The 288,358-nt window shown below is 42.2% G+C and overlaps 1 protein-coding gene across 7 annotated transcripts; it reads right to left on the bottom strand.

The window, feature by feature from the left end:
- Positions 1-52,274: 52,274 nt before the first annotated feature.
- STOX2 (storkhead box 2) lies at positions 52,275-223,788 on the bottom strand. Of its 7 annotated transcripts, none has more exons than XM_063664324.1 (6): positions 87,860-88,153; positions 87,198-87,514; positions 86,972-87,091; positions 74,128-74,280; positions 64,416-66,681; positions 52,275-58,757 (listed from the first exon to the last, which is right to left on the bottom strand). In XM_063664324.1, exons 3-6 carry the CDS (start codon positions 86,994-86,996, stop codon positions 58,562-58,564), a joined length of 2,640 nt encoding a protein of 879 aa, XP_063520394.1. In that variant the 5' UTR covers positions 86,997-87,091; positions 87,198-87,514; positions 87,860-88,153; the 3' UTR covers positions 52,275-58,561. The 7 variants fall into 7 exon arrangements, with proteins under 7 accessions (XP_063520394.1, XP_054341259.1, XP_063520393.1 ...); XM_054485284.2 differs by having other exon boundaries at positions 87,801-87,874; XM_054485286.2 differs by lacking the exons at positions 86,972-87,091; positions 87,198-87,514; positions 87,860-88,153 and adding exons at positions 64,204-64,252; positions 168,678-170,307 and having other exon boundaries at positions 58,625-58,757.
- Between the last annotated feature and the right edge of the window lie 64,570 nt (positions 223,789-288,358).

Here is a 288,358-nt window from a genome sequence, read left to right as displayed (position 1 = left end):
TCTCTGAATCACTTCTAGAGGTTCTGGAGCTCATTCACATAGGCATGCCCATGATGGTGGACAGAAGTGTTGTCTATTTTCTCCCCTGCAAATACAGAATGTCCTTATCCCAGCAAAAAGCAGCTATCCAAGTCAAGTGTGGTAATAAAATGTTATTCATCAAAACTTTGGATGCTGGTATGGGTGGTGGGAGAGAGAAGATGAACTTTTAAATCTTGAGAAAAAATGACAGCAACCACAAAAAGAAGTATAAAAATTCTGAAGTTCTGTGTGTCAAAAATTAAGCAAATTTAAGTTGAATTGATTCTTAAACAAGAAAAGAACAAAGTGGAAAAAATTATAGTAAATATAATAAATGATCAGTTTCCTTAATCTTTTCTTTTCTTTCTTCCTTTTTTTTTTTTTTTTTTTGAGACAGGGTCTTGCTCTGTCATTCAGGCTGGAGTGCAGTGGTGCAATCACAGCTCATTAGAGCTTCAAGCTCCTGGGTAGCTGGGACTACAGACTCACAACACCATACCCAGCTAATTTTTGTATTTTTTGTAGAGACAGGGTTTTGCCACACTGCCCAGGCTGGTCTCCAGCTCCTGGGCTTGAGCAATCTGCCTGCCTCAACCTCCCAAAGTGCTGGGACTACAGGCATGAGTCACCATGCTCAACCTCCTTAATCTTTAAAAAACTCACATGAATCAAAAAGAAAATGATTAATATCTCAGTAAATAAATGAGTAAAGAACATAGATTACTATATACAAATAGTTTATATACATTTTTAAAATCACATAACTTCAAGTGTAATCAAAATTGTAAATAAATAAGATGCTAATTTTGTCCATGAAACTGGCAAAGGTTCTTTTCAAATTGTAGCAGGGAGCTGTCAGGCCTGTTGCCCTGATGGAATTCCATCCACATGGAATGACACATCACAGGTGATACATGATCTCAACAATGTTACATTAATGTATCCTTTCTGAGAACAATTTGGCACTTAATATAAGAACCTTGAAAAGTACATAACCTTGTATTCAGCATGGTTTTTAAAATGTTTTTTTCCCAAATTATTAACAAGGAAATAGTGCATGTACATATTTTAGAAATCAGGCCAGGTGCAGAGGCTCATGCCTGTAATCCCAGCACTTTGGGAGGCTGAGGCACGTGGATAATTTGAGGTCAGGAGTTTGAAACCAGCCTGACCAACATGGTAAAACTCTGTCTCTACTAAAAATACACACAAAAAACCTAGCTGGGCATGGTGGAATCTCAGTTACTCGGGAGGCTGAGGCAGGAGAATCATTTGAACCTGAGAGGCAGAGGTTGCAGTGAGCCAAGATCTCACCACTGCACTCCAGCCTGGGAGGCTGAGGCAGGAGAATCATTTGAACCTGAGAGGCAGAGACTGCAGTGAGCCAAGATCTCACCACTGCACTCCAGCCTGGGTGACAGAGGAAGACCTCGTCTCAAAAAACAAAACAAAACAAAACAAAACAAAACAAAAAAAACAGTAATTCCCTGTTCCATTCCTTTAAGTCCTCTGGGTTTGACCTTTTAGCAGTTTTTGTTTTTCTTCTGGTATATATCTCCATGTTTTGTCTGTAATCAATATGTTTATGACATTATTTCTTACATTTTTAGACAGCATCTATTGACTCCTAGTGCCCACTGCACTCATCTTTTCCTCTCACTGTGATTATTTCACAAGTTGTACTTAGAGTGATAATCAGTGTTTCAAATATTATGATTATGTCAACACTGTTCACTTTGCAGTGATTATTTTTCTTAATACCATGTGTTTTTTCCTGGGTTAGCAACTGTTCTGTTTTATTCACTCATGTAGTTTTCTATACATTTATCTTTAATGATTTATCTTTAATGCTCTTTCATATGTGTCATACATGAATACATGCAGCTGTTTCCGTAATAACATGAGATATGTTTTACTGAAAATTTTCACCTTCTGTAAAGCTGTGTTACTAAATGTCATAGAGTTTATGGAAAAAATGAGGTTAAAATAGGTGTCTCAAAACCTGTGCAATTTTATGATCAAAGCATTGACAAAAATAACAATTGGCACCTTTAGAGATCCCCTGGAGAATGTGTGTGGGTAGCTCATTATGGCTGTGATCTGCTTCAAGGATATGGAAAAGAAATGGTGGCTTATGGGTGTGCACTGAGATAGTATCTGTGGAAATGGAGCTCTGAGCACCAGAGGAAGAGCAACATGCTATCAACCCCTGTACAAGGCTGGGGATGTGCCTGGTGGAGAGGGAGCCCCAGGCTCATTACGCTCATTTTTAATAAAAAAAAAATAAAGTTGAAAGAGATTCTGGGAAGGTAATAATGGCAGCAGAGACTGTTTTTTTTTAATCTCCCTGAATCCCCACATTAAAAATATTGAACAACAAAATCAACCAGACAGACATTTATAACAAAACTGAGTGACAAAGTATCCCCAAGAACCCCAAGATACAAGTAGATGGGGTCAAGCTACCAATAGCTCTAAGGCCTGCATCATGTCAGTGTCTGTGAGGAAGGAAGGAGTTGAAAGCATTCATGAGGATTGCAACCCCATGACCCAAACACCTCCCACTAGGCCCCACCTCCCAACACCGCTACACTGGGGACCAAATTTTAACATGAGTTTTGATGGGGACAAACTCATACCACAGCAAGGGTCAAATACACAAGCTTTATCCACAACAGAGATATCTTGAGGTTTCTCCAGGCTGGAGGAAGAAACGGCCTCATCTTCTGGCTTTGTTACCCTTCCAAAGTAGGGAATTATTGATGTGGACCTCAAAAGTCGAGGCTGGTCTTAGAAGTCAAGCTGAGTCATCATCTGTGCTTATCACCGGTATTACTGGGCATGTGCATCCACCAGAAGCACCATGTCTACCCATGTCCATTAACAGGTCCTCTTCCGTGTTCTTCAAGTACACAGGATTGTCAAAGATCACACCTTTCATGTTCTTGTGTTGCCAGTTCTGCAACTCAAGTATCCACCTACTGCTGCCATTGCTTAGAGCAAAAGGGGAAGGATGACCCAGACAGAAGTCCTTTTTGGAGGAACACTGACTTTTGATACCAGAGTGGTCACAGTGATCTTTTGACACTCTCCGCCATTTTCCTTTAGATTGTACCCATTGGGACAGGAACAGGTATATTTGGGAAAGCAATCATTAATCTGTGGTGCTGGAAGGTGTGGGTATTCAAATCCTCTATTCTTTATGTCTTCTTCATGCACATCTTTATCTGATGGCTTCACATCAATTTTTACAAGTTCATGAAAGACAATACAGTCTTGGGCATCAGTAAGGTTGTTAACTAGAGTGGACAGCCCCAATCCAGTGAATTTACTGGCACCATAGGCTTCTTTATTTTCTCCATCTATCCAGATGACCCTCAAATATTGTCAGTACAAGAAAATGAGCTGGGAACCCAACAAAGCAAGAAAACTTTCCTGAAATTAAAAAGAAAAAACCTGAGACTACACACTAAAAGAACACACCACATACCTGTGAATATCAATCAGAACCACAAATACCAAAACCAAACTAGACTGGAATTTAAGACAAGAAAAAATCTTTTTGGGCATCTAAGCAAAAACAGGAAGCAATTTATAATGAAAAGTCTTTTCAAACACAATGCTTTATGGCAGAAGAAAATGGACTAACATGTTTGAGATACTAATGGAAAGAAAATGTGAGCCAAGAATTTTATGACCAGCAAAATGGATTTTCTCAAGAATAAAAGGTACATACTGTTATCAACATGAAAGAATTTAGAAAATATTGTCCTCATGGATCCTTTCTGAAGAATCTACTAGAGAACAAGATTCAGACAATAAAAATGACCAGAGAAACATTGATGTGAGTTCCGGTAATGAACAGTAAACGTAGAGTCCGTACAGAACAGAGGTGAGCATACATCATGCAGTGGTTGTGTCTTGACAGTGTAGAAATAGTACAATCGTTTTAAAACAGGGGGAGGATATATAGAGAAAATATATGTAGTAAAAACACTGTTTTCAGTAATCACATTGGTGGTGGGAGTATTTGTACTGTTATTCTGAGATGATTGTATAAGTAATATAGAATAAAGCATATGAATTAATATGGAATATTCTAATTATATTAATATGGTTTGGTTGTGTCCTCACCCATTTCATCTTGAATTGTAGCTCCCATAATTCCATGTGTTGTGGGAGGGACCCAGTGGGAGATAATTGAATGAGGGGGCAGTTTTCCCCATTCTGCTCTCATGTTCATGAGATCTGATGGTTTTATAAGGGGAAACCCCTTTCACTTGGGTCTCAATTCTCTCTTGTCTGCTACCATGTAGGACATGCCTTTTGCCTTCTGCCATGATTGTGAGGCCTCCCCAGCCACATGGAACTGCGAGTCCATTAAAGTTCTTCTGCTTTATAAATTACCCAGTCTCAGGTATGTCTTTATCAGCAGCGTGAGAATGGACTAATACATATATCATTCCTGTGTCATTGAGAACCAGGCTTCTCAGTGTGAAAGAAGGGAGATGCAGATATAAAATAGATGAGGTTAAGTAAAAAAGTAAAAGAATAAGAGTAAAAACTCATGGAGATTTTTTTGAAGTAGGAATACCAGTAAAAACTCATGGAGATTTTATATTTAAATATCTATTTTCTAGCTGTCTTCACCAAAAAGACCTAGAAACAATTACATATCCATTGACATTCTCAAACCCCAGGTCTGTGAATAAACATCACTGTCCAAGAAATGAACCAAGGCTTCTACAAGAAAAAGCTGGTTTTTCTTCATATTGGTCATGTCAAATATGTTTTTTAAAAAGCAAGGAAAAAACTAAAGAAAACACACCAAAATAGTAGTGGTTATCTCTGGGGCTGGTAAGAGTGTAGGTAATTTTAATTTTCACCTTTAAACCTTCTGTATTTTACAAATTTCTATAATGAACTTATGATCAAAATGAACCTACAATTGAAAAAGAAGAGCTTTAAAACAAAAAGACAGAGAAGGAAATTATATTATGAAAACACACATATAAAATACCTGCATTAAAGTATATGTTTTGAAAAAGGATCATCAAGCAGCCAAACAAAACACGGCAATTCAAACATTGTTGAAAGGAATCCTTCTCTGGGGTCGCTCTGCACACACTCCTCTCTCTTGACAGAAAGATTCCTCAAGTCTACAGGCAGAAATGGCTTTGGACTACATTAAGAAACGACAGCCCAGCATCCCTGGGCATCGAGTCCTCCCTGTGGCTGCCACGGCCCTGAATGAGAAATGCTCTGTCAGCCCCACTGGGAAGCAGAGGTAGAGAGAAAGGGCAAGACCTCCACGCTTTCATTTCAAATGCTCATCACTGGGCTGCAGGGACTTGGGAGCTATAGATAACTTCTTTCCAGAAGACACGGTATCCCAAAGGAGTATCCTCTTAGCTTATTCTCACCTTGCTATAAAGAAGTACCTGAGATTGTGTAATTTATAAAGAAAAGAGGTTGAATTGGCCCATGGTTCTGCAGGGTGTACGGGAAGCATGATGCTGGCATCTGCTTGACCTCAGAGGAGGCCTCAGGAAACCTTCAATCATGGCAGGAGGTGAAGGGAGAGCATACACATTACACAGCCAGAGCAGGAGCAAGAGAGTGAGTGAGGAGGGTGCCATACACTTTTCAACAACCAGATCTCACAAGAACTCACTCACTGTCCTGAGGACAGTGCTAAGGGGGATGGTGCTAAACCATTCATGAGACACTCATCCCCATGACCCAGTTGCCTCCTACCAGGCCCCACCTCCAACACTGGGGATTACAATTCAACATGAGATTCGGGCAGGGACCCAGATCCAAACCACAGCAAGTATGAAATGGAACAGCACACCTCCTGCCTCAAGTCTTCCAGCACAGCCCGGAAACAACCATCTTGTCACCTGAGGCAGGATGCTGACACACGCAGCATCTTCAGAAAAATGCTTTTATCAGAAGTTCTTCCCCGTGGGTTTCAGTGACCACAAGAGTTTAGTGGTCAGGGAAGGGGAAGACACGGGCATGGCTGCCAAAAAGAAAAGTGATTTAATCACTTATTTTGCCCCCAAAGTGTCTTCACAAGTCAACTATCTGATGCCTCAATTTCCCTCCTGCAAAATGAAGGCAATCTCACTTGTTATTTATTTTACAGGAGTGCAATGAAGATTAACGAGAAGATGTTTATAAATATCCTAAAAGCCCCTGAGAGAAAAGTGACTTAAGTTTCAGGTGCTGCACCATACAGAGCTATCTTGGCACACACAAAAATAGAGGGAAGAAGCTCAAAAGGAGAGTTCCAGTCTTAAAAATACACTGCAGAGCGGCTTCTCAGTTGCTGGGTGTTATATAGGTCTCTGCATGCCGCTGACTGTGAGCGAGGTGACTATAAAATATGGGACAGCGACTGAGTAGCAGTCTTGCCAAGGGGAGAACGGGGGCTGTCTGTCGCTGGAAGCTGAACAAAGACTGAGTGAGAAAGAACCTGAAGTTCCTAGATAAACCATCCTCAGTGGAGAGTCTATGTTAGTGTTCTCAAACTCTGATGTGTATTAGATCATCTCGTGATGTTGATAGAAGGCATATTTCCAGACCTCATCTCCAGAAATTATCATCAGTGCATCTGGAGTTGTGCCCAGGAATCTGCATTTTAATCAGTGAATTCTTACTCCTACCACACTTTGGGAATCAGTAGTCTAAACTTTCCAGTCTGAAGGTTTGTGGTGAACTAATGGTCACCTCATTCTCTGAAGGCAGAGAAGAGCTGGGACTACCAGAATTCTAACTTTAGCTCTAAATTTTGGTCCAGAATGAGATAATGGAGAGAAAATAACAGAGCGCAGGGAATGCACAATTTTGTGGGGCAAAGTGTCCACCATGACTAAGTACAGTCACTCACATACCCATGGCAACAAAAGGCAACCAACTGAGGCTATGGAGTTAGTTGGAATAAATAAACATTCTAGATCCATGCTGTCTCACACAGTAGCCACTAGCCATATGTGGCTATCAAGCATTTAAAACGTGGCTAGTCAAAATTGAGATTTAATGTGTGTATAAAATACACATCAGATTTCAAGGACTTCATACCATATACATATACACATATACGTGTGTGTGTGTGTATATATATATGCCTCAAATATTTCATGTCTTATTTCATTCATGTTGAAACAATAATGTTTTGGACATATTGTGTTAAATAAAATATACTTAAATTAATTTCACTTGTTTCCTGATCCTTTTCTAAATGTCACTATTTTCGGAAAACCGAAAATTACTTATGTGACTCTCATTATATTTCTATTAGACAGCACTGTTCCAGATCAGGACACTGTCTGGGTCTTAACTGATAGAACGCCTTGATCTTGGAGCGTGCTCCTTCTGGAGGATATTGGTGTGCCGAGAGCCCCTTCTACACTGCTGTCATAGCAGGTGACTTAATGGTAATGGCCCCTCAAGAAAGACGAAGAGCAGACAGCCCTGGCCCAGCTCATTCACTAGTCCAGGAAGCCTGCCAAATATAAACACTCCTGCAATATAGAGAAGGAGTCAAAGGACATGCATTGATTAATAACTGAAAAGATAACAAAAGCCCAGCAGTGCCCAAAGCTTGTGGCCACTGCGTGCTGTATAGTAGCCTCTAGCTCCCGGCGTCTTGCTCCTACCCGTGTCCCGTGGGGAAGGGCAGGATGGGGATGGACGCAGAGACAGAGTGAAGGAATTCATGCTCCTTGCTCTAGAGGGGGCCAGAGCAAATTTGGGCCATTTCATTTTCTCCTGGAGTAGAACTTGCTCCTGGTACAAACCTACCCAGTGTTACCTGCGGTGACTTGAGAAATATTTTTGGGAAGTATTTCTTTAATTTAAAATAAGTCATTACATTATTATTCAGGTTTTTTTTTCATCACTGGCCCCCAAATGCCAATAAAGACACAATTAAAGTATGAGCAAAGTTCTTTCAATGACAGAACAAGCAGAGATAAATTTGTAGGTTATTTCAGAGCACGACAAATTTTACACCTAGAGAAAAGTGTAAGAAAAAAGGATTCTCACCTTGTTAACTAAACTAGAACAGAAGATTCAGACGTGTTCTGACTTCCTGGCTGCTGTGGGTGCTGCAGTACCCTGCAATTCTACAAAGACTCTCAACTCCCACAGCCTCCATCTCTCTGGTGTGCTCATTTGAGCTCCCCTCTTGTACCTTCTGTTCTAGAGGTCCCAGAGACCGGTGCCATGGCATCGACAAGCTCTCCACCTGAATCTCAGGATGCCGGGACATCCACACCCCTAAGTCTGGAGTCAGTGCCCACAGTAGCTTTCCTCAGTGACCCAAATTGTAGCATCGTCACTCATAAGGCAAGAGCTGCAATCTGTGTTGAAAAACCCAACTTTCCAAGACACAAAGTTCATGGCCTCTTGTCAGACCCTTGTGTCAGGTATGACCTCATTCACCCAACAGAAGGAACTGGATGAGACTAGAAATTATATTAAATTATGAAGAGGGAAGTTGTACTTTCTCTTGCCCAAATGCTACCTCATGGGACAGTGTCCGGGACGCTTCATGGTGTTTGAGTCTACGTGTACTGAGTTATACTAAATTGAATGTGGCAATTTAGTTTAAGCAAAACTGTACAAGAGAAGTCACAGACATGCTTGCTAGTCACATGCTCTGTGTGGCAGTGAGTTACTCCTCAGCCATACAGGTCAGAGGCCAAACAGTCTCCAGATTCCACCATTTTTGTTCTGCTTATTGTGGATTTTCTGGCAGGAAATGGAAATTTGGTTGATAATTACCAGGCGTACAGATAAGGTTTCCTCATTAAAGTCTCATAAAACCGCGAAAATAAATCACTGCAAGTGAAGAGGGAAAGACAATCTTCTGTTTAGACTTTTCTGTGACCGTTTAGGCCAATTATTTTTTCTCTGCCAGCCCAGTGACTTTATTTTCAGCTAGTGTGCAGGCTGATCATCAGAGGAAAGAATTTAGCGACCTCACAGAACTTTTCTGATTTTGAGTTAATGGTTTGGTATGTCAAGGACATGCTGAGCCTGGCAGAATAAATTATGAAACTGCAGCTGAGGAAACACAGCAGAAGAAACCTGCGTAATACATGTCTGCAGATATGATATAGACATAAATAAATACTACAATTCTGAGAAAATCGGAGGGGTCCATTTGGTCTGTCCTGGAGGTCAAAGCTGTTCAGAAGTCACAGAAATGGTGACTAAAAACTAAAAACTGGAACATACTACCTTTCCCACTCCCCATCTGGTGGAGTTTCTTCCTTTTCTGAACATCAATTCCAGCATGGGGGACCCTTACACAATTCGGTTTCTCCCAGGAATTCCTCTCCAAGCATTTCCCAACTCAGCTACGAGCTCAGGAGCTTTCCAGTTTTTCTACCATAATTTCTCTGGTCCCAAGTCTTAGCTTTTCTGCATTCTGGAAAAAGGTGTTACTGCATCGATACATGTTAGCAATAGCCTTCAAGGTTTCATCTAGGGTCCCTGAAAAGTATGTCACCCTTGGTATGTTACAACTTTTCCCAGGGGAGCTGATGCCTAGAGCTCACATCCTCATTAGACTGCCCTTGCAAGAGCAGGGAAATAAACACACTCTTGAGTAATTTAATACTTTCAGACTACAAGGAATCCAGATTACTAACGAGCCAAGTTGTTAAAATGAAGATTCTTAGAGCAGATTACTGGCAGGCAAGGTGACCAACTGCCAGGGTTTCCTGGGACTGAGGTTCCCAAGAGGTGAGATTTTTAGTGCTAAAGCCAGGCAAACTTGGACAAATTGATCACTGGTGGACCAGAGACGTTCGCAGAAACTCAAGACAATGTTCATTTCACACTTTCCTAAGAGACTGAACTCTGTTGTAAGCAGTGACCACAAAGTACCCAAACATAAGGAGGTTGTGATTTGGCCATCGTTTCCTTGCCTTCAGTGGCAAGTAGAAAACTAGGCATGGAGGCCGAGATGCAAGGCTTCGTATGCTCCAAATGTCTCTGTGACTATAGGTTTTGTCACTCCACCAAAAGGAATCGGCCAGTTTTAAACCCTTATTCTTAAGATGGTTGAGGCCGGGCACAGTGGCTCACACCTGTAATCCCAGCACTTTGGGAGGCCAAGGCGGGCAGATCACCTGAGGTCAGGAGTTTGAGACCAGCCTGGCCAACATGGTGAAAGCCTGTCTCTACTAAAAATACAAAAATTAGCCGGGCATGGTGGCAGGCACCTGTAATCCCAGCTACTCAGGAGGCTGAGGCAGGGAGAATCTCTTGAACCCGGGAGGCGGAGGTTGCAGTGAGCTGAGATTGCACCATTGCACTCCAGCATGGGCAACAGAGAAGACCCTGTCTCAAAAAAAGGAAGAAAAAAAAAGGTGGCTGAGAAAATGGCTCTGACAGCTCTCGGCAGACCAGATGCCCTGTACAAGGTGCTCATACCGTGGTGATCCATGAGGATGACCAGCCACTAGGACGTTGTTTTGTCTTCTACTGAAAATACCCATTTCCTCTTTTCCACCTTTCTAAGTGTGTGGACTAGTCAATGGCTTTTGTATGCTGCTTGTCATCTGTTACCTGTGCTTTCAAAGGAAAAGGAGCCCTAGAACAGCCTCCCCTAGACCCAAACTGCCCGGCCCAGTGGACAGACACAGCCCTTCCCCCCTGCTCTGCCCCATCCTTTCTTTCTATCCTCATGCTCAGGTGCTGTAACAGGCAGGGTGGGCGTGGCTGGAGAAAGGAAAGGCGGCACTCTGGGGTCCAAAGTCCGGTGCATGCTTCCCTCTTGCAGCCTGGCACCTCTTCCAGTGCTGTGTCCTGAGCTTTTGAAGCTTGCAGCCCAGAAAGTTATTTTCCATATAATCGTGTGCAGTTCCTTACTACTCAGCTAACTGTGTTCACTTTCTTCTCCATCTTATTTGCTAAGGCTGTGTGCCTATTTTCCTCTCTTTTCAGAAATTCCATTAATGGCACAGTGCCGGCTTCAAGGAGTTTCTGCTGAAGAGCTCTGAAAGTGACTAATGCACTGAAGGGACCACGGGCATTGTCTCACCCCCATCTGAATATGTGTCTTGGTCCCCTTCATCTCTAATTGAAAACATCCAGGCAAAAGTTTATGCCTAAATCCAAGTGTCAAGAACCCAGAGTTAGTACCTGGTTCATTTGAACCTTCATGGAAGCAACAATTTTGGAGCTGCACCTTCGGGGCTCCCATCGTCTGCCATGTATGAAATAGATTTGTTAAGGGTTGTGAGTGACACCGCAGAGGGGCAATCCATGCTCGTCATTGTCCAGATGACTTGTCCTTGCGGAATGTCAGGAGTGTTGTCGGCAATGTTTGTTGACTGAACACGGGAAAATGTGATTCGCCTACCTCCTCCTGCATTCATGCTCTTGTTCCTATTAGCTGTGATTTCATGACTGATAGAACTTGGAGGAGTGCAGCCAGGTGCAGTGGCTCACACCTGTAATCTATCCCTTCTGGAGGCCAAGGTGGGGGATTGCTTGGGCCCAGGAGATGGAGGCCAGTTTGTGCAATGGACTGTGGGTCTACGGAGACCTTGTCACTACAAAAAAAATTGAAAAGACTTTTTAAATGAAAAAATTTTTTAAAAAACTGGGAAGACTGTTAAGTAAGAATTTAAGCAGAAAGAAACTATTGGCTATGTGTTTGACATCCCATTGGAAATTCTGATTTCCTGTCAGTTGTGGGCCAGACCCTGTACATGACACTGCAGCTGTGGAAGACTCTGAGCACATGCAGCACAGCCTCTGGATGCTCCTGCACTGCTAAGCAGACAACAAGGCCATCCAAACCTTGGAGGCTGCTGTATCCACACAAAGCATCCACCCGGTTATATTACAGAAGCATAATCATGGGAACAAGGCTTTTTGAAAACAAGAAAAGGCAGGAACGGGGAAAAGAGAAACTTTACAGTGGAGGAACCTGACAAACACTACCAAGCCAGTGATCAAGGTTAATATCAACAGTCATAGGTTATGTTGCTATGTGCCCCTCATGGGGTCTGATGAAAATACGACTTTACTTCTGTGACTTTTCTTTCAAAGACCCATAACCCCTGTTTAATCATAAGAAATGCATCACAGTCCAGTCATGGAGCATGCTACAATACACCTGAGCAGCGCTCCTTAAAACTGTCAAGGTACCATCAAAAACAAGGAATGTCGGAGAAACTGTCACAGGTGGAGGAGTCTTGACAGACGTGACAACTCAGTGGAATCCCGTGTCCTGGATGAGATTCTAGGATCGCAAAAGGACATTAGGAAAAAACTCAGGAAATGTGAATAAACTAGAGACTTTGGTTAGTAATAATGTATCAGCACTGGTTCCTTAATTATGACAAATGTACCACTCAAATGTAATGTTAATAAAAAGGGAAATTGTGAAGACCATGGGGACTATATAGGAACTCTGTGTACTATCTGCTTAATTTTCCTAAATCTCTGCTAAAAATAAAGTCCATTAATAATAATAATAGTAATAATAATAAAGCACATACCAAGCACTGGTACTATTTTGCCAAGGTGAAGGGAGATGCCAAGAATAAATAAGATCCCTCCATACCATGCACACAGGGCTAAGGAGGGAATGGTTAATAATCTTATTAGGTTTACTGGTTTTCACTTCATCTACTTACTAATGTACCAAAAAGTACATGAAGATAATTACCAGAGAAGCCAGACACGAAGGTCACACGCTGTATGATTCCAGTCTTATGAAGTATCCGAAATAGGGGAATCCAAAGGACACAAAACGCAGCGGCCGTGGTGAGGGGAATGAAGAGAGACTGCTTCATGGTTAGTGGGTCTCCTTTTGGGGAATGAAAATGTTTTCAAACTAGAGAGAGGTAATGGTTGCACAACATTGTGAATTGCTAAATGCCACTGAATGGTCTACTTTAAGATAGTTAATTTTATGCTATGTGAGTTCTACCTCTGCAAAACATAATTAATGACAATAAAATAATTTAGTAACAAACATAAAATAATTTCGAAGTCACTGAATAATGATATAAAATGAAAATGTGATGCTTTTTGTCTATCTGCTATTTTTCCTCTGTCAGGATTCTGGATGTCAACTGGGCAGTACTGTAAAACTGTTAATGAACAAATAAAATCATAGTCATTTTCATTTGAAAAAAAAAAAGAGTCAGGACACGGTTATTAGTCAAAAAAGGGATCTGGCTCCAGGACAACATATTTGGAACCAGACATCTGTCGGTGATGAGAGAGGGCCAGGGCTCCTTAATTTCCCAGACCTGAGTCCTTCAGAGGTGTGGGGCCTTCAGCCAGCGACTTGAATTTCATGGTTGTTACCGTCTTTGTCTATAAACTGTGGAGAGGGGCAGGGTGAGCATTAAAAGACCCTGCCAGGGAGAAAATCCAAGGGTTCTCAAGCAAGACTTTCGGTGGACAGTTGCGTGAGTGAGTGTGAGCAGGAAGAGAGGAGAGAATGGGCCAGGTCTTGGATACAAATTTTATCTCCTGGACTAAACTGACCAGGTGTTCTGGTTTCATGTAAACCCAGCAGGGAAGACAGGCAATGCAATGCGTAAGGTTTTAAGTGCAACACGGAGCTGTTTCATGGATTTCCTGACACACTTAGGCCATGATAACAGGGCCCTGGGATACGGCAGTTTTCAGAAGGATGTGCTGGGAGCAAATTTAATCTTGTGCCTGGTTTTGGAGGCTCTTCTTTCCTTTCCAACTGTCTCTCCAGAAGTGCTCTCTCCCAGCCCAGCCTTCCCTGCCTCTCACCAGGGCTCAGGAAGTCCTCTGCTATGGAGAGGGCTTAGGCAGAGGCCTTGGGTGCTCTGCAGATGGCAGATGGTTGTTCCTCCCTCTCTGCTCTGCAATGCCCTTTTCTGGACAGGTGATGCTGAGTGGTGATGCGTTAACTGCCCCTGGGCAGGGAACTAATGCCTGAAAGATCTCACTAGAATGCGGGAGGAGGGAGCTTTGAGGCAAGGCTGTGAGGTCTTTTTCCCCGTGCCCCACACAGCTGGTCACCTCCTCCACACACGGGGCCAGCCCAGGGTGAGGTGCTAATCCCGAGACTTGCCCCTTCTCAGATTTCTTTCCACTCAGAGGAGCAAGTAGACCATCCATCATGAAGCCTATGCAAGTCAAAGCTTCCCAGCAAGGGCCCCGATGGCCTAACTCAGAGCTCCCGCTTCTGTCCCTCCTTCCAAGTCCCAGCCTTGGAACATGCAATGGGGAAGAGAAAGTCATGATTCCCATGTTCAGGGCAAGAAGAGGAAATCAAAAATCTTTTGCTCTTTCAACAATGCTGAAAGGCAACAGAAGCCAAATCACGGCAGAACCTGAGTCTGCCACTTACGTACAAAACTCGCTAGAGGAGCAGTTCACCCTCCATATCTGTGGGTTTCCCATGCATGGATTCAACCAATGGCAGATTGAAAATATTTGAAAAGAAAATTGCATCTGAACACGTCCAGACTTTTTTCCCCTTGTCATTAGTCCCTAAACAATACACGATAACAACTCTTTACATAGCATTTGCATTGTATTGAGTATTATAAGTAATCTAGAGATGACGTAAAGTGTGTGTGTATAGAAGGATGTGAATAGGTACAAGTACTGCACCTTTTCATATCAGGGACTTGAGCATCCTCAGATTTTGGTACCCATGGGAGTCCTGGAACTAATCCCCCTTGGATACCGAGGGACAATTGTATTTATAATTCACCTTCTGAATTGTAAATATATTTTCTCATTCTTGGGATTTTCTTTCTCTTTGTCTATTTTTTAAAAATAGAGACAGAGTCTTGCTCTGCCACTCAGGCTGGAGTGCAGAGGTGCAGTCACAGCTCACTGCAGCCTTGACCTCCAGGGCTCTGGTGATCCTCCCACCTCAGCTTTCCAAGTAGCTAGGGCTACAGGTGCCTGCCACCATGCCTGACTAATTGCTTATTTGTATTTTTTGTAGAGGTGAGGTCTTGCTATGTTGCCCAGGCTGGTCTTAAACTCCTGGGCTCAAGTGATCTGCCCACCTTGGCCTCCCAAACTGCTGGGATTACAGGTGTGAGCCACCACAACCAGACTTTCTTGTAATTTTGTTAAAAACATTTTTTTCTCCAGCTTTCTTTCTTGTAAGAATAGAGAATGTAATAAATATAACATAAAGTATGTGTTAATCAACTGTTTATGTTATTGGTAAGACTTCCTGTCAACAGTAGGCTATTAGTAGTTAAGGTTTTGTGGAGTCAAAAGTTATACATGGATTTTCGACCGCACAAGGGGTTGGGACCCCTACCCCTGTCTTGTTGAAGGGTCAACTGTATATTCAGGCTGCTGTGAGAGCATGAGGGCAAAGAATTGAGCCTTCGCCTGGGGGTTAGGGGACATTCCCAGGAGAAGAGACCCCCCAGGGCTGAGCCTGGAAGGACCTAAGCAGGTTGAGGCAGCATCCAGGCCCTGGGGAGAGCAACACAGTCACCAAATGAGGACCCTGGCAGAATCCATTCCAGGAACCTTGGGTAGCTCTGTTTGGTTGCCCTGCAGCTCTGAGTCTTCAATCTCTCAAGAGTAGAATGGCACCAAGATGGTGGAGTGAGGCCGAGGTTCAATCCAATCCTGCCCCTGACACCTATTAGCTATGTGTAAACCCCCGTGAGCCCGCATGCCCCCGCCCCCTACACATTTTGATGTAAGTGCTCAAGAGTTTTCCTACCCCTTACCTAAGAATCAAGAGGTCTCAGCGGTACACAAAGATCTGAAAGGCCTGCGGTCAACAAGGCAGCACCCCGGGGCCCCCAGGAGCTGGTTCACATCTCAGTGGAAAACCTGACTCAGGTCTTTCTAGGTCTTCAAGCTTCACTTGGGGAACAGAGTCTTCTGCACTTTGCGAACGCTGGTCCCCACCGCAGCACTTCCGTCACTGAGTGTTTACTGGGAAATACTGAAGTGAGAAAGTTAGAACAATATTGTCAAGAGTTTCATTTTTTATGATGCAAAATTTATTCAATGACAGAATTCACCCTTAATTTTGACAGTGTATGTTCTCCCTTCTCGGAGGAGGTATGTGACATTATACGTCCTTTTTAACGAAATGGTTGTAACAGTAGATGACAGGATTTTTTCAAATGCCTTTTCTTGGCAAAATTATCATTTGGTAACTCCTGTCAAACTCTTAGTTTTTATTTTGACTGTTCCCAGTTGATGAGATCTCAAAATCTGGGGATCACTGAATTGGTCATTCTAGAACTGAAGTTCTGGGACTAGGTCTCAACTCTTTCTTCTTGGTCAGAAGTAATAGATTAGGCCTCTGGCTCAATTCCAAGGTACTTCAGATGCATTCCTGTGGGGTCTGCCAGGATAGCACAGACTATGCTATAGTAACAAATTAAGCATAAAATCTCAAAGGCTTCATACAAAAACAAAATTATTTCTTACTCATCACACATCCACCATGGGTCAACAGGGGTTTGTATATTCCACATGGCCATTCAGGGACCCAGGCTGATGGAGCCTTCACTATTTATAGCTGCACTTTCTGAATGTGCTTAGAAAGTGCACGTGACCTCTGAGGACACCAAGAAATGTGAAGAGAAGACTGGAAAGCCACATAGGAGATTTTATGTCCAGGCCTAGAAGTGACAAACTTTACTTCTACCCAAATCCATTTAGTCAGAACTCAATCATCACGGCCCAGTCTGCCAGTAAGGGAGGCCAGGAAACGCAGGGGAGCACGTGGATATTCAGTAAATACTAAATGCTTCTGCCATATCAGAAAAATAATGGGAAAGAGAAACTGAACAGGTAAATAAAGGCAAGACTGCAAAGCATTTTTATTTCCAGGTTAAAGTGTTAGCACACTACCCTGTAGGCATCAGAGAACATGAGGGGATTTAAAATAATTAAACTAGTCCCAGTACGAAGGACGGATTAGAAGGAGAGGCACTAGAGTCAGGGAGACGAATTAAGAGATGTTCTAACAGTGTTGGCATTTGGTAACAAGATCTGCATTAGTGTAATCTAAAGGGGAGTGAAAAGAAGGGATGAGCATGAAATTTTCAGCAGAAGATTAATTACATGGAAGGTCAGGATTGAAAATCCAGATTTTGGAGTCAAGAGGCGATACTTGAAACCACGAGACCCTGCCAAGGGAGAGAGGAGGGGGCTCCACGCAAGCTCTGCTGCCCCTTGGCAAGGCAATGTGTGGGGGTGCGGATGGAGACCGAGACTTCAGCTTCCTCGAGGGAGGTGAGTGTTGAGAGGGCAAGATTTAGACTCGAGCATTCTGTCTTTCTGAAAATGACTTATGTAACCTTCAGATAAAGGGACCAAGAATAAAATCAAGATTTGTATTTCTGTATAAGTTTGGGGCTTTCTATATTTTTTCAACTTATCTAAATTGAAGACATATTACCCTTGTAATAAGATTATAATGTTTTTAGTTTAAAAAAGAAGAGAAGTAAGATGTCAAATGAAAAGCAAATTTCCTTCTCCATCTACTGTAAAACTAATGATTTTCCCCTGAAAGTCATGTGCATTCTAGTCCCGTGTCTCCCATCCTCACAAGCATTTCCTGAGAACACAACACCCCATGGGAACTGGATGTGAGGGCTCCTATGAATGAATACATCACAGCATACACACAGAAACACACACCACATTGTCACGGGCGACTCAGTGACTCGCTGTCCATCTTTATCAAACCATTCTCTGACCCATAAATTGATGAATTAATTACACTTACTGTTTGGAATAGAAAATATATGCACTGGATGCATGAGAAATTTTCATTTTCTCTTCTTCTTCTTCTTTTTTTTTTTTTTTTTTTTTTGAGACAGAGTTTTGTTCTTATTGCCCAGGCTGGAGTGCAGTGGTATGTTCTCGGCTCACTGCAACCTCTGCCTCCTGGGTTCAAGCAATTCTCGTGCCTCAGCCTCCCAAGTAACTGGGACTACAGGCGCCCGCCACCACGTCCAGCTAAATTTTTTGTATTTTTAGTAGAGACAGGGTTTCACCATGTTGGCCAGGCTGGTCTTGAACTCCTGACCTCAGGTGATCCGCCCACCTCAGCCTCCCAAAGTGCTGGGATTACAGGCGTGAGCCACCGTGCCCAGCCTTATTTTCCTTTTCTACTCTTCCTAAACCCCTTAGGCCATGCACTTCACATTTTTATTTAATGAAGCTACTCTTTAAATACCAGGCATTGCAAAATATGAGCTGTTGGGTGTAAGACAAGGGTGACCCATTCAGAACATAGAGGAATAAGCAGAATTATCCCACTGCTGTTTTTTGTTGTTGCTGTTGTTGTTGTTTTTTAAAAAAGCTGACAGTGTGCTGCACTGGCAGAATTAAGAGTCTGTTGTCTTTGTGTATAAAGAATGACACCCTATTGAAAACACATGTGTTCTGGGTTCATGTTTGACAGCCTCAATCCATGGATCACTTTAGGAGTCTCCTGTATCAATACTCATGATAAACAAAGTGATAAAAGACCCCAGAGCAGCAGAGCAGCGTGCTTAAAAAATGTGGGCTCTGGATTTAACCAGATTAGCATGCAGAATCTGCCTCAGCCACTCACTCACGAGTGACCCTGGGCAAGTCACGGAGCTCTTGCCTCAGTTTCCTCACCTGCAAAATGCCAATAATGCCTCCCACCCCCGGGGCTGCTGCAACTATTGAAATTCACAACTATTGAAATTCACAACTATCGAAATTCACAAGCACGTCAAGTGCTTAAGCCGCTGCCTCACACAAGATGAGTTGTCCCCAGATGGAGAGCCTTTTTAAAAAACGGCCTCATCGGCAAGAAACGGACCCTCTAATGTCTCAGTGACAGGCACGGGGCTCAGCACAGGCAGAGCCATCCTCATACAGCCCTGGTTCCTCGAAGCTTCTGACACTTGGTGGGAGATAAGCTTTTTCACACTGACGGGAGCACAGCAAGCTCAGCTTAGCTCAGTGTTGGAAGTTTCGGGTGGGAATGTATAGGGGACCTGCACAGACCAGGGCACAGTAGGTAGCAGCTTGGCCAGTCTTGGCCCTAGCAGAGAGGTCAGAGAGCAATGCAGTTCTAGAGATGCCACCATGGGTCCCTGGTTGGGATTTCCCATGGCCTCCTATGCGAGGGATCTGCCATATGGGGACGCTGTCATTCCAGGGCTGTGGCTGAATCACCAACTCTGCCTCATGCCTCTGCTTAGCCAAGGATGGCCTACAGGCTCTGCCTTTCCTCCACCCCATGGAACTCCCAAGAAAGACCTGCAGCTGTGGCAGGCACCAAAGGCAGCTTGCATGTGACTAAAGCAAACTGGTTATCTGAGAATTGAAATACGTGCCTTTTTTTTTTTTTTTTTTTTTGGTGATGGTTGGGGGAGGTGTCTAAGATGCTTCTGAGGCTGTTGGCCCCTAGTGCAAGTTTGAAACATTCAGGCGCCGTGTATTACTCTATTTGAGAACGTTGATTTGGGATATTTCAAAGTTGACCATTGATTTCTCTTAGCACATAGTAAACAACTCTAAATGTCATTGATCAGAAAACTAACAACTAGTTATTTCAAATTCTGTCAAAGTGCACCATTCAATGATGTTTTTCTACAGTATGAAATGTGATAGACTAGAAACTTTTCTATAACATAAAATGATAATAATTATACAATTCCATGAAAAGAGAAAGGGGCAGTACCAGTTAAGGATTTTGGAAACTGTTTTCTGTTCTACCAGTGTTCATTGGGCTTTGTCTTCCTTTGCAAATCTCCAAAAGAGAAATGTGATTTTTTTTTCAGTTTCAAGGGTATGTACATGCCATGTAAGCTGTCTCTCAACAAACTAAGATGACTTTGAAAATGTCTGTAATCCAATTAAAATCAATATGGGGCAATCTCAGGAATACAGGGACTTGGATGTGATTTAACAAAGGAACAGGTATCACTTGTACAATGCCTTGACTGGAGAAAGACTGTTGACCAAGGCCTGTGGCAAGCAGGTGCTCAGTAAATATTTTTATGTGTATCACTTGCTCAATGAGTCCAGAACTCAGAAAAGAGATAAGGCCAAATAATCAGGGATTGGCAAGATTGATGGGGCACAACCCATGCAGAGAGACAAGGGATTGACAGACACAAATCCAGCCAGGAGAGGCTCACAGGCCACTGTCAGCAGGGAGTCACTTCTTGTGCTGAAATCTTTGCTCACCAAGCAATCTACTGATCGTGCATTTAAATTCTCAGGTGAAATTCTAACTGGAAAATGGGATGGGATATGAGCATTTTGATCCCCTGGAAAGGGCTAAATATTTGGGAAGCAGTGAAAAATGTTAACTGTGAAATATCTTCAGAATCAGTATCCAGAAATCTCCCATTTTTCCCCATTCTTGTTTCTTTTCATACCCCATTCAGAACTCCTGTTGACTTTAAACCAACTCAGAGCCTTAGGAAGCAATTTGTCGGAAGATGAAAATCAACAACAAAATAGGACTTTAGGTCCAAACAATTCTCCTTTAAACACTTTGTGCATGTGATTATCTGATTTACCTCCCCCCAACATAATCTTTCTTAATTAAATTTAAAATCATGGTTTCTGTTCACTTTTCAAAAATTGTGTAAAATAAACAATGCAGCAGACATGGCTGTATATTAGCTTTAGCTGCCCTGCTACTTGTGAGAATTGGCCCGTTATCTTCCATGGTATAGCTTTCCATCTATAGTATTCTTTCAGGCATTACAATAGAAATTGCAAGCAGAATGTGCATCACCGTCCATATAGGTGAAGTGTAACATTTAGAAACTTACTACTCTGTCTCTGCAGTGAGAGAGCAATGTTAATTACCTTGCTCCTGGCATGGAAAATGATGAAAATGACCTGCACAATGAGGATGTCAAACTGTCGTTTTTAATCTGACACCTGGACTGGAAATGCAGGAATCTATGACACTTACAATTAAATACCTAAGATTATCAAACACAAGTTCAGACAAGGCTAATTTAGAAATTATTATCAAGACTCACTGAGGAACATTCATAATTTGGGAGAAAATAAAACATTAAAATGGCAAAGAGCCCCACAGAGGGACCAAGTACATGGTTTCCCCTTTTAGAAACTGAACTGAAAGTCAACGACATTTGCTTTCTTTAGAATAAAATCACGTTAATTAAAAGATGTGTGTGATTAAGAAGAATCTTTGGTATTGAGGTGTTTCCAGAGAAGAGCTGCTGTTCCAATGGAGGAAAAGGGGAAAATTTTAAATTCTGGATCTCTCTTCTCCTCTTATGTTTTGATAAAGAACAAGGAGGTTACCTCTAACATTTTGTGTTAAACTCAGCCCATTGCTTGACGCCATGTTGGCATTTATTCCCACGTAGAATAACATTAAGACAGGAAGTAGTGAAAGATACAAGTACAGACTATGGGAAAACCAGGATCTATCTTAAGATATTCTCAAACTCTCAAGAAGCTTCAAGTACATCCCAAGTCATCCTTCTTTAAATTAAAAAAGAGGAAAGAAAAATCCAGAAAAGTACTTTTTATATCAAGTTATTTTCTCCTCAATATCTTAACTGGCTAAGAGAAAATTCCCAACTTATTTCAAATGAATTGTCCATGTCTATTTGAAATATTAGAATCCAAAATATGCATAACTAAGGTATTTTTGAACACGGTATTTTGAACCAAAGTTATGCGAGTGAGAAGCAATATTAACAGAACAGGCGGGGCACAGTGGCTCACGCCTGTAATCCCAGCACTTTGGGAGGCCGAGGCGGGTGGATCACGAGGTCAGGAGATCGAGACCACGGTGAAACCCTGTCTCTACTAAAAAAATACAAAAAATTAGCCAGGCAAAGTGGCAGATGCCTGTAGTCCCAGCTACTCAGGAGGCTGAGGAAGGAGAATGGCGTGAACCCGGGAGGTAGAGCTTGCAGTGAGCTGAGATCGCGCCACTGCACTCCAGCCTGGGTGACAGAGTGAGACTGTCACAAAAAAAGAAAAGAAAAGAAAAAAAAGCAACAGAAGAACATTACACGCAGGTATAATGACAAACTAAAACCCGATCAAAATCTGATACATTACCTTAAAAAAAAAGAAACCACTCTGTGTGTTAAATCAGAAAGTTGAGTTTTCAGTTCAGTCACTCATGTTTGGGCAATGGCAAGTTCAGGCCCATTAGGAAGGAGTACGTGGTGCTGAAGGGAAGGTTGGCGGAGGGAGGATTAACCATGTAACTGCTTGGCATCTGTGAACCAATGACAGCTCCATAAAGGCCTGGGAAAACAGACAACAGACTAAGGGAGGGACATGTGAAGAGCCAGCCTTGGTTTTGAGAGCGTTACATGCAAAAAACAAAGGAACTGCTCCATAGAGAGGGCTCCTCCCTTCCTAGGAGGGGAACCCTGACTTGGGATATGGGACTCACAGAGCTTGGAGTGCTGGCAGGCAGGCTACTGCCCCACGGTAACTCAATTAAAATGGATTTGCTTCTTGTTTTTGAGATTCTTGTGACCCCTTTAAAGGCAGAGCCTCTCAATGATACCTCAGATTACCAGCACCAACACAATACGTGCAGAGGATGCCTCAGGCAGAGCGGCAAAGCAGGCAACCTTTACTTTCTTGGGTGGCCCCAGCTTTCTCTCCCTAAGATTTTTCATGATGTTTCTTTCCTCTCTACTTTTGAATGTGCTGGGCTCTGCGTGTGACACCAGGAATTGTGATGGATAGCCCTCCTGTGGCTGTATGTGATATGCACCTGTCGTCATATAGTACTACTCTGGTGCTGTGGTATAGGCGTGTTCATCTTGTGCTGGCCTCGAGGCCCTTCACCAAATAGCAAGGCAGACAGCTCAACTGGAGGAAGTGATTTGGTGGAGGTCAGCCATCAAGGGAAGCTCATCTCTCAAATTTAAAGCTGGAATTTGGAAAGAGAGCCTCAGAGAGAAAGAGAGTCTCTAGGCCTTGACCTTAGTGGATGAGTATCCATCCATCTAAGGACAAGCCAACAACTGGGACTTGGGAACTCAGAAACTCAGACAGGGTGACTTCATTTATGGCAGGCCTTTGCAGCTGGAAGGTAATTAGCTCAGCCTTTGAAAGCAGGGCTGTTTGAATGCTCATATATGCTATGTTTTATTTTCCATCTGGTCCACCTGTTAGAGCAGTGTTGAGAGCCTTGGTCCATCCAAGCTAGATTAAAGGGAATGTGACAGCAATGGCATCCAGGCTTGAGCAAGAACCTTCAAGTGTGTGCAGCACATCTCTGGGGCCGGGAACAGCAGCAGAGCTAAATGAAGTAAAAGAATCCCAGAAGAAGTCGAAACCCTTGTGAACAGAGCTCAGCTCTTCCTCTTGGCAAAAAGGTTCCCTTTCAGCTTCTAAACTTTGATTCTGGATTTGGGATTCTGATTCTTGGTTCTTGATTTTGTTTTATTAGGAAAGTGGTGACTCTTACACTCCAGGCTCTTTCCCTTTACCTCCTTACAAAACTAGCTCCTGAGGGGGAAACCTCATATCTATTTAATCAGCAAACACGTATTAAACACTTTCTGGGTATCAGGCTGCAGGTGATGCTCTGGAGGCTGCACTGTGCCCCACTCCTGCCCTCAGGGAGCTGACAGCCTACTGGTCAGTGCTCATCCCCCAGCTATTTTCATTCTAAGATTGTGAATGAAAACGTTTTAGTCTACATCAAAGGAATAGCTGATGTCACCAGCAGTTGGGGGCCAGTTTTCTGGGCCCTCAGATTTGTGCAAGGCCCATTTGGGGCATGGATGCCAGCTGACCATATTCTCTCTCATTGCTCTACAGAACTGATGGCACTATGGTACCTAGCACACTACCAGCTGGCTCCGTCGGTTTACCCATCTGTCTCCCTGCCCCACCTGTCAGACCCATGACTGTACCAAGTTAAATCTCCTGGCAGTAGCTTTAACAATATCTTGCCCTCTAACAAATTTAAATACACACGGGATACACAACAGATTCAGGGTAATAGGCTATATTAAGTTACAATGGCTTTCCTAGCCTTCGGTGAGAGGACTGTGCCAGTAAATCTTGATTCTAAAAGAAGAGTTTAAAAGTCAGCATCTCCCAGCACTCCTTCTGAAAGGCAACACTCAGACCAGAAGAAAGAGAAAAGGCAGAACATAAAAATAAAGAAAACACAAAGGTATCGCCACAGACACACACTGAAAAACAGGATATGTCATCCTCAAATGAGGAGAATCTAAACCTCCGAGCCTGCTGTGGGCACCTTCACCACCTTTGTCCTACAGTCAGTGCCCAAGATAAGATAAAAATTTCAGTGCTTAGTCACAATAGCAAAGACATGGAATCAACCTAAATGCCCATCAATGATAGACTGGATAAAGAAAATGTGGTAGATATACACGATGGAATACTATGCAGCCATGAAAAAGAATGAGATCATGTCCTTATGCAGGGACATGGATGAAGTCAGATCATGTCAAACCCTGTGATGTTTTTCTATGTCACTCAGGATAAAAGCCAAGGCCCCAGACAGCCTACAAGGCCGGCCTCCTTTGGGTCCTGAAGGGTCTCAGGCTCCCTTACCCCTCTCTTGTGCCAGCCGTGTGGGCCTCCCTGCTGTTTTCCCACAAGCTAGGCATGCTCCTGCCTTAGTGATTCCCTCTGCTGGGAACCCCCTTCCCCTAGACAGAGTGGGTCCACATCTAGTCTTCTCCACAAGGCTGACACCGACCACCCCACTGCACGCTGTGACCTTCCCTCCCCCTTCTCTGGGATTCCACATCTGCCGAACTCTGGTCTGCTTTCCTTCTTGAGCAGCCCACGCTGCCGTCCAGCCTGTGTCCACTTCTTGGGCTCACTGCTCCAGGCTGGCTCCCTGAGCAGGGAAGTTCTCCTCACCAACTCCTCCCTTTCACCAGACCGTGTCCTCCACACAGTGCTCAATAAACACCTGCCGAATGGGGAGTACAGGAGTGAATGGAAGTATAAAATTCTTTTCAAATGGCAGGTGGATCACTTGAGCCCAGGAGTTCAAGACCAGCCTGGCCAACATGGTGAAACCCCGTCTCTACTAAAAATATAAAAATTAGCTGGGTGTGGTGATTCACACCAGTAGTCGCAGCTACTTGGGAGGCTGAGGCAGGAGAATTGCTTGAGCCTGGGAGGTGGAGGCTGCAGTGAGCCAAGATCACACCACTGCACTCCAGCCTGGATGACAGAGTGAGACCCTGTTTAAAAAAAAAAAAAAAAAGTTGTATATCTAAAGGTGCTATTTAATATAGGACATAGAGGAATGTGGACACGTTTGTGCCACAGTGGTGCTTCTAACAGTAAGAAGGCCCCGTCTCCTCAGATATCCGTTCTCATGGTTTCCTCTAGCTGGTTCTTCCTACAACACTCTTACAAATCCCAATGAACTGCTTCATCTTCTCATCTCTAGATGACCTATTCATCTTCTTCCTGTTTCCCCACCCTAGTAACTCCAAGGTTTATCTCTCTTCCTAGGACTAGGTATTTTCTGGACCATTTCCAAAAGAAAAAGTTTCCACAAAAAATTCCTTCTGGAGTCAGACAATCTGGGTTTGTACGCTGGTTCCACTTGCCTTATCTTTACAATGGAGATTATAATAGTAACTATCCCACGTGGCTGTGTGAGGATGAAAGGAATAAATTAATGCAAATTCCCTAGAACAGCGCCTGGCATATACAGAAAGAACTTTCTGTGTTGGCTATTTTTATTCTCAGTATTACTGAATCATGAAGAAAATCGTCCGATGTAGACATACACTGTGCTACTTTAACTTGGTTTTAAATGGTATCGATCAACATAACTGAAAGTAAAGCAAAACAAAAATAAAAATTCTATCTGCATCACGCAAAATATCTGGACAGGTCTTCACCAAATTTGGAGTTATCTGACTTTCATATGGAATTAGTGGCATGGTCAAAACTCACTTTGGAAAAGTGCCAAAGGAAATTTCAACAGGATGGGTAGTCATTGTCCAGAACAGCCCAAACTCGAGTATATAAGACTCATAGAACGAAAAATGGAGAGAGGTGTTCTGCAAATACTGACATGCGATGGATGGAGAAAACGTGAGTCATTTTGAACATGAGCCTTAAACTGCAAGTCGCAAGGGCAAACACTCCTACCTGCCCATGCTGAGTTGCTTTCAAGCGATGTGCTGCATGAGCAACTACATGCAGGCTGGCCCAGGTGAGAGACAGAGGGTAGTTTATTTAATAATTGTTCATGCTGGCTGGGCACAGTGGCTCATGCCTGTAATCCCAGCACTTTGGGAGGCCGAGGCGGGTGGATCAGCTGAGGTCAGGGGTTCGAGATCAGCCTGGCCAACATGGTGAAACCCCGTCTCTACTAAAAATACAAAAATTAGCCAGGCGTGGTGGCGGGCGTTTGCAGTCCCAGCTACTCGAGAGGCTGAGGCAGGAGAATCGCTTGAACCTGGGAGGTGGAGGTTGCAGTGAGCTGAGATCATGCCACTGCACTCCAGCTGGGCAACAGAGTGAGACTCCATCTCAAAATAATAATAATAATAATAATAATAATAATAATATGTGTTAATGCTTTTCCAAAGCAACTCTAAGGAGATCATTTATCAGGTTAAAACAAATCAGCCCCTTTAGAGAAAAAAAGTTAAATTTTCACTAAGATCAAGTCTCAGGAAACATGCTGAAAACTCATGAAAGTCATGAGTTTTGGGATTTAAGGTCAACCCACAAGTAGGGGAGAGATGTATAACAGGATTTAAAAATGATAAGTGACCTTAGAAACGATCATTTTGCAGTTGAGAAAAATTAATAAATTGAAAGGTTAAGTCCATAGCAAAAAGAGAAAATCTTCTCCCTCTTGAGACACCATCAAAATGTAAGGATAATGAAAGATTAAAAAATGTATTAATCTACAATGTCAAAAAGACTAGAGAGTAGCTATCTGCCAATGAGTGATTTCAACAAAACTTTCAACAATAAGGCAGAAAGCCAGTGGAGAAGTGAGGAATGACAGACATAAGGTGGAGGAGGAGGCAGCATAGTGCTCACTGGGGGTATCTGGATCACAGGGAGTGGCAGCTGGTCCTTCAGGACTCCTCAGAGCCCTAGGAACTGGATACTTTGGTGTGGCAAAAGTGCAAGTGAAATTTAAGGCTGAAAACAAATGGATTTTTTAAAGATAATAAATTAAGGAATCAATGTCCCTGGCCTATTACACAGAATGCTCTTACCTAAGCATTTGTGCTTTTGAAGCTAACAAATAAAAGGTTTCACTTTTGGAAATTAAATATCCGCCCACTACCCCCTGCCCCTCAAGAGACCTTCACATTCTGGGTTTCAATGAATTCCCAGCATAACAACTGCTTCCTGCCTGATCATCCTAAAACATAACCCTACCCAAACATACAAAAACATACAAAGCTTCTGATCTAATTTTAGAATCTTCTTCTTTTTTTTTAATAGATGGGTCTCTCCATGTCACCCAGGCTGGTCTCAAACTCCTGGGCTCAAGCGATCCACCCACATCAGCCTCCCAAAGTGCTGGGATTGCAGGTGTGAACCACCATGCCTGGCTGAACCTTACTCTTAAATATGAATGAGCAACCTAGGATCAATAAAAAATATAAAAAAGAGAATTCGTGATAAGCATACAGGAAACATGATCTCAAAAGGAAGGGTTAATATAGGAAGCAGGAAAGAATTAAAACACAAAAACTAGATATTCTCAAAGAAATTAAAGAAGATATTGCATGTATAAAATGGAATCAGGATGTTTTGACAAAGGAATGGGTAGGAAACAAAATAAAAGTCCTCATAAAAATACGAGGGCCAAGATGAAAAAAAATTCAATAGGGTAATTGGAAACAGTCAAGGAAACCTAAAAAATAAAACTGAATAACAAAGAGATGGTATGACAGAGACAAAAAGAAACCCACAGAAATATTACCCAAGGCAGCATATACGATACCTGAGGCAGATGGTGGATACGAAGAAGAAGGATTCTAGTTCTTTGTAGATTTTTTTTAACTGAAACAATCAATTATCAAAGGATAAATAAAAATTTCTGGAGCAAAAAAAAATCTAGGCATAAAAATTTTAAAAGCTCACCATATTTCATGCATAATTAATAAAAAGATACCTACACCTATGGAGAGTTCTAAGTTTTGAGGAAAATGGCAGCCAATTCCACATCTCCTCCCACACCCTCCCAGAAAAACACAACGCAACAAAACCAAAACATAAAATTAACAAAGAAAGCGAATACACCACTAGTACTCATGCTTTCAGTATTATAAAGAGGCAGACAATCCCACGACCTTCAAATTACTTGTAAAGAGATTTTTAAAAACTCCAACAAAGCCCTGACTACCCACCTGCCACTGAAAGGCTGTGGGTATGGCAAACAGGAGAGAAGAGGCTTAAAAGTCTGTGAAAAACAGTAGGTGGTAGTGAAGAATTTAGACGAAGTACAGGTAAGATCACTCCCAGAGAGAGAAAGTGAAATGATACATGTCAACATACTAAACCCAGATCACAATTGGCTAGTTCTCAGCTCTTGCTACAGAGAATTGGCCTGAAAAGAGCAGAATTAGAGCAGAATCAGAGCAGGACAGCTTCCAGGGTATAATCAAATACATGAGGAAGTGAAAGAAATAAATAATAAGATACCATGCAGTAATGAAACATAAGAAATATCAACACTTCTCCCTAGCCTGACCTACCACCACCAACTTCATCTCTAAAAGAAACTACACGGCAGAGATGAGAACTCACAGGAGAGAGTGATGGTAAACTACAATCTCTGCCCATGAAATGAACAGGAATAGGAAAAGGCAGCCACGTTCGTATAAAAGTATTACATAAGACAGAACAAGTTCACTAAGGCTCTTCTGTTTATAAAAAATATCCTCCAAAAATCTAAATATGAAGCTAAAGAAAATTATAACATAACACTCCAAACAGAACTAAATATCCTCAAACAAGCATCTGAGATATTAAAATCAACCCAATTAAGAAATATAAAAGCTAAAAAGAGAAATAGCCAAAACAAACCAACAAAAAACCCAGAAGAAATAATAAGGATTTATCCCAGGAAAAAATAGCAAGATAGTATTACATCAGAACTGAAAACTGAATTTCAATGTGTCAAGGTGAGAATATATTCAAAGGAAAAAAAAGAATATATTCAAAGGAAAACCAAATAAAAAACACCAAAGAAGAGCAAGAAAAAGCCAAGAGAATGAAAGCAAGATAAAGAAAAAAACAAAACAAAAAAAAAGTTTAAGAAAAATTGATTGAAATGGAAGACAGGCAAAGCAGGTATAACATACATATAATTGGTATCAATGCAAAAGAAAATCAAAACAATGAAACAGAACTAATATTTAAAATGATAATCCAAGAAAAATGTCCAGAAATAAAAGAAGAATTGAATCTACACATTTAAAAAGTCCACCTGGTACTAGGAAAAATTGAAACAGAATGATCCACTCTAAAATATATCCTAGTAAAATGACCATATCTGATTTTAAAGATAAGGAAAATATTCTTGGGGCCTCTAAGCAAAAAGATAAAGTAACTGAAAATGCAAGAGAACTAGACTGGCATCAGACTTCCACAACACAAGACAAGGCAACTATGGTGCAGGATTTTCAAGAAATGTAAAGAAAGTTTAAAAAAAAGGACATTATATCTAGACAAGTTATCTTTCAGGTAAAAGGCAAGAGAAAAAATTTTAAAAGTGCCAGGGGTCAGGGAATGCTATATACACGTGCCCTTTCTGATGAATCTATTAGAAGATGAACTTCGTCCAACCAAAAACTGATGGGGATTTCAATAAATGGCTTAAGTCACCTATTATAAGAAAAATATTTTTAAATTGACTTATAAAGAAAATCCAACACTCCAATGTATAAAAGAGATATACCTGAACACAGTGACTTAAAAGGCTAAAAATAAAGAGATCCATTCCTCACATGCTACATAAGAATAAAATCCAAATAGATCAGAGATCCAAAGGTAAAAATATATATATAAAATTCTAGAAGTACCTTAGGAAAATATGAGTAAATTTGTCCATAACCTGGTTTTTGGGAGAAATTCTCTAACTAAACATGAAATGAGAAAAGGATTGATAAATTTGACTACATAAAAAGAAAATACATTTAAATGACAAAAAAGCAAAGATAAATGACAATCTAGGAAAGAATATTTGCAATATTTATCGCAGTTAAAGAGTCAATATTTTAAAGAAACAAGGAACTTTTTTAAATTGAGGGAGAAAGACCAAAATCATATAGAAAATGGGCAAAAGACATGAATAGGCAATTCATAAAATGATTAAACATGACTCAAACATATGATAAGATGTACTCTGTTGGCAAATCTATGAAGAAACAGGCACTTTTCACACATCGCTGTTGGGAATGCAAAATGGTACAATTCCTATGAAGGGAATTGCGAAAGCTGGAAATATCTAACTAAACTACATATTCATTTACCCTTCAACTCAGAGAATTTACCCTGAAAATATACCTCCAACAATATGAAAATATGTATGCACAAAGTTATTCATTGTGATAGTATTTGTGATTGGAAACACTGGGAACTACCTAAGTGTCTAAATACAGGAGATCAGCTGGATGAACCATGAGGGGCAGATGGATATCATATGCCTCTAAAGGAGATGCCCTAAGGAGGGTACATCACCTATGTAGCATTCCAGCCAAGAATGTGTCATGAATCTAACCATGAGGAAGCATCAGATAAAGCCAAAATGAGGAATGTTCCACTAAAAAAAGGAGGAGGGGGCTGCATTCTTCAGAATATGTAGATGTGATTAAAAACACAAACACACACACACACATACACACACACAAGGCTGTGGAAACAGTCTGGATTGTAGGAGGCTAAAGACACACAGCAAATACACAGACTATGTGACTCTAGACTAGACACTACGCTAAGGGAGAAAACATGCTATAAAGAGCATTATTGGATCAACTGACACAATTGGAAAATGTTAAATTTACTAAAATTGAAAATATACTCTCCTTTGTCTTAGAAAATACACACCAAAGTATTCAGGGACAAAGGGTCATTATGTATCTAACTTACCTTCAAATGGTTCAGAAAAAGTTGGGTGTGTCTGTGAATGGAAAGACAGGGAGACAGAGGGAGACAGGCAGAGAGAGACAAACAGAGAGGGAGAGAGAGAGAGAGAAACTAAGACAAGCGAGGCCAAGTGTTAGCCACAGGTGAATCTGGGCAAAGTGCACATGGGTGTTCTTTGTGCTCATCTTATTCTTACAGCTTTTTTGTAAGTTTGAAATTATTTTTTAAAAAGATTAAAATGTTTGTAAAAGTCTTCCAACAAACAACAAAAAAATTCTAAACACGCGTAGTACAAAAAAGAAGTGCCCTCATGAAAGTTTCCTTAAAAGTGAACAAAAATCAACCTGGACTAGTAAAGTGGACTTAGACTTTTTTTTCTGCCATACTACAAACCAGAAGAAATAAAATAATAATTATAGAAGTTGGAGTTATATACTTATAACATAATTTTTATCCTCAGTTATTTTTCTTTTGTGAAGGCATCCGAAAAATGGTCTGGTACATACAAAGGCTTAGAAAATATCTTCCATGTCTCTTTCTTAAAAAATTATTTGAAGAAGCATTCCAATAGACTTGAAAGAGAATTGTAATTCCGGTTCTAGTATCAATGAATGATGCATACAAGAACTGACCATTGTCGTTATAACCAATTAAGATAGCGTTAAATCTCAAAAAATCATTCCACATAAGTAGACACAAATGAAATTTAGATTTCTCAGAGATAGAGAAGATACATGATGTAAAAAATGTAAAAAACAACAAACTGGATTTTAATTAACAAAGTCTGGACAACTGGTATAGGAAGAAATGTTGTAATAGATGGGGAAATATAAATGAGTTAAATTATTCATTTCCTATTTTGGGGAAATCAGAAGATAATGCATAATCTTGACCTTGATGATTTGTGAAAAATACAGAGAAACCTAAAGAGTAATAAAACGACAAAATTTCTGTGCTGTGAACAGCTTCTGGCTTTAAGTGAGAATTGAGCCAGAAGTTTGACCTCCAAGCCCAAATTTCCTCTTCTTGAAAATGGGAGGATGCCAACCATCTTATGTTGTCCTTATAATGTGACCAAAATGATGAAAAGTGGTGAGATGTGGAAGGTATCTCTCTGCCAGTACTGAGCTCACGGTGGGGACTCCATGTTCATTCCATGTGTAGGAAGGGAGAGTAGATGATGGGAACGGAACAAATGGAGTCAGCAATGCTCTTTATAGCATGTTTTTCTCCCGCAGCATAGTTCTTATGCTGCTCAGAGCTGCAGACCAGTAGATGTTGTTGCTAGAACCTCATGACTCTAGAGTCAGTGCTATGAACAAGCAGTGCTCGAAGGACCTAGAGCACATCAGGAGACTGTCTGGAACCTACTGTAAGCTTCCACAGGAGCATCAAAGGTGAAAGACCTTCAACAACAAAGGAAAACCTGATTCAAAGATGGGCAAAGGACTTGAATAGATGTTTCTTCTAAGAAGATATACAAATGGCCAATAAGCACAGTAAAAGACACTCCAAATCACTCATCATTAGGGAAATGCAAATCAACCATGAGATACCACCTCACACTCACTGGTATGGTTACCACCAAAACAACAACAACAACAACAAAAAACAAAAAACAAAAAAACAAAAAAGTACAAGTTTGGCCAAGGATGTGGGGAAATTGGAATCCTTGTTTACTGGTGGTGGCAATGTAAAATGGTACAGTCACTGTGGAAACAGTATGATATCCCCTCAAAAAATTAAAAATATAACTACCATATGATCTGGCAATTCCACTTCTGGATATATGCTCGAAAGAACTGAAAGCAGGGTCTTGAAGAGAGATTTGCACACCCGTGTTCATAGCAGCATTATTCGCAATAGCTAAAATGGGGAAGCAACATAAGTGTCCATTGATAGACGAATGGGTAAACATAATGTAGTATATACATACAAAACAATATTATTCAGACTTCAAAAGGAAGGACATTCTTACACATGCTACAACATGGGTGAACTGTGAAGACATTATGCTAAGTGAAATACACCAGTTGCAAAAGGAAAATACTAAACTGTATGATTCCATTCATATGAAGTATTTGCAGTAGTTAAATTCATAGACACAGAAAGTAGCATGCTGGTCTACTTTGCCAGGAGCTGGAAGGAGTGGAGAAGGGCGAGTTATTTTTTAATAAGTATAGTTTTGCTAGATGAAAAGAGCGCTGGAAATGGATGGCAGTGATAGTTGCACAATATTATAAATGTCCTTAATACCACTGAACGGCACACTTAAAAATGGTTAGGATAGTAAATTTTATGTTATGTGTACCTTACCACACACACACACAAATTATTTAAAGAAAGTGAAAGTCCTTAAAATTTATGAGTAAAACTATGCCTCCAACAAATACCTCTTCTCCTTCTAAGAGCAACAGTTCCTGGCTTGCCACCAGATCCTGGTGGAGATGACTGACCAGGTGACACCAGGTGACCAGACACCCAATACTCATCATTCATGAACTGAGTGTTATAAGATCTACTTGGTCATAAAGTTGGAAATTCCAAGAAGTGCTCCACCATTAGGGACAGATGATATCTACAGCTCACAAAGGCATCAATAAGTCATATGTGCTCAGGAGCCCAGGATACTGCCCTGGCCACACTGACAACATGCTCTCCACCTCTACCCATGGCCTCATGGTAAATTCCTGATGACCTACTGACAAAAGAGGAAAACAACTGAAGCCAAATGTACTGATGGCTCTGTACCATATGCTAGAACCAGCCCCAAGCGGAGTATTGAAGTCATTATAGCCCCGCTTCATGGTAACCCTGAACATGGGGGAGGAAAATCCTCCCAGGGGGCAATACTTTGCCTACAGAACAGATGGTCTGGACTAAGGTCCTGCTTTGATTCATGGAGTAGCTAATGGTTGGCCATACGGTCAGGGACAATGTTATAGTTTTTAAAAAGGCCATATATAATTACTCTGATTTATTAAAATGTATATATGTACAATTGAAACTACATACAGCTTAACGTTAACACTATGGGTGGTTTTAAATTTTTTCCGTTATATTTTCCTAGTTTTTTTTCCTGATGGTTGTGCATTATTCTTATAAACAGGAAAAGAGTTAACTTTGTTTTAAAAAGAAAATTCCTTATGGCTGCACATCATAGGAACCCATTCAGCATGCTTTGTGGAGTTTATTTTGCTCTGAAGCCTGTCTTCTGTAAGTAACACTGTGGTCAGTCTGTGGACACATTCCATTAAGGCTCCGTATGAGCTTGGTTTGGCATGCTACATGCCAAAGACAGTAGAATCCTAATGTTTATAACTGATACAGTCATATAAATAGGATACAAAACGAGGGGCTTTCTGTTGATGTGAAAGTACACAAGGCAGTGTGGTGTCTCCAGCCATTCAGGTTGTGGCATGAGCCTGGCTAGTGTGTAATTCCTAACTCTGCTGTTCACCAACCATATGACTTTTGACAACACAACCGACCTCCAAGCCCAGATTTCCTCTTCTTGAAAAGGGAAGGATGCTAACCATCTTATGTTGTTCTTATAAAGTGGCCAAAATGATTAAAAGCGGTGAGATATGGAAGGCATCTCTCTACCAGTACTGAGCTCACGCGGGGACTCAATGTCGATGGCACGCATGGCACGGGAGAGTGAATGATGGGAATGGAACAAGGAGATGGCGCAGTTCTTTCCCAGCTCTGAAAGGCTGCTTAGAAAAGGACTCAAAAGTCTCAGTTTACATTCTGCCCCAGTAGACCAGGACTAAACAGGTTACGAGCAAAAGGTGGCTGGTTGGAAGAGAGGGCTATCAGTGCTTTGCAAGACTGAAGTGGGAAGATCACTTGGGGCCAGGTGTTCAAGACCAGCCTGGGCAACATAGGGAGACTCTATCTCTACAAAATTAAAAAAGAAAGAAAAAAAGAGAAGGATATGAGGAGTCTTTGTAAATTCCTCCCTTCTCCCTCAGAGTCCCGATCCTTCAGTGGGATTACACCCAATATGGGTGGGAGCGACTCCCCAGGTGCGTCTAACACCCCCACCGGCAGAGGAGAAGTTACGGAAGAGGAGGGCAGCGTTTACAGTTTTGAGGAGCCAAGCCCACCGCAGCAAAGCCACACAGGAGGAGCCCTTGCTGTTCTCTCTGTTCTCGCCTTTTACTTGGGAAATAATTTGAGAAAGATCAGCTCCAGCATGTCCCAGGTGGACCGCGGCTGGAGAGCAAGGAGACAGCATTGCAGTTACAAAAAAGCATTTTCTACACTCCATCGCTGCAGGAAGCGCACAGCTTCTCGGTCCCTCCCGCCCAGGTTCTTAGTCTTGTGGAATCCGATGCTACAAGGGCACAGCCAGCTCCCAGGGCTCCCAAGAGCGGATTGCGCGCGGCTCCTCCCAGCCCCGCGGGGTTTGGTGAGGTCTGCGGACAGCCTGAAAGCGCAGTGGAGGGAGAGCTTACCACCCACACGCCGCTGCACACACGCTTCCGTTCGATTCGCCTCTGCAGCCTGGGCTGCCCTCATTGGCTTCCTACCACGAGCAGGGACCATGTGCTCTCATGAATCTGAGGCCCCTCATCTTCTGCGAAAGCACTAACCCTAATCTATGAAACGTACCTAGCACAGTACTGGAGAAAAAAGGGAGGGTCATTTAGCGTTAAGGTCACTTTGCCTTAGGCAGTTAGAAAGTTTCTGGAGTTTTCTAGGGTGCTCTGTTAGCTTTCCCTATGATTTTCAGTCAAGGAGGAAGAAACCGCAGAGGAAGCTCTTGTCTCCAGAACAGAACTGCAGGAGGCTCATCCAAGGGGAAGGCCAGAGGCGGCCAAGGGGACACTGCTGAGGTGCCCTCATGCCACTATCCCCTCCACGTTCCCACGTGCTGTCCAAGCTTGTGACATCTGAAATATTTATAACCAACCAAAGTCTTTTAACACCAGCTGTAGTTACTGAAATGTGGGCAGGTTTTTTCATAAAGGGAGGTTCTGAGTCAACCTTCAACTCCCCTGGATCCTTTAGAAAAGAAAGAAAAGGTGGGGTGGGCTTGGGGGATGAGAGAGACAGAGGGAGAAAGCGAAGAGGAGGGAGGGAGGAAAGAAAGAGAGAGAAAGGCAGTGCTCCCTTCCTTCCTGCTAGCTTCCCTGATGTAATCTATTATGTCTGGGAATGACAGGCTTGAAGAAACATCTGGGACCCACCATGTGCCTTCTGCTATGCCAGAGAAGAGATGATTTCTGGATATTCATCTAACATGAGAGCACTCTCTAAGCCTACCAAGGGAAGCAAGCAGGCTTTTCTCATTTATTGTGCCAGATGAGAGAATTCAGAGATTCGAGAGAAAGTTTTCATTGCAATGTCAAGGTGGGAGTCCTCAGGACATCCCCCACCCTGAGAAACGCAAGCCCCATCTGCTCTGGGAAGATTCGGGCTGTGGAAAAGAAGCTCATTTTTTTTTTGTTTTGTGCATACACTGGAATGAATAGAACATTTCAAGGACTTTTGAGACATCAGTCAGCTAGGGCAAGAACAAAGTTTCATTTGCTAGACTCAGTCAAGCCACTTACAACTGAGATTCTCCTCTGTAGATATTGATGATTGCTAATAGTTGGAAGAGTTACCTACAGGAAAGACTGGCAGTCAGTTAACCTCTGGTGGAAACCAGTGGCTTCAAGTAGAAAAATCACAGCTTTGGCCGGGCGTGGTGGCTCACGACTGTAATCTCAGCACTTTGGGAAGCCGTGGCGGGCAGATCACGAGGTCAGGAGATCAAGACCATTCTGGCCAACATGGTGAAACCCCATCTCTACTAAAAATTAAAAAAAAATTAGCTAGGCTTGGTGGCGTGTGCCTGTAGTCCCAGCTACTCGGGAGGCTGAGGCAGGAGAATCGCTCGAACCAGGGAGTTGGAGGTTGCAGTGAGCCAAGATCGCACCACTGCACTCCAGCCTGGCAACAGAGCGAGACTCCATCTCAAAAAAAAAAAAATTGAAACAAAAATAAGAAAAATCACAGCCTCGACCTGACAATGAATTTACTATCATGGTTCAATCATTTAGAATTTAGTCTCAACAGTCTTGAGAAAATTCTGCAATTATTTCTGTGACTCTCCTCCATTTCCTTTCATAAGGAAGGGAAGCTGCAAGCTCAGAGTGCCTCAAGGGAATGGTCAATATCATGTATAAACAGATGATTAATAGCCAGAAAAGGCATCAGCATAAAGATCAAGAACAATATTTTTTCCATGTGTATACAGGAAAGATGGTTTTGTGTCAAAAGACAGCTGAAAGAAGTGATTTGTTTTCTTTTTGATGACTTAAAAAATGAAATATTTATAGGATTTTTAAAAGCAATAATTTGCTTATTGCCAAGAAATTCACTTGGCTGTTATGTTAAATTAAGAAAAAAAGGTCTCCAACTTTTATGTGTTAAAAACTGTAACTGTTTATTGGGAGCAGAAGACTAAAAACTCTCATTTTATTGCAGTCTATGACATATACTCAGCAATTAACCTTTAACAGTGAAACCAGAACATTCCTTCGAAGTTCTAGAATTCAGTGAGAATCTAAACATTTTCTCCCAATATTCTTTTATTACAGACAATTTCTGGTTCAGTAAAAGTGCACTGCATTATAAGACAGCATTCAAAACACTGGGGAGAAATATGTTTTAAACTATTTATCATCCTATGGGGTTTTCATTTTCTGCTGACTGTTACAACCAGAGAATTGAGCGTCTTCTCAAGGGGGGAAAGCTATTTATGGATAGTTTGTGATTAGGAGCAGCTGCTCTTCACCATATATTACCTTTTTGTGATAACCACATTTTCACACAAAGCTACCACTAATAAGCTGGTGCACACTAAACAAACTGCAGCAGAACTGTTACCTTGAAAGGAAGATGTCAAATGAAAAGCTCTTCTAGGTTTTCATATCCTTGAGTTTCTTCATTGTAGGAGAATAATAAATCTGAAAGCCTGTTGCATCTTGGGAATCTAATGTTACTAACAGAAGAATACAGTCAAGTAGTTTCTGTGCAGCTTTCACTCTGGGTTAAAATGAAAAACATCTTATACAAGAGGTTGAATCTTCATGGGAATTAGAGATGCTTTTTATTCAACCCATACAACCAGGATGAAAATATATGGGTTGTGTTGTAAATGTTTCTCTACCAAGCTGGAGACCAAATCATACTTGCATTGTGCTTGCATACTTGAGAGCAAGAGGGCAGAAAGAATTTTGAATTTGAATATGTTGTTCCCTGACATCCAGGTGAAAAAGTTTTACTGTGAAACAGTTACTTTCTCTCAAAATATTTCTGATTAGCAATGACTAATTCGGCTTCCCCTGGTGGACTTTCAGAGATGCAAAAGCCAAGAAATCCCCTCTCATTTCATTAAAACTTAATTAGGAGATATGATACTTTACCTGGTAAAGACTCAACCACGCAGAATAATTTTGCAGGAGAATTATACATCAGTACGTAATCCTGACATGCAAATCCTACAGGAATGGATGCAGTTGTAAAAGTTCCAAAATAAAAGTGACCATTACATGTGTTGGAAAATAGTTTTAGAATAACTGCTGACCAGGATGTAACTGGACACAATAAACAATGAAGGGTCGTCTTTTCAAAAGCCTTAAACATGGGGAGAGCTACAGACTTAGCAATTCTAATTCCAGGACATGTTCAGGTTTCTTCAGGGATGTTTGTGACGGCCTGAACATTCACATCAGAAAAAATGTTTTTGAAAATATCCAACAATGAGAAACAGAAGGAAAATGATTTAAGGAAGGCATCACTATGCAGCCATTTGGAGCAATGTGGATGAATATTTAAAGCCATGAAAAATGTTAAGGATAACTATGGGAAAAAGGCAGGTTACAAAACAGTTTGGACTGTATGGTCCCAATTTTGTTTTAAAATATATATTTTAAACAAAATTGGGACCATACAGTCTAATATATCTATATATATATTCCTTTGTTCAAAGGAATACATATATTCAAAGGAATATATATATATTCCTAATATATATATATATATTCCTTCGTTCAAAGGAAACACAGTATATTGAAAATGATCATCTTTGATTGATATAATGATGGTTAATTCTCGTTTGCTTATTTTCTACTTTCTTGTAATTCTCAGTTTTCCTATAATAAACATAGTTTTTAATAAAAATAATAATAAGGCCAGGTGCAGTGGCTCATGCTTATAATCCCAGCACTTTGGGAGGCTGAGGCAGGCGGATCACCTGAGGTCAGGATTTCGAGACCAGCCTGACCAACATGGATAAACCCAGTCTCTACTAAAAATACAAAATTAGCCGGGTGTGGTGGCTTATGCCTGTAATCCCAGCTACTTGGGAGGCTGAGAATCACTTGAACCTGGAAGGTGGAGGTTGTGGTGAGCCGAGATTATGCCATTGCACCCCAGGCTGGGCAACAAGAGCGAAACTCTGTCTCAAAAAAAAAATAAATAATAATAATAATAAATGTTAATATCAGTGAGGCTTTATAAGACCAGACGTTCCAAATATTTATCTGTTCTCCACCTATGAATACCTCCCCAGTTCTTCACCCCATTTGTCTAACACTGCCCCTGTATTGTTGGCGTGTGTGAATATATATACGTGCTTTGGAATCTTTCAGGCCACGCAGAATTCAGTGATAAGGTGGCACAAGGGGTCTGCAGTTCAAAGTGAACACTAGAGACATTTCAGGATAAGTTTGTACAGCTGCCCCTCAGCATCTTATGGGGAATGGTTCCAGGACTCCCTGAAAATACCAAAATCCAATGGTCAAGTCCCTGATATAAAATGGCACAGTACTTGCATATAACCTACACACATGCCCTTGTCTACTTTGAATCACCTCTATTAAACAGTTTACTCATAATACATAACACAATGTAAATACTATGGAAAGAGTTGTTATACTGGATTGGATTTTTATTTGTATTATTTTTTATTGTTGCATTGTTATTTGTTATTAATATTGATATTGGTATTGCTATGGGTATTGATATTCCCAATTATTTTCAATCCCCAGATGGTTGAATCCACAAATGTGGAAGCTGCAGATACAGAGGGCCAATTGTATTATAATTCTAATATTATAATATAATTCTATATTATAAAATTTTAATTTCACTCGTTATTTTTCAAATATGCAAATATGTTCTATCACATATTTGTATATTTGTATATTTTTCAAATATTAATTACTTTGTTTAAAAATTGCTGATAACAATGCCTCCCCAGGAATACTGATAAGAATGCCTCCCTAATAATATACCGGTACCATATAGGTGACTATATGGATGTGTGTGACTTTGCTGAAGGTCACCCTACCCCAAATGCCTATAATTCCTTCTGCTGCTCTCATGCATACGTGAATGCATGAGTTCATTCATTCATTCAGTTATTCAACAAACACCTGTGTCTGTGCCAGCACAGAAGATACAAAGATGACGAAGGCACAGCCTCTCTGCTCAAAAAGCCCCACACTAACAGGGCAGAAAGACACACAAACAGACTACTGTGAAACTATGTGGAAGGCCGAGTTCACCAGCATCCTCCTACCAAAGGTTCTTTTATAAGACATATACCTTTAGAGAAGAGAACTTTTGGAGACAGTTACTGGTTTTTCTCCTGTACAGAAGACAGAACTGATGGACAGAGAATAGAAAAGTGGCTCCAGATAAATTCACCTGCTTCCCATGTTTGCGAAGGGGGTACCCTTGGCTATGGTGTTCTCTCCCTAGAGAAGGTACATTTCAAAGGGTGAATGTGACACTGAAGCCAGAAGCAGCCGTTCCTGGGATCTGTGCTGGTAGAGGGGAGTGCCGGGGCCAGCACATTATTCACATGTAGTACAAACCTGAACACCTCCAGATGGTCACTACAGTTACCTAAGGATGAAGTTGTCGGTTTAAATAGGTGACTTGAAATTGTAGAAAAAAATTTTTTTGTTAAGATTTCAGCTCCTTGGAGAATGTTAGTGGCTGTAGAGACTGTCTCTACAGAATCGTCTTCAATCTGAGACCTCCTAGCCTGGCTGTGACACAACTTCCTGTCTCGCTTTTTAGGATTACGTCTGAGAAGGCAGAAAAAAAGTGAAAAGTGTGCCCTGATTCCTGAAGACCAATTTCAGAAATCACCACCAAGCTTTAAGCTTCTTCTTTTCTCGGAAAGGGTCAGGGAAGAGAAAACAGACTCAATCTTGGGGAACTTTGTTAAAATATGCACGCCTGGGCCCCACTGTGGACTTCCCGAATCAGAATCTTGAGAGGATGAGGGTCTCCTTGGAGGCCAACCATGCATACTTTGGAAACATTTCTCTAGTGAGTGATTCACGCCCCCACACCATGCACTGATGAGAACTATTGCTCTGGACACGCCCCTGCACACATCTTCACCTAAAAGTCTCACCCCAAAGACCCAGGCATGACAGGAAATCCCCAGCTCTGAGCTGTAGGGGCCAAGGGACCCATACAAGAGCCTATTCTCCAGGGTCTTCAAGCTCAGACAAATATCTTGCAGCCCAGGTCCATGAAACCTAAAGATTGAGTAATGAACAGACGCCATGATGGGGCCAGTGGAGGCAGGAAAGGCTGTTCCAGTTCTGCTGAGGGTCTTTGAGGTGATGGAGGCAGCGAAGAGCCTGAGCAGAGGCCTGGCTGGAGCACGGGGATGCCAGCCTTGGGGGATAGGGTGGAGCCAGCAAGGCGGGACTTGGGGCAGGGGGATTTTACAAGCCTTAGTAAAGACTTGGATCTAATTGAACTAACTTTGGCCACCAAAAGGATCCAAGCCGAGGAGTAACACGGTTAGACTTGTATGTTAGAAAGATGCTTCCAGTGACAATGTGGTAAAAATGAGGCAGGAAATCAAGGAAGAGGCCACTGAAATAATTAGGCGAGACGCAAGGGTAAGCTGAACTAGCATGCTGGTAGTGGTGCAGCTGGAGATAAGTGGCTGACTCAGGAGACTCTTAGGAGATAAACGAACACCACCTGGTGATGGATTCCAAGTGGGATGCGAGGGAGCGACGAAGGGGCCAAGGAGCACTCCTGAGTTTGTGGCTTTAGCAAGTGGGTAGCCAATGAGATCTTTGGCGAGATTGCGGACACAGAAAGGAAGACCAAGTTCTGATGGGAAAGATGCAAGTTTGGCTGGAAATACTGGCTGTGAAGAAATAGAGATGTCCAATCTGGAACTCAGGGAGGAAGTGTGGGCTGGAGATGAAGATACTGAATTCTTTTACATGAAAATTCAAGTGCCAGGTGCGGTGGCTTACGCCTGTAATCTCAGCTCTTAGGGAGGCTGAGGCAGGAGGATAGCTTGAGCCCAGGAGTTTGAGACCTGCCTGGGGAATATAGCAAGACCCCCTTCCTCACAGAAAGGAAAAAAAAAAAAGACAGAAAGAAAATTCAAGTAGAGGCCCAGGAACAAGAAGAAAAGGGGCCCAAAAATCCTTAAGGGACATTGATCATTCAAGGGGTGGGCACAGGGCCTTGGAAGGGAGAGCCAAAAAAGTAGGAGAAAAATCAGAAAGGTGTGATTTTGAGGTTCATGTTCTAATGCTGCTATTTAATCATGCCAAAACACACATAAAACATAGTAAGATCATGACATCTTCACACTCATGACTGTGGTAGGGTGGCTGGGCCCAAAACTACAGGTATTTCAGAAACCTTCAAATACATTTGGCTTTTTCTCTACCCAAGTGCAGGCACATTACTTTGTGAAGGGTACTTTGAAACTCACCAATAGAACTGCAAGTGGGTGGCTGTCAGGGTTAGGGCCAAGTAAACATAAGAGGGAAAGCCAGCTTGTCAGCATCAGACCAGCGATACCCACCAGAGCCAGCCACTGCAGGCTCTGTGAGATCATAGGACTGAGAGGCATTCCTGACTTCGGGGACTCTGAAATCCAGCTGGGGACACACAACATGTCCATGGGGGAAAGCAAAGAACACAAGAGTGCTAAAATGACTGAAGGGGCCAGAAGGCTGAGGCAGGAGGATGGCCGCAGCCCAGGAGTTTGAGGCTGCAGTGAGCTGTGATCATGCCAGTGCATTCCTGCCTGGGCGACAGAGTGAGACTCTACCCCTATAAAAAGAAAGAAAGAAAAAAGAATGAAGAAGGAAAGAAGGAAGGAAAGAAGGGAGGGAGGGAGGGGAAAGAGAGAAGGAGAGAGAGAGAGAAAGAGAGAGAGAAAGGCAGGCAGGCAGGCAGGAAGGAAGGAAGGAAGGAAGGAAGGGAAGAGAGAGAGAAAGAAAGAGAGAGAGAGAGAAAAGACTGGAGGGGAATGAGCCAAGACAGAGGGCTCCTATTGAAGTAGGGATTAGTCATTGAAAGCTGGGGGTGGGGGTAGTGGCTCCATTTGCAGACAAGGCATGAAACAATAACATGTGACAAACTTCTACCATGTCACATTCCAGTGCTCACCTTTCATGTTCTATAGCAAAATTGTGTTGGAAAAATTATATTTGTGATGTTAACCCGTTTCCCCCTCGTATACACATAGAGTATTTATGACGCTAAGCATTACTTTGAGAAGAAGATCCACTATATGTACTCTGTCTTGCAACTGTTATCTTTGTTGCTCCTGAGTTTAAGCCCTTGTTATCCATGCCCGGAACACTCTCCAAACCCCTTTGTCCTTACCAATATCCCACCCTACTTTAAAGTTCCAGTTTAAACTCCAGTAATAAAATATTGTAAAGTGAGCTCTGTCTCCCTCGAACCTGCACAACAGCACAATTGTGGTTTTGCACCTTACCTGACATGCATGGTTTTCATGGCTCTCGTTTAACCCTCACAGAAGTCACTGTGAGGCAGGGAAGGCGGGATCCATCCCTATTAGGGTTAGTCAATAACGCCGAGCCTTGGAGGTCAGAGGAGGGTGTTGGCTGCCAAATCCTAGAGCTGGTGAGTAGGTGGAATGGTTCTGGAACCCTTTCCCACAGTATCCCGAGCACGTTGCAGTATGGGCGCATCACTGCTCTTCCATGTGCGGGGGTGATCTTCCCTTCTGAATCCCCTAGAAGGCAATGATCATGTCTTTTACTCTGTGTCCCTAGAACTTCAGGGATGCTCAGAAGCAAGGAGGAAAGCTCTGAATATTTGCTGGGTAAACTATCCACTACATCAACATTCATATCCAAACAACATCAGAATACATGCAGGTGCACTTGTATGTCCTCTTTCTATTGATCTATTGAGGTTCCTTCCTCAAACAGTGCATTATTAATTTTTCAATCTGGAAAAGCAGTATTCAAGGCACTATCAAATTTAAACCTCACTTATTCATATCCCTTTGCAAAAACCTAGTTTATAACAAGAAGACCCCACATTTTAAAAAAAGCATTCCCCAAAATGAACTACCTTTTGGGGGTGACATTTTTTAAGTCTGTGATTTAGATACATTTTTTTTTTACAAATTATGATAAAGATTAATTAAGTACAACATTAATTGACAAGCCCTAGATATCTGGGCCTATAGGAAGTGTCTGAAGATTCTCACTTGGATTTTGAGGGGAAATAGTTAGTTGTGACAAAGCATTTGGGAAGAATGTCTAAATACTCAAGTAAGGATTAAGGAGAATAAGCCAGGCACAGTGGCACATGCCTGTAGTCTCAGCTACTTGGCAAGTCAAGTCAGGATTGCTTGAGCCCAGGAGTTCGAGCCCAGCCCGGGCAACAGAGCAAGACCTTATCTCTATTAAAAAAAAAAAAAAAAATCAAGCACCAGCTTACACCAGCTACAAATAATTCATTTGTCTTTGCTACATGATGCCTTTTACTCTGTGCTCCAAGGAAGAAATGACACTTAATCTTTACTCCTGAGAGTTTTCCCCTCTTAATCCTACTTCATAGTATGAAATTCTGGGCTGGGTGCAGTGGTTCACACCTGTAATCCCAGCACTTTGGGAGGCTGAGGCAGGCGGATCACTTGAGGTGGGGAGTTTGAGAACAGCCTGACCAACATCTCTATTAAAAATACAAAATTAGCCGGGCATGGTGGTGCATGCCTGTAATCCCAGCTACTCGGGAGCCTGAGGCAGGAGAATCACTTGAACTCAGGAGGTGGAGGTTGCAGTGAGCTGAGATTGCACCACTGCACTCCAGCCTGGGCGACAGAGTGAGACTCCATCTCAAAAAAAAAAAAAAAATTAAAAAAAATTAAAAAATAAATAAAAAAGAAATTCTGGATTGCACTTTATTGAGACCAGAACAATATTTTTGCTCTGGCTAGCAGGAGGCACATTGATTTACAGCTCGGAAAAATTAATAAGGCTTTTTATACTCACGAGAAATCTGTAAGCTTCAAAATTCAGCCTCAGTCAGAGTGAAGTGGCCAGAAGACGGTGCGGAGAAAGGAAGCACTTGCCAACCAGAAGACAGCTGAGCTCAAGAGTATCGAAAGAGGGGAGACATGGGAGTCACAACTTGTGACCTTCTGTTTATTGTCTTTTTTTTTTTTTTTTTTTTTTTTAAGACAGATTCTCGCTCTGTTGCCCAGACTGGAGTGCAGTGGCGCCATCTTGGTTCACTGCAGCCTCCGTCTCCCAGGTTAAAGTGATTCTCCTGCCTCAGCCTCCCAAGTAGCTGTGATTACAGGCATGTGCCACCACGCCTGGCTAATTTTTGCATTTTTAGTGGAGACAGGGTTTTACCATGTTGGACAGGTTGGTCTCAAACTCCTGACTTCAAGTGATCCGCCCACCTCAGCCTCCCATTAAAAATACTGAGATTACAGGCGCGAGCCACCACACCCCAGCCCCTTCTGTTTATTGTATTCTTAAACATTTTAGTTGTCCATACACAGTTTTCTGAGTTTAGAATAATATGTGCTTACTGTAGAAGAACTGGGACATACAGATAACTCAAATTAAGATGAGTATTTTCATAGAGGCAAGGCTTTTCAGAAGTATGGATTTGGAAGCCCCTGTTCAATTTACCTGTAAGGTTACATCTCCCAGTGGGAGCTTGACTTCGTAGTCATTCAGTTCACCCTGGGCTGCAACCCAACCCAAGTTGTCTGAACCTTGGTGCCACAAGAAACAACTTCATTTTAGCAATTCCCCTCAAATACACCAACTCCAAACACCTCAGGTAAACCAGAGGCTTGGGAGATTTCTGGTATTACATCAGACAACCAGAACAAGACAAGCAGAGATTCTGGCTTTTTTTTTTTTTTTTTAAACTAGCTTGAATATTTGGAAGTAAGACCAAGTAGTGTGTTAATATTATATTACAGTAGACCTCCCTAGTGAGGCTTTACAAATAGCCACATTATGACTACAAAATGAATTAGTAACAGTTGGGGAAACTGCTCTAGGAAGATATGAAAAAGTTATCAAGAAATCAAATTCATAGACTTGTTCTCAAAGTGTGTGGGACAGGGGGAGAGAAATGAGAACATTAAAATGAAAAATTAGCTGCAAGCAAAATCCACAGATGCAAAGAGAAGGAGCAGGAGGTGGGGGAAAAAATGACAAGCAGCCCAAGGAAACCATGTGGCTGAGATAGGGGATGCGGTGGGGAGAAAACTGAAATCAGGACAGAGAAAATAAATTTTTTGTTACACTTTTATGGAAAGTTTGCATAAACGATAGTCAGCTGCCTTCAGATTTAAGATACGGTTAAAAGGAAACACATTGTGACTGTGGCCATACATACTCCAACCACTTTGGGGAAGACCCTCCCCCTTGTCTGCCGCCCCACAGAGCACTGGACCTCCGTCTCGTATTTTCCCCACAAATGGACTGCCCGTTCCGTTCCACTGTGCAAGGTTTGGCTTCTCCTGAGCTGCCTGCTCGGTGGCTTTTCCCACCTCTTTTAACTTCCCCCCCACTTGGTGCCACACACACAGATTAAGGGGTGTCATGGAGAAACACAGCGGCTCCATCACAACCCAAGAGCAAAGGGCCAGGCTTCTGCAGCACAGGTGCTTGCAATAGGAAGGGCTGGAAGCTTCCTGCTCAGCTTCTCATCTTATAACAACTTCTTGACATTTCAAAAGGCAAAGCTCAGTTCCTGTTCCTGGTGTTCTTTGGTTTGGGTTTGCGTTGAGGTTTTTTGGTGATAAGATAGATGCATGGAAGCAAAAAGGATGCAGTAGCTGGGAGCACATTCCCAAGAGGTTTCTTAGTGAGAAGCAGCCCTGACCACAGCACGCAGCATTTTTGAAATCCTGCTTGAAGCCACCACACCCAGCCCATTTCTTGCTGAAGATTTCAAAGCTCATAAGGGCCACCTAGAAACAACGACAAGCAGAGGTTCCCCCGGCCAGGAAATCAAGGGAATAATATTAAAGTGGTATAAACTGTTTAGCTGAGGGCATGGTCTTGGGCAGAGTCTGTCTTTAAGGCAAAACATGAGAACACAGGATTGGAAATGACGAATGCTGTACTATAAGAGAGGAAAAGAAGCCATCTTCTCAAGACATGGAAGTGGAGAAGGGCACTCAGAGAAGGCCTTGTGAAAGAGACAGCATTTGATCTGGACCTTGAAATATGGTAAAAATTTAGATATTCAGAGATTAGAAGTGGGGAGAAGGAAGTAGCAGTTCACCAGACATTTAGTCTGTACTACAAAGTCAACATCGCTTCTTTCCAAGTTCTAACAGTGCAGCATAAGGAAGTACACATCTTAAATAAAATTAATAGTGCCCTTCTTCCCTCTGAACCTTACATTCTTTAGAACAATCCTACTAGGACCAAATAAGCTCACTAACAAGTTTATAATCTTCACTGCACTGTCACATGAAGTAAGCCACATACTAGAATAAGTTGAGAAACACTTTCATTTGTTTCCCTATTTCCATATTTATCAAATCAGTTTTAGAAAATGCAATGGATGACCCACTCTACGTGTGTACTGCAATTGAGCAGTCCAGTAAAGGGATGGCAGGTGATGAGAGCCAGGTTTCTCACTGTGGGAGTGGGAAGTTACAGATGAGCAAGAAAAGAGGCTAGAATGATCCATGTCATAATGCATTAGAGTTGGAGACATCAGCACGACACTTAGCTTAATAGAAGTACAAGTGGTTACATGTAGCAATATCTATTGATATGTGTATGTGGACAGGTTAGCATACACACATATACCTCCTTGCTCTGCCAGCTGAGAAGACCTAGAAGTAATGTCTCCCCAGTAGTAATGCACAAAGCCAGCACCCAGATGGTGGTTTCTAATACCATTCTCCAATAAAAGACACCAGCGTTCTTTAGAGACGACTCATTCCAAGACTGGGACAGGAAATACACAAAATGAGCCTACAGCTTCTTATAGTGCCAGAGAGTTAAGAAGGTGCTCAAAAACATGTGAACAAACCACAATGATGGGGGTACATCAAAGAGGTACAAGAGCCAACTTAAAGAGCTCTCAATGCAAAAGCTGGAAAAGTTTGAGCAATAAAATAAAGTGGTAATAGACTCTCACCCAAAGTATAACATAAATATCCAAATCTATACTGCTAAGAATGATTGAATAAATAAATAAGTGGCACAGAAGAGACAAATCTTCTGTACAGAAGAATTACAACTTATTTATTTAGATACTCTGCCCTTAAGGAAGTAGAGCTTAAGTCTCCACTCCTTAAGCTGCATGTGGTGACTTTCTTCCAAAGGGAACAGTACGGAAAGAGAGGAAAAAAGAGTAACTTCACAGTGAAGAAACCTGACAACCACTACCTCCAGCCAGATGATCAAGGTTAACATCAATAGTGGTAACAGGTCATAATGAATAGGATGGACTCTTGATATGATATGCTGAGAATGGAACTTTATCTATGTGGTCCTCCTCCCCAAAACACATAACTCTGGCCTACTCATGACAAAAGTATAAGTCATACTCAAACTGGGGACACTGTACAAAATACCAAACACATACTCCTCAAAACTGTCAAGGACAACAAATATAAACAGAGTTTAAGAAATTGTCACAGACCAAGGAAGACCAACTTCCTTGGACAACTGATTGTAGTATGGTATCCTGGTTGGGCTGCTGGGACAAGAACAACAAAAAATGACAGTGGGGACGAACAGAAAATTTGAATAAAAGGTGAACTTTACTTAACAATAATGTAATAATATTGGTTCATTAATTGTGACTAAGGAACTGTATTAATGTGAAATGATAGTAACAGGGGAAATTGGATATAGGGTATCCAAGAACTCTCTGTACTATCTTTGTAATAATTCCAGAAATCTAAAAATGTTATAAAAGGTTTATTTTTAAAATGCAATGGAAGTGCTTTACTCTCAAAAACTCACTACAAAAATCCTAACTGCTGAAATCCCAAGACAAGTCTTTCCAAAGTGCTGGCCCTTCCACCAGCTGGCTAGAGCAAAAGTCAATTTAAAAGATACCTTCTATTATGCTCATTTGTCTGACTTCTTAGGGGCCATATGGAGCTCCAATCCACCTAATTAAGTCCCCTTCAAATTAAGAGACGAGACATGGAAGGGAGAGAAATGTAGAAATGACCATTTCTGTTTCCAAGCTCACTGCTCTATTCCAGACAATCTTAACACTTTCCCAGACTGAGTATTGATCCTTTGACATTCAACACAGATGTCCTCTCATGAACCGCCTTCAGATAACACATGAAGGAAAAAAGAGGGGCAAAAGCTGTCTTCTCCAATCCACTTAAGCTTTGTTAGTTATCTGTCTCACTTGTTTTATCAACAGTGACAAAAAATGTGAAGCTGCACTGTGTCGATGGGCGTGCTGATCACTAAACCACTGAGCTGTTACTAACTTTAAAGGAGGTGTTTGGCCGGGTGCGGTGGCTCACGTCTGTAATCCCAGCACTTTGGAGGCTAAGGCAGGTGGATCACCTGAGGTCAGGAGTTTGAGACCAGCCTGGCCAACATGGTGAAACCCCGGCCCTACTAAAAATAATTAGCTGGGTGTGGTGGCAGGTGCCTCTAATCCCAGCTCTCAATGAAAGCTTTTGAACCTGGAAGGCAGAGGTTGCAGTGAGCCAAGACTGTGCCATTGCACTCCAGCCTGGGCAACAGAACGACACTCTGTCTCAAAAGAAAAAAAAAAGGAGGTGTCTTTTCAGGGGAAAAAAACTTTTCCCACAATAAATCATATATTGTATAGTAAAGAATGGCAGGCAATGGCTTGAAGCATAGATAGAAGAAGGTTACAAAATAATTTCCCAAGATAAGTTCTTAAAAGGGAGTCACATGGACATCAAAAAATATCCTTTTGCATGATATCTCCTTTTGTTTCATTGTCATTTTCAGACGATAAGAATACAGGCACCTTTGGTCTAATGCAATATCCATCTAGCCATCCATCCATCCATCCATCCATCCACCCATCCATCCATCCATGCATATCTTCAAGTTACCATTTATCAGGCCTCTGATGACTCAGCTGGTGGCAGATATCTACAGAAGTGTCAGAGAACCAAAGGCTCTTAGTGCAAAGGTGAGAGTGGAAATGAGATTGAGGGATGACAGTGGTCTGTGGACACAAGGAGAGAAAGACAATATAAATGTAAAATTTAAAATACTAGTAATCAATTGTGGTTATCAATAATGGAGAGCAAGAATGAGTCCAAATATTAATAGCATAACAACAAACAACTGAAAATCATTGCTATTATGCAAAGTGAAGAGTAGTAAAGTAAAATAAACCCAAGGTAACAGAAAATAAAAATAATGCATGCAACTTTACAATAAACGATGAGGAACAAGGGAAACACAAAGGAAAGTGACCTGGGAGGAATTTATTTGATGGAATTTGGGAGCTGCAGTTAAGCAACCTATTCGGCCTCTCTTGAGCACAGATGCCTCGGCTTTTCTTGAAATTCCTGTATGGAGCAATGTACTGTGCAAATATATTCATCACACACATGATTAACCATTTGCTTGACAGGAAAGGTCTGGAGCCACTGAGCGTGAAGACAGGCAGGGGTGTGCCTAAATCCAAGAACTCCCATAGTAGGGATAAGATTTTATGGCTAAATGAATTATTAAGGTCAGGTGAATAACTTCTTTTGCTTACTCAGTGGTTCTTGATTTCACGGCCACCACCAGGGAAGGTGGCAAGTATCGAGTACCCTGCTTGAATTTTCTCTAAGGAAGGGGAGAAAACCTGCCACTCTAAATGCTAAAATAAGTTAAAACCATACCGTTTCCTTTAGAAAGACAACGTGTTTATGAACTGTGACCATTCTCTCCAAGGAATCAGAATCCTGCCTTCCCCCTTCTCCTTAAGTCCCCACGTTTCCTCGGTTCACTAGATCGTTCTGAAAGGAACACACAATTACCTTTCCTTGACCACAGCTGCTTTTGGTCCTAGAGTAAAACTCAGAATATACTCCCAGTATTCCTGCTCTTCCTAACTTCATGCCTGAAAAAGGAAACATCTGTATTGAGACAGTTTAAAATATATAGACAAACTTATGCAACAAAATACAACTTGTTCTTCAAAGCAGTCACCTTGGGGTCTCCAGACACTTATCTGTAGACACTGTCATTGTTCACAACAATTTTGGGAAGTCTACTTTGGATATTGCCTTCATAAGAAAATCAGGCTCAACTTTATGGCTCATTGTTTTTGACTGAGAATAATATTTCCTAGCTTCATCATTAATGGGGCAGCAAATCCCTTTGGTTTGAAAAAGCCCATTCTCTACGGGCAAAGATTTGCCACAGTGAGAGACTCAGAAGAATGAATGACAGCTGAAGGCAAATAAACATGGAGGATTCCGAACCTGTGCAAATGACTCACTGGAACCTGTGAGCAGCCTCCTCATGTTTACTGGGGATAGGATCCCATCCACTTGGGAACAAATGCTGAGACATGAGTGCTAATGAAAAAGAAACCCCAGACCTAATCACATCACTTTATAATTTCATATAGAAAATGTAGTTATAGGCATCTCTCTCACTCTGTTTTAAATTCAGTTACCTAAAAATGTGATTTTTTTCCCCCCAGCTTTCATGGAAAAAGAATTTTGATCAGAAATTTTCATTTTTAGTTGTTTTAACTCAGAAGCTCTAATAATATTGTGTAATCACAATGTTATAAAATCCTATTAATTGAAGAGAGAAATCAATTAACCTCACCTAAAATAGTTTCTCTCAAGTGCCAAAAAAAATCCACTTAAGACATATAACCAAATGTTATTTAATATCTTAAAAAGTAACACAATCCAAAATGGATATTTCACACAACACTACATAAACAACATGAACACAGTATCACCATAGGGAGGGACTTTCAAATATAGACTTACAAAAATCCCTGTCCTTTTTTTTCTTTTAAGTTATTATACTAAGCATGACAAGTAATCATCATTTACAGTATGGTACACTGACACGATAAAAACCATGTTACAAATGTGCTGTTATAAATCAGTAACATTAGGGAAGACATTTCATGAACTGTAATTATTTCATATGAAATACTATACAATATAAACAGAACATCCATCTTGGATGACCTTTACAGCAACCAGAGACCAAGTAATTTAAAATTTTTTTTTCAGTGCAAACACATTTTATTCAAGGCAGTCTTGGCTGCAAAACTCCTTTCTAACATACAGTAAATCCCACTTGCACGTCTTAATTCATTTACCCTAATGCAATAGTCACATTCAGTCACTCAGAGAAAGATACCTGCAGAATTATGATCCCTTTAAACTTGACGTTTAAATTTCGTTCTCTTCTAGAACGTAGTATCTGTGTCAACTGCTCTAAGGACTTTAATTCGTAGCTGTCAATACTTGCATGAAGGTGACCCTAGGGCAGCTCTATTCCTAACCCAGCAAGTGTGCACGATACTGCACAATGTTCTGCCCTTCCAATGTGGAAACCGTGGCGGTGTGTCAGTATCTAGGTGGGAGAACGGAAAGGAGGACCTCGGAGGAAAGGAAGTGGAGGAGCTGCTGTGTGTGTACTTCATGATTAGTTTCCCGGAACTGCGGAGGACAGATATTGGAGGAGATCTCAGGTCTCACATTTCGTACCTCTTCTTGGTGGGAGCAAGGGAACAGGTTTACTAAGATCAGCCTTGGGACAGGGAGGCAGACAACTGTACATGGACCAGCCAAGCTTCTAACTGTACATTTCCAACCTTCCAGAATCATTGCTGCCTGACTTGAAACACCCCATTCCCTCCTTGGCATGGTGTGTTTGTGTGTGTGTGTGTGTGTGTGTGTGTGTCCACATTTGAAGCCAACAATTAATGATTACAGCCCTATAACTGATTATGTACAATCATAAAAACGTTTAGTTCCCCCTTGAGTCTTGTAGAATCCTGAATCTTGTGAATCATCAACTGTAAGTCATAGAACTGTAAAATCACAGGATTGTGTGTTAGGGGAGCCATCTCTGGGAATCTCCTTGTGGGGTGCTGCTGCAAAAGATGCAGAGTATTAACTCAATAGGAAGGTGCCAATGTCTGTTTGAAACACACAAGGAAATGTAATAATGAATGTTTTCATATATGTAATTTATGAAACATCTCCTGAATAAAAATCTGTGGGAAAATATTGGATGTACCCTTAATACCATAAGACCTTCTGGGAGAGGAATGGGGTGACAGCTGATTCTATCTCACTTGGCAAAGCTCAGACCGATAGTAATCTTTTTCCTGCCCACATTTTACTAACCCAAAGCAAAACAGTGTTTTCCATGCCTTTTGCATTCATGTTTCCTGTGTTCTAGCTCCTCCAAGCCCTAAACATGTGCAGAAAAGTCACTCACTACCAAAAGAGCCCTGGATGACATTGACAATGGGCAGGATGGTCCTGGGGGAGATGAGGGATAGAAGAGATTGCTCCTGCTTGGGCCCACTGAGGTCTGGCAGCACGTGGCTAGTTGGTTCTGTGACTGGCCTGTGGTGACGGAGGAGCTCCCCGTCAAAGATCATCTATCTCCTAATTCGAGAAAACACTTAGAACTGGATCAGCTCCCTCAGAAATCCAGCTCCTCCAAAGTAGGGCTTGATATATTGTACTGAATTTCTATGGTGCTAAGCAGCACTGTGAAGAGTACTTGATAAAGTTTTTAATTAAAATTTCTGTTTCAGCACCTTCCACTGCCAGGAGCAGTCATGTTCCTGAAAGATGGTGATTTAGCACGGGAACTATAGAAACCCAATATGAAACTGTAAACAAGGGTGTGTCCAGATCTGCTTCTGACTGCAATGGCATTTGGGTGGATCTGTCAATCACCCGCTTTATCCATTGATACCAGTAAAGTGTGCTGAGGTGTAAAATTCTAAACACCCTGAACTTTTTTTTTTGAATGAAAATGGACAAAAGTGTCAAGTTGTATTTGTTTTCTTTGACTTTATTAGCACACATCAGAAAAATAGCATTGTATTTAGTGATTTCTCATGATGCTCTATCAAACAGATAGAAAACAGATCATCAATAGCTGCCACTGTGTTCCTGGGGAATCTTAAGTCACTCCTTTTGTTAATTCATTTTAAGTATGGGTATTACAAAGATGACCTGTCTTGTGAATTGTTTGTGAATCTGAATGCTTTGGAAGCACTTTGAGATCCCAAAGTGAATCGTGCAAAGTCATTATCGGTTTTTGTTGGTTTTTAAATCAAGCTCCAAATACTGCCCATGTTATAAATGGCGAGACTTTCAAAAAATGATCACTATTGTATTATGAGCAATATGCTTGTAATTTAAGTTAAAAACTTTATTTTCAAGTACACTTGGTGGTGATAAGTGGTTTATCCTGGGTAGAGTTTTGCAAAGCTGCGCCAACCTAAAAAAGGAACAATGCTTCTGCTTCCACTGAACAGGTTTCTTCTCCCCATGGTGACTGCAATGTAATTTAAATTTACATTTTAGAAATGCTGTTTGGGCTATGGAAAAGAGAGACCTGGGAACAGCTGGTATTCAGATCATTGTTACTCCAGATTAACTGTGAACTGATGCTTCCTGAACCTGACCTTCACAACATCAGAGAAGCAGTAATTTGTTATTTTTATCCAGCTAGTCTCCATTCACCTCTTCTCTTTGTTTTCTCTATTTGATGGCACCCCCCCTTTCATATGTTCATTATGGTCCCCTGAGATGTGCAAAATATATATAATGGAACACAAATTATTTAACAGAAGTTGTGGAATTCACAGCACAGCTCTTTTAATTAAAGTGGAGTTTGGGCTCGACATGGTAGCATGAGAGTGAAGGCAGAGCCCGAGGTGCTTCAAGCTTGGCAGTCCACATTGCTTGTGTGTCTTCTGTTACTGAAAACTTAGACTTCAAATCAGGTTTCCAAAGGAGTAAATAGCTCTTTCAATTACGTTCACCCATTGGCTCTTCGCCAGAGAACTTTTAACAGGAATGGGTGGAGGACGGGGGTGGGCGCAAGAGTTTTTTAAACTTCCGTTCATTCCTAACAAAATTGAGTGCGCTTTCGTGGGGAAGAGAGAAGACAGGATTACATCTGAAAGCTAAACAGCGGTGTAAGAGAAAGCCATGGCGATGGAAAGTCATGAGTCCACAGAGGCAATCACTGACACACACAGCACGCCATGCCCTAATGTTGAAGGAAGTGTTCAACTTTGCTCTTCTGAACGATACACTTTAACACACGGCTGCCATTTCATCAAATTTATGGAGGTAGTTATATGTAAAAATAAAAATTACCATAAAGTAATATGTTGTATCATAATAATACATAAGTGTGCAAAATGCCGACAGATGTGTTGACCCTTTCACAGAGATTCAACCAGATTCAGTTTTGTAAACCTTTCAGTTGCTAAACCCTAAGACTGGATAAGCAGTCGTGTAACACAAAGCTATGATTTTACAGGAGGAGAGGGATACTGGCAACGCCTGGTGAGGACTGCACTGTTCCGGGACCGAGAGCCTCACCGTGACCTCGGGTGACATTTGCAATGTGCTGCCGGCTGCCACTCCTCCCCTATTCAAGAATCTCAATCAGATTCAGGCAGGAATATTTTTATATGCAACGTCTGCTTACATGGTATCACCTTTAAGGTCCATCATTTCTACACTAATGGCTGCTGGTCTAAAGGAGTTTTTTAAAAATTATGTACCCCATAGCATCAGGCAAATAGTGTACATATTTATTTGAATAATGTCTTCTGTAAACCTATGTCTCATGAAATATCAATAAATTCCTATTTTAAAGCTTCTCTTAAAGGTAATGCTTTCCTTTCCTGTTCATACAGTATTCGATTATTTCAATGGCTACTTTCAGAGGATCAGCTAGAGGCTGATGTGTTGCTTCAATGGTTATATTATTTATGAACTGAGAGTAGAAGAAAAATTTGAGAGCAGGTTTTTGGAAAAAATGAATTTAGACAAAAATTTAGTAACTGTATGATATATAACTCCCCAAGGGAACCAACTATGTAGTCTATTAGATACATGATCATTCGTTCTGGACATATTTAAGCAATGAGACAAACAATGCGTCGAGGCATGCCTTGGAGGAAATAAGGCATGAGACTGAAAGCCAACTGGCTTAAGCATTTCAATGGTATGGGAGTTTACTAAGAAACGTGCTAAAATTTCACTATAATAAGCACAAAAAAGGAATTCACACCAAACTCAAGGAGTTCAGTTTGACCCAATGCAACTTCCAAATAACTGAAAAACTATGAGGGAGCATTTAAAGGTTTCAAGAATGAGTCCAACTGTGTATAGGACTGGATTCTTTAAACAGATTGCTAGTGATTAAACCTCATACAAAAACAGATGTGTCTCACAAATCATATGCCAATTACTGAAATTGGAGGTGAAAATATTCTGGATTTATTTTGGGATATATATATTTTATGGTGTATGGCTCCCAACAGCACATGCCACTGAACTAAATAAAACTTTATGTCAGAACACTTACTTGTGTCATATGTAACCTTTTTGCAAATAATATTCCATTACTACAGATCTGTCCCACTGTTCTCAGAAAATAAAACATGGGAACGTTGGAATGTCTCTTTGCTATAATATGAAATTTTTGGTCATCCCTTTGCTCCTGGGTCTTCTTTGTGTTCAACATGACATTGTAAACCAAAGCAAAATGTTAACAAACCATTTGGAAATAAGTTGGGCTAATTAACTACACATCCAGCTAAAAACGCCTCCTGAAATTGGTTACAAAGTATCTGTAAACATTACTCTGGCATAGTTCATGTATGCATAATTGTTATTCTGATAAATTTTAGGGGAGTACAAATTAGGATTATATCGCACTAGCAGAATGAGCACATTCTGTTGTTTATTACATGGGCACATGTATATTTCTAATCAAAAATTATTTTAAAAGTTTTCTCTATAGATATCTTCCCAGGAATAAAAGGCCTGAAGTTCAACTCTCCCTAAATTTGCTTTTTCCTATAACCACTAAAAATTATCTCCCACAGCCTAATTTAGGCATTCTATTTAAAACTACATAAAATAGATTTATGTCCTTCCATTAGAAAGAATAACATCCTCAGGCCCTACTCTTCATTTGTATCACAAAGAACATTTTGCTTTTAAACAAACTAATTATTGTATCTATTAGAGTAAGATAGGGTCATCCTAAGTATTACAAGGAGGAAATTCTCTTCCTTCAATATTTGAGTAATACCTTTTACAAGTCCACATCACCTTTTCCATCACCTAGTGCTGTGCCCCAGCCAGACTGGAAATTCCTTTCCTTTGTCCACTTCAGATTCAAAGGCCTATATTCCTGTTTGAGATCATGGAAGGTTAAAAAATCAGACAAGCATCTGTTACACTTGAAAACAAAACCCTGAAAACATTCACTCCCAAGAAATCTCCATTGCGACCCCTTCTCACACACTTCCATGGGCTCCTGCAAAGTAGTGTCACGAAAACTCACAGTGAAAAATGACTGGCGCATAAACAATTCACACACAAAGGGCCGGGGTCCCTTCTAGTTAGTTTGGCATCTCTTTCCCTCAAGGTGGACCCTTGCATTTGACATTTCGTGGTAGCTTAGTTCTGTTTTTTTTTTTTTTTTTTTTTTAATTTTTTTGTTTTGTTTTTTTTTGGAAGTGTCAAGGATCAGTTCTGTGGCACCATTTAACCACAGACTGGGAGCAACACGCATCTGTGGCATTTTAAAATGGAATTGGCAACTGCATGACATTGAAAATGCATATTACACTTACAGTGTTTAGACTTTCCTATGTGTGCTCAGATACAATTAGTGAAGCAAAAGTATACATATCACCCCTACTGTTATTCAGTTGCTACAGAGCCATAAATGTGAAAAGCAATACTCTGAAATAAAGATTTTTTGTTTTTTTGCCCTAGCCCTACTTAGCAGCACAGTTTAAGTAAACACAAAAACTGTGGTTGAGATGCTTGTCTTTCCAAAGATGTAAACATCAGTCCCAGTGTCGTAAACTTTGCTGTATCAAATGAGACAGAAGATCTGAGGCAGAAGGACTATCACACGCTAGTAACAGAAGCTTGCAAGCAGTTGGAAGGTTTCTGTAGCTTCTCAGCTTCATTTGTCGGGGGCTCCGTGCTCGCTCGGAAGTTGAAGGCTGGACCAGCTCCACCATGGGCCGGGCTCAAAGCGGGGTTCTGACGACGGTTACTTTCAACAATGCTTGATGTGTTGGAAGCCAGGCTCTCCCGAGTACTAAAAGAGCAAAAAGGGTTTGTTTTGTTTCGTTTGGAACATAAATAATTATAAACTGAGCCCCAGAGGAAGAGCAAATGATGTCGTTAATGGATTTCCTCTGTTGGTTCATAATGTCATATCAATATACATCTCAACTGATTATTCACATCTGCCTCTCCACCACGGGCTCCAGAAGCTTCCACAGACATGTAATAATCAGCAGCACACTCAGTGAATAAAGGGTTTTTAAACAGCTAAATGCACTTTGAAATGTCTTCTTCTTTTCACACTCAAGGAAATGACTTCAAAATTTGAGGTGATAGCTAGCTATCACAGTGGTTTTTAAAATAGATACTCATAAATACACCTAAGTCATGATTTCATTTCAGGCTGGAAATTCACTGGCATAGCCGCTCCTGAACACACTCGATAATTTTACCCTAATGATTCCATTTTCGTTCTGGATTAGCAGATTTTGACTGTGGGGGACTCTGAGCATGCCCTTTTTTGGGGGACCCTGAGCATTTGCAGCACAGATGGGAATAAACTTCACTTTAAACGTTTTATTCCACTGTTTCAAAATTTAACACTTTAGTTAAAATACATTATATTTTTGATAAAGGAACTTAGATTTTTTTTCCCCATTCATTTGTTAAGTTTCCACTCATTTCTGCCCCACTTTTGGCAGGATTGTTTTTGTTTGGATTTTTTGGTTTTGGTTTTTTTTTTGGAGACAAGGTCTTGCTCTGTCCCCCAGGCTGGAGTGCAGTGGTGTGATCTCAGCTCACTGCAACCTCTGCCTCTCAGGCTGAAGCAATCCTCCTACCTCAGTCTCCCGAGTAGCTGGGACCACAGACATGTGCCACCACACCCGGCTAATTTTCGTGTTTTTAGTAGAGACTGGGTTTCGCCATGCTGCCTAGGCTGGTCTCGAACTCCTAAGTGCAAGCAATCTGCCCGCCTTGGCCTCCCAAAATGCTGGGATTATACGTGAAATATTTTCTTTTTAAAATAATTCGTATAGAATAGAGGTGATTTAAAAGCTGTATTATTATGCTCTCTCTTTTACTTTTTCTAAGTTAGAAACATTTGAATCTATTTCATTGCTTTAAGATATTTAGAGCATTTAAGATTTCAAATGTATACGGCAATGGCAGAAATAAGATGACTGGGCCAGACTGAGAAGAACTGAGTAGCTTTCCTGTTCCAGGGCCTCAATGTGGCTACAAGAAATGTATCAGCTACAGAGATTGAGGAAGCCAGAAGCATTCTCAAAACATCCACTGCATGAGGCAGAGTCAACATTTAGGAAATAGTCTCTGAGAGCTGGTCCCCACAACTGACTTAAGCCTGCTAGAGCTAGTTAACAGGTCAAATTACTACAGCAGAGACGTCCTCTCCTCTCTTTCATTCCCATCCTAGGCTGATAGCAACTTTGTCTGAATCCTGTACTCTGATAGCCCTTTCCAACAGGTTATTTAAGCCTAACTCCTTGTGGCTTTGAGTTTGCTTCTCACCAAGAAGCCAAGAGTTAATTGTTTAAAAGGCAATTTGTTCACTGACAACCAAAAAAAAAAAAAAAAAAAAAACCCTGGGACTTCCTTGAATGTCGAGGGTACCTCCAGAAAGGTAATCCATTTATAGAGAGAAGTCCGTTTTCTCATTATGCTTATGGTAAATCTGAGCATACCTAAAGGACACTCCAAAATGTCATCACTAAACGGGAAAGTGCTAGACTTGCCTACATGACGTCTCCCCCAGGAAAACTCACCAGTGGCTTTGCCAGAGCTACCACTGAGGCATGCAGCAGGCGAAGGAAGGAGGAGGGGTAGCAAAGATGCAAAACCCCAAAGATTTCAAGACACATTCCTTCGGTTTCATTCTTAATCACTAAAGTAACTTTTTACAGTATCTGACTTCCTCATCTCTAAAATATAGAGAGTTATGATGGGATGTACCTACTCCTAGCGTGACTGTGAAGAAGAAATAAGCATCAAGGAAGAATCTGTACACTAATAAGGTAGAAAATATGGATTATTTCTGTTATATACCTAGCATATAATGAAATAAATAGTGACTGTGGGTTCGCCTCAGAATCCATGTATTACAAATGACATATTTTCTATGGGAAAATACATTTTAAGGTCCAAAGGATTCACTCTTAAACCAGCTTTCAAGGGGTGGGCTCAACATTTATTGAGTGCCTGCTGTATACCAGGCACCGTAAACACATATTGCAATAGATGATCTGAGCTGGGGTCTGTCTCTACTGTAAGATCCCTTCGCCCACCTTCAATCACAGCCAACATATTAATAGTGGTAAATATGTAATATATGTAATAGTGGTAAATAGTGGTAAAGAATGTATTTCATTATTGTTGCAATAATGATTACAGTCTGTGACATTCACACTGAGGGCTCCAGATGTACTGATGAAAAAGTTAAAGGAGATGGAATGTTAGCAGTAAAAATAGTCCTCAAATTTAAAAGTGGGTTTCTTTTTTTTTTTTTTTTTTTAAGAGAGCTGATGGAGTGCAACCTTAAAAACAGGATTTCAGGATTTTATAGGCGGGAGAAATAGACCAAGCAGTTCTGTTGTTCATCCTTCTGTGCGTATGTGTTCCCCTGGCCCCAGGCGTCTACAGCACAGGTTCGTGCAATACGTTAAGCAGATATACCCCGGCAGCCTTTGGTCTCTGATTTTCATATTGTGTTTATCAACCAGCTTTAGGCCTCATATTTGAAATCGCAGGCTTCTCACATCAAGACTTTTCATTTTCAATATTAGATCTCATAGCATAGTTCAAGTTTCTACCCTTTTTCCTTCTACATACCCTTTAATTCCCAACAAAAGGACTAAAGAATTTTGGAAATGTGGCTGAACATGACTTCCGAGCCAGCACTCAAACCCTGGAGTGTGGAGAAAAATCACTTTTTGGGGTCTTTTTCTGTTTTTTTTTTTTTTTTTTTTTTTTTTTTGGTTGGGGCTTAGCTGCTCAGTGAATTATTTACTGAAAGATTTTAATAAATGGCCTGCTTAAGATTTTCATGTCAGGGCTGGGCATGGTGGCTCATGCCTATAATCCTAGCACTTTGGGAGCCCAAGGCAGAAGGATCTACAAAAATTTTTTAAAAAATTACCAGGCATGGTGTCACACACCTGTAGTCCCAGCTACTCAAAGGCTGAAGTGGGAGGATTGCTTGAGCCCAGGAGTTCCAGGTGGCAGTGAGCTACAATCACCACTGCACTCCAGCCTGGGCAACAGAGTGAGACCCTATCTCTAAAAAAAATTTAAAACGATTCCCATGTCTCACAGCAATGGTAATGTATGAGCATGATAATGCTATCTGGCTAAAATACTCCCCAGACTGGAGAGTAAAGTTTCTAGAAGTCAAATACTTTCCTTTGCAGAACATACTCCTGGATCAGCGAGACAACTCAGTGACTTTATTAAGATGTGTAGAAAATAGTTTGTCATCTAGCTTCTAATCGAAGAGTAGTAAATATGAAAGGGGTAAAATTAGCAATTGTTCCGTAGATTCTCTAACTGCATAACATGTACAGGTGATACATGTTTTCATGTAGAGAAAATTCTACTTAATATTAGTGGGGAGACACGTGGCTATTGTGTGACGGTTGTCTCTTTACAACAGTCTTCACCTTGTACCATGACAAAGCATTTAACTTTAAGCACAAAATGAAACAACTGAAAATCAACTTACTTCAAGAAATAATCCCAGTCATAAATTCTATATTCTGCACCCCAAGTTTAGAGATAGTAAAATATATTCTGTAGAGATACTGGTTCAACCATTTCATGAATATCTCTGTTTACCTTCAAACAAACAAAAAACTTTCAATATTATGCAGTGGAAGGTTTTCTAGTTAGAACCCATTAAACTACTCCCAATGTCTCCTTAGCAACTATCTCTTTAGTACGGCAGCTTCCTGTCTGTGGAAGCCCAGGGGCCCAGAGGGAAAGGAGAAAGGTTTAAAACGAGCGTGTGAAAAGCAGGTAGGAGGCAGAGGCTACATAATGAGAAACAGTAGAACAGAAAGACACAGGCAAATACACCACACCTACCACCAGCAATTGTTCTGAACTTCTACCATGGATTACAGACCCTCTGTTTTGCTAATCTGGTATCCACTACTGGGAACTCAAGAGGAAAAAAGAGTAGAACAGGAAAATGAAGAAAAAAAGGATAGTTAAAATAAATCGGAAAATAAATTAATACCTGATTTGAGATAAAAAATTATTTAGCAAAAAATGATTTCTTAGAAAAGCCACTTAGTAGACTAGTGGTTTTCAGGCTGAGGCCCATGGCTCCCTGAGGTCTCAGAGGCTCCTCAACGGATGGGGAGAGGGACTGGGGCCCATAGTCTCCACTGTCACCATGGCCATCTCTCAGCTCTGTGCAGACATTAGACTTCCACACACGTGTTAACTAGGAAGAAAGGCTCCAAGACCAAAATAATAATAATAATGATAATAATAATAATAATGAACCAGCCCTTTAATAAATCACAAAGGCCTAATATGGGATGAAGCAATTAATGATTCCCAGTTCCAGCTGTGTGATGCTCACTTCCAAAATTATCCAGGGATATAGTGAAACGATCACAACAGAATTAATTTTAATTCTTAATAGTTAAAATAAATATATGAAGTACTTAATCCTATCTGAATCCATGTTAAAATTATAAGTATTGTAAAATCTTGGGAATCACAGCTGATGAGAAATGTCAATCTCTCAGTAGTATTTCTGCATCTCAGAGTCACCAATCTGGAGTAGAAGTTAGAAAGAGAATTAGGTCCCATGTTGCTCTTTGAGGAGAAGAAAGAGTTAAGGAGAAAAAAGGAAGTTGCACAGACTCTTATTTGCTTTCTGAATCCCTGAACAACTCTAGAGCTTTGGCCATGACCACTGGGCACCACTAACTCTCGACTGTCAACCCTTTGCTGAACTAACACCTATTAACAACAAGGAACTACAATTAGACTGCCCAAATGGGCTCTGTGATTTCTGCAGGAGGAGAAATAAACATGGCACCTGCTTTGATCTAACAGAGCACAGGCTCCTGCCCTCACTGTGAGGGAAGAAATATTCCACTTCTTGGCGGTGAAAGGAAGGTGTGTGCGCCAGAAGGACAGGCTGCACAGAACACTGGGATCCAAATGGCAACAAGCTTCTAGATCCATTGGAGAGGTTTTCAGATCTGCTATTATATTTTCACTAGAGGGACCCCTCTCTTAGCATCAATCAATTTACTCCCAACCCCTATCTTCCTCCCCCACCCCCGGACTATTTATTCTACTCAAAAAGTTACTATTTTTGAAGGACTTAAAAAACATCCTTCTCTTAGCGTGGGTGGCAATATGAACGTAGCAGAAAAAATACTGGAAATGTTGGTTTTAGTTAGATCATACTGATGCAAGTTTGAGGGGAGGAGCCAACCCACCAGTCCAGATTGGTGATCTCTACAGGTGCAGAAACATTTTTTTCAATTCCTGAAAAAGAAGTCAGAAACAGATTGTTAACAATACAACTCATACAACTCTTAACCCTCATCCATAGAACTGAGACTACGAAATCAGAAACTTGTTCAGTTACGTGCATAAAGCCCCAGGCCCCGCTAGGTGCATGTGTGTGCACAGAGACACCTCTCCCTACCGTGGGGAGTTGAATCCACTGTCCACTGTGATGCTGCTGCTGTCCATGCTGTCCAGCCGGGCTGAATGGGTGGCTCTCTGGTTGCTGCTGCTGTCGGTTTCTTTTGGGGCGAGAAGAGTGAGGTTCTTTTCAAATTTCCTCTGCAAGTCTCTTTCCTTCTCCCTCTCGAGGAGCCACTGCATGGTGCCTACGTCCTCTCTATTTTTCTCCTCCTCCGTGTTCTTGTTTGCCCCTTCCTCAGAGTCGTCATCATCAGAGACGTTGTAATAGTCAAAAGAGGCTTCTTGGTTCCCTCCTGACTCCTGCTGACGTTGGGAAGCAGGCATGGCTTGTGCCGCCGAGGTCCCCAGGGACGGTTCCAGTTTCTCACATCGGCCTGGCAATGTGTCAGCAGGTGTCTTCGGGTGAGATTTTAGGAGGGACAGGCTTGATTTGTGATAGCTGTTTACAGACAAGGTGCTGTGAAGAGGTTTGAACAGTGTGTCTTTGCTAAATATCTCTTTCCTCTTGTCCAAGCTGCTGGGCTCGGCACCATGGTGCTGGACGAGGCGTCCGTTGGCGATCCCTTCAGCCACTCCTCCCGAAGCAGCTGGGCCCCCACCCGGCCCTTTTGGTGACTCCTCCTTGTGCCCCACAGGCTCCCTGGAGCAGTGGGGGACCTGCCTATCAGATGGGGAGAGCTTTTTCACCCCTTCTGCCAAAGTCAGAGTGTCATGGTCCTCCTTATTCTTTCCCAGAGGTGATGGTGCCGTGAGCACCGTCTCACTAGAGGTGTTGCACTGGAAATAGTCATCTGTGGCTGTTTTTGTTGGACAAGAGTTAAGTTCGCCATAGGATGGCAAACTCTCGGGTGGTTTGCCTGGCTCCAAAAGGCTGCAAGCGCTGGACGGTTCCTTGCTGCCACTGACTATCTCTGGAATACACACCTCTTTATAGCTTGTGGACGAAATGTGAGCCCTTTGGAGACTCACAGTCTGTGCAGGCCTTAAAGTACTGTCGTCAATGTAGGATTGGCTGGGGGTCTGGTCGTCTTGGCTGCAGCCTTCAGCAAGGTCTTCTGGCGTCCCTAGAGAAGAAGCACCCAGAGGGCCTTTGGAGTTATCCATCGACCTGGATCTCTCCTTGGCTTTGTTGGATCTCTCATTCCTGGACCTCCGGTCCTGTGTATGGCTGTGGCTTCGGTGCACTTTTGAGTGGGAGCTTCCCCTAGACGGTTCAGGAAAAGGCATCTCAGTTCTCCTTTTAGCCAATTCACCAGACACATCCCATTCTGGTGTCATGGGGAAGTGGGACTCGAGCACGTTTGTGTTGCTGTGCATGATGAAGTTATCTCCTTTGTGTTCAATGATGAAGCAGCCCTCCCTGGGTACCCTGGTAAGAGGATCACAAAAGTCATACTCTCTTTCAGCTGGGATATCCAGATGTGAACCGTCGGAAGGGTCTCCTTTAGACACTCGTGTCTTGCTGTGAGACCGAGACTTTCCATGGGACTTCCGATGAGTCCTGCTCTTTTTACTCCTTCCGCTGTGATGGGCAGAGGAGCCGGCTTTACTCCTCTGGGCCTTTTCTTCTTCCAGTTTCTTCATGAGTGCGGTGTGCCGCATGACATTTTCCACGGTCAGGTCTGGGTTAATGCGCCTAATGATTTCCATCTCTACTTCCCGAGGGATCGTAGCTGGCGTGTCCTCGTCTCGCAGTGGCCACTCTTCAGGAGGAAACTGGGCAGAAAAATTGGCCAGCTGTTTGGTCTTGTCTTTTTTAAAACTTAGCCGGAATAACTTTAGCCCGAATTTTTTTGACTGCTTTTCACTATCTTTAGGTTTTGAGAGAGTTTCTGTCTTATAGGAAAAATTTACAGTACTTTTACTCTTTTCAGTGGGTGGCACCTGGCACAGAGAAGGGGGGCAGTAAGGGTCTTTGCAGTCCTTGGCAGACTTCCTCTGCAGGGTGGGTGCATGCGTGCTGTGCACGTCTTCTCTGCAGCAGTGGCAAGAGTCGCAGTGGTTTCGGGGCAATGTCCTTTCCCTGACACAGCCTGAGGCAGAGGGCGTGATGGTCCCGGGTTGCGGAGAGGTGCACTGAGACCGGTCAGGTATCCTCTCGTCAAAATGGTACCATTTACTGTTAGTTCTTATGAGGGAAGGAGTTATGAAATAAGTCTGTGGGGTCACGATGAAGTAGCCATCTGGAGTTGGGTAGATTTTCCTCTCCCGTACCAGCGTGTTCAGCGTGTGTCGCAGAATTTCTTGGCTTGGGGTTGGAACACCTGAAAAAAAAAAAAAAAAAAAAACCCACTTGTGAGAATGAAGACAGAACATGTCGATTCCTGATTTCCAGGATCCTATTCATTCGCCAAGATGCGAAGTACCATCACAGAGCTAGGATGCACAGTTCAGACAAAGGTGTTCATTAAGTTCAGCGCAAATCCTCAACTTCTTGGATAACTCCTAAATTACTACCCACAGAATGAGCAGATATAAAAGCTGGCAAGACAGAGATGGAAGTCAGGTGGAGTCAGATTGCTACTGTTGTTACCTGTTGTTTCCTGTTTCCTGAACGAAACAGGAAAGACGGAATATTTTTAAATGAGAGAAAAATGAAAAATGTTTCCCATGATATGATATGAAAGTATAGAAAAGGCTTTTTCATTAAAAGCAACTAGAGAAGCAGAGTGAAAATATCTACCTTGATATTAAAAAACACATCTAACACATATGGAGGCTACCACAGAAGAGTTACTGTATGTGCTCATTGTTAAAGATTTTACTTAATAAACTTAATTTTGTCAATTATATAAAAGGGCAACTAGACTTGACTACTGTTTATGATATACCCTCTAATTTTGGAGTCATCGCCTTCCATTTGGAAACTGACTGCAGCACGGGTAAAATTCATGTAAGAATGTTCTCCTTTTTGGCGTCAGTCAGTAAGATGAAGGTGGTTTTTCTAATTTCTAACCAAAGAGCCCTAATAAATACATGAGTGAAGGCTTTGACACTCTGTATCTGTTTGTCCAAAATTCCCATATTGGCTAGAATAGACACACCAGATGAAAATGATGAAAGCTTCTTTGTATGATAATTGTTTTTAAAGGGTTTTTGTGCATGCTTATGCCTCGTCTACCTTAAGAGACAGAATTAAGAGTATAAATTCTTAAGAGAGTTTAACTTCTCCAGGCTCCAGCCCATTTACTTCATTTCTCGGGTATTCTCCATTTCTCAAGGCACATAAAGGGTGATGATACTTAGAAAACTGATCTCAAATCGGTCAGGTTGAGTCATGTGAAACTGCCCATATTTAACCATCTGACTCACAAAAATGGCAGTTTCATGTGGTTCAACCTCACACGAATAAGGAAGTGTAAGGTGGAGACTAAAAGTCTGGGGCCAGGCTGCTGGATTGAAACCCTGCCCTGTCATTGTTAGCTGGTGTCACTGGTTGAATTACACACTCCCCATCCCAATTTGTATGTTGAAATCCTAACTCCTAATATCCTTTTAAACATGACCTTATTTGGGGAAAGGGTCTTTAGAGTCAAGTAAAAATGAGGTCGTCAGAGCGGTCTCTAATCTAATATGACTGATGTCCTTCTAAAAAGGGGGAAGCTGGAGACAGAAAGGCACAGAGGGAAGACAGTGTGAGGAGACACACAGAAGGTGGCCATCCATAAGCCAAGGACAGGGGCCTCACAGCTCTCAGAAGGACAACCAATCCTGCTGAGATCGTGATTCTGGACTTCTGGCCTCCAGAACTGTAGGACAATACATGTTGGTTGGTTGAGCCATCTGCACTTTGTTACGGCGGTCCTAGCAAATGAAGACAGCTGGCACCACCTTAAGCAGCTCTGCCTCTCTGAACCTCCATTCACTGTCATCAAAAGGTAGATAACAATAGTACCTGTAGCCACAGGGCTGAGGTGAAAGGAGTTTAGTGTGTGGAGCAGTGCCTGGCACACAGAGAGTACTCAATAAACATTAGCTGGGAGTTAGTGTCCACTTTGGGTCGGGACCCACGGAAAACCAGATTGCCTTCAAACAACAATGTGCACCAACCTAGAACACCTGGGTCAGCTGAGATGCTTCAACTCCCCAAGTCCTTCCAAAGCAGGAAATAAAGGTATTAGAAATGGCCTGGAATTCTCAAGGGGAGAAAATCCGTGAATGCGAGGTAACATACACACCCATTTGTGTTACCATCTTCAGAAGGCATCTTTAGTGACCAAGGCGGAGAAGGTAGCATTGTTCATAGATAATGTATTAATATAATTATTTAATTTTTGAGTTGCATGGTTTCCTTTTAGTCTAATACTTTACTTGTGGTAAGTGAGCATTAGTTTTTATACAAATGATTTTAAGACCAATAATAACAAAATTTGTTTTTTAATTTTATAATACTTTCTGTATAAAATAGAAATGAATTTTTTTCTTTTCTGTTTTTTTTTTTTTTTTTTGAGACAGGGTCTCACCCTTGCACAGGCTGGAGTGTAGTGACAAGATCTCAGGTCACTGCAGCCTCAACTTCCCTAGGCTCAGGTGATCCTCCCACCTTAGTTTTTTGAGTAGCTGGGACTACAGGTACACACCACCACACCTGACTAATTTTTATATCTTTTGTAGAGATGGGGTTTCTCCATGTTGCTCCCCAGGTTGGTCTCAAACTCCTGGGCTGAAGCGATCTTCCTGCCTCTGCCTCTCAAAGTGCCTTCCACTGAATAACTTCAGGGGACACCACTGACACGGAATATACCTTCTGAGATGAGGGCACACCTCTGCACCGCAGTCTCAGGAATGATGCCCACTGTCGTTGTTTGGCACAGTTATCAAGATAACAAGCCCATGTTTAAAACCGACCACATCTTAAATGGTAGCATACTTTTAGTCAACAATGTGACAAACTTTTTCAAAAACTCGTAAGGTTCATTTGTAAGTATTCATGATTGACCAGTTTACCATGGCTCCTAATAAGGGAAAGCTGATGTATATGTCATAAAAATAGCTATTACTATAAAGCAGAAGTTTAATTTTATTATAGAATTTGCTGACTGTAGGCCTTCCAAATAATGATCGTAGGAAACTCATAAAGCTATTAATATATAGAATCATGAGTACAATGCAATAATCTTTACTTACGATTAAAAACAAGTTCTCCAGTGGTTCTCAAATGAAGGAATAAAAAGAAAAATAGAGAAAAAATTTTCTATTTCCATAGAGTATTTGTGCTTAAATTTTCTGATGTCTTGGGTTTCCAGGTATATCAATCAAATAATGTTTAATTTGATAATGCACACTAGAAACAGTCTTTGCCCCCTGTCCAATCCATTTTCCCTGCTATGACCTGAGAGTTTTCAGACTTAACTGAAAGTTGCTTATGTTTATGATTATCATTTTATTATGAAGCCCTAGTGTACTCACTGATCATCTGTGAAATTCAGGGTTCTATCAGAAATCTGTAGGGTTGACCTGAGAAAGTGATGGTTGTGATGGATGTTTAATGTCTGCATATTCCACTACTTCCAAATTCGACTCCGAAAGTTCATCATGAATTCAGATTGTGAGGGCTTAAAGAACAAAAATAAACTTTACATCCTAACAGGCCTGAACCTGATCTCTTTCACACCTTTACATTTTTCAAAGCAAAAATAACTTTTAAAACACTGCATGACACTGTGGTCTACTTATACCTATGTATTGCTTTTTTTTTTTTTTTTGAGATAGCATCTCACTCTGTCACCCAAGCTGGAGTGCAGTGGCACAATCTTGGCTCACTGAAACCTCCACCTCCCGGGTTCAAGTGATTCTCCTACCTCAGCCACCGAGCAGTTGGGACTACAGGCGTGCACCACCACGCCCAGCTAATTTTTGTATTTTTTAGTAGAGACAGGGTTTCACCATGTTGGCCACGCTGGTCTCGAACTCCTGGCCTCAAGTGATCTGCCCACCTGGGCCTCCCAAAGTGCTGGGATTACAGGTGTGAGCCACCACAATCAGCCTCTATGTATTGCTTTACTCCTGCAAATCTGACAAACTGTCAGAACAGCGAGCACATGGACCTGTTCTGTATGTTAAGCACTTTCAAGTGAAACGCTTTAATGAGCATCTTTAGATTATTCTTGTTTGTGAAGAACGCTGGCTGAAGAAGAATTCAGCAAGAGCCAACATAAGGAGATGAACAGGAGACAGAACACAGTGTATGTAGTATTAACATTCTCCAGCAATCTCTAAAGTCAAGTTCAGCTCCATACCTAGCCTTATAGGTCTAGCTCTATGTCCCTGAAGACCAGCCTTCCTCCCAGAAAGATTCAGTTGTAACAGCTTAACAGGTACCAGACCACCAATTTAAATGATCATTCTGGATGAATGGATGTGTAGTTATTTAGAAATACGAGAAGCAAGTATTATTCTTTATAAGCCTTTTTAAAATATTCTTGATTCTGTAATGGAAATTGATAGATAAAAGTTGTTTGAGTTGGTTTTCCAAAATTCAGCCAACTTTTTTTCTCACTTTTATAGAAAAGTGATAAAAAGGTTTAAGTTTTGATATATCAGTTTTTTTTTTTTTTTTTTTTTTTTTTTTTTTTTTTTTTTTTTTTTTTTGAGACGGAGTCTTGCTCTGTCGCCCAGGCTGGAGTGCAGTGGTGTGATCTCGGCTCACTGCAAGCTCCGCCTCCCAAGTTCATGCCATTCTCCTGCCTCAGCCTCCCGAGTAGCTGGGACTACAGGCACCTGCCACCACTCCTGGCTAATTGTTTTGTATTTTTAGTAGAGACGGGGTTTCACCGTGTTAGCCAGGATGGTCTCGATCTCCTGACCTCGTGATCCACCCACCTTGGCCTCCCTAAGAGCTGGGATTACAGGCATGAGCCACCGCGCCCGGTCCAGTAATTTTTGCTAGAAGCAAACTAAAACTTTCACTAAAAACTTTCTTTGGAATGTGGATGCCCAAAACAAGAAAAGAAGCCAATTCTAGACTATACTTTTGATTTATAAAATATACATTAAATATGAGATCCAAATATTTTAATAATACTTAGGCTCAAAAACTTTATTTTTGGATAGTAAGATATAAAAGAACTAAATACTTTATTCTTACCTTAAAAAACAAAAAAATATAAATATGATCTTTAAATCCCTTCGGAGTTTTAGCATTGTCATTAAAAATACAATTTTCAAGTAGAATTTAAAGGGTTAGATTTTCTAAAATATTTTCTGCTGTAGCTTAACTGATAGTAAAAGACAGACCAAAGAAAATCAAAGGATGGAAGGGAAGGAAAGGAGAAAGGGAGCTAAGAAGAAAGGAAAGAAGGCAGGCAGGCAGGAAACAAACTTTCATTTTTTATGAAATACCAGTTTAAAATCTGGAACTATTGCTGAACATAACTTTAAATAGTTACCACCATGCCCTAGCCCAGGGGTCAGCAGACTTTTTCTGGAAAGAACCACATAGTAAATATTTTAGGCTTTTAGCCATATGACCTCCATTGCCACAACTCAACTCTGCCACTATTGCATAAGGAGCCAAAGATCATCCATGAGCAAATGGGCATGGCTGTGTTCCAATAAAACTTTATTTACAAAAACGGGCAGTGGGCCACACTAGGCCTGCAGTTTAGCAAACTCCTGCGCTAGACTTAGGTTGTATGGTGTCCTTGCAAACTTCTGAGGCTGACCAAGGAGGCATCAGTGTCACACAGAAGAAAAAGCTCCTCAGTCTGTCTGAAAACCAGGGCCTTGGGATTTAAGTTCTTTTCCCATAAAAGCTACCAAAACAGCTATTCTTTTAAGTACAAATGACCTATGGATTAATCCACAAAGCATTGCAAGTTAGTGATATTGTTATCAGCTGCTTGGCAGTGAGGAGCATTTCACTATTACACACCGGCTCTATGTTCTTTCCATTCTTTATTTTAGAGCCCAAAAATGGGTGGTACGTAACCAACTTCAGAAAAGCCGTGTGATTTCTCATGAAGCTATACAAAAATATAAGGATTTAAAAAGCTGTTGGGTTGTTCAACGTCAGAAGTGGCTACGCACTCATAGGACAGAAAGCAGGTCCTTCCTCCAAGACCACTGTATTTGCCAACACTATCTGTCCCCACTTAGGTGGCTCTCACCTGGGATTCTGTTTCTCTCACTACTGAAAGGAAAGGGGTTTGCCTAGGACTTAACAAAAAGAGATAGGCAATCAGACAGTGAAGAATATTCATAGATAATAAAATGCTAGAAAGCTTAAAATAATTTGTATGTTGCAAGGGTGGGTTCATGTTAGAGATTTTGAACCATATACATATTATCAAAGCATATTAATTAGAATATTGAAAAAGGAGGAAATATCACAAGGAGAAGGAGAAAACATTTCTCGGGGACAAAAGGAAAAGCAGGGAGACCAATATAGTAGATAAGATCTCTACTTAGCTTAGAATTAGTCCTCCCGTTCTCTTCCCATGTGTAGGGTGCACTTCCCCACAACCTGACTTTGAGTTTAGCAGGTTTGCATTGGTCACTGCAGTGTTAATGGGCTGGCATGAACAAAGCTTGAAGAGCCTTCGTGCAGTGGGCTTGTGCTCTGGTGCCTCTGCCATCCCACGAGTGAAGGAGATCTCCATTTGCACCCTTTTCTAAATCGGATGGGTACAGATGGAGCAGAACTACCCTGCTGGGCCCCACCTGGCTCAGCTGACTCCTGGGAAACCCACAGAGGCATGAGAGAAATCAACGCTTGTTGCCGTAGGCCTTTGATGTTCTGTAGTTGTTTGTTACCCAGCATTTCTGCAGCAAAAGCTAACTGATACAATTAACAGCTTATATTTACTCAGATCTCTTCTAAGTTGGATGAAAAATATATCAAACGTTCCCTTTTAATATAATCTCTATTTCAACCTAGAAACAGGCTGAGTCCACACCAATTTGGCAAACTGGTAGCCCGATAATGTATTTCATTTGACTTGCATGTTGCTGGCACACAAATGTTAAAATGTATACACACATACAATTGTCAATATTTAAGGAAATGTAGAGATTTCACATAAGACCAAATTTCCAGATTCTCTTGAAACATGAGATGGGCAACTCTCGCAGGATCTCTATTTGGGGGTGGGGTGACAATACACTGGCTCTCTTGAAAGAGGGTCCTGCATTCTGCAGCTTGTCACCCTTCCTAACACCTTCCAGCACTGAAAGCGTCAAATGCCACTCATACAATGGCTGGACTGTTGCCTCCTTTTTATAATATTTAAGAGAAAAGTAAATATTTTATTTTTTTAAATGAAATCCTAATTTATCAATATTATTTTCTTAAAACTCATCAAGCCATGACACAAATATGTAAGATATGTTAATTTTTGACATGACCCTTCCTGTAGTTTAACTCCCTAGGACTAACGTTTTCAGCTGTTGAACTCTCATGTTCATGTATTTAAAGATTAGTTTGCAAAGACTGACTGGAGTCCTGGTCATTTTTGCCAGATTCTTCATGGGTTCTGAATTAATTTCTTCCTCTTGGTGCCAATTTAAAAAGTATTACAGCTGAAGCAGTTATTTTTTGATGTCATGCAGGTGCCTGGATTTTTAATTACAGAAGTAAGAAAAGCTTCTGGTCAGTTTTGGGGAAGAACGTTTTCCTACTCTCTTTAAACATGGGAATAACAGTCCACGTGAGTCCTAGAGGGACCAGAGCACACCGCCACCTGGAAAGTGCTACGTTCCTGCCTTGTTACCTGGGAAACACGTGGTCAGGTGCTCCATCAGTGCTTCTTGGGTGACAGGTTTTCTTGCCGAGTTCATTGCTGAGATGGCCAAGCAGAGGATCTCCCCGAGTGGAATAAACTGAGACTGACTGATGGGAGACATACTGATGGGTGATACATCACCTGCAGAAAGACAATTTTCAAGTGAGTGGTTCATTAAAAGACCCAGTCATCTGTCCGACACACACCTTCACGCGTCCACACCCCTCCCACCTTCACGCGTTCACCCGGTCCTGGTCTGACGAACACAGTCAGCTCCGAACACAGAAGCTGCTTGCCAATTCCACTCTGAACACAGAAGCCACAGCCAATTCCACTCAGGTGGAAAGACTTCCACACGCAGTGGAAGCTCCTACTGCCTTAACAAATAAAACTTCCCTTTAACATCTGAGATCTCATTAAATAGTCCTAGTACTGAAAGTCTTGCAACAACAGGCTTTTATTTCCGTTTTTATTAACTTGGAGCTGATTTATTTAATAACTGCCATTCATATCCCGACAAATTGCATTTGTGTAACTTGATGATTCATTCATTCAAACATTGAACGCCTTTACACGTCTGCTGGGGGAATGGGAGCTACAGAGAGAGAGTGCGCGCCTCTCCCCAAACATCTCTGCCTTCAGTTTCTATTTAGATGGAGGAGACAGACAAGCAGATCGAAGTTCGCAATGTTGTGTGGCAGGCACACAAGAGAACAGAACAACACCTGGGCCCTGAGAGTCAAGGGAGGATAACACCTCCCGGAGGCCACGGTGGGGCTCAGAAGCAGGAATTTCCAAGGTTCCACCAAGGAAGTGTAATCTGAACCCAGTGCTCAAGAGTAGGTGTGTCCTGCGGGGCTGGGACCTATAAGCAGATGTTTTCTGGGGCACAGAAGCGAAGGGGGACAGGTAGGTAGGGACGACCATGAACAAAGAGCTGAGTGTCCAAGCTCTGCATTCTATGAGGGGTGGTGAGCCATGGAAGGCCAAACGCAGGTGTGGATTTCAGAAAGATGACTGTGGTGGCCGTGGGGATTATGGCCTGGGAGGAGCGGGAGAAGGTAGATTACAATTCCCTCAGAGATTGTGGCCTCCTGCACACCAAAAGGGCCAGTGGAGGCAGGAGAGGCTGAAGACCCCGCATTGGAGGGGTGATGGACAGTGACTCTTGAGATGTCAACCAACAGTGCAAATATCTGTCTTCATTTCTCAAGTCTTTATACCACAGTGCAGTGATTTTCAAGTGATGCTCCAAGGATCCCTAGAATTTCTTGGAATATTTCTGGGATGGAGGTGCCCCCAGTAGAAGCAGAGGCTAGGAGGGCAGGAAAGTTCACTCCTGACACCTGAGTGCCACCTGTTTTATACCTGGGGTTCTCCAAGGTTACACTTTAAAACATGTCCTACACACAGAGGATGCAAACTATCAACACAGTAGAACACAGAAGGGCTCATAGGGTCTGTTAAGTTTCTAATCTGATTTCCTAAATGTACTTACATAATATCTCCTTTCTTGTTTCTGAAGCATGCTTGTAATAAGCTACCATGGTTGACCAAAACCGAGACTCAGGTTGGCCTCTGGCATTAAGCAACACCCTCCCCGACAAGGTGTCTGGCTGCTCTGGGGTGGACCAGCCTCCTCACTATCAGGCACTGAAAGCCATGACCAGCCACAGTTCCTAGTTTGCAGGAGGAGTGCAGAGTCCCTATGGGGAAAAACTTGCTGCTTTGATGGGCTAGAAGAGAAATGGTTTGCTAGATGAAATCCGGCAGCGGGGCCTGGGATAAAGATCAGCATGTATGGGGAGAGTCCAACAGGTGCCTCGGACAAAGCAGCAGGACTCCAGTGCCCAGGCCCAGGCCTCACCCCCTTCCCAAACCCAGCTCAGTTCAACGCCCCCCTTTCCCTGGACCACATGGGGCTCCCATCAGCTCTACTGTAGCTCTACTCTCTGCAAGATGGATATGAGGAGGATAAGACATTGTCCCAGTGGCCAGAGGGAGACAGGAGCACCCATATCCAGAAAAGGAGGAAGGAAGAAAAATCAGCAGAAGCCAGGAACTGACCTAGCTTAGAAGCCACAAATTTCTGGGGCCTATGGGTCATCGGCATCATAAAGAGACACCCTCGGAAAAATTATTGTAATATTTTGTGGGGCAGTAGCAGGCGAGACCGAGTGTGAACTTGGGGCTATTTTGGGGGATGTGAGTTTCATTCATTGGCTGGTGAAGCTCAATTCATATTGGTAACTCAAAAATGACGGAATGATAGAATGATGTGGGCTGGGACCACCTCAGTGGGTAAGTTTGCAACGGCCTAGAACAATGTATTTAAATCTTAAAGAAAAGATTTGTCATATCCTTTTTTTTCCTGCAAAAAAAGCTGGGTTTTTTTGTTTGTTCGTTTGTTTTTGTTTTTTTGTTTGTTTGCTTTTTTGAGACAGGGTCTGGCTCTGTGGCTCAGGCTGGAGTGAAATGGCACAATCATAGCTCACTGCAACCTTGAACTCAAGAGATCCTCCTACCTCAGACTTCCAAATAGCTAGGACTACAGTCTGGCCACCTCTTAAAGCACTGGGATTACAGGTGTGAGCCACCACGCCCAGCCTAAATGAAGTCTTACTCTAAAACCTAATGCGGGTTGGGCGTGGTGGCTCACACCTATAGTCCCAACACTTCTAGAGGTCAAGGCAGGCAGATTGTTTTAGCCCAGGAGTTTGAGACCAGCCTGGGCAACATGACGAGAACCCATCTCTACAAAAAATACAAAAATTAGCCAGGCATGGTGGCACGCGCCTGTGGTCCCAGCTGCTTGGGAGGCTGAGCTGGGAAGATAACGCTTGAGCCTGGGAGGTCGAGGCTACAGTGAGCTGAGATTGTACCACTGCACTCCAGCCTGGGCAACAGAGCGAGACCCTGTCTCTAAATCAATAAATACATAAGAAATGTGTAAAGATTGGCTGAGTGCTGATGTGAGCTGCAGCAGAGGTGGGAGTTGGGAAGTTCACCTGTTTGACTCTGCCCTCCCTACAGCAGGCCCTACAGCTCAGGCACAGACAGTCTGAGACATTGGCCTATAGTTCCTTCTCTCTCACTCCACCTCCACTGGATAGGACAGGGGCACTGAGGCCAGCTTTCTTACAGAGGTGCTAAGTTAGCCATGTGGACCTGAAAGTCACCTGGGATGATTTTTAAAGTCAGATGAAAAGGAAGATGGGATCAGCTGGCAAAGAGGGAGAGGATCAATGCAGATTCCAGAACCTCTGGACTTGGGTATCACTTGAGAGGTTAATACCTTCTAACGTATGCCTATTATATAACTAAGAACATCTCAGAAGATGAAAGATACAAAAATACTAAATACGATCCCCAAAATGCAGGCCGGACTATTTCCAGATTTTTGTATAGGTCATAAGAGGAAACTCGAACTGTCTGTAAAAAAGAAATGACTATTAGCAAAATTAACTGCTTTGGTTTAGGTCATGCTTGTCCTTATGGGTTTAGCTGAAACAATTTGTTTGGTTTCACTGCCATATTCTCAGTTAATTTCTTTTCATTCATTGCAGCCAACTCCAAGAGGCAGCATGCCTTAAGTGTGTCCGAATGGCATTTACTTTGGAAAAGCTCAGTTTCACTATAATAATGAATATGGGCAACAACTTTTAACTCACAATGTAGAACAAAATGGAATTTGGATGTTCTAAATAACTATCTCCACCTCATCTCATTTTTGTGCTGCACTAAGATATATCACTTTCAACTCCTTTCCCATCCCCAACCCCGTCAGCAATCCTGTCTACACCCAAATGCTTCCTGGTCTGTCCCCTGGATTGTATCCCTGGAGCTCCCTTAAACTGCCATCATCTCTCACGTGGTCCCTCATAAGAACTTGATGATGTTCAGCCTTCCCTCCTGCCTCCAACACTCCCCTCTCCACAGAGCAGCCAAGGTCTTTTTAGGAAAACAAAAACACACCACTTCCCTGCATAAAATCCTCCAGGGACTGCCTACTGCACTTAGAAGAGAAGCTGAACTCCTTGGTAGGCCTACAAGGGCCCACATGGTCTGAGCCTGTCCACCCTACACTAGGACCACTCCCACCTCCATCCTTACTTGCCACTCACAACCTCCTCTGTTCTTTGAACATGTCAGGCATTTCCTCAACTCAGGGCCTTTGTATTTTTTGTGCCCTTGGCCTGGGATGCACCTTGGGTCGACCTTTCAAGACTGGCTTTTCATGCTTTAGGTCTGAATTCAAATTGGCACCTCATCAGAAAGCCCTAACCTGACTGTCTGGCCGACTGCCATTCCATCACAGCCGAGTTTACTGTCTTCTCTCCCTGCATGCGTGCATGTGGGTTTGGTTCACTGGTTTACTGTCTGTCTCACCCACTTGAATGTAAGCTCCATGACAGAAGGCAACGTGAATGCCACATTCCCAGCACCTAGAATGATGCAGTGCTTACCCAACAAATATTTATTGAATGAATGAATATCCATTTTAACATGATAATCCAAGGAATTTCTTAGTCATCTTAAAGGATTGTAATTTTATTAATATTTTTGCTAAATAATAGCAAACAAAAAGAGAACAAATAAGTTTAGCCATGCAATTTCCAAGACTCCCCCAAATAACTCCATGAGAAATAGGCCTCCAAACACAGCAGTTACTATAGAAAAATAACTTTATAATACAACTATTATATAGCAATAAGAAATTAAAATTTAATAAAAATGAGTAATTTTTTTAAAAGAATAATTATATATTAAGTGAAGTTTAGAACATGCATTTAAGATCTGTATTAAAGGAATCACAGGTATCTCTCAACACAACATAAACATTATTCAAGTTTACCATAATCTTCTGTGGAGCCAACTAGTCATTTTTAAGATATGCTACTAGAAAATTCTTCCAACTACTGGACCACATTTATTTATTCAAAGAAGAAAAAAGAGAACGTAAGTACTGCTAAAATATTGTTGGTCACGATAATCTACATAATCTACAGAAACTACCATATTTTGCATGAAATGTGGATTATAACTTACTTGTCTATAATTTATAGGATGGATTTTTCCATCGTCAGAATTAGTTCAGAACACATTCATAATGACAACTCATCTTAAAGCACATTGGCACTTTGTCAGCTAAAAAATTCTTTCTAAACTGCTATAATTCTGTCCTATTGTTCTAAAAAATGAGTAGATAGGTTTTAGTTCAGCTTTATTTTCTTACAAACATCCATTTAAGTACAGTCCTCAGAGGACTTTTGTCAAATCTAGGCTATTTCAGATAAAACCAAACTCAGTGCCTTGGACAGAGGAAGCATTCCATAGATTTTTAAGTGAGCTTAAAATGTGAAAAGACATGAAAATATTACAATTGTAAGTAAACTTCTGTTTTAAGAGTATTTAACATTTAAAATGCATGAGTGAAAATGTGGACACTGCTTTCATGTGAGGTCATTGTCAGCTGACTGGCATGAAGAGAAAGAGTAGCCAGGTGGATGATGAGAGGCGTGGAAGATGGACCCCCTCCAAGAGAGGCAGAACAGCCCAGCCAGTGCGGGGGGCAGCATGCTGAGCCCAGGCAGCCCGGGGAGCTGAGCCTGGGGAGCTGCGGCAGGTTCGGGCTCCCCTGGGGCAGGCTGGTGGTGAGATACAGAGGAAAATAAGGGCCAGATCCTGGTTGACAAGACAAGAAGGCTTAGGTCTTATTCTTGACGCTGACGGGACACTGCCCATGTTTTCATACAGACAAATCACATGATATGCTTGTATGAGAAAATCGCTCTTGTGCAACTGTGGAGAAAGAGCTGGTGACTCCTAAAATCACTCGCACAACAGACAACAGGCAGATGTCCTGCAGACGCCAACCTGCTCTTGGATTGTCTACAGCTAGTCACCCCTACCTCAGGAAATAGCTTTATCAAGCACATCCATTTTCACTATTTAAATCCCTCTATCTATTTTCCCCTTCCAACTTTTGGCCCGTTACTTTAGTTGGAGTTATTTCAAAAAAAAACTCTCTCACACATAATTCATCCTTTCAAGAAATATCTGAATGCCTATTATACATCAAATACCTTTAAGCACTCAAGTTCCAAAACTGTTCTTATCTCGGTTCTATTTGTGCAAAACAAAAAACAAAAAACAAAAAAGAGGACTATAATAAAGCCCTGTCCTTTATAAATGGCATTTTCATTTTTTGCAGTCATTAATTGAGGTTCCAGGAACTCCTCAGCTTGTGCACACGCAGGAGGCCAGCACTGCTCCTGGGATGTGACTTTCACAACAGCTTACACTTGCTCCTTCCTGAGTGACATCCGTAGCTTTCCAAAAGATACCTGCTACAGAAGCCAACATAAAACTATGTCATTTCATCTTAAAGCACCCATCCTCATACAACGGTGTAAGAAAAAGAAAGCTAGAATTTCCCCCAGGCCAACTGCATCACAGTAAACAGCCTGGGAAGTACCAGCCTCCATCCTTTATCTTAGCTTTCTTTAAATAATTTTTTTTTCAAGCACCAACATTCCATATGAATTATCCTGTTTTCCGTTTAAGGTACTATTTTTCATTGCAAATGTTAATGTAATCTGTTCTCTGGGTTGAAGAGTTATCTTTGACATTAATGAAGTTCTTGTACCAAAACAACCCACTTACAAATGTGGTTCTGAAACTGTACTAGTTTATAATTGAGAAATTCCCAATATAAAAAAAGCATTCAAGAGACAATTTGATAAGTACCCAGTCTCTTAAAACAAAATACAATTATCCGCTCTGTGCCTGTTTCCTTATCTGTGAAATGAGAGTTTGGATGAAATGATTTCAAAGATTCCTTCAGGCTCCTAAATCCTATGATCCTATATTAATGCAGCAGAATTCTGGCATAAAAGCATCATATAGTATGGGTGTCTAGCTCTGTTTCCATCATGTTGCGGACACTATTTTAACACTCATCTGATCTGAAAAAGTTGGGCTTTAATTTTCAAAGAAACGGCTCCATATACTGGCCGGTAATTTTTTCTTTCCTTACAATAAAGGCTTCATCATTTTCTCTTTCTAAATTCAAAGTCTTGCTCAGCTTTGTTCCTCAGGACTAACACGTGCCCCTTTTGTTCTCTGTACTGCCAAAATTAACATGCAAGTTAAAATTACGGATGCCAATAAAATTACCACAAGTAGTGGATACTGTGATTCCTCATAAAAATAGTCAAACATGTCTATAAAATGCACTATGGGCATGGGGACAACACAACTCTATTCCTCTCAACAAACTCTTCAGAAAATGATTCTTTTGCCAAGTTTTATCTTAAATGCCCTTGGGCTTGGGGAAATCACCCGCTTTCTGGGGTTACAGTTAAGTGAACAACTTCTCGGATGCAGCGCCTCAGACAAATCTTGTGTTTTACAATTTAATTCAATTTATTAACCCCAATTTTATGTATTAACGCTGTTTGGCTCTTTTAACAGAAAACCTACTACAATATTTTTTAAAAAGCTGTTCTAAAAAAACAACCACATACTTCTTTCCTATGCGCTCTCTTGAAGACCACAGCACCCATCAGGTGGGGGCAGAGCAGACGGCTCCCATTACCTCACATGCTCCTGCGTTTTAAGCAGCTTTCCTTTGAAACCAGATGACTATTCTTGACTTTCGAATGTTTGTATTTGACATTCAGAAGAAAACTGGCAATGAAAAGGCACTTTTCCTAGTTTACTGTAGGTTTGTTTCAAATGCCACTGATTTCAAAAGTTGAAGGCTGAGCCCGATGGCAATAGTTGACTGAAGGCAACAGCATAAAAGAGGAATTTTAGAATATTTAGAGATTCTATAACAACTTTTTAAACGTTTCCTAATGCTTTACTTCATCATCTAATGGGTATCTTAAAGCAGGTCCAATTCCTAAGCTATTATTTGAGTAAACCATCTTACTCAAAACAGAGCGTAAACAGAAGACACTCATTAATCATACTGAAATACTGGTGTCCATTAGCTATTACTTACTAAGAAACTTCTAATGGGAATAGAATTAAATAAGAGTAACCACGGTGGCTAAGGGCACCCAAAAGAATGAGTTAACATCCCCCACATCACCCGAACCTTTATGCCGATCAGTCTGTCTAATGCCACTATGGGAAGTAATGAATTAATTGGCTCATTGGTCTACAGAAGAAACTCATGATCTTCCCAGTCTGCAACCTTTCATTAGTCACATTAGCTATTGCTCTTGTTACTGAGATTTGACTACAGGTAAAAGCTTATCACAGAATAAGCAGAGACAGACAAGGCAGAAAGGGTAGAGCATCAGGCAGAAAGGGGCCATCCTTGTGGGCAGTGGTGGGTGAGGGTGCCCTGGCCAAGAGCCACCTTCCCCACCGCTAGAGATGATTCCTGACGTCTCTGATAGGAACAACTAACACTTCTGTTGGACCATTTAGCTATTTGCAATAGATGCATAGCAGAAAAGGTAGGATGGAATATGAGCCCTAGGACCAACCAGGTTAATTCCGTAATTAACGCCTTTGCTAAGGCTCCACACTATAACCCATCAGCTACGTCCAGGGTGGTATGTGTTAGGCACATGGAATAAAACCTAGCCGAATGCTTTTACACGGCAGGTCCTCAAATGCTTGTAGAATCAAAAGGTCCTACATACATAGACAAGAAGACGCAAGGCCCTGCTACCTTACAAGATGTTTTCCAACACCAGCTGCCACTTGTGCTCCAGTCCTTCAACCAGAATGAAGTTAAAGCCGCTTACCAACAGGGATAAAATCATGATGAAATACCAGTCCTAGATGATAACAATTAGTAAGATCTCCCAGATGTCCTGAAATTCTGTAAAGCACCTGACCAACAAGAGCACCTGAGTAATATGATGTCTTCCTTTCCCTTAAGTTAAGTGCATCACATAAGACAGAACATAAATTCCTATTTTAAGCCACCCTGTACTTCTCTTTCATGTTTGTTCTGCAGCATAACCTGGCCTAACACTAGACATTAGATGCTCCAATTTCCACTGATGATATTTCCCAACTTCAGCTGAATAAATCATCTAACAACTCTAGGTCACACATTCACTTTCCCTCTTTTTAAGTTAGAATCACCAGAGCTATTTCTCATCTTATGTATTCTCTGCTTCATCAGTTTAGGGATGACAACTGTAGTGGGACTGATTTCTGTAAAATACAATTGTAATAGGATAGGAAGTCCTAATTAAATAAACTACAAATATGGACAGGTTGACAGTTCCCAAATTACAACAAAATTATACGGATTGACTGCTACCAACTCCCCTAAAACCGAACACCCTCCTATCCCTTCCAACTGCTGTGAAGGTCATTATGAAAGGACTATGTCAGAATTCAGAGGCCTGAAAGAAAGGACAGGGGATCAGATCAGATACACAGAGGAAACGTCTAAGTCACTGTACAATTAAGTAACTTTTCTCTCTTCAATTCAGCATTACAAGATGGTGGTAAAGGCCATGGGCTTTGTAGTCAAAATAGGTTCAAAGCTCAGTTCTGCTCCTCTCTGGTTGTGTGATTTGGGGCAAATTATTTAATTTTTTGAGTTTCAATTTCTTCTTTTGTAAAGTATACATAATGATGTTTACCTTGTAGACTCACTGAGGGGATTAAATGAGATAATGGAAGTTGAGTGCTTACCCTGTCCCTGAGACCTAATACATGTTTAATAAATAGTAGCTAGTATTAAAAACATCTTCCCTGGCCGGGCACAGTGGCTCATGCTTGTAATCCCAGCACTTTGGGAGGCCGAGGTGGGTGGATCAACTCAGGTCAGGAGTTCAAGACCAGCCTGGCCAACATGGAGAAACCCCAACTCTACTAAAAATACAAAAAATTAGCCAGGCATGATGGCAGATGCCTGTAATCCCAGCTACTCAGGAGGCTGAGGCGGGAGAATCACTTGAACCCGGGAGGCGGAGGTTGCAGTGAGCCAAGACGGTGCCATTGCACTCCAGCCTTGGAAACAAGGAAAGACTCTGTCAAAAAGAAAAAAAAAAAAAAACTTCCCCAAGTCCATCTAGATTTATCCAATTTACTCATTTACAGTGTTTGAATTTCTTTTTATTATTTTATTTTATTTTATTTTATTTTATTATTCTTTCAGTTTAGGGTACACGTGCACAATGTGTAGGTTTGTTACATATGTATACATGTGCCATGTTGGTGTGCTGCACCCATTAACTCGTCATTTAGCATTAGGTATATCTCCTAATGCTATCCCTCCCCCCTCCCTCCACCCCACAACAGTCCCCGGTGTATGATGTTCCCTTCTACCAATGGAAAATTTGTTTGGTCCTAAAAATAAGCCTTTTTAAAAAACTAAAATATCTTTGGGAAGGCTAAGAGTGCAGAGGTCTTTCTTATACTAGTACGAAGTAGTTCTTTAATCAGATATATAGAACACATAGCATTTGGGATGCATCACCAGGCTGGGAGTGCAAACATGCATTACACTCGGGACTTTGGAGAGAAAAAGGCACTAGGAGACGGAAAATAGTGTGGATAGAGAATTACAAGGATATCAAAGGATGCTGACCTATTTCAAAACTTAAGGTAGCCCAATCCATTACCTAAGAAAGGGAAAGGAAACTCAGGACTTAAATAAGTAGTCTTAGTACTAAAAATTAGTGACACTAGGAGTTAAATAATTTCTGATATGACCTGAATTATTAGTAACCATTCTGGCTCTCTCTTCTAAGGAAAATGTCCTGTGGGAGTCAAAAAATGACTTTCACGTAAACTTCTCGAATTCAGCATACTCCTTATAACTTAAGGATGGCTTGTCCAATACAATTCAAGTAAACCGTGATCAGTGTCCACATTGAAGGGCCTCACATGCTCATTTGTCCTTAACGGCAACAGTCCTTTACAAGCAGGGTAAGGCAGCTTTCCTGGCTGTGACACTGTCTCAAGGTAAGAACCATCACAACTTCTAGAGTGGCATGCATGACTCCTGAGGTCCACCTTAGCCTGAATATACCCTGTGAAGATTTTTAAAATTAGCAAAACCAGATCATTCTAACCCTCTATGACCAAAAAAAAAAAAAAAAAATCCCACTTTTTAAACTGCGCCTCTTCCTATTCAACCATTTATTGGAAGGTTTCCATGTGTAGGGAACTGCTAGGAGATGTAGATAGCAGAAAAAAGCATAAATCTTGATCTCTGCCTTCAATGAGATTACAATTTAGGTGGGAATACAAGATATACACGTGTGAAAATATAAACCTTCAAGAAATATACACATTGCTGTTCAAAACACCCTTAGAAGAGCTATAGCAAGAAAACACATGAATGACTAGAAAATTAACTCTATAATGGGAGTTGCAAGGATTTAGAAATGACCACCTGTTGGGGTGATTAGGGAGAACTTTCCAGGGGAGAGAGATTTGGAATAGGTCCTTAAGGATGGGTAGAATCGATGGGTGTGAGGACATGATGGAACTGTATTTGCAACATACCATGCTTGTGTTTTTTCTGACCGAACATCCTTTAAACCTGACTCAGCATCCTCAACGTTGCTCTGAAGATGCAAACTGCTATGCAGAAAGAAGAGACCTCTGACAGTGAAGAAAGGAAACATGCTCTCTTTTCTTCTGTGAGAGGGTGAGCTATGAGATGGATGTGAATGCGAAGAGAAAGAAGATGTTCAAGGGGTCTTGAACATCTGCCTTTAAAAATGTTCTAAAAATTCTTACCAATTACATACGGGATTCAACACTCTCAGAAATATCTGTAACAGTACTGAAACTATCCATGTGATGAGGGGGTAAAGCCATGCTTTCAGATGTGCCAAGTCTCACTTTGGAAATGAGGCATGTAATGTACTTTTGAGGACCAAAATTTACCATTTCGTTGTCATGTTTTTTTAAAAAGCTTTTGTGTGAAAAGCCCATGGATGTTGTAAGAAAACAGCTCTGTCATAATCTGAATCCTAAAGCAGACTATGATGAAATATGCTTACTTCCTTAGCAGTTAACAGCAGCCTCAATATGATGTTAGTCTTGGAAACAGTCCCTGGGCACATAAATCAGGCTTTCTTGGATTTTAGTGCATTGCATGTAGGTTAACAGGCCAAACAGTACACAAAATTTCAGGCACTATATATTAATTGGTAAGAAAAAATTTCGAGGCCGGGAACAGTGGCTCACGCCTGTAATCCCAGCACTTTGGGAGGCCGAGGCAGGCAGATCAACAGAGGTCAGGAGTTCGAGACCAGCCTGACCAACGTGGAGAAACCCCATCCCTATTAAAAATACAAAATTAGCCAGGCGTGGTGGCACATGCCTGTAATCCCAGCTACTCAAAAGGCTGAGGCAGGAGAATCGCTTGAACCCGGGAAGCGGAGGTTGCAGTGAGCTGAGATCGCACCATTGCACTCCAACCTGGCCAACAAGAGCAAAACTCTGTCTCAAAAAACCAAACCAAACCAAAAAAAAAAAAACCCAGAAAAAATGTCAAATACTATTTACTGAATGCCTCCCTCAGAGCAGCGAGCGAGATAGACATACAGCTGAGGGAAATCTGGGGCAGTCTGATTATTTCCTATTGGCAAATCCTGCTGCTGTGGACTTCTCGGTCCCCGTGAGCAGCTCTGGGATGACCTGTGCTGGTGAGGTCATGTGTGGTGGGCAGTCCACAGTGGGAGGACCCAGACTGCCTAAGATTGAGGCTGTGGGAGGAGCAGAACAGCAAGACTTCTCAGAGGACCGTGCACCCTCTTCACAGGTGGTGCTGACATTTCACCATATTCCTTTGCACACAACAACTCTTGAAACAAAAGCAGGGGAAACCTACCTGGCCCTTTCTGGACTGGCTCCATCCCCCAGGTAGCATTGACGCTAAAGCCTGGTGCATGCTAGGGGGCTGCATCCAAGCACAAGAAGGAGCCAGTAACAGAAACGGACGTCCTAGAATCTGGAATAAGAAGAAAGAGTAAACTTTCAAGTCATAGTATCCTAAATGAGCATTTCAGATTGGCTACTGAGGGCCCGTGGAACACAACAGGAATCTGGTACTTTACCTTCGTAGATCTACTTTTTAAAAATGAGTTCCAGAACTCTCAGCTCTTCTTACAATTCGGGGCTTGAGATACTGGTACAAGTTCAGTTCAAAAGCTGGCAAAAGGCACCTTAAAAAGGCTCTGTGAATGTACTTTGCTGGTAACGTTTTGAGGAGGGGAAAAAAAAAGGAATCCTCTTTATCATTCTTTTATCCTATTTGCATGGAACAGCTGGAATCCTGTTCCATGCCTATCCCATATATCACAGCCACTTGCTGAGCCAACATCCCACTGCAGTGCCTCGGAATCTGCAGTGTCACTCCTCTTCTGCTTGTTCTCTGCAAAGTGAAGTCACAGGGACGGATCAGCCAACCTGACTTCTCACTGCCCTGCCCAGAATCCTTTGTGAACTGAAATGAGTCATCGCTCCAAGAAAAGCTACAGCCTCTGTTTGTCTGTGCAGGCTCCTTTGTCTGTGCAGTGCAGAGATGCGAGGTCGGAATGTACCCCAGGCGCGGGGTGGCGAGGGGCACATTCTCCTCTCCAAGGGGCCCAGGTCCCCTCCCATGTATTAGCACCAACTCATATTTTTTTAATCATGAAAAAGGTAAAAAGGGCACATACCTCCAGATGCTTGAAGAGAGAACACACACATTAAAATTGATCTGGCGTCACATACTCACCAGTCCGTAATTAGAGACCTGCCACATTTTCCTATTTTGTGTTAAGGCTGGCTTTGCATTGTGACGAAGGACGCATCTCCCTCCTGTGTGTAACAGGCGGTTCTACTGTACACTGTATCAAAGTTTAGCTGCAGCGAGCTATTTGTCATAAATTCCAGTTGCCATGCAAGTCTTTGCAAGCCTGGGTCTCGTCATTCCCGACACACAGCCGTCAGGCTCGCAGCCCGGGCAGCGGTGGAGCTCACCCAGCACCAGCCAGTGCGGCTTCTGCCGCTGCGAGGAGGGCGGCGTTGGGAATGAGGTCACTATGTCAGGAACTCGCTCTCAGCAGGAGCCTCTCCTGAGCTTACAACACAACTCCAATCGCACCGAGAAGTAGGATTCATGGGATCTAGGGGGTGGCCGTTTCCTCCGCTTTTTCTTAAAAATGTCTACGGCTAAGATCAGCAAGGTGAAGATGAATCACGTATCTGCATAAAAATGTCCTTTTCATTGCACTAGGGGTGCCACGCTCATTGTGAACCCCAGGCTGAATCACTCATGTGTACACCTGTGGGCATGCATTTACACACCGACACACACACACAGAGGAACTTATGCCAGCAGAGAAAACATTTAGTCTTTATTTAGAGTGCAAGAAGCAACACGTAAACATCTCAGGAGGAAAACGGGGGCGGCAGTTGAGAGAGAGGACAGAATGGAAGGAGTAGAGCAGCCACATAAAACCCGAGAAAAATGGAGTCAGAGAGGCCAAGGAAACGAATCCCATGGCAGTGGTACTGCTACTGCCAAACTCCCAAACCCAGTAACACCAAAACAGGCACCGCTCGCTGCCTCCGCTCAGGAGCCAGATAACCGAAAAATTATCTCATTCTCAGAAACCCATAGAGGTGGGTGGCAGATGACTGCAGCAAATTCTCCCACATCCTCATGAATCCAGCAGCTCAGCTACCAGGGGCACAAAATGTGGGGTGCCAGCAAAGATGGGAAATGCACTGAAGCTCTTCGTAAGGCATCCCCAAAACTCAGAGTTACAGGGGTCCCCATTTGGGTCTCCCGGCTAAAATCCTGGAAGCATCCTATCCTCTCCTGACTCCGGTGATTCAGCCTGTCCTCCAGAACCTCCCCCAACAGAGCTCAGGCTCTGGTAAAGGCCCCCCTACGAGTTGAGTCCAAATCAGCGTCTCTTGTCACCCCTGTACAGTGACGTCCATTCTGTCCTCGGGAGGCTACAAAATGTATAATCCTCCTCTGCGCCATCACCCATCCGATAGCTACAAACATTAACCAGGTCCCCGTGCCCAGATCGGCTCTTCTCCAGCTGCCTAGAGTCTGGGACACTCGGCAGGCATGCAGACTATATATTCATCTACTGATCCATTGAGATGCTTGCTTTGAATGTTATTAAATAAAACGTCTTCCACGCCCTCAACCACCTGACGCTTTTCACATCCTCTGCCCTCCTGGGGTCCCCCCTTTGCTCTGGTCTGGCATATCCATTTCCCTCCGACGATGTGGCATCCTCCTGCTGAGTCCTCCCCGTGGCACTGTCTCCTCCCTGTCTTGGACTATCTGTCACCCTGTGACCCCCTTGAGAATGTGTTCCACACCAACTGCTACTGATGCACTTTTTAACAGTCTCATCAATTTTACCCTGTATGCTTGATCAGAAGCATAGAAGGACCTCATAGGCCATATATAGATGAAAACATACATGTTTGGATATTACAAATTATGACTACATTTTTATTTATACGTTCTCATCCCTTTTCTTCAAGTATTTGTTTTTTTTTTTCTTTCTCCACATACTTAACCAAATATGGTCTTGATTTTCCCTTCTAGTGTATGATTTTCTCTCCTCTTTGATAAGCCACTAGCTTCTTATCCATGCCACAGACTGAGCCTAGGGCCCAGCACCAGGGCCTCCAACCAAAGCCACTCACCTTTCATCAAACCTCTTTAAGTTTGGCTGTGTTGTTGGTTATAAATCCACCCAAACCCATGTGATCCAGCCCATTCCTGTCGGGCATGATCTGATCACTGTAAGGTCAGACAGGGTGCCTAATAAACACACGCACCTTAAGAATGCAATGATGGAAGCGTATAACAAATGTATTACAAATTAAGATCTAAATAGACATATCTGTAGTCCTGGCAGTGTAAGAGCCTTCTGGGAAGCCCTGGGTCACTGTGCCACCTCCTGACAGTTTAAGACACAAGTTTCTTCTACGATCTATGAAAGGTTAAATATGTGGAGAAAGAAAAAAAATCCAAATACTCAAAGAAAAGGGATGAGAATGTACAAATAAAAATGTAGTCATAATTTCTAATATCCAAGCATGCATGTTTTCATCTATATATGGGCTTAGTATGTCTGTACTTGGAAATTCACATAATCTTCACAAGGACTCTGGAAGTTAAGTACTGGTGTGAGCCCCACTTAAAGAGGGGAACTCTCTTCCTGAAGCTCACAGAGCTGGTAAACGGCAGAGACGGGATTTGAACCCAAGGCAGCTGGCTCTCGAGTCTGTTCTTTCAGCCACTGAAAGTCAATTTTACCTTTTACACTTTTATGTATGCTGTTCTACAGACTTGCTACATCATCTTCAACAACCATTGTTGTAGAAAGTCTGTTCTTTCAACAACACGTGTTACCTCTTGATTATTAAAATAAGAAAGCCACTGTAAACAAAAAAAGTTAAAACCTATATCTCAATTTTTAAATTTAGATCGAACACAATCTGCTTACTTGGCACGTGGACCAATGAAGTCAAGGTCACAAGTGGGGTCTCCCGTAGAAGTTGCTTCTGCTGGGGCCTATGACCCCTAACGACTGCCCCTGAGTAGACTTTCATTGAAGGACCATGGAAAAGAATACACATGGTCAGGCAAAACCACCACAAGCTCATCTTGCTGTCCTACTGAGAGTACGATGGGTTTCATAATGGACACCATTGGCCTCCACTGAGAAATAAAGACAAGAAAGGTCTGCTGATGCTTTAGATCTCGGTGTCTAATGGCAAGATGAGCTCAAGAATCACATGCAGCCATCATTTGCAGTCCTCCTCCTTGCCCCGTGCCTCTTGCATCTTTGAATAACAGCTTCGGTGTTACAGTAAAGATTTACAAATATCACATAGAGGACCACAGAGGTGATTTGCTCAGTTGATGAAGTGTGGGCAGAGGTTGTGCTTGGCACTTGCCTGCACCCTTGGCAGCAGATTAAATAGTAGCACCACATAGTGACACAGGGAGGATCTTAATAAATGCTTGATAACTAATGGTCTCGCACGCTCTTAGAGCTGCTCCACTTGAAAAAGCAGAGAGCAATAAATACCATTAAATCAATTAAAAATATTTATCAGGTGCCTAACTGCAAAGTCCTATGGTCAGTTCAGGAATTTAAATTTTAATCTTTAAGGTTGTGTACATATGGAGTATATAAACCTTGGTGCACACTCTCTCATGGACAAATGACATGGTGTCTGCCCTCAAGAAGCTTCAAATGTACTTGAGGAGGTAAGATACTCACATATAAAGAGTGCAAAAATACAAGGCAGTGTATTTCAAAGGGGAGGAACAGGTAACCAGTGCCCCCAAGAAGTTTGAAGAAAAGAACCGGGGTCGAAACAGTCAGCAATGGCTTCCAGGGAAAGGCAAACTTGTTCTAGAATCTGGACAGGTGAAAGAAAAGAGAAAGCACAGCCCATATGTCATAACATAAGCTCCATGAGCAGGGATTTTTTTGCATGTTTTGTGTTTATAGGTATATCCCTGAAAGTGCCTAGCCAACAGCAGACCCTAAATCTATGCTGAAGGAAGGAGAGGACTCACCTGCAGGGAGGAAGCATGGACAAGGTGTGGAGGTGTGGATGGGAGGGAGGTGGGGATCATAAGGCAGGCAGGCCTCCCTGGGGCTGAGGGTTCATTACTGGGAAGTAGAGGAAGAGGAGGCAAGAGGGGTGGCCCAAGATTAGTTTCAGAATGTGGCGAACGGTGGCTCATGCCTGTAATCCCAGCACTTTGGGAGGCGGGAAGATCACCTGAGGGCAGGAGTTCAAGGCTGCAGTGAGCTATGATTGCACCACTGCACTTCAGCCTGGGAAAGAGAGCAAGACCCTGTCTCTAAAAATTAATCAATTAAAAAAATTTAAAGAACAGTCTTTAATGGATAGGAAAATGGCCCACTTTATATTTGCAATGAATTTCACTCGGCATTTGCTAGACAGCCCTTAGTAAGTCTCCTCCCAAAGAAGCATGACACCTCCATTCTCCAAAAACATTTATAAGCTCATGGCAGCTCCCAGGAGGGAAGGGATGCTGACAATATGGTCAGACGCGGCTTCCCCCAGGGACTTCTCGGCCTCCTATCACAACTCAGAAGTCTGCGGTGTCAAGATTCTCTCCCCTTTTCAAAACTGCACCAGTCGGGGAGAAAACAATCCTAGTCTGTGACAATATTCCACTAAACCTCCTTTCGAGTCAAAACACACTTATAAAATACAGCATGTGAGATCCTAGCGTGTGGCTGAGGTGACAGTAATGATGAATGAGTACCGCTCCTGTATTCATTGTTCAACATCAGCATCTATGTCATTCAAGGCAAAGAGGGAAAGAGGACCCGGAGAGTAAAGAAAGATGGTTATTTCTGATATGCGAAAAGCACCATCAAGGAAGCATGGAGGGAACTGAGAGGTGCTTCAGGAAGGAAGAGGCACCGAGGCGGCCCCATAGGATGGGTGAGTAAGGGGGTGGGGAGAGGAAAGATGAGAGTGTCTTTCCAGGCAGCAAGGCAGTATGAACAGAGACGATGTGCTTAGACAGTCTAAGATGTTTTGGAGAATGGCTGGTGGTAGATTCAGCATGGCTGGGTTGGAGGGATCTGTGAAGGAGATTGGTAGCAACGAGGCCAAAAAGTCAGTCAGGCTGGGATAAAGATAACATTAAATACCTGGAGAATGGCATTAAAGGTTTCTACAGGGGAGATGTTCCTCATGCTGAATGTTTAGGTTATGCAGGCAACAGGGTATAAGATGCATCCAAAGGAAAAGATAATTACTGAGGTGAGGTAAAAGCCTACTGTGAGAGAGTGAACAAGATGTAAAGAGTGCTTAACCAGGGAACAGAGAGAAGCAGAGAGACATGAGATAACTTTCCTATTTCACAAAAGTTCTATCCGACATTTCCAACATGAAATGCTGCAATGCTATCAGAAATGCATGAGTTTGACAACGTACCTAACACTACCTCCACGGAGTCTATCAAAAAGACTATCTGTGCCACCGCAGTAGCCTGACATTTGGAGTACTGACCAGGGCAGAGTATTAGCACAAACTGAGAAACAAAGGGAAGAGGAGAAATTCTCTAAACAAAAACCCCTGGGCACCAATAACAGATTAGACTTTCTTAGTTGCATAAAATTGATTTTAAAAAAAGACACAAATTAAAAACTCAACAAAAGCAGTTTGGAAAACAGAAAGTTTCCACATTTTCAGGGCCTTTATAGCCCAAGATTGACTAAGTTAAGTGGTGGAAGAAACCATTTCAATTAAATTGGCTAAGATTTCCTTGCACTGTATATGCAAGGAAACGAAATATTTAAAAAAAATACACTTGGTGTTCTTACAAGTATTAGAGAGCAACACTATGAACATCAAATGAAGAACATGGCTATTCTGTTACTTAAATTCTCAAAAGCCAATTCTCAGAGGATTGGGAACACTGAATAAGTGCAGGTGAGAGCTGGAGGAGACACGGAAAAACATCTAGTACATCATCACTTGATCGAATATAATCCTAGAGCCCAAAGTGGGAAGGTGACTTGCCCAGGTTGCAAAGATTTACTAGCAAAACCAGAACTAGCACTCAGGTCCCCTGATTCTCAGTGCAGGTGTTCCTCCATTACTCCACAACAACTTGTAAAATATATTAAAAGAAAAGTCAACTCTAAGGCTTTTCCAGATGCACTTTTTTGTTTTGTTTTGTTTTATTTTGTTTGAGACAGAGTCTCGCTCTGTTGCCCAGGCTGGGGTGCACTGGCGCAATCTCGGCTCACTGCAACTTCTCTACCTCCTGGGTTCGAGTGATTCTCCTGCCTCGGCCTCCCAAAGTGCTAGGATTATAGACTTCAGCCACTGCGCCCCCCCCCAGGTGCACTTTGGATAAAAAATTACAAATGAAGTATGCAGATATCCAATTTTTTCCATACCACATTGTGGTATAAACTATTTTTCTGCCCTAAGTTATTCTAATCAATATCCAAAGAAGACACGTAAGGAAAAGATGAAAGGAAAATGAGGAAAAACTGAGGCGCTTATGATTTTCAGTTAAAAAGCCAGATTCTAAATTTGTTGTTTTAACATTAAACAATAAGAAAACGATGAGACAGCACAGAAAAACGAAGTGTTGCCCTTCTCCATTACAATTTTATTACACAGCATTTGGATTTACGGACTATTTATTTCCAACCTACTGGGTTAAAACACGCCTGAGTGTATCTCAGATGTTTCTATCTCGTATCTAGTATTTAAACTGCAGAGGATAATGATGGAGCCCACAGAAGCCCCCAATATGCAGAGGAAAAACAATTAGATTCTACTGTGAAGACGCCCTGAAATTCATACAGTCTATGCATTCTACTCTGTAATAGAACCCTGATTGTCCTAATAACAAAAGTTTAAAACTTTGTTTACAATGAACACCATTCAATATTACTTTCCAAAATTTACAAGTGAACTGACCCTTTAGGGAGACCATCCACATTCATCTTGAGGTTGTATAAACCTGCCAGTGTATGGCCCCAATCCCTTGGGACAAATATGCCCCCAATTTGAGAAACAACAACTACATCTAAAAATACGCCCTAAAAATGGTATTTCCCAATTAGTTTTCAAAACTATCATCAGTATTTCTGTTGCTTTAAACATATACTGCTATTGAGTCCTAGAGCTCTTTTAACTGGAATTAGTTATAAGGTCAAAGAGCTAAGAAACTGAGTTACTTTGTCCCTGGCTTATTTAATTAGAACTAAGTTATCCTCTCTGTGGGTTGCATTCCTTCTCTGCAAGATGGAATCGGGAAAAAAATATGAAGGTTGCAAAGACTGCCATATTTTTACAAAGCAGACATAGCAATAGAATCAACCTCTGACCTCAAGGTGCTTCCAATTAACTGAAGAATGAAAAGTAAACATACATGAAAAGAAAGTATCACAATACTTCTAAAAAAAAAAACTATGAATAAGAGGGAAAAAAAATCCACTCCAAACTAAGTCCAGACGGAGTGTAAAGTAAAGAAATACCGGCCAAACATTCTCATCACAAAGCTGAACTTGGCATGACCAGGCTGAATTTGTACTTCTCACAGTCCCCAGTTGAACCGTTGGAAGGGGCACGCCACAATGGAACACCCAGTTCAGGGAGGTTTGCAGGGACCTTCCAAGGGCTGCTTTCCTGACACCTCCGTATCCGGGGACAGACTCCTAATGTCCACCTCTATCCCTACTGACAAGAATGACAACAGGATCCGGACTGTTGTGTTTGCCTGGTGAAAGTATAGTTATTTTCACCAACCAAAAACAATCCAATATTCGCTGGCTTAAAAATAAACATTATTTGGGCATTGCTCTCCTCTATACCTTTCGTATCACAGTCACAAACCTCTACTCTCCCATTAACATCTTAATGTACATTAGCCTCATCCTCAGTATCACCTCCCTATATCACCTCATGGAAGTTGGATCATGCATTTCTGTTTATAAAGCTAGAAAATGTCATAAAATCCTGATGTCAAAAAATAAAAACTAGTCATAATTTCTTTTATCTCTCTGAATGAATAAAAATAACATAATTTGTTTTCTAAGATCACAGTGATTATACAATCATCTATATTTGTGCTGTCAAATAGAGTAGCTACTAGGCATGTGTGGCTATTTAATTATAACTTAATTTAAATTAAATAAAATTAAAATATTAGTTCCTCAGGAATAATACTGGCCATTCTCATCACAAAGGTGAACTCGGCATGACCAGGCCTAAAATATTAGTTCGCGAGGAACTAACATAAGTCCTGAAATATAAGACCTAACAATATATTTAGAATCTGGATTTTTAACAAAAAAATCATAAGCTCTCAGTTTTTCTCCTTTTACTTTCATCTTTTCCTTCCTTGTCTTCTTAGGACATTGATTAGAAGAACTTAGGGCAGAAAAAGTTTATGCCACAGTGTGGTATGGAACTTTCTGAGGAACTAATATTTAATTTTATTTAATTTAAATTAACTGAAAATTAGGAACTAATATTGTTAGTTCCTAATAATATTTAAAATAATAATAAAATATTATTTCAAGTGCTCAATAGCTACATGTAGCTAGTATTTACAATGCTGGACAGAGCAGATACAGAACATTTTCATCATCTCAGAAAATTATACTGGACAGTACTGATCTGGTTAATCAATAGGCAATCACAAGAATATCAGTGATATGGTTTGGATCAGTGTCCCTGCACAAATCTCATGTCAAATTGTAATTAATTCCCAATGTTGGAAGTGGGGCCTGGTGGGAGGTGACTGGAGCACAGGGGCGGAGTTCTCATGAATGAGTTAACACCATCTCCTAGGTGCTGTTCTTGTGATAGTGAGTGAGTGAGTTATTCTGAGATCTGGTTGTTTAACAGTGTGTAGCACCTAGCCCGCCCCCCGACCTTTTTGTTTCTCCTGCTCTGGCCATGCAACAATGCTGGCTGCCTCTTTGCCTTCTGCCATAACTTTAAGTTCCCTGAGGCCTCACCAGAACCAGATCCTGCCATGCTTCCTCTACAGCCTGCAGAGTCACAAGCCAATTAAATCTTCTTTCTTTATAAATTACCCAGTCTCAGGTATTTCTTTATAGCAATGTGAGAACAGAATAATAAAATCGGGTACCGTTCACTTTTGCCAAGAAAACTAATATTTTTAACATAATTTTGAAAATTAACATATACAAAATTGAGGCCTCTTTTGATGTACAGATTCTGTAAGTTTTAACACGTGTAGATTTGCCTCCTTGCTATCACTCAGGATAGAATCAGATATGGAATTGCTCTATCACCCCAAAGAACTCCTTCATGTTGTGCCTTACACACTTCGAATCCCTGGAAATCACTGATATGTTATTTTTCCTTATCATTTTGCCATTTCTAGAGTGTCATATAAATGGTATCATATAGCATGTAACTTTTTGAGACTGGCTTCTTTCACTGAGCCTAATGTTAAAATGTATCCATGCTGTTGCAAGTACTAGGAATGGAATTGCTGGATCATATGGTAAGGATGTATTTAACTTCATCAGAAACTACTGAAGTAGGATTGCTTTGGCTATTCAGGCTCTTTGTTAGTTTCTGGAGGCATCACACTACCTGACTTCAAATTATACTACAAGGCTATAGTAACCAAAATAGTATGGTACTAGTACAAAAACAGATACATAAATCAATGAAACAGAATAGAGATCCAAGAAATAAAGCCACATAACTACAACCAACTAATCTTTGACAACGTTGACAAAAATACACAACACTGGGGAAAGGACACCCTATTCAATCAATGCTGCTGGAAAAATTGGAAAGCCAATATGTAGAAGAATAGAACTGGACTCCTATCTCACTCCATATACAAAAATTAAATCAAGATGGATTAAAGATTTAAATATAAGACCGGAAACTATTAAAATCCTAGAAGAAAACCTAGGAAAAACTCTTCTGGACATTGGTCAAAGCAAAGAATTTATGACTAAGTCCTCAAAAGGAAATGTAACAAAAACAAAACAGACAAATGTGACTTAACTAAACTAAAAAGCTTTTGCATAGCAAAAGAAATAATCAACAGGGTAAACAGACATCCTATACAATGGGAGAAAATATTTGCAAACTATGCATCCAATGGAGGGCTAATAGCCAGAATCTACAAGGAACTCAAATAACTCAACAAGAAAGAAACAAGTAACCCCATTAAAAAGTGGACAAAGGATGTGAACAGACATTTTTCAAAAAAACAGGCAAGAGGCCAACAAACATGAAAAACATCACTGATCAACAGATGCTGTGAGGATGTGGAGAAAAGGAAATGCTTATACACTGTCTGTGGGAATGTAAATTAGTACAACCTCTATGGAAAATAGTATGGCGATTTCTCAAAGAACTAAATATAGAACTACCTTTGATCCAGCAATCCCACTACTGGGTGTCTACCCAAAGGAAAATAAATTATTTTACCAAAAAGACACCTGCACTTGTATGTTTTGTTTATTGCAGCATTACTCACAAGAGGAAAGATATGGAACCAACCTAAGCGTTCATTAACAGATAACTGGACTAAAAATGTGATAAACACACACACACACACACACACACACACACGAAATGGAATGCTACTCGGCCATAAAAAAGAATTAAATCATGCTTTTGCATGCAAAAGCAGCAACATGGATGGAACTGGAGGCCATTCTCCTAAGTGAAATTACTCGGAAAGTCAAAAACTGTATTTATAGTACAGTTATAAGTGGGAGCAGAATCAGATATGGAATTGTTCTATCACCCCAAAGAACTCCTTCATGTTGTGCCTTACACACTTCTAATCCCGTGGATACATTTTAACATTAGGCTCAGTGAAAGAAGCCAGTCTCAAAAAGTTATTGCACAGTGGAATAACAGACATTAAAGACTCTGAAAGGTAGGAGGGTAGGAGGGGAGTGAGGGATCAAATACTACCTATTATACTACCTATTATACTGCCTATTGGGTACAATGTACACTGTTTGGGTGATGGTTACGCTAAAAGCCCAGACTTTACCACTACACAATATATCCATTTAATACAACTACACTGATATCCCTAAATCTATAAAAATAAAAATAAATTTTAAGAAACTACTGAACTATTTTCCAGACTGGCTATACAATCTTGCATCTAACTGGCAATGCCATTCTAGGAACTTTTTCTGTAAATTTCTTGGGATTATCTATATGGTCAATCAAGTTGTTTGCAAACAGGCAGTTTTATTACAGCTTGTAAGCCTTTCATTTCTTTTTCTTACCTTATTCCAATGGATAGATACTCCAGTATCATGTTCAACAGGAATGGTAAATGTGAACATCCTTGCCCTGTTTCCAGTCTTAAAGGGAGGGTATTAGGTCTTTCACCATCAAGTATGATGTTAGCTACAGGTTTCTTTTTCTTCAACTTTTCTTTTTGATACGGGGTATATGTGCAAGTTTGTTACATGGGTATATTCCATGCTGCTGAGGTTTGGGGTATGAGTGATCCTGTCATTCAGGTAGTGAGCATAGTACCCCATAGGTAGTTTTTAATCCATGTCCTCCTCCCTCCCTCCCCCTCTAGTAGTCTGCAGTGTCTGTTGTTATCATAGCTGCAGATTTTTGTGGATGTTCTATATCAGGTCAAGGAAGTTTCCTTTTAATCCTGTATAGATTGTTGAGAGCTTTTATCATGAATGTATGTTGAATTTTGTCAACTGCTTTTTCTGAATCTGTTAATACTATTGTGTGGTTTTTTTTCTTCTTTGGTATGTTAATATGGTAGATTACATTGACTGATTTTCTTTTCTTTTCTTTTTTCTTTTTTTTTTTTTTTTTGAGACACAGTCTCGCTTTGTTGCCCAGGCTGGAGTGCAGTGGCGCAATCTTGGCTCACTGGAACCTCCACCTCCCGGGTTCAAACAATTCTCCTGCCTCAGCCTCCTGTGTAGCTGGGACTACAGGCGTGTGCCACCACACTCAGCTAATTTTTGTATTTTTTAGTAGAGACAGGGTTTCACCATGTTGGCCAGGATGTTCTCGATTTCTTGACCTCGTGATCTGCCTGCCTTGGCCTCCCAAAGTGCTGGGATTACAGCTGTGAGCCGCTGTGCCCAGCCCTACATTGACTGATTTTCAAATGCTGAATTAGCCTTACATTCCAAGCCTAAATCATGACTTGTTATTATTTTTATTATTGCCTAATTCAATGTACTAATATTTTGTGAAGGATTTCTGCATCTATGTTCCTAAGAGACACTGGTCTGCAGTTTTCTTTTACTGTACTAACTTTGTCTGGTTTGGTAACCAGGATAATGCTGGCTGGCTTCACAAAACGAGTTGGGAAGTGTTGCCTCTTCTTTTGTTTTTTGAAAAAGATCTTATAGAATTGATGTCATTTCTTCCATAAATGTTTGGTAGAGAATTCTACCAGTGAAACCATCCAGACCTGTAGTTTTTTAGGTTTTGATTTTTGAGTTTTTGGTAAAGATTTAATTATAAATTGAATTTATTGAGATATAAAGGGATATTTTGGGGTGAGTTTTGGCAGCCTCTTCTTTCTAGGATTTGGTCCATTTCATCTATATTGTTGAATTTATGTGCACAGAGCTCTTGATGTATTTGCTTATTATATTTTTGTGGGGACTATAGTGATATGCCCTCTTTCATGCCTTACATTGGTAATTTATGTCATATTTCCTTGTCAATCTGGCTAGAGGTTTATCAGCTCTTGATATACTTAAAAAACCAGATTTTTAATTTTATTGGTTTTCTCCACTATTGTTGTTTTCAAATTCATTGATATCTACTCTTATCTTTATAAAATTCCTTCTTTCTGCTTGCTTTAGACTTGTTTTGCTCTTCTTTTTCTAGTTTCTTTAGGTAGAAGCTTAGATTGCTCATTGCAGTTCTTTTTTTCTTTTCTAATATAAGGGTTTAATCCTCCATATTTCCCTCTAGGCCCTGCTTTAGCTACTTCGTATGAATTATGATATATTGCATTTTCAATTTTGTTCACTTCAAAATATTTTCTGCTTTCTCTGAGACTTTGATTCACAGATCACTTAGAAGTATGTTGTTTACTTTCTTAGTATTTAGAGATTTATCAATTATCTTTCTTTTGTTGATTTCTAGTTAAATCTCATTCTGGTAAGATAACTACTTTTGATTATTTCAATTCTTTTAATCATTTTTAGGTTTGTTTTATGTCTCTGGCTATCATCTATTTTTGTGAATGCTCCCTGAGGATTTTAAAGGAATGTATATTCTGCTATTTGAGGGAGGAACACTTTATAAATGTCAATTAGCAAGTCTGATGGTATTGTTCAGTTTTTCCACATCCTTACTGCTATTCTATCTACTTCTTCTTGCAATTATTGGGGGAGCTGTGTTGAAGCCCCTAACTACAATTGTCCATTTCTCCTTTCAGTTCTATTCTGTTTCATGTACTTTGAAACTTTGTTGTTAGGTACATACACTTTTTTATGCTTGTTATGTCATCATGGTGAACTTACCCATTTTTCTTTATGTAATGTTCTTCTTTATCCCTGGTAATTTTTCTTGCTCTACAGTCTACTATTTCTGATATTAATATGGCCCCTCCAGCTTCCTTATGATTAGTGTATATCACTTTACTTTTTACTTTTAACACATTCATTTCATTATATTTAAAATGTATTACTTATAGATAGCATATCCTTTGGTCATTTTAAAAAATCCATTCTGACAATCTCTGTCATTTAATTTGTATGTTTAGATCATTTATATTTAATATAATTAGTTATACATTGGAATTTAAATCTACCCTTTATTATTTATTTTAGGTTTCTTCCCTCATTTTGTTCCTGTTTTTCCTTTCCTACTTTTATTTGAATTATTTGAGTATTTTCAGTGCTCTATTTTTATTTATCTATTGAGTTTTTACTATATTCCTTTGTATGGTGTCTTTAGCTGTTGCTCTACACATTTCAAATACATATACTTAACTTTTAACAGTCTACTTAGAATTAATATTTTACTACTTCAAGTGGTAAATCTTACCATCATTTTAGTCCTTTTAACCTCTTCTCTTTATCTTACAATTGTCATATGTGTTACATCTGTATACAATGAAACTCTACCAATGCTAGAATATTTGATTTCCATTATTATACATACATATTTTTTTGACACAGAGTTTTGCTCTGTCACCAGGCTGGAGTGCAGTGGTGCGATCTCGGCTCACTGCAACCTCTGCCTCCTGGGTTAAAGCAATTCTCCTGCCTCAGCCTCCTGAATAGCTGGAACTACAGGCACGTGCCACCACGCCCAGCTAATTTTTGTATTTTTAGTAGAGATGGGGTTTCCGCATGTTAGCCAGGATGGTCTCAATCTCTTCACCTCGTGATCCACCCACCTCAGCCTCCCAAAGTGCTGGGATCAGAGGCATGAGCCACGGCACACGGCCTGTTATACATATTTTAAAGAGCTTAAGCGAATAATTATATTTACTCAGATATTACTACTGTTGCTTTTCTTTTTCTCTTGATGTTTCAAGTTTTCCTCTGGTATAATTTTCTGTGTATCAGCATTTCTTTTAGAGCAAGTCTTCTGGCAGTGAATTATTGCTTTCTTTTATTTGAGAATATCATTTTTTTACCTTCGTAAATAAAGAATATGTTCCCTGGTTATTTTAAAAATAGTGTTCCACTTTACTTTGGCCTTTGTGGTTTCTAACAGAAAATCTTCAGTCATTCAACTTGTTCTATTATATGTTATGTATCATTGGTATGTCTAAACATACCAATTAAATCTGCAGTAATTCAACTTGTTCTATTATATGTCATGTAGCATTTTTCCCTAATTGCTTTCAATATTTTTCTCTCTTTAGTTTTTAACAGTTTATGATGTATCACGGTATGCACTTCTTTGATTTTAGCCTGTTTAGGTTTGTTCAGCTTCTTAAATTTAAAAGCTTACATCTTTGACCAAACTTAGTTGCCAACCATTATTTCTTCAAATCACACTCTTTTAGGAACTTTGATTACACAAATGTTGGACATTTTTGGTATGGTCTCACACATCCTTGAAGCTCTGTTTACTTATTTTTTTCAATCTTTTTCTCTGTTGTTGAGATTGAATAATTTCTATTGCTCTATCTTCAAGTCCACTGTCTCTTCTCTTTCTATTATCTTTATTCTGTTGTTGAGCCCACCCATGAATTTTTATTTTTGATTATTATAGATTTCAGTTCTAAAATTACCACTCAGTTCTGCATTATGTAATCTATTCCCACGCTTCTGGGGCCATGATTAGAATATCTGATTTAAATCTTTGATAATTCCAACATCTGTGATACCTCAGAATTTGCAACTGTTACTTGTTCTTTCACATACAAATTGAGATTATCCTAGTTCTTCATAGGCTGGCTAATTTTTAGTAATATTGATTATTATATTATGAGAGTCCGAGTCTTTAAATCCTAAGGACAATGTTGAATTTTTTTTTTAAGCACGTGATCAACATTGTTAAGTTCAGGCTGCGATTTCCAAACCACCTCCTGTCAGCTGAATGTCACTTCAGTGCAGAAAGCCTTTGCAATGCTATTTGGATCTGTCTTACATGTATACCATGCAGTGGTCAGCCTGGGACCTGTATGATCTAGTTCATATTTCAGCTCTCAAAGCATTTGTAATGCTGCTTAGAGTCAGATCCAAACATGCACAGCTCAGAAGCGAGTCCAGGAGTTCATGCAATATTTTATGCAATAGCTCTCTTTATCCTCTCTGTGATCTCGCCAGTACCTTCCAGTACCCTAGGGCCCCTTTTCATGGTCCTTCTGCTAGAACGCTGGGGTTTAGTTGCCTTGCTCCACCACATACTTCCAGCACAACTGCATTTCAATGTGGTGTCAAGTGGCAGAAGGACAGAGAGAGGGAAGAAAAGCAATGGGAATTCGCCCCATGCTCTTAGGACCACAGTTCCCTTCATCAGAAAGAAGGAAATCCTCCTCCCCCAGCATGCACAGTTTTGGATGTCTGCCCAGCCCTACGCCGCTGTGCAGGACTGGCTATGGGTTGGGAAGGGAGAGAATGAGGACAGTGGCTTCTTCCACTCACTCTGAAGTTAGCACTCCCTTTTCCTGCTTCTCAGGTCAGGAAGCAAGGGCTTCCCTTGAAGATCTGTCCACACCAGTGTGACCTACTGGATTTCGGGCTACCTCGGAGTCTATGCCAGGTGATACAGTTTAGTGGAACTTCAAATTCTGATCTCCTTCCCCACTCTGCCTGCTGCACCATGCATTCTGTCCATGGTCTCAGCTACACGCTCCCTCTTGCTCAGAAGCAGAATCCATCACTACTTTTTATTGTTTGAAATAGCACTGTTAGCAGGAGAAGCAAATATGTTCACTTTGGACTTTGTTTTCCTTTTATAAAGACTTACTTTTATTTTAGGACTGCTGCCATTGAGATTTTTTAGAAGTTTTATTTTAGCCTCAAAAAATATCATTTCACTTCATCCACTTCCCACATACCAGACACTTAGCCTTTTCCCACCTCAGTGATAATAATGGACAGATAAGGGTAACTCAAAGTTAGCTTCCTTTTTGTGGTTCTGGCCTCTTTGGCCAACTATTTTCTTTGGAGTTACTAATGAGAAGCCAAACTGATTGACATGAGTGCTGTCCTCTCTTTTCCCAAGTCCACCCTCTGGCCAGAGGTACTAATGAGCTTTGTCATCAGTGTTAGGTAGATCAGGAGACAGGAGACACCCACATGACCCACAGACCAGATCATTAGCGTCAAATATAATTATTGAGTGCATTGTTTCCCTTTCTGACCCTCTCCTATCCACGTCACACACACAATAGTGATGGGTGCTTTCAAAAACTCACCTTAGCCCTGGCTGAGGGCATTACAACAGAGAAGAGAAACAGGTATGGCTTGAGACTTTGCCTGAATAATGTTCAGTCCTCCTACTTTTACTTCAAACTGTTGGTATCTGTGGTCCTTAGAAGAGTATCACTCAAGTTTGTATACTATATGAACATGATTGGCTTCTATACTCAACACAAAAAGTTCCACCAAAAAAAAACCCTCAAATATTACATCTTGACAGTTACACTACCATGCACAAATAACCTGACCCCAAAATTCTAATGGCCTTCTCACTGGGGGATATGACCCCAACAGTTATACTAAAAAGAGCTCCAAGAAGGCAATGTTCGTATCATATATATTAGTATGTCATAGCGAGGGCAGTTCACTGATAATAGGACAGCCTGTCGAACAGAAATCTTGAGTATTTGGCAGGATGAATGGGCGAGGTATACTTATAATTCTGCTCAATTAGAGAGTGAAATGTGAAAGTCAATGTATGCACTATGAGCAGATTTGCAAGAAAAGGTTTATGGGTAATAGATAAACTTTCTTACTCGACCCAAACGAGGATTTTAATTTCTGGCTACTGGCTGCAGCACTTTGGTGGGGGAGCCAGTGGGGATAGAGAAGAAGGTGGCTCAGCCCAAAGTGCTCCATGGAGATGCCTCCTGCTGAGAGCGGGGGCCACCCGAACATACTCCTTGTGTGTATGCGGTAGCTGCCCTTCCTCCTGTGTGAATCCCCTGACACTTAACAGTTCATCCAGGCAAGGGTCCGGTCGGGGGCGGTGATATGGCCTGGCCACAGAATGGGGCCCCCCCAGGGGCTCCTTCTCAGTGAGTGGCAAACTGTGCTTCATCTGCCTGGCATAGTGGGACTCCCTGAGGAGCAGCCAACCCAACTGAGAAAACAGTGTTCACCGTGCAGCTTGTGGCTGGGCAATCATTTACACCGAATTATCAGCATGGACATTGCTGATAGACTTCACAGAACGAAGGCTACCACAGATGTCAATGATACCACATTTGACACCGCTGTTTGACTGAAGCCATGAGAAATTGTAAAGCAAACAAAAGCTGATTTCTAACTCAACCTCAGGACAGAAAATTCAGCTGGAACCACACACACACACACACACACACACACACACACACACACACACACACGTAGTTATAGACTGAGATTGAGAAACCTAGCAAGACAGTATAAAGTGTTTTTTTCATGCAAGGGCCAAGAGCAATGTGGCACAGTCTCTATTGAGAGGGGAATGAATGGCTGATGGATCAGCTCCTTTATACTTTGTTCAGATCTGTGGTCCTAAATCAATAGATTCCCCAACACAAGATATGTAAATTTAACACCTAAAACCTGCAACCATGGCAGGGTGTGGTGGCTCATGCCTGGAATCTCAGCACTTTAGGAGATTGAGGTGAGAGGATCTCTTGAGTCCAGGAATTCAAGGCTAGCCTGAGCAATATAGTGAGATCCCATCTCTACAGAAAATTTTTAAAAATTAGCCAGGAGTGGTGGTGCGTGCCTGGAGTCCCAGCTACTCAGGAGGCTGAGGTGGAGGGATGACTTGAGCCTAGGAGTTGAAGGTTGCACTCAGCTATGATTGTGCCACTGCACTCCAGCTTGGGTGACACAGTAAGATCCTGTCTCAAAAAAAACCCTGCAACCCTGAAAATGGTAAGTTCAAAGTTCATAGATTATGAATACGCAGAAATCTAGCGGGGTATAGTAGCTCACACCTATAATCTCAGGGCTTTGGGAAGCTGAGGCGGGAGGGTGGCTTGAGCCCGGGAGTTCAAGAGCAGCTTGGGCAACAAAGCAAACCCTGTTGCTGTATTTTAAAAAATAATTTTAAATACAAATCAGGCTAATTTTTAAAAGTAAGTGTTTCCAAATATCAAACTGTTAATATAAATTAATTCTAAATTTGCAAAAGCTATCAATAAAAGTTGTCTGTAAGCTCTTTTATAAGAAAAAACCATGGTGCATTTTCTTCCTTCCGCATTTTACTTTTATCCCATCCTTGCTGGTAAGTCACTGCCGTAACAAGCTCTTAATGTCTGTTCATGTAACACATACACTGATGAAGCAGACTACATTCTTAATGATCTATTCAGATTAGTAGATTTTTCTGTTAACTTTCAAAAATCCACGTCTACCACATTCATATTTTGCAATAAAGGCGTCAATTCTCATAGGAACAGCAAAACTGGCCTCTTTAAAGTTCCACACCTCATAAAAGGCTTGTTTTAAGAACAAACAATTGATGAAGAAAGACGTCACTCCCAATGTGATACTGTATCCTATTACTTTACACTAGAATCTAAAATATTCTCGCCTATACAGCTTAAAGTCATATGTATTTTTCAGGCAGTACCAGGGCAAAAAAGAAAAAGGAAGTCATATGTACTTAATCATTGAAAGTCTTTAAAATTTCCCTCTTGCGTTATATACCATTTACCTTCTATCCTTTCTATCCACCCTCCCCTCCCCCGGCCAAACCCCTGCCACCCAACACCCCCCGCCCCCCTGCCGCAACCCAACCTACTCTCAGAAAAGAAAAAAACATCCCCTGGCAACAAAGATCCTTTTGATAACTTGGCTTGGGCCACAGAGTGCTCCGGAAAAAGGGTTGGTCTTTTCAGCCCTGCGTTTGTAGCAGCAAAGGTGGCAGGATTTCTGTCTCCCAAGCTGTCCTGGGCTGGTCACCTGGGAGCAGGTAGACAACAGCTGTACCAGTGCTTAGTAAATTCTGGCCAGATTCTGTAGGTCTGTGCTTGTGCTTGTATGGACAATTATTTTCACAGTCCACAACGAAAAGAAGGAAAGATAAGGCAACAAAGAAAATTTCTCATAAAGATAACTTTACTTGATCAAAAAATTGTCTTTAATTATGCTCTTCTTCGTGTGTGTGTGTGTAGGTACATGCATGTGTGCATGTTAAATGTCTTCTTTTTTAATGCAGTAATGGTGGTAAGAAATGACAGATTTTTTTAAAAAGCACTCGCTTGCCAGAACTAAAAGCTGGAGACCTATGGTGATCCACACAAATTTTATTGAAGTGTTCTTTGAACGTGAAGTCCAAAAGTGTGAGAACCCTTGGATTAGATTTCAGACAGATGGGAGGGAAACGGACACAGGGATTTATAATCCTAACACACATCCTGAGGCCATTCCCCAACTCCATTTGTGATGTTCAGAGTTTGGGAAGCAAAGTGTTACCCATCCTGATATCTTTTGCTTGATAAAAAGCATTAACACTTGCGTTTGAACTCACATGAGTTTCAGTTATTTTCTTAGTGTGTACCCATCCAGTGTTCAGCTGGATCCCCTCATGGGTTTTCCTTAAGTTTTGTCTTCCTCATTTTGTCTTATGCTCCTAAAAACATAGTAGACTTTCATAATTCATTTCCCAAGCTTTGCATTCATAAACTGTTATTTTATGTTTCTAAGTTTTAACATTTTCATACTTTTGTGGCACTACATTTTTCATAACCCAAAGTTGATGATCTTTTTAATCCAATACAGGATTATAACTACTTTCCTTCCTACTATCACCATTTTCATGACATCCTACAATCCAACTATGTCTGATTGCAGGAAACTCAAACAAAACAACTAGAGCATAGAACACGCAACAAGTTATCTAAGTTAAGCACATCTCTGGTCCCAAACATCCAACTGTCAGGTTTGAGCACCATCCTTGGGTGGCCAGTGTATGCTCCCGTGCCTTCTTACCCCTTCCTTCACTCTTCCTTAAAGACACCGAACACCATCATGTTCCCCTTTCTTCCTCTTGCACCACTCACTTTCTTGATAATAAACACCCCATCATCTTTAACTGCTTTCCTCTCACTTCTTCTTTTTTTTTTTTCTTGAGACGGAGTTTCGCTCTTGTTGCCCAGGCTGGAGTGCAATGGAGCAATCTCGGCTCACTACAACCTCCACCTCCCGGGTTCAGGTAATTCTCCTGCCTCACTCAGCCTCCCAAGTAGCTGGGATTATAGGCATGCACCACCACACCCAGCTAATTTTGCATTTTTAGTAGAGATGGGCTTTCTCCGTGTTGGTCAGGCTGGTCTTGAACTCCCAACATCAGGTGATCCACCCACCTCAGCCTCCCAAAGTGCTGGGATTACAGGCGTGAGCCACCGTGCCCGGCCCCTCTCACTTCTAATGCCTAGCCCTCCCACCTCCTACTAATAACAACTACACTTTACTGCCAATACGTACGAAGGGACTTTCTACGTGTTATGTCACTTTGTTCTCATAAGAACCTTATGAAACAAATACTATTATCTCCATTTTATGAATGAAATCAGGGAGAGTTAGGTAACTTGCCCAAGGTCACAGTTTTAATGACAGAGTATGTAATCGCTAAGACATTGATCGAGTTCTATCAAGGAAAAGAAAAAAACAAAATTTGACAAAATAAAGAACACTTTTCTTGTTTTAATAGTTCCCAAAAATACTTAAAATATTAAGTCACACTTTCCACACAGGTCCTAGGTCATCCCTTCTAATTACAACCATTTAAGCACTCATGCTAAAGATGAGTGAAAACTACTTTAAATTGCACGCCTCCTTGTTGAGTGTTCAGTACCTCCTATTTCCCACAGCCATCTGCAGCATTTTGGTCTCATGAAGGTTACGGTGAATGTGTGGCATAGCCTGAGTCATCACCACCACTGGGAACGGCTGCTGGGGGAGGCGCCGCCGGGAGGGTGACTGTGATGAAATGGAAATTCAGTGGACTCAAGAGACCCGTCCATCTGTCCATCAAATGCAGAACTGACTTAGGGCACTGTGGTTCTTTCCAGCTTTGGCTTTTTGGTTCCAAACAGTTGACTTTTCCATCTCTTTGGGAAACTCACTGTGTGTAAATTATTAAAACCAAATCTAGATTCTAAATTCACATCTAGGGTCTGAGTTTCCTCTTCTTATAACTGTTTCCTCTGCCGGCATCTAAAAGAGAGCTCTCGATGGCTCCATCCTCACCCACCTCCTCTCTTCCCCAGCTACGTGCCCCACAGGGGCAGTCCCACCCACTGTCTCAGGCATAACCACTCTTGGCCATACAGAGCTGAAGGGGTCAAAACTCCCTCCCTGGTCCCAAAACTCTCCCTGATTGCCTGACTCACCTGCCTTTCTCAGTCTCTCTCTTTCCCTCCCTCCCTGCCCCCTTCTCTCTTTACCTATCAGATGATTCCACCTAGATACCCCCAGTGCCTCAAACTCAACATGTCCAAAACTGAATATATACTCTATCCTTTAAATCCTGCCCCTTCTTGTGTCTCCTGGTTTGGACTGTAGCACCACCACTGGGGCAGCCACGTGACACATGAATGTGAGATACCTGCTGTCCTTTCTTCCCTAACCACCCCCTTCCCTCATAATGGAAAAAGTCAACAGAGCCACTCTACTTACTGTCTGGATGTCTTTAAATCCATTCCTTTCTTTTGCTTTAGGTTTTCACCTGCACTACCGGAAACCGCCCCCCACAACCCCCGCCACTGGTTTCCTCTGTCACCCTAAGCATAAGTGCCAGAATGAGCTTCCCATCTAATGCTCCTCTCTCACCCCTTTTCAGTGATAAACCCCTAATGATCTCAATATGTTGATATCAATTGCATCCCTATTTTTGAGCTGATAAAACTAAGGACATTACATAAGGACAGATGATAAAATTGTCTAATCGTATCAGAAAGATATTCTTCTAGAATAACTTATCAGAGTTGAAGAACAAACAATTTTATCTTATCCCTTCCGGAAAGATATCTCATTAAAGCGAACAGAATTTGGTCATTTTAGCAATTAAATGCAAGCAGGAGATAAGGAATGTTAACATTTATTGCACACCTACGGCACGGCCAGTACTCTATGTCAGACACTTCATATAGGTTCACAATTAATATAACCTGTGATGTGGGTGTAATCCTCATTTAAAGGATTAAAGCTAATTTGTTCTATGTCTCCCAGCAAGGAAATGGTACCTCCAGGATTCAAATGTGGTTCTAATATCCTGAACCTACACACTTGTCACCATTCCACATGCCTTGTCACCAAGAAAACGGACATGCTGGTGCCATAAGTGGCTAAAAGATTCATAAACACGGCAAAATTGCTTTGATTTAAATTCAACCACAATATTCTTTTTTATTCAAATTTCAGATTTCAAGACTATAAGATTTTTATGCTGATTGAAAGAAGACATGGGTAAATATGAGAAGCACTATTTAGTGATAAGAAAATTCAACAGATAACATGCCTAAGATTTCATAAAACCCTTCCATTTCCTGTTTCTAAGGTCAAGGGTAACTTTTCATAACGTTTCAACGTAAAAACTCACCAATTTGGCTGGGCGCAGTGGCTCATGCCTGTAATACCAGCATTTTGGGAGGCCAAGGTGGGTGAATCATGTAGGGTCGGGAGTTTGAGACCAGCCTGGCCAATATGGTGAAACCCCATCTCTACTAAAAATACAAAAAATCAGCTGGGTATGGTGGCATGCACCTGTAATCCCAGCTACTTAGGAGACTGAGGTGGGAGAATCGCTTGAACCTGGGAGGCAGGGGTGGCAGTGAGCCAAGACTGCACCACTGCTGGGTATGACGGAGCAATACTGTCTCAAAAAGCAAAACAAAACAAAAACAACTCACCAATTTTTTACACCTATTTTATACTTAGCGCTGGTCTGGGGACAAAAGGAAGACAAAGACACAGTACAATCAGAGTACAATCCACCTACAACTAACAAACTTTCAACTCAAGATAAACAGGTACTGAGATAAAGACAGCGTTTCTCTCCCAACGCTGTTGGCATCATGCATTACGTACAACCTCACCATAGACTCAATCTAAATAACATGAGCTCCAAATAAAAAAGGATTTGACATATTACAACCACACAATGTGTAAAATGCACCATAGGGGAAGTGATTCTAGATCACAAAGATCTGAAAATCAGTCCTTTCTCAACATAACATTTGAATATTAATTAGCACCCCATCGGAAGATCTGAAGTGACTTGCAAAGTTTATTCTCTGAAGCAGATAATCTCCCTTGTGCCATTAATTCATTTAGGAAACCCTTTTTACATAAATGGAACAGAAGTACATTTCAGACTAGTCTCTATTTCAATTATCAACATTCAGCTTTGTAAAGAAAGCTGGGCACGGTGGCTCACGCCTGTAATCCCAGCACTTCCGGAGGCTGAGGAAGGCAGATCACGAGGTCAGGAGATCGAGACCATCCTGGCTAACACGATGAAACCCCATCTCTACTAAAAATACAAAAAATTAGCCGGGCCTGGTAGTGGGCACCTGTAGTCCCAGCTACTAGGGAGGCTGACGCAGGAGAATGGTGTGAACCCAGGAGGCAGAGCTTGCAGTCAGCCGAGATCGTGCCACAGCACTCCAGCCTGGGCGACAGGGCGAGACTCCGTCTCAAAAAAAAAAAAAAAAAAGAAAGCCAGTAAGGTTGCATTTTTGTCATATTAGAAATAATATAACATTTTTAGGCCGGGTGTGGTGGCTCACGCCTGTAATCCCAGCACTTTAGGAGGCCGAGGCAGGCGGATCACCTGAGGCCAGGAGTTCGAAACCAGCCTGGCCAACATGGTGAAACCCCATCTCTACTAAAATACAAAAATTAGCCGGGTGTGGTGGCGGGCACCTATAATCCCAGCTACTCGGGAGGCTGAGGCATGAGAATCGTTTGAACCTGGGAGGCGGAGGTTGCGGTGAGCCGAGATCACACCATTGCACTCCAGCCTGGGTGACAGTGCAAGACTCCGTCTAAAAAAAAAAAAAAAAAAGAAAGAAAAAATATAACCTTTTTAAATAGATGAAAGCAACATTCAACATGTTGTTTCCTATTATAATTTGTGTCATTTAAAAATTATTTTAATGGCACTTTATTAATGAAGTTAAGTATTATACAAATATGACTTTTTGATGTCATAATAAAACCCATAAGAATAGAGACCACATGTTTCTTAGTTGGGGGTAACAAATACTCTCTCCTTCTCATGTTTCCATGTGACGGAACCACCTGATCAGTAATGAGCCAGGTGTATCCACTGGTCCATCCCACTCATCTACACCTGGGGGACACCGACTTTTGTGACTGGTGAGTGTGGGAGAAGGATCAATGTAGAGAGAGTAAGTGATCAAAAGTTACCCCAACGAGTGTAGAAGAATTAAGATTTTTGTCTGATTTTGAAGCCTTAATATTCTTGATATCCTACCTTCCAGAGACCCTGATTTTATTCTTCTTCTAAAGTTTGCCTATCTTCAAAAGAACTTTTGCTTCTACTGCTTAATAACCCCCCTTTTATAAATGTAGTGAGCTTGATATTTGTTTGTAAACAGTGAATTTCTAAAGAAAAGTATTTTTAAATTTCTTGAACCTACCAAATTATCTAAAAGCACACTGTTTTTCTCTAGACTTCCCTAAAGGGTCATATTTTTTAAAACTTCACAGACCATCAGTATTACCAATCCCAATTATTTCTGAGCAAAGTCTTTTGCTAAGCTACTAGCTTCACTGGATAATATTAGTGATGAAAGAAAAACACTACAATACTGCATCTGCCATTAATCTCTAAGCATCAGGCTTCACATCAATCACAAGTCATTTATTGTGGAACCTGTCACAGAGTATAATGATTCATGCTAGTTTGAACTTGCCATTGCTCCTCTTCAAGGGGGCTTTCAAAATAGTAAAAAGCTCATGAAACAGTAAATGAAACAGAACATCACTTTACCTTTCAATTCTACTTAATCTTTAACGTATTAATTTTGCATTTGTTAGATGCTCTAAAATGACACTTAATAATGAAGATTTTGCCATATCATAATCTGACCACAGAGACATACAAAATCACCTAAATATAAAAGATTAGAATTTTGCCACTTAAGAAAAACAATTACTATATAGTTACACAAAATAAAGGTGTCTTCTATGATGATTAAGAAATATGATTTCTACATTTTAAAGTAAGAGAACCTTTATAGCCTGCGAGTCAACAAAGATAACAAATCCTGCTTATAACAATGGAACAGCATTACAGAGGATCCAATCTTATGCAAAGTGAGTCATTAATGAACCTAAAAATTGTTTAAATTAGAAAAGCATGCTTGAGATTTGAAACTACACAATTAACCCATCCTCCAGAGAAATGAAGGTAACAGAACAATCAAATGTTTATAGAGAAAAAGTGCCTGTCTCATCAACAGGTGGATTTCTCTTCATGGGGTCACCGCACCCTGCTTTGTTTTAGACAAAGGACTCCAGCCCACTTCAAAGGCCTCTCCAATTGTGGTCTCAGCACAAGCTGTCTGGCTTTGGCATTTGTGCCAGGAGATAGAATCAACATCTTGGTAAAAGTCACAACCCAAGATCCTTTTTGTGCTACAAATATTTTGAACCAATTATTTAAAAACCTAGCTATACTATCACATTTATTTATCTTTGGTAAAGTCTTTCTTTACAAAGCCATATAAACAGAAACCATATAGAGGGGTAGAAATAAGCCAAGAATACTACCTACTGGGTACAGTGTACACTATCAGGGTGATGGGCACACTAAAAGCCTGGACGTCACCACTGTGCAAGATATGCATGTAACACAATATAGATTTAGGGGTAATGCACTTGTACCGCTAAATCTAAAACATTAAAAAATGAATATATAAAAGAATAAAGCAAGTGTGATGCGCTGCAAAGCTGGCTACAGATTCTTGCTAGCTGGCCTTGTATTTGGTGAATGGAGGTAGCTGGGCTGATGATCATCTAGCTTCCTCACGTGCCGGTGGCCTGACCTCACATAAAGCAAGGTGGCTGGCAGAGTCCACCGTTCTATGCAGCAGCAGCAGCAGCAACCATCACTTGTTGTTCGATGTGTTTTTATTCTTTGTTTATCCATTTAAAGGCTTATAAATTTTTATGAACTGTTTGTGAGGTGAATACATTGGGGTGGCAATATGACAGCTCGATGAGCTCTGTCCAAAAGCTTGCTCACATGCTTCCCATTTGTGACACGATGAACCAGATAGCCCAACTCAACTATGGTATGTGTTCCCCCTAGCGACACATACCTTAGTTGGAGACACTGCCTTAACCTTTCCAGGGCATTGGGTTACTATTTATAAATGTGATAAAACATTCTCTAACCAACCGACAAAACCCTGGAGAGCATCCAAGTCGCTGTGTCACAGAGAACCAGGGGTAGGGCTGAGGGGTGTAGCTCATGTGTCTCTGTCACATCAGCACCTTGATGTATTTGTTTCACAAACCACCATAAACATTTCCAGATCTTTGCATCTGTAAACACAGCTTCCCTTTACAGCTTTAAGTTGAAACTGTCAGAGCATTATTCAGCAGATAATTTTGGAGCAATCAGATATTATGCTCAATTAATGAAAGACTATAATATCAATATTAGGATATAAACCAGCCAATTTCAAGGAATCTGAAAATGAACTAAACCTCCTGACCAAGCAAATCCGACACTCTTTACAACCCCCTTTATGCCCCTTACGACTCATTATAGATAAAAGGCTTTAAAAAGTAATCAATGCCAAAATATTCTCTAGAAATGAACAAGTTTGCTTACCCAATGTAAATGCACTTTAATATATCATTTATCCACCAATAGATATTGTCACTGATGCCAGCAATCAAATGAAATGTTGACTCTGAGCAGAATGACTAATATGGAGGGTTATCTCTTTTTTTAGAATACGCTTGAGATTCTATATGCAGCATACACACGTGTTAAGTTATCTATAATATACACATGCCCATATAAAAGATTGAATAAAGGCAGCTGTAAAACTTCCTAACATGTTACAGTCGGTAATTAACGCAAATCAGAATGAAAACACTCTAGACTGCAGTCTTTTGGAGGCAGGAGCTCATGATCCCCAAAGATTCAGAAGCATTACCTCATTGCAGCCTTGAGACAAGCTGAGCATTCACTCTAGGTCTTACCCAGCATGCACCGGTTCACACAAAGACAACAGAGGCGTGACCAATCACATTGTGGCTAGCAGGCACTGGTTCAAAGCCCTCTCCCAATATTACCCATTGACATGCTTGCTGGCAGCCTGCTGAACTTGTCGTCATGACAACACATCCCAGCTGCTCACGGAGGCTTGTTATATTACTTTTCCTTTTCACCACTCACTTAGCTAATTAAAAATTTAGAACTATGTTTTGCATGTTGGATGCAAACTGAAACAATGCAGGTTCCTTTTTTCTTTTCTAGTCTCTATTTTTTTTTTCAATGGAGCTTTTAAAAATGCTGGGAAAAGCAAATTGAAGGACACTCCCATGAAGTCCCAATATAACCAATCAATAGAGAGACTGCATGTAGCTCCAGCCAGATGGAATTTGTCGCTAAACCTAATCTGCAGCAAAGCAAAACCAAATCATGAACATCACTAAAGATGTTCTTCCTGTTCTGAAATCTAGAAGCCAATTCAGCATAGATATTTATGTTGAAATATTCACATTATTCTTGGTCAAAATGTTCTTTCAATATTTTTATTTAACATGATTCTGATGTAAAACAGCTCTACCCATAATTCCACAACGCAAGCAGAGTAAATAAATAAATAAAGCACAGAGAGAAGATCTTGTAAAAACTGCCAATATGGCAAGTATTAAAGGAGGTTCCTGGTAAAAAGCATGCCCACAAACCTGACACATGTTTTAGATTTGATCACCAAAATGCACCACTGCGGGGGAAGGGGAGGAACGGCAGCCTTGCAGTTGAAAAACCATGGAAAGAAAATGCCAGCTTTTGTTTACCAAAGCATGAGAAATAAATTAAACCTCTCAAACTGTTTCGAAGGCGATGGCTGCCTCATGAATATCACCTTTTTGAAAACCCCCCCTTCCACTCTGAGTTAGACCTTCATAACTGGAGTTGATACCAAAGTCATTCTTAGAATTCTAAGGTAAAAATTTGTCTTCAGATTTCAGATTTCCACATAACACATTTAACAGAGTAGAAAGAAAATGAAAATTCGAAGCTATGTTCGTTGTAAATAAGCAGAGATAGGAGACATCAAAGTGGCTTAGAAAATCTAAGTGTTACAGCTGAGGGGAGAGGTCTGCACTAATTTCAATGAAATGAGAACACGGAGACATCAAAAACATGCTGAGAGAGCTGGCGTGCCTTCTGCCTCTTCCCAGGTTAGTCTCCTAATTTTTTTCAGTCTGAAATAATCCAGGAGTGTCTGATTTGTAGCATTCAGTCCTCAAGCACAGTGCAAATGTATCCACAGAGAGCCTGGCCTATTCTCTCCAGTACTGCCCACATCCCTGAATTTTCAGGTCTACCGTCAATACCACTGAAAAGAAGTCCCACCCACTGAGAGAGTTAGGAAGAGAAACTTCAAGGAAGCCGTACAGACTTCTAATTGCCAGTGAGGGATACGGGAGGAATGTGGGCCTGGGACACTGAGGCAGACATCATGAGCAGAGCTACTTGGGATGTTAAAGGTAAATACTGTTTATTCCCTGTCTTCTTACTTCAAGTAACCAACAGATGGAAGATCTAAGATGGGGTTTTCAGTTCAACATGGTAGACTGCAAACAGTGTATCCCAGCTCTCACCAAAATGACAGTAGGTAGAATAGAAAAGGAGAAGAGAATGAGAGGGAAGATGAAAGCAGATGAAGTCATCAAATAATTCTGGAAGTTGGAAAAGCAGATGGATGAGAAGTAGCTGAATTACAAGAGTGAGGAAAGTGTAAATATATATACAAGAGGAAAAGCCAACCACAGACGGTGGTATGGGTATAGTAATTCTAAAATGATTATGTATATATGGTGTGACTGAGAAAATTAATCATGAGAGAAGGAGACGAACAGCCCAGTGATATCTCTATGAACTCCTGATTTTATATGTATATTTCTCCTAGCTCTGTCCACTGAAAAGCTCTGGAGGCAACGCCACCCCAGTACAAAGAGCTCCCACAGCATTCACGATCTTGGGTTCTAAATACCATTCCACCATCCCCCCGAAAGAAACCAGGTGTCTTATTCACGATCTTGGGTTCTAAATACCATTCCACCATCCCCCTGAAAGAAACCAGGGTGCCTTATTCACGATCTTGGGTTCTAAATACCATTCCACCATCCCCCTGAAAGAAACCATGGTGCCTTATTCACGATCTTGGGTTCTAAATACCATTCCACCATCCCCCTGAAAGAAACCAGGGTGCCTTAGAGAAATAATTGATCATCACAAATAGGTCCAAGGCAGGAAAAACACAGGTGAACATGGAACATCATTTAGTGTCAGAAAAGGCTCAAAAACTGATGAGGACACCTCAAAAGACACGGGGACAAGATTGCAAGGATTTCTGTGGTCAAATCGGGAAACAGTTCAGCATAAAATAGCATGCCTGCAGAAGACTATAACCCACTGAATAAAAAGAAATCCATGAGTCCATTATGGCACAAAAACAAACAAAAAATTATAGAGTGCTTAGAAAAGGACAGTGCTTATTTTCGTTCAACAAATGAACATCAATTCATAACTTTAAAAGAAACTATCGAATTCGAATATCACATTTGTAACCACCATTGCAACAAGTGATTAAAGGAAGAATTACTGATGCATGATAAAACCACAGGGTCAAAGGCTGTTGGAAAACAAGCTATTCATACAGCCTCAAAATATCAACAGATTATTTTTAATTACAAAAAGAAAAAGACAATGGAGAAATCAGGCTGCCACCACCATAACCAAATGATCAAACTTAGTATCATCAATGAGACAAAAAGCCACCATGTGCCTCCCAGTGTTATTTTTTTTTTATTATTATACTTTAAGTTCTAGGGTACATGAGCACAACGTGCAGGTTTGTTACATATGTATACATGTGCCATGTTGGTGTGCTGCTCCCATTAACTCGTCATTTAGCATTAGGTATATCTCCTAATGCTATCCCTCCCCCCTCCACCCACCCCAAAACAGTCCCCGGTGTGTGATGTTCCCCTTCCTGTGTCCAGAACACCACACAACTTACATAGTATTCTTGCAAAAAAATGCTTAATCTAAATCTAACCATGGAGAAATAATTGGACTTCGAACTGAGGAATATTCTGCAAAACAATTCGCCTGTAATGCTTGAAAAAGTCAGTTTCATAAAATGCAAAAGGAGGCTGGAAAACTCTGACACTAAAAGAAACTGAAGAAATGCTAGTCAATACAACATGTGATCCTTAGAGTTTGGAATTTAAATATAAGAATTTTAAAAAACAGTCATAGAGGATATTATTGGGATAACAGAAAAAATGTGAGTGTTAACTGCACACTAGAAATAGCATCATATCAATGATAAACTTTCTGAATTCAGTAATTCTAGTCTTATTATGTGTAAGAGAATGTCCTTGCTCTTGGGAAATGTACCTCTGAAATATTTAGGAAATGCAACTCTAAAACATTAGTGCCATGATGCTTGCAGCTACTCTCAAATGTACAGAAAATAGATATTAGAGATAGATAGATAGATAGATAGATGATAGATAGATAGATAGATAGATAGATAGATAGATAGATAGAACAAATGTGGCAAAATGTTAACAATTAGTAAATCTAGGTGAATAGTAGACTAGTGTTCCTTTCATGTACTTTGTAACTTTTGTGTCGCAAGAAATAAATTAAAAGTTGGTGGGAGGAAAGAAGGCTGCAAAGTCTCTAAAATTCAGGTATTGTTAAAGGTGAGGTGTAAAACAGGACTGAAAGCAGAACTATTGTTTGCAAAACTTTCTAAGGAGCGTTTAGACACTCAGTCCTATTCCTTCATCTAATACAGTTACCTCTCAACCTAGGCAGACGACAGCAATTTTATATACTGGAGAGGTTAAACCACAGGTTGTTAACTTAGGGACACCAAGCATAGCTGAGAGGAGAAATCAGATACTGAATGAAATAGGGTTATGTGAAAAATCATATAACTTACTCTTCCTCTGGACTGCTGTCACAGTCTGGAGACTGGTAGACTCTTCCAGGGAAACTGGCGCAAGAGAAAAGCCCAACCATTATCCTCTACAGATCACTCTGCAGGCAGGCCCACGAGGGATAAGCCCATCTCCCACAGAACTTCCAAGCAACACTTTAGTGCCTCCAGAGATCAAAACAAAGCAAAAACTAGAAAAGAAACTTTAAAGAAGCGGATGCAGGGCACAGAACAGAACAATCCTCTCCCAAACTCCTAAAATTAATATTCTAAGGAAGCTACTAGAGATGTGGCCCAGCAAAATCGGGAAATAAATCCAGGAACAGGAAGACATGGGGCCTAGAAGACAGAGGATCCAACACAGGAATGGTGAAAAGAAAACTCCCAGATATTAGCTGTTAGCCAGCCTTAAAAGCTAGTAGTCCCGATCAGAGGAGGAGGACAGGGCGCTCTCAAAGCTAAGTCTCCAAGAACAGGGAGGAATAGCTAGATTGCCTGAGGTACTAAAGTACTAGGGGAAAAAAATACTGGTGGGAATCTGGCACATCTGATGGAGCACTGGGGAAAAAGTTAAAGACATATTTTTTTTAAATCTATGCAATTTTTTAAAAAGGCAATCATTAACTGCAGACAAAACGAATGGCTGTGTAAGGACAGTAAGTGTATTCATAGCACAATACTTGGCCCTTCAAAGAATAAAAGTTACGTAGCCATCATAATACCAACACTGATTATTGATTTAATCTGTAAGTTCTTGTACATGCGGAAGATAAAGGGAGGTGAGGTGACTACATAAGGAAGCTAAATTTCCCTTAGGCTACCCGGAAGACAAAATAGAAAATCCAAAGTAATAAATCAAGATAAAGCATTACAAGCACATTTAGAAATTAGATACATGCCAAGGAAACAACTAGAGGAGTCTGAAGAGATTACCTCTGAGAATGAGAATCGAGGATTGGTTGGGGGGGCCGGGTGTGGTAGTTCCCAGCACTTTGGGGGGCCAGTCTGGCCAACATGGTGAAACTCCATCTCTACTAAAAATACAAAAATACAAAAATCAGCTGAGTGTGGTGGTGCACGCCTGTAATCCCAGCTACTTGGGAGGCTGAGGCAGGAGAATCACTTGAACCAGGCAGGCAGAGGTTGCACTGAGCCGAGATCCCACCACTGCACTCCAGCCTGGGCAACACAGTGAGACTCTGTCTCCAAATAAATAAATAAATAAATAAATAAATATTGGTGGGGAAGGGATCAGGCGATTGTTATTTTTCATTATACTAGACAGTAGTGTGTGTGATGTGTGTGTGCATTTTTGACTTCTTAAATTATGTAAATAATTACCTTTGTAAAAGTAAAAATTAATTATAAAAACAAAACCAGGCTGGGTGTGGTGGCTCATGCCTGTAATCCCAGCACTTTGGGAGGTCGAGGAGGGTGGATCACTAGGTCAGGAGTTCCAGACTAGCCTGGCCAACATGGTGAAACCCCGTCTCTACTAAAAATACAAAAAATTAGCCAGGCGTGGTGGCGGGCGCCTGTAATCGCAGCTACTCAGGAGGCCGAGGCAAGAGAATCGCTTGAACCTGGGAAGTGGAGGTTGCAGTGAGCCAAGATCATGCCACTGCACTCCAGCCTGGGTGACAGAGTGAGACTGCATCTCAAAAAAAAAACTAACGAATAGCACAGGCTTGGTAGGGCAGAAATCAATCCGCCAGTGAGACCTTTTTGAGTACCTCCCACGGGCCCTGCAACGTGACAAGAAGTGCTCCACAGTGCTGTGGATGTTCTTTTAGTTTCTTTTTTCATGTTATTTTTAAAGAAGCATTAATTACAAAAATTAGTTTTTATCAAGGACTAATAAGAAATTTACCCGAATGACGGTGGAAGGGGTGTTGTCAACATGAAACCACCTTCAATGAGAATTAGAGGCCCACAGTCTTAGCTCTGCAAGAGTAAAGCAAATTTCACTCACTCATTTAGCATACATCTATTAAGAACCACTTTCCGGCTCCCTCACACACTAGCTGTAGGACTCTGGGCAAGTTTTGAACCTCCTAATGTCTATAAAATGGGTGTAAGATCGAGTGTGGTGGCTCATGCCCGTAATCCCAGCACTTTGGGAGGCTGAGGCAGGTGGATCACTTGAGGTCAGGAGTTCAAGACCAGCCTGGGCAACATGGTGAAATCCCGTCTCTACTAAAAAGACAAAAATTAGCTGGGCGTGGTGGTGCATGCCTCTAATCCCAGCTACTCGGGAGGCTGAGGCAGGAGAATTGTTTGAACTTGGGAGGCGGAGGTTGCAGTGAGCCCAGATCCTGCCACTGCACTCCAGGCTGGGCGATGGAGCCAGACTCAGTCTCAAAAAAAAAAAAAAAAAAAATCAGTGATAATAATCATGTATACCTCATAAATAGTGTGTGGCACAGAAAAAATGCTCAAGCAAGTTAAGTGCTACCTACTATGAATGGGCCCCAGTCTTGCCACTGGGTACAACAGGAACAAGGGGCACCCCTGCCTCCAGGACCTCTAATGGGAGGGGAAGGTGGCGATGAATAGGCAATGACAATGCAAAGTGGTAAAGGGGCACCCGGGTGTGGGGCTAGGAGGTATGCTCCCAACACCACCCTTGCCTTCATGACCCATATGCCACCCCCGTGTGAACAAGCTGCCTTTCCCAGGGAAATCCCGTAAAACACTAGTCCCAGAATATACTTCTTTAAAAAAAAAAGTTTTGTGGTAAAATCTATCTGGGAAACACCACACTTTTTTTTTTTTTAATTATACTTTAAGTTCTGGGGTACATGTGCAGAACGTGCAGGTTTGTTACATAGGTATACATGTGCCATGGTGGTTTGCTGCACCCATCAACCCATCATCTACATTAGGTATTTCTCCTAATGCTATCCCTCCCCTAGCCTCCCACCCCCCGACAGGCCCCGGTGTGTGACGTTCCCCTCCCTGTGTCCATGTGTTCTCATTGTTCAGCTCCCACTTATGAGTGAGAACATGTGGTGTTTGGTTTTCTGTTCTTGTGTTAGTTTGCTGAGAAAGATGGTTTCCAGCTTCATCCATGTCCCTCCAAAGGACATTAACTCATCCTTTTTTATGGCTGCACAGTATTCCATGGGCAAACACCACACTTTATACCTGTGTTGGGATAGTCATCACTCATGAGCATATGTAGGACCCTAAGCAGTCCTACAGTAAAGAAAATGGTGCAACTTTGTTTAATTTGGCATTTCCCAAACTAATGTGACATGCACCTCTTTTTTTACTCAAGAGGCCCAAGTATCACAAAATTGGTGCTCCTCAATCACATTCTGGGAGTCACTGCCACTGATTTTAAGGCTGTCAAGATGGAGAAACTTTTATTCTGTTCTTTCTATTTCACAGCTTTTCAAATTCCTTTTTGATTTACCCCCAATTATTTGGACAATTTTTAAAGTCTCAAATGTTTACAATGAAAATATTATTTAATGGGAAACTCCCCTAACTAAACTACTCTTGTGAAAAGGAATCTAACATATATTTGTGAGATCTGTATATACTTTTGACAATAATCACATAGTTGAGTTCAAATAATTCAGAATGAAGAAAAGGTTTCAATAACATTTTTAGAACAAAAGTAAAATCAGTGATGGATTCTTTTCTTTTTTCTTTAGAAGAATACTATATGAATCCTGGATAATTTGTGAAATGAGATGTGTTATGGTTTTTAAAGTAACCAGAACAAACCAACACCATAAAAAAAGTAGCATGTGGGTTCTGCAGCAGTTTCCCTGTTTTGAAATATGCGTGAATGGGATTATTTTACATTCACTTGCTTCTCTTGCCTTTTGAGAAAACTCACAAATACATTCTTTCTGTGCCAAAGTTTTCCGAGAAAGAGAGTCTGGAAGTCCAGTGTTGTTTATCTCACTGCAAACAAAACTGTTCTAATGTGGGGAAACTACAAAGGGCTAGAGGGAGAGCATCGGAGAGTGAAGAGAGTCGCTCACTCACTTTTTATTTATTTATTTATTTATTTAGAGACAGAGTCTCGCTCTGTCACCCAGGCCAGAGTGCAGTGGTGCGATCTCGGCTCACTGCAACCTTCTGTCTCCTGGGTTCAAGAGATTCTCCTGCCTCAGCCTCCCGAGTAGCTGGAACTACAGGCATGAGCCACCACGCCCAGCTAAATTTTTTGTATTTTTTGTGTAGAGACGGGGTTTCACCATGTTGCCCAGGCTGGTCTCGAACTCCTGACCTTGTGATCTGCCTGCCTTGGCCTCCCAAAGTGTTGGGATTACAGGCGTGAGCCACTGCACCCGACCACTCACCTACTTTTAGAAAACTGGATAAGAGACTGTCTTCCTTGCCGAGCGCGGTGGCTCACGCCTGTAATCCCAGCTGCCTGAGAGACTGAGGCAGGAGAATCGCTTGTACCCGGGAGGTGGAGGTTTCAGTGAGCTGAGATTGCGCCACTGCACTCCAGCCTGGGCGACAAGAACGAAACTCCATCCCAAAAAAGAAAAAAAAAAAACAAAAAACAGAGACTGTCGTCCTCTAAATCATGGATGAAAATATCTACGAATAGGCAGCAACATGGACTTTCCTTCCTCTCTCTAGTCTTGCTCCTCTTCCCACCTCTGTCACCCCAAATCCTTTCTCCACACTGCAGGAAGAATGAGCTCCTAAAGTGCCTCAAGGTGATCCTGTCACTCCTGAGCAAAGCCTCTGCACTACTCTCCTTTTTTTTTTTTTTTTTTTTTTTTTTGAGACGGAGTCTCTCTTGTCGCCCAGGCTGGAGTGCAGTGGCGCGATCTCGGCTCACTGCAAGCTCCGCCTCCCAGGTTCACGCCATTCTCCAGCCTCAGCCTCCCGAGTAGCTGGGACTTCAGGCGCCCGCCACCACGCCTGGCTAATTTTTTGTGTTTTTAGTAGAGACAAGGTTTCACCATGTTAGCCAGGATGGTCTCCATCTCCTGACCTCGTGATCCGCCCTCCTCGGCCTCCCAAAGTGCTGAGATTACAGGCGTGAGCCACCACGCCCGGCCGCACTACTCTCCTTCTTAAACAAACTAGGGACTTCATGACGTGGGTTGTGGAGGCTTTCTGCTGTGACCCCAGTGAACATCCCTAACTCCATCTCTTGGCAGCTGCTCCCTCCTACCAGCCTGCGCTCCCACAAAACTGTGAGCTCCTGAAATCAGCCCCCTGCAGGCTCTCTGCAAGCTGTTCTCTGGCTGCAGCGAGGCTGCTCCTTTCCTTGTCCGGAGTCCCCAGCACGCTGTGAGTTCTGTGGGCTCCCCGGCCTCATGCGCTATTGCATGCCCAACCATCCTGCTGCATGTCATTCCAGCTCCTCGGTACAGAGATCTTTGACAAACTCGGCCTGCTCATGCCACTTCCCCATTAAGCCTTCCAGTGGCTTCCTGGGGCACTGTCTCTTCTTTCCATCCTGTCTCCCCCGATCTCCCCAGGAGCTCCAGCCACACCGGCTCCCCATTACTTTCTGCTGCCCTTGGCCTTCACACTCCCTGCCCCAGGAGCATCCTGCCCAGGCCAGGTCCCCTTTTTCTGAACCTCCTAGCAGCCTGTTTTATTTCCTTCATGTTTGAGTCTGAGTCTGTCTCTCTCTCTCCCACTAATCTGTAGGTCCATCAAGGCGGAGACCATTTCAGCTTTGCTCACTACCCGATATCCTTGAATAATCCCCCACATCTAGACCACAGCCAGGCATCCAATAAGTCTGTGTGAACATGTGCTGAATATATGAACGAATGAATGAATGACCAAAGTGTCTTAATCTACCCAGAGAAATAAAAACTAAAGGAGTTCAGCTTTAGCTGTCCCTTCTCTGGAATAGCAATGTAATTTAATAAGAGTGTAATGCAGTTAGCAGATTAATCAAATGCAGTTAGCAAATTAATAAAAATGCTGTACAATGGTGAGAAGAACATGCCTAAAATGAAAACTTTATGACTTTTAATTCATGGTGTTAACTGTCAGTAGGAGCCCTCAAACCTCAGGGGGACATTGTGAGAAAAGTGGGGAAGAGGTGACATTGCTAGAGGAGGGATACAAATGCTGACTGAACGGAGCATCCACACATCAAAGCACAAAAATGGGAAGCATGACTTGCTAAATGTCTAAACGGATAAGACCACCAGCCTGAAATAACAAGCACTCAAAAAAATATGATCTAAAAATATAAAAATATCTTGCAAAAATCTAAAGTGTATTGGTATTTAAATTAAGAAAGTTTTTGTTTGTTTGTTTGTTTTTGATACGGAATCTCGCCCTGTCGCCCAGGCTGGAGTACAATGGCACGATCTGGGCTCACTGCAACCTCCATCTCCCGGGTTCAAGCGATTCTCCTGCCTCAGCCTCCTGAGTAGCTGGGATTACGGGCACCTGCCACCATGCCCAGCTAATTTTTGTATTTTTAGTAGAGATGGGGTTTCATCTTGTTGGCCAGGCTGGTCTCGAACTCCTGACCTTGTGATCCGCCCACCTCGGCCTCCCTAAGTGCTGCGATTACAGGCATGAGCCACCACGCCTGGCCTAAATTAAGAAAGTACAGCAAATTACACATCCAAACTATTACAATTTTAAGGGCAGTTTCTTAAAATTAAAGACAAAGAAAAAGAAAAAATGCTACCTTTGAATTTCCATGTTTAAAGAATTAATACAGTGATTGATTTAACATTAGCCTGTGTATTTGTTTTGTAATTTGGCTCCTGAGTGTTTACAACTTGATATCATTTCTGAGATCTCCTCTCCTATTGTTTCTTCTTCTTCGTTTAGTGCCTAATCTTGGTTTGATTGGTGGTTGTGAACACTGCTTTCCCCACCTATTATACCAATAGCTTCGATTTCTCCATGAGAAGACTAAAAAAAAAATATGAAAACTATTAATGCCACTACTGTGTGGACCTCTGCTTGGTGGATATCACTTATTATTTTTCTTATGGTGTCCAGGAATTAGCATCCTTGTTTCAGCAATGGATAGATTACAGCCAAGAGAAAGAAAGATCTAAGATTTGCTGAGCACCCTCTAAGTATCAGAGACAATACTTTACATGTTCTCTCATTTAATCATAATAGCAACCTGGTAAGTGAGGTCTCATTATTGCGATTTTAAGAATAAAGCAGCCCGGCACAGTGGCTAACGCCTGTAATCCCAGCACTTTGGGAAGCTGAGGCGGGCGAATCACCTGAGGTCAGGAGTTTGAGACCAGCCTGACTAACATGCTGAAAGCCCATCTCTACTAAAAGTACAAAAATTAGCCAGGCGTAGTGATGGGTGCCTGTAATCCCAGCTACTTGGTAGGCTGAGGCAGGAGAATCACTCGAACCTGGGAGGCAGAGGTTGCAGTGAGCCAAGATCGCGCCACTGCACTCCAGCCTAAACTCCGTCTCAGAAAAAAGAATAAGTCATTAACAAGTTAACAGCTTGTCCAAAGGCTGCATAGTCATTAGAGAAAGAGCCCCAAGAGCACTTGGATCCCTGCCTGGTGATTATTCCCCAACTAGGTGTTGAATTGACTAATAGAAATATGGAGCTATTGGAAAACACTCCACCTGCCAAATTTAAGATGCTATGTATCAGCTTAAGGACAAATAATAAATGTGCAACCTAAAAATTACTTCTCTATTGGCTTCTCCTTTTTGAAAGGAAATAAGCCTCCACATACTTATCAAACATCTCTACTTACTCTCTTTTTTTTTGTTGTTTGAGACGGAGTTTTGCTCTTGTTGCCCAGGCTGGAGTGCAATGTCATGATCTTGGCTCACTGCAACCTCCGCCTGCCAGGTTCAAGTAATTCACCTGCCTTAGCCTCCCGACTAGCTGGGATTACAGGCGTGAGCCACCGCAACCAGCTAATTTGTTGTATTTTTAGTAGAGACAGGGTTTCACCATGTTGGCCAGGCTGGTCTTGAACTCCTGACCTCAGGTGATCTGCCCACCTCAGCTTCCCAAAGTGCTAGGATTACAGGCGTGAGCCACCGCACCCAGCCTCTACTTACTCTTAAATGTAAGTTTGCTACCATGGAGACTTGTTGTAACAACTTAGGATAGCACAGCATCAAGCAAAAAGCCAACTGGTTCTAACACATGCTAACTGCAGTAATATTAGTATGTACAAAATTGTACTGAGACACAGAGAAGGCACCGTTCCACTCTGCTTGGGAGAACCCTGGCAAACAACAGAGAAGATGACAAGGAAGGAGTCTTCAGGAAGGAGGAAGGGGAGGTGTGTTCCAGGAAGAGAAAACAGCCTCTGGAACACAAAACACAGAGTGAACATTTATTGAGGACTGAGCAATAAGGCAACCATTACTTTAGTTAATCCTCCCAGCAAGCCAATGATGTAGTGCTACTATGATTTGCTTTTTGCAGATAGGGAAACAGAAGCACAAAGAAATTAAATAATGTATATAGCTAGTGGAAAAGTGGAGTTCTGTGTAGAACCAAAGGGCCAATGCAACAGGGCATATTTTGAGATGTGTATTGCATGAGAAGCAAAAGACAGCCCCACCCCACAAACTAGATGGCTAATAAAGCAGCGCTAATGCCAAGGCCAACAAGGAAATATTACACTCAGCCCTCTGTGAACTCCATATCCAACCAACCAACGATCAAAACTATGCGGAAAAAAATAATCAAAACTAACAATTAAAAAAATACAAATTTTAAAAATACAATATAATGACTACTCACAGAGCATTTACACTGTATGAGGTATTATAAGCACATGTAGAAGTAATTTAAAGTACACAGGAGGATGTGCATGAGTTCACTGCAAATACAGTTGTTTCTTGCTGTCTTAGGGAGCTGGTTCCAGGACCCCCCCACCGCCTGCCCCCAGGATACCAAAATCCACGGATGGTCAGATCTCTGATATAAAGTGGTGTGGTGTTTGCATAGAACTTACCCACATCCTACATATATTTTAAATCATCTTTAGATTACTTACGAGACATAATACAACATAAATACTATGTAAATAGTTGTAGGCAGGGCACAGTGGCTCACACCTGCAATCCCAGCACTCTGGGAGGCCAAGGAGGGGGTGGATCACAAGGTCAGGAGTTCGAGACCAGCCTGACCAACATGGTGAAACCCCAACTCTACTAAAAATGCAAAAATTAGCTGGGTGTGGTGGCACACACCTGTAATCCCAGCTACTCAGGAGGGTGAAGCAGGAGAATTGCTTGAACCCGGGAGGCAGAGGTTGCAGTGAGCTGAGATCACACCACTGCAGTCTAGCCTGTGCGACAGAGCGAGACTCCATCACAAAAAAAAAAAAAACAAACACAACTATGTAAATAGTTGTTATATTATTTAGGGAATAATAACAAGAAAAAAAGTCCATATATGTTCAGCACAAATGCCTTTTTTTCCAAATATTTTTGATCCACAGTTGGCTCAGTCCAAGGACGCAGAACCCATAGATATCGAGGACATTTTATACTAGGGACTTGAGCATCCTCAGATTTTGGTATCCATGGGGTCATAGGCCCAACCTCTCCTCCTCATGGACACCAAGGCATGACTGTACTTATTATTAAGTTCTTGCTATGTGCTTGGCTCTTGTCACAGACATAAGCTCATTTAATCCTCCTGAAAACAGTCACTTTGCAAGTGAGGAAACTGAGACTAAGAAAAGGCATGTAATTTGCCTGAAGTCACACAGCAAATAAACGCTTGAAATGAAGTCAGTCTTCCTAGAAAGCCCATCATTTTAACCATTATGCTATCCTGCCATTTTATTAAACACTGAGAGGTCATCTGAATTAAAAAGTGTGACCTTGAATTCAGCCAACGTCTTGTATTTATTTGTTTTAGAACAAGACCTGTTAGACCTAGGAAACATTATTGCTTTCTTTCCAAAATCATTTACCCTGAGTGCCCACTGACATAGAAAATATTTTAAATTGTTCCCTTTAGAAACTGTAGTCCTAAGGGAGCTACGGACTACATTCACAATGGTTTTATTCAGATTTAGAACATTAAGCATTTCATGACTAAAGTTTTCTAAAGAGCTTAAAGAAATATATTCTAAAGGAGGATACGATGGCTACAGCTCTTCGCAAGGAGAGAAGAAATGATGTGTCCCAGCAAAACAAACTGAAGGTAAAAGAACACACCGACTGAGGACAAGAGAGCATTTCCCAGCGTCTTAGAACCTGAATCACAAGGGCCCTTCAGTCTTCTTTCGTGGTGTGCTCAACGATGGGAAACAACTTTGCTGTACCCACGGTAAACAGATTTCCTCAGCCCTTTGCAACATTCGTAATCCCTCAACAAATGGCACCTGCTTTGTTTTCACAGAACTTTTTCTTTTTCTCCGTAGTACTGCTATGGGTTCCTAATTTTTAAATGCAGGCCTACAGGCATTCATAGTAACCTGTACCCAGCAAAACCGTCTTGAGCACAACTAACTTTTGCTCAAAATACAGATGCAATCTAGAAATGATCTATAAAATCTAAAGACAAAATTACTTATGATTAGAAAGCTCATTAAATCATTCTAATCAATAAATAATCAATTAAGTCACTTTGCTTTTGCTCTCTCACCAAGGAATGGGTATACTGTCACGACCTTCTCTCTCTCTGCCGCGTACGCTCCTGTTAAAATCAGATTTTTCCTGTGTCTCCTCACTTCCAACCCCCAAATTCTGCAACTGAAATTCTCCTATGTTCCCTTTTTGGAGAAATTTTTAAAATACCAAAGAGCTCAAAGATGTGTAAAATACACACCTGCCTTGCCACCATCTAAAACTGACAATTGATGAAATTTTGTCCTAATCTTTTCTACAGAAAAGAATGAAACCTTGAAGGTAAGGTGATACACTCACAGACTCCATATCCAGAGGCACTTTTTGAACTTGACCATCAATTCTCCCAGTACATTTAAAGACTTTTACATATGTAAATGAATGCACAACAATATTTGGTATTTTTAGATGCATAATCAAAGACTTAAATAAATGGTATTATATTGTGTATCATTCTGTAAGCTGTGTCTTTTTTGTTGATGTGCCCTAGACATGGTAGACATTAGATAAAATTTGTTGAATCAGTAAAAGATAGGCTTATAATAGGGAAGCCTCATATTTGCCAAATAAATAAATTATCCAAACATTCTTTACTAGTTGTCATATTGAGGTGCTCAAAGGCAAATAGAGAATTTATACTTAAATGACTTTCTCACTATTTTATTCTATTTTATTTTGAGATGGAGTCTCTCTCACGTAGGCTGGGGTGCAGTGCTGTGATCTCGGCTCACTGCAACCTCCACCTCCTGGGTTCCAGCAATTCTCCTGGCTCAGCCTCCCAAGTAGCTGGGATTACAGGCATGCACCACCACGCTTGGCTAACTTTTGTAGTTTTTGTAAAGATGGGGTTTCAGCATGTTGGCCAGGCAGGTCTCTAACTATTGACTTCATGATCCACCCACCTTGGCCTCCCAAAGTGCTGAGAATTAACAGGTGTGAGCCACCATGCCCGGCTCTCACCCATATATTTTAAATGCATGCTCAGTAAATATCTGATGAATAATGACAGGGTCTTAATGTAGTATTTGAGTGTCTTATGCACCTGAGTTTGGAAGACTCACATATCAGCACCACGTGAAGTATTCCAGTTAAGCAGTGGTGCTAAAAGTAAGACATGTTTCCCAGGACATAGAGGAGTAGGGCAGCCCTGGCTTTAATTAAGCCCCGCAGGGCCAAGACACTCACTTAGCAAAAGGGATGAACGGATAAGTAACTACTATTTTACCCTGACTTATATTGTCAGCTACTCTGTGAAGTGTCCCCAGCTTCCTAGGAAGAATTTTCTCTTCTCTCTATCTATACTCAGAACATTTATGCAACCAGAATGTATTCTCTTACATTTGTCTGTCTGTCTTCTGTACTGAGCCATGGGTTTCTCCAGAGCACGACTGACTTTGAGACATCATTGAATCTACAGCACCTAGCACAGTGCTCAGTGGTGGCTACAGCAGAGTGGCATCCCCTGGGGAGATTTCTTTTTTGTTTTTTGGGTTTTTCTTTTTATCTTTGAGGCGGAGTCTTGCTCTGTTGCCCAGGCTGGAGTGCAGTGGCGTGATCTCAGCTCACTGCAACCTCTGCCTCCCGGATTCAAGCGATTCTTCTGCCTCAGCCTCCCGCGTAGCTGGGACTACAGGCGCACGCCACCACACCCAGCTAATTTTTGTATTTTTAGTAGAGATGGAGTTTCACTGTATTGGCCAGGCTGGTCTCGAACTCCTGACCTCGTGATTTGCCTGCCTTGGCCTGAGATTTCTTTTTTAAATCATAAAACTCAAGAATGATTCTGCACTTCTATTTCTTCTCATACGTTTGAAATTCTTGATCACTTTATTTCTCTATATTTTATTTAAAAAACATTTTAAAATGGAAAGTTCCAAATACATTCAAAAGTTAGCAGAACAGTATCCTAAAACCTCCACGTACCTATCACTCAGCTTCAAGAATTAACTCATTTTTGTTTCTCTGTGGAAAATGAAACTGGAAACCATAGATGATACATAATAGGTATGATTTATTCTAGAAAAACTATGCAAATTCATAGTCCTTGCCTCTACATGAAAAAGGTGTTTTCAGTTAAAATAAAATATTTTAGATTTTTAACAAATAATTCCCTGCTTTAGTTAAGTTTATTCACTGGGCAACTAGCTACCAGAAGAGAGTATTCCTGGATTGCCAAGTTGCAAACACACGGTCACTGTCCCATAATATCCTGTCCCCAAAATTAATGAGAGTTAAATGACTAAATATATTTAATTATGTCAGTGTTCTCGTCCAGCCTAAACTTTTATCTGAATTAATAAATCTTTTAAAATTTGGAATCTCAAGGTTTCTTTTCTATTGCCATTCGGAAAGCTGACTGTATCCCGGATTCAAACAGTCTTCTAGAAAAGTTGAAACTCACTGCTGCCAGAGTTGGAATTCAAAGCCCCAGCAATTAGATGAACTGATAAGAAATGATTAAGTAGCAATACAAAAACAAAAGCCATTTACTTTACAAAATGAAAACATCTGACAAGATAAAATAATAAAGACTCCTTATAAAATATAATATAATAAAATGATAAAGACTTCTTATTTCATAAGATAATAATAAATAATAAGATAATAAATATTAATAAGATAATAATAAATTAATAATAAGATAATAAATATTAATAAGATAATAATATTAAAAATATAAGACAATAAAAATAAGATAATAAATATTAATAAGATAATAATAAAATAATAAAGACATTATTTCAGGGCCATAAGAATTGGTTTCAAACCATTAAAAAAGTTTTTTTAAAACACATGATATAGAAAATCTTTATAAATATGGCCTGCCTCCATTCTCCTAGGACCCTATACCAGCTTTGCAGTTCCTGTCTGCCATTTGTTTTCTCAAGCTGAAACAGTAGTTAGCCCATATTTTACAAACAAGAGCTCTTCTATCTCTTTTTGGAGTGCCTAAAAAGTCAGTTTACAAATGTAAATTATGCAATATGGAATGACTTTTTTTTAAGAAAAGGAAGAATATAATTAAAGAAGAGCTGGAGGACTACAGGTTTTTGTATACAGATAATGAAAATGAAATGGGGATGAGCTCAGGAGAATCAGAAGCCTCTTAGTGATCCCTCAGTACCAGATGAAACCCAGATCCAACAACCAGAAGTCTGGTCCCATGCGGTGAGTCATGAGTGTTCATCCAAGTTTTGTTTTTGTTTTTATAACCTTGGTTTTGTCTAAAAAAAAAAAAAAACCTAGAAGCCTGGCATATATATATATAATACAAATGTGTAAGATAATTTACAAATTTGTAAGATAATTTACAAATGTCTAAACTCAAAGGAAACAAGCTGGTTGATCAATCAGCAGTAAATTGGATTGTACCTCTGTTGAAATGTCTGCTCTCAGTGTCAAAGTTTATTTAACTGTTGGCTGCTGATCTCAGAGCTGTTAACATTAAAATTACATTGATTGAGCCAAAATCAAAGATGCTTTTGCTGTTTACAATCAGGCATGAAGGCTAATTACTTACTAATCCTTGAGAGTTTTAAATGCTTCTGAGGTACTAAATACCCCTGAGGACCATCCATACTTTTTAATGGGTTGAGGACAGACCCTTCAACACATGTGCCCTCTAATAGCTAAAGAGGAGTTGTAGGTTGCCAGGCATGATGAAGTGATAAATGTCAACAAGAGAATCATTATTGTCTGTCATCCTAGAGAATCTCAGATTCTCTCTAACCAAAGTGTACAACAAAATATTCACAACATATTGATTTATATTTCATCTCTGTGTTTCTTCCAGTGGAGCTTTTTAATGCACAACACATAAACTTAATAATATGAACATTAGCTCCATCTACCAATTGCTAATGACTATGTGCCAGGCACGTGCTAAGTACTTTAAGCACATAATATGGTATCCATGTTATTTATCACCATACCCCCAGTATACTTATTAGGTATACACCTCCACCCCATGCATGAATATTGGGGTGCTCAAAAAATTTTTCTTTTGAGATGGAGTCTTGCTCTGTTGCCCAGGCTGGAGTGCAGTGGTGCGATCTCAGCTCACTGCAGCCTCTGCCTCCCATGTTCAAGTGATTCTCCTGCTTCAGCCTCCCGAGTAGCTGGGATTACAGGCGCCTACCACCAAGCCTGGCTAATTTTTGTATTTTTAGTAGAGACGGAGTTTTGCCATGTTACCCAGACTGGTTTCAAACTCCTGACCTCAGGTGATCTGCCCACCTTGGCCTCCCAAAGTGCTGGGATCATAGGTGTGAGCCACAGTGCTTGCCACAAAATATTTTTTGAATGAATGAAAGAACTGAAGAGTAGGAGAACCAAAAGGATGAGTAAGAATGAATATTATGAACAAATACATATGACTCAAAGACTCCATCAGCACATGGAATCCATAATTCAGTCTACTCATCTTATGAGTAACTGATTTGGTTCTTGAAAAGATAAACTAAAGATGACCTAATGTGTTTTTACTAACTTCATCATCCTTATCTCTGGTGCACAAAAAAGAAGCTAGATCTGAGCTTGTTTCTTAAAAAGTGGTTGGTTGGCCACACCACAGATCTAAAGCACATGTTACAGCAAGCTTTGTCTCTCCTGAATGTTTCATTTTCGTGGCAGCCTGAATGAAAAGTGGTTTATTTGACATGGTATTCATCAACAAATATTTATTGGACAATTATTTTATGCAGGAATTGTAAAATAAAACTTTAAAATAGTAAAATAGAGAGGTTGCAAATGTAGAAGAAACAGTAGGTTTAGAATAAACTATCATACATAAAATATTTAGTACAATTAGGACCAGGAAGTTTTTAAAGAAAAAGGAAGTCAGGCTTTCAAATCCTGCTGATTAGGGGGTAACTTTTATACAACCAAATTAGAAAATAATACTTGACCTCTGTTAAACATCATGTGATCAATCAACTTGGCTTATCTTCGAGTTTCAAATTAGATCATGCTGTGTTCCCTTTGATGACAACATCTTTGTGAAGCTGGTTTTTTGGTGGTTGCCAAGATAAAAAGCAGGATTGTGCAAAAATCAGTGTGGAGCAGGAAGAGGGGTGGCCATGCCCCAGGTAATCCCCAGGTTTGAGAAGCTCTGCAGCTTTCAGCTTGCACACATATCCCCGGAGTAACCGGACTTATTTAAGAATAAAATAACATTTTTCATATTGCTATGAAGTTGCTAGGACATAAATACCAGCTTAGTCGTTTGGGTCTCACTAATGAGTAACCAGAACAACTAGGTGTTTATTTTGCCCTAGCAGTTTTGTGGAAAAATTCGTGAGGCACGGAAGATACCATGAACCAACATCAGGGAACCCGGGCATCTTGATTTCAGAAATGATAAAAATGCTGGCCGGGCTCGGTGGCTCACGCCTGTAATCCCAGCACTTTGGGAGGTCAAGGCAGGTGAATCACCTGAGGTCAGGAGTTCGAGGCTGGCCTGTCCAGCATGGCGAAACCCCGACTCTACTAAAAATACAAAACTTGGCTGGGTGTGGTGGCGGATGCCTGTAATTCCAGTACTCAGGAGGCTGAGGGAGAAGAATCACTTGAACCCGGGAGGCGGAGGCTGCAGTGAGCCGAGATTGCACCACTGCACTCCAGCCTGCGTGACAGAGCGAGACGCCATTAAAAGAAAAAAATGTTATCTTTAAATAAGAAAACACCATAATTACAATCACTCCTGATGTATCTATCACACTGGTCAGAATTTTTAGGAACTTTACATAGCTTCGCCATTATGTCATCTTGCAGATGAGGAAACTGAGACGCGGAGAAGTTAAGAAGCACATCCCAGCTCCCAGAGCTGGGAGAATGCTAGAGCCTGAAATCAAGCCTGGGACCGTCCAACCCAAAGGTGTCACTCTTAATTTTACCACAGTCCCTCTCCCTCCAGCAACCACTCGAGCACATTATAAACAACACTCAACAAATAGTGATTCTGAAAAAAAATAAATCTGTTACCATCTGTAGTAGCTGAGTGGTGGCCCCTAAAAGGGTACCTCTAAGTCCTAACCCCCAGCACCTGTGAATGCGGCTTTACTTAAGAAAGGGTCTTTGCAGATATGATTAAGTTAAGGAGCTCGAGATGAGAAGATCATCCTGGATTACTCGGGTGGGCCCTCAATCCAACAACAGGTGTTTTCATAGAGACAGAAGATGGGAGAACACAGAGAAGACGAAAAAGCTTTGTGAAGACAGAGGCAGACACTGGAGAGATGCAGCCACAGACGAAGGAGGACTTGGAGTCACCAGAAGCTGGAAGGGACAGGGAAGGAATCTCCCCTAGATACAACACGTTGATTTCAGCCTTCGGGCTCCAGAACTGTGAGAGAATACACTTCTGGGGTTGTAAGCCACCCAGTGTGTGCTACTTTGCTATGGCAGCCCTAGAGAATAACATGCCATCCTTGGTTCCAAGTCACCAAATGATTAAGATTGTTACAAATCACTTAAACATCCAAATTACCTGGTTAGTTACCGATAGCTTTTACAAGTTCAAAATCTGAAAACAGTCTTCTATTCCGTATGTACCAAGGAGCTGACTCTTTCGATAGATTTTATTAATGGCCTGCATTTTTAAAATCATTCATTTAATACTTTATAAAATTTTTATTTTCATTAGCAGGCTATTAAAAAATGAGCATTCTTAATCAGAGCTGATGAAATGCAGCAACTGATGCTACAAGTGCAAGGCTGGAAAAAATTCGAAAATGCATTTCAAAACAATCATCCTGAAATTAGGCACAATGTTATCTCCAAGGTAATGGTGAGCTTTGAAAATCAAAGTTGTCACACAGGAGCAATGGCATTTGAAAGAGTAAACTTTGGGAATCAAATAGATTTTTTTTTTTTTTTTTTTTTTTGGAGACGGAGTCTTGCTCTGTTGCCCAGGTTGGAGTGCAATGGCACCATCTCCACTCACTGCAACCTCTGCCTCCTGGGTTCAAGCAATTCTCCTGCCTCAGCCTCCTGAGTAGCTGGAATTACAGGCATGCACCACCACATCCAGCTAATTTTTGTATTTTTAGTAGAGACAGGGTTTCACCATGTTGGTCAGGCTGGTCTCGAACTTCTGACTTGAGGTAATCCGCCCACCTTGGCCTCCCAAAGTGCTGGAATTACTAGCGTGAGCCACCTCACTCAGTCATCAATAAAGTTTTTTAAAGTGACAAATGAGCTTGCTTCTTGCATGTTAATTTACTAACACAAACTGGATGATGGCAATGCTATTCGCAGGGAATAATGTGTATCTAAAATGCTTTTATGTTTTGTTTTAATAACAGTTACAGTAGAGGAACCAGTCTCACAAAAGGTATGTTAATGAGAATGGAAGAAGATTTTAAAGTAACTTCAGCAAGTTCAGAATTGTTTTGTTTTGTTTCTTGAGACAGGGTCTCACTCTTTCGCCCAGGATGGAGTGTAGTGGCGCAATCATAGCTCGCTGCAGCCTCAACCTTCCAGGCTCAAGCGATCCTCCCACCTCAGCCTCCCAAGTAGCTGGGACCTCAGCCACACACCCCCACAACTGGCTAATTTTCTGATTTTTTTTGTAGAGAAGGGGTTTTGCGATGTTGCCCAGGCTGGTCTTGAACTTCTGGGCTCAAGCCATCCACTTACCTTGGCCTCCAAAAGTACTGGGATTTACAAGCATAAGCATCCAGCCAGCTCAGGATTTTTTAACTTTTACTCAAAATAAAGCCAGAGATATTGTATTTTCAAAATTCATCTTTAATCAATTCCAAATTTTTTTTCAGTCAAGTTGTTAATGGTACATCATCTATTGATGAAATCAATGGTTTCCATACTTCTGGTTCATAGAAGCTAACCTTAAAATGCCACACGTTGTGAACAAGGTCCTGAGCGTGACTGTTCTGCAGCTCACACCACACCTGAATGAGCTCAATGAGATGAGTCCACTGATCACGAGCTGAGATGTTACTGAAATATCAAACTGCTATAGGTGTTTCAATGGCTACTCTCAATGTCTAAATATATGCCCTTGTGGACCTGTCTGCTGTCCCTACTCTGAGTAGCTCTAAAACAAACGCTAACCTCCCTAAGCAAGTGCCAAGGCCTCATCCAATAAAGAGAGGGTCATACGGCTTCCTGAGTGTCAGAAATAAGGAAAGAAGACACATCTTCTCTCCATTGGAAATTCTCTCCTTCAGGATGGATGAAGAATTGATTACAGCCTTTCAGGAAAGCTGTGTCTAAACAGGAAACTGACATTAACTAGGAGAATTCTGGATAATAACATTTTTAAATGACAGGTTATCTCAGCTGAAGTATCACGTACATTAATGAGCCTCAATGTGTTTTGAATGTTCCTTGCATGTTACTAAGCTTTCTCTTAGGTAGGCCGTGACTCACGGGAAAGGAAACGCACAATGAACGTACCTCACCAAAGGGTGCTTTAGCTGTACATCAAAGACATGCATACACTGCCCTGAGTGCATAAAACTATATGCATGTGTGAATTCAAGATACTGTCATAATTATTTCCCTTCTTATTTACAATGCCCATTTCAAAGTTTATTAAAATGAGTAAGATAATGTCTTTATAATGAAAACTTATAATGTGCAAAAGTATCCATGCTGTGCCCACCAAATTATATCTCCAAATATTTTAAGAACTGTTTATTCCTACAAATCCCTTGTTTCACTAATCAGAATGAGAGTGAGGTGACATATCATTTGCAAGACATAGAAGTGGTTACAACAGATAGTACTGATGAAGTTTTGAAATAAGACAAACTGTGACTCAGCACACAATTGTTCATGGTATACCTCTAAGAACACAGGCAGGCTGGCAGTTCTAAATATCCAACAATTCCATGCACCTCTACCTCTCCTTTAAATAAGCTTCTTTGTGATTAAGTTCTTAGTTTTTTAAAAATTCTTAGTTTCTTAAAATCTAGGTTTTTCATTTATTCTCTTCAGACACAGTTCTGCCTACAGAATACTCATGTATAATCACAATTCAGTGCTTTGGTCAATATATTCCAATTTTGAGCAACTTTGGTATAGAGAATAAAAAAGATACTATCAGGCCTTACAATAAAGTAAAAGATACTGTCGCCAATAAACTCATGATCCACTGCGGAAAAAAAAAAGAGAGAAAATATGCAAAAGTCTTACAGGAGAAATAAAAATTGATATCCATCAATCATAGCCCTACAAACAAAGAAAAGCCGTGCTGAAGCAATTACGCTGAGTAGAGTCAGGTGGGCTAGGCTAGGCTATGCGAGGCTATAGCTTCCCCAGCACAGATGAGAGCGAAGGTTTCACACAGACTGCAAAAAAACTCCAGGTGGAAACAACAGCGTTTGCCAAGGCTTGGAGGAAGACTGCAGAAGTACTTAAATTTAAATTCTATTAGTAGTTAGTTACTCTTAGGAAGTTGTATTAGGGGTGGTGAAGATTTCATGTTGAAATTTATTTACATGTCCCTTGTTTGAAGTTCCTACAGGAAAGCATTTCTTTTGTCATTTAAAGAAGTAACGTTTTTTCTCCCAGGAATGTTGTGAAATACAAAATCTAAATCTGAAATGCATAGGGTTCATTTCAACAAAAAAATTAAGGATGCTTCAGGTTATAAAAAGGACTGTGTATCAGGTTTTCCACCTTAAAACTTAAGCACTAAACATTTCGCTTTGTTATCACTCTTACATCCCCCTCTTGAAATGCAAACACCATCACTAGAAATCTCTGCACGAGAAGAGGGGAGCAGAGAAAACTAGCAGTTTCTGAGTACTCCTTAGTCCCAGGCACAATGTCAGTTACTTTAATGCACTACCGTCCCATTAATATTAATTCTCATAACAACCCTATAAATTAGGAATAAGTACTTGTTTCTACAGGTTAAGAAAGACTCAGAGCTTAAAAGGATTTTTCCAAGATCATACAGCTACATGGGGGCTACATTTCGTACAGGGCTAGAATTCAAAGTTCAGTTCAATTTCCCCACACTACCAAACTGCTGGGCCCCTGGTCCCTGCCTCTGATCTTCAGCCCTGGCCTTCTGTCCCTCTCACTTCAGTTTCCCTTCGACTCTTTCTGGAATAAGCAGATAGATTTATTCACCCTTATAATTCTCCAGGGCGTTAGCCCCAGAATGCTGCATTCCAGGCCTAAGGGAAAGACAAACCTAAATACGAACTTCCAGTTGTTGTTTTTTTTCCATCTTCCCCTTTTTCTGGTCAACAGGGTGATACCCTCTGGGGAGATTTTAGGTATGTTTGAGGCAGTTTTGCTTGAGAGGGTGCCTCTGGTATTTAGCAGATGAGGTTCCAGGGCACGCATGGGGTGGAGCCCCAGAATGCACACTCCTGAGTGGGCTTCCCACTGTCCCGCGGGACATCCATGCTGGGGAGTATCTGTGTGTTAATTATCTGCACTTAGAACTCCATTTTACATAAAAACACCAAACTGTTTCCCCGGCTTTAATAAAAGCTGAGTTTTCCAGGATTACAATGGGAGATGGAACAAACTGAACTTTGTTTTGCTTGAAATATTGCACTGAGTTGATTCTTGTTTCAGAAAATTGTGTCGCCAATGGCAATGGCAATGACCAGGTCTGAGGCACCCGTGCAACCTGAAGAGTCAGCCTGCTTGTGCGTTCATAGCGATGCCCCTAAGAGGCGAAGCAGCCGGCAGCTTCCTGCATTTTCTGGTGAAGACCTATCCAAGCAGGTACATACGAAAATACACCTAATTTTACTATAAGTTACATTCTTCTTATTTCTCATTTATTTTACAATTAAGAAGCATATTGATTCTTTGAAATTATGTGTGTAGATAAATTATATTTCAGGATAAGAAAAGAAGCATTACCAAAGTATTTGCTGGTTTTTTTTTTTTTTTTTTTTTAAAAAAGGAGGCTCGTGGAAGATAACAAGGCCAAGAACTGCTGCTCTAAATCAAGGAATTGTTGAGTGAAAGATTTTGGATATTTGTTTTAATTAACTCTGTCATTAATTTCTGTACAACTGGATAAGTCAGTAAAGGAGACAAGAATAAAAGACAGGCTATATAGAAATAAAGATAAAATAAAAGTTAGGCTATCTAAAATTTCTAAAGGCCTTTATATACTTAGATCCAAGTGCTCGAATAATTCTCCATTTCCTGATTTAAGACAAAGGCGTTGGGCAACGCATTCAGGATACAGAGACAGAGATTTTTCAATTAAATACAATATTTAATTTAATTTAATTTAATTTTTTATTTTTTTGAGAGGGAGTCTCACTCTGTTACCCAGGCAGGAGTGCAGTGGCACGACCTCAGCTCACTACAACCTCCGCCTCCTGGGTTCAAGCGATTCTCCTGCCTCAGCCTCCCAAGTAGCTGGGATTACAGGTGTCTGCCACGACGCCAAGCTAATTTTTGTATTTTCAGTAGAGACGGAGTTTTGCATGTTGGCCAGGCTGATCTCAAACTCCTGACCTCAGGTGATCCACCGAAAGTGCTAGGATTACAGGCATGAGCCACTGTGCCTGGCCAATATTTACATCTTTATATAGATAGAATCAAGTTTGAATTTCTTAATTCTTCCAGCACATCTTAATTCTTAAAACACCCCACCTTCTGCTTACTTTCCTATTTTTATTCTCTATGTCCACTTTTCCACTATTTAATTTTTTTAATCACATGAAAGCTATGTATCTCCCTAACACATCTTAAATTCTTTTGCAGGGAGGCAGGATGAAGCTGAGTATAAATAATAAATGCTCTTTCAAACAGGAGATACTACAATTCTAATTACCACATAAATATAATTGTTGGCAATACCCAAGTTGGGCATAATGTACAATGTCTTAATACTTCTGGGTTTTGGCCAGGCGCAGTGGCTCACACCTGTAATCCTAGCACTTTGGGAGGATGAGGCGAGTGGATCACCTGAGGTCAGGAGTTTGAGGCCAGCAAGGCCAACATGGCAAAACCCTGTCTCTACTAAAAATACAAAAGTTAGCGGGGCACGGTGGCGGGCGCCTGTAATCCCAGCTACTTGGGAGGCTGAGGCTGGAGAATCCCTTGAACCCTGGAGGTGGAGGTTGCAGTGAGCCGAGATCATGCCATTGCATTCCAGCCTGGGCAACAAGAGTGAAACTCTGTCTCAACAACAACAACAACAACTTCTGGGGTTTACTGTGTAGCTTATTATACAAATGCTTTAATTTCAATAAGAATTAGACAGGCTTAGGAAAACCATTCCCAATTATGTCTTTGGCTAAATCTGCAGTATTAAAGTAAATCGGTATCACTTAAAATATACTGGGGAAAGGCATGGTATTTGTGTCTGTCCACAAACTCCAATAAATGTTGTACATGAGCCAGATAATCTGCTTCAGAAATTATCCAGGAGCTTAAAGAGAAATTTTTCTATTGATGCACATTAAAAATGTAAACATTGGCTGATGCAAACATTAACTAATAAACCATTCAGAAAGCAATGTCATATTTATATATTTTTCATGGTCATTTAGCATGTGAATCTGCCTCTCGACAACTCCATATGTATTCTAAGGAAAAATGGAAAAATAGAGGCAAGCTCTGTAGAATAAGTGCCTTATAAATACTAGTTATTTTTGAAGTAGTATTCTGCAAGAGGCTATAAATATTGTTCAGATGAGGAGCTGTCATGTAGGACATTTCTTTAGTTCTAAAGCTGCAGAAACACCCACATCTTCCACAGTTCTGACAGGGAGTTGGGAGACAATGTTGTTGTAGGAAGTCAGGTTCCCTATTTCCTAGTCAAACCTCAGCTGCTTCAACAAGAGCAGCCATGCTACTTTTCACAAGGCTCAAAACAGTTCATATTCAAGACTGACACGAGCCCTTAAGTGAATCACAGCAAGTCTAGGTGCTCAAGATCTTTACAAGGATTAAAAGCCCTAAATAGCAACATTGGTATGTGCAGGCTGATGTTGAGGTTAACACAGAAAGGAAAAAAATGCCCTACCAAACATTTCTACTGTATAATTAATATATTGTATCAATACATTAATGTATATACTGATATATTAATGCATATACTGATACATGCATATACTGTATGTATATACTGATACATTAATGTATATACTGATACATACATATACTGTATGTACATACTGATACAATTAATATATTGTATCAATATGTTGCATCAATACCTCAAACTCAACATATCTAAAATGGAACTCATCAGTGTCCCCAACCCCATACCTGCTCCTCCTCATGCATTTCCATCCAAGCAAATGGCACCTCTCCCTTACTCAGAAACTGGGTATCACCTTGACTCCTCCTTCCTGCTCATCGGCTACATCCTCACAGTCACTGACACCTGTCAGTCAGCTGAGTCTCCAAAGCACTTCTCAGCTCTGCCCACCACTCAGCCTCTCCACCATCATCACCTGCTCCACGCTGTCTCTTTCCCAGGCCTGGATCCCTGAAACAGCCCTTCCCTGGTCTCCATGCCCCGCTTCTTGCCGACTCCAATCCTTCTCTGCCTGCCACAGTGCAAATTTTTATTATATTACTCCTAGGTTGAACACTCTCTACAGTTTCTCATTTATTGCTTCTGAAGAGCATGCAAATTCCTTACCCTCATGCGTAGGGTAACCACACGTTCCCATTTGCCTGGGATGGTTGCAGCTTATGCCTGCTCTTCTCATGCAATTATTAATAGTGCCCTCTTCCACTGGCCCCAGCATTCCAGTTTACAAGGTCATCCAACCTACAAGGCACCTCCTGACTCACCTTACCCTACAGACTCACATTCACCTCGCACCACACTACCTTTACGGTATAGTGAACTCCTTTCAGTCCCTTTCTTTTACAATAGTCTGCATAATCTAAGTAAACAGGAGACTTGTGTCTTTCACTGTTCCTAGACACCTCGCAACTAATATATTGCTTGCATATAGACACTAGATATCTCTGAATAGATCAATAGAAGAGAGTACCAGGAATATGGTAGCTCCATAATTTTTTTGGTGGGGGGAGGCGGGGGGAAGGAGTCTTACTCTGTCGCCCAGGCTGGAGTAGAGTGGCACGATCTTGGCTCACTGCAACCTCCACTTCCTGGGTTCAAGTGATTCTCCTGCCTCAGCCATCCAAGTAGCTGAGACTACAGGCGCATGCCACCATACCCAGCTAATTTTTGTATTTTTAGTAAAGATGGGGTTTCACCATGTTGGCCATCCTGGTCTCAAACTCCTGACCTCAGGTGATCTGCCCACCTTGGCCTCCCAAAGTGCTGGGATTACAGGTGTGAGCCACCATGCCCAACCAGTAGCTCCATAATTAATATATTATAGTAGATGATAAATTAAGATCTTCTGAGAAATTAAAAGAAAAATTACTCAACAAGCTAGGCTTTGGGTTTAACACAATCATCTTAACAAGAACAAACATGACAGTTTCTAGATGAATATTTTTAAGACTTATTTTGATACTAACAAAGACACTTTCATTGTCCCCCAATAGAAATTTCTATTTTAACCAGTATGGCTTATGCTCAGCCTCTTTGATTTGAAGATATCTGTAGAAATAACATATGATTCTGGGAATATCATGCAAGAAAAAAAGAAAACTTGTAGATCTAGATCAGTATTTCAACTGATATTGAGGTTATTCAGAAATACTGACTTACAGCATCCAAAAAATATGACCTCTTCCTCCAAAACAGAGGGAAAGAAATATAGCTTCATATTATTCTATTAAGCTTTAGAACAGAATATTGAAGGTTAACTTCCTTCTTGAAACAAGTTATGGCCAGAGCAGTGGCTCACCCCTGTAATCTCAGCACTTTGGGAGGCTGAGGCAGGAGGATGGCTTGAACAAAAGAGTTGGAGACTAGCCTGGGCAACATAATGAGACTCCGTCTCTAGGAAAAATTAAAAAAAAAAAAAAAAAGGCATGGTGGCACACACCTGTAGTCCCTGCTACTTGGGAGGCTGAGGCGGGAGGATCACTTGAGCCCAGGAGTGAGGCATGATCGTGCCACTGCACTCCAGACTGGGTGACAGAGTAAGACCCTGTCTCAAGCAATAAAAAATAATAACAAAATAAAAATAAAAAACTTAGCTGGGCTTGGTGGCACACGTCTGTAGTCCCAGCTACTCTGGAGGCTGAGCTGGGAGGATCACTTGAGCTCAAGAGTTTGAGGCTGCAGTGACCTATGACTGTACCAGTGCACTCCAGCCTGGATGACAGGGTAAGACCCTCTCTTAAAAAAAAAAAAAAAAGTTGGCCTGGTGTGGTGGCTCACGCCTGTAATCCCAGCACTTTGAGAGGCCGAGGTGGGCAGATCACAAGGTCAGGAGATCGAGACCCATCCTGGCTAATACAGTGAAACTCCGTCTCTACTAAAAATACAAAAATTAGCCGGGCGTGGTGGCGGGCGCCTGTAGTCCCAGCCACTCGGGAGGCTGAGGCAGGAGAATGGCGTGAACCCGGGAGGCGGAGCTTGCAGTGAGCCAAAATCAGGCCACTGCACTCCAGCCTGGGCGACAGAGCAAGACTCCGTCTCAAAGAAGAAGAAGAAAAAAAAAAGTTATATAGCTAGGATAATTGGTTGTAATATTTTCTTGCTGTACAAAATTATTCACAGAGCAGTGAACATAACATCAACAAAATAGCTGTTGTACCTCAGAAATACATTTATCTGGGAGCTTGTCGATGCTGTGGCCCTTCAACATACGATGCTGCTAAATGGTCCTTTTTTTTTGGTTTTATGTGGAATGGCAGTGAGAAGTGAGAGTTATGAATCCCCTGCAAGAGCCTCTTTGTTCATTTGGTTTTAATGTTTACAAAAGGCTCAGAAGAAGCCGGTGTGATCTATGGCCAGAGATTCAATCACTTTCTCAGTCTCACTTAAGGTGTTTGAAATATACCCAATAATCAGTCGGTTATTGTTATAAATTATGTCCCCATAGTTCACTCAGGTATGGCAATGAACCAACATACTACACGTAATGTCATATAAAGAGAAAATGTGTACTACTTCCAAACCTCCAAACCTAGACCATTCTTTTCCTTGAATTCCTAACGCATTTATCTAAATCTTTACTGGATTATTCAAAGGAATGCCAATATCACCACAAAATCAAAAACAGCATAAAATATCTGATTTAATGATAGCTATGTACTTGATACTTGGGACACAGCTCTGAACTCTTTTGGTCTCATCCTGTATGATGCAGAAAAAAACCAGCCATGAGCAATGGAGAGGCCCCAAGACTTCAGCAAATCTCCATGTTTTTAATCATGACTAGATCTCATGTAATTTTCCCAATAACTAAAAATTTTAAGTTACTGCCTTATATCTTTAAAGATGATGTGTATTAAAATTAAGACGGCAAGTGAAACATACTCATCTGAGGAATTCTCGAGACGGTTAGAGGAGATACGTTTTCGGGGCTTGGGTTACATCACAGATCTGAACCATCACCAAGTTTTGTATTTCACACTTTATCCAAAGCTTCTTTTCCTTTGAGTAAGAGCTATGACTTTCTCAGACATTGTTATTTTCTCTTAATTCTTATCACCAGCAGCTGTGGTAGGCTGGTGTTCTTTTCAGGACTATTTCCAAAAAGAAACCAAGTTTTTTTGTTGTTGTTGTTTTGTTTTTGTTTTTGTTTGTTTTTTCCTGAAATGGAGTCTCACTGTCGCCAGGCTGGAGAGTGCAGCGGTGCGATCTCGGCTCATTGCAACCTCCACCTCCTGAGATACTAAGTTTTTAATCCCCTCCTGTCTCAGAACTTTGAGAACAGGCCCGTGGAGATACACTGGGTTGGCAAGAGTGCCAGGCTCAGCTGGCTCACTGGGTTACTGATTCAGGTCCACGCTCACAGGACATGGGATTAAAATTTTTATGCCTCAGCAAAATTGCAAGTTTGTCCTAGACCTCCATCCTGATCACCCATTAATAATTGAAATCTCCAATAAATCCTTGAACACCAAGGCTCTCCTCTGTTATTCTCTTCACCGTATTCTCCAGCTGAAAGATACGTTTCTCAAGAATCTTGAAGGGGGCAAAATCCAAGCTCCTGCAGACACTGAAGTAGGCTTTTGTGTTTGTGTGGTTTTTTTGTTGTTTCATTTTGTTTTAAACCCAACAGTTTATTATCTTCTGCATAGAAAGGAGACCACTGGGGCTATAAGCATTTTGTGGGCAGCTCTGGGAAGGTGCAGAGATGAACAGGAGGGTACACCAGATACAAAATGCCCCCCATGAGGGCTCCTCATCCTCACCCACATGAAAGACACAAATGCACTTAAAACAGATGACCTAAACTGAACACCAATCTGTTGGGGAAAAAAGCTGCCACAAAGCCAATAAGCAAACAATGCAAAACGGAACCATTGAAATAATACACCAGGGATCCTTAGCACCTCTGTTCATCTGGAAAAATTCTGCAGTTGTATCCTCTCTGTTGGGTAGCCTGACCATCATGTTGGTCTTATCACAGCCTCTGCAAGACCATCCAACCACAGCAAGGAGGGGCGCAGAGACAGGTTTGTTTGCTGGCCACTTGGTGGGATGCCTGGGTGCCCTGCTGAGGGGTGTGCTCACTTACCTGCAAGTGGAGAAACAGGGTAAGTCTGTCCTCCTCCTAAGCAAGAAGAGAGAGCAGACTGACAGTGGCTCCTCATAGATGTACAGCCCTGGGTAAGTCCCAGAAAGGGCAAAACAAGGCAATTATTAGAATGTCACACCAGCATTCACGCACCCTCCTACCTCCTATCAAAAACATCAGTTGGCAACCTCCTGACCATTAAGTCCTAATGGGTCCTTCCAGCTCAGTAACATGTGCACTGAAAAAGTACCACATCTAGCCTGCAAAGCAAATCTATTTTAAACACACTATTTAAAACAGCTCCTATAGGTCAGGGGAGATTGTAATTACCGGCAGTTAAGTCTTTCCCACCTCAAAAAAAAAAGACCCCAAAAGTTCTCAGAAATAAATGACCCCTTTTTAGAGGCCCAAAGCTGCTTCTTGCTAAACTGACACTATAAGCTTATTAATAACAATAACTGTTCACTGTTATGGAGCACATAACATTAAATTAAAGATTGCTATCCTCAAGGTTTTACATTGATGAAGTCATTTGATCCTCAAACAATCCCATGAAGCAGGTGCTGCTATTGTCCCATTTTACACATGAGACACAGAGGCCAGGCATGGGGGCCAGGCTACACAGCTGGTTCCGTGCAGAGCCTGTGCCCAAACTCAGCCAGCCTGCTCCCACATCCGGGCCTCAAGCCACTATTTGGCGTTGGCTCTGCTTTCAGAAAACCAACTGAAAAGTCTACATGTGTGCAAAGAATCAATAACTGGCTAGAAAAGCAATCAGAGTCAATGAGGAAATAATACTCATCATGATGTGTTGTTTTGATCCTCCCGAATGCTGCCATTTTTGCACCAATAGCATTTTTTCCTTTCTGTTAAGAGTAGGTTGATACTTTACTCTTTGCCCAGTTTCCATCTCCTAAATTTTTTACAGATCTGGTTAAAAAACACTATTTGCGGTCGGGCCCGGTGGCTCACGCCTGTAATCCCAGCACTTTGGGAGGCCGAGGCGGGCAGATCACCTGAGGTCAGGAGTTCGAGACCAGCCTGGCCAACATGGCGAAACCCCGTCTCTACTAAAAATACAAAAATTAGCCAGGCGTGGTGGCACGTGCCAAGTCCCAGCTACTTGGGAGGCTGAGCCAGGAGAATTGCTTGAACCCGGGAGGTGGAGGTTTCAGTGAGCCGATATTGCGCCACTACACTCCAGCCTGGGTGACAGAGCAAGACCCTGTCTCAAAAAGAAAAAAAAAACCCACTTTTTGCTTTACTCTAATTATACATTGGAGGATGAAGTACTAAAGGTTCGTCCTAAGAAAAGTTAGCAGATCCAGATTTGAATCCTAGCTCTGCCATTAATTAGCTAGTAATGTTCAACCACAAATTCTTTATCAGTAAACTGATATAATTATAATACCAACCTCAGAGAATTGGGTGTTGTATTAAATGAAAGAATATCACTGGCTCCTATTAGGGCCTCAATAAGTGGAAAACATTATTATCAGGAATTCTAAAATATTCTTTGGGGAAAACGACATGTTTCTTACTTATTTCTTCTTGGATATTTACTTATTTATCATTTTGAGTGTTTATCTTGAATGCTTTATATTTTTTATTTTTATTATTCCCTTATCTTATTTTCTTAATTTTTAAAATCTGCACCTTTTAATTTATCTTGAATGTTTTATTTCTTTATCTTGAATCTTTATTTGTGTATTTTTCCTCTTGAATTTTAAAAACACATCTGTTCTCATATAGGTGATGGAAATACAGATTTCTTTTTTAAAAAGAAAAAGACTCATGTGTCATTAAGGATGCAGAATTACTTGGTTCTCCCATGTAATAAAATTTCATGTTAATTTGAAACCTAACAATTTGGAGTTTGGAGATGACGGGATAGGGCCAGGTTAAAGGTTACCTTTCCTTTGGCTAGGAGAAATAACTGGCATAAATAAAATTTCAGGGCACCATATCAATGATTCAAGAAGAAAAAAAAAACCCTGTTTTCAAATATTAAAAGGAGCAATCTCTTAGTAGAACCATTGATATGCTAATTATAAATAATTTATCCATTCATTAGATAGCCTGAGGAGATGAAAGTAATAAGACTGCATTCCATTGAACATTCTATAAAATTTAAATCTTTCACTTATTTAGACAGGTCTTCCTCCCAATTATCCCAAATTAGTGCAATTCTAGTCCTAGTTATATGTATTACATTGTCTAGTGGAACATTATATACACAGCAAGTCACATCTGACAAAAGCTTAATTAGGTGATCAATTTTTCTTGACTAGAGCTTAAGAAGAGCTCAAGTGTCCTTCAGAAATAATTCTTCATGATAATAGACTCCAGTTGGAATTATTCTTCAAGCAACTTTGCAAGTGTGCCAGGGGAGGGGCCGGGGAAGGGGGCTCATCCCTGTAATCCCAGCACTTTGGGAGGCCAAGGTGGGAGGATCCCTTGAGCCCAGGAGTTCAAGACCAGCCTGGGCAACATAGCAAGACCCCAACTCTACCTAAAAAAAAAGTGAGTTTGAAATGACAGTTTGTGATCAAGATTCAAATTTTCACCCATTGTACCTCTTTCAGTTTGGATTCCTTTTCTGAGTATTTAGACTACCATCATTAGAGAACCATTCAGAATATTAAGGAGTATCACATACCAAACCTGTGCTTCCACCTTCTCATATACCAAACCTGTGTTTCACTAGGAACAAACCCCCAAAGAAGACATCCCATCAGGCCTGGCTTCATTCGAAGGTTACAACACGGGGAGAAAAAGAAACCTCACCTTCCTCATTACTCTAGATCCTTCTACTTGGCAAAGTGTTAAAACCTAGAAAAATCCAAATGTTTGGTATTCCCACTTTTGCACTCAGATTATAGAGCACTACATGTAAAAATCGCTCTGTCACACAAATTAAGGCCACCACGAATTCACGGTATCCGGCCTCAGCAGGCCTCCCTAAGACTCTCCAAGGGAGGTCTACACATGTACCTTCTGACGCCAGCACAGCTGTCTTGACTCTGGTATCTTGCCCATGACCTCTTCCAACTCTTGCAGCCAACTTCCTGCTTCCAGGTAGAGACAGGCACCGCCAGGCATGGAATTCCTGAACATTCTGGCCCTGTCACCCTTGTGAGCCTATCTCTATCCACCGCCTGCCTATCAGTTTCTTCCTCTAGGCCCTACCATCCATTTTCCACCCTGAGACAGGGCCATCTCCCTCTCATGCAAATCCCAACATGTCACTCCCCTACCTCAAGTCTGTCTGGGACTCATTAAGCTCAGAATAACCTGACAGCTCCTCAGCTTGAAATATAAGGTCCTCCTGGGTCCCAGCCTCTCCTCTCTCTCACCTTGTCTCTCTCATCTGCTGGCCTCTAGAGGGAGGGCACTGCCTGGGAGACTCCTCCTGTCTCCAGCCTCTCTTGTCCTTTCCTGCTGGGCTGCCTGCCCCTCCAAGGGCAGACACGGGGCTCCTGTGCCTCCTCAGAAGTCCTTTCCCATGTCCTAGTCTCTGTGGGGTCCAGCCCCCCTTACTCAGCCCCCATCATCACCCTCATCCCACTGTCCCGCAGTGGTTTCCTGTATATCTCCAGCCAACTGTGGGGGCCTTCAGGGCAAGAATGGATCCTGACTCTCTAATAAGACAAGCACACGTGTCAAGGCCCTGACACAAACAGGCAATGCTGGTTTGCTAAAGGTGTGAGGAAGCAGTGAGGATCTGAAGGAAGGAGCTGAGAGGCTCCTGTCCTGGACAGGCAATTCCAAATCAGCGGCTACCAAACCTAACTGTACATCAGAATCACCTCGAGAGCTTTTAAAATATAAAGTTCTGGGCCCCATCCCAAGCTACAAATACTTCAGAATGAGGCCAAGATGTGTATCTGCTTAACAAGTTCCCCAGATGATTCTGCAGAAGGAACCAACTCAATGCTGGTCCACAGATGGTGTCTAGGAACCACAGTCTACAGAGTGTTCCTACTTTCTGGAGGGCACATCTAGAACACAAGGACAGAGTCAACTCAATGCTGACCCTGCCGAATGCAGCCTGACAACTCCATGCCACACCCCTCCCAGCCCCGGGGAAGGACTCATCTGACACCTCACTTTCTGCAGCTCACCCCCAAAGATATTCTAAGCTCTTCACTACATTTTAAGCAACTTGGGAAGGGCCCATATGGTTACATCCCACAGCACTACCTCATAGCACACACTGCAAACGGGATAAAACTTAAATAATTAAAGTTTACTTTGCCTGTATTTAAATATTTCCCTCGCTTGGAAAAAAATAAGAAAAAGTATTCAAATACAAGCACAAGAAACTGGGAGCACTTTTGTTGATCAGCTCTGCCTCTGTCTTCCATGTTGGTTACTAATCAGGTGACAGTGGCCTTCTAAGAAAGACTCCGGCTGATCATGTTTCTCTGTGCAGCAGACAACACAGAGATCACTCCAGTTTTCTTCTAACTTCTCAGAGAAGACAGATCATCCACAGCATGGAGCTATGAGTGTACTTCATAACATACATGACTAAGAACACACATCCATTAGGATGGCTACTATCAAGGAAAAAAAACAGAAAATAACAAGTGTTGTCAGGGATGTGGAGAAATTAGAACCCTTGTACACTGTTGGTGGGTATGTAAAATGGTGCAACCACTGTGCAAAACAGTTTGGTGGTTCCTCAAAATAAGTTAAACAGAATTACCATGTGAGCCAGCAATGCTACTTCTGGGTATGTACATAAAGGAACTGAAGGCAGGGACTTGCCAGTTCTTTGTACACCTGTGTGCACAGTAGCATTCTTCATAAGAGCAAAACAGTGGGAACTCAAATGTCCATCAACAGATGAATGAATAAACAAAACATGGTACATGCGGGCAATGGAATACGATTCTGCCTTAACAAGGAAGAAGATTCCAACACACGCTACAACATGGATAAAACTTGATGATATGCTAAGTAAAATAAACCAGTCACAAAAGGACAGATATTTTATGATTCTACTTAGATGAGGTGGGGTAATCAATTTCATAGAGACAGACAGTAGAATGTGGTTGCAGGGGATGGGGGTAGGGAGGACCGGGAGTTAGTGTGTAATAGGTACAGAGTTTCAGTTCTGCAAGATGAAAACAGTTCCCAGGATACACCCTGATGTTGGCCTCATGACAATGTGAATGTACTTAATACCACCGAACTGTACCCTTAAAAAGTTAAGATGGTAACTTTTGTGCCAGGCACGGTGGCTCACATCTGTAATCCCAGCACTTTGGGAGGCCGAGGCGGGTGGACCACAAGGTCAGGAGTTCAAGACCAGCCTGGCCAAGATGGTGAAACCCCGTCTCTACTAAAAATACAAAAATTAGCCGGGCGTGGTGGTGGGCGCCTGTAATCCCAGCTACTTGGGAGGCTGAGGCAGAGAATTGCTTGAACCCAGGAGGCGGAGGTTGCAGTGAGCTGAGATCGTGCCACTGCACTCTAGCCTGGGTGACACAGCGAGACTCCATCTCAAAAAAAAAAAAAGTTAAGATGGTAACTTTTGTGTTATGTGTTTTTTTTTTTACCACAATTTGAAAAAGTAAGTTTAAAAAAATGCATGACTAAGCATGAATCTAAACAGTTAAAATAATATTTGCACCTGAGGAACAAACTATTCATCTTCTCAAAGCACCAGGGAACAGCAAATTTGAGGAAAGTCATCTAGCTCAGATGAATGCAATTTCTATACATTTAATGTGCTGTAAGTCATTAAACCCTTTGCTTTAAAGAGGTAGTTTACTAATCAAATCTCTCCCAGAATATCATCAGAAAGAGGAAGACAATAAGAAGTTAAGTAGACATGCAAATAATTAAGAAATTCTCATCTTAGGAAACTGAATACAAGTGTTTGACCTTTTTCATTTTACGAGTTTATCCTTTGGTGTATTGATTCTAAAGTTAAAAATACAGAGAAACTATAAATCATATTTTTAGTTAAAAGCTGACAACTTTGTGTTATATTCTTTAGTATACAGAGAATTTAAGTGTTAGCTAGTTAGCTAGCTATGAAGTGGGAGTAACAGTTCATAAAAGATATCATTTTTAACTATTATATATTGTTTAAAAGCAATTTTGGTCTTTTAAAAATATATACTGTATATCATAAAGCTTTGCGACTGTTCTTAAATGTTCTAAAGAGCTGGGATTTCCTTTATTTGTATTATTTTAAATCTTATACATTCCAAGGATTATGTAGGTGCTAGATTTTGCAAGTCCTCCTACTAACAGAACTGAATGAAGCTTATGTTTTCATATTACCCACATTCACTGGGTTGCCATGGGTTACTGAACCCATCCTCCTGGACCACTGAACCCATCCTCCTGGACCACTGAACTCATCCTCCTGGACCACTGAACCCATCCTCCTGGACCACTGAACCCATCCTCCTGGACCACTGAAATGCTGGAGGAAATTGTAACGGATTTTCTCAGAATGAGCTCCTACAGGGAGTCACAAGGACACTTTTTTTGTTTTCCCCCAAATGGAAGATTTGTAATATACATCTAATGTACTCTAAACCAGTTCACTGACTCTTATCAAAGATATAGTTGGTTTACCCAATTTTTAACCATCTATACTTTTTAATCATATTCAACAAAATTCCTAGTTTATTAATTTCTTTCTTGATTACCTTGAACTTGATTTTATCTTACACCATGCAAACCCATAGAACTTCTTCTTTGCCCCCAGTTCTGTCATTTTGAATTACTGTGCCAGGTACTGTCAAATTGTTCAGTTATTTGGATCCTAGCCTACTGCTATCCTCATACATCCTAGCCTACTGCTATCCTCAGAATAATGTTCAGTCTAACTCTTACAACAACAGATGTCAGAAATTAGACTGTGCTAAACTGAATGCTTCATCAGCAATTTTTCATAACCAAAAAAGTCAAGAAAAATACAAGAGAAAATGAGTAAGCAAAAGAAAATGATTTGCAAATGAATGAAATTATGTTTATGTTTGAGACTTCTTTTCATTTGATGTTTCAAATTTTGTTGTCAGGTACCTTTGCACTAAATGCCTTAAGACCCAGGAGTTGTTCGGTTCCAACTATCTCATCTTCTCCAAGAATCAGGGATGTTCACTGCATGATTGACAGCTCATGATAACACTGAGCCAATTAAGACGACTAAGGAGCTCACAACGGCATTACAATGGCATTTGAAACCCACTCTAAGGTGCTAAAAAGAGGAAGAGGAAGAAATAGCAGCAGGGAAACACTCAGCAAATCCCCCAGCCCGCCCCTTGCCAGATCTTAGGAGGCTTTATTGTTCTTCGGGTAAGGCAAGATAATTCTCAGAAGAATCTCAGCTGGCTAAGAAGAGATTATTTTTAAATAACATACACAAATATTTAGGGTTAGACTTGTTAGAATACGCAAGGAGCCCTAAAATCTGCTCTCTCATTACAGCACAGGCTTCTACAGTGGGGTCCACTTAGAGGAAGTACAAGATGAACCACTGCGGGAATGAAACAGTATTCAATACTTTATTTAAAAGTAAGAAGGCTGGGTCTGGTGACTCACACCTGTAATCCCAGCACTTTGGGAGGCCAAGGCGGGCAGATCACTTGAGGTTAGGAGTTCAAGATCAGCCTGGCCAACATGGTGAAATCCCGTCTCTACTAAAAATACAAAAATTAGCTGGCTGTGGTGGCAGGCCATCCCAGCTACTCGGGAGGCTGAGGCAGGAGAATTGCTTGAACCCAGGAGGCGGAGGTTGCAATGAGCCAAGATGGTGCCACTGCACTCCAGCCCAGGTGACAGAGCAAGACCTTGTCTCAAAATAAAAATAAAAATAAATAAAAATAAGAAGTTATTTTACCAACACTGAACATGATTAAAAGTATACAGATGAGTATGTGAAATCTCAGTTTTCTGAAATTTTTTTACATTTGTGTTGCTAAAATATTAATCAGTGGCACCCTTGCAGGATTGCTGTGAGGACTAAACACAGCAATCACAGTTACACAGGTACCAACGTACCAAGTACATGCTCAATAAACAATGGTTTCTGCCCAGGTCCAGTGGCTCATGTCCATAATCCCAGCACACTGGGAGGCCAAGGCAGGAGGACTCCTTGACCCCAGGAGTTTGAAACCAGCCTGGGTAACACGGCAAGACCCAGTCTACAAAAAAATTTTAAAATAGCCAGGTATGGTGGTAGAGAACTCTAATCCCAGCTACTTGGGAGGCCGAGGTGGGAAGATTGCTTGATCCCAGGAGGTAGAGGTTGCAGTGAGCTACGATAGTACCACTGCACTCCAGCCTGGGTGACAAAGTGAGACCATCTTAAAAAACAATCCCAATAACGACAATGGTTTCCTTCCTTAGGGGAAAGGGAGCTGAGGGTAAAGAGGCCCCTTTTCCATACTGACATTTCAGAAGCACACCAGAACTCCACTATCATGTCGGAAGCATGCTCTCAGACTGTGCTTCCCAGGCCTGAGCCACTGCCGAGCTTAACAGACATCTCCCAGGGGGGCCTGACTCCACGACTGCGGAACCATAAACCCCACCTCTAGCTGGCCCACAGCACCAGTCCCAGCCCAAGCACACTCCACCGGGCTGCCCTGGAGAGGAAGCCTTGCACGCATATGGCTGCATCTCACAGCGGAAACCTCCATTTCTGGCCCTTAGGCCAGGATGGTACACTACTATTCACTACGCCTCTGGCATCCCAAACAAACATTCTGTGTAACTCTCCATGTGTTTAAATCACCCACATCAAGCAGCGTACACCATATGGAAAAACAAGATCTGCATGCTCCAGAAGCTATGCTTTGACTAAAGAAAGCCAATACTTGTGGAATCATAAGTAGAAGAGGCTTTCCAAGTTCAATTAGTTGGGCATAACCATAGAAAGCAAGTTACTTCGTACCGTTTTGGTTTTTCTTTAGTTATCTTTCCCTTGATTTGAAGGAAGGGAAAGGATATGTTGCAAATGAATAAGTAACACGGAAACTCAGGGGTAGATGCAGCAAAGGTGGGCAGCTTTGAGCTCCCAGATCCTGGCTGGTGCAAAGGTTCACAGGAGGTGTGTGCAGGAGGGAAAACCCACTCTGCTCCTCCAGCTCAGGCTGTCATCCCGGAGCCCCAGGCCTGGCTGCCAAACCGTCTGCTCGTAGCAGCTGAAATATTAACACATGTGAAGAGTGGACCTCCAATTCTAGCACCCTCCTTTATTTCCTAAGCAACCCGGAGGCCGTGCTGACCTGAGATTCCACTGGGCCCATCACTACTTTTATAAACTCACCGAAGGAGGAGCATGCACTTGCTTGGCAGGAGAGAGCCTACTGGCTTTACTTTCAAAACTGGCCTTGAAAGATGTCCCTTCATTTCACAGCTTTCCCCTCTCAACCGTGCTTCTGCGAGATTCGTTTTTATGGCATATGCAAACATATAAACACGCAGCTGAACTCGCAGCTCAGAAGGAGAGTTTTCTCCTTTACCTTCAACTGAAAAGTCAAAATAAGTATCTCAGAGTAAGCTATGTCTGATTATATGGGACACAATTTCCCTGATTTTAAGTAGAGCCAAGTTCTCTTATATTCCACGGGAACACTGACTATACTGACTGCATGGTGATTCTCTACCATTTTTCCCTAGTTGGAGGTTCAAGGACAAATGAGCCCACTTAGATAAATGAATAATTCTGTGAATTTCCTTAGCAGAGCACATACCAAAATCAGTAAGAAATGGAATACTTGATTTCTGATAAATGAGTACCAAATATTAGGCGAAGAATCCCATTTAAAGCTGCTTTTAACTCTATGCAGCACTAGACAAGTTGCCCGCTGGCTCTCTTCTTCTGCATCCTCAGGTGCAAAACACTTAGAAACCAGTCAATCCTGTATAGTTCTGTTCCAAAAGAAATAATAGTAGCAAAGATGTATTAGGTTCTTACTGTGTGTCAGGCACTATGCTAATTATTTTGATTGCATTTGCTCATTTAATCCACATAAGAACCATAAATTAGATACTATTTTATCCTCATCTTAAAGATAAGAAAACAGAGGATAGACTGATAACATAGATTGTTAAGATTTCACAGCCAGCAAGTGGGTGCCAGCACCAATGTATGAATGTCTGATTTCACAGCCCTAAATCACAGTGCTGCCTTACCGCATAAAGGCATTTGATGAACATAGACAGAAGCCACTCTCACAAATAAGGAAAAATCCACTTGACACTATGGCCATCTTCACTGTTCTGCTCTCTGGGACTTGTTCACTCTCTGGCTAAACAGTCTTTTTAAAAGCACTGTTAAAAAGTTATCCACATCTGCCCGTTGTCTACATTATAAATAGCCAGTTTGCAAGTGTGGGGAAAATATGTCCGAATACTTCTTTCAGTTATTTGAAAACCAATGGAAATGAAAATCCAAATGAGTTCACTAGGTTAACAGAACACCCATTCCAATCACAAGCTCTAGCATCTAATCTAAATGGAAGTTTTATCTTAGACGTTTGGTGAATTCAGAAGACACTGTTTTATAATTTCACCAAAGATCCATGCCAGAATTCTTAAAAAATCCTAAAACCAAAGTTCACATCTCTACAACCCGGTGATTATAGCTAAACTACCGCAGTTTCCTTCAGCTTCCTCTTTCGGGCCCCTGTGAGTGGGTCAAGATTACTGATCCATCACAATCACCCTAGTGGTTTCTTCCCATCAACCCCTGGGGCATCAACCATGCATATGGTTAGAGAAAGATGTGAAATACAGAATCCACTGAAGCCACTAGGAATGCCAGCAAGACCATGTGTCCCCGTATCTATACATTTAAACTGCTGTGTACCTGCTACACATCTGGCACTCGCTAGACACTGGGAGTACAAAGCCAAGTCAGACCCGAGCCATGGCCTGAAAGAGCTTCCAGTCTAGATGGAGGGTCAGACAAGAGAATGGCAGACGTGTTGGTTATTTCAGAGGTGTGCTGCCGGAGCACAGAGAAGGGGCAGCTCAGTCACACTCCATCAGGTTTCCTCAAGGAACTAAGTTCTAAACACTAGGAGGAAGCAGATAGGAAGTAGAGGGAAGAGGGTGTTATTGGAAAGGGGAAAACAAAAGGGTTCTGGAAAGGTCACCGTGGGAAGACGACACGGTTACAAAGTAAAACTCAACTGTACTTTTTTGTGTAGCTTATGTGCAAGTCACTCTTTATATCAATACTTTGAAGTGACAACGATTGAGATCCTGTTGTGATTCTATATATGTGTCTGATGGGATTCTACAGTTTTATACCAGTGCTGGCTCTTTTAATATTACATTGGTGCAAAAGTCATTGCAGTTTTAGCCATGACTTTTAATGACAAAATCAGTCATAGGGATACAATGCTTCCATTGTACCAAGCTTGGTTCTAAGTGCTTTACACATATTAATTCACCCAAAGCCCAAGGGGTAGGTACCATTATTATTCCCATGTTGCAGGTAAGGAAGCCGAGGTCCTGAGAAAATAAGCAATTTCTCCAAGTTTACCTGGCTAGTGATGGTAACATTGAACTATGAAGCCAAGCCATGTGGTCCGCATCTCTGCTCTAAATCCCTATGCTACACAGCCTCTCAGGAAAAAGGATATAGTAAAATACACTGAGTAACTCAAGGATTCCAGGGAGGGCTGGAGACCCAGTCTTGAAACATGCAGCCAGAGCCGCTTCAATAAGGACACCTCTGCAGCCACCACCAAGCACAAACCTGCAGCTGGCACCACCAGCAAGGCCACAAGGCCGGCACCACCTGCCGGCTGCCACCCCTGGCCTCGGAATGCCATCATGCCACAACACCACGTCCAGGGACTCTGTCTCACAGTCTCCATCATCTTACCTTACTAGCACCAGATTAGAAGTCAGGAAGGGAATATCCACTGGGTGGAACCCAGGTCTCTGGCCCCTGCCCTCCATGTAAGGAAGGCCAGGAAAGTACCTACACAGCAATTTCAGCCATCTTCACAGAGAATGCGGGCGCTGCCTGCCACCAAGGCTCAGAGGTAGCAGACTAGTGTCCTGTGGCTGCTGGAACTAGCACCGCACAGTGGGTGGATTAAAGCAACAGAAATATGTGCCCTCCCAGCTCTGATGCTAGAAGTGGAAACCCCAGGTGTCAGTAGGATTGTTTCCTTCTGGGACCCTGAGGGTGAAGCCACCCCATGCCTCTCTCCCAGCCTCTGGTGGTGGCTGGCGGTCCTGGGCCGTCCCTCGTTTGTAGACACATCACTCCCATCTCTGCCTCTCTCGTCGCATGGTATTCTCCCCTGTGTCTGTGTCTCTTTTCTTCTTCTTATGAGAACACCAGTCATATGGATTTAGGGCTCACCCTATTCCAGTACTGCTGCATCTTAACTTGATTACAGCCACAGTGACCTGATTTCCAAATAAGGGCATATTCGCAGGTACCAGGGGTTAGGACTTGAACATATCTTTTGGGCGGACACATTCGACGCATAACAATGAGGAATGACACAGACATCGTAAAGAGGTTCAGATACTGGGCAGCCAAAAAGGAAAAAAAAAAAGACAAATACCCCATGCACCCCAGTCACTATGGCAGCCTTCATTTTCTCTAATAATGAGACAATTTCAAAGCAAAAGTTGGATATGCAGAAAGCAGTAAATGGCATATTAGCTCTCTTAGGGGAACCAACCAGACAGGAATCTGTAGGGGTGAGAAGGCAGTGTTAATTGCAGAGGATGGCTCCTCCCTCTGAAACTACGGCCATCAGACGGATAAGGCCAGGCAACAGTCCTGCTACCCCTACTGCCCACAGGCATCTGCCAAATCTCTCTCTTTTATCTTCAGAAAAAGAAAACTTGGCCTGGAGGGGCCATCACGGATTAAAGTAGAAAGATAAATGGAGACTTTGACTGTGTGTATGAGTTACCTAAGCCGTAATTTTTCAACGGGATAGGTATATGACAGGTGTTTGAAATATACATTATTTACATAGCTGGCCTAGTCTTTTGTGCGGCTACTTGCAGAGCTCTCTTTTCAGACCTGACTATAGACATCAAAAACATATCCCTTCTATCAACAATGCAATGGCTTCTGAATAAATGAGAACACTAATAAAACAAATCCAAGAATTAAAGTGCACTTTACTTTCAGGAACAAGAAAGCGGACAATCTCCAAGCAATCCTAACCTCGAGTTTCCAGGTTTCAGAAACCCAAGGAGGGCTCTGAGTTCATGGAATCCAAGTGGACCTCCTTCTGCTGGAAATAAAAATCAGTCACCTGCTCCCTCCAAGAAGGGGAACAGAAAGCACAGAAAGCCAAGCTATTCTCGTGTTCACAACAAACGCTGCTGCACAAATGACCTCCAACCTATATGCCTTTATTGTTTACCTGTACACCTGAAAGCCCTCTGTGGTTGGAATACCAAACCATTAGCCCAAAACGGAACTCATTCTCCACTCACTTTCTGCAGGTTCCTGGTCACTTACTGCATTCTTCCAACAACAACAGAATCAGTTGCACCTTTTTTATTTTTATTTTTATTTTTGAGACAAGGTCTCCTTCTGTCAAGCAGGCTGGAGTGCAGTGGCACAATCTCGACTCACTGCGGCCTCAACCTCCCCAGGCTGAGGTGATCCTCCCACTCAGCGTCCAGAGTAGCTGGGACTACAGGCACATGCCATCAAGCGTGGCTAATTTTTGTATCTTTTGTAGAGACGGCGTTTCGCCATGTTCACTTTTATTTTCTTCCACCTCTTAAACCCAACCACTTACAAAGAACAGCCAGTTCCTTTGTTCTCCCAGATTCTCCCTTTCCTCTTCATAACGCTTTCCACCTTGTCCCATCCCTCCTCCCTTGGCCTGCTCAGGTTTTCCACTATATGGTGTGAGTACCACTCAGGTACATGGGTTCATTCTGGGTAGTACTTAGTTGAATATTTTTTACTGAAATAATTAAATGTCCATTTTAATAGGGATTAGAAAAAATATATAATTATAGAGAGAAACCCATAATTTCATAGGAAATGCAAAATTTTTTCTTTAATTCACTTAAATACAAAAACAGATCAAGTTAAAGAGAAGTATTAAATAGGTTAGGTAACAGTATAGGTGGTACGTGGACATATTTTTAAAATCTTGAGGGTGGTGTGCTAATAATACCTAGCAGTGCTGGGACACACAGTTTTTTTGTTTGTTTTGTTCTCAACCCCTCCGCCCCTGCACTCCAGACAAAGTCTCGCTCTGTCACCCAGGCTGGAGTGCAGTGACACGATCTCGGCTCACTGCAACCTCCACCTCCAGGGTCCAAGAGATTCTCCTGCCTCAGCCTCCCGAGTAGCTGGGATTACAGGCACTTGCCACCACACCCAGCTAACTTTTGTATTCTTAGTAGAGACGGGGTTTCACCGTGTTGGCCAGGCTGGTCTCGAACTCTTGACCCTGTGATCCTCCCGCCTCGCCCTCCCAAAGTGCTGGGATTATAGGCACCAACCACCATGCCCGGCCCAGGACACACTGTTCTATGGCCGTCGTCTTACTGCTTGATCATCACATCAACCCCCAAACACCTCCCCTCTGGTCTCCCAGGCTCTAGACGTTCACAACATGCATCTATCCTGCAAGCCACTATCTGACACCTCTTTAAAAAGGCTCCATCATTTCTCTCCCCAAATCACAAATGTGTTACCTCCCCCATAAACCTTGAATCCGCCCAAATTTCAAGATCCCACACATTATTTCTAGTTACATCCCAGAGTTACAGTAAGACAAATTTCACACACCCATTTTCATTTCCAGCTTCATGCCTTGGTTTGTACCGCTTCCTCAACCTTCCCCAAATCCTTCTCCTTCTCCATCTCTTCAAATTGACCCACATCTTCAAGACCCAAGTAAGTCCCCCCTCCAGGCAGCCTTTTCTAAGCAACGTCCTTCTGTTCTCGGAACTTCAGTTCTACTTGTAGCAACCACATCAACCACCCCAACTTGACTCTTGATTGTATCCTATTATTTAGTACTTTCTAATCATCCACTCATAGTTTGTTGGTCCTGTCCACCAATCACAATGGGAGATCTTTTCAAAAGTAGGATCTTAGAATACACACTTGTAACTTCTGCAGTTACAAAAAGGTGACTCACATTAGGATTTCGAGACTTCATTCAACTTTCCAAGAAGTCATGTTTTAGTCACTCATCCCATACACATTTACTGTGTGCCTGATACATGCCAAGCTCTGTGGTTGCTGGCAAAATAGAGATGTGAATAAGGCAGGTATTATCAGTGAGGATTTCACCATCTAGACCGGAGACACACATGGGTTGTAAACTCATGATGTGGCACAATGTGACCGTGTTGCTGTAACACAAGTACAAAACAAACGTCATGGGAGCGAATCACTCTGGAAAGGATCTGAGAGACGATGCAAGAGAAGGGGGCATAGGAGCTGGTTCTGGAAGGCTAAAGAGGATTCTATCAGACCTGTAAGGATGGAGAACGCATTCTGGGCAAAGTCACATAAACTACAACAGGTACACAAGGTGACAGGCACTGCTGCAGGTAAAGAGCTCCCAGAGCCCAGAGCACGGGGTGAGGTGAACAGGGGGTAAAGAGAAGAAGAGGTGGAGAAAGTAAGGGAGGTTATACTGTGATGTGCCCTGGTCTACGATTTCATCCACAGGCGTGATGGATGGGAACACTGGGAAGGGAAGCAACATGAGTGATTTTGCTTTAGGGGAGATTTTAAAATAACAAAACCAAAACAAAACCATCAAAGCCCTCTGGGGACATAAGGAGGATGGATGGAACCAGAAGAGAGGTCTGTTTGGTAGATAGTGTAATAGAACAGAAGAAGGGTTCAGCAACAGAGATGAAGAGGAAGAGACAGGTTTTAGAAATATTTAAGTGGGAGGAACAAATAGAATCTTCTAATTGACTGGTTGCACACGCATTCTGATGTTAAAGAAGACTAGCCTTTTCCTACTTCAGGAAAAGTTTACTCCCTTCTTAAAAAATTACCCATGTCCTTTCTTTCTTGTGTTACTGTGGATAAGGTCAATTTGGAGTAGACTATATCTATACTCTCACAAACTAGAAGAACCTCTACTTTATACCTTATAGATTAGGCATCACAGACTCTATCACTGATTTATAAAAACATGTCCTAAATTCAAAAGTTAGCATAGTACCCACTGGCAAGGGTCCAAGCAGATTTTGCTTTTAGTTATAACCTGCATTCAGCCTAAGCAATCGTGTACCAAAGAGTATACCATTGTCTGAATTGTCCTAAGTCTCCGGGGTGTAGGGAATTTGAGGCCAGAATTGCTCTGGAGGTGCAGAAGTGCTAAGGTTTTTATACAATATACTCATATTCCTTTTTTTCAAATAAAAACATTGGAAAGAATGTAAAAGATATTGAAATACCAAGAGAGGTGACCTTTTGTAAGCTCACTCATGTTCTCCTGGGAAATAAAGAATAAAGTCATTCACCATCAAGTGTAATATTCCTCACTTCCACTCGCCTGATGAAATGAGTCAACATAGGTAATTTCAGATTAAAACACAGTTGGAGCAGCTAGGCTGAAAATGGATCTCTGCAAAGAGGGAAAGGGATGTGACAGGACGCTGTTCATTAAAACTTGCATAGGATTATAACTTGCCAGGTCTTCATTTATTTCTTCCCCCTTCATTACTCTGGTCATCAGGGCGAGTCCTAAAATGCATACATTTAATGTAACATTTCAGGATGATAAGGAATAGGACTGTATTGCAAAATAAGCACTATTCCCACATATGAGAGGCACCTGACTCCAAAAAGTAGAAGAGGGCAAAGGTTTTGTCTAACAATTTATGTGTAAGTGTTCATCAGAAGTCTTGCATTTGCTCATGACAGAGCCACTGCAGAGCCCAATTCTGTAATGGCAGCATGGAAGTGGAGGACTCATTACAGATGGAGGGAGGTCATATTACTCACCAGGGACACAGCTGGTTTGTGGCAGGCCCAGATTAGAACCTCCAGTGTCCATCCTCCACTCCCAGAAAACCCTCATGTCTCTTAAAATAACAGAACACAAGGAACTGGAACACACAGTCAAATGTGCCCCAGAATTAGTTTCTATAAAATGAAAACTAATAAACTAATCAAGGTGATGAGCTGGCCATTCTTCCCCAGCAGACAAAACTGCTTTCAAATTTCTTGCAATGTCAGTTGAGGGCTTTTGTTTTATCTTTCTTTTCAAAGCCTTTAAAACCATAGTATTAAAAATGCACGCTTTACTCCTTAAAGATGTTTTCAAAATGATAAGCATCAAACTCAAATGGGCCAGGACTTCGCTTTCTCATTCAGAAACAAAGCTTTTAAGGATTATGTGCTGTAGTACCTGTATAATGAAAAAATTACTTTCCATGCTTGATCAATAAGGATGTCCCCCAAAACTTTGGTGGCATTATATATGGAATATAAAGAGGCGCCCATCCCCAGGGCTTGGGGAGGGGAGAGTGAAGGAAATTAAAAGTTAGCAGCACCATTCGTGTGACGAGATTACAGTTCACATAATTCTAACAGAGAAAGCTCTCACAACTTCATCAACAAAAGGTTTGGGGCCTTGAAAATCATTTCACAGAGAAAAATGAGCATGTTTTCATATATAAAGTACTAAGCGTTCGTTATACAGATTGGCTTCTTTGTGGGGAGTTTTACTTTTATCTCTAGTTCATTAATATCGTAACTTCTAGTTTTAGAAAATGCCCAAGAATGATCCCACATCCATTTGGTCCAATCCCTTTTCTTCTTAAGATAATGCCATGCACTTTTTATTATTCATCTTAATTTGAACAAAAGGCAAGATCTTCCCCTTTCTGCCCAGAAACCACCACTGGGAAATTAATATTCAAGATGAACAATGAAGTCATCTCATGGCCTGTGAACTTACTGGTTGCTAGGAAGCTCATGAATTCTTAGGATTTCTTCAGATTTGGTAGCATGAGTTGGGAGCCTAAACAGTCACATAAGGCATAGTCTTCGAGACTTAAAGTTTCAGCATTCTCTAACTGTCCTTTTGCAAGACCTCACTAGTTTATAGGTGCCCGCTCTAACCTCTTGAGCTTAAGTGTAGTTTATCCTGAAGGTATCAGAAAGGCCAAGGCTAAATGTCAAGCCTATTGCTATAAATCACATTTCACACTGGTAATTACTTATTCATGGAGAAAAGATTGTTTGAAATGGTGCTGTCTCATTAGAAAGCTATTATAGAAGCCTACAATTTTGCTTGAAGCACCTACTGTGTGATACGCGATGTTAGACCAAAAGGAAAATTATTAATATCTATTTCTTGAAATTCCCAAGGCTCTCTCATGTGCTGAAGTTTAAAACTAAGTGACTGTTTCCCATAATTTTCAGAATATTTGTTGAGGGAGGGGGTCTAAAAGCAGTCTCTTAACTGAAGTTATTTTAAGTCATTTAGTACATCTCTGAAAGGCTTATCTTGTCCTTTGAACCCGAGTAATTTTCCCCACAACAAAAACCCTTTTTACTAAAAATCAGGTATAAGGATACCAGTAGTAATTAAACCAAATGGCTAGACAAACAGAAAGAAGAAATATGAAAGGCCTCATGTATTTCTAAGTGGTTTCATTTTCTACTCAATATTTTATGTGACAAAGGCTCTGTTTGTATCCAAAGTCACTAACTTGATAAAAGCGGATCTCTTTTACATTTCCTACAAGGACGAGAATGTCTTATAAATCATTTCCAAGTGTTTCAGTATATCATCTATTTCTATCAATACTCACATTTTGAAAGGAGCCATATTTGTAAAGGAAACAGATGAAGATACACATCCTTCCCAACCTAACCCCCAAAAGAGTTGCACATGAGAAAGACTCCACCTACTCTCCCAATCTTCATTGTAGGTGTTTGTCTTCATGTTTACTATTTCCTTCCATAGCAGCAACACCTGCTTCTTATTCCATGTATTAGCTAACATTTAAAATAAAGAATAAATGATAAGCCTCCCTCCCTGGGCAAGAACCATGTTATATCCAACCCTATAACCCCATAAGAATCCAGCAAGGCACTTCGCTCTTTGGGGGCACTCCATAAAAATGCTGAATGAATGACAGCACTTTTCTCCCATCTTTTGGTCTTCAGGTTTCTCAGCAGTAACCGAACATTGAATCTGAACAGAAAACCGCCAACCTGAAACAGGTTATCCTTCATTATCACCATAGGACCATCTTACCATTTGTAGATCAAGAAATAAAATAAGGGAATCAAGTACAATTAAAAGCTTCTTCCTCAAGCCCTCAAAAATGCCTCACAGCACCTGCAACAGCAGACAAGTTCTTTTGCAAAGAATGCAAATGTGATAATGAGGTAATGCCAAGATAGATTAAAAAAAAAAAAAAAAAAAAAAAAAACTGGCTGCCTGGAAATGTGCCTGAATCATGAAACAGAGTGTTGCAGGTTTGTTGATGAAATGATGGCCACCAGCCCTCCTATAGCTTCACAGTTGGTGTCAGGACCGGTTCCTTAGGAGGCATAAGAAAGGGGAACTGTGAAGTGTGGAATGAAGACATTCAAACCCTAAGTACATGAAACCCAGGATTATCTGAACACTTAGTGCAGACATGGGTTTATGTACATATGTGTTTTGAGGTTAGGTTTGGATTTAGGTGTGTTTCAAAATTTACTGCCACAAGTCTGAAGAGTGTAGCAACCACAGCAGCGACTTAAATGACTGAAGTATAAACTGTTGTTGTCACTTTCTTTACGAATTTGGCTTTTCATGAAAGGGAAAATCAAGGGAGCCTTATTGCCAAAATAGTACAACATCCTTATGTCGCCTGACTTTGCAATAAAAAAGATGGTTCTTTTATTTAGGCTTTATGTTCGTGGAAATGCGGTCGCAAGGCATTTTTGAAGCATGAGATGCTGACCCCAGTTAAAAAGGACTTGCTGTTTTAGGAGAAAGAGAGTAAAGCTAGACTCTAAGTACCAACCACAAGCTTAAAATGATCTTCCCAGTTAAGACAGAGCTCAGAGTGATTTGGTACAGTATGTGGTTTAAAATAAAATCTCGGTTCTTCCATTACAGTGTGCTTAGAAGAAAATCAAAATTTTTCTCTGAATGAAAAATAAATAAGAGCCGATGCCTTACACATCATTACATCCAAGTGGTTAAGGAGAAGTAAGGAGAAGGCAACGGAAGGTTTCCAGGCTTTTCCTCCTTCAGCATTTCCCTCAAGAATTTCATCCCTGGGTTCCCAAATCAAACCAAAGCCATTCCGTTGTATTTCCAAAAAAAGAACTGGCTCCTTCAGGAAGGCTTTTCACAGCACGGCATTTTAAGCGGAAATCTTTTTTGAAGCCTTCCCTTTCCATTTACCGTTTTGTTTGTCCTTCCTGTCTGACATGCAACTACATGATACAGCCTCCATTCTTTCCACACAGCCTAATTCAAAGCAACATATGTTAAATCCACACAGAATCATGTGAGCATTCAATCCGCATCCACACCATTACCCCCACAGAACGCGTTCAGTGAGCTCCAACACAGTTCTCTGCGTGCAAATCAGAGGAGCCTGGGATGTCTGCAGGACTCTCCCCTGACTCAGCCCATCCAGAGCTGCGCATGGAACCTGTTCCTTTTGGAGAACAGGGGGCTGCTGGAAATACCCACTCAGATAACCGGCCACAATGCAGGAGCCAGCAAGCCTGGCACTGCAGGCAACCCTGGGCGCAGGATCCTCCACAAAGCTCAAGGAGGCTGCAGCGCCGGGGCTTGCAGTCATTCATCTCCCCACAGCCAAAACGCCCGGCTCGTACCCCCTCCCTCGTTTTACCTAACTAATAGCTCTCCAACCCCATATTGAGAGGGCCTGCTGTGGATCTTGCGGAGGTACAAAATGGTGGATGGGAGCTAATTTTTTCCTGCTTTCCCCATAACTTATCGCATCCATCACTGCCCGTCCTCTCCTCCAAGCACCCGGGCCGCGGCGTACCGAGCACGTCCCGCGGCCCCGGCCCGGGGGCAGAAACGCGGTCACCAACCAACCTGATGTCATGTAGCCCCGCGAAGCCTGGGGCGCGAAGGCCGCGGGGAAGCGCTTGTGCAGGCGGTAGTCCTTCTCGCTGCGGGACCTCATGCGGTCCGAGGCCCGGTCCGAGAAATCCGAGCTAGGCCAGGCTCGCCGCAAGGTTGTGCTCCGGGTCTTCTTCATGGTGGGGAGGGCGACCTGCCGCCCCGATCCTCGGGGCCTCAGCGCCGGGGCGCAGCGCGCTCCTTCATCCGTCTACGGCGGGCACGACCCGGGCGGACTCTGCGCACATTTTCCCAGCCCCTCCTCGTCGGCGTCTACACCGCCAGCGGCGGGTCCGGCCCTCCCCACGCCCCCCGACACCCCCACGGCGAAGGCTCCGATTTTACACACGTCCCACAATGCATTACACTTCATTTGCAATCCGCCCGGCTTATAGCTTCCAGATTCCTGGGGGGAAAGGCACGTTAGGAGGCTCCCCGGCCGGGAGGAGGCGGGGAGGGGGCGGGCGGGGTGGGGGCGCCGAGACTTGCAGCGTGAAGGCAATGGGAGCGCAGACAATGGCCCGATTCAGCGCAGGAGTGCTTGGCCAACTGGGAGCCACGGCACAAAAGACCCAAACAAATGAGGCAGCCGAGGCCTCCGGGGCTGACCCGGGATCGGGCGTGCGGGAGGCCGGAGGGGCGGCGGCAGACCCTCCGCGCCGGGCAGCTCAGCGCGAGGCGTGGGGATGACAGTGTCCGAGTCGTGTCCCCGCCGGCCTATCAGCCGCACGGCCAGCAGTCCCCGGCGCTGGCTGGCTCTGCCTCCGCTGCAGTCCCCGGGAGGCAGTCTTCATCACAGAGGCTCGAGCCGGGGGCGCGTGTGCACAGGATCCGAGCAGGCTCCGTAGACAGCAGCTGCGGCGGGCGGGCTCCTGGGGAATCCAGGAAGAGCCCGCGTCGTCCCCGCGACTGCAGCGCCTCGTCAATCTTCCCCTTGCCGAGGCTCCGGGAGCTGTGCGTGCGCGCGGGTGGGTGGCTGGGTGGGTGCGCCGACACGCATGTGCCCCCTAAACATGCATGCTTCTACTTACTGGCCGAGGCGGCGCCGGAGCCATGGCTGCCAAGGACGCCGAGCCTGCGATCTACCCCCGCGCGGTGGCAGCGCTGCTCCGGCGCGAGCGCGCGGAACGGCTATTGAAGGGCAGGAAGCAGGACAGCCGCCCAGTCTCATGCTAATCACCAGGCTGCCTTAAGTTAGAGCGCGGTTCCCATCAGGCTTCTCATTTTCATGTAAAACACCCGGCGGCGGCGCGGGGACCTTGGCAGCTGCCCCAGCCTGGAGCCAGCGCTTGGATATTTACATATTTTTAGGATGGTCCCTCCCCCTCGAAGAGAGACAGCGAGCCAGCCTTCGTGGGAACGGGGAGATCTGCGGTGCCCCGCCTGGCCCACCTGCGCCAACCCCAAAGGAAGCTAAAGCCAGAGGGAGGGGGCGCCACGGCGAGCTCCCCGACAACCGCACACGCCGGGGCGCCGGGTCCACGCAGCCTGGAAGACGCAATGCAAGTGGCCTGCAGCGCTTCCTCTCTCCCTCTGGAGTCCCCGTGTAAGTCACCGCCAGCCAGCTACACTGCATTCAGGTCCACAGCTCTTTAGATGGCACGGCTCTGCACAGCTGTTTCTGGTCCAACAACCAATCGCTAAAGGACAACAATGCGCGCGACGCGCGAGGGAAGGAGGGGCCAATGCGCTGCCCGGGCCGGGGCGCTGGGCCTGGGACGCGGGCCCGGGACCCGGAGGTCACGCCGAGTTAAAGGCGCCCAGCCACGTTGCTACTAACCCCGACCACGCTTTGCACTGCCGTTCATTCAAAAACGGTTATCTCCTCGATTTGGGTTTCCAAAAATGCTTTGGTACAGTAAACAACGACAAAAATAAGCCCGATTTCCTTTTTCAGCGCTGCATTTTATTTGACATGTTGGTGTATTTTTTCATCTGTGACAATGCCACGTTTAAAATCATATTTATGCTGTTGTTTCATATTCACTGGTGCCAAGATGCAGAGACAGGGATATTAAATCTTTATGGGGATATGCTTTTAACAGGCTGATATCGCAAAAACAAGCCAGTGGATTCTAGCTGGTTAGGATTCAGGAAGTTCTAACACAATCTGTGCTATTCCAAGGCTTGAATTATTTGAGGGGGGTAGCAAGGATCTTCAAGAACCAGGCAGAGCAGGATGGCGTTAAGCCACAGGCATTATAAAATCTAGAATTAGAGCTCCCCTCATTCAGATCTCAAGACCCCCCTCTATAACCTGTGGCCACTGTTCTACCTCTTGGGATACCCAGGGTACATAAATAAATAAATAATCACTAAGTAGCCTATGGAATTTATATTTACATAACCAAAATGTATTACTAACTGTCAACCAATTCACTAATGTTCTGTGGTTTTTGTTTTTTTTTAATTAGGAAAGGATAGTCCCCCAAAAGGCACTTTTAGTTCAATGTCTTCTTTCCTGTAAGAGAACTGCTAAGAACAGAAAGATTACAGCTTTAGCAGTTATAGAAAGCTAGCTGTATAAAGCAGGGATCCCCAATTCCCAGGCCATGAACTGCTTGGATATTTACGTACCCCACGGATATTTACGGACCCCATGCAGCTTCTAGTCCGTGGCCCGTTAGGAACCAGGCAGCACAGCAGGAAGTGGGTGGTGAAGCTTCATCTGTATTTACAACAGCTCTCCACTGCTTGCTGGCATTACCTCCTGAGCTCAGCCTCCTGTCAGATCAGTGGCCGCATTCGATTCTCATAGGAGTGCGAACCCTATTGTGAACCATGCTTGGAGGGATCTGGGTTGCGTGCTCCTTACGAGAATCTAATGCCTGATGATCTGTCACTGTCTCCCATCACCTCCAGATGGGACTGTCTAGTTGCAGGAAAACAAGCTCAGGGGTCCCACTGATTCCACACTATGGTGAGTGTATATTTATTTCATTATACATTACAATGTAATAAAAAAAGAAATAAAGTGCACAGTAAATGTAATGCACTCAAATCATCCCAAAACCTTCTGCCCTCCAACCCCACCCCCACCCAGGTCCAAGGAACAACTGTCTTCCACGAAACTGGTCCCCAGTGTGAAAAAGGCTGGGGACCGCTGGTGTAAAGGACCATAAAGGTAATAACAAATTGTATTAATGAATGTAGGAGAACTGACATTTAGATATCTCAATTCAACAATTACTCAGTACCTCCCAAGAGCCAAAGGTGGTTATATGAATGATTATAATAGCTATGACTTAAAGCTAATGGTGACTGCTGTGGCAACTGTGATAGTCATTCATTCAGCAAACAATGACTGACTGTCTAGAATATGCAAGCCCTGGGATGGGTGCTAGGCAAACAGAACACCACACATGACCCCGCAGCAAACCGTCTAGTACGGAAGATAAACAGTAGGCAAATAAATGCAGAAATTGTGCTAAGTTCTATGAAGAACAATAATCTCTCTAAGAAATGACGGTTGAGCTAAGACCTATAGCATGAGGAGCCACTCAAGCAAAGAGTGGGGGAGATGGTGTTACAGAAAGGGGGAACAGTCTGTGCAAAGGCCCTGGGGTAGAAGGGATCTTGACTTCTGTTGGAGGAAGTGGAAAAAGGCCACTGTGGCTGAAATTGGAGCACAATAAGAGGGAGCTTTGTGATGAGGTCACGGAAGGATGCAGAGCCAGATCATGCTGGGACTTGCAGGCCATGGTAAAGGTTTTATATTCTATCCCAAGTGCAGTGTGAACCGCTGAAGAGTTTGGATCAAAGAAGCAATGATATTTTTAGAATTTCTATACAGAAGAAGAGGGAATCTGTTTGAAGGGAGAGATTGACTAAGAATTTTCTAGAAGTAAGTTTGAATCGCACTTGATTAAACTGAGAAAATATTAATTGTTCATATGAAAGAAGGGAGGTGAGTTGATGGACATTTGGGGAGAAGAACTATAGCTCCACTCAGCCATCTCCAAATGCAGACCTTGCAGAGGGGTGAATGATCCAGTGTTCGTGGCCAACTAGCCTGATGTAGAAGAATCAGGTGGTACATAGGCTGAGTTAGCTGAGTCGAATCAGATGGCAAAGTAGGTATGGGTGGTGAAGTAATTTATCCATCCAAATTGGGGACAATGCTGAATAGTGCTATGAAGGGAAGGCTTAAATCTAGCAAACAGCGTATTATGAAACCAGTCCAATCCGAAGAAAACGGAGTTCCCTGTTACTATAGCCGCTATTAAAATCAGACTCAGTCTGTCCATCTGTGTTATGATGGAAAGAGTCACTCTGGTCATATACAACCCCTATGTCCCTGGGCCCAGTTTCAGATCTCTAAACCTACCTCAGACAATCATGTATCTGGGTCATGAGTTGTCCATCAAGCAAGCTCAGTTTTGTAAGCCAGTATTCAATATTAGGAAACTTAGAATTAAATGATAAAGCAAATCGATTTTATAGCATTAGTATTCTTTAATCAGGCTTTTAAAATGTGTATATTTGGTATTTTCATATCAGACAGATTAGAGACACCAATTAGACAGATTTGCTTTGTGACTCTAATTCAAATGTATAATTGATTTTAGACTTGTAATCTTAAATTGAAAGGTATCAAATTTTGACTTGAAATCCTCTTCATTTAAAACTTTGGTTTATTAGCTTTGCTACAGTTGAATGAATTTAGAGTTAGAAGCATGTAAACTCCATGAGGATGAGGGATATTTTCTGTCTTATTCATTGTTGCTCATTGTTCTGTTTTGTTCAGAGCTATATCCCCAATGGCTAGCAATGGTTGGCACATATTTGATGACTACTGAAGCCCCAATAGAGTACTGGGGAAAATTTGGGTTGAAGCCTTCCTAGTCAGATATATTAACTACTTTTTAAAAATCAAGTATACCAAGTGTATGACATCAAAGACAAAAGCACAAAAGAAAAAACAGAAAAATTGACAATGAAATTTTTAAAATGTGTGCATCAGAAGACACTGTCAACAGAGGAAAGACAATCCACAGAATGGGAGAAAATATTTATAAAGCATATATCTGATAAGGGATTGATATCCAGAGTATGTAGAGAACTCCTAAATCTCAACAACAAAAAAACAAACAACTAGATTCAAAAATGGACAAAGGACTTGAGTAGAGATTTCTGCGAAGAACATATCCAAATGGCCAGTAAGCACATGAAAAGATACTCAGTATCACTAATCATTAGAGAAATGCAAATCAAAACTACAATGAGATACCAACTCACACCCATTAGGATGGCTACTATCAAAAAAAAAAAAAAAAAACCAAAAACCAGAAATTAACAAACGTTGGCAATTATGTGGAGAAACTGGAACCCTTGTGCACTGTTGGTAGGCAAGAAAAATGGTACAGCTACTGTGGAAAACAGTATGGCAACTCCTCAAAAACTTAAAAATAGAATTACCATATGATCCAGCAATTCCACTTCTAGATATACCTGAAGAAAACTGAAAGCAGGGACTCGAAGAGATATCTGGACCACCCCCATGTTCATAGCAAAATTATTCACAATAGTTAAAACATGGATGCAACCCAAGTACCCATTGAGGGATGAGTGGATAACAAAATGCAATATATACATATAATGGAATCTATTCAGCATTCTAAAGAAAGGAAATCTTGTCCAATGCTACGACAGGGATGAACCTTGAAAACAGAATGCTAAGTGAAAGAAGTCAGTCACAGAAAGAAAAATAATGCATAATTCCACTTATATAAAGTACTTAGAATAGTCAAAATCATAATGGCACAAAGGAGAATGGTGGTTGTCAGGGACTGGAGGAAAGGTGAAAAGAGGGGTTGTTGTTTGAGTTGTTGTTTAATTGGTAGAGAGTTTCCATTTTACAAAAGGAAAAGAATTACAGAGATAGATGGTGGTAATGGATGCATAACATTATATATATATATTTAACTTAACTGGACTATACACTTAAAAATGATTAAGATGGTAAATTTTATGTTATGTGTATTTTACCTCAATAAAAATAGTAATAAATTTTAAAAATTAAATAAACGAAATTTATAGATGCAATTTAAATGTTTAAGGGAATGTATTTAAAGATGTTTCTAAGTAGGGCTAATTGTTAAGTAAAAGGGATTTAGTCTTCCATTCGAGTTGATCAAATGATTTTCAAAGGCCCAAAGAGTTATGGTTTTTATTTTTTACTTAAAAATACAAAATTTACAAATAGAATAAATTGAATGTAAAACCTTAAGGAAATTTTGATTTTTCAATTTGCATCTCTAGTAAAGGAAAACTTGCAGTTTGAATTTTTGAACTTGTATCTCTAGTATATGGAACATTCATTAAAGACCTAAGCAGCTGAACACAATCTTTACTGTGGGCTGGAATCAACTTCCTCCAAACTCCTGTTAATGTTGATATTCTGACCTCCTCCCATGGATCACAAATTTTCCTAATGGCATCTAGAATGGTGAATACTTTCCAGAAAGTTTCCAATTTATTCTGCCCAGATCCATCAGAGGAATTATGATCTATGGCAGCTACAGCCTCATGAATTGTATTTCTTAAATAATAAGAAATACTTGAAAATCAAAATTACTCCTTAATCCATGGGCTACTGCAAAATGAACATTGTGTTATCAGGCATGAAAACAGCATTAATCTCCCTGTACATCTCCATCAGAGCTCTTCAGTGACCATTGTCACTGAAGTATATTGTCAATAAGCAGTAATACTTTGAAAGAAATCTTTTTTTCTGAGCAGCAGGTCTCAACAGTGGGCTTAAAATATTCAGTAAACCATGTTATAACCAGATGTGATGTTATCCAGGCTTTGTTGTTCCATTTGTAGAGCATAAGCAGAGTAGATTTAGAATTATTCTTAAAGGTCTTAAGTTTTTTGGTATAGTAAATGAGCATCGGCTTCAACTTAAAGTCATCAGCTCCATTAGCCCCTAGTAAGAGAGTTAGCCTGTCCTTTGAGGTGGTATCATTGAAGGCAGACATTGACATCTCCTCTCTACCTATGAAAGTCCTAGATGGCATCTCTTTCCAAAATAAGACTGTTCTGTCTACATTGAAAATACATTGTTTAGTATAGTCACCTTCATCAATGATCTGAGCTAGATCTTCGAGATAACTTACTGCAGTTTCTCCATCAGCACTTCCTGCTTCACCTTGCACTTTTATGTTATGGAGACAGCTCCTTTTCTTAAACCTTATGAACCAACCTCTGCTAGCTTCAAACTTTCCTTCTGCAGCTTCCTCATTTCTCTCAGCCTTCAGAGAATTGAAGCTAGTTAGGGCCTTGATCTGGATTAGGCTTTGGCTAATCCAGGGAATGTTGTAGTTGGCTTGGTCTTCCGTCCAGACCACTCAAATTTTCTCCATACCAGCAGTAAGTCTGTTTTGCTTTCTTATCATTCGTGTGTTCATTGGAGTAGCACTTCTAATTTCCTTCAACAACTTTTCGTGGCATTCATAACTTGGCTGACTTTGGCTCAAGAGACCTAGCTTTTAGCCTGTCTCAGCTTTGGACATGCCTTTCTCGCAAAGCCTAATCATTTCTAGCTTTTGGTTTCAAGTAAGAGACATGTGACTCTTCTTTCACTTGAAAATGTAGAGGCCATTGCAGGGTTATTAATTGGCCTAGTTTCAATACTGTTGTGTCTCAGGAAATAGGGGAGCCAGAGCAGAGGGAGAGAGAGAGGGGAATGGCCAGTCATTGGAACAGTCAGATCGCACACAACACTTATGGATCAAGTTTGCCATCTTATATGGGCACACTTCGTGGAGCCCCAAAACAATTACAATAATAACATCAAAGATCAACGATTACAGATGACCATAACACATATAACAAAAATGAACAAGTTTGAAATATTGAGAGAACTGCCACAATGTGACACAGAGACGTAATGTGAGTACATCCTGTTGGAAAAATGGCGCCCATAGACTTACTCACCACAGGGTTGACAGAAAACTTCAATTTGTAAAAAATGCAATATCTGCGAAGTGGACTAAAGCAAAGAGCAATGAAATAAGGTGTGCCCATAAACACATTTTTCTTCTTACTAATGTAGCTAACGATCTCGCCACTGCCAAATCCACTCAGGACGTTGCATTTGGTTTCATCCTTATTTGGTTTCATGCTTGCCACTGTTGCCCACTCTCTCCCCTTAAAACTCTTCCCTCCCTGTCATTTCATTGTCACTCTCTACAGGCTCTCTTCCTTATCTATGGCACCTCTGCCCATTCAGTACTGGGTGTTCTCTGGATTCCACTCAATCGCCCTTCTTGGCATTCAGAATTTCATCAGCTGAGTTCCTTCCACAACATTCACTACTTTATTTCAGCGCTTGCAAGTGAATGATTTCCAAATAACTCTCACCAACCCAGGCCTCTCTCCTGGATCTCCAAATTCTTACTTCCTACTGTCAACTGAATATCTTTTCTGAATGCTCCACGGACAATCAAAGTCAAGCTGCTCATTCCACAAAATGTATCATCTTTATGCCCAGTCTCCCAACCTCTGGGGTCTTAGCATACATTTCCAGTCATGGCAAATGGGAGTCCCACTGTCCAGTCTCCCAGGGCAAGAACCTGGGAGTCATTCTTAACCAACCACCTCCTCTTCACTGCTCTCCCCGCTTCAGCCCACACACATCGCTACACACAGTCCACCGCCATACTGTGTTTCTACAGCCTTCCTATCTCCTGAAGGCCCGAGTCAAGGCACTGGAGAAGGAGAGAGAGGGCAGAAACAGAAAATCGATGTCACCTGCCAAAGATACAGAAAATGTGACATTAAAAAATCCAATGAAATAAGACTACGCTACAAATTTAAATATTAAGAATTAAAATAAGATATATGATAAAATATACGTAATTGTATGCCTAATATATTTGTTAAAATGCTTACTTCAAAATAAGCTTTTCAATTAAGAAAAAGAACTTGAGAATCAGCAATTTGTTTCAATATTAAATAGTTAAGGCAAAAATCAGACTGCATAATAATATGATTATATGTTTCACTTTTTATGTTAACCAGCATGGAGAAGCCCCAATATGAATGCAGATGGAAATCATGAAAAATATTTAATGATCTTTTCTGATAAGGTTGGACACTGACAATGAGCTAGCCGACTTCTGTTCAATAAACCGTATTACTTGAAACGAACCTCGGGATCTGTTTTTATTCTGCATATGCTGTGTATTTACTAATGCATCTAAAGTGTATTACTGCCATCTTCTTTGGGAAAATATCTATGAGGCTCTTTTATCAAGCTTTCAAGCCTCTCCTCAAAATGGCTAAAATATTTTCAGCAACATCAGAAGAGTTCAGAATAAAGTTGCTCATTTCACTAAAAGAAACTAGCTCACCATGACCTCAGTGTCCAGCTCCTCATCCCCGATTTGCAGTCCCCTTTTTAAAACTATCTCATACTGAAACACCGTCTTTGCAAATTAGCATGTACAACAGCTACATCTGTTCATCTAAAGAACCTAAGGTTATACCCACAAGACTTCAAGTAAGCAAAGCTAGCACCAAAATACAGTCATCTACAAAGCCAGAAGCACCCAGGCAGGCTCCCACAGAGAACAGGCTTCCTCTAGAAAGACCTAATGTTTCTCTGAAACCCAAATAGACAAATAACGGGCTTTCTCCCATGAAAACCAAGAAGCTTTGGAATGAAACAATAGTTGATTTGAGTCACCAAACCTCTACAGGTTGAGGAAAAGAGTAGGAATTTAGTTGCCTGATTGACATGACTGACAATGTTAACAGTTCATGAAGTGAGTCTTTAGATTTTCCCTGTGCATCTCAGGCTTGCCCCAGGGAAACCGCAGTGGGTAACACTTGCTTCCACTGCCAAGCTTCAATAGGCAGAGCAAGTTCTCTACTGGACCACCCAAGACTCACCACAACGTCTTTGTGAACTGCTTCATGCAGCTCATATTTAACTAACCACCAAATGACAATATTGGTGGGTGCCTTGGATTATAGTGACTAGTACTAACATCGCTGTATTCAAAAAAGGTCAGCAAAAATGTAACTCTGGACATTTATAAAGTAAAATACATACCTTATCTTTATGTTGAACACCTCCTTAAAGTATTTTGTCAGAATTAATCAGTGGATTTTTTGTGAAGTAGAAAAGCTTTTCAAGGTTACTCCCCAACTCGTTACAAAATCGTGAAGATCAGATGAGCTGTAAATCCACTTAATGAGCACAGGTAAACTGCAGTAGGAAGAAATATACTAAATGGAAAAGATGGGGCTGGGTGATGGCTCACGCCTGTAATCCCAGCACTTTAGGAGGCCAAGGTGGGAGGATCACTTGAGCCCAGAAGTTTGAGAACAGCCTGGGCAACATAACAAGATCCCGTCTCTATGAAAAACTAAAAAATTAAAAAATTATCCGGGTATGGTGGGGTGCCCCTGTAGTCTCAGCTACTTGGGAGTCAGCCTAGGAGTACTGCTTGAGTCTGGGAGACGGAAGCTGCAGTGAGCTATGACTGCGCCACTATGCTCCAATCTCAGTGACAGCGTAAGATCTTGTTTCTATAAAAAGATAAACAAGGAAAAGACGACACGGAGCCACAGAGAATGGCCTGCACCTGATGATACTCCCACACATCCTTCTGTAACTCACTGCCACCAGACATATTTCGCCCAGCGCTGGTCCTGGTATCAGTTGTTAAGACTTTATTTATTTTGTACTTTCTACCTAAAAGATCAGTATAAACACCCAAGTTCTCGCATTTTCTCCTGATGACCCAGTGAGTCATCCAGGGCCCTTGTTACAATGTGCATCACACACCAAAGTATGCCTGGTCGTCAGCAAAGGTCATTTCTCATTGCAGGCCTCAGGAGCCGCCCCGTTGCTGTAAGCTGGCTAGCGCCTCCTTGGCCTCCTGGAAACTCTCACGTGTCCTGCTTGCAAGATTCAAACCCAGGTCAGTTCTCTGAAAGACTTTCCATCTTCTCCTTGTCTTTGCCCTCAAATATCCCTGCAGATTTAGAGGCCCTTGTCCTGTTTATATAACAACAGTGCCCTTCCTATCACCCTGCAGACCTCATTGTATTAATAATGCAACATAATACCCTACAAAAATGTCTGTCTGCTTCCCTGGCGGTGTACGACTGAAGAGTAGTGGCTGCTTTGTTCATCCAACAAATGTTTATTGAGCACTTGGCTATGTGCTAATAATGGTTCTAGGTACTGGGGTACAAAAATTCAAAAATAAAACAATAAAATAGCAACAAAAACAAAATCTTCTGTCATTAAGGAATCTGCCTCCTGAGGGCAGGAGACAACAGTAAACATATCAATTAGTGAATTTTGTCGTATATAAAATAGTGATGAATGGAAAAAAATAATGCAGGAGAGGAAGATTGAGACTGAGCGTTAGCGATGTAAAATGGGGTGGCCAGGAGAGATTTCACTTTATAATCATTTTATGCCTAGTGCCTTTCAAAAAATAGGCCCTCAATAAAGTGTGCCACAATGTGCTCATTTTAGGCCCTCTTCAGTGCTATGGTTCCCAGCAGAGGGGTATCAAATGGCTGTGGACTTCGGATCATAAAGGAACAAATATTGTATCTACTTCATGTCCTTCATATCCATTTGTAGATAAGAATTCTATCTAAGGAAAAACAAATAATGCCTTATGTTCGCATAGGACTTGACAATTTATTGAGCCTTATGCATAAGGCAGGCAAGGCAGGGGTTGCTATCATAAGAAAGGATGAAAAACTAAGGCTCAGAGACAGTCTGCGATTTGCCCACAGAGCCTGAGGAACCAGCATTCCATTCTCGACATCCTAGCCCACGACTGTACTCTCCTGCCTCACTCCATTGCCTCCATAATGCTTGGTGCGAGCAGTTACTGGATTTAGTGTTTTCTTACTGTTGTGTCATCCAAACAAAGTCCATATAAATCTTTGCATTGCTAGAATACCCCCCAAATTTTTAGGGTGTCTTACTAGTTTTTATGAATATACACGCACGCAAAATAGAGTACAAATGTATTCAGATGACTCAAATGACTTCCCCGCAGCTCGTTTATACAGATGGTGCAAGAGACCGAGAGAGTTAAATCCACAAACCTCCTTCACACTAATCAATCTTGAAAGTTTTCTTTTCTCAGTTCTGTTTGCAGGTCACCACAGAACTGCTTCCCAAGCCAGTGAAAAACCACACTATAACACAGATGGAGTTTAAAGGATGGATACTTTTTCCAACATGCGGCTTCCTGTAATTTAAGGGAATGTTATACACGAACAATTAAAATCATATATCAAAAAGGGAAGCAAAGCTCAAATAGTTTCCTGCTTTATCAAATTTCAATAACTGTTAAAAAAAAAAAAAAAAGGTCCCATATATTTAAATCCCAGACACTATTAAGAATAACTTTTTAACTCCAGCAAATTACAGGACTTTTATGTGATATCATTTAATAATTACTAATAACATTTCTAATGCTATATAGAATAAAAATACAGGGATGCTATTATTTAATAATTTCTGCTAAGTTCATCTGAAAGATTTTTTTAAATTTTGTTTCAATATTTAGCAGTTTAAGTAGCTAGGCTTATGGGTAATAATCTTACATCTTTCTATTATTTTTCATACGATATGTTAAAGGTGCTGTTTCAAGCACAGAGGATTAGCTATAATATAACTATAGTTTGCAGTAGCTTCCATTAGAGTTACCATGTCAGTTATTATTCAATTAGGATATTTTTAATATTTAAAATTTTTTTTTATTTTTTGGAGACAGAGTCTCACTCTGTTGGCCAGGCTGCAGTGCAGTGGCATGATCATGGCTCACTGCAGCATTGACCTCTGGGCTCAAGTGATCCTCTTGTCTCAGCCTCCTAAGTAGCTGGGAATACAGGTGCACACCAGCATGCCTGGCTAATTTTTGTATTTTTAGCAGAGGTGGGGTTTCGCCATGTTGCCCAAGCTAGTCTCAAATTCCTGGGCTCAAGGGATCCACCTGACTCAGCCTCCCAGAGCTAACTAGGATGTTTTTTAAAGTAAGAAGGATGCTACTAATTACACTAGAACAAAATGCTTAGACTAGTACCCTCCTGGACAAATGGGGACGCAAAGTCACTCTACTTTTTAGGGAAAGGAGGCTAGTTTTTTGTGTTTTGTTTTTAATGTACAATTTTGCTTTATAAGAGGAACAAATAAATCTAAGTGGGGAGACAAGAAAAATCACCTGCAGGATCAGACACTTTTATATGTAAAATAATAGAGTTCTCAGGTATCTCCATCTGCTCTTCTCTCACCCCGACTAGAAGGGTGAAGACTCAAGATCTGTTGCAAGTGTTTCCAGTAACAAAAACATGAAGTCCAGCATCACCTGCATCACCCAGACTTTTCCTCCCACAGGTCTCTGAAGAGACCACCGGCTTTGTCCAGTCCACCAAGCTAAGACGCTGGCCGCAAAGGGAATGGGCAAGTGCCAGCACTTCATGTGGAGCATGTTTCAGAACACAGACGAGGCTGTTAGGTCGGCTAACAGTCCACACTAGTCCCAGCCTACTGCAGGGTTTCCAGGTGATCGCTTCTGTCCCGCCAGGGAACTGCCACTTACCTGTGGCTGTGGCGTCTCAGTAGATACGAGCGGAAAATATCCTAGAAATGGGATAAGGCCTGACCAGAATTAGAAACCATGAGAAAGAACCAGAAGGCAATAAATTAAAGAGAGTGAGGGAGAGGGGGAAAAACAAAAAAGAGAAAGTTGGACCCAGAGATATGGTGGGACACATTTTGTTCCAAAATCTCAGAGCCTGGTTTCCAAAGGATATCTGATCTGGCTTTCTGGCCCTAGATACTCTGTGCTTACACATCACCATGTCCCTGGAGACAAGCCTCCTACAGACTTTTCCAGAGCCATGATACATTTTTAAACCTAAATTACTCAAGTTTTAGGTGTAAGGGAATCCATCCATGTTTGGTTGGACAAAGCAAGGTCTTCATGGAGTCACAACCTATATGCCAATTAGTAGGTAGCCGTTGCTCGTGTGATATCTTAAACTCAGATTCTGGAACAAGTGAAAAAAACTGCCTCGGAGGAGAGGTTAAGTATATCCTAAGAATGTATCGATTATGAGAAGAGTGTCCAGTTTGCTTTTCCATGTCACTACAGACTGTTGTCCCACACTGCCACAACCTCGGCAACTAAGATACACAGTTCAACAGAAAGTGTTTTGATGCCCTTGCCAGCGTGCATGCAAGAAGAATGTGAACGGGCCGGGCGCGGTGGCTCATGCCTGGAATCCCAGCACTTTGGGAAGCCGAAGCGGGCGGATCACGAGGTCAGGAGATCGAGACCATCCTGGCTAACACGGTGAAACCCCATCTCTACTAAAAATACAAAAAAATTAGCCAGGCGTGGTGGCGGGCACCTGTAGTCCCAGCTACTCAGGAGGCTGAGGCAGGAGAATGGCGTGAACCCTGGAGGCAGAGCTTGCAGTGAGCCGAGATCGCGCCACTGCACTCCAGCCTGGGCGACAGAGCGAGACTCCGTCTCAAAAAAATTACACCTGTGGAAGCAGGGCAGGCTCCGTACAGTGCCATGTGCAGCCTCAGGGTTTCCGAAGGTGGCTCACAGGCCCAGCATGGGAGACGAGGGGAGGACGGCCCTGAGCCATCTCGGAGGGACACAGTTCTCTTGACTACCTTTTCAGAATTTTGCTAAGACAAGGATTTGCTAAGACAAAACAAGGGTTTTACTAAAGCAGTATAGCTCAGGGGTTAAACATGAATGCTCTGGAATATCCCGAACAGTGTGTGAATCCCAGCACCTCTACTCCTATCGTGGAGAAGGCGGGCCTGTCCTATTGAGGCTCTTCTCAGTTCTTCCTCTGAAACACGGGGAAAACAAAAGCAACCATCTCTTCAAAGACCTTAGACTAGTGCCTGGCAATTCATTAATGCTCAGTAAATATTAGCTATTTCTAAACTAATACACTATACCTGGTTCAGGGCTAAGCACATAGACAAATTCTTTTTTTTAAAATTTTCATTTTATTTATTGACTATTTTTTTAAATGATGAATACTTCTGTTTTTCCAAAGGGTTTTCAGGAACAGGTGGTGTGTGGTGTGGTAAGTTTTTTAGTGGTGATTTGTGAGATTTTGGTGCATCTGTCACCTGAGCAGTATACACTGAACCCAATTTTTGGCCTTTTATCCCTCACCCCCTCCCACCCTTTCCCCCCAAATCCCCAAAGTCCAATGTATCATTCTTACACCTTTACATCCTCCTGGCTTAGCTCCTATTTATGAGTGAGAACATGCAATGTTTGGTTTTCCATTCCTGAGTTACTTCACTTAGAACAATAGTCTCCAATCTTAACCAGGTTGCTGCAAATGCCATTAATTCATTCCTTTTTATGGATGAGTAGTATTCCATCATACATATATATATATATATTCCATCATATATATATATTCCATCATATATATATATTCCATCATATATATATATTCCATCATATATATATATTCCATCATAGATATATATATTCCATCATAGATATATATATTCCATCATAGATATATATATATTCCATCATACACACACAAACACACATACACACACACACACACACCCCAGTTTCTTTATCCACTTGTTGATTAATGGGCATTTGGGCTGGTTCCATATTTTTGCAATTGCAAACTATGAGCACACAGACAAATTCTGACATGTGGTTAACCCCTAGACAGCTCAAAAAGTTGTGCCACATTGGATTATTATTATTTTTTATTTTCAGAGACAGGGTCTTGCTCTGTTGCCCAGGCTGGGGTGCAGTGGTGGGCTCATGGCTCACTGCAGCCTTGACTACCTGGGCTCAAGCAATCTTCCCACCTCAGGCTCCCAAGTAGCTAGGACTACAGGTGTGCACCACCATGCCCAGCTATTTTTTTAAATTTTTGTGTAGAGATGGGGTCTCCCTGTGTTACCCAGGCTGATCTCAAACTCCTGGCCTTGAGTGATCCTCCCACCTCGGCCTCCCAAAATGCTGGGATTACAGGCGAGAGCCACCGAAACCAGCCTTACTGAATAACAAGCTCTCTGTTTTTCTCTAATTCCATCTCTGCCTCTCTTCCTCCTCTTTCAATGATTACCCTTCCAAGCATTCTTAACTTTTATAAAATCTAAAATTGATCACTGTCTCCACCATTCTCCCAAATACAAAGACCTTAGACTGATTCAACTCTGTGCACAGACATTGGCTCACAGGTTTGAGTTGCTCAGTATTTTATTTGCTTCCCTCCCTTCTGCCCTCCATCATCCCTCCCTCCCGTCTTTCCTTCCTCCCTCCATTCCTCCCCCTCTCCTTCCCTCCCTCCCTCCCTCTCTCCTTCCCTCCCTCCTTTTCCTGTCCCTCTTTCTTCTGTTGCTGTTTTGTTTTTTTTTTTTGAGATGGAGTCTCACTCTGTCGCCCAGGTTGGAGTGCAGTGGGGCAACCTTGGCTCACTGCAGCCTCCACCTCCCGGGTTCAAGCAATTCTCCCGCCTCAGCCTCCCGGGTAGCTGGGACTACAGGTGCATGCTGCCACACCCAGCTAGTTTTGTATTTTTAGTAGAGACGTGATTTCACCATGTTGGCCAGGATGGTCCTGATCTCCTGACCTCGTGATCCGCCCACCTCGGCCTTTCAAAGGGCTGGGATTACAGGCGCCAGGCCCTGTTGCTGTTTTAAATAGTCAAACCTTGTTGAGTTTACCTGAGTTTACCGGTTTCCTTGTTCAGTATGAGCTGGCCAGTTCCCTCAGGTCTGAGTTGCTAGCTTAATGGTATGGGCAGGTGGATGGAGATAGATCTGTATTTTATGAGACTGAAGAGCGAAGAAATACTATGTAATATTTCAGCTGGAAATTAATTTTTTTCAAACCTAGAAGCTTCTCAGGCTGTACAGTCTGCCATGTTATGGGAAATAGAAGCAAGTAGCTCGCTTTTTCTTGTACGGCCTCTAAACAGCTACAATCCCTTAACAATCAATTATGAAATCCATCTTTTCATCAAAAGAAGAAAAAACAGAAAGTATTACCACAGAGAGAACAAAGGTTTCCAGCCATCCTTGAATATTCTCTCTGTCTCTCCATATATATATGGAAAGGAGGCAGGCGTAGAAAGAGGGGAGGTGGCCTGGTGTGCCTGGCCTCAGATTCAGGCCTGCCGTGCCCCAGCAGACCCCATTCAAGTCCCCGGCCAGGCCCTTTCAGGGCTGGGCCCTCTAAGTTGCTGCAGAAGAAGGGAAGGCCTCCTTCACGGAGGCTCAGGTCCGTCAAACTTTGCTAACTTCATGCTTTTGTTTTGACTGTCTGTTTGTTGAAGGTGATTGTACAGGTTGCAAGGGCTGCTGTAACAAAACACCACACACTGGCAGCTTACACAGCGGAAACTGTCTCACAGTTCTGGGGACCAGAAGTCTGTGATGAAGGTTAAGAGCAGGACTGTTTCCTCTGGGGGTGCTGCAGGAAGAGCCTGCCCCATGCCCTGTCCCTGGCCTCTGGGGCACGTTGGTGACCTCTGGCGTTCCTTGGTTCCTGCATTACCGTCCCTGTCTGTGCATTCTCCCTGTGTGCCTATCTGTGTCCCAGTTGCCCCTTTTTATAAGGACACCAGTCATGTTGGATGACGGCCCACCCTACTCCAGTACAACCTCCTCTTAACTAATTATATCGCCAACTACCCTATTTCCAAATAAGGTCCTATTTGGAGCTATAGGTGGTTAGGACTTCAACATATGAATCTGTGAGGGATGCAATTCAACCCAGATCAGTGTTGTTGAGGACAATCCTTTAACTCCCTCGGACTCATAAACCAAAGCCAAATTCATTAAGGAAAAAAAATAAACCAAGCAAAAGACAGTCCAATAATGCATCGAGAACATCTTTGGCAGTTCATCAAAGCAAACCTTCCCTTTTGGGTAACTGTGTTTTCCTGACAGAGGAAGAAGCCAACTTGTTTTCTGTGCTCCAAAGAAAGGCAGCATTTGCCCCCTTCCCCAGCACAGAGCCAAATCAGCCCAAGGAACAAGCGGTAAGTCAGCATAATTGCGGGTTTGAGCACCATCCAAAAGAATGAAGTGGGGGAAAGGGGTGGGGAAAAGGTAGCACTTGAGATGTTTAATGCTCATTAACAGGAGCAAGAGTCTGTCTCATTCCTGTGCAGACTGCAAACCTCTGGCTTCTGCTTTGCCAAGCCCCAGGGCCCAGAAATAAGCAAGTCAGAATAAGAAGTAACCACGGGATTGGCAAGGAGCAGGCAAGATAATTAATCCAGGTCCCAATTAGGTGGTGCTGCCTCAGTACCAGCCTCGAGCCCTCACTTGCAAAGGCCTCCTCCTCCAGCTCCTTCAAGGTCGGGAGGAAACAGGACATGGGCTCATGGTACCTGGGATCCAAGTGGCATGCCAGAGAGGTACAGAGTACAGAATGCAGAGCCAGCCTGCCTAGGTAAAATGCACTGGCCACTGACTAGCTGTGTGAGCATCCCTGGGCCTCAGTTTCCCCGGCTGTAAAACAGGGAAAATAATAGAACTCTCAATGCTGCTGTGAAACTTGAATAAGTGAATCCATGTGAACTGCTTAGAACAATGCCTGGTAAAGAGCATTATAAATGTTAGCTACTGTTAGTAATGCTTAGGCGAGGGGTCTAAGGAGGGGTTCTTGCTCAGAGCTTTGAACCTTCATCCATTGAAACATGAAGCTGTCTCAGGGGAATGAAAGATAATTGAAGGTCTCCAACACCATATTTTCCTCCCAGTAGGGTAGAAAGATACACATGGCCCTAAGATATTTGCCTATCATTCTACAGTATTAAAAAAGAGCATCAGGGCCAGGCGCAGTGGCTCACACCTGTAATCCCAACACTTTGGGAGGCCGAGGCAAGAGGATCACTTGAAGCTAAGAGCTTGAGACCAACCTAGGCAATAAAGTTGATATCCTGTCTCTACCAAAACAAAAAACAAAAACAAACAAACAAAATTAGCCGGGTATGGTGGTATACACTTATAGTCCCAGCTACTCAGGAGGCTGAAGCATGAGGACAGCTTGAGCCTACGAGTTCAAGGCTGCAGTGAGGTATGATTGCACCACTGCACCCCAACCTGGGCAACAAAGCAAGACTGTCTCAAAATAAAACAAAATAATAAATTTTTTAACAGCATCAGCTTTGGAGCATGGATGTAAGTCCTGGATCTAGCACTTATTAGAGGCATAACCTTGAGCGAAGTCCAAAATCTCTGCTAAGGTTTTATTCCCTCCAAGGCAAAATGGGAAACAGAGCTCTCTCCTAATGTTGTGTGAAGAGTAAATAAGAGCGTGCATGCAGGGCGCTCAGCAGGGGGTCTGCTAACGATGTGTAAGTGTCCATCATCAGTAGGAATATGTCTGATCCTAAAGGTGAAAGGCCTCCAGTAGCTCACACAGTACCTTTCGGACAATCAGGGGGAATAAAGAGTTTCCCTTCTAAGGAAACATTAATCTATCTCTCCAAATACTATAATCTCTCCAAATACTAAATCACTAAATTTATAACAGCCTAAGTTGATGGTGTCTCTGACAAATGGTTGTCCTCTTAGCTATGACGTCCGTGTGCAGGGAAGAAGTACATAATTTTTTTTTTTTTTTGAGGCAGAGTCTCACTCTTGTTGCCCAGGCTGGAGTGCAATGGCACAATCTTGGCTCACTGCAATCTCCATCTCCCTGGTTCAAGCGATTCTCCTGCCTCAGCCTCCCGAGTAACTGGGACTACAGGCATGCGCCACTACGCCAGGCTAATTTTTTTTTTTTTTGTATTTTTAGGAGAGACAGGGTTTCACGATTTTGGCCAGGTTGGTCTCGAACTCCTGACCTCAGGTAATCTTCCTGCTTCAGCCTCCCAAAGTGCTGGGATTACAGGCATGAGCCACCGTGCCCAGCCAGAAGAACGTAACTTTATGCAGTAGCACTGAGTTGATCCACCATGAAAAACAATCTCAAGATGGATAGGAACATAGCCTTCAAGAATCTGGCATTATTCTTTGTGTGTAGAAGGTATTGAATGCACATCTGTGGGAGGGAGGATGGGAAAAAAGATGGCGGAGTGGGGTTGTTTTTAAGGATTGCTTGCTCTATGTTCAACTAATGAGACGTCTGTGCTTGGGGAATGGCTGTTCAAAAAGAAAAGTGGTATTGCAGAGAAAGATGCTTAGAAGAAAAAGACCTGGTCTTTTTCTTACCACACTACTTAACCCACTACTACTTGCATCTTACTCCACTACTACTTGCTTGATTCCAGTCTGGCTGCCTTTCATTCTGCACCTGGACAGTGCCGGAACAGAATGCCAGGAGCTGCAGACACATGGTTATTGCTCAAACGGTAGCTTTTTTCCCCTTTCTCTTGTGTCCCCAAGTGTCCTCAATGGACTCACAGACACGCAGGCAGAATTTCTTCTCAGTCTGTGTTACTGAAAAATCCAGGTAGCCCCCTGCTTAGAAACATTCGATTGTCAAATTATCTCTTAGGTACAAGGACTGTCTCCAAGGAGGTCTTTCCTCATTCCCACCCTTTCTGTTGGGCAACCCTAGTGACCCTGATCTTGCATCTGCCTACACCATCCAGCAACCATCTGAACCTTCACCCTCTGGAGGACCCTTCTCAGAGCCCTCGTGTCCACCCTGTTATGTGGGCCTCCATCTCTGCAGACTCATAAGCTGGGGCCAGGAAAGGGTTCCCTCCCTCGGCCAACAGTTTCAGATAATGGGGCAATGAGATGCGTGTTGACACTGGAACTCCTATTTTTCCACGCAAACATTGTTATAGAGGGGACTAAGGTCCTCCACTGGTTTTGGGAATTTGGCTATTGGTCAATTGTCATCAATGAACTTTAAAAAAAAAAAAATTTAAAGAGGAGGTCCTGCAAAGCCCACAGTCAGAGCATTAAACACCAGTGTATTTAAGGAGCAGGACCTTGAATGAATGGACTATCAGTCAAGGGAGATACAGAAACTCTACTCATCCATCAGACTAGACATCCACATTGTTTAGCTTCCAGAAGCTGAGGCATTTCCTCTTTCTTCCTCAGCACCACTAACAAAGCAACTATGCGAGGGAGCCGGCACTCTGCACAGCCTCCACAGATGGAGGGGCCTCATTTGTCTCGCTGCACAGAACCAGAATCATCATCACTCAAATACGGCAAGGAGGCCACAGGCAGGAGGCAGTGACCACGAAATGCAGGCCTTCGGACATCTGAGTGTTCAGCCCTACAAAACAGCTGTTCCCGCTCTCAGACTGATCAGCTACATAAGTCCTCTGTCTCTGTTGCTCTCTCTATATTTTTTCTGAAACACTTGTCCTTCTTGGACCAGCCAAACCCAATGTCAGAGAAAGGGTAAAACAAATACACACCAACAACAAACAGTATGAAAGGTGAAGAAAAAAGGAGCTTCTCCAAATTCTGAAAGGTGGGTGGGGGGTGGGGGGCGACTATACTGTGATGGAGGAGTAGGAGGAAACATTTTAAGCAAGTCACAAGGTGCGTCTGTGGCCCCAATTACCAGAGGACACGGGTTTTTATTATGCCCTGGAAGTCAGTCTGACCTAGATACAGCAAGCCTTAAACTAGTTTCAGCTCACACGTCTCTGCGCTGTTAGGTTTGGGATGTGTGGCGACAGGGATGCGATGCCCAGGCACACAGCTGTGCTTGGCTGGTTTGTTTTCTTCTTTTCTCCCAGTTGGCTCGTTCACCAAGGTTTACTTTCAAGACTGCTGCTCTCAGGAAAATCCTGCTTCTGGATTCTCACTCCCAGGACCCCACTCTCCCTAACGTTTCTCTAAGGCAGACAATCTGGTTTCAGCCAGCTTGACAAACTTGTAGCTTTCTCATCACAACAGACAAGTGATGAGGACATTTCTGTTTTGTACCCTATATTCTGCAACACAAAATGTCACGCCAACCTAAACGTATGAATGGGATGGGATATTCATTCAACACCTGCTCGCGGCTTCTATCACTAAAGAAATGTAAAAGGAGAAGTCAAAGAAATGAGAAACGCCTTCACAAAAGGATCCCATAAACGGATAAACCTGTCTCCTCTAAAATGCTTCCCTGGAATATAGTTTGTAGTGAATAGGACATGTATCTAACCATAAATTATTTTATTTTTTCTTCTTTTTAAAATAGAGACAGGGTCTCACCATGTTGCCCAAGCTGGTCACGAACTCCTGAGCTCAAGCGATCCACCCGCCTCAGCCTCCCAAACCAATAAAATATTTTCTATCTCGTGCTACTAAACTGGACCCTAGGAGCTCAAGGTATTCACATCTGCTCACACTAAAAAAAAAAAAAAAAAAAAAATTAGAGACAACCAACAAAGATGACCCAGTCTTTCTCCTTTTCTGTGGTGACAAGTTTCTTTAATATACTGATACTCAAATGACTTAAAGGGATATAAAAAGAACAGCTGCAGGGCCTTAGAAAAGCATCATGTTAAAATTTACTAGTTTTGGGCCAGGCGCAGTGGCTCGCGCCTGTAATCCCAGCACTTTGGGAGGCCGAGGGGGGCGGATCACCTAAGGTCAGAAGTTCAAGACCAGCCTGGCCAACATGGTGAAACCACATCTCTACTAAAAATATAAAAAAAATAGCCGGGCATGGTGGCGGGCGCCTGTAATCCCAGCTGCTCGGGATGCTGAGGGAGGCAGAATCACTTGAACCCGAGAGGCGGAGGTTGCAATGAGATGAGATCGCACACTGCACTCTAGCCTGGGCGATAGAGCAAGACTCGATCTCAAAAAAAAAAAATAAAATAAAATTTACTAGTTTTGGTGGAAAAGAGAAAACACTCCAAAATTAAGCGACTATCTAGCAAATTCCTCATTAATTGTAAAGTCATGTCACATTTCATCAGTGATACTGAAGAAGGCCTTTACAGCACCTCTCCTCATGCCATTCACCTAAAACACCCACCATTCTTAACAGTTCGTTTCCTCTTCGAAAGGGAAAACACATTTGAAAATAAAATGACTATATAATATTTATAACAGGTCGGCCGGGCGCAGTGGCTCACGCCTGTAAACCCAGCACTTTGGGAGGCCGAGGCGGGTGGATCACGAGGTCAGGAGATCGAGACCATCCTGGCTAACATGGTGAAACCCCGTCTCTACTAAAAAACAAAAAATTAGCCGGGCGCGGTGGCGGGCGCCTGTAGTCCCAGCTACTCGGGAGGCTGAGGCAGGAGAATGGCGTGAACCCGGGAGGCGGAGCTTGCAGTGAGTCGAGATCGCGCCACTGCACTCCAGCCTGTGCGACAGAGCGAGACTCCGTCTCAAAAAAAAAAAAAAAGAAAAAAAGTTATAACAGGTCAAACAGAACAACTATGGGGTATTTAATAACATCATGGAATTACTGCTAATTTGCTTAGGTTAGTAATAGTATTGTAGTTATTTTTCAAGGGTCTTTATCTTTTAGAGATGCATGCTGAAATATTTATGGATGAATTAATATGACGTCTAGATTTGCTTCAAAATAATTGGGGGGAGGAGGGAGTAGATGGGGATATAAATGAAACGTGATGACATTGCTGAAGCCGGATATTGGGTTTGTTTTTCTATTCTCTCTACTTTTGTATATTTTAGAAATTGTACGTGATAAAAAGGAAAAAAAAAGCAACAGTTATATAAAATGGTCTAAATTTTAAATCTCCAACAATAACATTTAGCATTTCTTGGAAATGTTTCCACTGAGAATCTGGACAGAGGTAAAGAATATCATTAAATCCTGTTCAGAAGTAAGCTACCAAAAACACTGGTGCAAGAGGTAGGAAATTGCAGTTCTAGCCCGGGCTTTGCCACTGTCTAGCTTTGTGACCTTAAGCCTGTCTCTTAGCCTCTGTGGGCTTCATTACTTCATTTATACAAAACCAGTGCGTCAGACCAGAAGTATTCTAAGGTCTCTTCCAGCTATAAGATTCAATGAAATATGAAGCCCGCTTAAAAGGAAGCAGCAAAAGTGTAACCCAGGCATAGTAAATCCTAACAGCTGCTATAACTCTACAGTGCATTTGGTCAACTACAAAAACCAATCATTCAACCTAAATGTTGGGAGAAAGATATTCATCTGACATTGACCAAAAGCTTGGCTTTGTTCCACTTAATGCAGCCAAAGGTATACTCAAAATTGGGATAGAATGAAGTGGTAGAAGTTAATTGAATTAGGTTTCCCTGAACTCTTGCAATATCCCAGGATTAACCGACCCACTGGGAAATGAGAAGGAGTTTTACGTCTGGGAAATGCCCTGTTTTTTCTTTTATAATTGCTTTAAAAAGTGGGAACCTAGCACTCAGGAACCCATAAAGATCAATGTGTATTCAGAGTAAAGGGCCAATTAACAGAAAATTCCACATACAGAAAAACAGGGAAGGGTCTAACTGGGATCAAGGGAATGGCATTTTATCTCAGGGATTCAGTTTCCCAAATTCCATTTGGGGAGTCCTTGTAAAAAGAGAACAGGCTGGAATCTGTTTTCGGACAAACATTTTCGCTGTGATTTTCCAGAACAGTGAGCTGGGTATCAGTGTACAGTAGACCTGCAGTCCTAGTATCTGTCACTTACTCATACTTCTCACATAGCCCTGCGGGCCACAGCGCATATTTCCGAGTGGTACCTTGGCTGGGGTCCTCATTACATGTAATTAATTTAGTTCTAGGTTAGCTCAGGTTCAAACCAGTCGAAATATGTTACTTTTAAAGTTGTTGGTTCAAATTAAGTTCCACTTCTAGAATGGAGAATACCCAAAGATGTCTCGATCTATGATAATTCTGTTCACTATCTGTCAGCCTTCCAAAGCTACGCAGATGACGGCACACATGCCACACAGGGAATGAAATCAGATGAAAAGTCTATTTCGTGCTACGAAATCAGCTTGAGTGAGGATGAGAGCAATACAATTAAACATAGAAAAATTACTCTTTCCGTGTATTTCTGCCTAAATAAACAGAGATTTTCAATATTTTTATCAGGTTTTTCTATGCCCTGCTGGGTAATAATTCATGTTGAATTCTAGTTCTCAGAAGAAATTCCATTTAGTTATTTAACAAATATATAAGAGCTTAAAATGTGAGGCAGTGATGTCCTTTCAATTCACTGACCAAGCCTTTTCTTTTTCCTTTTTTTTTTTTTTTTTAGAAGAAGTTTTGCATTGTCGCCAGGCTGAAGTGCAGTGGTGCAATCTCAGCTCACTGCAACCTCCGCCTCCCAGGTTCAAGTGATTCTCCTGCCTCAGCCTCCAGAGTAGCTGGGGCTACAGGCGCACCACCACACCTAACTAATTTTTTTTTGTATTTTTAGTAGTGACGGGGTTTCACCATGTTGGCCAGGATGGTCTCGAACTCCTGACCTCGGGATCCGCCCGCCTCAGCCTCCCAAAGTGCGGGATTATAGGCGTGAGCCACTGCGCTCAGCCAGACTTTTATTGTTCTCCATGACTGGGACTAAGATTTCCTCACCTCTTGATGGTGAGGCTGTACCTCTTTCCTGGACAATCTCTGAGCTTGCAGGTAACTTCAGCAGCCCTTGGGGAACTCAGAAAAGGCAATTTACTTCAGTCTCATTGAAGGCAGAGAGGCTCTTGAAGAGACCTGTACCACCCTACAGCTCTGTTGATTATATTTAGAGAATGTTTTCCCTCTTCTTCCCACAGCCAATGAGACAAACGTTAACAGCTACACACAATGGTCTAAATTTTAACTCTCCAAAAATCAAGTGCATTTCTTGAAAAAATTTCCTCCTTAGGGTCTGTACACAGGTGAAAAAAAAATCCTATTCAGAAATAAGTTATCAAACAGGCAAAAAGATTACCCCACAATGTTCTTTACCTGTCCAAGGTAAAATGCTAAAATTTCACGTTGGTTGTTCAAATTTTAAAATGAGAGGAAAACATCTAACAGAGACATTGTCAAGGCTTTCTGCTGTCTCTTTCACAAACTTTGCTGGCTCCATCTTTTTCTCTTCATCTCTCATTTTATCAGACAAAGGCCCCAAGTTAATTCTAACCTAAACATTTAGTGCCATCTTGTCTGTTCTCCTAGTCTCCAAACATACTTTTTCTGGACATATTGAATGTAGATGACAAAATTTCTTTATCTCTGATCTGGCTGTGACATTCTCTTCTTAAAATTCTAACAGTAGCTTTCAATCAATCGTTCTGCAAAATTAGCGCAGTTTTTCTCCTCCACGAAAAGACTTCTAGCTTGTTTGATCAGTTGGTTGGTTGGTTGATTGGTTTACACCTGGATACTTTAGAATCAAATCGTCTGATAACTGAAAAAGAAGACTTTTAAATCTGAAGATTTTTAAATCCATCTGCTCCTGCACTCACAGTATATGGATAAAGAAACTCAGCAGGGTACGGTGGCTCACGCCTGTAATCACAGCACTTTGGGAGGCCAAGGCGGGTGGATCACCTGAGGTCAGGAGTTCGAGACCAGCCTGGCCAACATATAGTGATACCCTGTCTCTACTTAAAAAATACAAAAATTAGCTGGGCATGGTGGCGCATGCCTGTAGTCCCAGCTACTTGGGAAGCTGAGGCAGGAGAATCACTTGAACCCGGGAGGCGGAGGTTGCAGTGAGCTAAGATCACGCAACTCTGGGCAACAGAGCGAGATTCCATCTCTAAAAAAAAAAAAGAAAAAAGAAAAGAAACTGAGGCACCAAATTCCCTTCCTAAGGCTGTAGCTAGTTAGCAGCACCAAGTGGACTAGGCCCTAGGTCTCTGACTTCCGATGCGGTGCAATTTGCACCATGTCGTACTATCGCCTCTCATTGCCATGCACCATCCCCCCACGCTCTTCTCAAGTACACCCCACCCCTCGTCCCTGTATTTGGCATCCTGCTCCCATCCCCCAAGCCTCCTCTAAAGCTGGCCATAGACCCAACAGGTTCCCACTAATCCTTCCTTCCACTCATCAGCAGCAAATCAACTATGCCACTTGAGCCCCCTAAATCTGGGCTCCAGATTTCTCCAACAAATTAATAGATGGAGTTGTCCGTGGAGAAATGGTGAAAGGTGCCACACCAACGCTAGGCATCTGACATTGCCAGTGACAGATGAGATCATGGAGATGTGGCTCACTTAACTTACGGCTACACAAGCCTACCTGATGTTAGGGCCCATGAGAAGAGAAAGTCACTCACTGTATCCCAGCGCCCAGCCACATTGTGAACTCATGCGATGCACAAGCACCCGAGAAACTATTCATTGCAGGAGCTCTGTGGTTTCCTCCAGAGCGATGCCAGCATAGAGCCACTGTGTGCCCCTGTTTTTGCTCCATGAGGACACTGCACAAATACTTCCATGCTTGATGTATGGGCCGAGAGCAGAAAGGGGTACGAGGGATGTGTGTAGGGCCCATGGAGGTGAAGAAGGATGAGATGGTGAGAGAGAGGGTGGCAGTGAACCCGGGGACATGCCTTGGCAGAGGCTGGCCTGAGGCTGCCTGGGGTCCCTACACGTAATTTTCACCAACTCCTTCACCCCATACACACGTCTAATCTTCAAACACTAAAATAATAACAAACACAGATAATTTGGGAGAGATTTATGGCTCTTGATCTTTTACAGAAACAGGCTGTGGGCACATGAAATTGATCTGTAAGTGCCAAGTCCTTTCATTACTGTGGCTGTTTTTTTTTAATAACAGACACCATTGTGCAGATTTCAAAATAGTTTAGACCTAAAAAAAAAAAAAACTATCCATGAGTAAAGAACAATTCTAGAGAGCAGAGCTTTCACTGTAAATCTTTAGGGAAAAGAAAAACAAAACAAAATAGAAAAACTCAGCCCACCCCTTGCGGGCCATCCTTTGTGCTCCTAATCTCAATACAAAGGTTAGGATTAAAGGCATTGGCATTAAAATAGCCTGCAGTTTCTGCTTTGAAGTCTAATGATGACAATAGCTAAAATCTTTGACAACTTTTGAGAAGGCAGAGTCCTTCAAAATCCTTTGAAATGTTAAATACTAAATTGAAGAGGTCGTTATACAGAAAATTTTTTCATTAAAGGTGCACAATGAACATGCTTTTTAGATTCGCACTCATTTGGTTTTCTTTCAACACCAAGACTGCATGTATGTTCTCAATTTGCTATTGTCTGTAATTCTAATTCCAAATCAAAATCAGGACCCAACTTGCTGGATTAAACCCAGAAAACGACTGTTGAAACAGAATAATTGGTCCTTATGAAGTGACAAATATTTCGTATTTTGTAGCTGCTTTTCCATGGCTAAAACCACCAATGAAAGCTTAAGTAACAGCTGTTTCAAAAACAACCAAAAAACAAAACATAATGAATCAACTCGGAGCAGCATTATAAGGCCTGCATTTTAGTTTTTCTTATTCCTGGGAATTCTACGAATGGCACTTTTACCAGGCAGGTTCACTGAATCTAAAAATGTCTCCAGCAAGGGCAAGCCATGGCAGAGTTGTATAAATGAAGCTTGCACTGGACAAGCTCTTCTTAGATCTCCTGGGTGCAAATCACAGCTCTTTCCTCTCCTAGCAAGCAAGTGGCCTTGGATGGTTGCTCAAGCTTTCTGCAACTCAGTTTCCAGGTCTAAAAACTTCAAGTGATAATTCTTACCTCAAGATACTGTTGTCAGGGCTTAATAGGATAAATTATGTGAAAGTGTGGCATAAGCCAGGCACTGTGGCTCACACCTGTAATCCCAGCACTTTGGGAGCCTGAGGAAGGCAGATTACTTGGGGTCAGGAGTTCAAGACCAGCCTGGCCAACATGGTGAGACCTCGTCTCTACTAAAAGTAAAAAAAAAAAAATTAAGCAGGTGTGGTGGCGGGCACCTGTAGTCCCAGCTACTTGGGAGGCTGAGGCACAAGAATCACTTGAGCTCAGGAGGCGGAGGTTGCAGTAACCCAAGATCGCCCCACTGCACTCCAGCCTGGGAGACAGAGCGGGATTCCTTCTCAAAAACACAGCAGCAGCAGCAGCAGCGAAAGTGTGGCAAGAGGCAGGTGCTTAAAATTCTTAATAAAGTTAGTAACCCTTTATCCTCAACCAGAAACTCAAAGCTTCCATGCCTCGCACTCCACTGTGCAGAGCACGCATACAGAGCATGCAAAATGGCTCTGCAACAAAGTCACAGACCCTATTTTCTCCCTTTGTCAAAAGTAATCTTCATATGTTCTGATCCACTGATTCTTTTGGTCAGTGAATTAACCTGAAAACCGGATTCATGCTAACATACTGGCTGGTGTTCATGTTTCCCCTACTCCAAAGCATTTTAGCATCATCTTTCTGGAAATGTTTGGGATCTGGTTAAAATGCAGATCCTGTAGGTCTGTGTGGGGACCCGACATTCTTCATTTCTCTTGAGCTCAAAGGAGATGCTGACGTGCTGGTCCCCAGACCACAAGCTTTGAGTAGCAGGACTTTAGTTCAGGGGATAGCAAGAATCAGAGACTCACAGAACTTAGAGCTAAAAGAGATTGTTTTTATCCCAAAGATGGAAGACTCAGCAAATTCTGCCCACATATAATTTTTTCAGTTTTGGTCCTCACCGTGTTTTTCGAAATTGGGTAAGTTTTACAGATTTATAGCATCAAAAAAACCCAAAAAACACAGTCTCATAGTATGGGCCTTTTTTCCTGAAGCCGAGTGGTGGCCCTATAGAGGGGCCACACATTCTCCAAGACCCTCCCCAACACAAAGACTGAACGGCACGGCCATGTTCTGGGATGCAAGAACTACTGTCAACCGTTCTCACTCTCAAAAACGCTTCTCCATTCGCACTCACAATGGAACTCACAGGGCTTCGTGCATCAGAATAGAATGCCCGCTTGGCCCACTTCACTGGTTTACACGACCTTCCTGGCAACCCCACTAGCTCTGCAGACAAGGAAGTGGGAGGTACAGCCATGAACGACCTGGCTCAGGCCACAGGGCTGGGCAGCAGAGAGGAGGGGAGGTGCTGGGTCCCCTACGGGACAATGAGAACTACTGACAGCTCAGCAGGCACCCCGAGGAGCTGCCTCCGTACAGGTGGGGCCTCAGCACCTTTCAAACCACTGGCACTGGCAACCTGTCCTCACCATCCCGGCTCAACATGACTAACTACTTTCACTTTTAAAAACCTCCTTTCTGGTGCAGCTCCATGTCTGGTTATTAACACTATAAACGAGGAATACCAAGAAGCCTATCCGTCATCCACTTACGTCATCTACTTATCTGACCTCCTGGTCACAGCCAACGAGGAGGCTGGGCCAAAGCTGGCATCTCCCCCAAAGGAAAGGAGCCCAGGCCTCCCCAGCCTGCTGCACGCTCTCTGGAAAGCCATTACGAACAGCCTTTGCAGTCTGGGAGGCTGCCAAGAGCTTGGGACCTGGCCAAGTCAGGGGTAATGCATCAGACCGCCTGGGAGTCGCCCCTTGAAGTTCAAATTGCAGACAGTCTCTGTCAGAGAACTGTGTGGGCCAGACACAGGGTTCAGGTGTCTGCAAGACGCAGAGCTTGGGTCATCAAGAGATCTGCACCTCTTGGAGAACTCATGGGGATCAAGGTCCAGGGATCACTCCTCCCTGGACCTGAGCAACATAGTAAGACCCCATCTTTACAAATAAATTTTTTAAAAATTAGCCCAGCGTGGTGGCATGTATCTGTGGTCACAGATGTTGGGGAAGCTGAAATGGGAGGATCGCTTGAGCCTGGACGGTCAAGGCTGCAGAGGGCTACCATCACGGCACTTGACTCCTGCCTGTCTCCAGTAATAGCAACAACAACGATAAAAGTACTCATGTGAGACTAAAACGAGCAGAACTCACCCTCTCAAGACCCAGGTTTTAAGTGTACCCTCCTCTTCCATCCTTCTTTGACAAACCACAGGCTGCCACTCAATTTTCTTAGAGGGCTTTGCAAAGGAGACACCAACTACCGCAGCATGAAAGGAGGGGGCTGCAAAGCCCGCTCCACCAGGCCTCGGGCTCCCACACAGTGAGAGGGAGCCCTCCCGTCGCCCAGGCTGCAGCGCAGTGGTGCGATCTCGGCTCACTGCAGGCTCTGCCCCCCGGGGTTCACGCCATTCTCCTGCCTCAGCCTCCCGCTTGGCTGGGACTACAGGCACCTGCCACCACGCCCTGCTAATTTTTTGTATTTTTAGTAGAGACGGGGTTTCACCGCGTTAGCCAGGATGGTCTCGATCTCCTGACCTCGTGATCCACCCGCCTCGGCCTCCCAAAGTGCTGGGATTACAAGCGTGAGCCACCGCGCCCGTCCTATATATATATATATATATATATATATATGTGTGTGTGTGTATATATATATATGTGTGTGTGTATATATATATATGTGTGTGTGTGTATATATATATGTGTGTGTATATATGTATATATATATATATATATATAGTCTCTGCATATATAAGTGCCCTGTTCTACAGATCAAGAACAAAAATGCTGTTAGAAAGAGTTCTGTATAATTGCTTAGAATAATAAGTACATTTTAAAATACACAACAAAGGTAAAAGCTCGTTAATAATCTTCAGTCCTCCTGAGACTCTGAGCTTTCCAGGAGTCAATCAAATATTGCAGTTGCTTAAAGAGAACCTCTGTAAACCTAAGGACTGTCCTCCTTCTCTAAAAGGGAGCAAATACAAAGAGACTTTCTTATTCAGTTACAACTGCAGGGAGGCTAGGGTTGAAGAAAATAATAAAACCCCCTGCACAACCAAAGAAAAATGGCATGCAAAAGGGTCACTTTTACCAAGGGATGAAGCCTTTCTCCCAGTGTCACTGATAAGAAAATATCCCAAATGGGGCTACAGCTCCAAAAGTGGGTTGGACACATCCATGACATTTTTTTTCTCCAAGTCTCTGCAATCTGTTTCTTGCCACCTGCTAAGATATTGGTACAACCACACCTGAGTCAGAATGCCCACCTCTTAGAAAAGCAGAATGATTGTCCGCTCGCCACTTACTTATGGGAGCCACAGGCCACACTGTCTTAGATATCCAGCCCATGTAGGGAAAAGGATGGGGTCTCATGAAATAGAAGGCAAGTACCCAGACCTCAGCTGAGCAGACCACAAGTCTGGAGGAAGCTCATCCACGCTCTCCAATTGGAGGTGTCGTTTCAGAGTCATGGAGGAAGCTCATCCACGCCCTCCAATTGGAGGTGTCGTTTCGGAGTCATGGAGGAAGCTCATCCACGCTCTCCAGTTGGAGGTGTCGTTTCAGAGTCATGACAGAGCATTGGAGTTACAATCCCGGGGAAACCACCATTTCCATGGCGCACAGCCCTGGCAGCCCTGGCAGCTTTGTGTTTGTACAACTACGGCCCTGCCTTACTGTGGAGCTTCCCTGGGCAATTTTCAGGAGAAGCACACACATGATGGTGATGAAACTAATTATATGCCTGATTTAAGTAGCTTTCTTCCAAAGAACTCAAAGCCTGTTTATGTGCACTGCCTCACTTCCCGGTTTCAACACAACCAAGAGACAGTAAAGGGAGGCATTACTATCCCACAATATCTACGGAAACAACCCCCAACACAATGCTCCAGGAGGAAGCTTGCATGCTGCGTGTGTTACTAGCACAGTCGCCGTTTAGTGCTTGTCAAGGCAGGCTCAGCACCTTCTGGAAACCTAGAATGCAACACCCAAAGAAATCAACCAATCCTCCCTTTTTTTTTTTTTTTTTTTTTTTTTGAGACAGAGTTTTGCTCTTGTTGCCCAGGCTGGAGCGTGATGGTGTGATCTCAGCCCACCGCAACCTCCGCCTCCCAGGTTCAAGCGATTCTCCTGCCTCAGCCTCTTGAGTAGCTGGGATTACAGGCATGTGCCAACACGCCTGGCTAATTTTGTATTTTAGTAGAGACAGGGTTTCTCCACGTTGGTCAGGCTGGTCTTGAACTCCCGACCTCAGGTGATCCGCCCACCTCGGCCTCCCAAAGTGCTGAGATTACAGGTGTAAACCACTGCACCCAGCCCAATCCTCCCAATTTTTATATGTGCCCAACACAAAAATGCTTATAGACAGATCTGAACATACCAACAGGACATAACATGCAGGGAAAAGACTTAGACTCTCTTTGTATTAAAAATAAAGAGCAAGCTTCCAAAAAGTAAGTCACACTTTAAAAATCTGAGAAGTAACATTCACAGCTTATAGACAAGCTTCAGAACGTGACTTTCTGAAATGTTCTGTCTTATCATTGATTCCATGGCATTCATGGTTTTTCAAACTTCACTAAAAGCAAACAGCAGAACCACAAAGATGACAGACTAATCTCATAGAGCAGAGCTGAATTCCAGAGTGTCAGATACATGGACATTGCAGGGTGAGAAAACCCAGGATTAAAAAATAATAATAAACAGATGGCCAATGAGTTAGGAGGACCAGAGCCATCAATTTATGTGGGTTTATCTTGTTTATTTACTCAGCTATTGGCACAAAGCAGCACGCTTACCCTAGCAACAGCTATGTCATATGCTTCTGAGCTTGCCACATACCCGGCTTCTAATTTTAAAAACCACCACTTCGCAATCTGCAAGAGGCCCCTTTTATGATCGATGTTAAATATGCTATTTCAAGTCTCTGACACATAGCCTTGATATTTCTCCCTTTATTTACATTTTTAAACACACTTGTGTTTTTTTTAAATACATATAAAGTTTGTACATATTCTGGAATCTGGCTATAATTCTTCCTTTAGAGTCTATGCAGCAATATAAGCCTAAACTGAAGGTGTTTCGAATAAGGCAGTCATCTTGAACAAGGTCCAATGGTTCCACTTGGCTGGGCACAGTGGCTGACGTCTGTAATCCCAGCACTTTGGGAGGCCAAGGCAGGAGGATCACCTGAGGTCAGAAGTTCGAGACCAGCCTGGCCAACATGGTGAAACCCCGTCTCTACTAAAAACTACAAAAATTACCTGAGCATGGTTGTGGGTGCCTGTAATCCCAACTACTCAGGAAGCTGAGGTAGGAGAATTGCTTGAACCCAGAGGGTAGAGGTTGCAGTGAGCCGAGACTGCACCACTGCACTCCAACCTGGGCAACAGAGTGAGACTCCGTCTCAAAAAAAAAAAAATATTTCCACCCGATTCCATGCCGTCTTGGTACACCTTATAGTTTATCCAGATGATAGGGTTTTTTTATACCTGTAGCACTTCATATTAAGTTATTACATTAATATTTGAGGCACAAATTTTCAGCCTTACAAAAGTAACTAAGTTGGATACATAAGATCCTCTATCTCTCTATTACAAACCCATACTTCTGTAGTGAATTATAGCTGCATTTTTTTTTTTTGGTATTGAATGTTTCATAAGAAGAGCTCACGGTCTGTCAGAGAAATTTTCCAAACGATCACTTATTACATAAGGAATTCATTTTTTCCCCTAAAAAGAACTGGGCCTGAGGTGGTACTTACAAGGCAGAATAATCACAAGCAGATGTAAAAATACTTACACAAAGTAAAAAAATAATAATAAAATAAACTTCATATGTTTTGCTCCTTTAAAAAAATATCAGATACAGTGAGCAGTGAGTTGGCCGCTGATTGTCATTAATTGCCATTATTACGTGCTGCTGAGGGCTCCTAATGGCACTATTTTTCTGAGCAATGGTTTTATATTATTTTTCTGGCACAAAAGCCTGTTCACAAATACCAGAATGTTCTCATACCAAAAGTAAAGTGACTAGGAGATTAAAAGCAATTAGTGTAATTTTATCACTGGCATTAGTACTGAAAGCAGATCAGGATACCTGCTTTTCAAGGTTCAAAAACTTTTTCAAGTTGAGCAAGACTTGAAAACAGAGCAGGAAATGCCTACCAAAGGCATTAAAAGAAGAAAGACATTTGCTTCTGAAGGGCGGCCAAGGAGAGGACAAAGAATTCTTATTCCCTGAAGAGTCCACAGTAGTTAGAGAAAGACAGTTAACAAGGCATGGGCACACCTGGAGAAGCAGGTCTCACTGCAAGGAATAAAGACTGTGCTCCCTGCAAGGATGGTATCTCCCTGTTAGATCCAGCCAGGAATGGCACCCACCCACCAGGATAACACTCACTGCAGTCTTGTATTAGTTAAAGCAAATAAGGCCATCTAAGAATAAAAAGTTCATAAATAATTTTAGGCAGCCATCCAGTAAGCCACATATAACCAGTATCTTCATGATTTCTAGGCTTCTTAAGTTTAACTTTCAGGATACAATCATATAAGATTTCAAGCAAGAACATTTTTACATTCAGTAGGCTCTATGAATGTGGGCTTGTTAATCTGAGACAGAAGGAATCCTCTTAGAAAGTACACTTTTATATTTTTAAGAACACAGTTCTGTCAACAAATAGGGTTCTTATACAGCATTTCCATGTTCAATATAGTAATTACGGAAATTCTTCTCCCCCATCAGTGCAACAACTGAAATTCGTAACTATGACTTTGAAAGACCATATAAAGACAAAGCTTCTATGAAAATCATCCAAAGAACATGTTTTAAATTTGAAGATTTTTATTACTAAGTATATTATACTCTCATTCTTACAATAATTATTTTTATAAATTTTAAGTGAAAGAGCACACAGGTGCCCTACACTTAAAATTTATAAACCACCATCATTTGTAGAATGCATTGTCCCAATAAACAATATTATAAAGGGTAATTCATGGTGTAGTTCAGAGTACAAAAAACCAACATAATCTCTAATGTAGGTGTAATGACTAAAAGTGCAAGGCTATTAATATATTACTGGTAGTTAAAATAGCTAAAAACCATAGTCATCTAAATTGTATTTGATGACCTAGAAAGAAATGGTTTTAGGGTTGAACAATGCTTTTCGTTACTACAAGCAGTCGTTTACTCACAAATGAACTCTTAGAACACAAACACTTTTATACAAAACACATTCACATGTAGCGTTAAAAATGACGCGCAAGTTCCCAAAGCCATTTTAATCATACTATGTCTCCGGTATTTTAGTACTAGTAGAGTACATAACAGCATTACAGTTTGGAGATACTAGTATGAGACTATCACGGCTGCATATGGAATAAAATGGGCTTCATTTCATCGTAAGTACTGAAATGTGTCACTACTACTTACAACGATTATTTTTGCCCACGGAAGTATGAATTCTGAGACATCCCAAATCAATCAGGCCATAAACAAATTTTCGGAAAGATACCTTGGCTGCTTTACAGACTGCTTGTGAATCAGAAGCCCATTCCTTAGTCCCGCCCATTCCTTGGTCCCACCATAATTAAGCCCAGAATTAAGTACAAAAAAGAAGCAAGAAAAAGCAAACCATCTCTGGGATTCCACTGATGACTAGGAAGGATGGTTTTTAAATAGCTTATCAATGTTTCCAAGTATATGGGAACTTCCAAGGAATGGTCTCGTAAATAGCTTTAAATAGTCACTGATTGTTTCTACTTACACAGTTATAGAATCTCACAAAAGTAATTCTAGTCCAACTTTTGTCTAAATAATCACAAAATTTAGAATTAGTGAAGCCAAAATTAATAAAGGTGAATTCTGAGATGCCAAGCTAATAGTGTGATAAATGACTATTCTAAGTATTCTGAGAGTTGGGCCTAATTTCACCTTTATTGATTTAATCTGAGGAATGAAAACATTTTCTATTTTCAAGGCTGTGTAATCATGTGTTATACAGATATATTAATACAAATCACCTCAGATAATAAAAATATAACTTAGAAAGTTGAAAAGGTGATACATTATAGCTTTTAACCTTTCACAGGATTCCCATGCTTATAGTAAAAAAAGAGCTTTAAAAAAGCTGCTTCTACTCATCAATTGATATGCACCACTGATATGGACATGGATTCTGAACAGCTTTCAACGACAGTCAGTTTCTAGGCCCATCGAACAATTCTGACAGCTTTATTAAGTCGTGGTTTGTATTTTCTTTATTGTCCATTTTCTTTCCTTGTAGTGGAAAATTGTGTTATAAAGATAGCATGGCTTGCTTTCTTTTGTTTGTCATGTATACTAAAAACAGTCTACATCATACCATACTGGGAAGTTTTAATTTCACTATTCAGAACTTTCACATAGCAAATAAATACATAATCAGTGTTTATTATTTAAAGTTTCAGAAAATAATCTGAATCTCCCAGAGCTTCATTCTCATTTCTTACCATGAGGAGTAATATCAAAGTCAAAAGAATCTGGGGAAATCCTCAAAACACCAAATAAACCAAAAAGGTTCAAGGATATACTCACTGTATTGTATTAAAGACATATTTTTATCAAAAGAAAAGTGGGGAGGGACTTACCCTTTTTCTTTTTTAATAAAAGGGCTTACTCTTAACAAAAGGGTTTACTTTTAATAAACTAGAAAATTCAGTTAAGCCAGACATCTTATTTCCACCCATTTGAGGTTTCGCTACGAGGAGCTATACACAGCTTGCTGCATTCCGTGAAGTCTTGGATTTGAGTAAGAGATGAGCATTGTTGCACTCAGGGGAAAAACTGAGCATCTAAATTCTTCCAGCCATCACGGCCACAGTGCTGCTATATTATGCCTCCTCGGGCTTAATTAGCTGTTCCCGGTTTCCCCAGACTTTTCAAGTCCACCGGAGCAACCTTCACTCAAGTCGGGACATTCGTCTTTGGGGAGGTTCTGCCACCTCACCAGCATGCCCAGATGACCTGAGGAAGATCTAGGTAACTTCAATTATCCAACTCATACATAGAGAAACAAATTTTTTTTTTCTTTTTTAGAGAAACTGAGTCTCCATCTGTTGCCCAGACTGAAGTGCAATGGCACAATCATAGCTCACTGCAGGCTCAACCTCCTGAGCTCAAGCAATCCTCCCTCCTCGGCCTCCCACAGTGCTGCGGTTACAGGTGTGAGCCACAGTGCTGGCCCTAAAAGCAATGTAAAGAAATGGTTGTCCACGGCTATCTGGTATTCTGGCCTCCTTTCTAAAAATGTCACTAAACTGTATTAGCAAAATAGTTTCTATGATCCACTGCACTGCCATCTAAATGTTTTCCTAACATTTCTCCTCAGATGCCACTGACAGGCTTCACTCATGGCTTCAGAAAGACTTTCAGGGCAATTACAGACTTGCTGAGCAAGTGGCCAAACCCCAGATCCAGAACACACTCTAATGTTTGAAAGGCATCGGTTGACACAACATATTAATTTGCTTCTTTATTATGCAAATTTTACACTACAGGAATAAAAAAGCAGAGGGAAAATTCTGACTGTCCCCAGCAATCAGTTCTTCCTTCTGCATCCCCTGAGCCATATGGGTGCTCTATTCTAGCTCTTGGCACTTGTGGTGAATTGCATCCCTGTCTGCTTCCCCCTTGGGGCTGTGAGGTACCTTTCAGGAGAAGCTACTCAACCTTTGTGTCTCTTGAGCCCAGCACAGAGCCTGGAGCGGCAAGGGGGCACGATTAATACTAATAGACTAAAAGTGATTGCACCCCAAGAATTAACTATATGGGAGAAGAGCTAGGAAGGGAAATATACCCCGACTTATTAAAGGAAACTCCTTCTCAGGATGACAAATGATGGATAACCTCAGATCTCTGGCCCCATGTCCCACTGTAAAGCAGGATCATGGTGGGGTGGGCCACTGCTCTGAGTGACTATGACACTTTAATATGCTTTTAATGATGAAGGGACCAAGAACAAATGAAACACAGCATTCGCTGACAGCTCATCTGGCAACGTTCCCTCAGCAGCCCTGTCCAGGAAGCATATCTGCTGTGTCCCGATCTTGGCCTTTCTCCTCAGGCTCTCGGCTTAAGAAGTGCCAGACTTTCACCCTCTCTTCCATGTCATATTTTTGAAATCTCTGTTTATCCTCTGGGCAACCAGTGTCCGTAAGTTTTAAAGGTAATCTGGGAGTTTCAAATCCATCTGAATTTTAGTAAAATTTCCTAAAGTGATAGCGGCAAATGGAGATTTAGAGAAAAACTATTTTCTAAACACTGGGTGTGCCCACACGGGTAACAGAGAGGGCGAACATGTCGCCACCCTGATCCACTCTAAACTCTGTACAGTTGTTTATAGGCAGCCCTAGAGCTGAAACAACATGTGATTGAAAGTTTGGACACAGATCCTTCCACATGTAAATAGTGCCCACTCATAGGGGAAAAAAAAAAGAACTATAAACAAGAGATGACCTTTTTCTAATTTGTATCACAGAGTATCAAATGTGAGGGTAAATTGCTTCAACTTCTATTCATGTTGATTGACAAAATAAAATACATTGTTATTTTGTTTGTTTGTCTGTTTTGAGACAGGGTCTCCTTCTGTCACTCAGGCTGGAGTGCAGTGACCCAATTGCCACTCACTGCAGCCTCCAACTCCTGAGCTCAAGTGATCCTCCCGTCTTGGCCTCCCAACATGCTGGGGCTGCAGGCATAAGCCACTGCGCCCGGCCCATTGTTTATTTCTTATATTTTAGACCTATATTCCCTTTTCCACTTCTTGCATGACCTAAGATTTTATAGTCTCTAAAGTGCTTCAGTCTATCAAATTAGTAATGGAAAAAAACTTTAATTTACAACCAAACTGGCAGTTCAAATATACTAGTTATAGGAAAACACTTCAGGCTGAGCACAAGGACCCATGCCTGTAATCCCAGCACTTTGGGAGGCCGGGGCATGAGGATCACTTGAGCTCAGGAGTTCAAAACCAGCCTGGGCAATATGGTGAAACCCCATCACTACTAAAAATACAAACAATTAGCCAGGCATGTTGGTGTGCAACTGTAGTCCCAGCTACTAGGGAGGCTGAGGTGGGAGGACCACTTGAGCCTGGAAGGCAGAGGTGGCAGTGAGCTGAGATCACGTGCCATTGTATTCCAGCCTGGGTGATAGAGTGAGACCCTGAAAAAAAGAAGAGAAAGAAGAGAAGAGAGAAGAGAGAAGAGAAGAGAAGGAAAACAAACTTCAAAGCTTTTTATTACAGACATCTAAAAGGCCCAGGTGATTAAATGTTTCACACATGCCTAAATTTTACTCTATTCCAAGGCTTTTAAAAGAATGTTAGAGAAAAGTAGAACAATAAGAAGGTGCAAAATAGCATACAACGAAACATGCCTTTTTCCAAGAAAATGCTGTTTTAGAGTCTCATACCCTTCTCACACAGTAGCATGTCTCAATCAACCAGGGGACACCAAAAAGAAATCTTACAGATCAAGTTTAGATTTAGAATGGGAGTAACAATCTGACTTGGAAGTCAAAGGTCCTCTAACACTGCCAGGAAGCGCGGTGGTCAGTGGTTAAGCCTGAGGTGCTGTCAAGGTATTGGGCTTCAACTAAATCAGATTCATAGCAAAACTAACAACTGAAGAAAATAGAAACTCCTTTAACCTTTGTTAGGGAGGATTATGCTTGTAGTGACAGGAAATGGTGACAAAATTCCAAATGGTAGTAATTTATATTCTGGAAAAAAACATAATTCTATGAAAAGGGTAAGCCAGAAGGCAAGCTAGAAAAAAATCACACAATAATCCAGGCTGAATCTTCTCTGAAGGTGATGTTCTTTGGAAGAACCTCTGCCCCTGCTCTCCTTAGCTGTACACCTTCCAGCAAGTGCTAGGAGGCCCGACCATCCTGAAAGGAACTAGCCCTAATCTGCATCTCTCCCAGAGGCAGCCCAAACTGTTTCTCTGCATTGTTTTGTGTTACGACTTTGTGTTATGGCTTTTTAAAGCTGAAATCATTTCACACGTGAGGAACACACACAGAACACTTAAGTAACTGGTGCCAGGCCACGCAGCTCATCTGAGTAAATGCTAAAACTGAAACTCACTTCTTTTGACTTGCTAGTCTCTCCATTTACACTACCGCCACCTAAAAATCAAGTCTGCTCTGCAACTTTTAATGTCATTTGTATTTTCCACAAGAATTTCTGGAAAGGAAAGGGATAAACAGAAGGAAATCGCAATTCCTATCTGGAACATTAAAGTATAGATTTCGCTTTCTTTTAGAAAAAAAAAATGGCATTAGCAGCATCTTTCTAGGCTGCAGCAAATGTAAAAATTATCTGAGGAAAGGAATCCCAAAGGAGTGTTATGTGCATCGATTACAGACCTAGGGTAGGCTGCCTCGGTTCAAATCTCACAGGTGCCACTTCTTTTTTTGTTTGTGTTTTTGAGATGGAGTCTCGCCCTGTTGCCCAGGCTGGAGTGCAGTGGCACGATCTCGGCTCACTGCAACCTCCACCTCCCAGGTTCAAACGATTTTCCCACCTCAGCCTCCTGAGTAGCTGGGATTACAGGCACCTGCCATCATGCCCGGCTAATTTTTGTGAAGACGGGGTTTCACCATGTTGGCCAGGCTGGTCTAGAACTCCTGACCTCAGGTGATCCACCTGCCTCAGCCTCCCAAGATGCTGGGATTACAGGCAAGCCACTGCTCCCAGCCTCAGAGGTATCACTTCTATGACTAGTACCTTTCTCTATCTCAGTTTCCTGATCTATACCGTGGTGACAATAGTAACAGGACCAACTTCAGTGGGTTACTTGGAGAATCAGATGAGTTTTTTGGGGGAGGCCGAGGTGGGCAGATCACTTGAGGTCAGGAGTTCGAGACCAGCTTAGCCAACATAGTGAAACCCCGTCTCCACTAAAAATACAAAAATTATCCAGGCATAGTGGCATGCACACGTAATCCCAGCTATTCAGGAGGCTGAGGCAGAAGAATCGCTTGAACCTGGGAGGTGGAGGCTGCAGTGAGCTGAGATCACGCCACTGCACTCCAGCCTGGGTGACAGAGCAAGACTCCATCTCAAAAAAAAAAAAAAATTATGTCTGGCATATAGAACAATTCCTGGAACACAGTAAGTGCTATAAAGCTGTTAACTACTTTCATCATGTAGGGAGGTGGCATATGCATAAAATAAGGAAATAGTGTAACGAAGACCCAGTAATTTTTATGTAAAAAAAAAAAAAAAAAAAAAAAGTCTAGGAGTTCCAAAAACAGAAATTGTTGAAGTTTTAGAAACACTAACAAGAGGCTCTGAAACTTTGAGGTAAAGAACAACGAAAGGAAAAGCAACGACATTCAATAATGCAAACACATCATTGCCCGGATCTGGCACAGTAATTCTCAGTAATTCTCATCTAACTGGGAGAATATAGTATATCCCAGCCCCTCCCCCTCCACCATCCTCTTCTTCATAAATCAGGCAAAATGCCTGATTAAAACAGATGGCTCTTAAATCAGATGCCCTGCAGCTCTGAAGGCTGAAGCATCCTACTCAGAACACCAGGAGAAACAGGATCTTAAGATGCCAGAACAGGTTCTCCATGGAGAACATTCTTTCCTCACTCATTATAATATGATATCTTCAGGCTGCCAGTGAGAGAAACCGGGAGAGAAAGACCACTAGGAAAACCAGCAATTAGGGTTTTAGGCGAGGAAAGAACAGGCTCGGGGTGGCCTTATCTTCTTGAAATAAGCTGAGCACTGGATATGAGAAGGGGTAGGGGGTGGCCACTTGAAGGGGGACAACAAGAGCTTAAGGCCCCTATATTATTCCTTCACCGCAAAGAATTAAAATTAACTTTGAAAACAATTGTTCATCAGCACGTGTATCTTTCTCCCCTTCACCTATGCTGTGGGTTTTCTCTGCTCCTCATACCCAGGTCTGCTGGGAGTCACCAAGATCATTAGACCCATGACAATCTCAGGGGAACCCTCATTTTATTCATCTGTGTCAACTCCGTCTTCCATTTTTCCTAAACCATAATCTTTATCACACCACTCATCAGCTTAAACTTTGTTTTAATGGACTCACAATGCCTAAGTGGTTAAAAAGAAAAAAGCCTTCCAAAAAATGACCCCCAAGTCAAATTCTATCTGTCTCCACAAGGCTTCTCCATGCAACCTACACACCAGGGTTTTCTTGCCTTCTAGCCTGCGTTCATGCCATTTCGTTCCCCTCCTTGCAACCTCCATCACCTCCTCTTCCCCATCCAAACTCCTAATTCTGTCTTATTCTTTTAGCCTAAATCATTACCTCCTCTTCAGTGAATTTTTTTCTTTACATCCCATAAATTCTTTCTATCTACGGTCCTGCAGACTCACCTGAAATTAGCCATCCTCATTCCTGTATCCTATAATGCTTTTTGATACTACTAACGTGGTCTTTTATTAAATTGTATTATAATACTTATCTCCCCAAACAGACCGTAAGCTCATTTAGAGAAAATACGGGCTTTTTATTTATAGATGCTGACACCCTCTATGTGCTTAATATGTTTGTGGCAGTTTCTATAGTAATTGTTCATGCCTTTTCTATAGTTTCTGCCTAACTCATGAACCAAAAGACAGGGAAAACAGCAATCCCACCCACCCCAGTCACTTTAAAACCGAGTATCTAAGACGAGAGATAATAAATAATCAGATTTCAAAACAAAATATACACTATTTTTTTCATTCAGTGGAGTTTCTGCTGTGTACAAAGCTTAACAAGGATTAAACACATGTGCACACAAACGCACATATAGGTGTGAGCCTCAAGTAGCAGAGACAGCACATATGTGATAAACCATAGGCAGCAAATGTTCATAATACGGGCTAAGGCGGGGTACAGATGATAACAGCTCTAAGAGAGATTCTTTGTGGATTGCGATGGTCAAGAAGGTCTGCCCAGGGTAACTGGGATTTGGAGAACTGTGATCTTTCATACCGGAGCAGAAGAAAGAAAAGCATTTCAGATTTGCTAGGTAAGAATGGAGGAGAGAAAGACAGTATCATGAGAAGAGACTTAAAAGTAGAGAAACCTGAAGGTTTTTGGGAAGATTATAAAACAATTAGTTTTGCTGGGACGGATAAGTGAAGTGGTAATGGGACACATTGCTAGAGGAGTGGTTAAGGAAAATGCAGGTTGAGAGGTTTGGGTTTGATCTTACTTCAGCATCAATCCTACTTGGATTTGGATTCTTATCTTATTCGGATATACCTTTATATAAAAAGAGTCCATTTGACCGGGCGCAGTGGCTCTTGTCTGTAAATCTCAGCACTTTGGGAGGCAGAGATGCATGGATCACTTGAGGTCAGGAGTTCGAGACCAGCCTGGCCAACATGGAGAAACCCCATCTCTACTAAAAATACAAAAATTAGCCAGGCGTGGTGGTGGGCGCCTGTAATCCCAGCTACTCGGGAGGCTGAGGCAGAGGAATCACTTGAACCCAGAAGGTGGAGGGTGCAGTGAGCTGAGATTGCACCACTGCACTCCAGCCTGGTGACAGAGTAAGACCCCGTTTCAAAAATAAATAAATAAATAGTCCATTTATACATCACTTGTAATCATCTGTACCTGTTTTCATACAGATTACTCTTCTTTTAGTTTTTTTAATCCAAAGTAGGATTTGCAGAATAACATTTCTATAAATTGCTCTGAAAGGGGCTGAGGTAGACATTCAGGAGTTAAATAAGTCTGGAAAGTAATAATTGTTTTATCTCCGTTCTGGAGAATAACAGTGCATGTTAGGATAGTAAAGACACGAGAAGTCCTGCAGTAAACAGCCTCGTTTACCTCTGTATTTCCTCATATTTCAAAACTTTATTTTTTGAGAACCTAGTTTGGGAAATGCAGAACTCTAGGCAATACAGACTATTAAAAAAAAATAACATTCACATATTTTAAAGTGTGTACCACAGAGTTAAAATGAAGGAGGAAATACAGATGGAGCTGGAGCTGGAAAATGAAGAGAAATGAAGGTGCTAAGAGGTCTGAACATTCTGTTTCAAATTAAAGTCAACCAGACAGTCTTCCACAAACTGCCAGAGCTCAGTGGTTCTGTGAACACCTATCAAAAACATTTCCTCCAAGTTCGGATACGGTTGTGTAAATCCCTAGGTAAGAGCAAACAAAAAAATTAAAAGAATAATAATCTGTATGAAAACAGGTATAGATGATTACCAGCAATCTAGAAATGGACTCTTTTCTATGTAAATATGTAGCCTTGTAGATAGTAATCCAAAATCAAAGCCATGTGTGGTTTAGAACATTTATCTTTTAAACCAGATAAGACTGGTTCCTGCTTTGAGATCCTGGAGTCCCGAAGAACATGCCAATCGTCACACAATACTAATGGAAACACTATGAGTTCAAAGGGCAAAGTAATTAACATTCGTGTACAAAACAGGAGTGGATTTATGATTTTCAACACTTTGAATCTCCATTCATCCAGAGTCTTCATTCTACGCATATGGAAGTGTTTTACAAATGTTGTTTCTAATCCCTTCACACAGAGAAGACTTTCAGGCTCAGAAAATCCTTGAACTCTTTCAAGAGCTCATTTAGTAAACACTCTATAGCAGCTCTCTCTGCTGGCGTTTTCCAAGTGGCACCTCCAGAACTTGCATTCCTTGAGATGTCAATGGACACGGCATACAAAAGAGCTCCTATGGCCTGGTGTGGAGGGCACGGTTCATGGGTTTCCTTACAGCAGAGCTTCTCAGAGGCTTTACAGCATTCCACATTGGGACTCTCCAGGGCTGGGATGCACTGTGCTCCATGTCCACGTCACTCACCCGGGACCACTTCTTTCACGAATCCTGTACGCCACCGACGTTCTCAGATGACCCTGTGGGAGACACAAGGCTACCTGCTTCCTGCAGGAGTTGGCTTGTTTCTTAGGTCGGAAGATCCTGAACTACGATGACATGAACAACCTAAACATCCCCAGTGAGATTGGTGGGCTCCTTGGTGTGGCAAAAGGAGTTCTGCAACACGCCTTAGGCCCTACCAGTGTCTGTCACCTCCCCTCTGACCGGAAATAACCACGCCTTCCTTGTAGGCCTCACGAGGTGGTAATGACGGTCCAGGGAGCCCCTGTGTTTACAAGGAAACCGCACTGTCCAAGTCCCACAGGGCACTGTTAGAGAGAGGTGGCAGGGCGCGATCCCTGCCTCTTCTGAGTTTCCTTGGTTTTTCTCAGAACACTAATTACCCTTGGTCTTAAAACCCAATTTGCCCCCAAAGCCTGCATCGGGCCCTCAGGGTGTAAACCCTGCCGACTCTTGCATGGCTTCTTCTTGCCACTCAAATGCGTGCCAGCCTCTCCCGCCCAGGGGCCTCCCACTGCTCCCTCCCATGGACAGCTCCTCCCTGGGTCTTCCCATTGTCACTTCTTCAGAAGGGCCTTCCCTGGTCACCCTTGTAGAGGCACCCTCTGACAGCTGTCTTCTGGCCCATTCGGGTATTTTATTTTCCTCATAACACTTAACATTGGCCAGGCACAGTAGCTCATGCCTGTAATCACAGCACTTTGGGAGGCCGAGGTAGGCAGTTCAAGACCAGCCTGGCCAACATGGTGAAACCCAGTCTCTACTCAAAATACAAAAATTAGCCAGGGGTGATGGCACATGCCTGTAATCCCAGCTACTAGGGAGGCTGAGGCAGAAGAATCATTTGCATCCGGGAGGCAGAGGTTGCAGTGAGCAGAGATCACGCCACTGAACTCCAGCCTCGGTGACAGAGTGAGACTCTGTCTCAAAAAACAAACAAACAAACAACAACAACAACAACAAACACTTAACATTATCTGAAATCCCCTCATTCTCATATGCTTTTGTTGTCTGGCTCCTGCCTCTGAAACGTACGCTCCCTGGGGCAAGAACTGTGTGGTCTAGCGCCTGGGACCTAGGAAACCCTCACGAAGTATCTGTTGAGTGTTAGAAGTCTACAAAAACGGCTAAATTCGGTAAGAAGGGAAGGGGAAATCGTGTGGATGGGGAGGGATGAGGCTCCTGTGATCCTGTAACGTTCTAGTTACCACCTGAATGGTGGTTATATGGGGCTTTGCACTTCGAATCATCCACTGAGCTGTAAATTAATATTTGGCCTCTTCCGGGTCCTAATTTAAACTAAAATAGTTGTTGGTATATTAGCGTTTAGATAATCATAAATATAGGAAAAATGATAACTGCTACTATTTTTGAGGACCCACAATGAGCCCTGTGCTCTGCGAGGCACTTTACATATGTTGTTGCATTGTGTCTCCCAAACATCCCTACCGGTAATCACCACAACCCATTTTACAGATAAAGAAGCTGTGGCGCCCAGGGACCAAGTGACTTGTTCATGGTCACACAGCTAAGATGCAAAACTGCAATCCCAAGCCAGTGTGTTCCAACTCCAAAATCCACACACTCTACTAAACCCTGCCTGAAAGTCACTTCTCACGTCAGAACTGGTATTTTGAAGTGTCCTTATCTCTCCCTAGAGGCTATCACAGGCTAAGAGAGGCTGAAAGCTCCCCGGCTCTGCTTCTTCCTGGGTACCTATGAACACTACAGTGGAACAAACTTCACCATGGCGGCAAACACACCAGCAATGGCCAAGCAAGGACAGCGGCAGAAAGAGCCCCATTTGCCCCACTGCAGCAGGGTGAGGACCCCCCAAGGGACAGTCCACTCCCACCTGGGGGTTTTGTTGAACCCCAGTGGTGGGGGGCAGCTCCTTCTGAGATCTAGGGGGTCCTGTCTGCTCCTGAATTTGAAATCTGACCAGGTTCTGTGTTTTTCTCCCTGTCATTTTGAACTTCTTTGGAAGAAACAGCATTTTTAGTTAGGAGAGATTTGGAGAGAAAGAAGTAGTGGTGAGAAAATGCACTTTGATAATTTTTTTCCCAAACAACTACTTGCATGGTTGGATTAGTGTACCGTAACAACAACTGAAAAGGATTTGTTTCTCCAAATAAACGGTCACCTTGGAGTGATTAGCATGGCTGCCAAAGCGTAATCCCTTTGCAAACAACTAATGGCGGCACTGACAAGTTTCTACAGGAAGATGCTTGGCAGGCGAGCACTGTGGGAAAGGCTCCGTCTTCCACCTACAGAAACTCGGATGGAAATGGAATCGTTTGCTTTTCCTTCCTTGTGTCTGAGAGATTCCCCCCAGCGTCTATGGGGTTTTTCATAAAGGTGTCAGGCCCTATCAGAAATTTGATGACAGCCAAACACATTATCAAATAAATAAAAAGAACGGCCTTTTGTCTTACCTTTGAAGTTTCCTTAAGTTACTCTGAATAGCATCTCCCTCTGCCTGGTTTCCTGTCTCTTGCATAATGAGATACCTTCTAATTAGCATATCACAAATATTCCTGATTTTCTTTACAAGTCCTGATACATTTTTAAATGTTTCTTTTAAAGCATATCAGGATTTTTCACACTCTCTAAAGAGGTAGGGGAATTCAAGCAATGTGTCAACTCAATTCTCCAATTTTTTCTTCTTTTTCTTCTTTTTTTTTTTTGTTTTTTGTTTTTTGTTTGTTTTGTTTTGTTTTAAGCCAGCTGGCAGCATGCAACAGCGGGAAGGTCACAGCACTGAAAGCCAGAAGTCCTGGATTGGGGTTTTGGCTGGGCCACTAATTAACTATGTCATTTTAGGCAAATTGCTTCACCTTTGAGGGCCCGTTTCCTTTTCTGTATAATGATGAGGCTGGACCCAGTGAGAAGTCCTTCACAGTTTAAAGCACTATGTTCTATTTGTGAAGCTTAAATCATTCCTCGTCTCCCTTTTCAAAAACTGGAACAAGTTATTTTCTTTGATTTAAAAATTCACAGTGAACTACATACTAAATAGGTAGACATCGGTAAAAAAAGAATATGATTTTAAAGGGACACAGATATTTAACTGCAGAATTATATATTATCTTTAAACAGCAAAGAGGCTTTTTGACTAGTTTTAATATACTAACAAATACATACACACACACACATTCTAATCTGCCAGGAAATTCTGTCAGTAAATATCTAATCTAATCTGATCTGTCAGTAAACGCAACTGACATGAACAAATCCTAATATACAGAATATTGTGACAAGGAAAATAAAGTCCTAGGTATCAAAAGTCTTTCTAGTCTTTGGTATAGTAGGAAAAAAAAATCCATTCAGTTCAGTAACATCATTTGGATCACCCCAGTGACATGTGGGTTTCAGGATTTGACTTGCAATATCAAAATCATAAAAATACAGAAATTTATCTTGGTCTCAACAACAAGTTCCCCGCGTGCAAGGGCCATGCTGGCCTTCTGTGTGTCACCATTTACTTTGTCTCATCAAAACTGTCCGGTGGGTGGGTGGAGAGGGCTCTGTAAGCCTGTTCGTACCCCGGCCCCGCCACCTCTGTCATGCCAAGCCACACCAACACCCACCATCTGGCCCCTGCCCTTCCCAGGCTGCCCACCGCCCCCAGTCCCCTCTGCCACCCCTGAAATGCCCGCTGTCATCCTCTTTGGTCACTGCCAGCTGAGCTCTGTAGGTGCCTGTCACAGGGCAAGACCAGCTCCAATGTCACCCGGATGGACACCCACCCTTTCTTCCTCCCCAGCGCCGTGATCTTTCCCTGTTGCATTTGTCTGTTTTCATGGCTGTATCTGCCCTACTGCGGTAGGAGCTGGAGTTCGGAGGCAATTTGGTCACCTCTTCAGTCCCGAGACCTGGCAGCATGTGACACCCTACAACAGTGGGAAGAGGGAGAGAGAGAACAGGCCACAGCAGGGGTACAGCGATGAGCAAGGCACCGTGGGATCCCAGGAACTGCCCCTCCTAATCCCAAGGAGTAGCCTATGACAGCCACCAAGCTTGGTCCAAATAATAGATCTTATTCAGAGGAGAGAAAGAATCCTGAAGACTGAGAAAGGCACAAAACCTTTCCTGTAGAAGAGGAATGTGGGGTGGGGTGGCAGAGGGCCATAGGAAGCTGCCTGTGCTTTTCAGCAGAAAAGCAGCAAGAACAATTAAGTGTGAGGATGACTTAGGGGCGGTGTGTACAATACACTGAAATGACGTAGAGATGAAGGGGCAAATTGCTTCCAATAATTATGCAGCCATGAAAAAAAGTATTATATTTCTAGATCCAGAAAAGCAATCATAGAAGCTAAGTATAAAGAAGTCGACTACAAAACAATATAGATAACATAATCATGATTTGTAAGACATGTTTCACATTTGCATAGATGAGGATATTTCGACAGATACATGGGAAAAGGTCTAGAGGGATAACTATCAAAGCTCAATAGGGACATTATCTGAATGGTGAAATGCGTGGTTTTCCCGTCCCTCCCTTCCTTCCTTCTTTCCTTCTTTCTCTTTTTCTCTATTTTCTAATTATTTTCCACCATGAACATGAACCACTTGGGTAACTTTTTTAAATCTCTGAGGAAGTAAATACCCCATCTATAAATAAGAAACAGCACAGGAATGAGGCAGGGAGGCTCCAGCCGTGGGCAGAGGCAACAGGAATGGAAAGTTGGAAGCAGAGCTGAGCGCAACGACAGCAGAAGAGCTGCCCGGGTGGGTGGCTGACTGGGTAACGATCTAAAGAGAAACTAGAGCTGTAGTGGGACTCCCAGGCTTGCAGCCCGCATAGGGCGGGAGACGCAGGTCACAGTGTCAGGAATGGGCCAGCAGCAGGGCACTTAGCTTGGAGGAACAGATTGTGGGTTTCCCTGTGGAGCTGCTTTGTCTGAAGTATGGACAGGTCATCCGGGACGTGGAGGGGCAAGGGAGAGCTTAGGGATGGGGCTGTGCGGTGAGGTCAGACATGGTGCCCCTCTGAGGGTCCCCCAGGGAGCCTGCACTTCCCCAGGGGTGCCCTTCCAGCTGTGCTGGGGAGGCCTGTTTACTACCCGCTTCCTCACTGTGGACTCCAGGAGGCAGGAACCCAGTTTTTGGCCTCATCCTTCTACTCCAATGCCTGGATCAGTTCCTGGAGTATAAAAGGCACTCGATAAATGTTTGAGAAGTGAATGACTGACTCCTGTAGGGAGACAAGAGTGGATGAATTATCATAATCCCAGGGAGAGAACAAGGGGATGGGCAGGACTGAAACCTGGGAATACCCTCAGAGGCATGGGAGGGAGCTGTGCCGCCAACAGCATCGATGCAAACAAGGACAGAGCAGCTTTCCAGAAACCAAGGAAGGGGGGCTACAAAGCAGACAGGGACACCAGCAGCACTGGGGCCAAGCTGGAAGAGAAGGAGACAGGGCTGGGGGGAAGGTTCCTCCATTCCACAGCTGCCTGGTGTTCAGAAGGTGGGAAGGACCCCAGAGGTAAGGGGTAACAAGACAAAAGGAATGAAAGCAGAACATCTTTTAAGTTATGTGGTGAAGAGGTAAAATAAGTAGACTAAGAAGCTGAATTGGGCAGAACTTCAAATTCGGAGGTGACCTGCACATGTCAGTATGTGGGAGGCTGGGAATCCAGGCAGCCGTGGCACTGCCTTCAATGGGATAACCAGTTCTGCAGGATGACCAGTCCTGCGGGATGACCAGACCTGCAGGATAACCAGTCCTACGGGATAACCAGTTCTGCAGGATGACCAGTCCTGTGGGACAACCAGTCCTATGGGACAACCAGTCCTACGGAGCAACCAATCCTACCAGGCAGAAGGATTACCCTAGAGAAGGGAGAGGAAGGCTTGTTTGATCTTCCCATCCTCCAAATCCCTCCAAACCCCCTCCCAGCCTCTACCACACAATTTAGTCTAATTATCCACTCATCTCCCTCCCTGCCTCTTCACATGTCCTCTCTCCTCAGTCAGATGCCACAGACCAAATCTCCAGGATTTTCCAAAGTAAATTCTCAATAAGACTTGGTAGCTGACTGTTTTGATCCCATAGGGTAAGTGTCAAAAAAAATAAAGCTACACGCATTAATATATATGCAGTAACTATTAAACAGACACTACTGAAAAAAGACTATTTTTAAAATAGCACTTTCACATCTCCCTTCCCTTCTTCTGTAACAACAAAACACCCCATCATTCTTGGGCAAGGGAGCTATCATCCCCCGGGGTCCGAGACAGCTAACTGCAAAGCGATGTTCACATGAACCAACCCACCATTAACTGCAGTCAGCCAGAGGCAGGTGGCTGAGAGCAGGGATGGCTTTTAGACACGGCTTTGGAGGCAGATCCCTGAATTGCCCTTCAGTTTGGATGGAGACTGCTGAGGGAAGGTGGAAATAACAGAATTAATTCCCACACCTGTCAAATACGAGGTTAGCAAGTCAGTTGAATCACACACACTACTTTAAGTGTTTAATGCTGAAAACTACTCATCCAAGTGTTCACTTTGCAATTATTTGTGCGTATTTGCGTCTGTTCTCCTGAAGGGTGCTCTTCTGTTAGTGTAGCCCACGCCGTTTCTTTAATTAATGGTGCAGATTTTTTTAGTTCATAGGCTTGTCTTGGGGGAGTCATGTCGACATGTGTGAAAGGGGCCGTGAGCCTTTCTGGACACTTGGGTTCTATCTGATAAATTATTGCTTCAATACACTAAATGGGCCTCAGTGTCCTAGAAATCTGTGACCAGCCTATTTGAGACCCCAGGGTGCACACTTAGGATGTTTCTGAGAGGTCCATCCCTGCAGCAAGATGCTACCACCAGGCCAGGAATGAGACCTAGGCTGGAAGCGAACTCAGAGGAGATGGGCCAGGGCAGCTGCCAGCTTCAGCAAAGCTTGCCCTACTCCTGACCCAAACCAAAGCAGCTGCAGCCAGAGCATTCTCCAAATGTGCACCATAGGCAGAAGATTCCTATCAAAGTAGCATCATGAGGCAGCTAAAATGCCAAATGTCACTTCAAAAAGAAGCCAGGATGGAAGTGAAGGGCCTGCACTTGCCCCACATTTGCACGCTTCCAGACAAATCATTAACATTCCTCAACACATCATTCCAACCATACCTTCCGCTGCATAAAGTCTTCTTGCTTGTTCACTTGTATTTTTGCAATAGGAGAAATCAACTATGCCTACTTAGCACTTTCTTTTCTTAAGCCTTAAGATGCTTACATATACATTTTGAAAAGTATACTATAAACATGATCATAATAAACTTCACAAAAGATTTTCCCACACTGAGGTTATTTTCAAAACATATGCCAAATAGATGACCATTCGTTTTTCTTCAATAATGAGCTTGGATTTCCAAGCTACCCTTGTCATAAGTTACACTTTCCAGGAAAAAGAAGTGAACATGTGGAAATGATATGAACGTTTCTAGGACACTGGGGTCCATTTAGTGTACTGAAGCAATAATTTATCAAATGGGACCCAAGTGTCCAGAAGGGCTCACGGCCCCTTTCACACATGCCTGCATTACTACCCCAAGATGAGCCTATGAACTAAAAGAATCTGCACCATTAATTTAAAAAACGGCATGGGCTGCCCTAACAGAAGAGCACCCTTCAGGAGAAGAGACACAAATACGCACAATTAAATTTCAAAGTGAACACTTGGATGAGTAGTTTTCAGAATTAAACACTCAAAGTAATGCGTGTGATTTAACTTACTTGCTAACTTCGTATTCGACAGGTGTGGGAATTAATTCTGTTATTTGCACCTTCCCTCATTTTAATTTGGCCAAATACTCTATTACATCATTCTGTGAATCTTAGGTTACCAAAGAAAAATATTGGGGTGAAGAGTTTCTTGCTTAAACATTAAGATTTCAGGGGTTGCAAAGAATGAACAAATCTATCCATGGAACATTTCATATTCGGGAGACTAGTCTAAGTATCAAAGATCTAAGATTTTAATGTTGCCAAACTAGCTAAGAATTGACAAATATTATACTAAATTCATATGCATGTTAAAAAAACATTCCCTGTTTATAAGCAATCTTCCATATGTGTTGGATAGAAAAGCACTAAGTGATAATTGGCTGACTTCTCCAATCTGTCATTAGTTGTCATTTTTAAGTTGAAATGATTCCATTAAATTTTATTTTCAGTGCTCTATATCAAAATCATTTATGAGAAAGTTTCTATTTCTCCATGAGATGTCAAATAATTTACCTAACAGTCCCATTTACATAGGATGTAACTCTATTTTTATGTAAACATTTTAGGTAAATGGGCCTCTCTTATTCACTACTTCCTATTTTAAAACACTTTCACTTTTTATAAAAAATAATAAACTCACCCTCCCCCCTGCCCCCTGCCATGAATCTAGTTTTTCAAGGGCTAGAGTTTAGGAGTTCAGGTCTAATACCGCTGAACAAATATAAGCCCTGATTTAAACACACAGACACACACAAAAACATCTGATGTGAAACTTGCATGTTTTATGTTTAGTCTCTATCTATGAGTCTCAACTGCAGGGAATCTAACCATTGGCCCAAGTTATAATGTCAAATAAACACTGGGCAAAACCTTCTTCTACTGATATTTAAGGCAGGTTCATCAGAAAGTACCTTCTCAAGGATAATAGAAAACTCCAAGCTAAGTGATCTATGGTAGTGATGAACCAATTCATTATTCCAGACACTTATATGTGTTTCACAATGACCTTTCCACAAGTTTCAGGAAAGAACACAAAACCCATCACATAAGAACAATCTGAAGTCAGAGAGCAATTTACAGATAATTCTACATTTACAGACAAATCATGGAAGCATGAAGGCCTGGTAGAGTAAAAGTTTGAAACAATGGGTTATCCCACATGAGACATGCAAATAACCCCTCCAAATAAATCTGATGTTTCAGATTATAGACAAATTCTAACATCGCCAGAACAGAATAGTCAGGTTTTATGAAGTATTATATTTAAAAATTCAGACCAATTTCTGAGTTTCCTCCATCTAACAACACACCCCAGAGTTCAATATACTTACACTCCAGTCTGGGTCCTGGGTTTCTGGTTTTTGCAAGAGGTCTGTAAAATGTACACATGGTAATAATCTGTGGCTTCCTTCAAATCCTGACGACTGCTGCTTTTATTCTCTCGATTTCCGTAGGTGCCAAAGATGTCGTTCTAGTCCAGAGTTACCGCATGTTAAGTGAAACTGCTGTCAACATTTTATTACATTCACTATTTCGAGTTTCCTGATAGCTAACTCAAACATTAAAGATAGCTGTAGTCTGTATATTTTTCAATCCTCTTTTTCTTTTTCCCTCCAAGGAAAGGTGTGGGATCTCCTTAAATAGCCCAGAGATTTAAAGTTGTGGGTTTCCAGGCTGCATTAAAATAAATCCTAATGCAATTCATTTCTACCTTCAGACATTTCGTCCCTTCCCTGGTTGCTCTGGCAGTGTTAATTTTCCCACACTCTCCTGTAGTGGTGAATGACTTGTCTGGGCAAGTAAGATAACACTTGGGCAGGAGATTAAAAACCCACATTGAAGTCATTAAGGACCGACGGGGCTGGGCCCTGAATCCGCTCAGCATAGTCTCCAAACACCGTCACCTGACTTGAAACGCAAGGGAAAAGCCTGACAATGAAGACAATCTCCTTTCGGCATTTCCAGGACCTTGAGCCACCTGTATTTTATAGAAGAGAACAGTCCTTCAACTTAGATGCCAGAACAAGGAGGAAATGCCTTACTTTGATTTCGTTTCACCTTGAATTATGGGACCTGGGAACCACTGCTGAGGTCTAGAACTAGGGTGACCATAAGTCCCACTCTGCCCAGGAAAGCTCCTGTGCACGATTATTCCTAATACTGCCTTTCCCTCTCCAAAGTGCCCCGGGTTCATCAGTAAATGACTTGCCTACCTTATCTGGAGCTTCAATCTCAGTTCTGGGAAGTTCTTTACATTTGCCACCTATGTTTGAAAAAGCAGTTGACACCCATACCCTAAAATCACAAGTCTGAATAACAACTTGACCATTTTGACCATCAGGAACTTACAGATTTCTACTCTCTACTACTTACACTGACGCACCCTTACACCAACTTACAAAACCATTCATTTTATTAAATAGGTTTTAATTAATTTCCTCTTTCTTATTAAGATAAATCTTACAAGTTCCACCTCTAGATACAGAAAAAAAGAACCTCCCATGGCTGAAGGGAATGCTGCTTCTGAGGTACAGGGTGTGGTCAGATTGTTCAACCTAGAATTGGCCTTGATGTGAGTATGATAAGGCAGCATCATCCTTTCTCTCATCCTTTCTCCTTTGCCACATGATGAAAGAATGGAGAAGAAGGTGGCAACATGTTCTTCTTCTTTTGACTTCTTTTTTCTTGAGATGGAGTCTCACTCTGTCGCCCAGGCTGGAGTGCAGTGGTGCAATCTCGGCTCACTGCAGCCCTCACCTCCTGAGTTCAAGCAATTCTCCTGCCTCAGCCTCCCAAGTAACTGGGATTACAGGCACCTGCCACCAAGCCCGGCTAATTTTTGTATTTTTAGTAGAGACGGGGTTTCACCATGTTGGCCAGGCTGGTCTTAAACTCCTGACCTCAAGTGATCCACCTGCCTCGGCCTCCCAAAGTGCTGGGATTACAGGTGTGAGCCACCATGCCCAGCCCTTTTGACTTTTTTAAAAAAGAAATCTCATAAGTATCAGTTACTATAAATGAAAATCATAAAGAATAATAAGCACAAATCATTGTCTTAAGGATGGAAAAGATGGCATTCTCCAAAAAAAATTTTTTTCTCTTTGAAGAATCTAAGTAAACTTTTTGATCATTTAAGAAAATGCAGGCTGGGTGTGGTGGCTCACACCTGTAATCCCAACACTTTGGGAGGCCGAAGCAGGCAGATCACCTGAGCACAGGAGTTCAAGACCAGCCTGGCCAACATGGTGAAACCTCGTCTCTACTAAAAAAATAAAAATACAAAACGTTAGCCAGGCGTGGTGGGTGGAGCCTGTAATCCCAACTACTTGTGAGGCTGAGGCAAGAGAATTGCTTCACTGGGAGGTTGCGGTGAGCCAAGATCATGCCACTGCACTCCAGCCTGGGCAACAAGAATGAAACTCCGTCTCAAAAAAAAGAAGAAAAGAAAAAGAAAATGCAGCTATTTGGGAGAAACTGGTTATATCTGAAAAACATTAGGAAAGAAGAATCAACCAGAAATCAGAGGAATCTGGGGAAAAAATCATGGGGCAATAAAATAAAATGGAAATAAAGACAACCCTTGGAGTGGCTTCTCCTTCGTGGTGCATACACAGAAACGATGTGCCGAACTCCCAACGCCCTCGCCCTTCGCAATCTCACTCCATCCTGATCCCGATGTGTGGATGGCTCCAGTCGTTATTTCTGGCTGTAGAGATCTTGGTAGAGATCTCCCACATCCCAATCTCATATAATCAATTACTGACATCTCTCCCTAGATGCCCTATGTACTCATAGGCTCAGACTCAAGGCGTTAAGCGTCAACAATTATTACTATTTCTGTATTCCATATTTTAGATAAAGCCAGCCAGCTAGGCTCACCCTCCAGCATTGTCTTCTTTCCAAGCCCTGTAAATGCTATCTCCAAAAGAGTTCTTGTATGTATTTCCTACGAAGCTACATCCTTTCTTCTCCCGCCCCAACGGGAAACCCCTGATCCATATGTAGTAGGCTCAGGCTAATTTCCAATGCTCAGGATCAAGCCCATACTGAGGCATGAGGCCTTTGACTTCGGCCCACTCTGGGGTCTTGCACCAAGTAGCAGTGGCTGCTAGTTCCACCCTAAAGTCTCAATTTTAGTCAAAGAGCTCCTAATTCCCCAATTCCAGCCTGCCTCCAACCCTAAATAACACGGTTTCACCTCTGAAGCCTTGTTCCCAAGTTCCGATTTTGGTAACTGCCCAGGAAATCTGGCTCCTCCTGGGCCTGGGACTCTTGCCAATTTCCCCACTTGGCCCTAAATTGTCCTTCTCCCATCTCTAGTTTGACGCTTGGAATCTACTAGCCCCTGCAAGACTGTGTTCATGCCCAGAGTGAACTAGTTATCTAAGGGCCTGGAGATTGCCACACCTGCTGGAAACTGCTTGCCAGCTCTAAATGTAACCTAAACTCCCACGAGGCAGGAGCCAGAGCCAGAAACGAGGCACTCAGCAGAATTCTATTCCCCCCACCTGGGCCCCAACATGGACTTCGGGCTCCTGTTCCAGCATCTGACACACCACAGGCTTTAGCTTACTTTGGCTCAGAGTTGACACTTCTGGTTTTAACCCTGTTACATGACTGTCTGCATGTTTTGTATTTCTAATCTTCACTTCTAACCACTCACTTCTCTAATAAAGATGATAGCTTGTTCCAAGTTTTGACATGGTTAGGACAGAGCAGGTACCTGCTACCCTTCCAAGTAGCCACCTCACACCCTTATCAGCCATCCCTCTTAGCTTCTACCTAGCCATTGTCCACTACCCACCTAACGGTTATTCTTTCTTCCTAGCTTACAGAACCCTGCTCCTTTAATCTCTCGGAGGCCCTTCCCCAGCCCTGACAGAAGAATCACAGACTTGTCATGGTAATCTCTTCTTTTGGCCAGTGATGGATATAAGAGTGAGCATGTGACTTATTTATGGCTAATGAGATATAAGAAGTCTTCTGACGGGGGCTTTCTGTTCCAACGTTTTAAAAAGTTGCCAGGAAAAGACTTTTGAATGCAGAGGTGCTATCTGGAGCTACAGCAACCATCTTGAGATCAAGAGGCAACAACTGAGACTATAGAAGCCAATATTCTAATGACAGTGAAAGGGAATGACCAACAGCACCTGAGTTCTTGACAGCATCATTAGGCCACTACTCTGGCTCTTACCTGTTCATCCTCAGGTTTCCTGTTATGTGAGTCAAATAAATTTCTATTTGTGTGGGCCAGTATGAATCAATTTTCTGTTACAGGCAACCACACACTGCCCCCTAATAGAACAGATACCTGAACTGCATAACTTTCTAGGAAGACTGTATTATGTTTTGGTGCCTGAAGCTGGGCCAGTCAATATCCCTCCATTTCCTACTCATTTCTTCTCCTTCAATCTCTCTCCTCTCCAATTCTCTTTATACCAAAGGTAATAAGGTAGCATTCTGCACTTAGCTCACACATATGTTTTCTTTTATATACACACTATTTGTAAGGCACATGTGCACAGAGTGACATCAGCGAAAATCGTGGAACAGGGAATTCCAAGGGCCTGTTCCTGTATAGAAACAGCTAATAAATGGACAAAAACTGTCAAAATCAACTTAATCTGAACTCTGGAACTGGTTACAGGTTTACAGCGGCCAGGTGAACACATAAGAAAAAGGCAGCTGAATTTCAGTAGGGGAGATTTATGGCATTTTAACCTACCCTGGCCCCATGCTCCTCCTATCCAGTTCGACTGTGGTCTTGAAGACAGCAACCCACTTTCTTGGTGATGGTTTCTAGTGCTGGAAGGAGAGCAGACCTTACTTTCCAATAATTGTATTTCTTTTAACCTGGCTGGTGGCTCTGAAGGACTGATAGAAAGGGCTGTATGTTCTGAATTATTTTTGCTAATTCAGAACTTTCCCTGGGTGGTGAAGTGACTACCCAACAAACATTTGTCTTTCATGAAAAGCACATGACTTAATTGCTGACACCTGGGGCAAAGAAATACAAATTGGGGCAAACAACAGATAGCAAAAAAACCTAAAAGGAAGGGCTAGGGAGTTACATACTTTTCCAAATAAGGACTTTGAAAAGTTCCCATGTAATCCTGGGATTCTAGAAGCCCATATACATGCTAAAGGTAGGGCACATGCTCAGAATAGACCTGAGATGGCCCTAAGCTCTCACTTCTGCCTGACTTTCAGGCTCTGCACAAGCAGGAAGTGAAGGCTAAGGCAGAGTTGAGAATTGTATGGCTGAGTGTTGAAGGCATAACCTAATACAGACAGCACACTGGCTCTCTGATTTTCTTTTTCTTTTTTTGTTCCAGATGTTTGAGAGAATATTTGTCAAATTGCTAAGCTAACCAAACATATGCGTCCATGGACATACATGACAAAGAAGGCAGAACTTAACAAGATTAGTTTCTAAAAGTCACTAAACAAAGAAACAGCAACCACAATAAGTAGGTGCAACAAGTCCTGAGAATCAGAAAGAATCTGACTACCCGAGTTATCACATTACAATATTCAAAACCCAGTTTCAAAAAAAAAATGCAAGAAAGTATAACCCACGCACAGGAAAAAAAGAAAAGCTATGAATAGAAACTATCTCTGAGGAAGCTATTGAACTTACTAGGCAAAGATTTTAAATTGACTATTTTAAATATGTTGAAATGCTTTAAGAAAAAAATATACAAGCAACTAAAGGAAATCATGAGAATGATGTCTCACAAAATAGAGAATATCAATAAACAGGTAGAAATTATAAAAAGAAACCATAAAGAAATTCTGGAGTTGAAAAGTACAATAAGCAAACTTCAGTGTTCAATAGCAGATTTGAAGAGACAGAAGAAAGAATCAGCAAACTTGAAGATAGGTCAATTGAGATTACCCAATCTGAAGAACAAAAATTAAAACATGAAGAAAAATGAACAGAACCAAAGAGGCCTGTGGGACACCATCAAGCACACCAACGTGATGTTCCACAAAGAGAGGAGAGAGAAAAAGGGGCAAAAGAATATTTGAAGCAATAATGGCCAAGCATGAATCTACACATTCAACAAACTCAACAAACTCCAAGCATGATAAATTCACACAAGTCCACAACAAGATACATTATAATCTAACTGTCAAAATACAAAAAGAGAATCCTGGAAGCAGCAAGAGAAAACAGCCTTGTCACAAGGTATATACAGTAAGATTAACAGTTAATTTCTCATCAGAAACCATGGAGGCCAGAAGGCAATAGGATGACATGCAAAGTGCTGAAAGAAAACAAACTGTCCATTAAGAATTCTATATTCAGCAAACTGTCCTTCAAAAATGAAGAAGAAATTAAGGCATTCCAAGATAGACAAAAACTCAAGAGGGTTTGTAACTAGTAGACCTGCCCTACAAAAAATCCTTCAGGTTGAAATGAAAAAATACTAGACAATAATTCAATATGCATGAAGAAATAAAGTACACTGTTAAGTACATATTATAAGTACACTACATAAGTACATATAAAAGTCAGTATTAAAGTGTATTTGACTATTAACTCCTTTTTTCTGTAAGATTTAAAAGATAACCACATAATAGTTACAAATCTATGTCAATGGGAACACATTGTATAAAGATGTAATTTATATCAATAAAGCATATATGCAGAGCAGAACTGTAAATCTGCAGCAGAATGAGAGATTGCATTCCCAAAGCATTGAATGGTGGATGGTCCCCTAGAGAAAACTTCTCTTTTTGCTGTATCCTCTCCACATCACTTCTCTATTATCTTCTTGGCCTTTATAGGTATGTGAGTTTGCAACTCCCTTGTTCAAAATTGCTACCAGATTAACACACTTCTGCTTAGAAGCCTCAGATGGCTCTCCACTTCCAGCAAAAAAAATTCAAGCTTTATGGCCTGGCATCAAAGACCTGGAAGATGTGTTTCTTTTCCATCTTTTTGTCCTCATCTATAATAATTCCATGTGATATATTCTATCTTCAAGGTAAATTGAACCACTGACCGTTCCTATTTCCATTCTTCCCATGCCATATCCCACCTGGCTTAAGCTTTTCTGAAGCTTTTCCAGCTCTGGATGGAATGATCTTCCCCTGCCCTGCAAGGGCACAGTCCATCCATCCCTATTCCTAGTCCTTATTCCCTTTATCCATCCCCTATCCAGAAGCCATCTCTCCCTCTTCTGGACTCCTGTACCACTTTAGCTGAACTTCTGTGATTGTACGTATTACTGTCTATTTTGTATTTACCTATGGTGGACATTTCTTATCTCTCCTTTTTAGACTATTATAGAGCCATCTCTATGGTTTGGAAAGGTCACCTGATTGGGAATCTAAGGAACTGTGCTACAGGCAGCCTTGGGGAGACTATTATGTTTTCTATGTTTTAGTTTCATCATGAATGAAATGGAACCAACATCTGCTTCATGAGATTCTTATGAGGACGTAATGATGTTATTTGTAATCTGTAAAGCACTGTGCACATGTGAAATAACATTTTAGCCTTGGGGTCAGAGTGCATGTTTTAGTCAACTTTGTATGTCTAACAAAATACTCAAGACATAGTAGGCGAGGTGCTCAATACATTTTTGTAAAATGAATGAACATGCTAACTCCTTGTTGAGATGAAGCTGAATCATTTAAACCAATCTACACGCATTTTCATTAATAATCTTACAGTCCTATCTACAGTCTCTCCCAGAGGTAAATAATGGAAGAATTTTTTAATAACTGCAATTAAATGACTCACCTTGAGTTTTAACACAATCAGTGGCTTATTTTATTAGTAACATGACTTTTTTGATATCCCTGAGGTAAAAATTATCTGTACTCAGGGCTATTTTTTCACAATTCACAAAATTTGACAACCAAATTGTCAAAAGTAAGAGAAAAAGAGGTGACTCTATTTAGTAAAGCAAAACAATACCCTGTTATTATTTTTTTAAATATTTTTAATATAAAAGGATTGTTCGAGTGAGTAAAACTGATAATTTTATAGTAAAATAAATCAATGCTCACCATGGTTTCACTCAGCTACAAATGTCAGGCAACCTAAAGAGAGAAATGAGTTCTCAGGTTTTTTTCCTAGGAAAACAATTGTTGCTTTCCTGAAGACATTTCTCAGTACCAAAATATTCAACTGGACCATGGGAACCCTCCAAGACAGTGTTAAGGGTTGGAGGAAAAAAATGACTGCCATCCTCATATCTACTTGCGATGGGGTGTCCCTTTTTCAGAGATTTATATTCCAGAATACCAACAAATACAAATTCACCAAATTGAATAATTTTGTTTTTTTAAAAAAGAATTATTAGATTGCTTTTAAAAAGATTAGAAATTTGGATTGGGTAGAAGAACACTGGGGATAGATGCAATTAAAGAAGTAAACATTAAAGAAAAGTAAACATAATTTATTTTCAGAATTTTACACCTACACTACATAAACTATGATTTATGTATAAAAAAGTTAAGTAAGTAAAAGCAAAAGTACAGAACTGTGGGTCAACTATCATTACAATTATTATAAGATACAGTGACGTATGAAGAAAAGAATATGGATTATGGAATTAAAGATGAGTTTCTCATCCTTTTGAAATGTCCTTTCATGTTATTACCTTTATAATAACTAAAACTCAAAGAAGAAAAAAAGCTGAGAGTATTTTTTTGCTAAAATCAGAAAAAATCAAAACAATATTTCGTCATATGTGAAAATTATATGGAATTCAAATTTTGGCATGCACAGAGCTTCACTGGAACACAGCCACGCTCATGCGATTTCCATAATGTCCCTGGCTGCTTTTGTGCCACAGCAGCAGAGCTGAGTAGTGGTGACAGAGACCATATGGCCACACAGCCGAAAGCATACACTATCTAGCCCTCTGTGGAAAAAGTCTGCCAACTCCTGATCTAAAGTTCAGTGCCCATGAAGGTACACAATGTTTCTGTCTACACATGTGGCTGAACAAGTCTAAAAATTGAGTGGAAATATATAGTACATAAGTACAAAAATGATTTCATCTTCTATTTTGGTGTTTTTCACACTGAGTTCTGAAGAGTCCTACGGGTCAGGGTGACGTCTCTTTGTGAGATGTGTGGCCAAGGTTCTGAGATTCTTCTCCCTCCTCCCAAAAAGAGTCATTCTGCTTTAATCCTTATAGATTGGGACACCACGTGCAATTTTATTTTTAAAATATTTTTCTTTTTCTTTTTCTTTTTCTTTTTTTTTTTTTTTTTGAGATGGAGTCTCGCTGTCTCTCAGGGTGGAGTACAGTGGCGCGATCTTGGCTTGCTGCAACCTCTGCCTCCCGGGTTCAAGCAATTCTCTGCCTCAGTCTCCCGAGTAGCTGGGATTACAGGCACCTGCCACCATGCTTGGCTAATTTTTGTATTTTTTAGTAGAGATGGGGTTTCACCATCTTGGCTAGGCTGGTCTTGAACTCCTGACCTTGTGATCCACCCGCCTCGGCCTCCCAAAGTACTGGGATTACAGGCGTGAGCCACCGCACCCGGCCTGAATAACATTTTTATTTCAAAAAAAAAGAGTTTAAAACTCACTGTGACCCATTTTATCTATGAGAGATGACTGCAGTGTCAAGCAAGTTTCAAAGGCCATGTATGAAAAGGAACCTATGAACATAAAACCACACAAAACCGGACTGCAAACCAATCAGCCCTATTTGCTGAGCACTATGTCGTGAAATGAAACATAGGCAGCCAACATGGTGTATGAGGACTTCAGTTTTCTCACAGAGCACTTTCCTCCACCACAGCTTAACCCCGTGTGCACACAGCCCCGCTGTATACTTTATTAAATATATAAAATTACAGAGCAATTTGATTCACATTCCTGTATTATTGCCACACATCCATTTTCCTGGAGTTAGCGAAATCAAAAACTAAAGAAACTACAAACAGGGTGGCAGAGTACCTGTAATTTATTTTTATAACTAATGAGCCATTAACAGGTACTTGAGGAGGTAATTAAAGGGAAATTGATAGGAGCTGACTGTGAGGCTTGAAGTTTTCATGTTTGCTTTTTTAGTAAAGCAATAGTCTTCTACACTCCATTCAAAGCATCTGAAAAATTAGTTTAGCCACGTCGTATGGAACTAGTAAACTGATATAGACTAGGTTCCATCTAAAAAAGCAGCTCTAAGACATTCCTACAAAGACTGAGTTTTGCTGAATGCCTGGGGCAGCCAGTAAGAAGACTGGCCTCTTCAACACTCAAATCTGGAAAGGTGGTAAGAGCTACTAGGGAAATGGGGAATTACCTGTGTGTTACATTTTAATGAATATATGTTGCAATGAGCATGAAAGAATCAAGTGGCTTCACTATCCATCTAACTTTTCTTACAGGGATTATATGAAGAAATTCATTACTTAAGCCACACACTGGCAAGGACACAGCCCTTGCTGAAAGTAATGCCGGTATTAACAATTCCACAGTCAAGTTTTTTTTTCCATATAAATGACTCTTTGAAATTGTATGACTCTATGGGAAAATTAAATTCCCACCATAAGTATTTACCTTACCCACTATTTTCCAATATCTTGATTTTGCAAAGCCAACTTTGTATTTGTTTTCATCATTCATCCAATAAGAAATTCCTAAAACAAGAAATGCTCCGTATAATCATCTGGTATATATTTTGGAATGCCTTAATTAGTTATGTATTTTTTTCTGTCTCTATTTTCTCAACTTCTTACCTATTCTAAAAAGTTGTTTTAAATGTTCAAAAATAGTGAGCAAGGCAACTTACAAACGAACCTCATTTTAAAATAAGAAGCAGGCTGGGCACAAGAGATCGAGGAAGAAATCGCATGCTACCAAGGGTTCTGATGATTTCATAATACTATGGCATGGCACAGTGACTCAAGCCTGTAATCCCAGAACTTCGGGAGGCCGAGGAGGGAGGATCTTTTGAGGTCAGGAATATAAGACCAGCCTGGGTAACACTGCAAGTTCCTATCTCTCTAAAAATAAAAAATAATAATAATAATTAGCCTGGTATGGTGGCATGCACCTATAGTACTAGTTACGCAGGAAGCTAAGGCTCCAGTAAGCTATGATCACACCCCATACTCAAGCTTGAGCCACACAGCTAGAACCTGTCTATAAATAAATAAATAAATAAATACTATGATGAAAACTGAGCTGGGCGTGGTGACTCACGCCTGTAATCCCAGCACGGGAGGTCGAGGCAGGCAGATCACTTGAGCCCAAGAATTTGAGACCAGCCTGGGCAACATGGTGAAACCCTATCTCTGCTAAAAATACAAAAATTAGCCGGATGTAGTGGTGTGCACCTGTAATCCCAGCTACTCAGGAGGCTGAGGTGGGAGGATTGCTTGAGCCCAGGAGGCGGAGATTGCAGCGAGCTGAGATCCCGCCACAGCACTCCAGCCTAGGCAATAGAGTGAGACCCTGTCTCAAAAAAAATAACAGAATACAATGAGTGAAACTCTCTCCCGCAGATCCACAGTGTGCAGTGTCTCTAAGAACACACTAACCACATCACTGAACTTTTTTTGTAGTCAGACAAAAAGATTAAGGCCAAGTCTCAAGCCACTGAAGAGGGGCTCTGGCAAGTCTGAAATATGTGTATGAGCTAAGCTTCAGAGTAGGAGAATTATGAGAATTTCCATCAAATCTGTTACTTGTGTTATAATTATCCCACAAGGATTTCTAGGAGACCGAGGGGAAAGCATGGCAATTTTATGCAGTCAAAATACAGCAAATAACCACTGCCACACACTCACTCCACACACTTACACACAAACACAAACATGCAGAAAACCTCTGGTTGCCGTTAAGTGTGTCAGGAAAGCGTCACCAGTTTAACTGCAGTGATGAGGCGGCTACGTCAGACGGCTTCTGCCGTTCTTCGCTTGCCCCCTGGTGGCCAACCATCTGAAGAAGGGCGCAGAAATTACCGAGAGAATTCCTCCTTCAGAGAACAGGAATTGACTGTTACGTGGACAAAGAAAAGATACTTGAAACAGAACACAGAATTGTACAAATGGGTTAAGAATCATTATTTTAAATAATCCATCCACTCTCAAAAATTCAGCCTTTCAGACACATTGTCTATTTGTAACAATAAGGTATTAGAACGTTCCAATCTAAATACAAAAGACTTGATTCCAAAAGTTACATTATCAATTTTGTTTTTACAACAAAGCAGAGAAAAACTACATGCTTACATTTTTTGGCATCCCCTTTTCCCCTAGTTCTTGCCCCCACAACCAACACATGCACACACACACACACAGAGTCCATGAAAAACAAAGAAATCCTTGCACGCTGTCTTCACAGACCACAGGCCTTTGTGTTATTTGAAGGCAACATTTTAGAAAAGGAAAAACAAACAAAACCCTTAGAGCGTTGGCCAAAACTCGCTACAGACTCAGTATCAACAATATTTGGAAATCCGAAAGTTTATCATTTCATAATTCATGTTTAAAAGTTATATGGATTCTTTACTCATGCAATAATCTGCATAACATTAGGTGCCACGTCACCATATGTAACTTACGGGAACCAAAACAACTCACATATATTTCAAATTCTTTCCATTATTAATTAATAGAAATTATCAGAATGCCCGAAAAAGAACATGAAATGCAAAGTCAAGAGGACACAGTTTGCGTTCTGGCCTCATTCACTCACTCTGTTACTTTGCCCTGTAGACTTGCACACAGTCACAGTAACTTTCTCAACTGCAAAATTAGGGACTTGCATGGAGAAATCCCCTCAGGTTTCCTGTAGTATTAATGCTGGTTGTTCTAAAAGGAACAGCAGATGAGCCACAACGTTCAATTTCCCTCGTTCATGGTGCCCTCAAGTGGTTCAGAGTAAAAATAAACTTTTGTCATGTGTGTGTTTTAATTCTTGCCTATACAGGAGAACGTTAAAGTCAGTGGCACCCGAACTTTTCGGATCAGTGTGATGGTTAATTTTATGTGCCAACTTGGCTAGGTCACGGTACCCACATATTTGATCTGACACCTAGATGTCCAGATGTCTCTGTGACTGTCTTTCAGATGACATTAACGCTTAGCCAGTAGACTGTGAATAAAGCAAATTACCTTCCATGATATGGGTGACCCTCGTCCAATCAAAGGCCTTAAGAGAAAAAGAATGACTTCCTCCAAGGAAGAGGGAACTCTGCTAGCCAACTGCCTTTGGATTGGATCTGCAGCACCCACTCTTCCCTGGGTCTCCAGCCTGGCCTGCTCTGTGTGTGTGTGTGTGTGTGTGTGTGTGTGTGTGTGTGTGTGTGTGTGTGTACCTGTGTGTGTGTACACACATCTTACTGCATCTTATTGGTTCTCTTTCTCTGGCTAGCACAATCAGTGATTCTCAAATGTTTACCAGAAACTGCTCATATATACCTCTCTCCAAAGTGAAGACTTCTGCAAGAAATGAGACTCACTGGTGATGAGTGTGTAACCACGTGGAGGAGGTGGAGGCAGAACAAAGGCTTGAGAGCCACTCTTGTATATAACTAAACAAGGCACACTCTCCTCAACAGTCAGTCTCCACCCATCCACAATGGGTGCCCCAAGTGGGGGCGGCAGAGAGAGGCCAAAACCCCCGGAATGGGAAGCACAGTTTTGAGCAAGAGCATTACTGTGCTGCTTTAAGGACATGGGGGCTCACACACTGGCGAGGCTGTGGCAAAACTCTCACAAAGTTATCTGGCCATTTGTGATAAGCGACTTGATTTGCTCATATCTTTGATGTAGTAGTTTCATTTTTATGTAAATAACAGATTTATCAACAAAGATTTATATAGATATGTTCATCTCAATGTAATTTATAATAAATCTCAAAATGATTTAAAAGTAATGAAATAATAAATCAAGACACACACATAAACGTATTGTTTATGGTCATTAAAAATATTTGAAATATTTTATGTATTTATTTAATAAATTTCATTTATTTAAATATTTCAATATTAAATATTAAATATTTAATATTTAATTGAAATATTTAATATTTCAATAAATTAAATAATAAAAATAATAAATACTAAAAATCTATTTAGTCAATATATTTATTGAAATATTTAAAGAGAAAAAAGGAGATAAATTTAACATATTTTTACAGTAAAAATTATCACTAAATACAAAAGTGGTGATTTTCTGTTTTAATTTTAATTTTCTGTATTTTTCTAACTAATCCACAATGAATATGTGCTATCTCAGAACTCAAGGTAAAATTTTCCTAAACAAGTGAGTGCCACTGGAACAGACACCCACGTCTGCACACCCACGTCCATAGCAGCATCATAGCCAAAAAGTGGAAACAACTCAAGGGTCCATCCACAGATGAACACATAAACAAAATTTGGTATACACACACGATGGAGTATTCATTATTCAGCCTTGAAAAGGAATGAAATTTTAATATGTGCTACAACATGCATGGAGGCCAGGCGCGGTGGCTCACGTGTATAATCCCAGCACTTTGGGAGGCTGAGGCAGGGGGATCACTTGAGGCCAGGAGTTCGAGACCAGCCTGGCTAACATGGTGAAACCTCGTCCCTACCAAAAATACAAAAATTAGCCAGGCATGGTGGTGCATGTCTGTAATCCCAGCTACGTGGGAGGCTGAGGCAGGAAAATCACTTGAACCTGGGAGGCAGAATTTGCAGTGGGTCAAGATTGTGCCACTGCACTTCAGCCTGAGTGACAGAGAGAGACTCTATCTCAAAGAAAAAAAAAAGCACGGACCCTGAAATAGTATGCTTAGTGAGATAAGCCAGATACAGAAGGACAAATACTGTGTGATTTCACTTATAGGAAGTACCTAGAATAGGAAACTCCATAAGGCAGCAAGTAGAATAAAGGGTGCCAGGGGATAGGAGTTCTTATTTAATAGGTATAGATATTGGTGATGGTTACGTGACATTGTGAATGTATTTAATGTTACTGAGTTGTACACTTACGAATGATTTAAATGATCTATATTAAGGGTTATGTATATTTTTCCACAACTAAAAATAAAGGGAATGGCCTGGGATGCTCTTCCCCACTCCCCAAGAAAGCTCCAAGGATTCCCCCATTTCTGCTCCCAGAAGTCTTTCCTCCCGCTACTAATCTTCGCTCAGCAGCATAGATATCAGTCTATGTGTTTATCCCCACTCTTGTACAGTGCTACCTGTATGAGTCCTAAGAAGCAGGGATGTGCTCTGATTAATCCTGTAGAAGCAGCACACAGTACAATACTGGCACACAGTAGGTACTCAAAACACCGTTTTCCTGGAATTATTATATAAAAGACAGAAAAGACAATCCATTCCAAGGTGTACCAATCCTGTTTAGTCAAATTAGAAGCAAATATTCCAGATGAATCTTAGTGTCCCTAAGTGAAGTTTTGTAGTTCCACTGAGCCAACTAGGAGATTTCCAATATCAGAGTGTCTAATAGCATCCCTGCTTTTTCACCTTCATGAGGCTGTCACAAGAAGTCACTGGCCCCACCACGAAATGGGAGATGGTGACTGCAATGGACACTGCTGATGCTCACTAATACCAGGTCACCCCTTCTCAGGAGATGGAAGACTACACTTCCCAGATCCCTTCCCATTGTATGGGGCCACGTGATGGGGTCTGGATAATGGGTGAGGCATCAAAAAGCCCCTGAGCCCCCTCGCATTGTTCACATTCATAGAAAGCAGAGTTGCACCCTAAGATTGCAGCAGTCTGGGCCATAGACTTTGCAGAAGAAGAAATGAGGCTTAATGTGTTAAGCCACTGAGATGTTACTTCAGCATAAAACAGCCTGTTCTGCTAACGTAGTGACACTCCTTACGTTTCTTTTCAGTGGCCCTCAGACCACTGTTGCTGCTGAAACCCGCTACACCACAACCATACCCATTGACTTGCAGAAGAGGATCTGCGGTGCAACCTGAGGATAAAGCAATCCCCACAAGCCAGGAGAAGAAGAGTCCAAACAACAAATACCAAAGTCAATGACTCTCACAATGGGCAAAGGATTTGAACAGACATTTCTCCAAAGGCTATGATAAATAGCCAAAAAGCACATGAAAAGACATTCAACATCATTACTCACCAGGAGACTGCAAATCAAAACTGCAGTGGGATACCACTTTCCATCCACTAAGATGGCTCAGATAAAAAAAAAATGGCAGTAACAAGTGTTGGTGAGGATATAGAGGAATCAGAACCCTTATACAATGCTGGTGAGATTGTAAAATGGTACAGCCATGTGAGAACAGCCTGGAAGTCCTTCAAAAGGTTAAACATGGAGTTACCATACGACCCAGCAATTCCGCTCCTAGGTGTACACCCAAGAGAAATGAAAACATATGTCACACAAAGACTTGTATGGGAATGTTCGTAGCTGCATTACTCTTAATAGCCAAAAACTGGAAACAAGTCAACCCACATCTTTCCCCTCACAGACCCCACAGGAGGTCTACAGGGAGGTGTGACTAGCTCTGCATCCCTGGAGTCACACAGTAGGCTGATGGCAGAGACAATTCCAGTGTTCTTTCTATTACAATAATTTGCCTCTGGTGACAATGTGAGGAACAGTAAGAGGAAGAGATTGAAAACAGATGGACATTAATTAATTAATATATTTAAAAACTATTACTGGACATCAATTAATTAATTAAAAATCTATTGGTTTGGCTGGGCACGGTGGCTCATGTCTGTAATCCATCACTTTGGGAGGCCAAGGTGGGTGGATCACAAGGTCAGGAGATCAAGACCATCCTGGCTAACATGGTGAAACCTTGTCTCTACTAAAAATACAAAAAAATTAGCTGGGTGTGGTGGCAGGCACCTGTAGTCCCAGCTACTTGGGAGGCTGAGGCAGGAGAATGGGGTGAACCTGGAGGCAGAGCTTGCAGTGAACTGAGATCACGCCACTGCACTCCAGCCTGGGCAACAGAGCAAGACTCCATCTCACAAAAAAAAAAAAAAAAAAAAAAAAAAAAAGTCTATTGGTTGCCAGGCACTATGATGAAGTTTTCGGATATTATTATCTGCTTTGCCTATTCTCAGATGAAAAAGGTGAAATTCAAAAAAAAAAAATAGGTAACTTGTCTGAGGGTCACATAATTGTTAAGAAGAGGAGCTAGAATCCAATCTCACCTATGCTCTGCTTCAAGACACTATGTTTCCTCTCCATGACACGGTATTGCATCAAACTCTGAAGATCCTCTGCTCTGTGCATCCTTCCTATCCACCCCAGCCCCAACATCGTAAATTCTTGGCTCACCCACGGGTTCCCCAGAGCACCTGGCCCACATCTCACTGCCTCAGTAACCCTGGATCACAAAGATTACCTGTCTCTTCCACCATAAACTTGACCACCCCAGCCCCAACGTCGGAAGATTCTTGGCTCATCCACAGGTTCCCCAGAGTACCTGACCCACATCTCACTGCTTCAGTAACCCTGGATCACAAAGATTACCTGTCTCTTCCACCATAAACTTGAAGCTTCTTGAGGTAGGAATCTCAGTTCCTAGCACAGTACCTGACACAGAGTAAGTGCTAAATATTGCTTGTTGAATGAATAAATGGAATGAATGAATGCGTCACACTGAAATTCAAGGCAAGCAGCTAATGTTCAAGAGACTTTGTGTTCTTTTTGCCTAATATGACTATCATTGTAAGACCAAAAGAACATGGAACAGGCACGGATCTTCATGACTATTCTGAGCGACAACTGGGGAATATAAAGAATTTACAGCCACCAGCCTTCCTTCCCTTATATAAATGCACAGAACCTGCATGTTCCATGCCACTGACTCACAAGAGCCAAGACGGCAGCCTGGGAGCCATTCCAACTCCACACCTCTCCCACCTCCACTCCACCTCCTGCTTGTGCAGACTGTAGGAAGCGTGTTAACCTCCCACAACAAAGATTGCCAGGTTGCCAGCAGATCCAGGCTGCTCTGGCTGGGGAAAATAAGCCACAAACAAGGTAGACACAGGTTGATCAACTGCCTAACAGGCTGTGTGGTGCAAAACTTCAGAGATCCAAAATGGTCTGTGTGAAGCATGGGAATATTTAGAAACCCATTAATTCAAAACACTTTGATTACTACAATATTTTGGGACCGCGCCAGGCTGTGACAGAGAAACAAAAGGAAGATCAGTGAACGCTTTACTGCTGATGGAATGCTCCTCTCCTGGGAAGCAAGTAACACTGCTGTAGCCATTCTATAGATGGAGAAGCTGAGACTTGAAGAGATCCAATGGCTTGCCAGAAGAGGCTGGTTCTAAGGAGGAGAAATACACTCATGCCTGGATTTTGTGACAACACCGTCTCACATTCTTTCTACCTGCTTTGGTGAAACTCTGGTATGCCTGGAATGAAAAAAAAAAAAAACTCCTGCAGAAATATAAAAGCCTGTATCATTTTCATCAGCCCTGATGCCGCCTTGCCAACGCTATTTCTCTGTTGCGACCACTTGAAACCATTTCTTCTGACATACCACTGTTTGCATTTGGATTTCTTCAGAATGTTTCCTCTCTAACCTGAAGGTCTTAAAGGGTGGGATATAGAGAAGAGATTAAGGAATGTTTGATCTTTTATGTGGGAAAATATCCAGGCTATGAGCTTACCTGGGGAAACAACTTTTTAAGAGTAATTCAAAAACCCCCACCAGTTTCATCATTACCAAGCAGAGTTAGACATTCTTTGATGATGCTAGACCTGAGTGTTCTGCTAAGTAACCACGAAGGGAATCCTGACAGGTCACACCATAATCATGGGGCAGGCTGCAAAGCACAAAAGCTCCTACAAAATCAGGAAGAGTCTGGACTTGACTTCTTGCAAACGGTTATTAGGCAATAAAAAAAGAACTGTCGCTGAATTTAGAAAGACAATTAAGAACTGAGTGCATCAATGTTCAAACTTACTGAACCATGTCCATTTCACTGGGGAAATTTCAGGTAGACCATCGCCATGGATAATCCATATTTGGTAACAAATTAGCAAAATATTCTTAATAGCTGACTAATACTCCTATTGGAGATTGAAAAACATCAGCATGCTGTAACAGGTTTTGACGGAATCTGTAGTGTTTGGTCTGCAGAGGTGAAGTTAAAAGGAGACATCACTGTTCCTTAAATATATATGAAGGGATTGTGTATAAAGTTTACCTCATCTTCTTTTTAATTGAGCCGAGAGTCAGAGGAAGAGCCTAACGACAGTAAGAGTAAGAGCCAGTTATAGGCTGGGTGCGGTGGCTCGCGCCTCTAATCCCAGCACTTTGGGAGGCCAAGGCGGGCGGATCACTTGAGGTCAGGAGTTCAAGACCAGCCTGGCCAACATGGTAAAATCTGTCTCTACTAAAAATACAAAAATTAGCTGGGCATGGTGGCAGGCACCTGTAATCCCAGTTACTTGGGAGGCTGAGGCAGGAGAATCGCTTGAACCCAGCAGGCAGAGGTTGCAGTGATCCGAGATCATGACACTGCACTCCAGCCGGGGTTCAGAGCAAGACTCCGTCTCAAAAAAAAAAAAAAAAACAAGAGTCGGTTATAGGCTACTAAGAAGCTGCAGAATCTAGCTTTCTAGAGTTTTGAAAAACTGGATGAAGTATTATATTCCTTAGATAATTTCAAGAGTCTTCTCTAACAGTGATAAGCATACAACTAGGAGCCAAAATGGGGTTAGTAATATTTAGAGTCCCTGCTTTTAGAAACAAATAGAAATGAATGAGCTCCAGGGCCAGGTGTGGTGGCTCCTGCCTGTAATCCCAGCACTTTGGGAGGCCATGGTGGGCAGATCACCTGAGATCAGGAGTTTGAGACCAGCCTGGCCAACATGGTAAAACCCTGTCTCTACCAGAAACACAAAAATTAGCCGGGTATGGTGACGGGCACCTGTAATCCCAGCTACTCAGGAGGCTGAGGCAGGAGAATCACTTGAACCTAGCAGGCAGAGGTTGCAGTGAGCCAAGATCACTCCATTGCACTCCAGCCTAGGCAACAAGAGTGAAACTCTGTCTCAAAAAAAAAAAAAGAAGAAGAAGAAATGAATGAATGAACTGCAGAATTCACCAGAAGAAGCTTCAGGGAGGGGCCGAGGAGTGGACTAAAGCCTGGAAACAGGAAAAATTGGGGCAGAGCTGTTCCGGGAGAGAAAAGAGGAAGTACAAAGCCTCGGAAATGAGACCAGGGTGTGTTTAGAGCCACCTAGACAGAAACTAATGCAGATAAGCTTAACAAAATTTATTTATCTATGTATTTACTTTTAGTGTTTTTTGTCTATATCCGTGGGGTACAAGTGCATTTTGCTACCTGATCTATTGCATCGTGGTGAAGTCAGGGCCCTCAGCGCATCCATCACTGACAAAATTTATTTTTAAGAATTATACAGCACAGCAGATTTTTTATAAACTAGAAGTTGATTAATTATTTACTGTACCACAAAATTCCAATACCTAGCAAAATATTTCTAGATCATTCTTTTCACCATTATTTAAGTCTGATATTCACCAAAAAAAAAAAAATGTACATAGTTCTAAACTTTCCATCAGGGTTTTCTAATGTTCATGAACTAATGTTCATGGTCCACACAATTATTTGTGTTTTCTGTTATTGCCTAACCATCTGTTTCCTGATTGGAGCTGCAATTTGGCAACGTCTATAACGTAAGATTCCAAGTTCAAGGCAAAATTGGGGGCAGAAATGAGGAAAGGCAGAAGAGCCAAGCTTCTTTCCTGCCACAATTTTCCTTACATGTGTGCAATTTCTGTGGGTGTGCTTTGTACAGGACAACCTTTTTAACCTACTGTATCCTGCCTTTCAAATCGTAAACCTTTAGCAATAAACAACTCTCACTGAAATCTTCCATCCCCCCACCATCCCCCCTCACCCCTCCACACCCACCAGGAAGGAGAAAAGCCAACACCCTCCAAGCCAGCTGCTCAGGCCCGGAGTTCAGTCCCACGTAGTGCTGGGGCCATCTCCATCAAGGCCTAATCCAGAATCCCAGGATTCTTCTACCACCAGCCTAGGAAGGATCTAAACACCAAAGGCTGCAACTTTGAAACTGAAAACTGTTCAATCATATACAGCTAGCCAAAAAAAAAAAAAAAAAAAAAAAATTCTAAAAACACAGACCTGCCTGTTACAACCTCTGAAAACGTTTTGCACAGCATTCTTACCCAGTCTTCCCCTATTGGTGTGGATCAGGTGACCCTGAAACCGGAACAAATGTCCTATTGTTGGAGAAGGGCCCTTAATGACTGCTTTTCAGCTGAGAGTGAAGTTCATGAGTAATTTCTTTTCAATGAGCCATTGGCCTATGATGAAAGATGTGTTTTCCACCTCAGCTAATTTCAACCAACAGATATACCCTATATCACCCTCAAATATACCCTCAGCTAACTGCCACACAAGGAGTGACTACCGGCCAGGCCAGATCAGCCCTGGGCACATCAAAACAGCAGGGTCAAAGGTAAAGCCAGCCTGGGGTCATGGCCAAGGTCAAAGGATAAGAACCCTCATGACCATCTCTCCCAGCCCTGGGACAGAGGACTTCACTGGACACCCTCCTTCCCTCAGAAGGACATAGCTGTAGTTGCATTTTGTCACCCAGTGGAATTCAGAAAACAAGATAACACCCATAGTAGCAAGCTCTCAGTGCACCTAGAATGTAATTCAGTCAACTGAGAGTGTGAAAACCCCATGTGCTTGCATTTGGCCAATGAGGGGGAATTCTTTTAATTATAGTTAGAACAGTATGTTACTCCTAGCCCAATTCTCTACTGTGTGCAAGGAAAGCAGGTTAGCAGAAAAGCAAGTAACAATGCACCAGGTGACCCTAGATACCTTGTTGCGGGGAGATGTGAGATTAGTTCTGCTCAGACACTGGAAATAGCCCTACCTCCCTGAGACACTGTGCTCAAGGCCGCGTAAAAATCCATTGACAGCCCAGAAATAGTCACAATCAGCATAACTTCAGCAACAATGCAGTAAAGATCTAAAGGATTCGCCAATTCTACTCCATCACTCATACCTGCAAGAAGAGGGAGCAGGCCCAGTAACGGCCATCTTCAGCATTCCATGAGGAAACGTCTCTGAAACACCCAGCACACACAGCAGATGCTCAGTAAGTGTTCACTTTTCTTCGCGTCTCTTTGGGAGTATAAGTTCCTTGGCCAGAAGAGGAGAATTATTCTGTTTCATTTCCAACACATAACAGAAAATCTAATTATAAAGTTCATTACAATCAGGATCCGTTAGGTACATTTGGTTGCAAGTAACAGAAACCTCAAGTCAAGCTGGCTTAAAATGACAGGGAACGTATTGACTCCTCTATCTGTGAACTCCTGAAGTGGGGCTGGAATTGAAGGCCTTGGCCCATGGCTAAGACAATGTGACCGAGGGGCTGATTTTCGTAAGAAATTTAAAGTGTGCTGTGTTACCTATGCTGGCGACCGACAGTTTAATACAAAGACATGAGGGAGACGTGCCGCCAAATGCAAAGGGAATGAGGAGCATTAAATAATCTTGCGCATAGAAGTTTTCTAGTTATGTGTGACAGTACCCTAGATTCTGGGGGTTGGAAAGGCCTGCAAGTGTGACAAAGACAAACAAATGACAAGGGACTAGAAGTTTCAACAAAAAGAGAAAGGAAACAGCTTTTTCCACGTTCTCTCTTCTTTCCTTTCTGCTACTACTGCAACTCACAATCTCACCACAGTCTTAAAGAATGTTGAATGTAGAGATGAATGTTTTTAATTTTTCAAAAGTAAGAATGTGTATGTTTTGAAGCATAGTAGATTAACTAAATGCCTCACAAAAAATAATGTAGTTTCATGATTCAGTTTCAAAAATAACTTATAATGAGCATTAAAAATAATTCAGATATAAGTCAAATATAATTTCTCTCATCAAAGAAAAAGATGATAGATTTTTAAAAAGAGAAGACCACTTTCTTTGGATAGGAAAAGAGCAAAAGTTTATTTCTAAATTCTCTTGTTTCTTAATGCTAATTGGCAAAATATCTGCAGAGAAAATTAGTCAACTTTATAAATGCTGCCATAAAACAGCTGAAATCAGCAAATTGCTAATCTCCTGGCTGGCACCCAAGCCAAACTGCTTTCCTTCTTCTGCCTGTTACAACTTAAATCTGCCTGACGAAAAGCGTGCGTCTGCAGCACCAGGTCTGGCATCTGTGGTAGATTTTTTTACAAGATACCCATGATTCTCTGTCTAGTTTTAAAGTGTGATCTTGGTTAAATACAGAAAAAAACTCCATCAGGCTCAAGGTAAATCACAATACTCTACCTTGAATTTGGCAAGGTCCCCCTAACAAAGTGATGAATAATTTCAAAGCAAACAGAAATATTTCACAGAAGTTCGTTTTTCCAGTTCTCTGAATGCTGGCTCATTTGTCAAGACATTTTCAGTACCAAGAGCCAGCCTGAATAATAAAAGCATGTACCTAAAAACTTAAATCTGTCGCCTCTGGGATTATGCCCTAAAAGCATGGATTTACGCCACCTCATTCATTTACTTTACTCAAACACACTGTCATCATTCAATTCACCTCCCCAAGTTCCTGACCATTTTTTTTATAAAGGGGGGAAAAGCCAACATAACAACTTGCAAGTAAAATCAAGTGGAAGGGTAGAGACGAAGAATGAAATACAGGAAATACACGTTGGACTGAATATGACTGAAGAATCTAAACACATCCCCCGAGCCACACCCATCCTCTTTTCCTGGGGCTGTTTCTTCCTCCCACTTTCCCCAGCCCTGTCAAGACTCTACCGCTGTGTCACTCACCCAAACTTATGACTTCAGAGGCAAAATGTGGCAACACCCTCTGCCAGTGTCTGAGTCCACCCTGTCATCACAGCCAGCTGGCAGCTCCTTGGAAGTGTCTTTCTCCAGCCTCAAACCGTGCCTCGCAAACATGGGCACAATAAACATTTGCTGAATAAAGTGCAACAAGTACACAACATTTTCAGGTACTTTGCTTTAAAAATTCATTCTCAAAAATAGTCTTTTGTTGGGATCCTGATTTGAACAAATGAACTGTAAAAAAATGTTTATGCAAACATCAGAGAAATTTAAACACAAACAGGATAGCTGGTATTAAGGAATTACCAACAATACGATATTTTTAAGTCTGATAATGGCATTGAGGTTATACTGGGGGAATAAAGGCCGTCTTTTTTTCTTTCTTTCTTTTTCTTTTTTTTTTTTTTTTTTTTTTGAGGCAGGATTTCATTCTGTCACCCAGGCTGGAATGCAGTGGTGTGCATAGCTCACTGAAGCTTTGAACTGGGTTCAAGCAATCCTCCTGCCTCAGCCTCTTGAGCAGCTGGGACTACAGACATGTGACACCACTCCTGGCCCATCTTTTTGAAATATATTTACAAAATATGTACAAGTTCCTTGTAAATACAATTGCTAATGTGTTGTATTTACAATGGTACGATGTCTGAGATTTGTTTCAAAATAACCCAAAGTGAAGATAGAGGTGACAGCACCAATGAAACTAGATGGGCCATGTGTTGATTACATTAAAGCTGAGTAAAGAGGAACTTGTTCTATCATTCCCTCCAATTCTTGATTTTTTTATTTTTATTTTTTTAGAGACAGGGTCTCATTATGTCACCCAGCCTGGAGTGCAGTGGTATGATCCCAGCTCGCTGCAGCTTCAAACTCCGGGTTCAAGCAATCCTCATGCCTCAACCTCCCTAGTAGACTACATGTGCCTGTCACCACACGTGGCTAATTTCCTCATTCTTTGTAGACTGGGGTCTTGCTGTGTTGCCCAGGCTAGTCTTGAACTCCTGGCCTCAAGGGATGCTCCCTCCTTGGCCTCCCAAAGTGCTAGGATTACAGATGTGAGCCACTGTGCTGACACTCTTCCATTTCTATAAATGACTGACGTTTTCCATAACAATAAAATAGGGGTTATTTTTATTTCAGTGCTATAAAAAAACAGTGGTTGCAGCCAGACTTTCTGAGTTCAAATACTGACTATACTACATAGCAGCTAGGTGACCCTGGGCACCTAACCACTCTGTGCCTCAGTTTCCTCAGATGGTGTTAATGACAGTCAACACCTCAAAGCTCTGTTGAGAAGATTAAATAAGTCATGTTATATGTAATGCCTGGCATATCTCAAATATTTATAAATTTGCTATTACTATTATTACCATTACCGCTACTACTATCACCGCCTTTTGCATTATGATTATCTGTTGAGCAGCAAGCTCAATGCTGAGATCAGAGAGGAACATAAAACACAGCCTTTCTCTTTTGAGGGTCTTTGGTCCAGCTGGGGATTCCGGATGCAGAGAAAACAAAGAGAAATAGCATTTGTCCAAACACATTCTATGTAGTGGGCACTGTGTATTCTCCCACTTAAGCCTTCCCAAACCCTGCGGGACAGATTCTACAGTCGGGAAAACTGAAGTTGAGGGCGATGATGTGACCTGCCAGGGCCACATTGCTAGCAGGCAGCCATCCCAGGGCTATGTGATGCCAAGCTCTTGCTCTTTCGACAAGCTAATGGCTCGTATTTGAAAGAAGTGAAGTGGTGTAGAGAATACAAGCCATGGAAACGGAAAGCAGAGAGGTTACACTTACTCAGCAGGGAGGTCAGAGTGGCAGCTTTCACAGGGAAGACGAACTGTGCCTCGAAGGCCAGTGATGGGGACAGGGAGTCGCTGGAGCCAGAGGCTGCCTGGGTATCCCCTGAGATAGATGAGCAAGCCATTCTCAGGGGAACAGGTTCACTGATGAGGACAGTGAGGGGCAAGGCTCAGGGAAACCATGGACGGGTCAGGACTACCAGTGGCGATGAGAAGAGAAAAAAGTGCCCCAACAGAAGGAAAAAAGCCCAAAACCGGATGGAACCCGGCAGCTGAGTCTGTTTTCTCAAAGGTGGTCCTCGAATCAACTGCAGTGGAATCATCTGAGGAGCAAAATGAAAATGAAATGCAGGTTCCCAGCCCCACTCCTGGTCTGCTGAGCTGGAGTCCCTGGGAGTGGGGCCCAGGAGTCTGTGTTATAACAGAGTCTGTTGCGCACTAAAAACTGAGAACTTCTAGATTAGACAAACAGGAAAGAGCAGAAGAAGAGGTGATAGATTACCCAACGGTTTCAGCGACTGCAAATGATGTCGATTTTCAGCTCACAGCCAACGACCCTTCTCGCGCCTTCTCCCCACCATTTGCCAAACTGACTACCATACTCGTTCCCAGACTAAACTTCCCCAAACACTGCTTTTATCACACCCTGCCTGTGCTCAGGAGCCCAGAGCAGCTTTCCACTGCTCGAAGCATTAAATCTGAACCCCTCCCCAGCAAAGTCCAGCCCCAGCCACCTCCAAGCTGCCAACTCTGACTCCTGCTCCACTAGGTCTAGGTTGTCCCCGTCCCGTCAAGCTATCCTCAGAAAATAACAATGGAAGCCCGCACTCAGGGCTTCACCGCGAGTCCTGGGACACAGAGGACAGGCAGGGAGGGGTTGGGCGCTGCACCCACGTTGGCAGGACAGAGGCACAGACACACACACACCTACAGCGAGGGTGGCTGCCTGCACTCAGGCCTGAAGGAACGTCTATCCACCCTCTGAAGGTTGCCTGCCACCCAGTGCAAGCCCGTTTTGCGGTCCAGGGATGCTAGGAGATGGCACGAGCTGACCGCTGCCATCCCCAGCCCGCGCTTCACACAGGTCAAGGGATGGCCCAGCTGTGTGAAGGCTGACTGCTCCCGGCCCACCTTCCTCCCAGCCTACCGCTTGGGAGGCTTCATCAGCTGCATCTCGCTCCTAAGAACATGTCCTTCCTTCATCGCCCACAGCCTCTCCTTCTCATGCGTAATTAGCTCAAGATCCTCAAAGCAAAATAAGCTGGAAGAATGTCCCAGCGGTCCTCATGGTGGATCTGAGACCATCCACCACCTGACACCATGGGGTGACCTTGGACACTCAGTCCTAGCTCTGCCTCTTTTCAGCAAGTGTCTTTGATGAGCAGCCTCCTTGGTCCTTAAAAGCCAGGGATTATCCACCATGTTCCTCCCCGATCCCCAAGCCCAAGATTGTGTGAGGACATAGGGGACATGGGGACATTCCGATTGTGCAGGCCAAGAAGAGAACCCACTTGTGATTGCACACTTAGTCCAGGGCAAGGGTCACAATTGAACTCTATCAGTCTCCTCCCTTCACGAGCTCACAGCACTTGCCTGGAAGCCCCCATCTGGGTACTTAACCACCCACCACAGTCTGCTGCCCTGCGTGTCTGGGGAAGCCCTGAGTCCTGAGCAGCCAGAACTAAATGCATGATGCCTCCTGCCTCTCCTATGACGCCTAGTATTGGTGCATCACATAATACATACTAAATAAATGCGCTATTGGTTCAGATTCTGTTATTTTTACAAAATGCACATTTTACTCTGTGCTTCCCTCAAAAGTTTATCCCACGTCAAATAAATACAATTTCTGTTTACCAGTTTACAGCAAATTAAGAAACTTTTCTATAATCAAACAATATATCTTTTTTTAATTTTATTATTATTATACTTTAAGTTTTAGGGTACGTGAATCACACAATAATATCTTTGTGGTTGTTTATTTGAGAAGCTCTCAGAGTTCATCCAGATGGCTGGCCGTTCCATTTCCCTCTCTCCAGCATGCCTTTTCAAATCAGATGTAACAGAAATTTACCTAAGGAAATTACCCAAGGCCCATGGCCATGGAAAGTAAAATAGGCTTAAATGAAAATAGAATGTCGGTGAGCAATAATTTATAATAAAACATGAGGAACATTAGAAGGTGGTGAGAATATTTTATTAGCTTTATGACCCAGAAAAAAAAAATGCTATGAGGGTATCCTTGCTTAAATTATCCTATTCTGGCCAGTATGAATTTATTATCACATTGTTTTAATCCCAAAATTATTTTAAAGTAGATGACAGTTTATGAGCTAAAGCTCAAAAAAACCGTTGTATGTATAAAACTGCTGAATTGTTCTAACATCTGATGCCTTCCCAAGTTTGCAATAACACCACAAATGGATCTCATGGAAACCACTTCTCACAGCAAGTTCAGTAGCCGATTTTACGATACATGGCTACACATGTCTGCATATCTGGGAAAAAGATCAAGACCTGAAGCCGCATTTGAAGGACAAAATTGCCTTGCTGTTATGCTGTTTTTAACGTATGCTGTACATTATGCTTTACAATAGCTAAAATGTGCCAAAGAACAAAATCCCTGGCACAGATTGTTAAAAGCCAAGGAAAACGCCAGAAAAGCTGTGAAAGTCTCTGGAATTGAAAGGCCTCTGCTCATCAGGTAAGTTTTCAAACCCTCGGCAGCCTCCGCCAGATGGGCTGGGAAGTGTGACAGCCCTTTAGGCACTGCTGTCTCTCGGGCTCAGAGCTATGAGGATGTGCTTTGCTGGAACTTCTTGTGGGCCAGACATCTGGTGACTCACTAGAGCTACTACGATTAGGGCAGAGAGCACAGCTCCACATTCCCTCATCTTCCAGGTCTATGAGCCTAAGGAATGTGATGGGATAGTGGGAAGGAAAGCCTTTTATTGTGTAACAGTTTGCCTTTCAACAATCTACTCCTGGACAGCCAGCTGTTGCCTCCAGATGATAGTTGGGGGTTTTTTGGTTTGTTTGTTTTTTGTTTTGTTTTGTTTTTAGACGGAGTTTTGCTCTTTTTGTCCAGGTTGGAGTGCAGTGGCGCGATCTTGGCTCACTGCAACCTCTGCCTCCCAGGTTCAAGTGATTCTCCTGCCTCAGCCTCCCGAGTAGCTGGGACTACAGGCGTCCACCACCACACCCAGCTGATTTTTGTATTTTTAGTAGAGATGGGGTTTCACCATGTTGGCTGGTCTTGAACTCCAGACCTCAGGTGATCCACCCACCTTGGCCTCCCAAAGTGCTGGGATTACAGGCGTGAGCCACTGCGCTCAGCCCAAGTGATAGTTTTAAAAAGAGAGAATCATCACTAGATCATTGCGATTACATTTATATTGAAAGAAAAACGTAGATCATACAAGCTTTCAAGAGCACCCGAAGGTTCTCAAGAGGTGCACAGCAGATGGGTCAGACACAGGAAGGCTAGGAGAGCCATGTCCAGGCTCAGCCGTGGAGTCAGGCAGACCTGGGCTAAGGTCTCAGCACTGCACAGCTGGACCTCCAGCAAGATACTTAACCTCTCTGAATTTCAGCCTCTTAGACAATAGAGATAAGAAGCACCTCACTGAGTTTCTATGAAGATTAAATACAATCATGTATATCACAGGGGTCCCCAACCCCTGGGCCACAGACCAGTACTGTGGCCTATTAGGAACTGGACTGCACAAAAGGAGGAGAGCGGCAGGCGAGCCAGTGAAGCTTCATCCGCATTTGCAGCTGCTCCCCATCGCTCAGATGACCACCTGAGCTCCACCTCCTGTCAGATCAGCGGCAGCATTAGATTCTCATAGGAGCGTGAACCCTTTTGTGAACTGCGCATGTGAGGGATCTGGGTTGTGTGCTCCTTATGAGAATCTAATGCCTGATGATCTGTCATTGTCTCCCAGATGGGACTGTCTAGTTGCAGGAGAACAAGCTCAGGGTTCCCACTGATTCTACATTATGGTGAGTGTATAATTATTTCATTATATATAACAATGTAATCATAATAGAAATAAAGTGCACAATAAAGGTCATGCGCTTGAATCATCCCAAAACCATCCCCCATGCCAGTCCGTGGAAAAACTGTCTTCCACAAAACCAGTCCCTGGTGCCAAAAAGGTTGGAGACCATGATATACATAAATGGGTTACTTCTCAATCTAAGCTACAGCCAGTGTTCCATTAGCAGTAGCTTTTTAAAAGCTCACTCTCCAGCATCGATGGGCTCTGCCCTCTCTGGAGGGCACAGGAATCCCATCTAGGCTTGTGGCTTATGGGGGTTTGATGCTCCCTAGCACGTGGGTGGCAGAGACACCATAATCCAGAGCCTGAAAGGCTGATCAGGACGGGAAGTTTGCAGAGCACCCCGCCCAGGAGGGCAAATCCCAGAGACCTAGGCACCCCCAGCCAGCCTGGCTGCAAGACCCGACACAAACTGTATCACCTTTTCTACACACAAGCGTCCTTTTTAGGGAAGGGCAGGGTGGGGGACATAGACTTCTAAAGCCCCATCCATTTCTGTTAGATTCTAAACTCCAACTCTGTGACTAGAACCCCACCCTACAGACTCACAGACCTGGGGCAGGGGTCAGAATGCAGCCCGGCAGGAACAGGGACAGGGACAGGTGCTCCGCAGGGATGCGGAGGGGGAGGCTGCCAGAGCAGCAGGGACCCCTCCCCTCCCCTCTAGGCAGGGCCCAAATGGGAGGTGGTGGGGCGTGACAGTGGGGACAGCACCCTGTAGTTCCAGAAGAGGACACACTGTCAACCCTCACCTTCCCAGCCTACCTGCCTGCCAGCCTCCCAAAGAAGCCCCAGGCCCAACCCCAGTGACATCAGAACAAAGGACACAGCAAGATGGGGAGCTGTGAGCAATGACCTTCGCAGCAAGGGTTGGGATCACCCGCATTCTCTTAAAGGTCATGGGTGAAAATATCCAGCAGATAGAAGAAAAGGAATTACAATTTTCAGAGCAGCTAACAGTTGCTGTGCTCTGGCATGAATAATACCGTGTAACGCTTTCGTTTGTTCTTTATAAAAGATCTTCTACCTGCTAGCACAGGCTTCCACCTATTAAGACAGGGAGGAAAATAAAGCCATTATCTGCATACCGTGAAGCACCATATGGTTACACACGGGCCTCCAGCCAAGGGAGGGTTCTCACCAAGCCTCTGTGTACAATTCAAGAGCAAAATTAAGTCGTTATGCTATATTGGATTAGCATCAGGAAAGGAGGGCCAGGAACTCAACAGAACCGTGAAGAGAAAAAATCTCTTTTTTCTTTTTCTTTTTTCTTTTTCTTTGAGACAGGGTCTCACTCTGTTGCCAGAGGCTGGAGTACAGTGGCACAATCACAGCTCACTGTAACCATGACCTCCCGGACTCAAGCAGCCCTGCCACCTCAGCCTCCTAAGTAGCTGGGACTACAGGTGTTCACCACCACACTAGGCTAATTTTTGTGGGTTTTTTTGTAGAGATGGGGTCTCACTATGCTGTGTTTGAACTCCTGAGCTCAAGCGATCCTTCTACCTCAGCCCACCAAAGTGCTGGGACTACAGGAGTGAACCACCGTGCTCTGCCAAAAAACTCCTTAGCTTCATTCTTTTTTTAATCTCCTGGTTTCTGAGTTACCTCGAGTGTCTCAAAAACCATAATGGGGATCAGCCAGATTTGACTGTACAGACAGCTTCTGTTATTCAATCTGCATACTTTGAAAGTAAGTATGACAATTTCAGTCCTTTGCAAGATATGTAGCCTAATAATTCTAATAACCATATACTGTTATGTCTAAATAAGCAGACAGATCAAAAGAAATTTACTCAAAACTCCAAGTTTTAAAACAGTAAAGAATAAATTGATACATTTATGGTTTTAATCTCATTGAATCCTCCAATAGGAGAGCCACTTGTCTGAGACCCCACAGCTTTTAAAGAGTAGAGCAGGGATGAGGGCCCACATTCAAATCCAGAGCTCCTGGCAGGGCACCCAGGTTTGTCACCTGACAATGACATCAATGAGAGAAGCGGCAACAGGAGAGGGAAGGGACGTGGAGTGGCGCACCTCCTCACAAGGTAAGACCCTAATAATAGGGGCAAGATGTGAAAACCAGAGACACACATGCACAAACAGGTTATCAGCCTCATGAACACAGAACATCATTTGGTAATAAAATAAAAATAGTCTAGTTGGGCGTGGTGGCTGACACTTACAATCCCAGCACTTTGGGAAGCCGAGGCAGGAGGATCACTTGAGGTCAGGAGTTTGAGACCAGCCCGGCCAACATGGTGAAACCCCATCTCTTAAAAAAAAGAAAAAGTCAGGATTTTTTCAGATCATTTTAATGGTGTGACTAGCACATACTTCAAAAAGAGAGTAAAAGAAGAACTATGAACTAATATTCATTGGGATTTTAGTTTAACTCTGATACTTATACCATAATGCACATTCTCTAAGCACTCCAAATCTCAACTGTACTGTAAAACTATTCTCCAGAACATTGCTTACCCTATTTAAGAGCATAACCTCACCACCTTCTCCTCCAAAGGCAAGGGCAGTTTGCATGGAAAAAGAGCATGGCCCTACAGCCAGCAAGGCAAAGGGAGAAAGAAACTTATTCTCCTCCTTATGATTTAGTGTGGCAATGCCGTTCAAGCCTTTTTCACCCATGCTTCCTTTTGACGAACATAAAATATCTCATGCCCTCCTTTCATTTCACCTGAAGTAAAATTCAGCACATCAATGAAAAATATCAAAGCAATGATATTTTAAAAGAAAAATATTTATAGTCACCTTGAAACATACATATTTTTTCTTGTCATGTAATTTTTCTTTAATGCTGAGGGTGCTTGCTCACCAAAAGTACAGTGATAGTTACTTCATACACAAGTGTTCTGCTACAGAACGGGGGGGGGGGGAACAGTGCAGCAAATGTCTGTGAGTGAAAGAAATAAGATAATACCTGAAGATGCACATTTGCTTGTTTTAATGTAAGATAACCACAGTGATCTGTAAAGTATATCTGGCACCTGAATCAAATTCTTCTTCCCAAACCTCGCTTGGAGTTCTCTTTTCAATACCATCAGTGAGAAAAGGTCTCTCCTCACAAGTCACAAATGCAAATCTCTACTCATGTCAAGAGTAGGTGACCTGAATTCACCTAAACTGGATGAGATGTAACTTCTTAAAAGTCACTTTCACGAAGTCTTGAGAGTGTCATCAAATTGGTGGCTTATAATTATTTTAAAAACTGTTTATAAATGCATGAACTATAATGTTTGTTTTTATTCCTTGAAATTTCCATTTCTGTGTATTTGGAGTTTCCAGTCTTTCTACCAAATACGCAATGCTCCACCTGAGGACTTGTCTTAAGTACAAACAATTTGATTTTTTCCCTGGAGTTCCAAAAATAGGGCTACTATGTCTTTCAGCTCATAGTCTGGCAACCATACTTCCCACTGATCACCAGCAAAGGACGGACCCTGCACCTAGCATGCAAAGGGTTGCAAAGCAAGGCATGCCTCCAGGTGTGTAGCATGCTCTTTTGAACACAGTGAACCATCTTGTTGGTAAGGACTGAGGTTTTCCCCTAGATTACTAAGCAGTTTTGGAAGCCATTTTTTTATGAATGACACAGATCAGCCCCCAAAATAGTTGGAGGGTTCTTTTCCTCTTTGATTCAGTTCACTAGCTTCCAAGAATGTGGACACCATTTCAAAGCTTTAGTGGTAGCCGCCTACCTGCAGAAAACAGTAGTCCTTTTCCATCTCTCATGACTTGAGGCATGTTCTGCACTCACCAGGAGTTGAACACAATTGCAATTATCAGAGCTCACAGCAAAAATGATGATGTGATCTGAGGCAACACTAGAAATTCAATAGCTTCAACTAAGTCATCAATTCAGCCAACACAGCCCTTGTCCGTAGAGTTAGACAAAGACATCATCTGGAATTTCGTCCCCATTTCCTCTCCAAAGAAGTTTTGGCAGACACAAAAAATGCTAATTTTCACGAGACTATCTATAATCAGGACTTTTAAAAATCTTTTCAAGTTACAGGATTATTTAATATAAAATTTTCACAGCTTTTGTGGATTTCGACAATGTGTTCCAGTTCCATTCCATCTCATCTGTGGAGGAAAAGTGATGTTTCCAAAATAAATGAATATATTTCACCATTTAAATTTTTTTGAATTTTTTTTAAATTTTAGATTCAGAGGATGCACGTGCAGATTTGTTACACAGATATATCATGTGATGCTGAAGTTTGAGCTTCTGGTGAACCCATCACCCAAATAGTGAACACGGTACTCAACAGGTGGTTTTTCCACCCTTCCCCCTCCTCCTCCCTCCTTTTAGGGTATCTGATGTCTACTGTTCCGATTTTTATGTGCATGTGTACCCATTGTTTTGCTCCCGCTTATAAGTGAGAACATACAGTATTGACTTTCTGTTTCTGCATTAATTTACTTAGGATAATGGCCTCCAGCTGCATCCAAGTTGCTGTAAAGGACATGATTTCATTCTTGTTTATGGCTGCATAGTATTCCATGCTTTATCTAATCCACTGTTGATGGGCACTTGTGTTGATTCCATGACTTTGCTCTTGACGTCACCATTTTTAAAATAAGACTTTTATGACTAAGGCTAACTGGCACCACTGCTCAGCTTTTAAAAATATATCCAATATTCCTCTTACTCTTCACAATATACATTCATGTCCACATGAATCACTCATGAAATCGCTGGTTATTCCTTAAGAATCGATTTGGTTTTCTTCCAAATTGACCCAGGAATTCTGAAATTTGGCCAGGCCTGCAAAGCGAGGAAGATGTTACAACAATGTACTGTTGGACACTGGATGCTAAGGTTACTCCAGGTGTCCAACCACGTATGCAAGATTTTTTATCATTTCATGTCAATAGTATCAATAACATAAAAATAAGTGGTTGATTTTAAAAAAAATACACATACAAGTTGTCTAAAGTTTGACATCTTCCTCTGCCTTCCTGAAAATAGACACTTTTCAACATCATTTATACCTTATTTAAGGTATCGCATTGTTGGCCATGCAGTGTTCAAGAGACCTCATTCAAAAGATCTCGTGTTTACCTCCCCACGCTGAGGACCACAAGGTTGAACAGTAACAATAAAGTCCACTGTGTCCTGTAATTAATATCTCACTTCACTCTTTTTCTTCTCAACTATGAGTAAAAGAATTTTATTCCCCTTCCTTCGTGTTCTGCAATTATAGTTTCCTCTCTTGCTTGTCAAAGAGCTAAACAGGCCAGTCTCACTGGCTTTTTGTAATTGTCCAATTTATTTTATTTTATTTTTAAATTGAGATATAATTAATATATCATTTATTAAAAGTCTATAGTTCATTTTAATTTCTAAAGCAATGTTGTAACTGAAATAAATTTAATATATGCTATTAAGTGTAATCTATTTTGCTAAGATTAAGCCTCTTTCGACTACAATTCCATTTCCCCACTTATGCACCTTCACAATGGGTTTTTTAAAGCAACAACACAGGCCCACAGTGACCCACACCTATAATCCCAGCACACTGGGAGGCCAAGGCGGGAGGATCGCTTGAGTTGGAGACCAGCCTGGGCAACATAGCAAGACTCCTTCTCTATTAAAATTTTTTTAAAAATTAGCCGGGCATGGTGGTGGACACCTACAGTCCCAGCCACTCGGGAGGTCGAGGTCAGAGGATCACCTGAGCCAGGCAGGCACGGCAAGCTATGATCACACCGCTGCACTCCAGTATGGGCAACAGAGCGAGACTTTGTCTTGAAAAAAAATAAAATAAAATAAAATATTCCCCCCAAAAGAAGGACTCTAAATAAAATCTTTTATTCAATTTTCTCTTTACTAAATCTTTATACTCAAACATCATTTATCGCTAAAGAAAATCTGAAAATGAAGAAAAAAGACTAAAATCACTTAGTTCTCTAACCCAAATCCAACCACTATTAATATTCACAGAATTAATATTTGTGTATTTTTGTATGTATTTTGATATTTGTGTTGTACACAACAAACGGAATGTGCAGAGGGTCCTAAATGCTGACCACAGGCTGGCACTAGACCCTGGCTTGGTGTAAACCGTGCCAGGCTCTGGTTGTCTGCCAGGTGACTCTAATTCAGGAGGTGGGCCACGGGGCGTGTATTTGTTTGCTCACTCATTTATCTATTTAAAGTTCTCAGATGATTCTGACACACAGAAAAATTTGCAAATTACCAATTTCAAGCACGGACCCTGGATCCCACAGGCAGACCTGGTCCCGATGCAGTCCCATCACTTAATGTGGCTGAGCAAGATTACACAACTTCTCTAAGCTCAGTGTCTTTATCCACAAAATGAACAAACCAAGATCTATTTATAAAAATTAAGTGAGAAAATTACTTGGCAAAGTCCCTAAAACATAATAATTACTCAATATACAGTAATTATTGTTATTCTTTCCCATCTTCCCTATGCACCTGGTTTAAGATTTTGTTCTAATTTGTATTGTTGTGAAATATTCCATGTGTTTCTAAGTGACATTATATATCATAAGCACTTTTCTATGTTGCTTCATAACCTTCATAGATATTTTTAACAGCTATATACTATTCCATCCAATATAAAGAACCATAATTTACCTAATATTTTCCATTCACGGCATTTAGATTATATGCAATTTTTCTTTCTTAAAAATTCTGTAATGAATAGCTTCCTACATATAGCTCTCTACAAAATGTAAGATGCAGTAATTCCATTTCTAGGACTATCTCTAAGACAATATTACAAATATCCCAAATTTTTGTAATATTGCCTTAGAGATAGTCCTAGAAATAGAATTACTACATCAAACTATATGAACATTTAGATGACTTTCTCATACAGACTGCCAAGATACTTTCCAAAGAAGAGGTTTTTCAATTTATAATATCATTGGCGGTACATTAAGGTATCAGATTTATTTTATCCTTGCTGGTACTGAGTGTTTTTCCCCCAGTGTGAAAATGGTAGTTTCGAAATTACTACCAGCAACCTATTAGCATTAACTCTACCTGTGAGGATATTGATGCAATACTTATAGATCCACATTACATAGAAAACTGAGCTAGAAAATATAAACTGAAGTTTATAGTCTCCACCCTCAAAGGAATTACAATCTAATGGGAAAGACACATTCAAAGTGTCCTGCTAACATAAGCAAGTAGAACACACAGGCCTCCCTCGGTACAGAGGATCAGATACCAAGAATACGAAAATCCACGGATGCTCAAGTGCCTGACATAAAATGGCAGAGTATTCGCAGATAACCTTCTCATACCCTTCCAGATTCTTTAAATCATCTCTAGCTTACCCAGAATACCTAAAGCAATGTAAACAGTTGTTAGACTATATTGGCTTTTTTTTTTTTTTTTTTTTGAGACACAGTCTCGCTCTGTCACCCAAGCTGGAGGGCAGTGGCGTGATCTCAGCTCACTGCAACCTCCACCTCCCGGGTTCAAGCAATTCTCCTGCCTCAGTCTCCCAAGTAGCTGGGATTACAGATGCCTGCCACCACACACAGCTAATTTTTATATTTTTAGTAGAGATGGGGTTTCACCATGGTGGCCATGCTGGTCTTGAACTCCTGACCTCAAGTGATCTGCCCTCCTCGGCTTCCCAAAGTGCTGAGATTATAGGCATGAGCCACCACGCCCTGCCTGTATTGGCTTTTTATTCGTATTTTTTCTGAATATTTTCCATCTGCCATTGGCTGAATCTGTGGACCCAGAACCCACAGATACGGAGGGCTGACTGTAAATGCAAATTATTTTTTTAAACAATTGATCATATAAATGGTAATCATTTTCAACTTTTATGACTTGAGAAGGCAGTGTATTAAATATCTTAATTGAAATGCTTGGACAATCTTTTTGGTATGAGAACAAAATCAGCACAATGACCTACACACTTGGAAAATTAAATATGTTAGCAATGTTACGAAGGGCTACATTCATTCATTAGAGTTCAGAACTTTTGAGTACATGGGGTCAGGGCTTAGAGAAAATCATTCACATTCTCTCTACACAACTGCACATACTCTAAATCCCTCTTTGAAAGTAAAAGCATTTTTTTAATTAGATCACACTCTCGATCCTTAGACTGGACAGTACAGATTTATATTCTGAAAAGTCAATCTCACAAGTAGTCATAGGAATTATGTAAACTCACCAATTCATGTCGAGCTGCTCTTTAGAAACAACTATAATGCATATTCTACCAGCATGTAACTGATTTTCTACTAATAAACTTCCAGAAATTTTAATGGGGGAAGAAAAAAATCATTTAAAAATTTAATACTGATTTTAGCACTTTTTTAAACAAATCTAAAATCCCTTAAATTGCACAGACATTTTTAAAGGTATTATGCACAACGCAACTTTATCAATTAATCATCAGTTTGAGTACACTTAAAGTAAATTTAGTTACAGTTTATTCAAATTACATGCAAATTTGTTGGCTAAATATGATTTCACATTTTAACTGCAAATATAGCTACAAACTGCTGGATTTTAAGAAAATCAGAGATGGCTGGGCATGGTGGCTCACACCTATAATCCCAGTGCTTTGGGAGGCCAAGGCAAAAGGGCTGCTTGAGCTCAGGAGTTTGAGACCTGCCTGGGCAACATAGTGAAACTCATCTCTACAAAAATGAAAGTTAATTAGTCGGGTGTGGTGGCATATGCCTGTAATCCCAACTACTGAGGAGGCTGAGGTGGGAGGATCACTTGATCCCAGAAGGTACAGGCTGCAGTGAGCCATGACCACACCACTGCACCCCAGCCTGGGTGACAGAGTGAGACCCTGTCTCAAAAAAAAAAAAAAAAAAAAAATCCAGGCTTTCTCACTAGGTCATTTTATAAGAAATGGGCTTACACTTGAGAATAAAAGAAACTGATATTATTTTAAGAAAACAAAGAAATTTTGGAGCTTTCTGAGCCTTATCTCTTCCACAGTGTCAAAGAAATATCTAGAGTATTCATTTTTAAAAGAAGAAAGAGAGGAGAGGAAAAAACTATTCATGAATTAAACTTTTTTCACAGGAAACATTTTCTAATTAGTCACATATCACTGAATTAACACCATCAACAATTTCCATGTGAATCTGTCTTCATGGACTTCTTCAAACTAGATCTGCTGCTATAAGCAGCTTCTATTCCCCTTCCTGCTTTTATTTACTTCTTGATTCGGCATAAGCAGTTTTAAACACAAACAATCTCTTCCACATGAAGGAGATGGAAGATTTAAAACCGGAGAAGCATGTGACCAAAACTTGTCACCCAAAGGAATAGCATGGCGCTTCATACTTTAGGCCTGGATCAAATACCTGGTGCTTGTAACATCTGAAAATCTGTTCCTAGGGTTGCCTGAGGGAGCTGCTTGTTCTGTGAGCCAGTTTAACTCTGTAGCAATGCCCACATCTCTCACCTTTCTGCTTCTGAATTCTGGATCTAACACAGACTTAACACAATATAAACTGGAAACAAACAAACACAATTCCAATTTCCAAACCAACTGATGTAGTCTCCTAAGAATAAATGGGTGTCAGTCCCCATGTACCATCTATCACCCCTCCCTGTCCTTTGAAACCTTGTCAGTGACAAAGATTGTCTGCTTGGCCAAACTGTAGTCAGGCTCCTGAACCTTCTCTTAGGCCCATCTGTATACTTCCTTGTAAAATCGTTTTAGCAAAAGAACCCTGCACTAAATCAGTTTGACAAGAACCCAAATCCTTGATATCTGATCAGGTTTCTCATCCCCCACCACCCCCGAGGTGCTGTCTGATCACCCTGGCCTGTCTTCAGCAAGAATTCTATTAGGTAGGTTTAGCCAGAAATCCCCTCATGCCTTGTCTTAGTCCATGTTGTGCTGCTATAACAGAATATCACAGATTGGCTAATTTATGTACAACAGAAATATATCTGGCTTATGATTCTGGAGGCTGGGAAGTCCAGAATCAAGGGGCTGAATTTTGTGAGTGCCCCCTGCTGTGCTGTAACATGGGAGAAGCCATTGCATGGGGTAGGGGTGGGGGTGGGGGCCAATTCATCCGTTTATCCAGAACCCACTCCAAAGATAACAGCATCAATCCATTGATGAGGGCAAAGGACTCATTGCCTAATCACCTCTTAAAGTTCCCACCTCTCAACGCTGTTGCACTGGGGATTAGATTCCAAGATATGCACTTTGGGGAACACATTTAAACCACAGCACCCCTGATGTTTCTTCGTAGTAATTTTCCAGCCACTGACTTCCACCCAGCTCTTTCTTTGGCAATGAATTGCCACTTGCCCATGCTGTGTTTGGAGTTGAGCCTAATTTCTCTCCCCCGCTGCAAAACCTTGTTGCACTGGTTCCTGTACCTAGCATGGTGGTCCTGATAAAGTCTTCCTCACAGTACTTTAAAAGTAACATTAAATAATTTTTTCTTTAACCTAGGGCAGAAGCATCCTCAACAATCCCTGGTCCAGATACACAACAAAGGAGGCTTCTGGGCCAGAAAGTGAGCATTTTACCAACTCACACCTACACCAGTCCCTCCCTGCAACGGCAAGGTGGCAGCTATAGTTACCTCTGTCCCCACTACACCTCCTTACGGTCAAGGGTAGAGAATCCGGGTTTATTTATCCATGCAGACCAGTACTGTAGTTACAAGTTCAAAAGGAAACCACCAAACAAATTAATTCTTCATAGGTAAAAATGGCAGTGAATATTCGAGAGTTATGCTCTACGAATTCAGTTTACTGTTAGCGATTTACAAAAAGCTGACATTTCACAGTCCTATCTATAATTTTTTGGAGAATAAAAGATGCTCATAATTCAACTTTTAAAAAGTATTTCAGAGGGAAACAGCACTTAAAACATTTTATCAAAAATAGCTAATGCAAAATAAGTGTACTAAAGGAAAAGATACAACAGTAATGTTGAAAGTCTATATGTTTTTCTGTTTTGGCTTCTAGAAAGTCAAGTATATAATCAAAACACAAATCTCTGTATTTCTCCAAAAGTGGAGAGTTGACTTAAAAAATAAAAGTCAGGGCCGGGAGCGGTAGCTCACACCTGTAATTTCAGCACTTTGGGAGACCGAGGTGGGCAGATCACGAGGTCAGGAGATCAAGACCATCCTGGCCAACATGGTAAAACTCCGTCTCTACTAAAAGCACAAAAATTAGCTGGGTGTGGTGGCATGCGCCTGGAATCCCAGCTACTCAGGAGGCTGAGGCAGAAGAATCACTTGAACAAGGGAGTCGGAGGTTGCAGTGAGCCGAGATCGAGCCACCGCACTCCAGCCTGGTGACAGAGCAAGACTCCATCTCAATAAATAAATAAATAAAAATAAAAATCCGATCAGGCCAGGCACAGTGGCTCATGCCTGTAATCCCAGCACTTTGGGAGGCCAAGGCGAGACGATCACTTGAGGCAGAGTTCGAGACCAGCCTGGGCAACATAGTGACATGTCATCTCCACTAAAAAAACTTTATTTTAAAGTTAGCTGGGTGTGGTGGCTCACGCCTGTAGCCCCAGTTACTTGGAACGCTGAAGCAGGAGCATCTCTTAAGCCGTGATCACACCACTGTACTCCAGCCTGGGAGACAGAGCAAGACTCCCTGTGTCTCAAAAATAAATAAATAAATAACAGCTCTAATTAGTATCCAAATTCCACAAAATTCAAGCATGTCCTATTGTTTACAATGTGTACAGATGAAAACTTTAGTACAAATTCATCACTACCCCTAGAAAAACAATTCAAAGCAATCAAGACCCCCAGTGTCTTAAACTTTCTTAAAACAGTATGAGATTTTTTTGCTATTTTTTTTTAGCACATCAGCTACCATTAGTGTCAGTGTATTTTATGTGTAGCCCAAGACAATTCTTCTTCCTATATGGCCAGGGAAGCCAAAAGATTGGACACCCCTGATCTAACAGAATGAAGAACTATTTAGCATAAAGACTGTCTTCTAGAATGTTCCTTTATCAATATAAGAGGAAATGCTAAAGATACAGGTAAAAATGAATCAAAGATGCTAGAGTAACCATTATTATCTGGGGACAGACACAGTGTCTAAAGTACTGCTTTTGTTTTTCTACATTACTGCATTTTCTACGTTTAAAAAGTACTGCTTTCTACATTCTCTACCTTACTTCACAGTCTACTAACGATTAAAGACTTTCCTTGGACAAACTTTTTCTTAACAAATTAATAACCAGGCTCTGATGAAAGGAAAGTGATCAACCTAGACAAATTATGCTAGTCACAAAGTCCCCCAAAACAAAAAACAAAGGATGCTTCCCGTCTCTGCAGTTCTATATTAACTCCAAAGTCAGCAGGCCTTCCAAGGCTTTCCCAGCCTATCACGACCGACCCAGGACAGAGGGTAAGTGACCGGTCAGGAGAACCCGGAGCCCAGAGGCACTGCTGGAGGGAGTCAGGCGAGGATCGGAATGAATGGTGGCGCTGTAACAAGATTACAGGAGAGATGTAACCGTAACCGATGAGATCGAGAACTGGATTTCTTTCCAGAAGCGTCGCAGAGTTCACTGAGCTGCATCCTCTTTTCACTTCCTCAGGAAGAGTCCAGGAGAGTCTGGTTTATTGACCAGAGAACAGAGATTTTAAAAAAAAAACCAAAGTGATTCGTCCAGACTGGATAGTTCTTTTCACCCAGCAGGTGTAATGTGGGATCCATCTGCTACAGGAACCCGCGCTGATCCCTTAGTCCTCCTCCTGGCCTTGGGGAAATTGGCTGGGAGAGCTCAGCCCGCCCCGCAGGCCTGTTGGGTAGATAAATCCACAAAGAAAGCGGCCTGATTCCCAGCAAGAGCCTTCCACTGCAGCCTCACGGACACCAGGCAGCTGCTCCCCTCACACCTCCTCTTCCTCTATCATCTCCGTTGCCATTTTTCAGCTCCCAGTCATGCATCTGGGCCGTCTCGCATGCTCCCGTCTCCCCACTCACAGCCCGCTGCTTCAAGAGCACCTTGGGCCCTCACCTGCCTACCCCACCTCCCCCAGCTCAGCCTCTTCCAGCTCCATCCACCCACCCAGGCTGCCAAACGAGCAGGCAGGATTAAGAAGCTGAGCTGGGAGTGAGGTGGGTGTGGGGTGTGGGGCTGTGAAGGCCGCAGGGATAAAGCACAAGTATTCCCTAGAGAAGGTGTCACCCAAAGCCAAATGACAAAGAGGGAAGGCGATGAGACATGGTGGCCAGAGAGGCTGCAAACTCTGGCGGCTCGGGCAGGCTCACTGGCACCTTAGGCTGACAGATGGTTTGCAAGGACTGCAGGACTGTCCCAAGAGTGGAAAGCATCCCAAAGGGGTCACACCAGAAGGCCTGGGGACTTCTGTCCATAATAAAATTTGTTTTGGAAATCATATCCACCGTGATGCCCCTCTAAATATGGAGTTCTCCTCCCTTTTTCAGCATGAAAGTGTCAGAGGCCGGGCGCAGTGGCTCACGCCTGTAATCCTAGCACTTTGGGAGGCCGAGGCGGGTGGATCACGAGGTCAGGAGATCGAGACCATCCTGGCTAACACAGCGAAACCCCGTCTCTACTAAAAATACAAAAAATTAGCCGGGCGGTGGCAGGCGCCTGTAGTCCCAGCTACTCGGGAGGCTGAGGCAGGAGAATGGCGTGAACCTGGGAGGCTGAGCTTGCAGTGAGTGGAGATCGTTCCACTGCACTCCAGCCTGGGCGACAGAGCAAGACTCTGTTTCAAAAAAAAAAAAGAAAGAAAAGAAAAGAAAAAAGAAAAAAAGAAAGTGTCAGAAAGCATCTGGGACTCACAAACGCCCCCTCCAGGCATGGGGGCTTCCAGCTGTGGGGCAGTGGGAGCAGTGCATGCGGGGGAGTCTGGAATCTCTGAAGACCACTTGCCTTACAAGGGCATGTCCTGGTCCCTACCGTCCTGAACACGAACACATAAATGTTTGTTTCCTCAAAATTTGGACGGCGGGGGACCTTATTTAGAAGTAGAAAGGCAGAGGTGTCATCATAACCTTTTGTTGCAATGGTCTGAAAAGAAAAATAGTCCAAATCCTGGAGGGAAAGTGGGGGTCGGGGGGAGAAGGGAGGCACCTGACACAGCGCTGGCGGAGGCTGAGACGGAAGGAAACACTGTCACACGCAGAGCTCCCAGGAAGCAGGCCACAGCGGGCCACTGCTCTGGGAAGCCAGCCTTCCAGCCAGCACCACTGCAGTATCCTGGGGTTCACGGTGAAGACAGAAGGCTGCAGCAACCTCAGGAGGCAGGAAGATGGGGCGCCCCAGACTGGATTCCACCCCTTCAAGACACCAGGAAGCCTTCCGTGAGCTCCAGGGACTCCCGGATTCATGAGAAGGAGGTGATCTTGGACTCACTATGCATCCCTGGCTTCCATGCCAGAGAGCTAGACTAAAGGACATCATGTGCTCCCCAAACGTACGTTATTGGGGAGCGGGGAGGTGACATCCTGCTTACAGAGACAAGTCATTTTACACTGACAGATGGGCTGTCACTTTAGAAAATTATTATAAGGCCTTCACAATAAATTGGGAAAATGGAGTCTTTAATCGTGTTTATTTTCATCTTCAGAGTGAAATCTACAGCACAGAGGCATACTTCCAAAGTGTTAATGTCATAAGGACAAATTCAGACCTGGATCTGCTCAGCATGGGGTCTCCCACTGTCCCATGCGCTTTCTCAACTTACCCGCTTCTTCAGGCCCCAAAGACTTGGATGAATCCTTTCTACCTCTTTATCTAAGTCATTTATCCATTTATCAAATTCTCAAAGACACACCGCCAGCTCTGGCCCTTGGCAGTGTCCAGCCTGACTGGTCTGCATCAAGACAGACTGATGCCAAGATACCAAGAGCTGTTTAAGCCAGCTCGTCCCGCCAGTGTGATTTTTATTTTTATATTTAATGACATAGGGTCTCACTCTGTCACCCAGGCTAGACTGCAGTGGCACAATCTTGGCTCACTGTAGCTTCCATCTCCCAGGCTCAAACGATCCTCCCACCTCAGCCTCTCAAGTAGCTGGGACCACAGGCACACAGCACCACGCTCAGCTAATTTTTTTAAAACTTTTTTGAAGAAATGGGATCTTGCTATGTTGCCCCAGGCTGGTCCAGAACTCCTGGGCTCCAGTGATCCCCTCACTTAGGCCTCCCAAAGTGCTGGGATTATAGGCGTGAGCCACCATGCTTGGCCTAGTGTGATTCAAGTGGATTAAAATCTCTTGACATAAGGCCTTAAAAATCCAGATCTAGCTATTATTAAATATACTATATTTAATATATTGTTATATTATTATTATATAATAATTATTATATTATTAATTATAGTATACTATTATTAAGTATACTATAAATTAAAAAATTAGATCCAAAGCTTGTACCTTGGCAATACACCCATTTATTCCTCATTGAGATAAACTATAGACCATATCATTAGTTTCCCCCAAATTAAGAAATGTTGGAAATTATATCATGTCTACAGCTATGCAACAAGGGTTTAAAACTTATTTCACAAATATATAATCTAAGTAGAAGGATACAAGTACAATCTCTAAACTTCAAGTAACTAATGTTAAAGCCCACCTCATACACTGAAAATTCTATTTTTAAGGTGACCAGATCATCACTGTGTGTGATATTTTAGGCAGACTGAAAACATTTAAAATTCCTTGCAGCAAATAGTTTGTATATAACGAACTTTACCGGGTTTTTACCCCAAAATATGTGATTGACCTCAGGAACAGAAAGCATCTAAATACTTTCAACCCATCACAAGATACAGACACTGTTTCAGTTTAACGAGCCCTTTTAAAAGAACTTGGCAATAACCAGCAAATTTACCTCTTGATGCAATTTATTTTCCAAATTCAAAGTAAACCCACAAGGAAACAAACGTGCTCAAGATCATAATTGATCTATAAGCAGTAAAATTTACAAATCTTTGCAAACCCAGATTTATCACAGCAAGACCTGGAATCTCAGAAGTTCATTCTAAACGCTTTATTACAATGAAACTGACATGCCTTTGCTGAAAACATCTTTGAGCCGAAGTGAGGTAATTCATAAAAATGTTTTTTTATGACTAGCTAGAAGTCACTAAAGTTTTAAATGCATCCTTGTTCACTGTTTAGACTTAATCCTGCGATTTTAATGTAAGAGGTAAGCTTCTTTAGGAGCCAGGCCCGCTTCTCAAACTTCTCTAAATTTTCTGCAGACCCCAACCCAGTGCACATTTCTGGAGACTCATGCCTTCTCTTTGCAGAACACCATCCCACACGGCCCCACAGGACCTGGCCTGGGCCTGCCTCTGGCCTCAGCTGCAGTCACACCTCCTCCTTTCCTGACTCAACAAGCCCAGCCCCACGGGCCACCCTCTCTGTTCCTCCAGCATAGCAAGCTGATTTCCACCTGCTCCTCTGTCATTGCTGGTTGGTGGATACCTGCCTCATTGGTCAAGTGTCACCCTAAATGAGGTACTGTCGAGTAGTCATCCAAAACACTGCTTCTAGCATCCCAGGGCCTGGGTCCAGATCCTGGCTCTATCACTTACTAACTAGGCATCCCTGGAGAACATTTATCTTTCTGTTTCTTAAGGTCCTTATTTGTATATGGATAAAATAATGATACCTAAGTGGTATAGGTGTCTTAAAGATTAGATTAGATCGTAAAAATAAAGCATTTAGAAAATAGTTGGTGATCAATAAATGTGAATGTTAGCTATTCTGTCATTTCTCCCCAGCGCTCTCTATTCTATCAAGTGCTTAATTTTTACAGCACTTAAAAATATTAGAAATTTTTATTTCTTTAATTTTTTTTTTTTTTTTGAGACAGAGTCTCACTGTCACCCAGGCTGAAGTGCAGTGGTGTGATCTCGGCTCACTACAACTTCTGCTTCCCAGGTTCAAGCGATTCTCCTGCCTCAGCCTCCCAAGTAGCTAGGATTACAGGTGTGCGCCACCACACCTGGCTAATTTTTGTGTTTTCAGTCAAGACAGGGTTCACCATGTTGGCCAGGCTGGTCCCAAACTCCTGACCTCAGGTGGCCCACCCGCCTCGGCCTCCCAAAGTGCTGGGATTACAGGTGTGAGCCACTGCGCCTGGACCATTTCTTTAATTTTTCAAATATCTGTTGTGCCACTAGAACGGAACCTCCAAAAGTACAGGGACTGTATCTGACTTGTTCTCCACTTCAGTGCCTAGAACACATCCCAGGAACTGGTGAATGCTCCAGTCACTGAATGAATCAATATCTACAATTTGAAAGGCTTTAAAACAATTGTTAAGCAATTCAAGCTATTCGTCTAGGAATATTATTCAATTTTAAGTTGACTTAACTAAGTTCTTGAACTATAACTTCTTTTGAGTATACAAATGTCTGTGGAGTATACATTTTTTTTAATAATTCTAGGCCAGGCTTGGGTGCTAACATCTGTAATCTCAGCATTTTAGGAGGCTGAGATGGGAGGACTGCTTGAGGCCATGAGTTCAAAACCAGTGATTTGGTTTGGAGCTGTGTCCCCACCCAAATCTCATCTTATAGCTCCCATAATTCCCACGTTATGGGAGGGACCCTGTGGGAGGTGACTGAATTATGGGGACAGATCTTTCCCATGCTGTTCTCATGATAGTGAATGGGTTTCACGAGATCTGATGGTTTTAAAAAAGGGAGTTTGCTTGCACAAGCTCTCTTTGCCTGCTGCCATCCATGTAAGATGTGACTTGCTCCTCCTTGCCTTCTGCCATGATTGTGAGGCTTCTCCAGCCATGTGAAACTGTGAGTTCTCCATTAAACTTCTTTCCTTTGTAAATTGCCCAGTCTCGGGTATGTCTTTATCAGCAGCATAAAAATGGACTAATACGGGCTGGGCGCCGTGGCTCACGTGTGTAACCCCAGCACTTTGGGAGGTCAAGGCAGGCGGATCAAGAGGTCAGGAGATTGAGACCATCATGGCTAACACGGTGAGACCCCGTCTCTACTAAAAATATAAAAAATTAGCCAGGCGTGTTGGCAGGCGCCTGTAGTCCCAACTACTCGTAGTCCCAGCTACTCGGGAAGCTGAGGAGGAGAACGGCGTGAACCTGGGAGGCGGAGCTTGTAGTGAGCCGAGATCGCGCCACTGCACTCCAGCCTGTGTGACACAGCCAGACTCCGTCTCAAAAAAAAAAAAAATGGACTAATACAACCAGCCTTGGCAACATAGGGAGACCCTGTCTCTACAAAAAAAAAAAGTTAAAAATTAGCCAGCCATAGTGGTGTGTGCCTACAGCCCAGCTACTAGGGAGGCTGAGGTAGGAGGACCGCTTGAGCTCAGGAGTTGGAGGCTGCAATGAGCCATGATAGTGCCACTGCACTCCAGCCTGGGCAACAGAATGAAACCTTGTCTCAAAAACAAAAAACAAACAAAAAAAAATCTGTCTTAAAAATCTACTATTTGGGGAATCACTTCAAGAAAGCAACTCTTTTTGAGAAAACCAATAAAAATTTTGGAAAAGAATAAAATCTTGATGCCCATGTGTTCCAAACAATTTTATAATGCAAAATACAAGTTCTGATATAAAGTCTAAAAAGTGTATTTGGTCTGAACTATTTAAACTTGTGAGGATCAAATGGGAAAGTGTAAAGTGCCACTTTCCCATTTAGGGACAGAGATGCACCTGTGCTCCCTGAGGTCTGGAGGGGGAGCACATGGCTCTACACAAAGGCTAAGGGCGTGCGGCTGAGGCCAGAAGGCCCTCCAGCCTCAACCAGACTAATGGTGTCTTTCTTCGGGTACTATCCGTGGCCTGTGCAAGTGTACCGAAGGAGAGCAAACACTCTAAAGAAGCACTTGGCATTTCTCCCTCTGTTTCAATAGGCCTAGCTAGTGCTCCTATTTCTAATCCCCTCCCAGTCCCACCCTTCACCCTCACTGGCATGGAATTCTCATTGTAACACAGATCAAATCATGTCATTCCCACCCCAGCTTAGAAGCCCCCAGTGGCTTCTAGATCTTCACATCTGGCCCTCTCCCACCTTTCCATTGTCTTATCACCCCAGCCAGTTTCCAAACACATCAGGAACTCTCCAACCCCAAGCCTTCACTCAAGCTCCAGGCACCTCCTTCCCCAGCAGGGAAAGTTCTCCTGCTCTGCAGGAACTCCCGCTCCACCCCCATCTCCATCTGCACAAGGTCAAGTTCAAGCCTCATACCTGGGAAACCTCCCCTACCAGTTCACAAGACAGAAGTAACTGCTTCTCGTTCACTCAAAACAAAGAGTCCTCAAAGCATTTAGCACACTCTCAATTTCTTATGTCAGAATACCCCAAAAGATGGCATGTCCCAGCAGTCTTCCTATTTGCAGGAGTGACACAGAGGCTGGCGCTAGAAAGCACTCAGTAAACATGTATGGGCTTTAATTTACTGTGATTTACTCAAAATACACAGCACAATTTTAAAACATTACCAGCATCCTGTACACCCTTTGAAGGGTTCTGAAAATCAGAAGTCCAAACTTTTTTTCTGTATGCCCACAGTAGGTTATTTCTAAGAATGGACTTGCATATTCTAGTAGGTTATTTCTAAGTAGTGGATTGGAAGATGCCAAGTCGAAACCACTTTTCCTTTGAGTGGTTTAACACTCTGCTTCTTGTTGAATCCAGTAATTATCTCCTTGTTGTCCAACCCTCACCTGAAGTTTTGCAGTTGATTAGAACCATATACTTTTGGAATTACAGGCACCAAAATGCTTATGATTTCAACACAGGTGTTTCAAGTTACAGAATAAAATATTAACTCCTGGCAAATCCTGCTGTGAAAGTGTAGGTTTGCCTCAACTGTACCACAGCACAGCCAGAAAAAAGCACCGTGGCCTGCCTGTCTCTCCTCGCCTGTGAGCCTCTCTGCTCTGGGTTGTGCGAAATCATGCACCCAGGCGAACCCAAGTCAAGAGAGAGGGGCAAAACCGTTCCTCTCCTTTCTTCACCGGCAGGATCTAATGGAGCACTTTTATTACCACTCTCTACGGTGGGATCTAAGAGATCATCTGAAACACAACCAATTTTTATAAATAATCCTTATCCCCCACAAGAATGATAAGATTTAAACAAGTTTTGGCTACCAGTTATTTCAGAGGACTATTGGTAACTGATGAGCTTAATTCAAGTTCAACAAATGGGAATGTAATGCGCCTCCTGTAAAGCTCATCTATGTGTCTGGCTCTATGGCCGTTTCATATGCATGAAATAATGAGCTAAAATCCCAAAACAATGTAAAAGGACCTGACAATATATGTACAACAGATGGGGGTCAATTGAAAGGGATGCTGCAAGAAAGGTATTACTAATAATAAAGTATCAAAGACAGCATTTGGTTTCTGGTTTTGTACATATAACAGTAGATCGATTCTAGGCTATTCCTATGATAACATCACTCTTTCAAGAGTAGAGTTGCAGCCAGGATCCCCCATATCACCGCCCCGGCCCCCTGCCAGCATTTGAACTTGTCATCACGTGTATTGTGACTCAGAATAAAAGGTTGTGAGCCAATCCTCATCAGCTTCCAGACTGGAATTGCAAAGCCCAATAAAAGATCTGGCAACAAAAAAACTGAGGAAGCCTGCAGCAGATATTGAGAATTTTTATAGTAGATAAAAATCTTTCAAACAATTCAGCATTTTACCGTCATTACTGAAGCAAAATTGGAATTTCAGTGGAGATTTTTAACCCACCCCACCCCCCAGGCAGTTCAAAAGAAAGTTACCACTTGGATCCCAGCAGGTATCACCCCTGCTCTTTTATCTGATGCTTGGGCTTTAAGAAGGAGTCCCTCTGCTTCCTCTGAGGGTGCAGAGGTAAGGTGAGGAGCTCAGTACTACAGAGGCTGGCAGGCCCCATCAGCTGCCAGTCAGCAGAGACAGGTCAGGCCAGGCCACCTACCCAGGTCAGGGCAACAGTCAACCAATTAGAGCAATTTGGAACCTTTAAAAATTGCCAAAATATTTCTCTTTGGTTAATGTGACAGATCACCAATTCCTATGAACTTACAAATACTGCTGAAATAAAAAAAAAATACATGAGCATACTGAAATATTTACAAATGAAATTAAGTTGATATAATGTCTGGGATTTCAAAATAGTACTGGTAGGGGGTAGATGGGGGTATAAATGCAGTAAGACCGGCCATGCCACTGATACTTTTTGGAGCTGAAAGATGAGTACACGGTGGGAGGTTCAATATAATATTTTTGAGTTATACTACTTTTGTATATATTTGAAATTATGCAAAATAAAACATTAAAAAGTGTGAAATCGAATTTCAAAGAAAATTATTAAAAGCCTGTAGAGCAATCTATACGGTGCATATAAATGACTACATATATCCTTACGTCCTAATGTGTCACAGTCCTACAGTGCAAAAGCAAGTTAAGTCTCACAGGCGTTCACCTTGGCCCTTTACGGAGGCCGCTTAATTTCAGATACTGAGGTTTTTGCTAAAGTCAAAAGAATTGAGAAAATTAAGGCATCTTTTGAAATTCAGCGCAGGTTACAAAATACACAAGATGCAAGCTTTACTAGCTTTTTGTCTACTCAAGTCAAAGAAAGCTTTGTAAAGATCTCTTCCATGCCAAAATAGACAAAACACAACAAAATAAAAATGCTATAAATTTGTCACACGCATAGATGGAGTCACATCATCAGGTAACAGCTAATCCTTCAGAGGAAGGCGGCATAGCAACAGCGGGTAACGAAAAAAGGCGGCTTTACAGTTTTTTAGCGTTTGAACTTTTGACCTCCCAAAATGTCAAGAAAGAATTTCTAAACCTCGGGACTAGAAAGATTGCTTTCTTCCTTGAAATTGTTTCCTAAAGCTTTACTATTTACTATGTACGCTTTTAGCCACCGGACCCAAAGTACAAAACTCAAAAGTATATTCTAAAGGCGATGCAAACTGGATTAAGGAGGGGAAATTAAGTAGTGCAATAAAAGCCAGCAAGTCAAAGCAGCACTGGAAACGCGGCAGCGACCTTCACCTCTGGGCGACTCTGACCCTCTTTACGTTTTGCTCTCTTTTGCTGAGGATCAGATTTTTTTTCCTCCGGCCTCTTTGTGTCTCTTCCTTCCCTCAGACACACAAAACGACTTGAGAGATGTGCTGTAGGTGAGACCTTTAAGACGAAATCTGCAGCCTTGTCTCGCTGAGAAATGCGTGCGCGCAACACTCAGCCCCCACCCGAGCTTCCCGGCGCGTCCCCCGCAGTCGCCGCCCAGGGAAGGGCGTCCCGGGCGCACCTGAGCCAGCCGCTCCAGCTGGGAGCCCCGCGCGACCCGAGCCCCGGAGTCCTCCCCGCCCACCTCCGCCCGGCCCGCGCACTCCGCCGCGGAGCAGTGCCGGGAGGAGGACACTCACGCGCCCCGAGCGCCGCGCCCTCCGAGCCGCCCGCCGAGCCGCGGCGCCCACCTGGCCGGCCCCAGGCACCGCCCGCCACCGGAGAGGCTCCCGCGGGCAGGCGGGGGCGGCGCACCGGGAATGGGACGGCTCCCTCCTTTCGGTGCCAGAAGTTCCCCAATCCCACGCCCGCAGAGGGCCCCCGGCTCCTCCCCCGGCAGGGACGCGGGCACCCAGGGGAGCCTCGGCGGTGCCCGCGGCGGGCTGGGGCAGGGCGGGGCACCCGCGGCCGCACGGCACGGACGCTACCCGGCGGGAAGGGACGGGACGGGCGCGCGGCGGTCGCACTCACCCAGGCAGCGGATGTGGAAGCCCGAAGGCGGCCGCAGGGCCCGGCGCGTCCAGCCCTCGCGCAGCGCCTCCAGATGCTCCTCCTTGCCCTGGATCAGCAGGACCTGCTCGTCGATCCAGCCCAGGAAGAAGGTCTCGGCCACCGCGGCCGTGACCTTCTTGTTCCAGAAGTGCTGCATGTTCTCGGCTTTGAAGTCGGCGAAGATCTCGTAGCCGATGTGGTGCCGGGCGAGCTGGCGGGGCTGGGCCGGGGGCGCGGGCCGGGCTGCCACGGGCCTTTCCCCTGCCGGCCCCTCTGCCGGGCCCAGAACGATGGCCAGGGAGTGAGGCGCGATCTGCAGAAACTTCTCCATCTTCCCAGGCATCTGCCGCGCCGACCTGGCTCACCGAGGCCGCCTCCCGCCGCTCCCAGGAACAGCCGCTGGGACGTGGCTGCAAGACCAGCGGGGAGCGCGACCGTCCCCCAGGGCAGGGCTGGCCGCGCCTCCCCCGCGCCCCGCGTCCCTGCAGCCCGGGCGCCCGGCGCAGTCCCTGGGCGCAGCCCGCGGGTCGCTGCGGGGAAGGGACGGTGTGCGGGGCCCGCTCCGGCCCGAGCTCTGGAGCGCGTTACCTGCAGCTCCGGGCCACCCTTCGGGCAGCGCTCATTTTCCGGCCGCGGCACCCTCGCCTCCCCGGGCGCCCAGCGGCCCCGCGGGGGCGGAGACGCGGGAGGAGGCGGTGAGGGGGCGGGCAGTGCGTACCGGGCCCGGGAACCCCCTCGGCTGGACGCGGCCCGAGGAATCCCAAGGAGTCCGATGAGGGAGGTGGCCGGGGAGCGCGGGTGGCCTAGGGGTGAGCGTTTGGGTGTTGGGCCTCGAGGGAGATCAGAAAGCGGGGGGTGGGGGGGGACTCAACGGCGACACTTGGAAGGCACGGATTCCGGAGCGGCGAGTGTCGCTCCTCCCCACGCTCCACCCCTGCCCCCACCGCCCACCTCTCGCTGGAACAAGTGGATTCGCTGACTGGTTAATGAATGTACCCTTAGAAGTGGCTTTTTAAAAAACTTAGTCAACCACGAAAAATTGTCATCAGTCCCTCCTCCCAAACTCTTGTGGAATTCTACTCTCTTGTCTTCAGCATATACTTTGGCCTACCCTAGAGGAAACCCAATCAACCATTAACCCTCGGTTTATGAAGAGGTTACAGAAATTTACCAGGAAAGGTAACGATGATGCTTTTAAGAAAATTCCTTACGTTTGTTTCTATGCAAAATTCTGCTTGACTTATATTTTAATCAAGAGAGACTAGTAGTCATATGTGAAAAGAGATGATTGTCATAAGAAGCATTAAGGGTTATGCTACATTTACCCAGAGCGGTATTTAAATTTCAGTGTGCATCGCCGTCACCTGAACACGTATTAAAACGCAGGTATCTGGGCCCCATTCCCAGAGTTTCTGATTCAGTAGATCAGGGGAACCCGGTTTTTAAAATTTCTAAGAAATTCCCAGATGCTGCTGCTACTGCTGCTGCTGGTGGTCTCGGATCACACCGTGAAAAACGCAGAATGTCCAGCCTAGTTTTGGGGAATGGAAATAACTGAACTGTTTTCCGCTGGCGTCCTGTGATTTTATTATCATGAAAAAGTCACTAAACCCGGGTCTAAAGACCTGAGGTGTTTGTTTTGTTTTGTTTTGTTTTTGAGACGAGGTCTCACTGTCGCCCAGGCTAGAGTGCAGTGGCGCGATCTTAGCTCACTGCAACCTCCACCTCCCAGGTTTCTCCTGCCTTAGCCTCCCCAGTAGCTGGGATTACAGGCGGGCGCCACCACACTCGGCTAATTTTTGTATTTTTAGTAGAGACAGGGTTTCACCACATTGTCCAGGCTGGTCTCGAACTCCTGACCTCAGGTGATCCACCCACCTCAGCCTCCCAAAGTGCTGGGATTACAGGCGTGAGCCACTGTGCCCGGCCATGACCTCAGTTTTAGTCTTACTGCAGGATGCCCTATTGAATAAAGCAAGAAGGCATAGCCCACACTGTTATAAATAATAAACAGAACCTCAGTTTCTCCATCTGCAAAATGGGAGTTGTTAAGTCCTGCTAAGTCCCTGTCACTGGACTGGTGAAGGAATCAAGCAAAGAAATGGATAGGAAGTCACCTCAGATGATAAAGTTTTCAGTCAGCATGAGGGTGTTACAGACCCTAGGTGCTTTTCAGACCTCAAAAAACCAACAGCTGGGTTTAGCATAGGAAGGCCGCTGGAGCAGGGCATCCTGACCTCAGAATTTCCCAGGCACCCACCGTGTGGGGAGACCTGTGATTTTCTTGCCTGCCTTTTGGCGCTTTCGTATTAAGCCTCCTCAATTTGGCCCCGTTGAAATGCCGCATTCCTCACCCTCCTTGCTTAGTGTCTGGGCCTCAGGAAGAAAGGAAGTGATGGTGGTTGGAAAAATGGAAAAAGGGACGATTTTACACTTGTGACTTTTTTTAGTTTGCATTTGTCTCTTTAATTTTTTGTTTTATTTTGACATAACTTCAGACAGAGAAAAGTGCAAGAATTGTGCAAAGAATACCCACATATCTTCACCTGGGTTCCTTAATTAACATTTTACTCTGTCTCTACACATGCACAAATTCTTTTTCTAAATGATGGAACAATCTCCCTACTATAAATTATTATTTTACTCTTTTAATTAATAAATAGCTTTCTGAGAAGTATTTTGAGATTATATAAATACCATCCTGTTACTTCTCCAATGTTTGCTCATTATAGTGGTCTTTGATTCTTGTTTGTCTTGATATTATAATGGTTGCTAAATTCTGGTATTCCAATTTCATCATGCCTTCTACGTGTATTCGTTGTCATTCTACTGTAAAAATGAGCTTTCCTTTATTATTAAATAACAGTGTGGGCTATGCCTTCTTGCTTTATTCAATAGGTTATAATTCTTAAGTATTATCATTATTTTGATGTTCATATTACCCCAAATTTGGCCAGTGCGAGCCTCTAAAAGCTGGCTCTTACATCCTTTTGAATTGGTCTCATCATTCTCTGGGCACTTCCTTACTTTTTGGCACATCAAGATGTTCCAGAATCATTTTGCTCCACCCCTACAATCAGCCATTTTTCCAAGGAACTCTGATTCTTTTTAGTAAATGGTATTTAGAAACCAGCATGTGGCTACTAGGTGTGCTCATTGCTACTGAGGTGACATTGGGTTTTGATTAGTCCATGTATTCATGAGCAGCATCCTCAAGATACTATAGTTCTTCTCTTTACAATATGTCTTCAGTCGTCTGTGTAGGAAACATGAGGCAGTGCAGCTTCGTACAAATAGGTTGGATGCAGGGTGGGACAATGTGTGCTCAGTCTACTTATCGGATAGATGAAGGACCTTAGGCAAGTGGCCTGTTTAACTCTCTGGTTTCTCTTTTCTAAAATGGACAGTTGTCGTGGAAGCAAGATATGTGTAAAGTGCCCAGTACCTGGTAGGCACTCAAGAAAACACTAATTTCTTCCCTTTCTACTCATTCACTCATAGATGCACATCTTTTTCTTTAGTGTAGCTCTCCCCACAACCTCCAGATTTCTGCTTCTCTCAGAGCCCCAGAATACCACTGCATTGCCATGTTCAGGCTTTCCCCTCCATGGAATAAAAGAAATGCTGCTCTGATCAGAGGTGAGGATTTTGCTGCTTCTATTGAAGGTTCTACAACATCTTGCTTTTTAAAAAAGCATACAATCACAAGAATGGCCTGTAACTCCACCACTCTGGGAGGCTGAAGCAAGAGAATCACTTAAGCCTAGGAGTTCAAGGCCAGCCTGGACAACACAGTGGGACCCTGAGTCACAACATTTGTTTCAAAGATGAGCCAGGTGTGGTGGCATATGCCTGTGATCCCAGCTACGCAGAGGCTGAGGTGGGATGATTGCTTGAGCCCAGGAGCTTGAGGCTGCAGTGAGCTGTAACTGTGACATTGCACTCCAGTCTGGGTGACAGAGCAAGACCCTGTCTCAAAAAAAAAAGAATGAATTAACTTAAAGCTCATCTTGGCAAGCTATCCCTTTGGTGATTGAATGCCTTCCAGAAGTCTTCTAAATGACCACTGTTTATGCAAGACTGTCTCCTGATCAGGCCCTTTCCCAAACTTGTGTGCTTCCAAACTAATGTGCTAGCCCCAGAAACCATGCTGCAGCAGCTGTGTTTGGGGTCTCCTGCTCTGCCTCTCTTTACCCTGTTCCCTGCTCATGAAGACCCTCAAAGCCTCCTTGTCATCATCCAGATGGCCAGAACAGTCTCCCAATCTTTCCAAACCACAGTGCTTCAAGGTGCCAGGGCAAAGTATGCTCCATGATGTGGGCCTTCCTCCCAACTCAGGATACTCTCAGTCACTTCACCCTAAGGTAACTCTGTGCCTGGAAAATCACCAAAAATAGCTCCTTCATTGTCTGTGAGCAACTCCTGAGCAAAAACATACAAAATACTGTAAGAACAAGCAACCGTCTGAAATAGTTATACATCTTTTTCCCTAGGAAATTAAATGCAAAACTGCCTTCAATATAGACAGCCTTTGACATTCTCAGCAAGACATGTTTCCCTCTTGAACGACATCGCAAACATCTGTCCAATCGGCTCTGCATCCCATTTGCGTAACTAAATGGCCTATTTTATTTTCTTAGAACAAAGAATATTTTCTAGAATACTCAAAGGAACAGTGTTTTCAAATAGCTACTTCTTGAAAGATTACTCAACCCTTTGGAAAAAAAAATAGGTTTTCCATCTTCCACTATAGGTATCTAGGCTCAACAGCCTTAGAGCCAAGTTTTAGTCAAAATTAAGACTCAAACATTCCCTCTCCTATCCCTGAATCTGTAAAAAGAAAGCATTATTTTCCAAACTCATGGCTTAGGAGCTCAGCCCTAAGATGTCTGGACAAGTCCTATCTGCATACTCTCCGCATCTTGATACAGAGGTCTTTGTCTTCCTTAGGCAACAATTCCTTCTGATAATAATAAAGAGTAAAATTTAGTTCAGCATCCAAGGCATGGAAAGGTCTTTAATTCTTACAACAGCCCTCTAAGGCAGATCTTATACCATCTCTATTATTTTGTGGACGAGGAAATTAAGGCACAAAGAATGTAGGAAATTTGTATAGGATCTGCCAGCAATGAAATGCCTAGGTTTAGAATTAGAATCTAAACCTAAGCAGTTTATCCCAAAGCTCAAACCCCATGTTGTCCCATCTGTCCCACTTACCTAACCAATTACTGGTAGGTAGAATATCCCATTAAGGTCCTTCAACAGTGCCTCTTGCATAAATGATACTTGACATTTATTGCAGCATAACAAATTATTCCAAAACTTAGCAGCTTCAAACAACATTTTCAATCTTACGGTTTCTGCAGGTCAGTAATCCAGGCACAACCCCACTGAGTGCCTGAATGGTTTGGATCTGTGTCCCCACCAAAATCTCATGTTCAATTGTATTCTGCAGTGTTGGAGGTGGGGCCTGGAGGGAGGTGATTGCATCATGGGGGTGGGTCCCTCATGAATGGTTTAGCACCATCCTTGGGCACTGTTCTTGTGAGTGAGTTCTCACAGGATCTGGTTATTTAAAAGTGTGTAGTGCTTCCCCTATCTCTTTCTTGGTCCTGCTCTTGCCATGTAAGATGCCTGTTCCCACTTTGCTTTCTGCCATAATTTTAAGTTCCCTGAGGCCTCCTCTAAAGCTGATGACACCATGATCCTGTACAGCCTACAGAACCATGAGCCAATTAAATCTCTTTTCTTTATAAACCACCCAGTCTCAGATATTTCTTTATAGCAGTGTAAGAACCAACTAATACAGTGTCTGTGGCTCAAGGCATCTCAGGAAGCCTGCAGTCAAGTTGGGGCTGCTGTCTTATCTGAAGGTTCAACTGGGTATGGACCCATTTCCAAGCTCACTCACATGATTATTGACAGGATTCAGTTTCTTGAAGGTTGCTGGACTGAGGGTCTTATTCCTCACTTCATGGAAGCCCACTGTTTTTCTTGCAACTTGAACCTTTCCACAGGGTAGCTCACAACGTGCCAGATGGCTTCCCTTAGATCACCCAAGACAGAAATAACATCCCATCACCTCTGCTGCATTCTGTTTTCTAGAAGTGAGTCACTAAAGCCAAGCTCACACTCAAGGGGAGGGATTTATACAAACGTATGAATTCCAGGACATAGAGATCATTAGGGGTCATCTTAGAACCTCCAGGCACAACATTTATAATGAACCATGAAAATGTTTAATCATTAAGACAATTACAATAAAGTGACAAATAAAAAGAGAAACTTCTAATAGAAATGATCTCCCTCACATAGAGATAGCAAGCTCTTGGCACATACGCAATCAGAAAAACTATTGATCTTCCCAACAGGAGGGGCTGTCTTAGAGGATATACCATCAGATCTCAATGGGACTAAGATAAAAAGATTCTTAATTGGTTCTTACTGCTGTCATCATTTGCATTACTATCAACCTTATTAACATCATCATTACCAATTAATGATTACTTACTATATGGCAAGCAATGTGCTAAGAACTTTTCATGTGTGGTCTTATTATTGTGGTTTTTTTTTTCAGAAGATAGTCTTAATGGCAATCACATTTTTCAGATAAGTAACCCAGTGAATTTTCATTTTCTTTTTTTTTTTTGAGATGGAGTCTCACTCTGTCACCCAGGCTGGAGTGCAGTAGCATGATCTTGACTCACTGCAACCTCCCCATCCCGGGTTCAAGCGACTCTTATGCCTCAGCCTCCTGAGTAGCTGGGATTACAGGCAAGCGCCACCACGCACAGCTAATTTTTGTATTTTTAATAGAGGCGGGGCTTCACCATATCGACCAGGCTGGTCATGATCTCCTGACCTCGTGACCCCCTGCCTTGGCCTCCCAAAGTGCAGGGATTACAGGCATGAGCCACCGCGCCTGGCCCAAATTTTCATTTTCAATAATCTTCAATTCCCAGTTGTCTCACAGTATCTTCCATTCATGGACTCAATTGTTTTCTCCATGTCAGTTCACCAAAATGTACTTCTGAATATAGCTTCCTTTTCTTCCTCAGCCTTTCCCTCTCTTTCCCCTCCCTGCCCCACCTCCACCATCCCCAGTCTCTTCTCTCTTGGCCCCTATCTCCCACTGCTGCAGTAGCCAGGAGCTAGGACAGACTCTGTGATGAATGAGCATTCCTTCAAATTTATAAAAACAAGATAAAAACCAGTCAAGAAAACATAATGGGTTTAAGGGGAGCAATCACCACGTAAAGGAATGACCTTGAGTGTAGTTACAGCATGTCAAACAGGTGAAGGGACAGACAGAAACAGGGAGGACCTACCTTAGATAAGATGTTGAGGGAAGCCCTCACAAAAAAGGTGGACATGTACTCCAGCCCAAAGGATGAGAAGTAGCCCAACTTGCCAAGACTACAGTGATCCCATGGATATATAAAACATTAGAATAATAATTGTTCCTTCTTACTGATTTTGTAAGAATGAGGCATTTTATATATATAAATATATATTTTATATATAAATATATATAATATATTTACATATTTTTATATATTTACATATTATATATAAAATATATAAATAAAAACAAAGAGACATGTTATGTATATATATGTACATACAAATATATATAATGCCTCATTCTTATAAAATTAGTAAGAAGGAACAATTATTATTCTAAGTTTCCAAGAAGGAACTGAGGTTCTCAGATGTTAAGTAATTTGTCCAAGGTTGCACAATGAATAAAGCCAAGATTTAAACTAGATCTATGAATTCAGACCCATGCTTCGTCACCATCCACTGCAGCTTCCACAGCAATGTAAGAACCGACATGATAAACCAGTGTTACTTCAGTCCCAAGAAATGCATGCACCAATTTACTTGAAAATATTCAGGAAAAACTATGAAGAACTGCTTGAATCTAATCACATAAGAAATCCTCAAAGCCATCTCAAACTCTCTGGGGAAAACCTTTGCCTCGGTTGTCTCAACCCTGAAGTTCAAGATGAGTGGGATTTGGGGCAGGATTAAAGAGCATGGTGAATGAAATTCTTTGTCAGCACTTCTCCCCACTGCCTGAAGTCAACTGCCTGCCATTCTTGCTGGGGAAAGACGGCCTTGCTAAACTTGCTCTTGGCCAAGTTTATCAATTGCTGATTGTCCTCTGTGCTATAACAGAAGCCCAGACAATCATCAGTCAGGGAGGTGCATTCCTGCCTAAGTGCCTTCAGTTTGGAATTTCTGTTTGTGGCAGCTGCTGTTTTCTACAGATCTCTGCCACAATACCTCCTGTTCACATGCATATCTGTGATATGACCTTGCCACACTTCCATCAAGAAGTAGAAACCGTCTCTCCACCCCCTTCACTCTGGGCAGGCACCGTGATTTCTTTAGCCAATAGAATAGGACTGAAGGGATACTGCATGGGTTCTGGCTGTAGACCTAAGGTCTCCTAGTTCCCAGTCCTGCCGCATGGAAGCCAGCCACCATGTAACAAGTGCTACTACCCTGTATTCATCATATGGTGAGGATGCTCAAGCTAGTCACATGGAGAAGGTGTGCGGACAGAGTACTGCTGGCCAATCCCCAGCTGTTCTGGCCATCCCAACCCAGGAGCCAGACACATGAGTGAAGGAGACGTTCCAGACACCAACTATGGAAGAGCTGAGGCCCCAGACTGATGGCCCCAGTGGAGCTGTCCCAGACATATCTGGCCATCCAAGCCACCCCAGCTGAAACTTCCAACTTTGTGTAGCAAAGGTGAGCCATCCCACTTTGCCCTGCCTGAATTCCTGATCCACAGAATTGTGAGCATAATACAATGGTGGCCTTTTTACATCACCATGTTTTGGGGTGATTGATTACATAGACATAGATAATTGTAACACCGTTGTTCTTATAATATATGCATGCTTCATGTGGAACTATAACTTATAAGAATCCAAGCAGGAAATAATATTTTAATGACATGCTGATTATGCATCTATGGATAGTCAGCTTTTATAAAGAAAAAAGAATGTCCTTCTGTATTATTTTGATAGCACAGTATTGTAGATGGATTACCTTCTCTGCTGTGTCATGATGCAGCATGAAAGCCCTCGTCAGAATCCAGGCTATGCCTTGGACTTCCCAGACTGCAGAACCATGAGCTAAATAAGCCTCTCCTCTTTATAAATGACTCAGTCTCAAGCATTCTGTTAGACTCCTAAGTACATAATTCCAGGCACCAATTGCTTATGTGTCAGAAACAACAGCATCTGCACAAAAAAAACCTTACTGTTGTCAGGTACAGTGGCACATGCCTGTAATTCCAGCTACTCAGGAGGCTAAAGCAGGATGATTGCTTGAGCCCAGGAGTTCAAATCCAGCCTGGGCAACATAGCAAGACCCTCATCCATAAAAAAAGATAAAATTTAAAAAATAAAAACCTGGCTCAAGCCTGTAATCCCAGCATATTAGGAGGCCAAGGTGGGTGGGTTACCTGAGCCCAAGAATTTGAGATCAGCCTGGGCAACATGATGAGACCCTGTCTCTACATTAAAAAAGAAAAAATGAGTCAGGTGTGGTGGCACATACCTGTAGTCCCAGCTACTCAGAAGGCTGAGGCAGGATCACTTGAGCCTGGGAAGTTGAGGCTGCAGTGAGCTATGATCGTGCCACTGCACTTCAGCTGAGTGACAGGATGGGACCCTGTCTCAAAAAAAATAAAAATAAAAACCTTACTGCAGTAGGAAGCCAGAATTTCCACAGAACTTCTATAACCATTGGGGTGACCATTTATTCTAATTATAAGCCTTCTAAAGGATTCTTTCAATAATAACCCAACCTTAATTGTGTCATAACACTTATGCAGTATTAGTGATTTTTTTTCATGCTTATGACTACATGTTTACCTACAAGCAGGAATCCATCAATTGTTGAACCTTCAATTACATGTCTGCTACTGCTTATCCCAGATAAATAATAAAAATAGCTAGCATTTATATGGTGCTTCCTATATGTCATGCAATGTGCTAAGTACTTTATGTATATTCACTTATTTAATCCACACAGCAGCCCTATGGGATAGATACTCTTGTTATCCTAATTTTACAAATGAAAATTGATTCAAAGAGAATTAAGCAACATGTGCAGGACCTCCACTGTTAAGTCACTGCTATGGTTTGGATTTGTTTTTTGTCCTCACCAAAAGCCATGTTGAAATGTGGTGGTATTGGGAGGTGGGACCTAGTGGGAGATGTTTGGGTCATGGGGGCAGATTTCTCATGAATGGCTTGGTTTCATTCCCATGGTAGTGAGTGAATTCTTTCTCCAGCAAGATGGGATTAGTTCTCTCAGGAATGAATTCATTCCCATGAGATCAGTTGTTACAAAGTGAGTTTCCTCCTCCTGTTGGGTCTTCCCATGTATCTGCTTCCCCTTTGACCTTCTCTGCCATGTCATAATGCAGCATGAAAGCCCTCACCAGAAGCCATGCTACACCCTTGGACTTCCCAGACTGCAGAACCATGAGCTAAATAAACCTCTCCTCTTTATAAATGACTCAGTCTCAGGTATTCTGTTATAACAACACTGAATGGACTAAGACAGTCACCAAGCCACAATTCAAGCCTAGGCAGTCTGGTTTCAGAGTTTGTGCTCTCAACAGCTATACTGTGAGACCCCCTTCCACTGTTTTTTAAAGAGTTCGTAATGGTCTAGTTATTGTAGCCACAAATGTGCGGATCACTTACTTTGAGGATATTGGCTATCTCTTGTGGTTGAGAATGAATATGATATTGAAAACACTGCCAAGGTACATCCCATATGTCACTTCTTCCCACAACCTACCAAAGACATTTATCTTAGTGAAGATCCTTTACTGATCCACCCTACAGGGAAGACTTTTTGACTGCCTGAGACACTTTCTCAAAGTGGCTCAAAATGCTCCTAGAAGCTTCTCTGTCTGTTCTGATTCCTCACTACATTTTCCCAAAAGAATTCATCTTTTCTGGTAGGAAGTTTAATAGTACCACTATCAGTGAAAGCTCATAGGGCCTAACATTTAACTGCAAGTGGCTTTTGAGATGCTTCTGAATAATGCCTCTGTTGACATTCCCCCAGCCATGACCCCTCTCTACTTACACAGCACTGGCCCTGGCATTTCAACTACAATGGCAGAAGCTCATCCCACTTCAAAACCAAATTTCAAAAAGCAGTGTGCAAAATATATATTTCTTTGTCTTCAGTTTCTATTAGTGGTTTATGTTCAATTCCTGTACTGTGCACAGCAGCAATTAAGAGTGGAAACCAATCTAGCATGATACTTTCCCCATTAAAATATTTGACTCTTTTCCTGCTTGTTATTCTAAACCCAACCCAAATTTCATGCTAAATTCATTTTTATTTGAACAAAAATTCCACCAGCCAAACCAAATTATGAAATGTTGACAGTATTGGCTGTCCATATCATGAGCGTGCATGTCTCAGGCTTTAACACTGAGTGATTCGAAGCTACTAAATATTGCTCCCATTCATCAACAATCATGTATCAGACAACTCTTGTATTCTAGGCAGTGAGCTGACTGCTGGACAAAGCGAAACAGATGTGACATGGCCCTTGTTTGGAGGGAGCTTATAGTTTGTAAAAAGAAACAGACAAGTCATCCCCCCAAAATGAAGTTATACTAATTGGTGGAATGATAGAAACATGTACATGCTGCAGAGGAGCAGAAAAGAGAGAGGGGCATAAACGGAAGGAGTGGCTCATTATAAAAGGGAATTGAGAATGAGAGAAGACAGCTTGCAGTGGGCGATATTGGGCTAACACTTGGGAGATGAGTACTTGTGGTATGGTATTGAAGCATTATGTATAGCTCTTTCCAAACTAAAGATCTTGATCCACTGCTGAGTCTCTATCATTGGGAAGTATGTCATAAGAAAATGGTTATTAACACTAGAGTGTCAGTTTGGGATGGATTTCTTTTTATTTATTTTAAAGTTAGAGTCAAAGTTTCTCCAATAATAATTTTACTCTCATTCTTTTGCATATTGCTAGGCTTTAGTAAGTAAGAACAGAAGGGGTGGACTTCAACTACCCTGCCAGGATTTGTGTATTTCACCGTACTCTCATAGGCCTGTGTCTTTCACGTAAATGACATCCTCCATGAGGGCTGTGGTGGGAAAACAACATGACAAACTGCTGCTATAACACATACTATACTGTCATTATTTTCATAAGTATTTAGACGGACATAGATATACCTTCTTGCTACTTCGTGTGAAATAACAATAGCTGATATTAATAACAAAGGTACATGGTAAAATAAACATAATTTTTAGACATGTTTGTCCACTTACTGGAATAGCAGCAGTTCATTATCTATTGATTTTTTTTTAAATGTAATTGCCAAGTTCTACCCTTGATTTTGTCTCCCCCGAAAAAGAAGTAAATACTCAGTGTCTGAGGTCTCCAGCAGTGGAAATTATAACCTGCCAGGAACCTGCCATCTTGCCTGAAATACATATTCGCGAGTGAACAGGCAGGCCCTCCCTCCTCTGAGATCTCTGTAGATGGCAGGTTTCCAAAAGGAAAAAAAAAAAAAGACCAGCTAAAAATAGGCAGTTTTAGGAAAATGCTATGGCTAATCGGATAACTGCTATCTGAAACATGCAGATATCAAAACATTTAAAAAGGCAGAAACACAGTCACTCATAAGAGAAAGAATAATGACTTAATACAAGTTCTATGTGTTTTTTTTCTTTTTTTTGAGACAGAGTCTCGCTTTCTTGCCCAAGCTGGAGTACAGTGGCACAATCTCAGTTTACTGTAACCTCTGCCTCCTGAGTTCAAGCAATTCTCCTGTCCCTGCCTCCTGAGTAGCTGGGATTTTAGGTGCGCACCACCACACCCGACTAATTTTT

Source organism: Pongo pygmaeus, chromosome 3, assembly GCF_028885625.2.
Source record: "Pongo pygmaeus isolate AG05252 chromosome 3, NHGRI_mPonPyg2-v2.0_pri, whole genome shotgun sequence".
Lineage (NCBI taxonomy): Eukaryota > Metazoa > Chordata > Mammalia > Primates > Hominidae > Pongo > Pongo pygmaeus.
The sequence above is the reverse complement of the archived record's forward strand: the minus strand, read 5'-3'. Positions and strand labels throughout refer to the sequence as shown.

What these genes read in the sequence shown, in the direction of transcription:
- STOX2 (XM_054485283.2), bottom strand. Translation starts at nt 168,843, where the DNA reads ATGAAGAAGACCCGGAGCACAACCTTGCGGCGAGCCTGGCCTAGCTCG. An exon ending in CCTGACCACGTGTTTCCCAG is followed by an intron (nt 66,682 to 74,127) that starts GTAACAAGGCAG and finishes TTTTTTTTTCAG; the next exon opens with GTGTTCCAACCCCAAGCCAA. An exon ending in AGTGGATTCAACTCCCCACG is followed by an intron (nt 58,758 to 64,415) that starts GTAGGGAGAGGT and finishes TTGCTCTTTTAG; the next exon opens with TACTCGGGAGAGCCTGGCTT.